Below are 273291 nucleotides of genomic sequence, written 5' to 3'. Positions count from 1 at the left end.
CTCTCTCACTGCAACCTCCCCAGTATTGCCAGTGCACTGTATGCCAGTGCACTATATCCAGCCAAAAATTCATCTGGATTGTTAAAATAAAACTCAAAATCAACTTGATCATTTCTTTTTGATTACTTACAGATTCAGTTCAAAAGCAAAACCAAACAAACAGTTGGATTGAAACAATTTAGAGAGTCCAACAAGCAGTTAAGAGTGGAGTCAGACGGGCTTTTCCTAACTGGGCTTTTTTGTTGAAGAAATCACACCACACATTTCTAGAAATATTAAGCCAGGTTCCTTCAGTAAGGATTCCTAAGCTATAAAACTAAGCTCACTCCAGTTGAGAGAACATTAAGGAGACTAACAGCCAGCTCCAAGATGAGAAACAGCAGCAGAAAAGTTATTTTCTTGGAGAAGTTATCAGTGAAATCCCAAAGGACACTACACTATTCAAGGCATATAATGCTGCAATAAAGGTTCTTTAGATTCCCAATTTATCCAGCTGAAAATATGGCTGCAAAGCCTTGCAGAAGATTCCCTTAGATTTTCACCCTGCTACTCAATGCTAGTATCTCAAGGTTACCAGTCCAAAACTAGTGGGAGATACCACCCCAAAGACTGTGAATCATTGCTTTTACATTAGCTATTACCACACAGGAAAAAGATTTACACAACCATTTCCATTTACCATGGAAAAACTTCCAGGAAAAGTTAAACTGATTGGTCAGTTACCACCAAAACGCAAGTTAGACATCTTTAGGAAAAGCAACTGAATGAAACAGACAACAAAATGTTTCACTACTTAAGTCCATTGTGTGTAGACTGAATGCACAGGGCTCTGAGTCCTCATTTTGAAGGGAATACAGGCAACCAAGGAAACAGAGCAGAATAGCAACGCTGAGCAAAGAGATGCTTCCATATAAGAAGAGACTTAATAAGCCACTGTTCTTCAGCTTTGAGAATGCCAAAACAAACACAAAAAACACACCACAAACAAAAAAAAAAAAAAAAACCAAACAAACCTCAAGAAGTAAGGGATGTATATGCTGCCTTCAGTTTATGGTTTTTCAGATCTAGTAAGAGATTAATGCTTGTCTCTATTTAGATGTTAAAATGCTCTCATTCTACTCTTACAAAAGTGCTGGAATTTAAGAGTCTACTGCCTCAGATTGCTAATCCACATTTTTCTATCTTCCTCCATAACCTTTTCACAATGTGGAAGCAGTTTGGGAGTACTATCTGCACTCACAAAACATCTTTGTGATGTAAGGGAGTAGAGTGTTTTAACTTATAGATAAACTCTGATGGAGCTTTCAGGCACTTCATTCCAAATAGCAACTGAGTTTCTGATAGCACTTACTGTGGCTGGAGGACTGCAGCCTGCAGTGCACCTCAGCAATCAACAGTGGGTTCAGTCCAGTATTGATCAACACCATCTTTAATGATCTGGATAATGGGGCCAAGTGTGATTTCAGAAAGTTTGCTGATGACACAAACTGGGAGGACTGGATGGACCAGAGGGTCATGATGTCATCCCAGGGGCTCCTGACAGGCTGCACTAAAGGGCTGCCAGGAGCCTCACACAATTCACCACAGAGAAGTGGGAAGCTCTGCACATGGTTGGCAATAACCCCAAAATGCAGCAGGAACACTGGGCACTGACCTGCTGGAAAGCAGCCCCACAGGCCAGCCCTGGGGTCCCACTGGACACCAACACAAACAGGGGCCAGCAATGCACTCCATGGTGGACAGGGATGTCCTGGGCTGCTTTTGGAGAGTGGTGCCAGGAGGAGGAGGGAGATGATCCTTCCCCTCTGCTCAGCACTGGCACGAGCACACCTGGAGTGCTGCATCCAGCTCTGGGCCACCCCTACACAGACATACTGGAGAAAGCAACCAGAGCTCAGCAGCACGGATCACAGGGGGAAAGGCTGACAGCAACATCCAGCCTACAGAAGAGAAGATTCAGGGGGAATCTCATCAGTGGGCTCAAATTCCTGAAAAACACATGTTAAAATACAGAGTCAGGCTTCCTTCAGCAGTGCCCTGTGACAGGACCAGAGGTGATGGGCACAGGCTGAAACACTGAAGGTTTCATCTGAACATCAGGAAAGATTTTTTTCATCGTGAGGGTGACAGCAAAAGGGAGGCGGTCCAGGGAAGTTGCAGATTGAAACCTGATGCCTGGTTTCAACCATTACATTTTTGTCAATGTAATGACAGAAATCCATACAGTATCACTGTCAGGAGCTGTAAGAAGATGTAGGTAAAGCCAACAGTCTGAAATAAATAGGGTATTTTGGATACAGTTTTGAAGCATAGAGTTTAACAACTCAAGATTTCTTAAGGAAACAACTGTATTCCTCTTTGCTTCTTCCTCACCCTACAACTTCAGCTTCCCAAAGTCAGTGAAACAGCAGGAGGCAAAAATTAAAACCAACTGTTTTCTATGCATTACTGGACTGATATAGAATTCATTTCAAGATCATGAGAATACATTCTATCTGTTCACAGTTTCATTGTTACCATGAGAAACAATGTTATCCCTATTTAAGAAATGAGTTACAGTTAAAAAACCCCAGATATATGTACCTGTGGCTGAAATGGTGGAGCAGTAGGCCCCTGCATTCCTTGTGATTGTTCATCCATTCTATCAAGCAGCAATGTCTCTTATGTCCTGAAAAGAAAAATACAGTCATTACACTGTAATTCAGCCAGTATTTATGATTAATGAACATCAGCAGAAGAACAAAGGAATTAATCTTCTCAATTGTATGCTTGAGTTTAGGAACATTTAACTAGCTCTGCACTGTTTGGGGAAGGAGATTTTCTTATGCTTAGCTGTTCTATGAAATTTTAAAAATCACTATAGGCACCTGAATTTATCATTAATAATGTGAATTAAAACTATTTGCACCAGACAAATGACTCTGCCTGATAAAAGCTGCATCATCCCATTACTCTTCAGGGGCACCAACCATGTGTTTAACTCTGTAGATGTCTGACCTACAGGCAGCAGGGCAAAGAGCAGATCAGCAGCAGAGTTAAACTGCAGCACACATACTGCACTGCATTGATTTAGCTGTGGGTTTTAGGGAGTATGCAAGAGTAGTTCCATCCAAACAGAAAAAAAAGCTAAACATGTACACAGTACATTCTGACAAGCTAGTTAAGAGGCCTTTGGAATACTGTGAACTTCTCATTTCCCATCAGTAAGATGGGAGGAAAGATGCCTGCCACATTCCCAACAGAGACACACAAGGCTTTGACCAGTAATAAGAGCTGCAAAATGCACTGAACCACTAGCAGTAAAAACAGGAGAGACAAATGCAAATGCTTATAAGACTTTTTTTCCCCCTCAACTAAGTGCATCCTTTCTTAGGCACCCCTGAGGGGGAGCAGGTGCAGCAGCCTGTGCTACTGATGCCTTCAAGGGCAAGCTTTGTTCAGAAGAAGACAACACAAAAGTTCACTACAGCTTCGAAGCCAAACAATGAAATAAGCTTTCATACAAGTAAGAAGCAAGGCCTGAACAACTTCTTCATCACACAAAGATGAAGTATCCCTGCCTATTACCTGGTCAAACCTGCCAAGGCCTTCAGAAGAAGAAGAATCATGTGTCTGACAAGGATATTATCCTTGCTTTTTAATTTATTGTTTTCTTATTCCCTGCTCCAAATTCTGAATGTTCTACAGACAGACACAGAAAATGTTTTCTGACACCATTAAATGTTTAACATGAGGAAATTTCCTGTAATACATTTATTCTGCTAAACCTATGTTCTTCCACATACAAAGCTATTTACACTCTACACAGATTCCTACAGCTTTAAACACACGCAAATCTTCCCAGTAATTCCTCTAGATTATTCAAAGGGTTACAAATAACTCTCAACAGAAAACCTTGGAAAAGCTTCTCAAAGGAAATTCCAAAATATTCAAGAAACTAATGAATGGCTTGTGCTCGCTGCACTGCTGCCACTCTTACAGTATTGTTGTGGTAAGATCACCAACAGACAAAAGAGGCACCAGGCAGCTCTGCAGCTTCTCATGAGCTGCCCTTGTGCAGTAAGCAGTGGACAGCATACACAAACAAATCATTAGTGATCTGCTCTCCCTGGCCCATTGAAAGCAGTCACCCACATGCCATCCCAGCTCCATCAGCAATTCCTGACACCAAACCACAGCCACACTCAGAGCAACCAAAGGTCTCCTTAGGCTTTGCCTTCCCATCCATCATAGATCCACACAAAGCACACAGCTTGGGGCTTCCTGCTGTTCTGTATTACCTGTAATTGATTCAAAGATAAAGGGGATACCTGTTTAAAATTGAAATGCAATTAGAAGACACATCTATTTCTGTCCACAGTGACCACCTTCTGCAAATCCATCAATCCATCACACTGATAAAGGTTCACAGAAATGAAGCAACAGGTGAGGCAAGTCAATAACAGCATCCCCAAAACATCCAAATGCAACTCATGTTTTTCAATACTCTTACTCCAATCACACGGGGGAAAGGATTCCTTGCCTTCACCATATCCTTTGCCAAAAAAAGGAACTTTCTTAATCATTCATCTTGCAAACATGATGTTCACCATTTTGATGATGAAGATCACTTGGATTTGGACAACCGGCACAGAACATGGATCACAGGAACACAGGCATATACACTAAATTTTATACTCTGGTTATGGCTGATAACACTTTACAATTATAGTTAATACTTCTGATTAATTACTAATATTTTAAATCTTTGACTTTTCAGCTCATCAAAACAGTAGCTGGCACCTACTCATAAAGGATGCAGAATGAAGTTCCTGGTGATACAGACAATAAACCAATTTTTCATTGGAAATCACAAGGGCACAGCAACTCCTCTTACTCCACAAGGCAGAAAAGGAGCCCTCACCTGTAGGTCAGACCATCAAACCCCAAGTGCCTGAAATGGGAGTAACACCTTTTCCTTCCTTCACAAACAGGCCTGGCTGTCCTCATTCACTTCCCCAGTGGCCACCTGTCAGAGCTCTGGCTCTCTGCCCACACATCTCAAGATCACACAGATATAAAGCAGCCCAAGAGGCAGAGCTCACTCCCACACCCGAGCTCCCATCCCACAGGCAGCACTCAGCTTTCCAGGTGCTTTCCAGCCAGAGGAAAGGCAGGACTGACTACCCATGGCTGTCAGGGCAAGCAGAGCAGAGGAGCCACTCCTCAACAGGAGCCAGAGGTCATCACTTCCATTTCACTCAAATGTATCCTAAAATAATATTTAAAAAAAAATAGGAAAAACTTGAAATTCTTGTGACTTAAGTCTAGCAACTATGTCTTTAAAAATGTGATCAGAGAAAAAGATGAAATGCACTTCTTAATCACATGAAACATGCTTTTTAAGAACTAGTTTCATAGCTCCAAGTCCATAAAGCATTCACACTGAATTCACATGGTATCTGGGCAAAAATGTTGTTGCTTTAACAGATGGCAGTTCTTCAACAACAAAAAAATACGTTTTCCTGTAGAAAACATCATTAATAGTCTCAATATACATGGTTTCCATTAGCTACTTGCTATGCACTTGTTTGTCAATTTCGCATCTTAAGTGAGAACATACAGTAATCAATGTCAAAGCAGAAACAGCTATACTTTAGGAAAAGAGCATATACTTAAATGAATGCTCAGAATGTTACAGTTCTGCTGAGAATCTGAGAAGCTCAGCCTTCTTTTTTTCTGCAAAACATAGCTGTAACTACTGCACATAATTGCTAACACAGAGTTACACTGGTTCAGGATGTGCTGATCAGGGACACAGTCAATTTGGCTGTTCTCAAAGAATGGAATGTACTGTGTTTACTTCTGGATTACACCACCAATTAAGGCAGATATTTTCAGGTTTTACTATAACCATTACTTTAGTTAAGTTAGAGACAAGGCTCTTCAGGAACAACTATTTTTTGTAAATAATTTTCTTGTAAATTTTGTGTAACATTAGATTCTGCAATCTAACATGGATCTAAAATGAAAAATTTTAGATCAACAAACTTCTCATCTATCTTTACTGAATTTAAAGATAAGGATCAGCCTCAGCTGAGGGGTGGGGGGGAACCCAACAACATATATCAATTCTATGTTTCCATGTAAGAACACAAGCTAAAGAAATATTCCCATTTGCTTGTATCACATCTTGTCTCAGCTACCCAAAAGCACGATTTAAACATAGGTAGAACATTCAAACAGTGCCTCTGGTTGAACCTAAAAAAAAAGCAGTGCTGTGGAAACACGGGTTTAGATTTCCAAGTGCCTTCCTGAGCAGCTGCCCCCCAATTCCTGTGCCTACCGCAGCAGTGCTAATCCAGCAGGGTGTGCCAGGGAGCCCAGGCGTGCCAGCCCTGCTCTCTGTCACCTGCAGTGACACTGACACAACCTCCCAGTGCCACAGCCACAGACCTGGCAGGGGAGACAAACTTCACACCCAGCAGTAACAGCGTGGCACTTCAGGGTAAAAAGCAGCCACAGAACTGCTTTGTAAGGCAGACTGTCTTAAGTCATTCTCTACCTCTTAAACGCAAAAACTTGGCCACTGGAGAGAACCTGCTTGGTGGTCAAGCCCACATTTTGTCAGGTCATCAACACTGATCAACACTCTTCAGCACCCACTCACTGCTGGCAACTCAGGAGCAGGCTGCAGTTTGTAATGTTTATATATTTACATATATTTTTATAGGTATGCATTAATAATGCAAAATGCATTTAAGCTGACACCCACTTGAAGTCAGTCTGCCAAGACTAACTGACAAGGGACAAGGCAGACTCAGTACTGGAAGACCAAGTTCACCATTATCACAATAAAATGTCACATATCCCTACTAGTACACATACATATATATAAACATATATATATCTTAATATGCATATATGTGCACACATCTGTACACAGATTATGTACCTATACCTGTGTATGTACATAGAATATTTCATTTTTACCACTGTCGGCTAATAGTAAATACTTGCTTCACATTGTCCAAAAAACCCAAAATATCTTCTAAAATGTGGAAAACACATAGGATTTGTCAAATTCTCTGCAGAAGCATCCACATCGGAGAGAAGCTGTATATGCAACTTTAATGTACTGAAAGTGATTCAGCTTGGATCCATATACATCTATATTCAAGAAGGATTAGTTTTAATTTTAGAAGCAGTTTCTAAAACTCAGATCAATACTCTCCACAGGATGCCGAGTCCCCTCTGTAGGGACAGCCTTGAATCTGAACAATTCAAATTCCCAGCACTTGTTAATCTTCAGGTAGATATTAACTACCTAATTGAAAATGCTGCATTTTTCAGCAAATTTATATCCAAATTCCCTACTCATGGGCAGTCCAGTCAAAGCACTCAAAAAACACATGGACAGTTAATCTGGGGTAAAAGCTGGGTTTTAGCAAGAGCAGGAGCAGCCATACACAAATAACCCTTTTGGAAGAAAGTAAGGGAATATACTAAGAGTTTGTACACAATCTTCTCATCCATTTGGCCCAACCTACCAGGTTTATTTTCACTCCAACCCTGAAAACACACATGCCATTCACTGTCATTCCCCAGCTACTAAGAGTTTGCTCTGTCAGTGCGGTCTGATTAGAAGATGAAAGTCAAAGCTCTCCTGCTTCACAAGTGTGCTTCCATTCCTCTTCATTTGCACAATTTAAAAAGTTAGTTTGTTTACTTCTCCCTCTCCATTTCAGTTGTGTCACTCAAGTAAATTGCTTATCATGCAAGGTGCTCCCAAAGGGTTATACATGCACTGACTTGCCCCTTATTGAACTGCTTGTTTGTTACTTCTCATGAGCTGAATAAGAAACAGGAACTGAAAGTGCTTGAGCAGCAAGCTTCTACATTCTTCATTTAGTTTCTATTGGCCTGAAAGAAATTTGATAACCCATTTCTTCATACTCAATAGCCAATTATAAAGGGCATAGGTAGATGATAATGTCACAGTGAGAAGTATTGCAGGGAACAATGCACTGTGTTTAACCATGAAACCATCTAGAATCAAAGCCTCAGCCCACACCACAGCAGGCTAAGCAGCTCTAAGGGTGAACAGATGATGTGATGCTGCCCCTTCCCTGCCTTCAGCCATGACTCCTAAACCCTCTTCCTTCCAGTAGGGCTGCTGTGGCTACCCAGACTCCTGGTAAGCAAAGTGAAAATCGCTGAAAACTACCCTTGACAAAGTGACTTTTTCCCAGTTCAGTTCCCAGAATGGTACCATTGCAGAGACAAGGACAGGACTGTGATGGCAAAAGACAGAGAGGAAGATACAGGACTGCTCTAGCCCCAGCTAACTTGGATCAGCTGAATCTACTGCCAAATTACATCTGTAACATGAAATTACACAAGTCAGTCTAACAGCTCAGTGACACCAAAGATCTTTCTTTCTCTCACTTTCTCTGCCACACAATCCCACATCGCCACTGTGAACTCTCAGGCCCCGTTGTCAAGCTGATCCAACTCCCTGGTGCAGCTGGACTTCTGCTCTGCAAGCAGAGAGCAGAACCAGCACCAGGGGAAGTTCAGGGATGGGAGATGTAGGAAAGGGACTACAGAAGTAACAGAACATCTTCCTTCTGGCAACAGTGTGCTAATAAGCTAGCTCACCACATTTTACTGTGCTTTGTCCTCAGTAGGGAGGTGAACAAGCACTTCAAAAAGCTGTAACAGCAAGGCAAGGACCACAACAGAGAGAAGGCAATTCACACAGAGAAGGAAATTCACAACACCAAGCCAAGTGTTTTGTCAACAAAATACTGTATAGGAAAGTAGAACTAGGAAACAAAATAAACAGAAGGAACATAAGTAAGAATAACAAGTTAAACTGGAAAAAGGAAAAGAAACTGAAAGGAGAAAAAATCCCCAAAACTAAAATGTTCAGATAAAGGAAGCTAAAACATGATTTATAAACCCTTACAGGTACAAAACTTCACAGCTCTCACGCACAAGAGAGGAAGCCTTAATGAGGGCACAACTTTAAACACACCTATAAAAGCAAATTATTCATAAAGAGATGCTGAAGAGATTTTACTAAAAGTGTAAACAGGTGATCTTCACACTAGAGTTAAAAACACAAGACAATGAAAAGAGTGAAAGCACTGTCAGATAAACCCACTATGGCTAAGCACAGGGAAAATACATCCCAATTAGAAGACTGGGTGGAGACAAACATGCAACAACTCTGGCTGACAATGTCCATGTTGCTACAGGTGGAGTAGAACACATTTAGCAATAAATTCCACACACTCCTCAAAAATCTCTCATTATCTTAGAAAGCAGTGCAAGACATCCTACTGCAGGCATTAGATGCACGTTCTCAAGCTGAAAAAATTGATCTGTAATATCTAGTTTAAAATCTGCTACCCCAAAGATGAGAAAATGAATGAAGCATTATAAAGAATCAGAAAAGAAACACCAGCCAGGTTTAACAGGCTTCCTGTGAACCTCTGAGCAGCATTACCCTTGACTCCTGAAAGCAGTGAGTGAGCCAGGATCCCTGGGTCCAGAAGCAAGGCAGGCAGCAGCCAGCACACTCACTTCAGAGACAAGCCAACACTCCAGTCTGCAGCTGCTTCTATGTTTCACATCAAAGCACCACTGTGTAAAAGCTGCAGGATCCACGTGTGGCTGTGGAGCACCCTCAATGACCAGCAGTACATGGGACACTGTCTGCAGGCTGCTCCTCAGGTCCTGCAGGTCCCTGCAAAGCTCACACACTGCCCACATACCCAACACACAGTTCTGAATCTCAGTCAGGGCAAGGACTGGAAGTTCACTGCTGCAAAGACAACTCCTTTTTTGGATTTGCTCTCAGATGAGGACAAAAAGGGTACAGAAGAAGGGCCTCTACAGGGCAGGAGGCTATGTGTTTTCCCACCACAAGTTTTTTACTTATTTTTAGAAGTTACTTTTAGTTCACCTGTTATACTTTCGCCTTTCTGCAATCAAGGAATCAGTAATTTTGCAAGCTCTGTTCTCTAACTACAGAAAATTGATATTAACTGAGAAAGAGGGGTTCATCAATACTTCACAGCACCTAATTCAAATATCTCCCAAAGGCTTCAGCAACAATCTAATCTACAAGCTCTACATGAACTTTTATGACATTGTAAAATAATTCATCTGGTCCAACATAAACACAGCTATTAAATAAGACAGCAATAACTTTGCTATAAATCATTCCAAGCAGCTTGAAGAGGCTTGAATGCAGACTCCCAAATGCCACATGATGCAAACAGTCTATTTACTTTGTCACTATAATCCAATACAAAAGTCACTAATATCACGAGATTAACCACATGCAATCAGGTTTTAACATGATTGTTCACAGTATTTTCCTACAAATTCCTCTTTTTAATGTGTTGTTTAAAATTTTATAACAAATTCCCTTGCATAAATGAGTGTTATATGCCCAACAGGTTACAATGGCACTTGAAATACTGCACATTTTCTAGCTACAAAAATCACAGCTGAATCACAGATTTGTTTTACATGCCTGAGACAAATGCACAAGAGTCTGTTCACCAAAAAAGCAACTCATTTTCACAGCATTGCTTCTCTGAAGCTTTTTAAACTAATGTGACAGGAAGAATCACTTTAATACTTATTAGGGAAACAAAATGTGGGATTATGTACTTCAGTCTAGGGTTTTGCTCCTTCCCATGTGGCTAGGGAAGTGAAATGGTGATAAATACAGCAAATCAGTGCTCTAAAGCCTGTCCATATCAGCCCGTATCACCACTTTGGTATTTTGGTCAGTTATTTTCATCTCATTTGCAAAGCACATGGAATGCAGATAAACTGAACAAATTCTCTGGAAATTAGTCAGTTAACTCCTAAAACTATCCATAGTATTAACCTTCACAGGATAATCTCATCATCTCCTAAATCCTAAATCAGAAGGGATTTTCAGATAAACACCAAATCACCAAAAAAACCCCTTGGAGGTAGAGAAGAAGTTAGTGCAGTTGGACTTTTCCTAGGGGACTTTCCGATGTAAGGTGAACTCAACCAAGCATCCAGCACAGATGTTTGGAACAATGTCAAACTTCAGAAGGCAGCAAGGCAGTGATAGTGATAAGCTGAATTTAGCATCAGTATAAAGGCAGAGAGTATTGCACTAAAGTTTATTACACATGGGTAATTTATGAATTTATGAACAAACTGCCTCAGCAAATGTCTCTGTGCACAAATACACAGGACTATGTTTTGTGCAACTGAGCTTATAGAGGGGTTCATATGGCTCTGTCTTAAAATGCAGCAGATACCACAGATCACAGTAAAATGAGCAACTGACTTCCTGCCTGACTCTGTTTTTCATCTGACTTTCTAATTTGTACACAGGCCTTCCAATGAACTCTAAAATGTTTGATTTTTTCCTTCTTTTGAAACAAACTTCCATGGTGAGGATGGGAATCTACTAATCTAATTTGTGTAGACCCTGGAAGATGCTGTGATAAGTCCAACAAAAAAAGATTTTTGGTTGAATAAAATTCCTTTATCTCAATTTATTTTTTTTACTGCAATGATTAACTAGTATGCCGAATAAAAATATCTATGATAAAGGCAGTATCTCCATCCTTACAGTGAACAACTTCTAAGTGTGCTCTGACATGCCATCTACTCAAACATCAGGCATTTCTGAATATAGTATCTTAGTATTTTGAAATTAAAGAATAAGTGCTCTCAGTATTATTCTTAGTACCAAAACATTTAAAAATAACAAACATGGTTTTAAGTTCTTACTTTAAAGCTGCCGGACTTGCTTGTAAGTTTCCCTCTTTCAACCACAGTTTTCCTTCCTCTGCGTAAGTTTTCCATGAACTAATGACTGTTTTCCACTGCATTTCATCTCTCTCAAGACAGTGCAAGTCTGTAGTTTAAACAGACATTTCTACAGCACTGCAACACTTGAGTTCTCTCCTAAACTGCCTAGGAAAAAACAAAAAAAAACTTTTAAATCTCATTCTTCCTGATTTAGCCAATCTGTGAATCTAACTGTCCAATCTAATAATCCAAACTGTGTATCTTATGCAATTCCTGCATCTCAGGCTTGTCATACGACTTTATACAGGAAATACATCCAGTACATTCCACAAAATTACTGTGCACATGTGACCTTTCCTGAGAAGTGATGCCACTATTGCAATCCGAAAAAATACCTCTATCACTTCAAAAGGTGACAAAAGTTACCATTCAGTTGGTGCAAGGAGGGAAAAAAACATTTAGAAAGCTTTTCTCTAATATCAAGAATTAAATATTTGTGTGATTAATGAAGAACACACGTCCCCTCACCATATTTTATTAGAAGTACGGTGATTATCTTAAGTTGTTTTACCAGTACCCTCCAAAAACGCCCCTCAAAAAATGCAGAGCAAACCAAAGCATACTGCACTCCAAGAACTGCGTTCTGAACCCTACAACCACGCAGGATCAGCTCACACGAACACTGAAAGGAACGCGGGGCCGGTACCGGGACAGCCGAGCCGGGATGCTCGGTAAGCCGAAGGAGAGGACGCTCATTCCCATACGGAGAATGCCTCACTTCCAGCGTGTCCCACCAGGCCGCAGCTCTCCCCAGGCCCTCTCGGGACAGAGGCCGCCGGGACGGGGCTGCCCCCCCTCACAGCCGGTGACAGCGCTGTTGTCACCGCTGCCGTGTGGCACCCCCAGGCTGGGCTGTCCCGGGAGCATCTGCCCGACACCCAGCCCCAAGCGAGAGGAGGGCACGGGAGCCTGGAGGAAACCGGGTGAAAGTGACGAGGAACACCAAGGAAAGCAGCTCCGCCGGCGGCAGGCACACAAGGAGCCCGGCGCGGCAGAGGCACGGGGACCGGCCGGGCCGCAGGCAGGCTGGGGCCGCAGGCAGGCTGGGGCGGAGGTGGCGAGGCCGCCGGGCAGGGTCCCCGGCCGCCCGCTCCTTCAGCGGAGGCGGCGCGGCAGCCGCCACGGGGCGAGACGCCACCGGAGCGCTCAGGGCGCCGCTTGCCCGGCCGGCACACGGCGGCTCGGCGCCCCTCCAGCCGCGGGGCAGGTGCCGGTGCCCCGGACGCGGCACAGCCCGCTGCCGTCCCGCCCCAGCGCCGCGCACAAACTTTCTCGCTCCGGCCCCGCGCCGCTCCCTCCCCGTGCGGCGGGCGGAGCGGCAGCCGCCGCGGCCAATGGCGCCGCGCGCCGCAGCCCCGCGGCCAATGAACGGCGGCGGGAGGCGGGACCACCGGCAAACCCCGCGGCGGGGGGAGCGCCCCGGCAGAGCCGGCTCGGCCGCCCAGACCCCCGGGACCCCCCGGCTCCGGAACCCCCCGAACCCGCCGCAGCCCCGCTCACCGAGCAGCCTGGCTCCGCCTGCTCCTGGCGCGGGAGACCGAGACCGGCCCCCGCTCCTCCCCGGCGCCTCGAGCCCGGGGCCGCGCCGGCGCTGGCAGCGGGCGCCTAGCGGGGCTCCTGACGGGCGGCGCAGGCACCGGCGGCAGCCCCGACCTGCTCTCCGCCCCCCGCCGCTCCTGCCAGGCCCGTAAACATCCCGGCATCCCCGAGGATGGGGCGGGGCGGCCTCCCGGCCCCGCCTCGTACCGCTCCCTCCGCCCGGCCGGAGGCGCCGCGTCCGCCCGGCCTGGCTGCGGTCTGTGCCGGCGGGCCCGGTCCGGCTGTGCCCGGGCAGCTGCTCTGGAAATGACCGGGGCTGTACGTGCGGTGAGACGGGCAGTGCTCATCGCAGCGTGTTCGTGCCGTGGGGCACGGCGGGGCCCGGGCACTGCGGTTCCGCAGCGGGCACGGGAAGCGCTCCCGGAGCAGGAGCGGGAGGAGGACTGGCCCTTGTGCTCTGAGCAGCACTGCTCTGAGCCTTGGGCCCTGCCAGATTTAAAAGCATGTCAGACTTGCTCATTTTGTATTTGAGTTGTGATAGTCAATCTGCGAGACATTCGATATTAACTGAGTATACATCAGCTGCAAGTGACACAAACTCCTTCTTGCTATATTGGGAGAAATAAAAGTGACGGCAACAAAAAATACCAGACTTGTGGTGAGTCCTGTTCCACCAACTTCTGCTTTGCAACAGCACTGGGTTTAAGTAGATAAAAAATACTGAATTCCAGAATACTACTGGTTTCCAGGTTCCTGAAAGTCCACCCTCCTTCAGTGCAGGGAAGGATAATTGCCTACACAGAAAAGCCTTAAGAACCAATGATGGGGGAAAAGTACAAAAGCTGATCAGTTTCCCCAGTAAGGTTAATAATCAAATAACTTTTTTCCAATAACTTTTTTCCTCATTTGTAGAAACCCTCTGTAAAAGGCACTCCAGTAATTTAAAAAAGAGAAAACTGTAATTGACAATTACCTTGAATCAGATGTACTTGATTTTTTCAAAGCAAAACTTAACTTCTCATAAGGGTTGGAGGTTTTGCTGCAGTTTTTCCCTTTTAACAGGTATAGTAATACTTGATTTAAACCTTGCAAGAGAAGTAGGAAATGGGCCAGTATGTCTGAAAAAAGTCTATTCACTTCCCTGTGTACAAAATTATATCTGTTTTTGAGGCAAACTTTTCGGCTTTGAGACATCTGCAATGTCGCCAGTGATACAAAGTCTAATGAAATTTGAAAGGAAATTATTTTCATTGGCTCTCATTTCTCTGATTTGTTACTCTTTCTGCACATTTCCTCTGTATTAGCATTGGGGCATTTGATGCCACTGGCCAAATACAGTGATAAGGTGACCACCCAGGCTGTGGAATCAGACATACCCTATGACCTTCCCCTTTGATGTGCATTTTGTATTTCTTTAGGGCAGTCCAAAAAAATTAATTGGAATCGTGATTAAGAGATTTTTTTTAATATAAATTATGTTGTAAATGAAGTTTCTTGAACAAGAATTAACTGGATTGTTTTTTGCAGAAGGTGCAATACATTAGGGCTCCCCACATACCACAAAGTGAAAACTTGATAGATCTGCCATACAATGTTAAGTTACTTTAAAGAATTACAATCAGCAATTCCACTGACTTCCATCTCCAAAAATCTCTTCAGCCTCAACCAGAAATGGAGTTGTGTGAGGGCAGTCACCTATTTGCAAAACCTCTGATGGAAAAAGGAGAGATTGTCATTTGGTGTGTAGCTGACCATAAAATACTGAGTCTTATTATGTCTCACGTTTCCACAGGTAAAGGCAATAGTACTGTAATACCCAGCTATTGCTATTTTCTAGCCTCTGTTAGATGGAAAATGAACAATTCACAGCCTAGACTTGGGTAGCATTTGAAGGTTTCTCTACATTCGTGCATAAAAAGAGAATATCCAGGGCTTACTTGCCTTTTTTTTATGGTAGGTTTCTCAGTCTTCCTTTGTTTAATCTGATTGTAATTATTTTTAATCTGATTTAAATTTTTTTTGTTTAATCTTATTTTTATACTCACTGCTCTTTCACTTTCATTAATTTTCTTTGATTTTCTCCATGATGTAATTTCACTGTACAGTTCCATAATATTTTGACTTCTCACTTTAGACACCTGAATCTAGTGGCTACTTTAGTCTGACATTACCAGTTGATGAAGAATCTTCTCTTTCCTGTATTCCAACTTTACCTTTCTTAGAAGATGGTTGTTCCTCTTTTATTCTTGATGCTTGGGACTCAGAGATGCTAAAAATGAAGAGTCTGCTTTAGTTAATTAGTTCATCATCACAACCAGGCAATAAATGTAACTACACTGCACTGCCCCCATTAATTTTAAATTTGCAAAGTGACACATCTTCCACAGAAGATCCTCTTCAGACCTGGGTTGTACAAATGTTTATTTATAGAAGGATGTGTTTCTTTGCTTTTCAATGCACATTTACAGTTAAATAAATTTGTCTAATATTCCCTGTAATAGAGACTTTATATTAAACAGGATCAGAAAGGCAGAAGAGGCTCCAGAAGATCCAGCAGCCCCAGGGATTGTTAAGGAGCAGGCTTATCTCTGGCTAAAGCTTCTCTCAGAGGCCAGAGGGGACACTGCCTAACCAGCTAGCCAAGGATTAGAGAAAATGGACAAAGACATGCTGGAATTAGGGATCTGTGAGAGAGAGTATGGCTTGTTCCCTAAGTCTGCCAATTTCTGAAGGTGTTGGCAGCAAATGCTTTACACCTGGAATTGAACAGGCCAGAGGGAGAAGCAGCAAGGACCTCACTCTTTGTCAGTGGATGCTAAGCTTCATTAGCCATGCTATTATTAACCTATTTGCATTTCAGCAGTGATATAAGAAAGCTGCATCAGTCTTTTTCTGATCATTGAAATCTGTGAATATACATAACCTATAAATATAGTCAGGGTTCAAGGATATAAAAATACCCAGTGACAACAAAGGGTATTATTTGGAATGGCAATGTGACACTTGGATTGTCTCTGAAAACAGTGTCCTTTGTCAGGACTAAGCTGCTAGAACTTGAAAGCACCTAGAGAGGGCTAGGTAACAACATAAAAATCAACCAGGAATTCAAACATTTAGCCCAACTCCCTGGATGATTCCTAACTTGCTGCCACTGTTATCCAGGGCTCTGTATAGCTGGAGACTCTTGAGATGTTCATTAACACAATAAACTGAAAACTCAGGAAAAATACAGATTTGAAAACTTTAAAACTTTCAGGCAGAAGAGCTCACTAGGACAGTGGAGGATGGGGATAGATGTCTTTGAGGTTGCAGAGATAGGAGCATAACATAACAGCTCACTGGTTAACAATTCTTCAGGTTCTTCAAATCAATAAAGTACAGGAAATTAATCAAAAGGAGCAACTGCTCTGCTCTAAGTCCTTGAAGCCTGAAAAGTCTCCCTCTCTCCTGGTTCTTTGTTACTAACAGTAAAAAGGCTAGGATAGCTGCCTGTGACATGGATGTGGAAATGAGAAAGGCTGTGAAGGCAGGAGTAAAGAGATCTCCATTATATTTGCACTGGATAAATATTATGACAGGGCTTTATGCAGAACTTAAGCTTTTAGACAACATAAATCATTAAATGGAGCAATCCAGGGGAGCTTGGAGAACTGATTTGTATGAAGCAGGGCACCAGACCTTCTGAGTTTCTGTATCAAAGAACAGTTTTGGAATTTTGATCATAATATATTCAAATTCAAAAACCTTTAGAAGTGAAAAGGCCAAATAAACTTACCATAGCAACAATGTTGAAAAGAGGACTACATAAAATCAAGGAAGTTTGTTAAAAGTAAGTTAGGATAAAATGATCTGTATTAGAGTTTCTGAGTAAGTATTTATCATCTGTCAAAGTTAGAGGGTCTCCAAAAGACTAGCAGAGCTCTACATGAGAATAAAGGGTATTATTAAAAAGGAAAAGGAGCTCCTTAAAAAAAGGGTGTTCAGATGAGAAAAACAGAAAATAGGAAAACCTCTGGCAGGCTACATGTGAAACTGTAAAAGGCAGACCAAAAAGCATTTGAAGGAAAATGTTAGTAATGGTATAAAATTTTATTGTAAAACCTCTTCCAAACACATCAGAAGCAGGAAGCCTGCAGGATAGAAAAACTGTTTGCTTATGTGGATATTATGAGAGGTTCCTACAGGGAACCCCTTTATACCACAGAAACCTGTGAGAGTTTTTGGAAAGGTATGTGGAAACAGGGAGCTTGGATGACAGGAGATTCCTGTATTTCAGTAAAACTTCTCAACAAATCACTAAAATCGCTTACAGAAATTAAGCTGCATTGCAATACAAAGAAAGGATCAGTACTGAGCAGTATTGAGTGCTGTGCAATACCTTTTCCTAAAATTTGGTTCTATATACATAATCACAGTTAAATACAGTTCTTTTTTGCAAAATTTTTCTAAGTTCTAGCACACTGCTATTCTGATATATTATCATAACATATGTGTTATTGTTTAACTGAAGGAAGAAAATATTTGTGTATTTCCTGTATTGAGCACAGTTAGCCTAACCTCGCTTACCAGTAATAAAGAAAACTACATTTTGGTGCAGGTTAATTGAGCAGCTGATCTGTTCCTCCAGATTCCCACTCCCCTGCAGCCTGTTGAGCTGGCTTCAGGTTTGTCATTCCATCCACATCTTCCCTCAGCATGTCCTGGCATTCCCCATGTTCCCTGAGGGCAGCACTGCTCACCTCCATTTTAGCAATGTCAGGAACAGAGCACCCAGGCAGGGAGCTCAAATGCAATTTAGGGATAGTTCTACCATTCACACAGGATGGCAGAGACTGTTCAAGAACCAGCAACAGACATGTTAATTTGTATTGTGTCTTACCTAAGTTCTTCCTGTTTAACAGATATTTATCATAAACCCCAAACTGTTCTTCTCAAGATTTTTTTTTTTTTTGCTAAATCATCCTTTACATTTATCTAAAGGTCCAACCCATTTTAAACATCACAATGTAACAGTTTCAGTAAGCATGTGCCATGAACTATGTGACTAATCAGTGATGGCAAGGAATTCCCTTTATATATTTTTTAGTTGTTCACCTCCTAAGTTGATTACCCTGCTCTGAATGCCAGATCTGAATATCAGTATGTTTTGCTAATGGTAGAAGCTATCTAACTTCTGTCTGGTCATGGTCCTTCATGCATGAAATTCTTTTACAGAAGCATAATTCATCTAAAAGAAACTTACCAAAGTGGGTGACTTTCAGCTGCCAAATGATTGTTCTGTCTGCTTGTCCAAGGTGGTAGTGTTTACGATATGACACAGGCTTAGAAACTGCCTTCAAGTCTATAAACATGGACTTGCCAATAAAACTGCAAACTGTATATCTGGTGTCACTGAAGTTCTGGCTCTTACCCAGTGTAGCTTGGTGTAGCTGTTCTGACTTCAGTGGAATCATGCTGATTTACACAGCTGAAGACCTGGGCCTTAGCTGTTGGATCTGAGTATTTTAACAAAAAAAGTAAATTTAGTCAATTTCATCCTTTCCTTCAGTAACTTATAGCAATTGTGTTATGCTGGAGACATTATTATATAATACTGCAAAACAAAAGTGCAGTATTGTGAATAAAAATTCACAGCTATTACATTTCACACTAACTAACTGAAGTATCTATGCATATGGATCCAAATGCAGAATCCCATTGGCTACAGTGTTCCCTAGGAAAGACGGATGTGATGTCTAAAAAATTACTAAAACCTTAGCTATACCTTTAATTTTCCTCTCCCACCTGACTAAATTCCTGGGTGAATCAGACATCCATGCCATTGTACCCCCAGTGTTGAAACTCCAGGGTGTCCATAGAAGCACCCTACCTTACATAGCAGCACAGATAAAATTTATAAGTTTGTTAAATATATTGGGATTTTTTAGTGGAAAGTGATAGGTAAGATAAATGCATTTCTTGTCTATTTAGCACACAAGTCAATGAAGGCACAGACCTCATGGAGGTGCATATTCAAATGTATTGTGTTATCCACTGTCTCATTCCAGGTACACACCTGGCAGCTATTCTGAATACACAGTTTAGGTCTTACCTGAGCTCAATAAAATGTACACCTTTGGAGAAAGACAGCCTGAGGCTCATGATCAATTAAACACCATTTAGAGTTTACATTTAGTCCTGACACTAAACAAAAAGGTACGTACATGGCATGTAGGCACTTTGCCCAGAGTCTAATATGGCTTTGACCAACATGTTCTCAATTCCATTGTTACTTGATAAATTTAATTCAAATCATTTTATTCATTCTTTCCATATAAACTTGACCAAATTTCCTAATCTCTTGTTCCAACCTCCTGTTCCAACCTTTCAGACGGAAACAAAATTAAGATAAGCCAGCATTTGTTCTGTTTTCTCTTAGCCTGTGTCACAAGTGGTTAGAGTGCAATTCTTCCAAACAAGAGTTGTCTCTCACCATGTCTTTGCACTTTGCCTGGTAGAATGGAGCTTATGCCTGTGCTGCAATGCAAATGAATAATAATTTATGGTGATGTTGGAAGAGTGTTGACAGAAAGGGAGCTAACGGCATGAGTGGGGAATAACTGCACTTATCCTAAAAATAACTATTGTCAGTCAAAAAAGCAAACTTAATTTCAGTGTCTAGCCTTTTTTTAGCTGAAACCTTAGAAAGAACACGATTTTCAGTGGCAATTTTGCTAGAATGAGGTACTGACTTCAGAGCCAGCCTGAGACAAGAAAAATGCACAGAACAAGTGAAATAAATATCATTGGCATTTTACAATAAAATGGGGCTGCATTTTATAGGTGGCTAGCAGCTTGTAATTACCCTTAATAAAACTAATCCTTTCCCCGTGCTTATTAAAATGTTTTGTGTATCAGCAGGCTGTGAAAAGGACTCACTACCAATCTCTTAACTTGCACTAAAACCGAGAGATGTCCACTTGAGTCATAGTTCCCAGTGCCAGTCCTGTTTCTCTGCCTGCTACTGGAATTCAAAGCCTCTGAGGGAATTAAAACTAACACATTAGTTCCTAATTAAATGCAAAAGGGCTGTGAAATGTAACCAAATAACTTTATAGTATTTCTTGGGAATATGATCTCAGGAGGATAAGGAAGGAGCAATGGCTTTCGATTAATGATTTTCCCTCTTCTAACACACACAGGAAATGTCTGCAATGTTCTTTTAACCCCTTTTAATTTCTTTAAGGGGAGCCTCTGACTCTTTAAGCTTCTTCCTACAAATATATTTTTAAAAGTTCCTGCAGGTTTGTAATAATTTAGTAGGATAAAGAAGGGCAGTCATTACTATAGCAGTCCTTTTTTCTTCAATTAGTGTTTCTAATCACATTAGACATGTTTTCAGTATCCAGAGAGGATGCCTGATCCCTACAGCTATCGTGAACTATTAACTTTAATTGAAATTTACAAGTCTAATGTTGTTACATCTGCTAAAAGCATTAACTGCCATGTTAATTACCAAAATGTTAATGTTGCGTTAAAATATGAATGTTCCCTTTTGACAGTTCATCTGTGGTTTAATTATTTATTTTTGGTAGAATATCTCCTAAAAAAAAAAAAGAAAAAGGCATAAAAGCAAAAATGCTGACTGAAATAATGAGACATAATGGGAAAACTTCATCTAGGAAGAAAACTTAATACTTTAGAATACCAGTTGCTAGCAGAAATTCATTTGCATTCCTTGCTGTGTCAAAAATAAATACATAGCACTTCTGTCATGTCTAAGATGTTATTTATAATTGCAGCACATTCTTCAGCTTTTACTTTTTTTAGGGCTATCTAATGTGCAGGACAAGTTCTTAAATCACCATAGTTCAGCAGTGTCATTGTGTTGGTGCTACAGTAGAAACTCCCCCCAAAAAGAAATTTCAGGACTTCACATCAAAAACTTTATTGGATTTCTGAAGGTTTCCCCATATAACTCATTTGAAAATAGATTTACAGAAGGAGGTATCTCAAACTCAGTCCTGAAGTCACTGTACTCCCTATCCCAAGAGTACAGGATCAAAGTGGAAGTCTTTTTAAATCAATTAGTAACAAGAACAGTGCAGTGGCTCATCTAAAGGAAACAGAAATGGCTGGTTAAAGTCAAGCTGTCTCTTGCTATATTTCATGGTACAATACTCCTCTATCATATTATTCTTAAAGGCATTGTCACTGAACTTAAGAAACGATAAAGTTCTGACAAACCAATGTTAAATATAATTGTTACAGGTTTCTCTCATGCTGAATAATTATTTTAATAGCTAAAGTTAACAGTCCGTCAAGTAATTTCTTAATGTGATTGTAACTAGGTACTGTTAGATTTTATGCCATCCTCTATTTTTTAATTTTGCATGAATAAACCTTAATTTTGCCTGTAGATCTTCAATGGTACATGTCAGAGGCACATTCCTCACTCTGTACTCTGTTGAATGTTGGAAGTAGGCAGCTGTTTAGTGGCAAGTGCATAACTGGGTTTGTGGGTGGAGGAAAATATATTTTTAGAGATCAGATGTCCAGTTCACAGATTTAGATGGTTTATTAGGATAACAAAAAAATTTTAAATCCGCAAGTGAGACCACTGCAAGTTGTCAGTGGAGTTTGAGCTAGCAAGACAGCATGCTTAACACCCCTTGCTTCACCACAGCGTCCAGACTTTCTCTCCACTGTATGGTGGAATTAGTTCCAATCATAAAACAGGAGTTTTCATAGAACATATTTAGAGCTCTTGTTAGAGGTGAGTATTGTACCATGGTAATGGAATTCTAGATGAAAAGTTGCATTCAGTTGTCTTTTCAAGTTAACATTTTAGGAGAGTTCTGCAATAAATGCTCATTTGTTTTCCACAAAGTTTGGAGAATTTGACTCCAAATACTTTTGCAGGGCCAGCCTTTAATAAAGAAGAGCCATTGAATGAACTGAGACAAGCTCTGCAGTCTCCCACATGTTCAGAGCCCAGGTTGGTCAGAGCTTATAGAATACATACAACCCCACCTTCCCTCCCAAAAAGCCCCAAACAAACAAACCCACTAACCCACACATCCAAGCACAGATGGCTGGTTATGTTCTACAAGCCCTACTGCAGGCACATTCAGCAGGACTAGTCATAAGATTTACTCTGGTGTGCTCTGATCCTGAGGCTTTTTAAAGTACTATTTCAAAGAGAAAAGATTTCCATTTAAAAATAATAGTGGTTATTATTTTGAAGAATGTAGCAAGTTACTAAAGAAATGTTTTCTAATAGTGTGCCAGAAGGCAACCTATCTCCTGGGCTTTGTTTGCTTGTATAGATTTCATTGCCTGCAGCAATACTTCTTTAAGTCAAGTTTACAGAAACTTGTCTCTCTTGGGGAGATGAATATCTTTCAAAGCTCATTATTTATTTGGGAATATTCAAGCACTCTAGAGAAGACAAGGAAATAATTCAAATGATTCATTTGCAATTAATCTGATACCAACTTTTGTGCTGCTGTGCTCAAGCTTACATAACTTCTTGCAAAGGTCTGTATTACCACCAGTCTTGGTGCATGGAATTCATCCCTCACTTTCAGTGTCACAGTTCTTACAGCATGGAGAAATTACTTAACTCCTTTTCTAAGCTAAAAAAAGAAACACATTTTTTATCTGGTGGCTTGTGGCTGCTTGTTTGACTGTCATTGTAAAGCAGAGTGTGAAGGATAATCCTGTACAGCCACTGAGACACACAGACAAGCCAGGAGCCTCCCTGTTCATTTATAGAATTATCAGAATTCCTTTTATTTTGTGAAATGGAAATAAATAAATTAACCCACTGTACCATACCCACCGAGTAGCTCCAGCAAAAATGTTGCCTTTTCTCAGTCATTCTGATTAAGGTGAAGCCAGATCTTATTCAAAGATGTAGCATTAAGGAAACAGAGTTCCTCTATTCAACAGGTTTTGATTTGCCACAATAAAAAAAAAAAAAAAAAAAAAAAAAAAACTAAAATAATTTGTGTTTAAGATCAAAATGTTTGCCTTATAATTTGCATATCTTCCTTCTCTGCCTACATTTTAATCTTTTTCTTTTCTGTAGTGCATATACTACTAAACTTCAAAACATTTCTGTCATTCCCTTCACCAGGCTTTTGGTGAAATATGCTCTAATAGCTGGCAATCACCCTGGCACATCATCCACTGAGAAACTCCTGTTGGACTCTAAAACAGTGCAGTCTTATTATTAATAGTTAATCAAAAGGCCAATGTAAGGGTATTATTTTATGTTCTCTTTCAAAATGTGTTCACAACCGTTTTTATCATACAGAGCATCAAGAGGCAAACTGCTTGGTTTGTGCAGAACTTTTTGATAAGAATGACAGTTTCAGCAATAAACCTTTTTTTGACCTTTCTTGCAGACATATATACATTCTTGAATGAACATGAGCAAAGGCACTGCATTCTTAAAATGACGGCAGAGTTCTGGAACTTTGCTTCAGAATCACTGCTGTTATAAATCTAGATTTACTTTAAAGAGAGCAGTATTGACCTCACATATCTGATTTTGTCCACAGAGATCTCCAATGTGTGAGTATGTAAGATCATACTTAGCATCAAGGAGCTGATTTATAGAGGACTACACTATTCACATATTTTAATTTGGGCACATGATTTATGTACCTTCCAGAACATCACAGATTTGGGTTCATTATACTTATGGATCTGTGGGTGTATATATATAAAGTATTATATGTAACTTAACAAATCAGAAGTAAATACATTAAAAGGGTTGTTTCAGGCCAAGGAATACTGAAAACAAGACCTTAAATTTCAAAACTGAAATCTTAGCTCATTAAAGCTGAGGGAAATTTTCATTTATTTCTGTGACCCAGATTTTCCTTAAAAACTTAATTTCCACCTAACATCATGCTTTCTGTTCTAATTACTTATTCTTCTGCAATTATCCCCTATAAGTAATATTATAGTAGTGGGAAAAAAACCTGATAACTTGATGTTTAGCAGACATCTTCCATCAGTCATTTTTAGATCTGAAGCTTATGCAATTGAATTGTAATTTTGAAAAACATAGCATCTGCCTAATGAGACAGTGTTTTAATGTTTAGAAGTCTAGTTTTTAAAGAATCTTTTAGATTCTTTAAAAAATTGTTGTTCTACATTTCTCATCTGAAACATTGAAAGCTTTGTATCATCTCCTCATCTGACCTCAGCTTTAGAGGCTCTCAAGGCTATATGTGGGGTATATACCACACCTTGTTTGTGTGGTCTCACTAAGGAACAGTGTTAATCAGTCTCCTACAAGCATCTTACAGCCAGTGTACTAAAAAATACTCTTGGTTTGCTCAAAGCTTCTTAGGAAATAATCGAGGACATGTAATCCATGCATACAATCCATTCACAATCTTGATAATGTGGCAGCATTTAATGAAACTGCATTGAAACAGTAACCTGCAAACTGAACCTGTCACTTAGGGTGTTCCTGTTATTTACTTACAGCAGATTTAATGTAGCATAATGCTCCTACATCTGCAGTGTATTAGGTAAACCTACAAATACAAACTTAATAGAAGTCAAATACTTACTTTACAATATGCCTACAAAAATAGGAGCATACATATTATTACTAAATGCTCTCATGAAATATCTAGAAATGTACCATTTCTTGTTCTCTAAACTTCATCCCATCAATCATCCCACACACTCAAGACCCATTCCTAGTGCTTTTATTTCTTTTACCTAACCAATCTTCCCCATCTCTGGTTTATTCTTTTAATCCCATCCTACGCAAGGAAAAATGGAAATCTGGTGGGGTTTCCTTTGTAAGTGAAAAATGGAATATTAGTTTTGTTCCAGGTACTCCACAAACTACTGCTTTGTCTGGCATGACATGATGGCTGAAATTGAATTTGGAGGCTTCATGGACTGCTCTCCCTAAAAAAATACTAGAAAATATGTATGAATGAAAACTTTGTTCCAGACTATCCAATTTACAGGAAGTCAGAGCAAGCCAGCAATGATTCTCCCGCTCCTGTTGTCACTCACTTTTCACCTTTTTCCTAATAAAATAGTCATTTCAATTATACACAAGTGAATAAAATCTATGCAGGTACACTGACTATCCCCTGCTGTTCACTCATATTCAAAGCACACTGTTGTTAACTCAGTCCATCTGATTTCATAAAGGTTGCCAATAACATATTCAAAAAATGTTAGATTGACAAATGTAATTATTGTAGCCTATTAAAGTACTAAAATATGAGTTTAGATCTATGGATCAATCCTTAATTAAGCAAACATCAAAGAACACAAACCCAGAGGAATCAAACAAGGTACATTCATTTTCCCAGAAAAAGACTTTGCTATTGTCAATATTTCCCACAAGTGACAAGTCATAAGTTCAGACAAAAAAAGTTGCACAGAAAATGTCCAGTCTCCCAGTAATACTTTTTGCAAAACTTAAGCTAAGTAGGTAATTCAACAGCAACATGAAAAGGGTGGAGGAACCATCCTCATGTTCAGCTTCTGGGTCTTCTACAAGAATAGAATAAAAGGAAGTCACTGCTTTGGGCTGAAAATCTGATCTGCTATATAAGTAGATCCTAATTGCCAGTGTAAAGGACTGTGTACAGAGCCTTTACTAATATAACATGGTTTTGAGGAAGCATGGGATGCAGAAATATTGTTTGTTCCCTCTAATGCTCTTCTACATCTCCTTTTCATACAGATTTGCTGTTACTGTAACAAAGTGAAACAGGACAAGTTTCTTCCTTTTGGAATGCTGCTTCCAAAACCCACTCCAGCACTCCTGAACCATTGCCACAGACTTAATAAATTCCAGAGAGCACTGGGAGCAAGGTTTGGAAAACTTCAGCAGATGAACCACTTTCTGAGAACGGCTTGTATTGAATATGTTTCAGAAACATATTCAATACAAGCTGACTCACAGGAGGCCTGAAGTTAGAGCCTCCTTCTCTCATTTCCAGACTCAGTCCAAAGAGAGAAAACTTGGAGAGAAAGGTTGGTGTAAGGATACAAATAAACAAAACATACAGGAAACATTGGTATGCATCTGCACAGATACCAGAATAAAAAATTAGCATTCATTGAAAGCTGCTCTGCCTTCTGACAGGTAATAATGATTGTTAATGGGACTGACATTTCCACTGTACAATCAAAACATATTCTTCAAAACCTATTGCATAATTAACATTACTTACACACAATTCACATCAAATAACATCAAATTAGAAAGACTTATGGGGCTAGTGAATCCTGAAAAGCATCTTGTCCAGGTGTTGACTGAGCCCTGCTAACACTCACAGGGCTCTGCTGGGTTCTTCTCTCAGCCAGGCAAGTCCTCAGTGTGTTCTGCCACTGCAAATAGTAATAGGCTGCACACATCAACACAGGACTGACAGGGGTGCTTTTCCTTCCTGCACATTGTCCTGACAAGGACAATGATTGATCAGCCATACAGGAGACATGTTCCTGCACTGTAATTCACATGAAATGGCAGAGAGGCAGGAACAAGGTTCCTATCTTTACCCACCTGATTAATGGCTTGGTGTTGCCCAAGATTAGGTTAGACTATAAAAGAGTTCAAATTAATTTCTTTATATCTTTATTAAATCAGACACTTGATGCAAATTATATTTTTCCTCTCAATAAGCTTCTCACTCATTTTCTAGAACAGAGACTGATCTACGCACAGATGTTTCCAGAAACACTGCACCTGCTACATATGTCAGCTGTGTCTCTTGGTCAGCCAGAGTTAACCACGCTCTCTTTGGTGAAATAGAGACGTGATGGTCTGCAACAGCTTCCCAAAGAACAGTCAGGGAAAAAGCCTAATTACTTTTAATGTGATGTTTAGTCACTACATGAACATCATTTTGAGCTGTAGTGCCCAAAACACAAACTTCTGAGGTGCCTTCCCAACCTAGAGTTTGCATGGTTGGCAGGAACCTTGCAGACAACAACCCAATCATTTCCTCTTCTTGTCGTAGAAGAAACTTGACATATTTTGGGGGGTTGCAGTGGGAGAAGGAGGGGGAAAGGAGGCTGCTATCAAGCAGTTGTTAAAAACATGCTAAATAAAAGGTCTAGATAAAAAAAAAGAACCTTCATATACAGTCTTTGATGTTGCCAAACATTGATTGTGAATTGAACAAGAAAAAAATAAAACAAGCTGAAAATGTGCTGTCAGGACTTTTATAACACCAAGCTTTTTTATGATTTTTTAATGCTCCAATGACAGATATATGAAAATGAGTGCAAAATGCAGAGAAGAAAGAAAATAAAACCTCAGTGTAGAAATTGCACAGACAAAGAAGAAAGTGTAATTTCCTAGCACTGACGACAGCATAAGCATGGAGTAACTTTCAGGAGAATTATTTTTGCAAAACACCAGTATGTTTCACATGCTTTGGTTTCTAATATGTCATTGTTAAATCAAAGAGGTTGGGGTTTTTTCCCAGACATGTAGAAGAGTTAAGGAATATGAAACAAATTGTAACACTACCACTAAGGCTTTTAAAAAGAAAATAAAGTTACTTGTTTATATTATTCATCTAGATCATGCCAACAGATGAAATGGCCTACAGATTTCCAGGACAGTACATGAGCATGCACAAAATAGGGTAATTAAATCTTGCATCAAAGTTTATGTAAAGTGTAATTGTACCTGGCATTTCAGTTTATCACTTTTTGAGGATTTGTGCAGGAGATAGGTGGTACACAAGTCATATCTTCCTACTGAATCTGAGCAGGACTAAATTCCACTCCCTTTAGTCTTTGTTTCCACTTCTCATTTTGCATATCAGACACTAAACAGCTCAAGCTAAATTTTAGGAAAATTGCATACTTATGCTTTCTTAGATCTTGTCTCCAAAATGTTTTTCCAGTCTACCTATAGTGGAATAATCCATGTGTGGATCACTCAAGAAAAAAGGAAATTAATTAGAATTCCTAAATAGGAAGATATTTAGGATTTTGGTATTTTAAATATTGCATTTATATCACAGAAATAGATCTAAACATGTTTTTATTTGGACTTCAACAATTTACCTTCCCAAAAAGAAATATCCCATGCATCTGACCTCAAGCTGCCACAGGCAAAAACCTGCAAGCAGGTCATAAGCAGGCTGCCAAACTCCACCTCCTGGATACTGGGAATGAGAATTATGAGTAGCTAGAGTACATCATAAGTATATTTTTCAAACATTTATAAAATTAGAAGTAGTTGTATAAATTATAGAAAATAAATTCTCAATAAGGTAGAAACTGAGGATGACTGAAAAAGTTTTGTGCTGCCATGAAGAAGAACAAACTTTTCTACCACTGGTTCCTGAGTTTTAAACTGTCAAGGAAAAAAAACCAGAAATCTGTGGCCCAAGTTTACCTCTTCAAAACTATCATTTAATCTGTTTAACTAAAACACCTTTTAAAACTTTAACTTTTGATTTTTAGTGGCTGTGAAATCCAGTCTTGCATACCTGTCAGCACTCCAGGCTACCTGAGAAACTTGGCGTAACAGCCCAGCCATAGCAGTCACTACATATCAGAACTGGCTATTTCCAGAGTGATGGAAGAGGCTCAAATGTAGTCTAAGCCCAGAATGAAGCTAGGACAATGACACATTAGTTTTTCCCCACTTTCATTTTTCAACACTTTCATTTGTGTTGTCTTATATTTGCATTTTTAACAGGAAAATAACTCAAAGGAGAAAATCCTCCATAACACATTTTTTGGCTGCCAAAACAACTAATCTTAAAATTCTGTAATGAAAAGGATATGAATTCCAGAAGCAGTTTCTTGTAGTAGCTGTCAGTGTGGTAAAAACAAGCTTAGAAGTACTTAAGATCCACCTGTTGGTTATGTGCTGCATGTTTCTGTGCTGTATGTTTCTCCTCCATGGCATTTCTGTTGTTTGGGAAGCCTGGATGGATGGTCCAGTGGAAGTCTGTGATGGATGTCCCTGCCCAGGAGAGTGCCCTGCAGTAAAGGTCAGTCCTGTCCCCCAGGTCCCCACAAGTCTTTGTGATCAACAGCACTGTCCACATTCTTCACCATGACTTTGGTGAGCAGTCATCTTTCTCTTCTCCTGTTCTGGTCTTTGGGAAGGGAACTTTACACCATCCAGGCTCCAGACCAAGCCTTCCTTCCGAGAATCATTCTCCAAAACAGAGGCAGCTCCTTGTGGATTCCCAGAAGAAAGGAAACAGGTGGGCTGGAACATAGCACTGAGAGACTCAGGAGGGTTTCAGCAAGCTGGGATCAGCCAAGGACTGAGTGCAGGCTCTTGGAGGCAGCCTCTGCACGGGCCCTGCAAAGATGAGCAGTCAGCGATGAGTGGAGGCAGCCTGGCCAGGGCACTGCGCTGCGACAGGTGACAGAAGGACCCTCTCTGCGCCTCAGCTGCCTCATCACCCACAACCACTTTGCCTCCTCTCCTCCCCTCCTCAATCTGGCCTGATCATTATGAGGGTGGGGATTTTTTTGGCAGGGAATGTTTTTTTCACAGGTGAAATCTTTGATGTGCTGCAGTCAACAGTAAATCTCCAAGCTCTGACCATTCCAAGTTTTAATTCTATGCATTCATAAACTGTTAAGCATGGTGAGGGCCCTACTTCAGTTTCTAGGTGCAAACAAATTACATATAAAGGATCTCTTAAATCATAACTTTAAAGCAAAGCAATGAAATCTTTCATAGGTAGGAGGGTGTATTTATTTATCCATATATTTAATTAAATCCCAGTAACATTTTTCCCTTATCCCCTGACTAGGCACACATCAGACAGACCAACAGCCTTTATTGGAAGCCAGATAATGCGAGGCATTTGGAAGAGGGAGGAGAGAGGTTAGGAAAAAGGAAGAAAGAAAAGCGGATCACAAGTTCGGACAAATTTGAGTTGTTTGGAATTGTTTTGAATTTTCTACTCTGAGCTGTTGAGGTATGACAAATTTGGGTTTTGTTTTAAATTGGCGTAGTCTGCTGTTACTGAGAATGCTTTTAATATTTCAACTCAAAGGTATCCTTTAGGGTGACATATTGCAAACATGCTTTCTGTTTTGTTTTCAATTTTGCTTTGTTGTTGGAGTTGCAATGTAAATATGCACCATATTTTCCCTGCATATTCCTCATTATATTCATTTTAAAGTCTTTTCTATGCAGTACCTTCTTCCCAGCACCAGAGCATACAGGAATATATTGTCTCTATTCTGAGTCTGGCAATGGAAATATTCTTACTGGTTTAACTATACAAGGGTAGAAATTGTAATGGAGGGCAACAGCATCTGAAATTCATTAGCAAACGTCTGAGATGACTTCCTGAGTGGGCCACAATGAAGTGTGCAATGAGCAAATGATCTGCAGGGGTGGCAGAGGGGAAGAATTCCCATGTATGATAAAGGCAAAGAAAAAAAATGCACATTTGTTAATACAAATCTTTTCTTCACTCTGATCCTGGTTCCTTCCATGCAAGTCTCTTTTCCCTTTTTACTTAACATGAGAATTAAGAAACCCAGGATTCCTTTAACAACCTATTGCTCCATTTCACTCAGCTATCAATTTCAACAAGTTCAGTACCACGATATGTGCTTCCAGGAAAGTTGCTTCCTTATTTTTCTTTAATTTACTCGCAATTCACCCACTCAGCACTAACCTGTACCATCCTAGTTGAAATCCAAAGATGAATTCATGATTCATGGTGGCTACCAGAAGCAAAAAAAACCAGAAGAGCACTCTGTAAGAAAGGAAACTGATATTATATTATGGTTTTATGCCATGTATTTTCTAAATCATGCTCTTTAGACTGCAGCATTCTTCAATAGCTGTTATGTTACCATAGCAACTGCAAGGACTGGCTGTGGCCAACTGTGCCAGGGTCTCTACAGAACAGAAATGGTCCTCATTGTTCATTCAAGAAAGTTTTAAGAGAGGCTCACAGATGCTTGGGAAAAAAACACAGATTTTTGATACACAAGGTAATATGTGATATCACTATAAGAGCAGCCCCAAAACTGGCCTACTTATTGTAGATAGCACAGTGAAGAAGACATTTTATGAAGGATGGAGCCTAATACTGAAAAAATTTGTGTTATGCCTGTTAAAATTTATCAACAGTTGAAGGTTTCTACAATTCTGAAAAACTTTGTATCACTATGACCAAAAAAAAAAAAAAAATCAATTATTCTACCATACATTCCATAATTTGTACATTAGACATTACATTGACTTCAGGTGTTGAAATGAGGTGTTATTTTTGTACTAGAGCACTTGTCATTGCTTTCCTGAATTTAAATTTGAGCATAAAATATCTGTCATTAAATTTTTAAACATGCTTAGATTATTAAATTTCAAAACAAAGCAAGAACTGAATTAACTGCTAAAAAAACCAAAAAACCCAAGTGTTAATTCAACCTGTCAGTTCAGAATTGTCAAATGCATCACTCTAAGCAGCAGTGGCTTTGCCATTTTCCTGTTTGTCATTAATACTTTCTTTGAATAATGTTCAACTATATTTTTTTGTTTTATTTTATTTTCTAGGAGAGACAAACTCATCTTTTATCTTGAATTTATGGGTACAAATCAAACAAATCTTATTGTTCAGGCATGGCATAGACAGAGAGGGGTTTTCAGCATCCTACTGCTAAATTCAGCAAATGACAATGTGTTGTGTGTCTCAGGCTGAAATACTATCCATGTACTTGTTTCTGTATTTCCTGGTCCAATTCTACTGCTATCTACAGAGTAACCAAACTTCAATTTTTCTGAATGTTGTATTAGAATAACCACTTTAATTTCCTGTGAAAATCAATGCTATTTTTAGTATCTGAGTTCTTGAAGGTAAATGAGACTTGCACTGGAGATAAGATCGGTTTTCCAACAAATTTCTTGAGATTCTCAGATCACTAAAGAAGCTGTTTTGATTTTGGGGGGAAAGATTAGAAGATCTAATCACCACCTGCTAGCAGGCAGTTAATTTTTACTAACACAGTCGTTGGTTACACATAGAATGTGGTGGGGTTTTATGCTGCTGAGTTGGATGAAGTTTTTTTCCGAATATACAGATTTTGAGAATTGAAAGCACAAAGTTTTATTCTAGATTCTGACTGTTGTCATATTTGAGCAACTGTTCAGATGTGCCAGTCAGGCTTTTGGAGGAAAACTGGCCACATTCTCCCACAGTTGTCATGTATCTGTCACGCTGACACCAGCTAGAAAAATCAAATTGGAACCATTCTGTTCTGAGCTGTGAACATCCTTTGCAGCAGTGCCATTTGCATCACAAGGGCCACTATTGTTTGCAAATGTCAATATTCATTTTAAATGGAATGAGAAAGGCAAAGCAGTCCTTTGTTGAAAGTTATCCCATTCATGAGTGCAGTGAGGGAAACAGACTGAGGCACAAAGATCAGATGGGATTTAGATCCTTCAAGGGCTTCCATGTACCTTCCACCAAGACATTGTGAGTTTGTGAGAGCTGTATCTACCCACAAATTCTCAAAACACCAGCTAGCCAAAAGGCATAAACAGACATCTACAATGAAGAATTACAGTCCAGGAAATTTCTATAGTCACGGATTTAATTTTTAAAGTGGCAAGTACAGTTAAAAGTCTTTCCAATGCTGGTCCTTTTAAATACTCATCCGTCCAATCTTTGTGTTTAGAAAACAGACAATTCTGTAAGCTAGTCATTCTTCCAGCACTGAAGGAAGAATTTTTTTCTCCTGATAAAAAAAGGTCTTTTTAAAAAATTGAATAGATATCTTGACACACAAGAACAAGATAAAAAGTCATTCTCTCAAACCAGAGAATACACTGAATCATTTAAGAACTCTGCAGCAAAATTTGCTTCTTGGCAAACTGTTTAGACATGTTTCTATGACAGTGATTTATCTGTATTCTTTCCACTGGCATTCCAAGATATGAGTGGTAGATTTCTAGCACTTTTTAGTGTCTGATTGTTGTGCTACTTTATCATTACAATATAGACACACTAAGAAGTGTGAAATACTTGCTTGTACTATTTTCCTTCAATATCTTAAACTCAAACAGCTTTTCACTACAAGATATTCTAATAATTTGTTCTCACACCTATTTTTTTATCCTCTCATGTATTCTAAACATTTTTCTACCATCCCGTCTGAAGTCCTACACTGCAGCAAAACAGCCAGGTTCCCTAACACATGGCTGAATAACAGAGATGTATATTATTTATATGCAATATCTGGCTTTATTTGACAAATAGAAATTGCTTTCATGATCTCATTTGAAACTGGGAACTACCTGAACATTGAAAAATGGCATAAGTTGAAAGTTATGGAAGTAGGCAGCACGTGGTGTGAGGGAAAAAATGAAGTTAGGTGGATTTAAAGATTTGAGTCATGTGAACAAAATGAGAATGAAAAACATTTAACAGCACATTGAGCAGACATAAACATGACAACTGAAAAGGATATTGACACAATTGAATATTTTAATTATATGTTCTACTTGTGTGAATAAATCAGAGTAATCTCAATTAGTTGTGGAAAACACTGCAAGATTCCACTATCACCTAAATCTGCAGATCACAAAGAGATGATGATAAAATAATTAGTGCATAGGTGACAAAATTAAATTTTGTTCACAGTTATTAAAAAGGAGGAAAGGAACAACATGATGAAAACACCAAGGGGTTTAGTCATCTTACACACAAAGTAAAATCCAAACAACCATAATATCATATCAGAAGAGCTAAAGGTGTGGTCTGCATGGAGGAAAACAGGTGTGAAGATGAAAGAGTGAGAAGACGGATCTGCATGGCATCTCCACAGCAGCAATTGTAAAAAGATAGATTCCTTGGTTTATGAGAAGGGCTTAGACAGCACAAACTCAAGGAGTCCAAAGAAGAGAAGATGTAAAGGAAAGACACCTGCCACTTTCAGAAGGATAGCACCACCAGTCATGGGATTTTACTTGGATGAAGTTAAGACTTTGGAAAAGGTTTTTTCAATTATGGTTAAGGCATAAAGCATACTGGAGGACTAGGATGAAATAGATGTGTTGTTGTTGTCTTTTCAGAAAAGAACACTTCTGGGTATCTTTCTGCACAAAAAACTAATAATTCTGTCTGTCTCTCAGATTGCCTAATACCACAGCATTATATTGGAAGTTTGAGAATCCAAGAATAATTTTTATCCCATCCTATGATTTTGGAGTTCATTTATGATGAAAACCTAAGTCTGACTCTGAACTTGGCACTATTTCCAATGGGATCTGTGTATAGATGTGACAAAGTATACCCAAAGACTTTTACTGCTGATTTTAATTTCTAATACCATTCAAGTGCTCATTTGCAGGTCTAGACCTATAATGCTTAGTTAGCTTGAACAGCTGTGTTTTTATGGCTGGACTAGGTTTGAATGAAAGTTTAAAAGCTTGTGTGTACTTATTGTATATGTCCAATTAATCTTCACTCTGCAAAATTGAGGTTTTCCCTTCTTTTTTTGCTACATCGCAGTTCTTATGCTTGCTTTGGACTGCAATCCTGGCTCACACTTCAAGTTAACAAGGCTGTGGTACTGCCTAATAATCCCTAACATGTTTAAACAGATGTTTATAGCTGCTGGTGTACCTAAGCTCTTGTTTTAATTCGTGAGGTTGCTTGTTAAACCTGGGTATGACAGAAGGTTTCTGGCGATAAAGTGGGATTTTTGCTATATTTGATGGATGATATATGAATGCCAACACCTGAAGCATCTCAAACTCTTCAAAATAAATGACAAGTACAGAGATATGGGGTTTAAATCTCATAGCAACCCAGGAGAATAATTTTATCTCAAACTGGGAGAAAACATCTAAAAGGAACATAATCTGACCAAGATTGCCACCATGTAACAAGATATTTTGTGATAAATTTTGAAGGAGGCATATTTAAAAATTCTGTTCTGGATTTATAAAATCCATACGAACTGGCTTATTCCAAAGGGGCCAACAGAAGAGTTTTGTAACTCCTCATTTAATTCATCAGATTGCTCTGCAGATGGCAGTAAAATTTATTTTCTATTTAAAGAGCGTCTCGCCTCATCATAATCAAGGAAATATACTTTCCAACTTAACCAAAAACTTGGCAAAGACAAAGTTCTGCACTGGCACCAAGTAATCCCATACAAAAAGCCTGTCTCCCATCTTACTTGTTTTGCTGTGCCAGAAATATTTTTAAAAGACCACAAAGTAGACCTTTCATATTCTACTGTGAAATATTCACACTCACTTTAAACACACACATGCTCTCAAGATCCCAGCAATTGGCTCAGCCTGGCCTGCACCACATGAAATAGGTGTTTCCCGTCCCCACAAACTGGTCTGTGGAAAGCCAGAGCATCTCCAGGCACTCAGGACTGGGGCAGAGAAGCAGAGCTGGATAATTGCCTGCTCACACCTTGGGGTGTGAATGGGAAATGTCCTGAGAGGAAACCAAGGTCTCCCACAGCAAATCCACACAACTTTCCCATCCAGCTGCTGAGTCATTTTTCCATGAAGCAGAGAAAGAAAAGGCTTTCCCAGGAGACTGGAAAATCAGAGCTATCAGTGTAGGTGTCAAAGAATCCAAGGCAAAGGATGAGAAGATAAAGGAGGAAGACTACAGCTAGCTCCAAGATGAGCACAGAGCCAACTAGGACAAAGCACCCCATTTCCAACAGCAAGTGATGGTGGACAGCAAACCTGAAACATTTCCATGGAGCACTGGGACAGCAACAGGCTGCAGACAGGTTAATACCTGCATAAATGGCATTATCAGAAAGGTAAGTTCTATAACTTACTGCACTTCCACACTAATACCTGACTGTCTTTTCTGGAAGTTCCTCTAGAGAAAATGGCCACAAGGATTATGCAGGAGATATATCAGGATTTATCAGGCTTGGAGAATTTGCTTCTTAGCTGTGTTCTCAGTGCCAAGTGGTTTGAAAAACTGTACTTTTCCTTACTTACACTTACAAGCTATTCCTGTGACTGTGAATCCAGGACATTTATCATTCAAATATTTGAGTAAAGCTACAACTCTACTCAGGACTTGTCATCACTTGTAGGGAGCTACCACCACTCTTATTTGTGCAGCTCTCACTTTGCAAAACATTTTCACAGTAAAAGTTGGTGACAACTTCACGTGCCTTCTTGAGATTGAAAATTAGGTAGTAAGCTAAGAATTGAGGTCTTGGAAGACTCTGGTGACTCTCCAAAAGAATATGTAACTGCAATAATTCATCTGCTCAGCAGTTCAGCTGCATATTTTCCTAATCAGGTGGTTCTTGGCTTTAAATGGATAAAAACTTCTTCATCAAATGATAGAAAACATTTCAAAGGTAATTTTTCAAGCCATTCAAAAAATACAGCTAAATACAGCTAAATGAGATAAATATTTCCTCACCTCCAGAATTGTTTCAAAGGCATATTTACAACTGCAACATATACAGTAGGAAAACCTTTATATTATAAAGTTTTCTAGCTCCAAATCTGCTGTTTGGAGTGACACTCAGGACAGAATCAAGGCAGATCTTAGGAGAGGCAATGATAGGAGTACATATCAAACTGCTGGGAGCATGAATATGCATAGCCCACTGAGGGCAAATGACAATGGCCTATTGTATGCAGCTGAAATGGGTGTATGTGTTTGTCCTTTCCTCATAAAAAAACTGAATTCACAAAAAAGATAGCAACTAAATACTTACAGCCCTTTATTTAAGTAGGTTTCATCTTGATCTTTGTTATTGAATGTATTGAGATTCGAGGAATCTTGTCAGGTTTCATTACTGCAATATGGCAGCTTCTCCTATAGGGGAGATAGTTTCAGGGGGATAGTTACAAACAGAATATAGAAGTACATTTTAAATTACATTTACTAAGTTTGATCATGTAAGAGGAAGGAAGGAAGCTAAGGTTAATACCACAGATCATAAGCTACTTTGAAATTTAAATGCTAAATAACTTTATAGTATATAAAATGTTTACTTGAATTGAATGCCAAGTAATTATTTGCCAGTATGTAGCAGTTATTGGCACAGCTTCTCTCACTCAGTTACTAAACAAAATGCAACCCTTAACAAAACCAGGATTACAGATGAAACTATTCTTTTGTTAAAAGTCTGTATAATTTTAATTCTACTTGGTTTAAAACAACTTGAGAGATATAGATGCTTATGCCTGAGGCAGCAAAGAATCACAAACCTTGCTGTAAGGGTACTGCTGTAATACACCAGCCAGGCTTCAGTGGGACTGTTTATCATCAAATATACATGAAAGACCAGGACCCCTACTTGACTAGACATGACAATTTAACTTTGCCTCTTCCACTGCAGTGACATGATCATAAACATATTATCAAGTCCTGCAGTGTGATCAACAACAGATGTAAAATTAAGAGTTGACAACTTTTAGCAGGTAGCTGAGCCTTATCCTAATTTTAATTTCCAAAAATCTTCCAGGCTACTCTTTTTAAAGACTTCAGAAACCACTCTTATTTTACTCTTCTATTCTTGCAATTATTACAGTTTTCTGAAAAGACAGGATTAAATTGTGGTTTCTTTCAGGACAATTTGCCTTTCCTTTTTCGTTTGTCTTTTTTTTTTTTTTCATTATTTTGTACAGAAAACAAATCCAGTAAGCAGATTGCCTATATTTTTATTCACAACCTGAATGACAACAAGCCTTACTGTAGCAAGGAAAGTGAACAGGATGCTGGGTTGCATCAGCCAGCAGAGATAAAGAATGATCCCACTCTACTCTGTGCTCACCAGGCCACAGCTGGGATGCTGTGTTCAGCCTTGCTCCCCACTATAAAGAAAGATGGGGATAGGCTGGGCAGGGTCCTGAGAAGGGCAACAAAGATGATCCAAGGACTAGGAAGCCTTTCATAAGGAAAGGCTGAGATGCCTGTGTTTATTCAGCCTTGAGGAAAGAAGGAGAGACCTTGTATGACCATGTTCCAATATTTAAAGGACTACAAGACTTGACTAAAAAAGCTAGAGACTGCCCTTTTTACAATGAGTCATGTGGAAAAGAGGAGGGATAATAGGTGCAAGTTACTCCTGGGTCAATTCCAATTGGACACAAGAGGAATAATTTTCACCATGAGAGCAATCAGCCATTGGAATTATCTCCTCAGGGAATTGGCGGATTCCCCAACAAAGATTTTGGCTGGGTCACCTTGTCTTAGCTTTTGCCAAAAATGATTGCACAAGACAACATTTCAGGTCCCTTGCAATTGGGTCTTCCATGGTTCTATGATAATAAATTAACAATAAGCCATGGCAGGTGATTCATCTGCTATCTGAGAATTAACTCTCTTGGCTTTGTAAAGTGTAACTGACCAATGAATGTGTCCTTTCCCTTTGGGTGCAATTATATTCCCAAAGCCATTTCCTGGAGTTGCTGGTATAGCTTCTCTTTGGTGAAAAGTCTCTCTATCTTCCATAGATTACACTCATATTTTTCTGGAACTGTACACTGTGATTGGCAAGTGCTGACATGAGGATTTACTTGTGCTATGTCATGTTCAACGCCTGATGCTCAACTTGATATGGCTTAACCATGAGAGCATTATATTGAAACATGAACACCAACCTTTAAACCAAGCTTTAGTCCAGAGACTGAGCATCATTCATTCTAAACAGCAAAAACTCAGACCTTTCTGATCACTAATTCTTCTCCTGGGAGTTCACAGTTAAACCCATGCTAATAGGGTAGGAGCAATGGTGGTACAGCAATCACATCCATGAGATTTATTGAAGGTCTTAAATCTATTCAGTACCACTGTAAACTGTCTAAAAAAAAAAAAAAAAAAAAAAAAAAAAGCCAAATCAGAAGACAGTCATCTGCAGCATGGTGAAAATAAAGGAGAAGGCCAAGGAGAAGGCCTACTGCCAAATGTTTGGAGCATTTAACCAAAAACATTATTAACACTTAAAACACAACAGAAAAGTGAAAGATGGACAACTATATGGCTGGATCATTTAAGTTAAAGTGAATATTTACCTTAACAGATAACATAAATATCTACTGTGGTTCCTGAGGATTTTTGATGTAATTACATTACCTCTCAGTTAGTTTATTTGGATTTTTTTAGCTGGAATTCTTCATGTAAACATTCCCTGTCTTTGAAATTTCTATTGGCAACCTTGTATGAATTCTCCTAGTACATTTAAAGAAGTAATTTTTAAACCTGAAAATATCTTCTGTGCACTATAGTTAACGAGTGTGAGTTGAGCCATAAATAGAGTTTAATGAATGTTTATGCCACTTAAATGTAAAATTTTCATGAGTTTGAAAACAAAACTTTGTTTTTTCATAAGGAAAAATAATTACTATTGTGTTATAAAGTACAGGTAGTTAAGTACTAAAGCAGATCAAAAGGTTATGAAATCAACTGTTAAAAAAGGTAGTGATAACTACAGGCAATAGGAGAGAATATTGGAATGAAAAGGTGATAATCCAGCTTAAAAAGCCTGGAACAAAAACTGAGAATTACAATTAATGAATAAAACAGAATTGAGGAAAAGGGGGAAGGGATAGCCATAAAAATCACATAAAATGAGTTTGTCATTTCCTCTAGTGAGTGATGGGGACTCAGACAAAAAATGTTAGGTTTGATCTGTTTTGCTATACTTTTTCTTCTGAAAAACAAAAACAGAAATCCTGCTGACAGATTCAGGGCACACTTTAAAGCACTTAAAAGTGGTGATTGCTCTACTAATATTCCTTCCCATTTTGTTCTATTCAGCTATAACTTCTATGACCTCTGTCTACACCTTCCAAAAAAGGATTCCAGGACACCTAACACAGAAAGCAGTCCTAACCAAACCTTTTATATACAGTTATTAAATAGCAGAACCACTACAACTACCTCAAGATTATTCTTCTTGTTTTTATATATTGCTATGCTGTATCAGTTTGCTCCTTGTTACTACTTTTTCCTAAATTAACTGTTCCTGTCATTTGTTTGTAATATGCTTCACTCACTTCTAAAATCTGGCATGATACCTCAATCATTCACTTTGACATCAGTAGTCCACAGTGGAAAGCTGCCAGCAATACTCTTATTATTTTGAGGTGTTTCACTTCTTATATCCTAAATTAAATTAAATTATCCTAAATTAAATATTTTGGGCTTCTTCATTAATTTTGGAAGATTTGATACAAGGGAAGTCTACCAACATCTTCATGACACTTTTCTTTCTCTAACCAGAGGCCTGAAAGTCCCTTCTCCCCCATACCCCAAAATAGAAATTTTGTCTTCATTTCTATGAAACTATTTTGAAAAAAATCTTGAATTTTTTCTCTTTTATTTGCCAGATGTTGACTGCTTCAAAACTTTCAGTGTTACTTTAATGACAAATTTGTCTCAGTTCAGATTTTCCCCAGAAGACAGAACTCAGATATGCCCATATTTTGTATTACCAAATTGAATTAATCATAGATGAAAATGAAGTTGCTATTTAATACTTATTATGTTTAGGTTTTCCCAGTTGTTAGTAGTTATGGAGAAGGTTATACTGATCCCAGACCTCATGATCTACCAGGAGTTTTTATTTTTAATTGTCAAGCAAATGCAGCAAAGAGAAAGAGCACATGCTGCAGCTCATCTGCACATCAGGAGTTCTGTGAGCTGAGTCAGGTTTGTGCAGAGATGATCTCTCAAGAAGCCTGCATGGAACAGGAATGAAGGCTGACAGAACACTGCTGTCCATGGCACGACAAACAGCATTAGTGAACAGCAGCATTTCAACCACAGTACCCTAACAAGGCATAACCTGTTTACAGCAGCAACTCAAAACACTCAGAGAGCATGATTATACCTTATAAAACCCATTCAGTTCCAAATAATACAATAGGGTACACAATATTTAATACTTCGATTGATTATATTAGTATTTTCCTGCTGCATACAATTATGAACTTCAGTGACCTTAGTGCAGATACCTTAGAATTCCATGTACTCTGTGACAACAGGCCTCATACTCATACATCATGTGTCAAAGCCAGTATGATTCATTCTTTTAGTCTGTATTGTAGAAATGCTCTTCCTACCTATTCTACATCTTACAACAAAATTAAGAATTTAGGGCTTTTCCCCCCACCCAAAGTAAGCAAAAATACAGAAATAAAACTTGATAGTCTGCAATGGCTGCATTTTAAAGTTTGAGTTTGTCTTCTATAAAAGAGATGGTTCTCCAAGAGGGTCCTTACATGTACCTGCATGTTTGAAGAAACTTACACTGTGGCTCAGTGTACAATATAAAGAAGGTAAATTTACAGCGTTAAGTTGATTTTTTCTAGAAATTTCAGTCAATAGCTTGATGTGGGTTTTTTAATTTAAAATAATACCTTCTCCACTAAAGCAGATAAATGTATCAGATTGATAGTATGAGGGTTGTCCTCCAAGAAGTTTTCCTTCTGCTAAACTATCTTCAAGTCTTTCTTCCACCTGGAGCTGGATGTGGTTGGGAAAAGAAAAAAAAATGGAATAAGAACAAAAAAATAGTTTGTTGGGCTTTAGTGTTGTCCCACAAAAAATAAAAAACACAAATAAGTAAAAATATATGTTAAAATTCCAGTTCATCATATACAAACACATTCATAATTTGATCCATTGTCTTACCATCCATTTCCTCTGGCACTTGCATAAGTCAAAGCTGGACAAAAAAATTCAGATTAAGTTTATATGACAGGCATGATCTTTGTGATGTTACAACATGACCCAAAAACAAAGTAAAATCTAAGGTTTTGGAGTTCCCCCCATCGTGTCTGTTTGGGCTGTTTGTGTTCTGCTGTCCCAGTCATTATCTTTTGCTTACTGAGATTTCTCCCTCTCCCCCCTGATTCCTTAGACATTTCATAGCTGCTGGTTAGATGCTATTACCATGTGACATGTTCAACCTTTAAAACAAATAATTTACTGTGAAAGTTGAAAACTGTTAGAATGATGAATTTGAATGTGTATCACTGAGTTCTTCAGGCCTAAAAATACTGTCAGACTCTAAAACCAACAAGTATAATGAAACTACCCTTCTTTCCAAGGTCTCAGAAAGTGGATGGTAGGGTTTTTCCTGGCTCTTTGCTTAGTGCTGTGTAGCCTATCTGGAGGTGCAATTTACAAAACAGCATTTTCAGCTTCTAACTGGCAGTCCCATTTGAAATTAGCAGCAATGAGCACTGTGCTGCTACCTGCCATTCCCACTCATGTTTCTGTGGAAGCAATGTCACATCAGCTAAAGCTGGGACCAAGCCACACGCAGAGGAGAGAAGGAGCTTAGACAAGCAAAGCTCCCCAAATCCCAGAGCACCGAAGTGCCACCAAAGCAACAAGCACTGCTGTTCCAAGAGAGCCTGAGGAACTGCTTTGCACAGTAGAGAACAGGGAATGGAAGAAAAAAAATGGTGCTCAAGTGGCTGCTTTGACAGTGCCAAGCACCTCCTGCACACTGACATCAGTAATCTGGGCTGCTGAGTTTTGTTTCCCAGGGGAAGAGGGATGGGTTTTGTGTCGTGTCCAGGGGCCTGTGGCCTTCAGTGGGCAGCGGCCTGCTGATATTCCAAACAGTGCAGGATGTGTCCCAGCCCCAAGCTGCCACCACTGCCAGCTCAGGCTGCCTTGACAGTGCCGAGTACCTCCTGCACACTGACATCAGGAACCAGGGCTGCCGAGTTTTGTTTCCCAGGGAAAAGAGCCGGCATTCATGTTCAGGGGCCTGTGGCCCTCAGTGGGCGGCCATCTCCTGAATTTATGCTAGCCAGCAAAAGTGCTACAAGAAAACCTAAACCCAGCTTTAACTGAGTTACTAATCTGAAGGAAACTGAAAAAATACAGAAGCTCCTGGTTCCAACCAACCACCCCACAAGTAAAAGGTGAGTTTCCAGAGTCAGGCCTGGGCTTGGGCAGCTCACACCTTCTACCACAGCCTGACAGGCTCTCTGTGGCCTGCCTGAGATGTTTCTACTGGTTTTATCATTGTTCATCTATTACAAGTTTAACAGAACAAACCCTCCCCTAAAACCCTTTTCAGGTGTCATACAGATGTGGTTTTTCCAGCCTCTAGCCTTTAGATTTGAGGGAAAGATAGCAACAATGCCTTAGAATCTGAGAGAGGGACTAGGCTTTTTACCTCAAGCTTTTTTTCCTTAAAATCAAATAACAGCTCAACTGAAAGAGTCTTTCTGCTAACACGATTTTGACACTGGTATAGAGTGTGGTCAAATGTAATGAGTTTAGTAATTGAATTTGGTGTTGGGTCTGGCTCTAAGCCTTAGAAACTGGTAGGCAGCTAAGTGGTGTTTCTGTAATGGAGGGAGATAAAAGCTGGACAGATGTCCAGTTTTCTCAGCCATAAAAACTATGTTGTATTGTCCAGAAAAAGATGGTGTGTGTTGAATTAATGAAAGCTGTTTGGATAGCTGCAAATCCTACAGAAATCATCAAGCAGAAAGATGCTTAAGACAAAGTAGAATAAGGAACTGTGCTAAATATGCTAGTATTGTAATAAAAAAAATTCTTATGCTTTCAGCACTTCATACTTTCCATTCAGAATAGCAAAACAATATTCTAGATGATTGTTCTGTGCATTTTTGTTTGTGCCTCCCAGGAAAGCTTTTGGATAGGCTTGAAGGTTAAGATTATTTGATAGAGCTCAAAACATCATCTTCTGAAATGAAGAAAGCAACCATTGCCTCCAACTGTAAACGCTCTATTGCTCCGATGGTATTTAGGACACTAAAAGAAAAGAGCCCGTAGAAGGGGGCCAGGGATTTTTAATGTCAGCACAAGAGCATTTCATAATTTGCTTCCTTTCAGTTAAAATCCTAAAAAACAAAACAAAAAAAAGCCCTTCCAACAACAACAAAAACCAACAAACAAAAAAAAAAAAAAAAGCAAAAGTAAGCATTCATTGCTCTACTAATGCCTTATTTTTAAAAAGGGTAAATCATTCCACAGCTTGCCTGAAGTTATGTGAATATTATACAAGAATCAAGAGTAAACCAATATTAACAGCAGAATTAAGGTAATTTTAAATAGAAACTAATGTGTTCCTAAGCCCTGTTTATTTCAACAAGGTTCAATAAGGACTTGTTCTATGCTTTAAGTAAGCAGGCAGCAAAATCTGGGTATGCAGCTAAGCCTGAGCATGAAGAGTTTTCAGGCCAGAAAATCTAAGTCCTGCATGCAACTTCAAACTCAAATGTTAATTTCCCTAAAATTAAAATGATGCTGATAAATACAAAGCACTTTCAACAAAATTCTGATCACTCTGTAGCAGAAAACTGTAATTCCTAAACAAAGATTAATGCTGCCCTTTCCTACCTAGAGTAGAACCTCAAAATTTCACTCTAATTCTTGCCACAATGATTCACAGAAACTGAACAAGTTACTGAAGTCTCTCAGGCAATAGTGTAGAACTGTTTATGATAGTTAATGTTTTCTTCTCTTTTGCCTCTTCTACCACCACTCAGTGACACATGCTTTTGTTTCTTCTGACCCTATACGTGCCCTTTAGTATTTTTACAAACTCAGTCTTTCTTCATGAAAAAAGGAAAGATGAGTTTGGATCTTCAGATTGCTGAAGGAACAACACAGTAACAAGGCAGCAGGCATTGTTGAAACATATTTAATGACAATTCTTCGGAGAGCTTTGTGAGATCAAAAAAGAAAAAAAATTACTTGATGTTACAGTTCCCTGTGGGACTTGATTTTTGTTTTAAATTGGGAAATATTGTTCCTGAAGAAACAGTGTATTGATTTGTTAAATCCCCGATTTGAGTAGCTTTTTAAAGTTGAAATGTAAATGGCATCTTTTCTTTGTGACTTAAAGAAGTCTTCAGAAAAAACAATCTAAGAGACTGTGCAAGCATCAAAAAACGACTTATTTGTAAAGCATTTACTTAATAAACATTGGACATGTTAGTAGGAATTAGTGCTTTTTGCCAGGACTAGATGCAGAGCCATACTAAACTACACTGAACAATTTATCTGCATTTCTGAAAGGTACTCCAGGGCAATGATATCAGGCTGTTGTGCAGTAAAAAGAAATAAATACTAGAAAAGCCAAAAATCTACAAGAAAGCAAGTAAAATCTTCAGTATAGATAGTATAGATCAAATGCAGCTCGACCTTTTTTCACTAAAAGGAAGTCACTTTAAGCCAAAAATAGTTCTTTCTGAAGCAGAACAGCTTGATTTGGTACTTATATGAGGATCAGAACCTATTTTTATAACTATGCCTCCCCAAGGTCCAAAAATCTATTGTTTAGATTGTGAGTTTTGTTCCACTGTTGTTAATTATCACAAACTCTTCCCATATTTCTTCACAGCTCTGGATTTAAGTATAAGAGTTTGTGCTGTGGTGATGGCATGCTCCCTTCTCTTTTCCATACAAATAATCAAGGTCCTCTCTGCATGTTAACTTTCTGTATTTGTACCTTCTATAGGAAAGAGTAAGGCTTCAGTGTTTGGTTTGTAGTTGTCTCACCCTCTAGTGGCAGAGAGGCTTTAGTTCTCAGGGATGAAGAAATGGGAGATGGAGTTTTTCCTCTCCTGGTCAACTGTGCTGTGTTTCCTATTTATAGCAGGTTGATAAAGAACTGAAATTGTTTTATTTGTTTATAAAGCCACAGATCATTGTCTACAATATGTGCCCATCACCTCTAATGGAGCGATGCAAAATATGCTGACCTACAGGCACCGAAATAATTAAAAAGGTGCTAATGAAGGGTGGTTTATGCTCAGATGTACTCCTTCAGTTATGTGAAATGACTGCTATAAAAGCCTTCCTGTGCCACCACAATTAGTAGTAGTATAATGCTGCTGCCTGAAGACTAACAGAGATAGAACTTCTATTTTCCTCTAAACTCAAATTACCCATTAAATTTGCATTTAAAGGCAGAAGACAGACACCAGATTATTTTTGTCCCCAGAAAGACTTAAAATCATAATATACAGATTTTGTAAAATAACATGCTGACCACATATTAGCTGACAAATTGTTTGGGGAAAAGAAACAAAAAATAAAAATATATAAGAAAAGTATTGAGTAATGTTGACTTTTGCAGAAATTATCTGCTACTTTACAAGATTAGATCCTTAGAAACAGAATTAATTTAAAACTGTATCACTTAAGTTTTGCTATTGCTATTTGGTCTGTACAGTTGAACCAAAACAGAATAGAGAAAAAAACTATGAGGCATTGCCAGCACTTACTGAGAAACAGCCCTTCAGTGAATGGAGAACTCTGGAGATACTAATCAGCTGTAAGGAAAAGCCTTTGGCCATATTTTAAAGGAGGATGTATAAAGTACAAAACCACAGGGAGCAGCAGCTTAGCTGCCAGTGCAGCAGCACATTTGTTAAAACAATTTTACCATTTTTAAAAAGCTTTTTGAAGGCATAATTCTTACTTGTAAATATGCTGTTGCTGATAATCACTAAAGTTCTAATGTCACCTCTAGCTGTGATTGTTTAATTAACAAGTACAGATTATGGTGCATCATTCTGACTGCCTGCATTCTCCACTATGATATTTCTTACACTCTGGTCTCCTGCAGTTCAGCCAAACTTTGGCAGTTTCATTTATTTTTCACATGGCAATACAAGACAGGTATTTCTGAAAATTGGGGTACAGAAAGTTACAGTATTTTTGCTACATCCAAAAATCCTACTGGCATTAAAAATGAGAACTCCTCCTAATAGAGCACAGAAAAACACAGCCACATTTATAGGACTGTGAAGCATGAATATGAGCACAAAATGCCCTTATGGCTGCTCCAAACACCAGCATCCTCGAGCAATTGCCTAGAAATGTGAGCAATAATAGATTTGCTATCCAAAAAGACCAAATTGCAGAATTATTATGAAAATAAGTCTAACAATCCAAGCAAAACCCCATATCAACATCACTATTTTAATACCAGCCATGAAGCAGCATTTTTATAAGGATGCCAGCCCACATTTGCAGTCATTTTGTAGATACAGTGATCAACAGTGTCTTCAGAAAGACTTTTAGAGAAAGCAAACCTTCAGAGAGAACAGCTGAGAGTCTCAAGGTGCAATGTTCAGGCTGCAGAGTGAATCTGTCCTCTTTGGTTACAAAATCCAAGTTTAACCTATTACCATGGAGCTGGCTGCAGTCATTGCAGGAAAAATCTGAAATTGTGCAGCCCCATGGTCTCACCATCCGAGACAGGGTGCAAATGCTGCCTTGGGTACAGCAAGCTCACTTAACCTACTGCCCTACATGCTCAGTACTCTCTCCATTTTCTTATGCACTTTAAAATGTCTAATAAAAATATTTTACTTAATGTTTCCTCATATATAGGTCTCAAAGCATGCATAATGGGAAACAGATGATGTGAGCACATACAAGCAAGCTCATTTCGTACATATGAGAAGTAGCTTTCAGAAAAGAGATTGAATTCTTGTGAGTGGGATTGGTTTAATTACACCACAGACTTTGATCCTGTTCACAATTCCAGTGTGAATTTGGGCAAAACTTAACTGAAATGGTATAATTACAGACAGAATTAAAATAAGAAAAGGTGTTTCAAGACTCAGGGCTGCAGTAAAGCATCTCTGAGCAAAGAAGATGCTATTAGACAGGGTGCACGGGTCATACCTGTGTACCACCCTTATTTGCTGCAAAGTCCACATAAGGCATATTCTGGTCATGTAAACAAGTCCCTTAGGAAACAGGAGTGCAATATCAATTCACAAGGAACAAAACATATAACAGTAAATTAATAATGTTTTACATGTGTTACATTTGGCACCATATTAAGCATTTTTAAGGAATTTTTACTTGCCTTTTCCCATTACTCTACACTGGATTTCACTAGTAAACAAATGTTTTGCAGCAGTAGCACAGCAATGCCCACATCCCCCAGCCACCACTCCATGCTGTTAAGGGCATCAGACAAACACCAGGTTAATGCCTGCTGCACTCCCTTTGACAGGCTGCTGAACCTGAGGGTAGCTGCAAATGACATTGATGAATTCTGATCACCTGCTCCACGTGTGCGATGGCAAATTCTCACCCATGATCCTATTTCCCTTTCAAACAAGGGGCAGTGCAAAATCAAGCATCACAGAGGCTGCAGTTTGGAGCCCACAGGTCTGCTCATTTTGAAAGTTGCTAAACTAGTAGTTAGTAGTAACTTCCACTGATGAATTTACACACTAGACAATACTGTCTTCTAAGGAGCTGAGCCATGAACCTTTCAGTTCATCGCATGCTGTTGTTTGCATTTAAATACACAGCATATAGCACTTCCCTCTGTCGAGCACACAGATACATTCGCCTGTTCAGCCTAGTACTGCTATTCCTCATTTTGAACTTTAATAACAGGCAATCAAATTCACCCTGAATTCAGGACAGACCTAAGTCTGTAGAGGACCCAAACCACCCATTCTGAATTCCATCTGTGCACAGTACAGTGCAAGCAGAACATGACAAAAGAACACTGTATACACACATACCTTTTTGCCTTCTGCCACTGGTAACCAGTCAGTTTTCCACACAGTGCTCCTCGGGAAGGAGAGCAGCAGCTTTCTGGAGGTGTGCAGACACTTCTCTGAACAGGACTGCCATTAGCGCTCCATTTGAAGCCCCAGCCTAGGATGCAGTGCCCATTAGCCGGGGAGGGGACGACAGCCCAGGCTGTGACACCTGGCAGCAGGAGCAGGGAGCAGCGTTGTGGCACCAGCCTGAGTTCCAGCACAGCCTCTGCACCCGCCGGCAGCCACCGCAGCAGGGATTTGTGCTCGGGGCATACCGCTGTCCTGCTGAGGCTACTGCGTGGGACTGCATGCAGGGCACAGAGCTGGGGTTACACGGCATGGTTGGGAAGACGTTGTTGGATCCTGCTTCCCTTTCCTCCTCAGGCTTTGGCTTGCCTTTTTACCTAAAGGGAAACCACTCTCACCTGTGAGCAAGAAACCACTTTCACCTGTGAGCAAGAAACCACTTTCACCTGTGAGCAAGGAAATGAGGTTCAAAAAACCCCTAGAAATATCATAGGCTTGAGTTTGAAACAGTTTGGGTTTCTTTTCCTGCCGCTTTCTAAAAGCTGGTTCTTGCTTATCCTCTTCATGGTTCAAACACAAACTAAAAACCCTGGTGCTTTGTATTTACATACTGGCAGTAAACTCCAAAATCTGGGCAGGCTTTATTGCTATCTCTGCCTCTCATATAGCTACTTTAAAGTTGTGCTGAATATTAAGTATCATAATTTGGAAGCACGGAGGAAATAACATCTGTTGTAACCTGAAATACCAAAAGTAGGCCTTTTCATTCCATGCCAGTCAGGAAACTAATAACATATGTGCAGAATGCATTTCATATATGGCAGTGACATATTTGCAAAACATTCAAATTATAGTTTCATCCTTTGACCGTTTGTATTCTTGACCATTAATCCATCTGCTTTGATTCCTTCTAATGCTAATTCCTAAGCAAATGTAAGCAACTGACCACAAACAAGTCAAAATTCAGAAGTTGTAGGGATATTTCACTGGTATTCTACTGACATAGCTGAAAATCTTTTGAATCATTAAGAGAGAAACAGAGTTGGTATAAATTATGCACCAAACTGTTATTTCATACCTCTGGTTAAGTCAGTGTTAAGATACAGTGGTATCACACAGGACAAGAAAATTAAAGACAAGCATAAATATTTTCACTACCAGGATCATAGCATATAGATGCAAGTTAGAATTAGGAAGTTTATTAAATTAGCTTTTCCTGTGAGGGTTCTGGTGCCCATTAGTGCTAAGGTGAGTTGCATGGGATGGGTATCCCTGTTACTTCTCTTAGGAAATAAAGAAAAAAAGCCTGCACTTTACTCTTACTTCGTAAAACTCTTACTTCTTTAGATTGTTTCCTTACAGATGCTATTAATTCACTACTTCATTTTTGAGTTTTTCTAAAGATCAGAAAGTGCAGTAGGCTATTATAAAACTGAGTTTTTGTTTCAGCAGATCCAAATAAAGAAATAAAGAAAATTTAATCTGAAAGTTCTAGATTTCACCAAAATTCAGCAGTCCATGTTGGAAATAATGATTAATTTAAACAGTTTTAATAGATTCAAGAACACAAACATACTTATAAGCTCACTAGTTTTAATTTGTTGGTGTTATAATACAAGGGGATAAAAAGATCTCAGAATTTGGATGTTATTTTAAAAAGGTCTGACCACTACAAATTGTATAGTCTTTTAATGGTACTATTTTAGAGATAAATTGTGGCCTGAAGAGCTTCTCAATTTTGATCCATCCACAACAACAGAAGTGGTTACAATTAGTGTTTTGAGCCACTGACTACTATGTAGTTGCTGTCATGTTAGTGCTTTGTTATGGGTTAAAAAGAGCAGAAATTGATTAATTCCAGCCAATTCTGACATTAATGTATGTGCAGAACAATTCTGGACAGATAAACTATTTCTAGTAGATCATAATGAACGAACTTCTTAATTTATCCCAGCCAGATTAAAAAAAACATATCCTTCGCAAGGGTTTGATTATTAAGAAATGTTTTGACAAAATGGGGTAGGTAATTAATTCAGCTAATGTAGTTACAGCTTGTCTGTGTAATTTCATATATAAGAGAAAAGGCATCTTCCAATTATAAAGCAGAGAGAAAGCAGTAATATCAGTCTGTAAGACTGAGTCTCAAAGCCACAGCATTTTATACCAAAAGGGCCAGCAGGGACATAAAAGGCACACAGTCTCATTCATGCACTTTTCAGTGTCCATTTAACTTCATTTTCTGTAGCCCACTCTTTCTTATGAAGTAAAAAATATTCTGCTGGACAGTCAGAAAAAAAAAATGGGAGGTGTTGTCTAACACTTGTGGCTGCAGCCCAAGCAGTAACAATGCAAGTTTCTTGGCACATTAAAATATTCACCTCCAAGGTGCTTGGTTACTTTCTGAACTGCTCTCAGCTCTCCCTGCTGACATTACTTGCAGGGCTCCTTACTGTGATGGGGTAGGTATTTGTTTGGTAAAGGTAATTATCATCGAGGAGCTAAACAGAAATCACAAGCCTGCATGTCTGTCTATCTAAGATAGAGTAGTAGTCAGTGCTTTCAGCTTTCCTGAGGATGCATTTGATTTTACTGATTTAGGACATTAGGCAATGTAGGCAACCTTGTTTACTTTTTTTTTTTTTTTTTTTTTTTTTTTTTTTTTTTTTTTTTTTTTTTTTGCTAGATAATCATTCCTGAAAAATTCTTGTTTCTCTATTGCATCTCAATTCTGGAATCAAGGAGCATGTGGCAAAGCAAGCTACTTGAGCATTTACTCCGTGGAATGTCCAAATTCCTCAAAGAAAATGGTGAAATAAGAATTCCTAGGGTGTTAAATAAAAAAACTACAAGATCTCTCCCAGTGACTGCCTATACTTGCAACTTGATAACTATTTCTTAGCTTGTTCTTTCCCTTATTATTTACTTGCTATAGGCATTCTCACAGATGCAAAATGCTATATATCTGTTCTGCCTCAAAAATCCTTTCTGAAGTGTGCAACTGAGGTGCAAAAGGGAAGACTTTCATTATCTTGCAGTGAAATAATTAACAGCATTTTTATTCTCTGTTAAAGCCTAATTTGAAAAGAGAGCAAACTAGAAAATAACACCGATTTTGTCAAACCAGAGCTGACCTTCACTCTAGCCCTCTGTTCCTAGCAGAAGCAAATACCAGAAATTTCAAAGGATGCTTTTTCACAATCCTATTTCCAAAAACAGAAGCAAGCTTGAGCCAGAAAGGAGTACAGCTAAAAACCCTATCATTTATAATATTACTCATATTAGTTAAATAATAATTTTCTATATTTTGTATCATTTGTTGTGATAAAATCAATCTGCAGAGGGGAACAATTTACAGTAACATACAAGCCAGGAATTCAGTGATTATCATAGATTTGTTTTTCTAGATACTGCAAGAGAAGCTGGCAAAATAATCTGTACACTTAGATGCATCAAGCACTACAGTTGTGGGGTTTTTGTCCAAAGCTATGAAAAGAAAAAAAAAATAGACCATACAAATGTACAAACTTCTAACATAAAACCTACTCCAGAGAAATGTTTTACGGTAAAGGAGCATCAGAACAAAAATTATGACAACTGCCTTTGCTAGAATGTGGAAGCACGGAGAGTTGCTTCCTGTAGGTTTGAATGACTTAAATAAATATGAAAGTACTGGTTATCTGAAGGCAAGACAAGGATATGTGTATAGGTATGTGTCGAGATAAGTCTGTGTCAAGTGAGAAGCGCAAAAGAATTGTTCAACATTGCAGAATAACTGAATAAAGTCTCTGACACTGTAGTAGCTTCTGGAAATTCCAATAGTATTATTTGTGTCCTGCATTTGGCTGAAGGAGGAAGAAATATTTTGAAGTCAATTTAATGCATGTGCCAGGTGCTTGGATTAGCAGCTCTGAAGGATGAAGTCCAAAGCACTGAGCAGTGCTGTCCCATATATTCTGTCTCATTCTGAAGGTTATGCTTTCTTTAGAGACAAGAGTGTAATTTAATCTCCATGTTCATTCAGCTCCTGGCTCCAAGCCCACAAAATCAGAGAGAGAATATTTCACCAATTGCAGGGGGCTGCAGTGTCATCCTTCTGTCACTTGACCTGGTCCTGTGAGCCATTTCTCTGGTGAATAATTCTGAGGGAGATGTTCTAGGACTGAACAATTTTACTTCTTTTTCAAGACCAGGAAAGCAAAGAAGTGCTGTGTCTAGACATGGATATGTATCCACTAGAAAGACCCCCAAGACATTTCTCACTTGTAACAATACTGAAAACCTACCTTTGTCTTGCGTTCTCTCAAGCCTTGTCTGAAATGTTTCCTTTTTTCTTTCTCAGATAATGCTTCCCTTTCAACATGTTTGCTTTCTTAATGCAGGAGACAGTTCTGTAGCTTTGAAAAAATTTGGGTTGTCTAGTGCCCTTTGTAAGGTCAGAGCACTATGTGCAGGACTGTCTCCAAAAAAAGCTAAGTGTTGTTAAAAAAATCAAACCTTAATGTCTCTAATCAGACACAGAGGAATAACATTGTTCTGGCTTTGTTTTAGATTTTGCCAATATTTCATCAGGATTATTTAAATAATTTATTTTTCTAATTTAAATGAAGTGGAAAATGCAGCACATGAGCAAGACTAGAAATATCTCTGTTAAGTATTAAATAAGGGGGAGAAGAAATTCAGCTTATTGAAGAATGCGGTGATTTACAAAAACAAAAACTAAAATGCAGAGGTTTTTTTTTTCTTGGTCCTGAGCACCATCAACTTCTTTACTGATTGGAATAATTAATGGTTGCAATATTTTCCTAAGGACAACGGGAGGAAACCACATTGTGGCTGTGACACAAATAATTGCTTTCCTACATTTACTTACTTTCTGCAGTAATAAATGCACATAAGGCTCAGCTTAAGAATTTCACAATATACTTAAATTTCTGATCAAGCTGATTTGAATTAAGTCCACCATGCTAACCTTTTTCAATACAACTTTACAATATACCATAAAACTGTTGTTTAAACAATCCTCCCCATAATTACCACCAATAAATGATACCTTTTTATTGCCATTAGAACACTCTTAGTAACTGGTTTCCAGAGATTGCTGCAGTAACTTGTACATAACTTTATGCTATGTTGTAAGTAGTTCTATGGTTTTCTTTTCAGAATTCTGAAACTGGAAAGGTTTAAGAAAACATGCAAAATGCTGAGGATACACGTAAGTGAAATATTTAATGTCCATCATTCATAAAAGTTACATTGTTTACATAGGGTTCATTAGTATATAATAAAAATGTCATCTTAATGAAAGATTTTCTGGCAAGTCTTTTATATGTTAATTTGTTTAACATATGCTTTGGCTATACAGCTAAATAGGAATATATTTTAAAAAATCTTTCTGCAAATAGTTGCTTAACAGTTACAAAACCTCATTACTAAGAATTGGTTATTGTTACACTTGCTTCTTGGCTTGTAAAAATCATCTGTGTTTTGGACAGGGAGTCTTAGGACCAACTTTATGTAGCAAACGTGCTCATTGCATAGTGACCATGTAAACAGCTCAAGGACCCACAAATTATATCCTTATATTCTAAAGTCACTGTGTAAAGTACACACTGTACTGCTCGTGTTTTCTTATCTTGATGAAGAGTTTGGGGGATTGTTTTATTGTTGATGATGATGGGAATTTCTTTTTAAAACAAGTTAGTTTTATACAAGTTAAAAAATTAACACCAAAGGAAATAATTTTACACTGTGCAATAGTATTGCTACCTCATTCTTTTTGATTTTAGATATTTATATATATATATATATAGCATATTGGAACTGCACTGTACTGCTTCTTTTCAAAAGAAAAGTTTAAATTAGTTGAAACAATTAGCTATGTGTTTACATAAAGTTAACTATGTTTGCATCAAATGAAATGTTTATTAATGAAAGGTATTATACAAGAAACATCAAAGAGAAATTCATCATACAGAAATGTACACTATATGTGACAGATGGAAAAGTGCATGCAGAGTTGTCTCATTTAAAAAAAATTAATTCTGAAACAATAGTACTAAAGTTACGGGTTTGATTCCTATGATCTCAGATGAGTGGAAAGTTCTCCTTGAATTTACAAAAATCCATTTAACAGATATGACTAGTACACATTAGCAAGCAAGTGGAATGAATGCACTCAGATTTATTTTACAAGTACTTGTGCTTGACAAATGTGATTTTTTTAAAAAAAAAGAAAAGGTTTCTTCGAATATGGGCTGGGTAGATTGCTGCCAGGTTGCTCTGGTTTTATACATAGGTTCTCTAAATTTGTTTTTGATACCACACAATTTGTTGAAGCCTTCAGTTCTGTTAATTAGACACCATAAAATAACGTATGTTTTGTTAACATTCAGGAAATGACATCAAGTCTTTTGTTTTTATTTTTTGGCTGAATAGATTTTTAAATGTATGATTATCATAACCTAATATTGTCTTTGTCTTCACTGCAGTGGATTTCCGATCAAACTTTTCCCCTTCTTTTAATACTTTAGGGAATTTTCAAACGTCGGGATGTTTGGCTGTAATGCCCCATGATTTGTTCTCCCTGAAAGAAATCATAGTGACAATTTATTAAACTACAGAGCAACCTGGCTTTTCGGGGTCTGCAATTCTATTTTGTGCTCAATATACCTAGCATTAAATCTTGATTCATTTCATCATACTATTTAGGTTATATTTGTCATGCAATTACTTTAGCTCCTAGTTTTCTGGCTCTTTTAGAGGGCTAAGATAGGGTTTCAGTATCAAATCAGTGGGGCATTACTTTGCATGTTCAAAAAAGGAGGTTAAAAGGCTAAAATCTAAATTGCACCAGCAGTAGCATATACATTGAATATGAAGAAATTGAAAACCTAAGAAGGAACTGTACTTTAAAATATTTCAAAGGCCGTGTTTCTGTGTTTAATACCAATTGTTCATAGGTACCGTAAAAGCAAAGAGACACACAGGTACATGTAGACCTTAAATTTTAAAAAAATAAACAAAACAAAAAACCCCAACCAAAGAAAACCCCCCAAAAAAACTGATGGGAAATAAAACTCCTTAGATTCAAAATGGTTTATTCACACAAATTTAATAGGATATATCACAATTGTTTGGTCCATAAATATTTAGGGGAAATAGTTTCTATACAATGCATTTATCAATAAACAAAGAAACATGGACAATTTTGCTAGACCACTTACTGTACTATAAACACGAAGCTCAATATATAAGATTATTGGATTTATCAACTATATCTGAAAGAGTGCACAACTGCTTTCTATGACATGTTTGTCCCCTCTAACAGGATACACCATAAAAAGAGTTTCAGAAATAAGAGGTAAAACAGTACAAAACTAGTGAGGTGTCAAAAGGGCTTAAAACAGTTAATTTAACAAACAACACATATATCCTGATTTTTCACAAACTTACTCCCAAGGTATATCATAAGGCACATAGTAGAACTGAGTTTTAATTAGTCTACTTAATAAAGTAGATCTCTAGTACCATATATTGTTCTGTCAAAGAACAAAATTTATAAGTATCAATATTTTTACCTGTAAAAGTGTATTAATAAAGATCTCAGCCTTACCAAGGTCTTTTGGTCTGGTTAGTGGTAAATGCCCATAAGGTAATAGAAATAGGAAAAGTCAAGATTCAATATCCGTAGAAGATGATAACCATACTTGCTAAATATATAATGGCAAACACACCTTTCTTCTATTACAGTGTTAACATCTCTTCCATCATCTTTTTTAAAAATAAGCTACTTTTCTGTGCTAATTTTCTAAAAACCCTGAGCAAAAATTACAATAATGCACTTTAATGTGGGCAGTGAACTGTCAATATGTAACCACACATTTATACAGCCAAAAAGGACACCTTTAAAATATATTAAATAGCCACTTTGACCACCAAAAAGAGATTTGATGGTGTCTAAAAAGTGGGGTATATGTGCAAAGTTATTCTTAACAATCCACTAAAAGCAAGACATAGATCTTGACTGGTTTTTGTTCTTTTTTTTTTCTGAGACTCTCCACAATCTAATTGGTGTTCAACTACAATAAAAGGATACAAATGAACATTCACCACTGCCCAGACCATTCAGACTTTTAGCTTAAATAAAACTAAAAAAAGAAAGATCACTATTGTAAACTAAGAAATGTATTCAGATCAGCATCCACAAGGCTTCTGAGTTTATCGGCTTTGAAGTTATTCACTGCCAATTCCTGGTTTTGTGTGATTTTTGCTAACATTTTTTTCTTTTATACAAAGTTTAAAAAGTTAAAGTATATGTTAGAGATATTAATGAACTAAAGATTTTAAGTTCCTGTGTTAAACAAAGTGTCTGATACAATCTCAGGAAACATCTAAAGAAAATTCAAAATAGTAATGAATAAATTGTACTGAAATATTTTTTCCTTAAACATCTTAATAAATTATATTTTGCTTATTTCCATTTCCCTGAAAAAAAAAAAAAAGTAGGATTTGTCAAAAGTTAATTTGAATAGTACACATGCATTGAATAGTACCCCTTTTTGAAAATTATTTTTGTGCTCCCTAAAGTAACTGGGCAACCTCTTGTTTGCTTTGGAGGGACGGCATCGAAGCCGTGTAGCCAACTGCAATTTTTATCTTTTTTAATTCCAAAAATGCAGAGCTGCTTGACAGACAAAAATTAAAACCCCTCCCTAGGCAACGTTTTGGATCAGTAGGACTCTCCACTTGCATTGTTACTCTGCTATTGTTACTTTAATGACATTCTTATAGGAGTGAGCTCGCTCTGGAGAGTTTTTTCCAGATCTTGCCTCCTTAATGTGGGTCACAAATTTGGAGACCAGCGGCCTGGTCCTGCCATCCTCACCCACATGTGCTCTCATCACTGAGTCTCTCTCCAAGTCCTCCATCAGGCATGGCTTTCAGGTGGCCAAGGACGTCCCAACTGGGTGCAGAACTGGCAGAGGAGCATTTAGCTATCCCAGTGAGACTCCCCAGTGCTCGGGGAGAAGCAGGCTTGCGACTACTGCATTAGGAAAGAGCACTGGTACTTCCAGTCTGACTGTTTTCATGATTACTCTAATTCATTTTGTATTTATTTTTCAGCATTTAAAAATAAATAGTACAAAACTTTTGGATGCATTATGAAAATAAAATTGAATTTGGGGTTCTTAAATGCTGTAAGTGAACATACAATCCTGAAGCAGCATTCTTTTGGCTATAATTAAAATGGTTTTTATCTGGTTATCAGGGAGGAATAGAATCTTCTTTTTGTGGGGGGGAACAATCAATTTTTTTCAGGGTTCTGGAAATAAGTAACATACAATTTTAAGAGGCACTTATTAGAATGATTCATCACCTTGTCTTCAGTCATTTGATAAATTTAAAGAATTTGAGTACAATTTACCAACAATAAATGTTCTTATATTATAGCAACATATTACTTCAAACTCATTTGCCAGGTGGCTGCAGATGCTACACATCAAGCTGTTTATTTTCCCAAATATTTTGTGGGTTTGTTTGTTTTTAAAAAGGCTTGAAAATAATAATAATTATAATAATAATTATAATAATAATAATAATAATAATGAAGAGTAAGAATTTAAAAAAAAAAAAAGGAACTGTTAGAAAAGGTTCGTTAAGGTAGTTTGTGAGGGGCTCCCGGATTCGTGGCTGTCCAAGTTAGAGGTCACTGATGTCACTACAGTGATAGTGGGATTGGTCAGGTCTGTTAAAGTGGTCGCAGTGCCGGGTGGAGTGAGTGCGCCGCTGTCTGCTGAGGGCGGTGCCGGGAGCGAGGTGCCGTCAGCTTTATCGACACCCCCATTCTCCTGCCGCAAAAGGTTCCTTCTGAATTTGGCTCTTGCGTTTTGAAACCAAACCTGCAAACCAATCCCAATGGATTTCTTTACCGATGCTTGTTTTGCTTTGCTTTGCTTATTTTTGTCTTTGTTTTTGCTTTTTAAATTCATTTTTGATGTTTGATTTTGTGTGGCACATCACCTAAGTCATTCTATAGCTTTTCTTGCTACTGGTGGTACTGACTCTCTGCGTACAGGCCCAGTGCTACAGGTGCTTACAACCCTCAGAGAGCAGCCTCGAGAAAAATCTGCTTGCTCACTTACCCAAAGAGAGCAACTCTCTTGATGGCCACATAGTGTTTCTTGAGTTGGGTAGCTTTGAGGTCAGGCCACACAAAGATTGAAGCAAAGAGTGAGTGAGCAGATTTTTGCCAAGGCTGAAAGCCTGCCTCGATTATTTGAAAAGGCTGAAGAGGAAGGAGGGGTAATTACAGCGTCCCTGTCTTACAGATTGTTGATATGGGTCATCTAGTCTTTCTGTTCTGTAAGGTTCACTGGCAGTTTGAGGTGACATGTAACACGGACAGGAATTGCCACTAATAGATTCTCCTTCTACCTCGCTCACTGCCCTTCTTTGGCACTCTGCATGTAATACACACCTCGTTTAAACTTCACTGAGCTATCACAAACCATATAGGGATTTTTAACATCATTTGCTAGGCTGTCCTTCACAGGGACTTTTGACTATGCAGGCCCTTAAGGAAAACAGTCATCTAACAAGCATTGGGAGGGGGAGCCAGCTGGTCCTGGAGGATCATATTGGTCAAATCTTACTTCAAACACATCAGGGATCTGCTTACTGAGGGGCCACATTAACTCCTTCAGGGGAGCCCAAAGGCTTCACCCATAAAATAAGTAGATTTGCCACCTCTATCCTTAGTGCAGTCACTACAGAGAGACAACCGCCCCCGGGAGATCTACTGGGTGGGTGAACTCTGCAGACATTCTCTTCATGGTGAGGATGCAGCTGATCACAAACCACAGTTTGGTGTTTGGCTGCCTCGGGGCAATAAGGCACACACATTTGGCACTTCTGCCACGTAACACCATACCCCTCTGCGCACCCACTAGGGACACACCCAGCAAAAATATTTCTATGTACATTGCTATAGTTACACATAAGGGAAAGGCTATTGACTAGCAGGGCAAAATTCTGTCAAGCCTGTCATGTGGCTTCTTACCTGCAGAACTCTCTTGGTCAGGCCTGTTTTCTGGGCAAGCTGCTTGAGGTCCTTGGCATCTGGGTTGTGGTTGATAGCAAAGTAGGACTTCATGGTACGAAGCTGGTGGTGTTTGAAGGAGGTACGCATGCGCTTTGTTTTCTGGGATGGGGGATAAGGCTGCTGGTCTCTGTCCAGGTGATCTGCCTCATTCTCATTACAACCTGTCAAATAAACACAGTGGAACAAGGAGTTTAAATCTTGAGTAACAGGAGGGAGGGAGGGAGGGAGGGAGGAAGGAAGGAAGGAAGGAAGGAAGGAAGGAAGGAAGGAAGGAAGGAAGGAAGGAAGGAAGGAAGGAAGGAAGGAAGGAAGGAAGGAAGGAAGGAAGGAAGGAAGGAAGGAAGGAAGGAAGGAAGGAAGGAAGGAAGGAAGGAAGGAAGGAAGGAAGGAAGGAAGGAAGGAAGGAAGGAAGGAAGGAAGGAAGGAAGGAAGGAAGGAAGGAAGGAAGGAAGGAAGGAAGGAAGGAAGGAAGGAAGGAAGGAAGGAAGGAAGGAAGGAAGGAACTAAGATAGTACAAGGATAAGTACAGATGTGATAATTGATGAGACCAAAAAAGATGCAGAATATTGTCATTTTCTATCCTTATGCTATGTCCCCAAGGCCTGTACCTACTGAGGGAAGACTTTGAAAGTTCTATCTCCTTTGGCATTTATTTCAAACAAGTCTTTTCCCTGTAGTAATTGTTTTGCTTTGGGCGATCAAAGAGTCATTTGAAATCTCATTCAGATTTTGAAATCTTACTCATTGAAACATTCTTAGCTTGAGAGAAGAGTTAAGGTCAAACCAGCATTTTGAATGTTTCTGAGCCTTTCCCCCAAATCACAAGCACCTATAAAAAGAGATGTACAGCAGAGAAGTTTGTTATGACAGTTCATCATAAAAGCTGCATTTTTTGCTGATAAAATGAATGCTTTTGGACTCTGCCTGGGAGTCTATATGAACTGCTTGAAGCCCTTCATCTGTAAAACATATCCAGGAAGCAGTTACATCAAGACTTGATCCAGACCCCCAATTCCAATCAGCAGTAGGGCTTAGTTAGTACTGGTTTAGGACATTTCTACAAGCAAGGAGCTATGAGCTCAAAACTTGAAGAGTTTCTCTTCTTTCTCTGATTCAGTATTTTCGAAGTGTCTATGAAAGATAAGTTTGTTTCAGATTACACATTTTTGGGTGTGAATTGTACACAAGGGTTGCAGCTCTTAGGGGATGGTAGCATTATTACTTCATATTGGAGAAAGAAATTATTGCATTAGCAAAAAGAAAAGTAAGAAGTGTATCTGTGCTTTTCTTTTCAGCTTAAACAAAAGGGTTAGTAATTTCTAGGATCTCATTTTATAAAGATAGTTTGGTCACACAGGAGAAAATTAATGGTGTCATCATAGCAGGGAATATTAATTAAAGAAAAGCTAATTAAAAATGCTTCAGAATGTCTGTAAATTAGACAGTTTCATTAGTTGCTCATTTTGATTTTTGAACTGCTTTCCAATAGTTACTGGATTATTTACAAGGCCTAGCTGATCCCCATTCCTAATTGAGAGAAAGAGAGAGAGAAGAGAAAGAGGGAAGGCACACAATACAGAGAGACTGATGTCAGCAGTGCTGAAAACAGAGGCAAAGCAACTTGAAACCACAAGAAAATAAAAAGCTTCTTGAAGGTGTTTTCTCTTTTGAATTATAAGACAAGTCAACATGAACAGATGCTGGTAAGACAACACTTTGACAGAAAATCAGGTGAATATTTAATTATAGCTAGCTTTGCTCCTAGTCTTGGTAAGAAGTATATCTGTACTTTCAAACAAAGTAAGCTGACACTTCTGAAAAGACCAGGAGTTGAAAGTTGCCTTAAAAACAATTTCAGACCAGATTTGGATTGTATTTACTACTTGTTTTCACAAGCAATCACACTGCCTTCAGTCAAACTGTGTGGGCTGTAACTTATGAGCTGACATAAATCAGAGTACCAGAATTCAGTCCTCAAGTTTTACTTCAGAGTTGCAAACTGCTTGTTTATGTTGTTTTTCTTGGGCCACTCAACATAAACTTCCTCAAGCTCCTCTGTCCTGCTTACTGCCTTTGTTTCTGTGCTCTGCTCTTTTTTTTTTTTTTTTCTTTTTCTTTTTCTTTTTGCCGGTGGTCTACTTTATTTTGGTTTTTATTTTCAAGAGAAAATGAGAAGAGGGCTCCAAGTATCTTCAGACAATCCTGGTTCATACCATGATTACAGCTCACTCTCTTTTATACAGTGTTGTGTGGTTTGGCCACATCCTAGAGCAGAGTCTTAAACTATCTCCTGGAGAACTAAGGGAAAGCACAAAGTTAGGCAAGACACTGCTCATTTCTTTGCAGCAGGATTGGAGGGTTGTTTAATTTCTGCTTTCAAAAGAGCTAGAACAGTTTGATTCTTATTGCCAAGAATTCTTCAAGTGAACTCTTCATAGTTTTTCACACACACAGAGATAATGAAATGAAGTAAATAGCTCTTTGAGGAACAGATGTGTAAAATATTTTCCTAAGGAAATCTTCTTCACCATCTTATTTCCATATCCTCTAAGCTCTAAGTCAACACAGTTTCCCTTAAACTATATATTAATTATATGATATAAGATGTTATATAGAGAAAGCCTTGAATGTTTTAAGTACTTTTGAATAGTTTCTTCCATTTTTCACATTAATTCCAGACAGCTTGCAAGTATGAGTGATTTCTACCTCATAACATTTTGAGTTATTTATAGTTGTGTTTCCACTTTACAACCAAGGAGCTGTGAAAAAGGAATTAAATTAGCAAACAAAATACAGAATAGAAAAGCTGTTGTAGATTCTGCAGCAGAGTCTGATTTTCCATTCTGGACCAGGGCTCAGCTCCCCTGTAACATAATGTGCACACAAATCTAAGCCAGGGCCTGCTGGATGGCTGTGAATACACACATGCTCATGCTCAGCTGGGTGAAGCTGTTGGCTCCATCGGAGTTTCGCTTTTAAAGCTCGGGGTGGTTTTCCATACTGGCTTGGCACACGGTTCGGACACCGCGGCTGGGACTGTTTGGGAAGGAGCTGGGCTCACTGGGGAGGTCACGGCCGCGGTGCCCCCGGCCCGGAGCGCCCGGCTGAGGAGCTGCGGGCGCGGCGCTGTCCGGCTCGCTGCGCTCCGGGCGCGGCGCGGGGCAGGGCTGTGCCCGTGGCTGTCCCGTCCCCGCGGGGACACGGCGGCACACCGCCACACGGCCCGGACACCGCCGGGGGCTGCGGGGCCCGCTGCTCCCTCGGAAGGCGGCAGCCGCGCATCCGACGTTGAGTTTCTGCGGACTGCTCGCCCTTTGTAAATGATTACGTGCAAGAGCAGTTACTGAGTCACAGGGCAGAGAACGAAAAATGTGTGTAGGGAAGTGGCTGCCAATTAGTTCGAGACTTTTTTTTCTATAAAGAAGCGGTTTCATCTACTGCAACTCATTTCGTAGCTGTTCCAGACTCGCTTTCCTCCCCCTGGATTTGGGGCGCAGGGGGTCAATGGGCTGGAGCCGTTTGCACCGGATGCACGGTTTGGCTGCAAACTTTCTCGAGACCATGTGTCAACCCTGGACATAGCTAGATAATGCTTATAAAAAAGAATAAAATCACGGCCCTAACAAAAGGGATTTCTCAGCCATCTAGCCTGAGTCCAAAGCATCAGAGCGTTTGTTGATTTGTTTTGGTTTGTTCTTTTTTCTCTCCGTTGCCCGGAGGATTCTGTGAGTTCTCAATGCAATGAGCTGTGTTTTCATAATGGGTGGTGCTTTTTAATCTGATTTGGAGTCAGTGGTACATCTTATATGGCCCGTTGTGGTAAAGAAGGAGAGTTTTAAGACCAGCACACAAAGATTATGTCAGCATTCGCAAATAATGTCTCTCTCGAGTCCTGATCTGAAGTTTAAGGGGAGCTTTATCATATCCACAACTCTTCATTTTACCATAACTTCTGGTTCTAATTTTAAGGCTAAATTGTCCCTAGGATTATTTCCCTTTAGGAATCTGGGGAATCGAGTGATGCTGCGTGAACCAGGGATAGAGACCAGAGCAGGGAGAGGGCACACGGGAAATCCACCATTGGAAGCTGGAGCTGAATGAATCCTGGCTGCGCTACAGGTTCCCTTTTCTTTAGCAGCTTTCAGAATTGATTGGAAGCCGCTCCGTAGCCAGGGATTCCAATGTCATCTTCAATTAACAAGGAACAATTAGCGCAGTGATTACCCTGGCTCCAAGGTCTACGCATCAGAGGAGATGAAATCGCCTTGCACAGCTCCCTGGTTCCCAGCTAAAGGCCGTTTCACGAGCGGCCCCAGAGGAGGTGCCGGGGGAGGGCTGGGGAGGGCGGCGGGGCGGTGGAAGATTCCTTATGGATCTCAGTGGCAGCGGGTTGAACCCGGCGCAGGAGAGAGAGCTCCGTGCCGAGAGCTGTGCGCTGTTACCGACACGCGATTGTCGGAAGGGGAGGCCCTGACCCCTCTCCCGGCTCCCCGGTGGGGCCCGCGGTCCGCAGCCCTGGGCGCGGAGCCCCCGGCTCCCTGCCCCAGCCGGGACGGCTCCATGGGGAAGCACACCTTGCATCACTCCCGCTTCCCACGGCTTTCTTTCCTCCGTTACCGTCCATGGGAAGTTTAAGGTTCCCTAAACGATTTTGGAGTCAGAAGCTTGCCAATTCGTATTTACCCTTCCTGCTTTCGTCCTTCATCTAATGAAACTCTGCCTCAACTGCTTGGTCATACCTGACACTCCTGTACCTCTGGCCACTAGCACTGTTTATACACGGTTTGGGTATTCATGTGACTGGAGTTATAGAGGATATTTAATACAGGGCAACACTTGTTCCTTTCCTACTGTTGAGAGAACAGAAATCATTCTCCTTAATTACATTTCTTAGGGTTTAGTTACAGGAAACAACATTTATTCGTTGACCTCTTGTACAGTTTGATCATTTATGTGTCAGTAAAACAGAATTATTCAGCCTGAAGAATTAATGACTATAAATTCAATATATAAATTGAGTTATATGCATACTACATTGGTATTGTAGGAACCATATACTATAACTTTTATTCTATTTTTTTTATTCATTTGGTTACTCTTAATTTGAGGTTTAAGTGGTGAATTTTTTTTAGCTAATCAAATATAAATAATGATAACTACATCTCTGAGATTCCAGTAGAGAAAGCTATGTGGTTTTGGGGTTGGAGTTTTTTGTTTTGTGAGGGGGTTTTTTCTTTTTTTTTTTTCTTTTTTTTTTTTTCTTTTCATTTTTTTTTTGTCTTTACCCTGGGAAGTGGCTAAGTTTGGGTGTTTGACATTAATAGGCAAAGACAGCCTTTGAGGAGGGCTGCTGTTAGCTTTCCTGCAAATGCTCCAACCCTCAGAGGGCTGTTTGTTTGATTTTCCAATGGTTAAGCAAGATTTGGCCTGGCTGAGTTATTCACGCACTGCCTGGCTGAGGGGAAGCCCGAGAACGCTCTGTTCGCGGTAGCGGGAGGCAGACTCGGCGTGTGTTTCCCACCTGAGTTGTAGCTGACGATGTCCACTCCCAAGGCAGGGCTCTTTCGTTTCCTGGGCCTCCCCTTCTGGACCGTGCCAGTGCCGTTGAAGTAAGGCAGGGCCAGCCCTCCGCTCTTGGCAGCCAGCTCGGTGTAGCTCAGCTGAGGGGGGTATTCTCCTTGCAAAAGGGACTCGAAGTGGGCCCTGCAGTAAACCAGGTTGTCCTTCATGCCAAAGTGATCGCCCGTGGTCAGAGTCTTGTTGCAGGTGGTGCAGGTGAAGCAGCTCAGGTGATAAACCGATTCCCTGGCTCTCATGACCATTTCAGAGGCTGAGATCCCAAGGTGGCAGCGGGCACATCTCTGCACGGAGAACCTTCTGAAGGAAACAGAAAAGTGGGCATCAACTAGAACGGCGAAGGCAGAGCTTGCCCCGGTGCCTCCCGGCCACGTGAGGGAGCCTGTCCCCGACAGGGTCGCGCCCCCCGGCCCCAGGACGGCCCGTGACACCGGCTGCGGCCCCCGGCCCGCCTGGTGTCGGGACAGCCTCAGGGAACCGGCCCTGCTGTCCCAGGGGAGCGGCTCGCCCTCCCCGCCGAGCTGACTCGCTCTCCCGGGACTTTGGCGAAGGCCCCGCCGCTGCCCGTGCGCCCGGGGCCGGGCGGGCCGAGCTGGGGGAATCGGGCCCCGCTCTCCTGGCGCTCCTGGCAAGACGAGGGGAGCCGCGGGGCGCTGGCCAGCGGGACAGCTGCAGCACACGGACCAGCGGGGCCCGCTCCCCGGGCCCGGCCGCGGGGCTGGGCGGGGCGGCGGGCTCCGGGCATCGGGAAAACCGGCCGGCTGCGCCCACAGGGGAATTTCGGTCGGGTCTGTACGGAGGGAAACCGCCGAGCAGCGGGAGAGCCTTCGCCTGTTTGTGCACCGCCACACATGCTCAGTCAGCGCGTCCCCTGACGGCCCGTTCAGTTCGGAAACGTGCGAGGCTTTTCTGAGGGGACTAAGGAATCGCTGACTGCGAAAAGCTACCTTTGAAAGCCCGTGTGGAGAAAAGAGCGTTTCTGTTCACAGTGCCTTTTGAGGGGATGTGTTTTGAACCCATGAGGACTGATTGCTGTACCTGTAGTAATCCTCCTTGCAGTAAATACTGCCGTCCTTGGCAAAGCAGGTGAGTTCTGACTCCAAAGCCAGTTTACATTCACAGCACTTAAGACACCTGAGGTGCCATTGTTTGTCAACAGCCAGCAGGTAATATCTGTCTGAGATCTTCCCTCCACAACCAGCACACAAAGCAGGCTTCTCGGGGCTCATGGGGGGCATGTTCTGCAAAACAACCACACCACAAGGGATGAGACAGGGAGAGAAAGACAGGCAGGCAGGCCGGGCTGGGGACGGGTCCTGCGCAGGGCCCGGGGCTCATACAAAGGCACGGCTCTCTGGGACCAAACTCCTGGCTCCCGGCGGGAAGTTTAAGGGGGAACCAGGATCATCCCCGACAGTAAAGTGTTTACCGTGATTCACAGTAAACCTCTCCTTACGATCTCGTGTCATTTCAATACGTGAAAGCAGCGGATTAGGCCGCAGTAGGAAAAGCAGAGCCCATTCTTTTCTGAGGTTCTGAACTTAAAGTCTGAGGCTTCCCCGTTTTTTTTAGCGTTATTATCTTAACGAACTTCACAGGAACAGCGTTTTAAAGTAGAAAAATACCGGTTTGCTGTTCCTAAAGTTTATGGCAGAGGATTCAGGCTTGCACTCAGTCTGTGGCAAATTTTCACCCGTATTTAGACGAGCTGCAACCGCGTCTCTAAAGAAAGATAGGCCTTTAAAAACAGGAGTAAGAGAAAGGAAACAGGTGGATAATGTAAAGAGCAGCGAGTATGAACGCTCACCAGCCCCGCCAGGGACGTGGGCAGAGCGGTGGCACGGGCTGGTTTCAGCTCAAACCAGTATCTTTTTCTCAGTAAACTTCTGCGAGTTCCCATTGATCTGCTCCCCACGAGGAGTGCCGCTCGGGACAAAGGGAGATGGAGGGACGGCGGAGACAAAAGCTCGGCCGTGAAACTCGGGGCAGCTTTTGCTGATAAAGTTACAGGGGAAAAAAAATCCCAAACATCTTGTTCTAAAGTCTCAACTGTTTTAAGGGTGCAACTCTGCATTCACTTTTCAATCTGAAATTGTGTTCCTCGCTCCCTTTCCTTTTTAGCAATGGCAAGGTGAGTTAAATTTACATTGCAAATCCTCATGTAACAAAGCATGAGTTTATTTAAGAGAGGGGGTGAAGGACCCTAAGTCTCAAAATCTTAAAGCAGTTTTCCAGGCCGTTACTTTGTCTGCAAAGTCTTGTGCGCGATCGGCGGAAGCCCTACAAGTTGGAGAATGGGAGATCTCGCTTTGCACAAAGCGCAGCGTGACACTCGATTTCTCCGCCATCCCTTACTACATATCCGAAAACTTTGGTCCTTTGACTAAGTAAAGAGGAGATGTTACTTTCCAAGCAAAGTAGTCGGCCGGCAAAACACTCAGAGAGAGCGGTGCCTCTGTATCAATCACACACTTCAGACCAAAGACAGTTACGAAAGTAAGTAGTCGCGGTTTGAGGTTTAATTTAGGAGGTGCCAGAAGCGCAGAATAAAAATAAGGCACACCTCGGGAGCTCCGGCTGCCGCCCTGCTCGCAGGGGCAGAGCGGCCGCAGGCAGCCGCGGGGGCAAAAGGCTGCTCCGCCGCAAGGGCTGACACCCCGTCCCTGCCACGGTTCGGAACAGATTCCCCGCTAATCCAGAGAGCACACGCAGCGACATGGGTTAGACAAATGTACAACCGAGCCCGGCCAGCACAGCACCCAGCGTACGGGTGGGTTTACAGGGAGCGTCGGAAGGGGTTCCACAAGCACGGGGTGGCAGGGAAGGTACAGAGGGAAGCAGCGTCTTTCTCTTCCCCAAAGTCAGGGTCTGTCCCGATGCGGGTCCATGCTTGCAGGGATTCCCTCGCAAAGAGCGCCAGCTCCATTCTTACCGTATCTCGGCCGTTCATCTGTCCCCCTTTGGCCAGGCGGGACTCGGTCTTAGATCGCCTCTCCATCTCTTCCATGATTCCTTGGATGTGGCCTCCGGAGATCCCGTGGAAAAGCATGGCTGGGGGACGGAAAGGACAAGTATTTTCTTCTGCTCTGCACCCCACTATTTCCATATACAGACCCCAGAGTCTTTAGATCATCCAAAATGTTTACACCGAGGCGCACAGCGCAGGGAGGGAGGTTGCAAATAGGAGCTTCTCTTTGCGCAAGCACTGAGGGCTTCCTGAAGATGTGCAGAAAATAAACAAGGGGGAGAAAATGTAATAATAATTAGTTTAAAAAATAAAATAATAAAAGCTAGCTAAAGGATCTGTTACTGTTCTGGAGAGCTGGGGGTTTCTGACTGGAGAGACTTGGACCTGGGGCAGTAGAATCAGTCGGGAAAGGATATAGTTTTGAATACAAAGAAAGCAAAAAGAAGTGCTATTTTCAGCAGTCCCTGGTTGCTTTAAAGTTCCCAGTGCCTGTAGGTTGGATTTGGGACTGCTGCTTTCCGGAGCTCTGTCCAATTTGTTAAGAGACTAAAGCCAGCCCATTTTTGATAATTTAGTAGGAGGAGTTCTCTCCCTTGAGCTGCCACTGATTTTTATTCAGACAACAAAGACCTGTCATACTCCTCTCAACCCCTAGTGATGGGCAAGCAGTGACAAACATTACGGTCGGGGCTGTGGGTGGGGTGGGATTTATTACCTCCCCCAAACACGGAGTCCCGGGAGTTGGCGGCGACGGCGCCTGGCGAGGGGCAGGGTGGCCCGCTCTCCCCCCGGGGCCCCGCTCCCCGCGGGCCGCGCCGCGGGAACCTCCGTTCGGCTGCCGCTCGGGCTGGCCCCGCCGCGGGAGCGGGAGAAGGGAGAGGAGCGCCGGTGCCGGGCAGCCGAGCCGGGCCGGAGCGGGGGAAGGGAGAGGAGCGCCGGTGCCGGGCGGCCGAGCCGGGCCGGAGCGGCCGCAGCGCTCCCCGCGCCCCGGGCCCGCCGAGGGTGTTGAGGTTGGGGGGAGCCGCGGAGGCAGGGGCGGCCCGGGCAGTTCGGGCGCTTCCCGGGGCGCTGCCCGCCCTGCTGCCCCGCGGTGCCCCCGCCCGTACCCGCAGCAGGATGCGGCCCCTCCGCGGGGCCGGTCCCGGCCGGGCGGGGATGCCCCAGCAGGACCCTCTCCCCTCGCCCGCTCCCCGGCCGCGGGCTGCGAGCGATCATTGTGTGCAGGGGACCTGGCGATGCATTCCTTCCAGGCTAATCTCTCTGCCTGCTCTCCCTCCCCGCCGTTCCCCGTTTTCCTACTTACTTTTCACACCACTCTTCCTTGCCTTTCCCTGAAACAGCTGCTGGCTGTTTCCTGACACCTCGATCCCTACTGAAGGATCTTCCTGGCGGCAGCCCTGCGCTCCCTGCTCCCTGGGGAACACTCCTCACCAAACCCTAGCGCGACTAGTGAAAGAAGTACCCCAGCCCCCACTTCCTTTCCAAAGCATCCCAGAGACATCCTCAGGGGCTCCTCGAGTCACCTCTTCCATGTAACCCAAGATTCAGGCAGCAAGTTTCCTCCCCTCTCTTTCCCCCTAAGTAGCTAAAATTAATGTTATTTGCAGATTGAATGTTGTTACATTCCTCCGAGTGCCAGAATACAGCTCATAAAACACAATTTCACACAAAGATGAAGTCAATCAAGTGAAATAAGCCGGGATTTTTTTTCTCTGTTGGCACACTAGACCCTGGACAGCAGGGCTGCTATTTACTGTAAGTAATGTAATTAGCCCTTTTGGATGGGAATCAATGTGTTGTATATATGTGTGTGTTTTAATAAGAGAGTAATAGCTATAAAACCAAAGAGTCTCAAAAAGGGCTGAGGGAATCTCCCTTAAAAAGGCCAGAAGCCATAGTCTTCTGCAGAGCACTCCCGGACTGGAAGAAAAAAAATATCTGTGTGTGGGGAAGGAGGAGGAAAAGATAGGCTTTCCTTGGAGAAAACAAGTCAATTAGCACAATAAGACATCAGGAAAAATAAACAAGGTGATTCAGTCCGGGATACGGGAGCTATTCGCTCGGGATCCCCAATCCTCCTCCTCCCTCCCGCGACGCCCCGGCTGCCCGGGGGGACGGGCGGAGGTGCCTCCCTGTGTCCCCGCCGGGCACCGGGAGCGCGGCGGCTCCCCCGCGGGGCTGCGGGGCCCGGGCCAGCGCTGTTGCGGGGCCGGCGGCTTTGTTGAGCGGCCCGGGAGGAGGGAAGGGAAGGGAAGCGAAGGGAAGGGAAGGGAAGGGAAGGGAAGGGAAGGGAAGGGAAGGGAAGGGAAGGGAAGGGAAGGGAGGGGCGGAGGCGCTGCGGGCGGGGGCGAACCCCTGTGCGGGAGGGTTCGCCCCGCTCGCCCTGCGCCCGGCAGGTACCGCCGGCCTGCGCCCGCCTGGCTCGGGGAATCGCAGCGACGGCTGTCGACAGAGGTCAAAACATCTCCCTTAGAGACGAGTGTGTTTCTAATCGTTGCAATATAGTCTTTGCGCTCTACAAGCACGTTCAAGGTTTGTTCTGGGTGTTTTCCCCTTCGAAGGAAATTTTTCTGTATTCTCCTCCAGTTATGTTGTCGGGGTAACTCACCCTGCCCCTGTTTAACGTTGCGTGCGCTCTCCTGGAAATGGTCTGCATTTCCCGTGGCGTTCGGGTTGCCAAAGATACCTCGGCGTGTGCCAGGCAGGACCCTCGCCGACCCCCGCCCGCCCGGGCCGGCCCCGCAGAGCCCTCTCGGAAGCGCCGCCGCCGTCCCGCTGTGACCGTGTCCCTGCCGGGCTGAGGACCGCCAAACTCATCGTGCCCGCCGGGAGCGGGGAGGGGTCTGGGGCAAGCCCCCGGCTGCCGCTGGGCCCAGTCCCATCGGAAGATAGAGCGGGGATCCTGTGCCCCCCGAGCAGGTTGTGCCCCCGCCTCGGGTGCCTCGGGCGCCTCGGGTGCGGGCACCGCTGCCCTCTCCCCCCACTTATCTCGCGTTTGCTGTCTCGGGCTCACCGAAACGCTCTGCAGGTGCGGCGTCAAAGCATCCAAGGCAGAGACACGGAAAATATTGCTTGCTAAATTCCCGTCTCTACCTTAGCTCGACGGCGCCGTTAGGAGTAATTGGGCAGACTCATAACAAAACTCAGAAATGACTGAGCCTCCTCCGGTTAGACACACTTAATTAATTAGAGGGTCCTTTCTTTCTGCTCCATCAGGTACGGTTAAGGATACGCTACTAGCTACTGCTGCTCCAGTAAAGGAGGCCAGGGGTTTCCAAGGCGTTTTCTGATTAACATCCTAATGCTGGCAGACCACTTCTTACCTAAAGGGACACTAAAAGTTTGTTGCTAGCATCAAACGTGACTTCTCCGTTTCCAAAAGGCCTGTAGGAGATCAAGGTAAATCTATTTCAATGTTCCTGAGATCTCATTCCTCGCTGTGAACTGGAGCTCCGCTGCTCTAAGGCAGGCTGGTAGCGAGAGGTTGCCATTATAGCACGAGGGATTCCGTACAGTTTTGCTGGTTTGCTTGGGGGGTGGGGGAGAGAAAAGCTCACAAAGAACACGACAGGGAACCTAAAATCCAAATCTACGAGCCTGCCCCTCATGAATCCATCGGCATTAGCACTTTGCCTGTAAACGACAGTTTCTCATCTCAGGGCTCTTTTATCTCCTTTTGCCGTAGCATTTGAGAAAGAATTTCTGATGTGCAATATTCAGAATATTTTAGTAACGCGACAGGCGCTCTCGGTCTTTTCCTTTCTGTAAGGCTCTACCCGAACTCCCCGAGCTAACGGGGAGCTGATGGGGAGGATGGGGGATACATCGCCGTGGAGGTTTCCACAGGTACAGCGTTTGCCTGCCCACGCAGGGCTGGAGAGCTCCCGGACATCCCCGCCCGCAGCTCCGCGGGAGCTGCCGGAGCCCCTTCCAGCTCCGCAATTATCGTGTGCCCCGGGAAGGTTTCAGCGTGCGGTCCCTGCCATCCGCTCTGCCACCGAGCCCGCGCTCTCCCTGGCCACGGGCTACGGGCTAAAGCCCATCGCAGCGTGAACCGTCTCGTGTTCAGTTCGGAGGATTTAGGACAAGGTCTATATGCAAATTAATAATTGACCAACAATAATTAGGAGAAGAGGGAGGGTGTTCAGGCGGGGGGTGGGGGTGGGGAGGAGGAGGAGGTGTTCTTTGAGGAGAAGCGGTTTGGGTTTCGCCTGCCGCATTTGAGGCCGTGGCGTGTCCGGCTGCGGGCGCGGGGCACTGCCCGGGCCAGCCGCCCCCCGCCCCGCAGGGCACCAGAGCTTCACACCCTCTCCGTCAGCACCTGAACTTTTCAAGACACTTCCAGTTTAATCATTTCCAGAAATTTAAAGCGCGTAGTAATAACAGCAACAGGATTACGATCCTGTTGCCTGCAAGTCGGGTGGTTAAAGCCAGGTCTATTTTTAAATCCTAACGCTATTTTCTGCTCTACGAGCTTGTGGTGGAGTGCAGCGCTATTAATGATCAGTCTCATCTGTTTGTAAAGTCCGCGGGCACTGCAACCAATCTAGACACAAAGAAGGGAAATTTGAATAGAATTACATCTCTTGGTGGTGGCACCAAATGTAGCTAATATAGTTTTCAGTATTCAAATAGGTTGCGGTTTATTTTATCTCAATTTTTAAAATTATTTTTTATTTTAAAATACATTATTTAAAATTCCACTTCGGAGTCAGATACAACGTATTTTACCATCACCATCTTTCTCCTCCCATGAGTCCTCTCGCGTGTTCCGTAAAGCAACTTTGGGATCGCTGTGCTAGGGACGTGTTAAGGCCGGGGCACGGCAGCCAGACTCGGGCACCAGCCCCTCTCCTCCCTGCCGGGCTGCGCGCGGCTGGCGCTGCCAGGGACACAAGCGCAGGGTGGCTTTAACCGTAACCGGCAGCGGATTAAAACTCCCCAAACCTCCAATGTGCTTGTAGCGCCCGCTAATCTGAAAACATGTCAATTAAGACACGTATTCATCTGCTTAGGGAGATGATATTTTAAATAAGAAACAGCTAGGTGCTTTGCACAGTAATCCAAACACATATCTTCCATAGCCAAGAGCTGTGACTGACCACAAACAAGTGATCACACAGCCAGAAGAAAGCAGGAGAGGCAGATTATTGTCTAACATGAAACTGTTCACCGCCCAGGACCTCAGCACTGTCAGCTCCATAGCTGTCTGGTATTAGCTGTAATCGTATTTGCACTCCGCTTGTAATTAAGCCATTGGAAATTATCATGTTTTGCTGCTTTCGAAAAGGAATCCCTTACAGACTGGATTACAGACAGGTGAAAGAAGCCATTCCATTAAAAAAAGAAAAAAAAAGAAAAGAAGCACAAAAGAAGGGGCATTTTTAAAAAAATTGAGCTGAAAGGCTCAGGCTTCCCAAGCTGAACTATTTTTCTAGATTAAAACATAGATGCATGAAATGTTATCTGCGAATACACCTGGGGAAAATACCGTTCTGCATTGTTAAAAAAAAATCCCAACCAAACAAACAACACAACGACGCCAAAGAAACACCCTGCAAATTACATCCGTGAGGTCCAAATAGCTGCATTGCTAGCAAAGACTCATGCAGGAGCTTACCTTGACACCTTAGAAGCTTCTTCCAAAATTGTACCCTCCTTAATGAGTGATGAGGGATGGGTTTTGAATGGAGAAGAGACGCAATGATCTAGCCAGTAGATGGAGGTTGTTCCTTGCTCCTAGCAGAGGATCCCTATGTTAATTAAAATAAACAAGCTGCTTGGTGGAAAGATTTTTTTTTCCTCCCTTCTCTCCCTCTCTCTTCCCGCCCTCTGCATAGCCTTTGATACAGAACTGACGTGAATTTCTAACCTCTGACCTTTCACCAATGTGCACTGATACCTGTCTTTTATTTACTATTTGTTTCGAAATATTTCCGAAAACAAAACAAATAAATAAAGAAGAAGACTGAATGAAAGCAAAAAATTAAATCCCACCTCTCGATTTTGGCTGGCTTGCTGGATTTTCTTGATTAGCTGTCTCAGCTCCTCAGTAATCAGGTGAGGTGTTAATGGGGAGCTGGTTGTAAATAAAACTAATAAAGCAAAGAACATATTAGGAAATTAAAAAAAGGCGAGGACTGAGAGCCTGTTAAAAATATTGTAGCGAGCTGAGCGTTTCCCCATCACGTCGTTTTTTTCGTTCTGTGCTTATTCACAGCTGAGCAGCAAACCCCGGGTTGTTGCCATCTCTCCACATTTTTTTTTCAAATCGCATTGAACCAACCATGGACTGCATCAACCCTTCCCACTTTCATAAAAAGCCTCTCAAATGGAGTCGCTAAACAGCAAACTTCAGCCTGATCTGATGTGATATGATATACGGATTCATGGAGCAACCTCGCTTTGCCAAACCCGATGAAACTGTGAGTTGTCATGCAATACTACGCAGTCAAACCTGGGATAATTGTAAAAGTGAACCCAATTTAACCCATTAGAATAAAATCAGATGCCAAGATGAATCGGAATCATTGCTTCTTAGGTGACAGTACTGATGACAATTGATCCACCGGCTCAAAACAATAGAAGAATATAGGGTCGGGAGTAATTTCTCGTACTTCCTCCCAGGGGGAAGCGGGGAGCCGGCGGGGAGGCAGGAGCCGGCTCCCGGCCGGGCTGCGGAGGGGCTGCGGCCGCGCCTCCCGCCGGCCCCGGCGGAGCGGCTCTCGCAGGAGGGAGCTCACTGCGAACACCCTGGGGCCGGGGAGCTGTTTCTGCAGCAGCCACACGAGATGACTTCTCGCTTTGGCTTTGTTTGCCCGCTCCTCCTAACTCCTGCGACAGTTTCTGTCCTTCTCCCCTGAGCCATGTGACCCTCAGGTCTACGTGGCCAGCTTGGTAATCTATCTGAAAAAAAAAAAAAAAAAAAGGCAAGGGATGCTAATGATCTTCCTTGGAGTTTGCCAGCGGAGCCCCGGCGGAGAGCGGAGGAAGCGGGGCGGGCTCGGCTTCCCGCCGGGGTGCGCACCGCCGGGTGGGGGTCCGTCCGTGCGCTCCGGGCACAGCGGCGGGTCCCGGTCTGCTCCGGCTCTGCCGGCGGGCCGGCAGCTCGGCAGCAGCCGGGGAACAGCGCGGTGGCACCGGGAGCATCTCTCCCCGCCCCGGCTCCTTCCCGGCCGACGGGGGAAGGCCCCGCGCCCGCCCTCCCGCGGGCAGGGCTGGGCAGCGTGGGCAGCGTGGGCAGCCCGGGCGCCGCGGCGGGTCGTGCCCTGCTCCCCGTGAGCGCGGCCGGGCAGCAAAGGGCACATCCCACGCAACAGCAGCGGCTCACCTGGAGAAATCGGCCAGGGACGTGGGTCAGGGGTGTGTGTGTGTTTGTGCGGGTACTTCTGATAGAGAACCTAAAAGCCTAGTATGTCTCTGCAGGAGGAGTGGATTTAGGGCAGGGACCATGCGTTTTCATCACGCAGGGCTTGCTGTGCCAGCTCTGGGGCCATTGCAAACCCGTCTTGTTCCCGTGGTTTGGATGGCGAGAGCTTTTAGAATAAGGTTTCGTTAAATCCGCTGGCAACCAGGAAGTTTAAAGGCATCCCGAGCAAAAGCGGGAGCAGCTCCGAGGCAGGGGTAGCTGAATCCGTCTGTCTGTGCGTGCCGGAAAGCGGCTGAGCGCGCAGGGAGAGAGCGGCCTTCATGGGACTTGCTGTCTTCTTAACCTCCCTGAGAGAGCAGCCGCCATCTGCGCCAAGGTACAACAATAAGAATTATTAGTATCATAATCACCACGGTTGTTGTCGCTACGACTTTGAGGAAGAAGCCCAACCCGGCTCCGGCTCCGGCCCGCTGGACGCCCCAGCGGCAGACTCTGCCCCGTTCCTCCTCTTACTCTCTAAATCGCCTAAAATATATATATTTCCCCCCCCCCCCCCCCCCCCCAATTACCAGCGCTCTGATGGGAGCAGGAGGCAGAGGAATATGCAAGGCTCATAATAAGCCACCTGCTGCGTCGTGCCTAACTAACGTAGTGCTTTATTTCATGACTAGTGCCGCGGCAGCAGCACCGGCCCGTGCGTTACCAATTCCCCACGCGGCACGGACAGCCGGGACAGGAGCCGGCACGCTGCGGGGCCGGTGCTCGCTCACAGACCCGGACCGATGCTCGGATGCTGCGCACGGAACGCGGAGCCGCGGGCCCGGGTCCCGCCCGCTGCTGCGGGGCGCGCAGCCCGCTCGGTCCCTTCAGAGCTGCCTCTCCCCGCAATGACCGACCCCTCTCTCCACCTATTTGCATGCCCACGCGAATCTATATAAACAGCAGTAATAGCCTCATACATTACATCAGTATTTGTTAGCACAACCATTCCGAGTCATTTCAGATATTTGGACTCGGTTTGTTCAGTGTAGCTTCAACCTATTGACTTGCCAGACGAGATGTTCATGTGGACCCAGTTGCTAAAACCACGAAAACAGACTTTAGTTCTAAACTGTGCTACTCTCCCATCTGACGGATGTTAACACACAAATGAAATCCATTTGGATGTTTTTTGTTACCAGAAGGCTGCGCTGACGTTCAAATGATCTAAATCTTAGCATCTGGAGGCCTGTACAAGCATCGTTTTTTTTGTTTTTTTTTTGTTTTTTTTTTGTTTTTTTTTTTTTTTTATTTTTTTTTTTATTTTTTTCTGGAATAGGTTTCAAGACATTTCGTTCAACCCAAGCTGAGGAGGGATCAAAATGGGACACCAGGAAACTGACAATAGCTTCCCAGCTAAATGAAACTGTTTCATTTGAAAGGACCAAAAAGAAAAAAAAAAGAAATAAACCCTCCTATTGCCATTTACTTCAGTCCCTCCGGGCAACCCCAATCCCTCCCAGTCAAGGTCCATCATGGAGTTGCTGCGAGGCACCGGGATGTCCCGAAGGCCACCAGGGCCTGCGAATCTCCCCGCTGGCAGAGCGCTCCGCGGACCAGCTTCATCTCAGGAATACTTTTTGGGCTGGGGATTCATTTAGTGTTTTCTAGGCGCAGCAATTCATCGGCACTATGATAGAACATGTTGTGTGAGTGCCATTCAGCCTTAATGAAGATCTGTGGGAGAAGTCGTGCGAGACAATAAATACAGCGATCCGGATGTCGGTGACTTTAGAAGGAAATAAAGGAGGGCTCCGTGTTAATGAAACAAAGATGTGGGAGCTCCTGGCAAGGGCCTCGAATGTACAGGAGTGCTCAGTACCTCCTGGGTGTTCATGAATATCTGTGGCGTGCTTTACACTTCGTAGTATGTTTGCAAACCGAATTCTTTTGTCTTTCTAAGGTTTTTACAAGCTTGGATGCCAAACAGAGCGATGTTCAATCAAATACAAAGAATTTAAATTATTCAGGAACCCAGGCGATTCTGTGGAGCCTTTCTTTCTCCCATCCCCCACCTCAGTGCCGGGGATTTAATCCGGTAGCAAGCGTGTCAGGGAGCCGCTCCGGCCCTGCCCCAGGGCGGCGGGATCATCCCCCGGGGCCCGAGGGCCCGGAGACCCGCGGCGGAACCGCGCAGCCCGGCCCGGCCCGGCCCGGCGGCTTCCCCGCCTCGCCTCGGGCTGCTCCGCGGCCGGGCCCGCTCTGGGGCCTGGGCACGGCCGAGCTCGCCGTGCAGAGGCGTCGGAGCATCCTCCGGAGCACTCGAAGGGGATGGGCTTATCCCAAAGGGCGGATTTTCCCGGTGCGCGGCGGGAGCGCTCCGCCACCCCGGGCATCCGCCTGTGCCGGTGAGGAGCGACAGCCGGCCCCGGCCGTGCTCACAGCACACAGGACACACACTCAGAGCACACAGAACACACGCACAGAGCACACAGGACACACACTCAGAGCACACAGAACACACACTCAGAGCACACAGAACACACGCACAGAGCACACTGAACACACAGCACAGAGCACACAGAACACACAGCACGCAGCACACAAAACATACACAGAGAGCACACTGAACACACAGCACAGAGCAAAGCAACACACGCCACAGCACACAGAAACACATCACAGCACACAGAGGACAGCCACACATCACAGAGCACACGGAGCACTCACAGAGCACACAGCAATACACAGCAAACATCACACTCCACAGCACACAACACCCAGCACAACACACAACGCTGTCTGTCCCTGCCGTCCTCACCTCTCAACAGTCCAAAGTCTTGGGCATCAACGCTTTTTGGCCATCATGTTGTTTAAAAAAGTAATGTTAGATACACCTGTGGGATTTACAGATCGCATATGCTCCCTTTCTTAGTTTCTTTTGAAGGGAAAATAATTCTATTATGGGATTGTAGCCCGTTACTTGTAGCACAAACGAAAGTGAAAGGGATTCACTGATGCGCTGTTGAAAATACACGTTCGCATAAGGTTCAGTTTGTGGTTTATGACAATTAAAACACATTCACTGGGAGCCAGGATCAGGTACAGCAAATGCCAGTGTTCCAGCAGTGGAAGCCACAAAGAGATGATGGGCTTCAGTTTTGCAGCCACTCTCATAGAATGAAAAAAGCTAGTAGTCATTTATATGAAAAAAAAAAAAAAAAAGCCAAAGAAAAGAAGAAGAAGAAAAGAAGAAAAAATAGTTGAAATGCTTCTTTTTGGACTCATTTTCACATTAGCTTGCTCATGTGGACACTGCAGAAGAAATAAAACAAGTCCTTATTGCATTACTTGGTAATCAGTATGGAAAAGCCCAACCCTGTTTATGGTTAACAAGAATTGTTAATGATATATAAATCATTTGATCTATCGTGCCCTCCAGTCTTAAAGGATAATAATGGCAACCCCAAGCAAATGGTCCTAATTAGTGTCCAAGAAACCACTTCCTAAATGTATCCTTCCAACTCATTCCAGTTTGACTGTCCAGAACAATCTTTTGTTCTTAAATCCCTTTATTTTGTGTGTAACTGCAAAACTGCTCTGCATACCGGTGCTCCAAAAATAGTTCATTTCAGGGTACAGAGCAGCACTGGGAGCACGAGGAAGGACGAGATGATCCCAGTCCCTTGCTGTTGGTAAATTGGTCCCAATAATTTGAAATTATACTTCCCCAAAGCCTTGCCTCCTGACAAGTCTCCTTAGAGAAGTACCAAAGGGGATTTCATCAAAAAATCGAGTCACTGCCGCCACTCGGTCTGCAGCACAAACTTTGAAAAAACAAACCAAAACTGGATCCAGGACCAAACCGTGCACATTCGAGCTGCCTGTCACATACTTTCACCCACACTTTCCACCGTTTCCAAGTGTGATCTGCAGGTTAAATGTACCGTGGTACAGCCATAGATACCACACCTCATGTGGGACCCAGGTGAAGGTTCAGGCACACCCTGGAGGAGGAACAGAGCTTGGCCACTGGGTTATTGTGGCCTTGGTCTTGTGAAAGCAGCACAACTCTCACTGTTTGCTCCCTCATGAGGCCTCTTTCTCGGATCTAGAAAATACAGGCTGCCATTTCTCATTAGCTGGAGTACCAGATCCTGTTGATTCACGACTCTTCCACCGAGTCCAGCATCTTCTGCCACTTTTCTCTCCCATAACTACTCTATCACAAAACTTCATTCCTCAAGTTTGAAACAGAGTGCTGAAAAGCTGAACTACATTGGACATGTATCTTGGTCCTTCGCATTTTGTTGTTGGTTTGGTGTGGTGGTGTGTTTTTTTGGTTTTTTGGGGATTTTTTTTTTTGGGGGGGGGAGGTTTGGTTTGTTTTTTGTTTTTTGTTTTTGTTTTTGTTTTTTTTTTGTTTTTTTTTTTTTTTTTTAATGAAAGCTGGAAGGAAACAGGCTTTCTGGCACGAGTTCTCTTCCCAAACGTGATGGACTTGCCAAGGGAAATAGAACTTCTATAAAAAGACAGTCAATTACATAGTTGCTGTGTTTGTAGTGCTCTTGTAGTGCTCTTTATGCTATTTCCAGGAGATAACGCTAATGGGAAATGCTGCAATATTTTAACCAAGAAAATCTGTCAGCGATCTTCCCTGGACTCAAAACGTCCTTGACTCATTTAAAATCACGGTAAAACACATAACATGGGTTGCCAACTCTTACTACCCCAGCATAAATAATTTTACTAAGTCGCGGAGACAACACACAAGCTGATGCCGAGAGGTTCCTTACTCACGTGTCTGCACGCAGAGCCGCAGCAGCCACCCCTCTGCAAGCGGGCAACTTCGGAGAGCACCACAGCCCCAGCAACTGCATCCACTGCGCTCTGCTGGCCAGCCTGAAAGCAAAAGCGACCAACCTCGGCTCTCCGGAGCCTTCAGCTCTTTCAGGTTTCATATTGCAAGCGAGTTTGATTTTGTCCTCTTGTAAGTGCTTAAACGAAACACGCTTGTTTGGTGATTCGTGATTAAACGCGTTTATAAAGAAATTATATAGTCTGGTATTCACAAAGACTTGGCAAACCGGTGGATGGGGACAGGTTACAGAAGCGATTGCGGCAGCTCCAAGGTAACGTTTGAGTGCAGCCACAGCCTCGCCGTCCCCCCCGTCCCTGAGGACACCTCGCAGTGCCCCGGTGAGCCCGAGCCGTCGGTGCGGCGGGACGGGGACGGCCCGTGGGCCCGGGGAGCAGCGGGGCTCTGGGGCGGCCACAGCAGCGCTCGTTTCGCCGGGAACCACAGGACATTCCCACCCCTTTAACTTGGGATCTTGTCCCCCCGCTAACACTATTTCCTCTTCTCTTTCCAAATTTCAGCTCCTCGAATTTTACTTGTAAAACATTTCAGGAAGAAACACTTTCATACCAGAAAGTATTTGACTCTTTGTACTGCTTTTTCCTTGATCAAAAGCAATGTTTATCCCTCCAACCTGCGCGCTCTAAGGTGCCCTGCGGTGCCCAGCCCGGGGCCACCGAGCCGCTGCTGCGCGCAGGGGAGCAGCGAAGGCGCCGGGGAGCGGGAGATGCCACCGGGGAGCGGGACCGGAGTCACTCAGCACATCTGCAAGCTGCTGCCGGGCGATTATCAGGTCATTTCTTCCGTAATGCAAACCATGCGCTCCCGTATCACATCAAACCGCTAATTGCGAATGATGCGTTCCGCGTCGGAGGTGAGCGGCTGCCCGCGGCCGCGGCTCGGGGAAGCGCCCCGGGCACAGTTTGCGGGTCAGCCCCTTCTTCGAGCCGCGCCGGCGGCTCCCGCGGAGGCCTGGAGGTGCCGGTGTGGGTATCTCCGGCTGGGCACGGGCGGGCCCGTGTGGGTATCTCCGGCTGGGCACGGGCGGGCCCGGGGCAGCCCGTGTCTGTCCCGCCGGCGCCATCCCCAGCCGCAGCTCCCGTCCGCCCCGCTGCTGCTCCCGAGGGAAGCGTGGCCCCGGAACGAGAGTGACGGAGCCCCAGCCCCGGCCCATCTGTGGCTCCTCTGTCGGGGGCCGGTGACCGTCCTTAGGCGTGTCGGGTACATTTTAGGGATGGGGGTGTCTGAAGAAGCTGTGCATCCCCGGGGATCCAAATGCCACACATGTCGAGCCACTGCTAGCAAGGACTCCATAGTCAGGGTCTGCCTGAAATCAGTGGCAGTGCAAACTTAATTTGAGCTTTGATATATTTCGGTATCACTTTAAACTGTACAGTTACAGTTTCTCTTTTCCCATACCTGCCTCCTTAACCTATTTGTTCTGTGAGTCCAGTGTCGGTTTTCAGCACAATCCCAGACTGCACATGGTGTTTCTCAGGAGATACACTCTCACTTTCCAGATGTCCCTCTCAGGCCTTTTGTCTCAGTCCCATTCCCAACCATAATGCCTGTGATGAAGCATTTCCTTGTCCCAGGTTTCTCAGTCTCAACACCACGAGTTTCACCACAGACAAACATCTCCAAAGGCCCAGAGCAGGAACAGAGCGCCTCAGGCGCCTCGGTGGGATTGAAGCCTTGCTGCTGGACTCTTTATCACCAAACTTTTGTTCACTCTTTTCTAGTTACCTACATGGATTTTGACCTTTTTATGAAGTCGTGGACTCAAGGTGACCCATGTCCCTTTCTGGTTCCTTTCCTGTTGCCCATTCCGATGTAGTGATTACCTCCTCCCTCCTTTATGTTTCTTTGCCTTCCCAGACTTGATGGTTCTCAGGGAACACAGCTGCTCCTCAGATGTCCCTTTATTCCTCCTCCATGCTGAGTGGCAGTTTGTTGCCTCGGTTGAAGTCTACCCTCTGTTCTCTCCCACTAAAGTTCAACCCTTTCTGGTTTTGTGTGTAAATCAGACACTTTGCTCTCCCACAAGCTCTAAGGCCAGCAGGAAGTGCAGACAGCACCAGAGAAAAGGCTTCTTTCACTGATTCCAGACCCAGACAGCCTAGGAAGACCCAAGAAAAGTCCAGAAGAAAATCTGCAAATAAAATCGTGCTTTACCCTGAATAAGCATTTCCACTGGAATAATCAGAGAATGTAGCTGCACATATCCAGCAGGTACAGCAGGACACATGGGCACTTGCAGGGCATGGCTTGTTATGGTTTATGACTTGGCTAAATTAGGATACGTTTTCACATATTTGGCAAAAGTCTCATTGCCAATACACAGAGCTCCTAGAACAGAATCTCCCTGCCAAATGCACTCCTGCTCCAGAGGAAGGGACACAACTGCTGCCTAAAGTCTTCAGAACTACTAACATGAACATAACAAACGACTTATTTTTTCAGTCTTATATAAACTTATATGTGCATGTATATGTATATGTATATGTATATGCTGTATCTTTCTAGGCTAAATTTTTGCAAAACATTTACCTTAAAGCAAAGCGGAGCCTGGAAAATAGGAGCTTAATTTATTAAATTATACTAGTTCTAAGGAGTTGAAAACAATGCAGCTTTAATGATAGTGAGATACTGACTACATATAAAAATTTATGAAAAGTATATTATTCAGCAGCAGTGAATACATCTAAATAATTCTCTTTATGATTGAGTGGCTGCATCAAATTGGTTTCTAGCATTTATTTTTATTTATAAATTTATGTACTGTGGTGCCTTGCAGGATCCAAAAATGTGTACAACATTGTGCCCAATCTGAAAGCTTATTTTCTTTCCTAGCACTGTCTTTACTTGCTTGATGTTTGCACCATCACTCTAGTTCATAATTTATACAAAACATGAACCTTCCACCAGATGTCACATTCCATGAATTTGTGTCCTTAAAAGTAGGCTCTAGGAAAATAATCAGGGAATTCAACATTTAACTCAGTGGTGCAATCTTAATTCACCTGACATTAACATCTTAGTTTATAAATGGCTGTGCTGGTTGCCCTTAAGCACCCAGTGACCTTGCTGATGTAAATGCTGCAGCAGAAGATGGGACCCAACTCTCCAAAGCTGCAGCCCCACAGGAGTCCCCTGGAACTCCTGTACCTGACTTGAGTGCACATATCTAGCTCTCAACAGCCACAGAGCTCTCAAATAACTGAAAATCTATACCTTGTACACTATATTATTGGGATTTATCTGGAAAAATGGTATTCAGGATAAGTATTGCAGCTGAGTTTGGATGATGAAGAGAAGATTGAGAAGGCATCTGGTAGAGGGGGTGTTGATGGAGTGCTGAACAACAACTGCTTGTTTTGTCCTTACAGAATGAGTTGGTGGATTACGCTGTTTAGCAGTTCTGACTATAACAACAAATAATGATTTAAGAAAATCTGTACATACTAAAATGCCACTAGCTGAAGATACACTGGTTTTCCCGCTGAGTAGCCTATTTTATAAGTATGAGAGTTATATATTTCAGTTAACTGAAGGCAGTAAAATTAAACCCACTTTTGCAGATGTTGGTCCCAGTTCCATAATCTTGGTAGGATTCAACTTCAGTAGCGTTTGATAAATTCTCATTTTCCAATGAAAAAAAAATTATAAAAATGAGGAGCCAGTTTTCTTCATTTGTTCCAAACCATCAAACCTCTACTTTATGAAATAGTTCAGAACACTCAGCAGACGTAGTCCTTATTTGTCCACAAGTGTCTGGGAGAGAGAGCAAATTGCTTATTTTCAGAGAATAATTGCTAACCATGTTCTGGATATGCAGAGCAGGCTCTGACTGACTGGTGCTGACTTCAGTTGTTGCATTCAGGAGACCCCAAAGGTGGGAAGGCAGAATGCTCTGTCACAGGCTTTAGCTGCAATTGGAAAAAAATCTCATGGTGGAGAGTGCTTTGATAACAAGGACTTTAAATCAGTTTCAGTGAGGAAATTCAGAAAGGAGTGTATGAGAAGCTGAACTCTTAATTTCAGTGCAGTGGTGCTGCTGGAGTCTATTCTCACGTGGCCATATATTCCATTAAGTTTTTGTTGCTGCACATGCTGAGATAGTGTTTAGGGCAGAGAAAAGGGGCCCATAATAAAGGTCATATAGCCCCTGTATGTCTGAAGAATACAGGAGAGTAACCTTTCTGTTGCAGCCTACTGAGTCCTCCAAGATGATAGGAATTTTTAAGAAAATTGTATGGAATTAAGTCTTTAAAAAGCGGAGCTTCTTTAGATATGCAGCAGAGCAGAATGTTCCACCTTTGCAGCACATTTAGGAGCAATGGGAATGAGTGTGGCCTGTCAAGAAGAGCATCCTCTGCAGAGTCTCTGGTAGGGCACATTCATGGGAACATGTTGCATTGCCTCTTGGTACCTCCAGCCACAGCCCAGAGAGCTGGCAGTGGTGAGAGCAGGGGGCAGCCCCAGAAGTGGTTTAGTAAACCCCTTGAACAGAAGCCTGGGGTGCTGTGATTTCTCAGCGCCCATGGCATGGGTTACTCAGACACAAGGTGTGCAGGGTTTTGGTGTGACTAGTGCATGTTTATGGGCTTTCCATACATGTGGCTTCTGAGCCAAAGCACTACACATTTTTACCTACTTTTCTCATAGTCCACTTGCTTTTCCCTTGTTTGGCAGCTTGTCCAAGGCAGCAGTCCCTAAATAAGGACATGTTGACATGTTGCACATCATTCAGCCCTCTTGTCTGGATGTTAGGAGAGTTTCAACCCTGAGTAATAGGAGCTCTTCCTACAGCTTTGCAATTTACTTGGTAGAGTCTGTTCCTTTCTAGTGGCTGGCTCTAATTTCCTTCTGTATTTTTTTCCTGTGTTCTGTGGAACATAAATCAGTATTTTTTCAAATCACAATTACAGACAGAAAGCCATCTGTGACAGACATTTGGAGAACATGCAATGTATCTTATTGAGCATCTTTTAATAGACTCTGCATTTTTGTATGGACTAACCTTTCTTTGAAGAGAATTAGAAATTTTTGTGAAACGCTTTCTAGTGAACCTTCTCACATTCTCAGCTGTCTACACTAGATAATATAGTCAGTTGTGAGCTTAGCAATGTCAGATATTTTTAAACCCAGCAAGGAAAACAGCCTTTCAATTTCTACGTGCTGATATATTAGAAAACACATTATAACATCAAATGGAGCATATACTACTGCATGGTGTGGTGCCATTATGACATCTGAGCACAGTAACAACAAAGTAATTAGTAAGCATGCAGATAATATGCAATTTAGCTTTGTTTAAGATTATCTCTGCCACTATCTGACTCTGGTTTCTCTCTTGGTGTTCCCCTCATCACAACTGCATTTTTACCCAGAGCAAAACCAGGCAGCTACCCAGTTATAAGAACATGATGCCTGCTGATGTTGCTTTACTCTATCACAATGTAAGGCAATCTTAGAAAAAATGAGAATTAAGTCTTGAATATCATCTCAGGCTCTCTGACTATATCAATATTAATCCTCTACACAGCTCCTCATGAAAGAAAACAATGTCCAGGGCCTACAGAGCACTTTGAGGTCAAGGAAACTGGGGAAGGGGAGCAGTCTGAAATGCTCAGGAGTGTGAGGGATTTTTTTAGTGTTGAAATCTCCTTAGCAGTAACAACCACTGGGATTTTTACAGTGAGCTAGCAAGGAAAGGAAAGAGCATAGTAGTGAGACTGCCATTACATACATGATTACTCACTGCTGTGCCTTTTCACTTGACTTATTTTTTCTTGTGTTTTGTAAACTTACCTCCTTCCTCATTTATATTAAGGTACATTTATGGTACTTAACTGTTAATAGGAAACTACAATTTTAAGATCAAAGAGTAGCTGGTGAGTCAGAAGCACTTGTTCAACAGTTGGTGATTGCAGTAATTTGCTGTTATGTATTGCACGTGCAATCACCAACATACAACATTATAGTATCAATATTAGCTAATTGAAATGCTGGATATGGTAGCATTTAATGGGAAAGGGTTGATTTGCTTTAGCCTCTGTTTCCCTCTATGATTCATTGCTTTTTCTCTAGCACATATGGAGGGAGTTCATTGCAAGAACTACCACTGGCATTTCAACTGGCAATTTTGTTTGTACAAGGCATATAGGAATGTAAAGGGTTCCACTTGAGAAGAGAGCCTCTTTCCTCTGCAAGTTGGATGAATATTATGCTTTTTCACAGGAAAAAAAATCTTCTAAAACTGGTTTTTAAGGATTATAAATGAGTACACAAATATTTGAGGGTACTTGTAGAAGACTTAGAGTTATCATGTAGTTTTATCTCCAATTAGGAAAAGATACAGCACTTCATAGGATTTTCTGTCTTTCCTAGAACAAAAGATTTAAGGTAATTATTCAAAACTAATAATAATTAAAAAAGCTAAAAATAGTATAATTCAGTCTACCTCAAACTAGCATTGAATTTTTGTTTTCTATATCTGTGACTTGAGGTAGCAATCAGCATAAACCAGCATTCACATAATACACAGGCAGACAAAACCCCACACACTTGTTTTTGTGATATGAGGGGGGGATTCTGTCAGGACTGATTTCTGCCAAGTGGAAAGAGCATTTAGAGGTGCAGACAGTAGACACATAATTCATGTGATGTAGAATCTGTTGGTTGAAGCCAATCTGCTGCTGCCTGTAGAGATTGCCTATATGCTTGTCCATGGTTCCTTTCCATCCCTGAAGGCAGGAGATGTGAATATCCTAACACACCTTCAGACTGAAGGCTCTATTACCTGTCTCTCCTGTGACCTAAGGACACCAAGAAATATATTTTTGCCAAGGGGTGATGATAGTTCTGCTGAAAGCTCCAGTAAAAAAAAGGGATTTCTACCACGTTGTTTTTATCCCATACCAATGGTACAAACCACCTCATATATGGCAGAGACTTCCAATTATTTGGATGAAGTCACTTACTGGGCAAGATAGTGAAGGCTTTCCTACAGGACAGCATGCAGGTGTATTAGCTAATTTCAGTGGTAGGCAGAGCTGGAGAAAGTGCTCTGGAGGAACACTCTGTGTGTGCATATATGGGACATATATGCATCTTCCATCTGAACCCAAGGAAGGTGATATAAAGTACGTTTGGTAGCTGAAAGGAGTAGGACTGATTGCCTGGTCCCCAAGGGAACCACTAAGCCTTCATGCCCTGAACAGCCCCGCCTGGGCACCCTCCCACACCCTGCCCCTGGGCCCAGGGCTCTATTTAAGCTCAGCCCAGGGGCCCCTCTGTGTCTTAGCTCTGTGACCTCTGGTGTTATCCTAAAGGAGTCATGTCAAGATTTCTACTCCTAAGGCTGTTTGTGGTTAGTGGGCTTATTTTCATCATATTTGGAAGAGTAGAATACATGCATTGGTGGGTTTCTTTAAGGAGAGGAGGCTTTGGGAGTAAAGTATTATAAAATGATTTCATTTTTATAAATAACCAGTTGAACTGACCTGCCTTCTCCTGCAACAGGTGTAATGGCAGCCTACAACTGCCCCATGGCTGCATGCTTTTTTCCTTTAAGCAAAGGATTCTGGTAAATCCAGGTAAAAATACCAAGGATGAGGACTTTCATCTCAGCAAAAAGCTGAAACTTTTTCTCAGCTGCTGCCTCCAGTGGTAAGTTTTGATGGAATAAGTTTTCTTCAATGCTATAGGTAACTTTCTGCACTGAACATGTGGTACCCTCAGTGGTTGCAGGGAATTAGCTCACTTTTCACTGGGTTTAACTTCCTTGCAAGACTGCCTTTCCCTCCCTGTAGCTCTGATGCCCTTATTCAAGCTGTTTATCTCTGCTGACACTGGAAAAGAAGAAAAGTATCTTGAATGATGCTTGAAGCAGGCTGATTGTTATGTATGAGGTGCTGCTGACTGTGGCTGGCACAGATCTGAACTGAGGTCTGAGGGAGCTGTGCCTCACACCTAGGGGGTATGGAACACTGTTCCTGTCAGCAGTGGGACACAGCTGCTGGTCCCCACTTTGGGCTGCTTTTACTATTGAGTAATTCTTCCCCTAATATTTCTGTGCTTTAAAATAATGAGTAATTAAGAATGCTTGCCTTGAGATAATTATCAGGTATTTGTTGATGACATGGTGATGATGAAATTATTGACAGTCATGCTGTTTTCACATAGCTCATTTTAGTGGGGATGTCACTTTTGAAGCCTTAGGAGCTAGAAAAATGAGCACAGAGCCTTTTCTGTAGCTCTCTTCACCCAGCCCCGTGCCAAACACCAGACAAAGGCTGTATGTGCACTGCAGGCTGTTGAGTGCAACTTCTTTTGAGTGCTTGTTTATGACTTAGCAGAGCACTATAAACAATCATCTTCATGTCATCTAAATTGATCAGTATTAACATTAACTTTTATTGCTTGTGCCTGGGAATTGTCTAATAAAGCGAAGCACTGCTCCTGTACCTGTTTTTTTTTTTGTTTTTTTTTTTTAGTTTAGTCAAACTGTAAGAAGAGATTTGAAGTTTTTTTTTTTTTACTCTACTCTTCAGAGACTGAGAGTCACTCTTGGGATGAAGAGCTTTGTTTGGGGTCTAGAGTCCTTTAAATTTTTCTGTGACAGCTCTATTAATGCTTTCTCAGTTGCTCCTGTACATAACTTGTGAGTCTAGAATCTGGCATATGCCTCTTCTCTGAGCTCTACCCATGTGTGGCAAGAGCTTTACAGAGCAGCCAAACAAACAGATGAAGCTGGGACAGTCAGGTGTCCTTTCTCTCTAGCCTGCTCTGGATCCTTGTTTCTAGAGAGCCCTGCTCCCTTTCCTCATTGCACACACCTGCCTGATTGGATCAGTGAAATTCACTTAGCTCTTGCTCAGAGGGATCAGTATTTGCCAGCAGAGTATGGATTTCATGTGCATCCTGCCAGCTTGATACAGAAGAGGTTTTTTGCTTGAGGTAATGCTCCAGGGTAGTGTGCATCATGAGCTCTCTTGCTGTGTATATGAAGAAACCCAAACCAACCAGTTTTGTACAGAAATAGTGTTGTATAACAGGAAAGAAATCTTTAACTGCAAAATTAATATTGTTGTTTTCCTGAGAAGCACAAGCCCTACCTTCCCCACTGCTTGTCCCTGCTGGTTTAAGAGAGCTCAGGCTCTAAGATAAGGTTTGATTTGTTGTTAAGAAGCACTACTGCATTTGTAATTAATCCATAGCCTTTGTTTTTTCTTTATTAGAGAATAGCAAAAAGACCCCAAACCAATTAAACAGAAATAAGTTACTTTACTTCTTATGCTGCAGAAAAAACCCGAAACAAACAAACCCCCAAACCCATCAGGGTTAGGAAGATAGCAGCTCTCTATTTGCTTTCTTAGCCAACTAAAAGCATCTACTAACCAGTGTGACTCCTGTAAAATTCCCCATATAGGGCCCAGTTTCAACTCCTCCAAGACCTCACTCTCATTGCCTTTAATGGGGTGAGTGTGAGGAAGCACAAGGCCAGGCTCAGCACTGTGCCAAGGCACTGAGGGTTTAAAAGGATTCATGTGTCAACTTTGAACGTCCCTTCTGTTTCTGGGCTCTGCCTCTTCAGCTGTGGGACAGTGACACCTTTGTATGACAGGATTGCTGAAGAATCAGGTTTTGAAGAGCCCCTTGATTTTTCATATCCAGTTTACTGTGTAGTAGCTAAGAACTGTTGTAAGGTTATGTTGCTCATAGCATGAGCAATTACTATGAGCAGTTACTATTTCTCTTTCTCCATAGAGAATGTGCTTAAAAATGTCCCATGAACATTTAAAAAGCAATAGCCCAAATTAATTCATGTTTGACTATAGTCCAATAGATAGCATTCCAAAGCTGAGTTTGTAGTAACCCTGACTCTGCACATTGCTTAAATATGCAAGGTTTGGACTCAAATCTTAGATTATGCAAGTGCTTGTGTCCCTTTGGTAAGTGCTAAGCAACCGACTCGTAAGTGGGAAGGCTGGTGCTCTCTGGTTTGTGTTGCTAACTAAAGGTATTTGATTTTAAAAAAGTTTATTTCCACCATGCAATGTGTTACTGTATTACACTGCTCAGAATGATGGGGAAAACAGTTCCCAGTAGAGAAAAACATCTGATGTGCTTGAAGTGCGGGAGACTGAGCACCTGAGCTGACTGACCCTGTGTCCCACAGGGGCTCTAGCACTCCTCACAGCCAGGTAAGGCAGAGATGAGACACACTTCAAAATCTTAAGAGATTTTGGCAGTGAATGAAATAAAGGCTTAATGGAACACTTCCAAAATCAGCTCCCTGAAGTCTTGAAATGTGTGAGCATTTTGAGAGCTGGAAACTCTTGGTTCACTTGCTCTTGTCTAAAAAGCACAGGTCACCCCCAGCATGGAGTTCAGCCTTGTTGGCTGGTGGGAGAGCAAGGAGCATCAGACTTCCCCAGAGATGGAAGAGAGGCCACAGCAGGGTGTTACCGCCCTGCTGGGAGCTGAGGAGGGCAGGGGCTTGGCAGGCTCTGGTGTAACAAGATGCCAACATAATTTTAAGATATAATATTTGCTCTGTCACAAAAGCAAACCCTTCATTTCAGATCTAATATTCATACTGGGCTGGTTGAAGATTTGATGCAATTGCTTCAGTGTCATCATCTCCCATAGCAATGTTCACAAAGGGAGAGACCAAGGACTACACACCTCAGTCCTGGGGCAGGCTTGCCAATAATTCTCTTTTCCACCTAAAATTATTACTGTTACCCATGGCAGATGGATACTTACCCAAAAAAGAGATATTTGTATGTGCTTTTGAACTGCAGCTGTCTCTGCCATGAAATATGATTGTCTAAATGCCAAAAGCACAATAGAATAATTAAAATAGAACTTGATCTCAGTTCAACTTGGACTGCATGAGGAGTTGCAATAAAAAAACCCCAACTGACTGCTTTTCAGAGGTGCTGGACTCATGCTTTATAGATGGGGGAAAAGGTGGGTTGTATTAAAATGTGTGAACGAGGACAGGAGATGCTTAGCTTTGGTTTGTTTGTTGTGTATGCCAGTGATTCAGCTGGAAGGGGCCAACCTTCCTAAGCAATCTTTTCTTTCCAGGAAAAGGGAATTTTCAGATAGATGGAGGCACTTAGAACAAAGCAGCCAAAGTCTCCTCCTTCACAAAGGTTTGGGATGGAGTCAGTCATCAAACTCTTTGACTGGATTTAAAATTCATACCAGAAAGATATATCAAAAATATGACAAGCTTTGAGAACCTAAAGGGTCCAAACAAGTAAATGAGGTTATAAAAAGTTAAAAGAAGCAGGGCTCCTTCTATATGAAAGGTAATGATTTCAAACTCCCTAGACTTCTTTCAAAATTCAGCTGTGGGCTTCGCTCTTGCTCAGTTCCAGAAAACAAACTTAGATGAGGTTAGAGTTTCTTTAGGACTGGGATTTAGAATACTTCTGTGTAGATTAACACTGGCAATTACACATGGTAAACTGAATCATAAAGAAAGTGTTACTGCTCTCTGATGAAATAATTTCAAAATCCATTCTTGGTTTTAAAGTTTTTAGAGTTGGCAGCGAAACTACTTCATGGGATGGAAACATAATTTCAGTCTTTGAACTACATTTTTTGAGTTAGAAGTACAAATACAGTTTTTCTAGCAGAATGACATCTGGCAAAGCAAAAGGTCTGATCTTCCTGGCTATCTCTAGACTTAGTATATAAGGACTGTTTTAATGAAGATGATTTTGAGCAGGACCTTGTGGTCAGGTGTTTTAAAGTGGTGTTTTAAAGCATCAGGGCAAGTGGTTATATTTAATATACGTATTTTTCCCTTTGACTACCATGAGCAGAATTGCCCCCTGTTTAGGCATCTACATTGTAGGTGCCCATACCTGACCTGCCAGCCACTCTCTGTGTAGTCAAGTGACTTTATTCTTCTGAAGTACAAATAATGTCTCTGAAACATCTGTCTTGCAGTCAAATTATTTATCACCTCAAGCTTTTGAGGTGCTTCTTTCTCCCCCATGGATGACAGACTGATTCTCTCCCACTTTAGGTGTGGGTTTTCTGAGTTCTGCACTTCAGGGAGATGTGATTCCACCCATCTAGTCCTTCCTATTGTGTGCCAAGTATGCTGACAGCTTGCTAATTTCAGTGTGCTGGATGTTTCAAAATACACTTTTTTGCTGCTGTAATTAAAACTTAACATGAAAATGAATACATTTGGTCCCCTATGTTACTGGGGAACTGTTTTAACAGCAATGCTTCAGCTGAGCATTGAGCCTTGGAGTGAACATATAAATGGCAAAATAAGCAAGATATCTTTAGCCAGGGACATCTTTCTGCCAGCAAGGTTCCCTGATTATTAGATGTTCATTGGCCTAACTTCTTAATTAGGTTTTTTTTTTTTTTAATTTGGAAATGTCTGGAATGTAGGTAAAAAGCAGGGGCACATGAGCCAGATGGAAGAGCTCAGGAATGCCATGCCATCCACAAAGAGTGGGACTTGGAGCAAATGGTGGGAGAAGCACAATAATGAACATTCAAGGCTTGCATCGTGATGCAAGAAGGAAAAAAATAGGGTAGGAAGGGAAGACTCATAATGGAAAAAGCAATATACTAACCTGCCAAAGTTAGCTTAAAAGGAGTGATTTTACAATGGCAAATATAACTGCACAGCAAAGCAGATTTCCCACTCTGTGTGGGAGGTTTCCATGCTGTGGTGAGACACTGAGCTGCATGGAATTACAGTCTGGATATTGTGTGTGGGGGGATTCCTCTAGCTTGTGTTGGAGGGACTGAGATTATCTGGAGGAGAGATAGACTGATGTAAATGTATATTCTGGGAGTCACAAACCAGCTTGTGAGTGCATGACTAGGACTTCAGCATGCCTTGACAATAATGAGAGAGAGAAATCATGATTCAGCTCTAATTTATGCCAGTTCCACATTAGTAAGTCAGCTGACAGCAGTGGAATTAGTCCTGAGTTTTTGTGTCATAAAATCAAAACTAAGAATAGTTTATGATCTTGGAATTTGGGCTTCCACACTCCATCAATTTGTATCACAAAGACTACATTATTCAGGCACGAGTTGTTTCATATTTAATATCATATTACATATGTCCCTTGATGAACAAAGGACTGTAATGTAATTGGGTTCAACCATCAGGTTAAACCCTCAAGAGAACAGAGTTCAAGCTGTTAATAAATTACTGCAGAATCCTGACATAAAATTGAAGGTTGGGAATTCCATCTGTTGTTTTAATAGAGAGAGAATGATTACTTAAATATTTTAGAAAGGCTTGGCTGAGTAATAACCAGAGAGATGAGGTAGGATAGTATTTACAAGTCTGAGCAACTGACTCACTGTGATAGCATTTTAAGACAAACAACAAGAAGCTACTAAAAAACATTCAGTTTTTCTTTTCTCAGTCTTTCAAGCTTCCCTAAAAATTCTCCATCCTGGAATAAGACATGGCATTAAAAAATCATGAAGTTGACATGGCCTTAGCTTCATTTCTGGAGGCATTACTGCTGTAAAATTGCAAGGTCTAACCTTGATTTAAGTGCCTTGAATCTGAAACATCTTGGTCTGAAGCAGTTTTATTGCATGGTGATGGAATGTAGGAATGACTGGCCGCTTTGAAGCGGAGTGATAGGAGCTGGGTAGAGAAGGGAGGAATAATTGGTTGAGCAAGCAGAAGAAATTGCGGCATAAGACAAAGAAAAATACTATTAATGTAGGACATGTAATCTGGGCGTTTTTCTTACTCTCAGAAGGAACTAATGATGAAATCTGTGAAGCTAATGATCAATTCAGCTTTGAAAGAGTATAGAATGCTTAGATATGCAATCCAGAGAGTGGAGATGCTGCGCACAGAGCTGTAGCTCGGCTGAGGGCTTGGAGGCAGCTGCTGATCCTTTCCGCAGCCTTTGCTTTGCAGCGGCTGTCATGGAGCGTTCAGAGCTCTGCGTTCAGGGTGCTGGGGAGTGCCGGCCCCTCTGCTCCCCTCGGGCTCCTGCTTTGGTGCCAGCAGCAGCTGCAAAGGAACCGTGGGGCTCCAACACCTCTGTGGCCATCGGCAGGAGCTGCTGCTGGGCTGAGACTGGGCAGGCAGCAGTGGGCACTGCCAGCCAGCCTCGGAGTGCCAGCTCCATCAGGACACATAACCCCCCTTCCTGGGAGGAGGGTGTCAGGATTCCTTTCAATTAAAACCTAACTCATGTTTCTGTGTCAGAATGTGTAACATTTTTGCATAACACAAAGCTTCTTTGTGTAAGTATATCCAAAGTATTAACATTGCAAGGTTTAAAATACTTAATATTGAATTTTTTAAAAAGCATCACATTTTTGTAACTAGGTCATCTATCCATTAATTCATATCCCTTATTGCTCAGAGATATTAATATAGATATTTTTTCATAGCATTAATCTCCTGCAATATGAATGTCCTTATTTCTAAAATGAAACCCATTAAGCATTTGCTGGTTCACAAAAGAATACAATAATCTGATAGCCTGATTAGATGTTATTTAATTTGATAATGGTGTACCAGTGGCTAGGGGGAAACTGTTAAGTAAATATGGACGCATTGCTCTATTAAATAACAATTAAATTATCCTCTTGATCTATCCTTAAACAGTTCTCCCACTTTCTTAGCATTTTTAGGAACAGATTAATGAAATCTGTGTAATAACTTGCATATGCAAATTATAAATGCAATTACTTTTTGTAGTCACAGCAGACATAGGTGACAACACAACTGCCTTCAAGTTTTTGCCAAAATGTAGAGGTATCCTACTGCAGTGGTAAGGTAATGGCCACATCTTCAGCTCCTCACGTCCAGAGGGAATGAACAAGAATGGCCAAGACATTCAGGACAGAGGCAGCACTGGGAAGGACTGCTCCAAGTGCAAACTGCCCCTGCCTTGGCTGGTCAGGCTGGGAGCACAGGGCCTTCCTCCCTCCTGTGCATGTGGAGGTGCTGACATGCCCTGACACCACCTCTGTGTCCCAGAGGCTGAAAACATTGAACAAAAAGATGAGAAACCTGCTGTTAGTCCTGCCTATGCACTGCTTTAGGAAGAAGGCTGGGAAGGAGGCGGGAAATGGAGCAGGGGGAGCTGGCACAGGTGTCACATGGGATCTCAAGGAGAAGGATTGCAGCTTGCTTTATGGTGCTGGAGAAGTGATCCTAAAACAGGAGCTCTGAGATGTGTCAGGGCAATTTTTGGCTATTGCAGTAACCTGCAGTCCTTGCAGAGAGAAGTTGCTGCTGTGGAAGAGTGAGCTGGGATTGGTGTTTGTCACCATGGGCGGCGCCAATCCAGGGATAAAGGTGTGGGGAGTCTTTTCCCATAGCCCCAGGGTTTCTCCAGAGAACAGAGCCTGTGTGTCCATGTGCAGTGTGTGCCTTGCTGAGTCCTGCAGTGCCCAGAGCTGCAGTGTGTGCATCCTGTGATACCTCTGCAGCAAATTGGATTTGCTTCAGTGGAGTTGCTCCAATTTATGCCTGAACAGAATTAGGCCTTCTACATGGTTTGGATTCAAATTATTGCTTGTCACAGCCACCAAAGTCATCTGATGTTAATTCATTGGAGTACTGTGGATTGTCTGTGCTCTCATCTTGTCTCTTACTGTCAAAGAAACATCCCCAGCTGAAATGTATCCAGGGCTCATGCACAGCAGCTCCTCTCTTTTTCCTACAGCTGGAGGAAAGGAGAAATCTTTTGTAGTACACAGTGTCCATAAACTAGCTTGTAAGTCAGGTATAAACTATAAGAATGTTAAAATAGTTCTCTGCCAAAGAAATAGCTTACAAATATTCCTTGTGGGGATTATGCATGAAACCAGTTAGCAGGAATTACTGGGTTTTAGGCAGCTGGAAAACATTGGTGTATATATTAAGTGTTTTCTATTGATTAAGTGCAGCCTGTCTGTAAATATCTCTCCTTATCTAGCTTGCTGCTATGTTGCTACCTTTTGCACTCTGCTATGGAGTTGCTTTTGCTCTTTACCTTGTTTTTTTATTTATTTTTAAATTTTTTTCCTCCAATCTCTTGTGGGTGACTCAGAACTCTTGGGAGATGACAGAATGTGATTTGTTTTACAAGTCTGGAAGAGCTTTTTGTAAAAGGCAAGATGGCACCTGGAACAGGGTCTTAGTTTGGGATACCATGTATAACCCCTGAAAACATATGTGGATTCAGTATGATAAAAATGTGAGACAATGATTTATTATTGCATACTTTAAATATTTTTTCCAAAAAGTGAAAAAATATTTACTGGGAAGGTTGTTTTGATGCATTTTAAAATTTCAGTTGGTTTAATATACAATAGTTAGACACTTATTTACAGTTTTGAGCTTATGCTTTGAGAAATTTTAAAATTCAAGCAAATTTTTTCTTTAAGTCTTCTCAGACATTGCTTCCATTTGCATTATCATTCACGTGCCCCTGGAATGATTTAAGGGACAGATTTTGAATCTCATAAGAAGAAAATAATTTTAAATGGTGAAAGACATGTCAAAAATGTCTATCTTATTTCATAGTGAAATGATTAGTCTGATTTACACAGGAATTAAAAATTGTATTTATTAGAATGTATTGCTAGCTAATGGAGAAAATTTTAGGTTTTTTTATTATCTTAGTAAAAATATGCAATTTGGATTAAAAAAATTAGTGTATTTTCCTCACACATGGATGAGAGAATGGCTATTTTGGATGGCTTTCTTGTGCTCTTTTGGCCCTTTATTTCAGCAATAGGGTCTTGTGGCTCGAGAATGTAGCTCAAATATATTACAAATCTAACCTGCACTCAGGTTCTTCTGCGTAGCATTCTGTAAAGATGCCTCATGTTTAGCAACCAGCTCACAAAATTCAGGGTGTGAGAACTTGGAAGCGATGCTCCAAAAAAGCTACTTTGAATTTTGTCATTACATGAGGGGTGGAGAAAATGTCAGTGAGATCATCCATGGGACAAACCTCCTTTATCTACTGACTTTCAAACTTCTTTAAGCATGTTGTCTAGGAGATCCTGTATGTTTAAAAAAGGTACAAGTGAGTAGGAGCCTGTATTTTAGGTGTTAATGCTTATGTTCAGCTTGGCTTAGTCCTCATCCCATTGACTTTGTGAGCCATTCTATCACTGATGTTTGAGATTTCCCAGAGCAGTTAGTTCTGCAGAATTAACTGGCTCTGGTTTGCTTTAGACTGAGGTAATGGTGCTCTGGTTGGAGCTATGGCGTTTCCTGAATCCCCACAGAAGTTCACACAGAAGCATTGCCACTCTTGGGAAAGGTGAATCAAGCAGCAGAGCTCCATTTTTGCACCTCTCTCTTTCTCCAGTAAACTGAACATTCAAGGACTGTAGTAACTACTTGAAATAATGGAATGTTTCAGGATTTGAACTATTTTGGCTGGTGGAATTCAGGAGTTGAATTAGATATTAGCCCAAGTATGATCAAAGCTAAGGTACCTTTTCCTGCTCCAAAAAACCCAAAACAACAACTTGGCTTAGGTGATCTCCTCTCAATGAAAGAACTGCTTTCAAAAGCACTCACACTCCTGTTTCTGGGCCTTCTAGAAGTGCTGAGCAATTACCTGTCTGTGTGGGCAAGCAAGGCCTTGAGAAACCAAATGCCTCATGCCTAACTGTACTTACATTGTCCATCTGCCATGAAAATAGCATGATATTCTCAAATGTTTAAAAGCCTGACAAAATCTGTTCATCAGGCGTGGAGCCAATGGGTTCCTAAGGTTTTTTTTTTTTTTTTAAAGCTTCTAAACTAACATTAAGTTGTCAGGTGGAGGAAGGCTGTCTCTCAGGAGATGAGAGAGGACAGGGAGCTGTACCTTCTCTGTGAATGTTAAAGGGCTGTGGTGGTTCTGGGCAGCAGAAGTCAATCAGGTTCAGACAGCAGCATTCATTTCAAAGGTGATGTTCCCATACCATCTGGGATTAATACATGCTACAGAATGATTCATAAAACTGCACGGAAATGATGTATGTTTTTCCAATACCTTTGGCACTCAGCACTGTTCATAAAAGTGTAAATGTTCTGTTCCCTTTGAAATAGGGACTTGACAGTGTATAGGGTTCCCTGCTTCTTGTTAGCATCTCATCTAAGCTAGGAGTGGACAGGGAACATTTTCATTTCTTCTGTGTCTCAGGGGAAGGGCAGATCAGTCTATTCTGCATTATCCTGCCTACCAGTGGTCCTAGCTATAAAGTTATAAATGGTAATTTTTCTGCTAAAACTGCTCTTGGATGAGTTGAATATCAACTATGCAAAAGAGTTTGGTATTCACTATAGAAAAATGTAAAACAACAGCACTAGAATTCTCCCTGGACTGTATTTAAGCCCCTTACTACAAATGTTACTGAAACAATCAACCCCAAAACAACCCCCAACATTTTAAGGCAAAACAAGCCCTGGGCAAAACTAAGTAGAGCCTCAGCATTCATTATACATTACAGGACGCTTATTCCTATAGCTGCAGGTATTCTAGGTACTCCATAGCAACAACCTTGAAGCATTTAAAAAAAAAAATTGTATCATTAAAAAGTAATAGTTGCTGGGACTCTTCAAACAAAATTTTAATACTTGACAGACTTAGAATTTTGGAAATGGAACTTTATTTTTATAGTCACTCTCATGACAAAGATTTTTAGCAGAAAACTTTTACTCTAAAAAACCCATAAAATAATACTCCCCAAGTGAAGGAGTGAGGTTTCTTGCAATGCTTTTTCATGCAAGCTCAGTCCCAGAAGGAACAGCTACACTGTGCCATAGGCAGCTTTGAGCAGTGGAGCTGGGGGGAAATGGCTGCACAGCCTGTTGGTGCATTCAGATCATGATTAGAAATTTGAATGAGAACATAAAACTTCTCTGAATTAAGAATTTATGTGGATAGTTCTATCAAAATGAGCAACTCAGCCACAGAGTATTTCTGAAAAATCTCATTTTACAAGTCAAATTAAAAATCCCACTTTACAGGACCACTTATGTTTACCATGGAAGTTAAAAGGCATTGAGGGCCCTTTGTCAATAGCCTCATAAACAGAAGTGGGAGATTAGTCTCACACTTGCATTCCATAGCCAGGGATCCAGAGTGACACACAGCCTGACATGACAGTTTTCTGGTACCTGGTGACAATGCAGGGACTGCCCTCGGGGCAGCTCTGTGATCCTGAGCTGTCTGGTCACTCATCCGGGATGCAGGAAACCGACTGCGGCATTTTTGCAGCGGAACAAAAAGAAATGGGGCAACTTCAAAACCTCTCATGAAATAGTTATTTTCTGCCTTGCCATGGCATCTGTTAAACTTGTCCTTCTTCATTTGGGAAGAATGGATTGCTCTGCTGCTGGGGATTGAATTGAACCTGGCATGGGTCCACAGTAACCATGCTGGTAGCAGGGACTAGGGCTCTTCCTTGAGCATTAGTCCACACTCAGGAGACCAAAATGGACACTCAGCACAAGTAATTGTGTGTGTGCAGAACAGCAGAGCTGTGGGAAGCTTGTAGCATTAGCACATGTTTGGTTTTAGTATAGGTGAAGGGATGCCAAAGAAAGTGAACATACCTCAGGGCCAGAAATAAGATCCTGCTGCTGGGCTGTAAGATGGCCTCACATAACACTCATGTTACTGAGGGAAAGAAGAGTTTTTCTCCACAAAAGTTAGATGTTAGGGAAGCAACTGCTGGAGCTGCATTGCTTCTGAAAGCAGTGGGAGTGCAAAACCTCAGTGGTGGTGGCTCTGGTCATGAAGGCTGCCTCTGGTTCAGGTGAGTGGGAAAAACTCATCTGGAGCTGGTTTCTGTGGTGGAGGGAATGGGGCCACCTTCCTTCCAGACTTAACTCCTGCTCTGTTCACTTCAATACATTTCTTTTTCTAGCATTAGTGTGCTGGACAGCCGGGCAGGGACGTGAGCACAGATTTTAAGTGTATTCAATGTGTACAGAACAGAACAGCTGCAGTGAGCAATGCCAGAGCCCAGGCCACCAAGCAGTGACCCAGAGCATCTGCTCAGTGCCTCCCCTGAGCACCAGTGCTGTGCTGTGGCTGCTCTCTGGTACTGGGAACAAATGGCCCTTTTCACTGACCGGGGGGGCTGATGCTTCCAGAAAGCCATGTGTGGCCTGGGGGAGACTGCAGTGACCTGGTACAGGTCTGAGAGGGATGTTTGTGCCAGTGTCTCATCCCTCTCCTTAGTGCGCTCCTGCTTGCTTGCAAGCAGATGCTCTCCCTGTGCTTTCATATTCTGCTTGGGAAACTAATTCAGTGTCTGTGGGGTGGATGCAAAGGTCTGAGACAGTGAAATAAGAATGAAGGCTGTAGTACCTCCTCAAAGGAAGCATGCCAAACAGACTCTTAATCCCTAAATAACTGGTCTAGTAGAACACAAAATACAGTGCTCCTGAAACAGAAGTTCAGCTGTTGCATCAGAAAATTTTCATTTACATGTTTTCTAAAGAAATCTCCATCTGCTGGGCCATTTCTCTTCAGCTAGCACTTCTCAGCAGCTGAGTTATGGTCCCTTCTAGCTCCTCTGGAAAACTTTCCCTCACCTCAGAGGTGGAGCTGCTGGAGTGGCCACTGGCCAGATGTGATCCTGCTCTTCCTCTTCTGCCAGCTATGGAAATTGCCTCACCATCTGTGGGGCTTGTTCAGAGCACTGAATTGGCAGAAAACTACCTCCCTCTTAAAAAGGGAGCTTTTTAAAGGTTCTTCCAGATGAGCATGTTCATTTGCTGCTAGGAAAGGTGTAGTTTCCCTATCCCTTGGCACTGTGTTGTCTGACCAGGATGTGTGTGCCAGCACAAGCTGGATGGGCTATGGAGGGTATATAAGGACTCATCAAAAATCATCCTTTCTCCAGACCGAGATGGGACTCCTTACTGAAGCAGCCCATAAGGATGGTGGACTGTAATATATTCATTGGTGTAATGAAAATCCTTGAGAATGAAAGATGAAATCCTGGCGTCATTAAAATCAGTGGAAAAATGTGCTGAATGCCATTAAGGTATTTTACCTTATTTAAAGGCAAAATTAAGGTATTTATATTATTTAAAAAGTAGGGGTGTCTGTTAACCCATCTGGCTGTTCACACCTTCAACCCTTATGACTTAAGAGCAATTTGTTGGTGCAGTTTTTTATTTTGTTTTCTGGTATCTTGGAAAAATAGCAAGCACCATATACTAGGTTGATGCTTCCCTCCACCTTCCCCTTTGAACTTATGAGAAAGCAAATGTTGCAATCTGTTTTCCCTGGCCCACAACAAAAGGAGCTGCTCTCTCAGCCAGGCACACTTTGGAAATGTAAGATCAAGACTTAAAGAGAAATATTAAGAGCATGTAGTTATCACATCATGCAGAAGTCTGCCTCTCTGAATTAATCATTATAAACCTTGATGTTTTTGTAAACCACCACTTCTTTTCCCAAACTCAGAAGAGAGCTTGTCCCTTGTTTTCCTGTTAGACCATGGGATAAGACATGCTTACCCATGTGAATTTTAGGTTGCCTATGTTGCAGCTTGAGACCATGTAGAAAATGTGGTTTTTCTGGCTTTTTGCTTAAAAATCTAAAGCTGCACTCTTTCCATTGGATGGGCTGGAGTGCTATAGAACCAAAGGAACTCCAGTTTCAGCTTCATGGAGCCTGTGGTGACAATGCAAATGCAAAAACCTTTTGCAGGATTTGAAATGTAGATTATATTGGTATTATATAGGACATTGGGGACATAGGAGTCATTTGGCATTGGCTTCATACTGGCATACTTATATTCACGTTTTTCTATTTATGATGGTTTAGGAATAGGATTAGGAAATGGATATTGAAGCTTTACTTGCCAAAAGCAAAGACGACTGAAACAGATGACGTGATCTTTAGAGTAATTTTGTACAACTGGGGAAAGAGAGGAGTAAAGGAGAAAACCAGTTTACATGTCAGTTCTGTGAACTGCAGAATAGAAAGGCCAGAAACTACAGTGAGAAATGATCTGAAACAATCAGCAGCATTGCTTTATTGTGAGAAATGATGATGATAAACTTGGCTACAAAGACAGTGAGAAATTTTGTGGTGTAAAAGATCATAGTCCAGAGTTATCAGGTTCATGGGACTGAAATCAGAACTGAAACTGGATGCCAGCAGAATCAGACACTTTGGCTCCACAGAAGAAAACTGGGCAAGAATAAAGATTTTTTCATCCAAATGCCATGGCTTCAGTCCCTGACTCTGAGTAAAACATGAAGAAGATCTGGGTTATTGTTTTCCCTGAAGATGTCTTGTACAATTTGATAAAGCACAATAAATTGCATTTACTTATTAGGGTGTTTAGAATAGGGCAAGACTCTAGGCTAAAGATAGGAGCATGGGCTGTAGGTTTGGAGTGACCTTTTCAGTTGCTGTTTTCTGCCCTGACACAAGAAGCTGCACTGTCATTATCCTTTTATAATTCACTTCTCTGAAAAGAAACCTTATTTCTTCTTTAAATCTCCATGAAGGCTACTTTACTGCTTTTTTTTTAGCCCAGTTCCTTGAACTGTTGTTATTATAACTTAGCTAAAACTTTTGGTAGCAGCAGCTTCAAGGATAGTTGAGAAATTGGATCAACTGCCCTCCCTGCCTTGGTTTTTCCAAGCTAGATGAACCACTTGCTTCTTTCTACCAGAAATCTCATCTGGCATGAATATCTTTTGTTTCCTCTATTCTGTGTTTGCTTTACCAGCTTTCTGTTCTTACCACCTGTATCAGCTTGTGTTCTTATTCCTAAAACACCTTTGGAAATGGTTATTTTGTGGCTGCTTATGAAGTCTTTTCCCTACAGTTTTCCTCACTTATCAATTCCAGATAGTTTCAGTGAATTTTGTTTAAGGAAGTTCCAGGACTCTAGTGTTAATATTCTGGATGACTTCAGGAAATTTTTTCACTTGGTTTCCCTTCCATAAAATTTGCTCTTATGAAATGAAAATCATAGAGACCAAAATTTGTTTCTTTATCCGTTTAACTAAACTTAAGCAAGTTACGATAACTTAATTAAGATTCATTTTGCACGTGCAACTCTCTTATAGCATGATTTCTAAAAATCTGATGTGACCTTGATTGTTAGTTTGCTAATTATTTCATAAAGAAATCTGCCAGCTGCCACGTTCAGGAATAATTTTTTCACATCATTAGTAGAAAACACTGGTCTATGTGAGCAAAATTAAGATTGCTCACTACAGATTTCTTGTTAGTGTTCAGCTTCCTAATATGAGTGGGTTTCAGTAGTAAGTTTTTGAAGTGGTCTTAGCAGAACCTGTTCTCACGCTTCTTCCACATTTTGAAAAGCTTTATAGTTAAACTATGCTGGCCTTGCATATCTTATTATAGTTTATTACATCATTGATAAATAATTCTACCTCCCTGTAATAGGTTTCTTACACACCTTTTGTTTCTTAATGCTAGCTGCAGGTACCTGTACTGGGATGAGGTGAGGGTACCTTGGTTCTGAGTGCCTGTGTAACGTCTTCAGTCAGACATTAGCAAGTTTATCTTCATTTTTCTGTTCAAATTTCTTGTATTACACAAGACAGTAAGGGCAAGTATCCATTTTCAACTACACTGAAGCTTTACACAAATATAAATTTGGATGTTTAATATCTATGGAGCAGTTGAACCAGATTGCCATAGGTCCAGGACTTTATATGTCTGTGTGTATTGACTCAGAGTGCAGAGTGGTTGTGCATGTCCAGGTGCTTTGCTCTGCAAGTGAAGTGGTTACATCAGACCTTCAGCCTGCTACCATCTGAGGTGCCCTTAAATGAGTAAATATTCATGTGATAATTAAGTATTTCACAATGACTATTTTACCACCTTTTTAAAAAAGCCCAAAGTAACCAACTAGGAGATTGCAGAAGGATGGCTTGTTCCCTAAGATCTGTTGAACTGGAAAAAAATGTCTTTTAGAAATCAGCAACAGACCAAGACAGTGTTGGATCTGCAATTCTGGAGCAGCAAGGTCATTGCTGTGGTCTGAGGTTGCAAGTGTCTTGTTCAGGGCTCTGCAAGAGGTTATTTAATCTTCCAGGTTTTAGTTCTCTGCCCAGGAGATAGTCACATTTTGCTTTCTCATAATGGTAGCTTGTTGGGATTAATTTCTGCAGGCTGCTGAATTTGGCAGATGAGGATCTTCATAAATCAGACAATCTAGACATGAATTGCAATCTGGACTCCTCCTTTGGGACCCCTTTGGAAGGCAAGTACATTGAGACATTTTCTCTTGGATTATTCTACAGCAAAACTGCTATAGAAATACTAGTCAGTTTAACTTTTTTAGCCTTTTCAGTATGTCCTGTCTCTTACAGAGCCTATTATTCCAACGAAATGATCAGAAAGTTGTGTTTTGAAGTGTGGACTCTCTGTTCCTCCCCACAGTTGTTCACAACTCGTCCTGGCTTGCTCATGTGATCGTGTGCCCAGAGACCAGCTGCAGTTTCAAAGTGGATTTGCTATGCAGCAGTAGAAATCTCTTGGAAAATAGGTAATCTGATATATTAGTTTGTATCAAACCATGAGGACTGTTATTCATGCTGTTCCTGGTCTGCATCATCGTCGCTGTCAGCCTGATATCCCTTCCAATCAGCTGGGTAGACAGGGTTTAAAGCCTCAGGCATGTATATGAAGCAGAGAAAGAAGCCTCACTCCAAGGCTGCCTGGCAAAAGTATCCTTCTCTTGTCAATGGGGACAAAAAGAGAAGGGTGGAGGTCACATTGAGGGTTTTTTAAATTTTTTTTGGGTGGAGGGGGGGGTTGTGTGTTGATTTTTTTTTTCTTTTTTTTTGAGGAGGAGGAGGGAGGGAAGAAAGGCAGTGGTGTAGCCTTTGCCTGTGTTTGATTTGACTTAAGAAAGTGCTGTGAACCTGTAATGTACCTCTGTGTCCTAAACTGCAACAGCAAACTGAGATAGTGCTAAGCCTGACCCTGGAGATGGTTCATGTGGGACTGCTGTCACCCAGGTCCATTTCTTACCAACACTGTTAGTAAGTGTGATTAATGTAGCCAAGTTCTTGATCATCTGAGCTAGTGGATTCTTTTTTGTCAAGTTTTGCTGACCACAAAATCTGCCAGTCACCACCAAAGCACATGAAATGCTTTGAAAGAAAGAAAAATACATGCCTGATTACAAAGGTAAGATTTTAAATATGAAGCTATCTAGATAATAGGGAATACTGGAAATATTCCTGAAAATACTTATGCATATACTTAACCTTAAGCATACACATAATTCTATTAACTTCAGTGGGACTATATATATTTCTAAAGTGAACCACCTGTGTGTTTGAGAAGACAAAGCCATTAAGCTTCTCTGCATGCAGAATTTGATCCTGTGACTAAGTCTTTGTGTATCATGCTGTAAATTTACCCTGAAGCTTGCCATAAAGCCAGTGCTTTTAAAGAGTATATTTGAAGAGCTCCAGTAGAGTCTCAAGGCAGTTATAATGGTGTGTATTTGATTTACAGCATACCATTGAATTAGAAGGGTATTTGAAAGAGGATTTATGTTAAAATAATGCAGACAGTGATTTAGAGCATGGATTGTGGCCATAACTATGGGCAAAACAGAAGAGTTTATTGCAGCAAACAGCTCATTGCCTTCTGCGGGAAAAACACTGAAGTAGAAAATTTGGAGATTGTCATCTTGGCTGAGTATATCTGTTAACTAAAAATACTGGTCAACACATGGCTTTTCAAAGTACAGAGGACTTTCAACAACATTTTGTGTAACCAGCACTGGATAGAATTATCAATGAGCTGGAACAGTGATTTGGAAAGGAAAACCATGGAATCAATAAACCAGCTGGGACAGCGAATCCAAGAAATATACATTTCTTGGAAAATGACAAAGCATTTTGGCAATAAGTGCTACAAAAGAAAGTCGATCTGAGAATTTTGCCAAATTCCTCAACAATACTGAGATGGCTCCTGAACAGACACATGCCTTGACCTGATTAGTAAACATTTGGGTTTTATACAAAAATCTAGAAATTAAATCTTAAAATAATAATTTCAAATCTTTTTTATAACTCTCTAGATTGCTCTCAGTATTGTTTTCCTAATTTCTTATTGGAAGCTTAAAATGCAAGGCTAAAATATCAGCTGGTATAAATTACCTGAGTTTTGTGAAGATGGGTTGGTATGAATGACATGGGGCTTGATCTGTCTCCTTCAACACGTCTGTTCCCTGCCTTTAATTACAGTATGTTATTTTGGATTCAAGTGGACTTTAAGATACATGAGGCTGCTCTGAGAAATGACAGCTTATTTTCAACATAATGCTGAACTTTCCACAAATTTTTAAGGTGAAAACAAAGAGAACCCCCTTGGCCTGGACTTGCACTGGCAGATAGGCAAAGACCACAGTGCCTCATTTGGTGAGAGCCAGCCCAGAGTGCTTCCTGTGGCTGTGCCAGAAGGTGTGATGGGTGGAAACACTGAGACTGCACCACTTCATGGCTTGGATTGCCCTCTGTAATTCTGATACAAACAGCTGATTAGGGGGTTGCCAGGCTTACCAGTTGAATTATCAGGTTCTGGTTTTGGTGGTTTTCTTAATGCTAAAACTTGGAAAACAAACCAGTGATGATCCTCTATGGATCCTCTACCCTTCTATCCTCAGTTCCTTGCTGAGAGAATCCAGTTAGGCCGCTTCACCCATGGAAAAGATGATATTAATTCTTAGAGCCTGAAGTCCCATGGGTAAAACCTTCCTGGATTCACTGGGAGACGCAGCACTGCTTTCTGTACCAGTAGCCTCATGGGTGAAGTTACTCCCCAGGACTGTAAGGATCCAGCAGATAAAAACTGATACAGGACAAATGCCAAGGACAGAAAGGTCTGTGCAGTGAAATGATGCATGAAATATTAAGAGGGCGGTGTTTGGCAGCTTCATTAGGAGGCCAGGGGAAGCATTCTGCACACCAAGAAAGGATGAAGGCAACTGTGTCTTGGAAACTTGACAAAGAGATCTTTGTGTTCTCCTCTCTTGTTTGGTTTAACATCGTCACACTCCTCTCTCTTTCCCGGAAAATGCTCTCAGCCACAGCAGAGAACCCTGTGTTTCTGTTTGGGTGGATGTGCAGGTCTCCCTCCATCCCCTACCCCTGACACACTGAATCAGTCTCCTGCTGGATCCACATGGATTCACACAAACTATGGGAGTGGACAGAGGGAGCTCTCCTGCTCTTGTTTCAGGCAGGCTGTATATTCAGCCAGACATTTCAAGATCAATTATTCTCAAATTTGAGTTTATATACAAGCTAGTGAATGAAAGGTTTTGAAAACTTGAATGATTTTTTTTTTAATGGGAAAACACAACTTTATCCCAGTGCTCAAGGGATGATGTGTGCCTCAGTCCAGCATGGAGAGAGTTGATGGCAAGAGCACAGATGATGAAGCTCATAAGTAAGTGGCAGCAGAGCTGCTCATAAATAGCAAAAATAGTGCTGGACATTGAAGAAAATTAACTCCCTGCAAAAAGAAGAGACTTGAAAACAATGTGGAAGAACAAAGAAGTCCAAAGAAAATTATTTTGATGATATTTGGGTAAACAGAATAGACGAGGTTGAACTGGACATAATAAGATCACAATTCCTTTTTTGGACATGAAAATTTGAAAATTTCAAAATCATTTAGTAATATAAACTTCTTACCCCAAAAGTGCTTGCAGAGAATATTAAGAAAATGTTCTTTGAAACGTAGAATTCTAATCAACATTCTCAATGTACTTTATTAACATTATAGGCAGAAAAAACTTTACCAATTGTAACTATTTCATAGACACAGATGAATAGGCAGTGAAATCTAGAGAGCTAAGGACAGAAAAAAAAATTAAGGCAAAATAATCATAATGCATTGAAGATATTTTTGTACTTCTGTTGAAGCAGAAGTAGGAAACAGCATTGCTGCTGCTTGTCACAGAAAAGCATACTGCTTCATATGGAAACAAGAAAGTGCAACTTCTTTTGTCAGAGGCCTTTAAGAAATTCCCTACCACTAGTACTCATCCTTCAGGCCCCTTTGTCTCTTTGTCAGACACCTGTTAGCTGCTTGATGGTTCTGCAGAGGCAAATCCCTGTGTTAGAAGGAGAAGACAGCAAAGGAAGCAAGGCAGCTCAGTGACCTTGCACGTCACAGCTCACCCAGTGCTTGTCCCAGTTGTTTAGGATCCTATTTGCCTTGCAATCCAGCTGCAGGACAGATGTTTTCAATACAGCCTCTTCTAAAGCTCTGAGAAGATTGCATATTTCATTTTAAGCTATCAAGAAGAGTATTCTCTGTTGGCACACATTTTCATGGTCTGGTTCTAGAAATGCTTTCTTTTGGATGCATAACTGTGAACAGTCACCAGGAAACAGGGATCCCTCACTTGTCCCTAGTTAATGCACCTGGGCTTGGTGCTTGGTTTTACAGTGCAGGATGAGTTCAGCAAAAGAGTGGCCACAGAAGCAGAACTGCCATACTTCAGTAGTCATTTTGAGTGCTGCAGATCTCCTGTGTAGCTGCATACAGCAGATGGACTGGAGGGATGCTGTTTGTTGCTTGCATTAAAGGTGGTTTGTGCTGATTCTTCTGTTGCAGGGAGTGAAAGCCTGCAAGTGTTTGGTTTGAAAAGTGCAGTGAGCTTGCTCTCTTTGTTTCTGAATTAGTCCAAAACAAAATAGGTAAGACAAATATCTTTACTGGCAGTGGATGACTGCTCATTGCCATATGTGTGATGAAAGAAGATTTATGTCATGGGTAATGCCCAGATTTGTTGAAAATATTGGTTGACTTCCTCAGCAGGCCAGAAATCATCTTGCAATAAAACACAGTATGTTATTACTTCTCTGAGTTACTGCTGTTACAAGTTGATGACTGCATGATGAGAAATTTAAATTTTTCAGTGATAACATTTAACAGAGGCAGTCTCAGGAAAACAGCAGAGGCTGGGTAAGTTCATGGGCACTGCAGTTAGACTATTTCAAGAATCCCCTACTGTATCCATCACAAAAACAACCTCTATAATGTGAGAAGATTGATAACACACTCCATACTGTAGGTGATTTTCATTCAGTCTGTAGAATCCAAAAGTGAAAATAAGTTGCATCAGAATCACAGCATATCATGTCTCCAGGCTAAACTAGAAGTCTTTTAAGGAGGTCCTTCAGTTCAAAGCAAGTTTTATTTACTTTGCTAATGCCTAGAAATACCCCATGGTTTTACTGTGGAAAGGAGTTCTTTCTTATCTCTTTTTTTTTAAATTTTATTTTTTTTTTTAAATTTAAGTGTACTGAATGCTTGATTATACCTAATTGTCATCCCAAGCTTATACACTGAAGAAAGAAACTCCTTTTGCAAGATTCTGACTGTATTTTGTAACACATGAAAGGAACTCTCATATGGATTACATCTCCTGAGTCTGCTGGTGCCTAACATATGTTCTGTGAAAAAGAAAAATGACATATTGTTCTGTAAAACTATTCCCCGTGTCTCCCCACTTGCCAAGTTTACTACATGTTATGTGAAGGCAAAAAAATGTCCAGAATATTTCAGAAAAAGTGGAGCAAACAATTGCAGTTGATTGTGACAGCAATGAATATACTTGTACGTGTAATTGCTGGTATCAGGAATATTCTTTAAGATCTTTGAAATGCTTTCACTTGACATATTTCAGATTGCCTGGTTTGGACCCTTAGAACAGGCCCAGCCCTGTTTATAGCTATAAATTGAGTGTTATTAAGGAATACTAGGTGTGATGAGCAAACCATCAATTATAGATAACAGCTTTCACAATGCTTTTTGAAATGCAGACCACTGATGCTTTGCCATAGAAACCTGTATACAAAATACCACATTTAACAGTTGGCATTAAAGAAACTTAGGAGATAGAACAGAAAGAACATGTCCTTGGACTCATTTATAGAGTGCAATTACATTTTAATGTGTAAAAGTTCCTTGAATGAGGAATTTTAGCTTTGTTTTCTCTGGAGATTGTAAGAGAAATAAAAAAAATGGATCCTTGAAAATGAGGATTTCAAAACTATTGTATTCCAATACAGTCCATCAGATCTCATGTGCTACTTCTGATGCTGTTGGGATAGAAACATGCAGAGATTAACTACTTCAAGAAGTGGAGGTGATAAGGATGTAGGGATCCTCTCCTTCTTTGGGGTTAACACCAAATTCAGGACTTAATGTGATGCCCTCTTGCTTGGTGTCTTGAGGTCTTAGGCTCTGTCCCATCGTGCCCATCCCCATTGCCTGGCTGACTGCAGTTCACCACAGCTCTGAGCTGCATTTCCCACTCATGCTGTAGTGTGTGTGCATGATGAGCTTTCTCTTTGGTATCACATGTGCTTGCAGGGATACTTGGAGTCTAAACATGTTGTGGGCATGAAGATTAATTTTTGTTTAGTCCTGTTTGGAGTGCTTCTTTATCCTAGGCACTGGAATTCATAGAGAATTTCAAATGCCCTGTCCACTGGAACAGTGACAGGATCATGCACAACCAATCCAGGAGATTTTTGAAGTGCACTGAGGACATTTTGTTGTAGCAGGTGATGACTGAACTGATTGCTGGACCCATTACACACAAGGAAGGAAGAACTGGTTGAAAAGGTGAAGGTCAAGGGTGGCCTTGGCTGCAGTGACCATGAGACTTGACAAATCCTCACGTGAGACAGACTAGGAGGAATAAGGGGCCCAGAAGAGTGAGTGAGTCTTCAAGGACAACCTCCTTAGGGCATGAGAGCAGTCTATTGCAATATATGGAAAGTAAATCAAGAGTAACAGAGGAGAAGCATGGGTGGGGAGGGGACTCCTGGCCCAGCCCAGATACACACAGGGAGCACTGAAGGAGGAAGCAGAGGTGGCAGCCCAGAAGGTATTCAAAGACACTTGTGGAGCATGCAGAGAAAGAACTGCAAAATCCAAAGCTCAAGGTGAGTTGAAATTAGCAAATGATGTAAAGGGTATAAAAGGGCTTCTTGTGCTTATATGCCTGAAAAGAGTGGCCTGTGTCAGCCTGGCTCCAGTGACCACACAGCAAGTCTGTTGTGATGAGGCAGGTTCAAGGTCAAGGCAGGAAATCAAGCCAGCAGGTCAGGATCAGGGAGGCAGGAGACTGGGCACTGACACAGCTGCAGCACAGCTGCAGTGTCACTCAGGCAGAGGCCAAGTGCAAGAGCCTCAGCTTGAAAGCAGCTCCCAAGGGATGGAGAGGAAGGCAGGCCTTTGCTGAGGTTGTCTCTAGCTTTATTCCCAACAAATAGCTCAGATCAGCAAAAAGGCTGACCTTGAACTCAGTCAAATAAACTCCTGAACCAACTAAAATCCTGGCAGGGGGAGTTGAATCAGGGCCATGATGCACTACAGGCTGGGGGTTTGCTGTGCAGAAATCAGTATTGCAGAATAAAACCTGGGGGACCTGGTGGACAGGGAGCTGACTGTGAGTCAGCAACGTGCTCCTGTAGCAAAAGGAGGCTGACAGCACTGCAAGCTCTGTGAGCAATAGGCCAGGCAGCCTCTGAAGGGGAGGCATTAGTCCCTCTCTTTGTTTCTCTTTGTTTACTCTGCCCCATTTTGGGCTCCCCATCATGAGAAAATGAAACACTGATGCAGGGCCAGGGGTGGGCTGCCAGGATATTGTGTGGCTGGAGTTGCTGAGAGAGCTATGCTTGTTCAGCCCTAAGGAGAGGTGGCTTCAGGGAGAACCCCCCTGGTGTGTGCAGCTACTCAGGGGCATCAGGAGAAGATGGAACCCAACTTTTCCCAGAGGTGGACAGAGGAAGTAAAGATGCGTTGAAACATGAGAAATTTTGACTTGATACAGTAATTTTCTTTTTTGCTGAGAGGGTTATTGAACACTGGAGTGAGCAGGATGCCCAGAGGGGCTGCAGTGTCCCTCACCCTTGGAGATGCTCTGAGCCAACCTGCATGAGGCCCCAAGCAGCCTGCTCTGAGCAGGAACCAGAGGGGAGGGGACCATCCCACAAGTGGGGTTTCACATGGCAGCAAGGTGCTTTGGTGTGGTGTTAAAATGCAAGTCTGAGGACAGAGTTTTGTACTTAGCAACACTTCTAATTCTCAGGAACACGTACATGTTATTCTGCTCCAACATCTGTTAATAATAGCATATGAAGCAATACAACTTTCTAATGGAACTGTTGAGAAGAGGAACAGATGGAAAATTCTGTGCAAAATAAGTCATATCAATATGATTTAATTTTTGTGTTTGCCAGGGACTCTGACAATAAAATGGCCTGATTCTGTGGCAGAAGTACAGCAACACTTGTGTCGTGGAGGAGCTAGGAGCCCTGTTCCATTCACCACTGTTGAGGAGCAAAGCCCTGAAATAAAACAGTGAAGTGGCTCCACAGGCTCACTGCTGTCATCTCTCTGAACTCTCTCTGGCACAACCTCTCAAATGCCAAACAGCATGGTGTTCCTACCACTCTTCTGCTCTTCAACTGAACCACCAGCTCCAGTGGTTAGGATAGGCACTGGGACCAACCCAGCAAATAAAGCCATCAGCTGTGTTCATGCACTAGGGCTGTACTGTCCCAAGGACTGCCCATTGGCCTTGCTTTCTGGAGATGTCACTTCCTTCTTCTGCTCTCATTTCACCTAGCTACTAAACTCAAGAATTTCTTCAGTAAGCATTGTGATAAATATGGAAGTTTATTGTATTAGTTAATTACTGGGATTATATTCCATCTGTTGTGCTGAGAGCCCTCCCATCCACTTTTTGTCTTTGGTATCTGATGCAGTGATGAATCAAAAAAGGCAAAAGCATACAGGGATAGCCTATCTGCCTGAAGTATTTGCAGATATTTAGCACAATGGCAACTGGGTCTGTGGTCCTTACATCTCTGAATGAAGAAACCTAAAGAAGATGTATTTGATATTTCAGTGATTTACCTGTGATCCAGTTGCACAACAAAGTGTTAAACAGCAGTGTAGAAGTCTTCCTCAAATACCTGCCATATATAACTACATTAGGATTCCTACACTCCACAGGGGTATACCTTTTCTTTTACAGAAAAAAAAATAATTTTGTTAGAGGGAATTTCCTTATTCCTAAGAAGAAAATTTGACATTGCTGAATTACCTTATGAGCAAAGCACCCTCAACAAAACATGAGGACAAGTTGCTGGCCAAAGAACCTGGCACTGACGGCTCCCCATTATATCAGCCACATTAGAAAAAGGCCAGGGATCTTTTGATGGAGGAAACCATACATTGATTTTTAATCTTTTAATGCAAGCAAATATAAAAATACACTGTTTCTATTGGCTATTTGTAAATTAAATACTGTTTGTAGAGCTGAGAACCTTGCTTTTTATAACTAATTTTCATATAAAACTTCTGTCAGTATATACTCTTTTATATGTATGCTAGTGCATAAATAGGGCCTTAATCCATGGCAAATAAATAGCTGGAAACTGTTCTTTTAATAGTTAGGATTCCTTGATTTACTGTTTGAAATTTTTTGGTAGACATAGCAGACAGTTTCTAAAGCAGCCTAGAGATTTTTAACACATTTTAATTTCAATGAAGGTCCATTCCTAATTTTGTGTACATTTGGCCTTACCACATTAAGTGCACACTCAGAAGATTACAAGAATATGAAGTTTTTATGTCTGATAACAAAAATCAGTTTCATACTGCTTTGAATAGAACTTTTTAAAAAAGCTCCATCATAGTTTTAATGAGTACCATATTAATCAGGTAGCCTGCAACCTGCAGCATTTAAAATATACATTTGAGAAGTATGAGGAGTATATTCTTGCCTAAAGAGAAGAACTGAATTTATTCAGCAAGAAAGCGTTCAATCTGGTAAGAAACTTTTACTTGCAAATGACTTGAATGAATGATTTCCTTCTCCTGAATCCATGCATATTGAAAGATGCTGCCTGACCCTGCTGCTTCACTAAAAAAATTATTCCTTAAAGCAAACTGTCTGCTGGGCTGAAAAAAATCTCCACAATAATCACTAAGTGTAGGAAAGAATTTGGTATATTCTCTTAATATTGCCAGAAATGTTTCTTGAAACTTTCTTGCAATTGTTGTTTTTTTTTTTTTTTTTTTTTTTTCCTATGCAGAGGAAAGAACAGCTTATTTCTTTTTTCCATCTTTTGTTTCTCTTAAGTTCCTAACAGGGAGGCAGCTGCAAGGTGTCTGACTTGCATCTGAACTGGAACTGGGCAAAGACCAGCCCTTGTTTTCAAACACTCCTATGAATAATCAGCATCCACTGGAAAGCATCTGATATTTGCTGGCTGAAGGCTGGATTTGGGCAGCAGACCTGAAAGGTGGCTTATTCTGCTGTTAGATTCTGCCAGCTGTCACTTCTGAATTAGAAATAAATTAGAAATAGAAATTAGAAATCCACACATATTTTCTAAATTGTCTACGAATTAAAAGTTAATATGCATAGAAATATTACTTACGTTTAATTTGTAAATTAATTTGCATAGAAACAATTAATAAAGCTCCCAGACTTCACAGGTAAAGCAAATGTCTGGTTAAACTTTACAAAGGCTTGTAAATATTTACTAAATGCATACTTCATGTCTTCTGTAGATTATGATGCAAATTCATCTAGCAAACAAAAGGTACTATGGATCAGACTGCAAAGATTTGCAAATACTACCAGTAAACCAAATGCTGAGCTAATACAGCCGTATCATAAACATTTACATTTTTGAGTGTCTTATCTCTCAAAGCACTGTAGTTTGAAGTGATGTTTATAAAAGCTCCCCCATCCCCTTTGTTAAACTTGCACTTAAAGCTGACCTGATTATGAAGATCTGCTATCTCATCCTGTTGGGAGGACACATTGATTAGAAAATCAAGGAAAACTCAATTCCATCCAAGCAATGATCTCTGCCCAGGAGTCCATTGATTAATTAATGAGTGTGTTTACATGGGTGTGTGAGTTTGGGCAGGTTAGCCTTTGCACATAGCCTGGCTGCAAGGACAGTGACAGCTCTGGAATACAGCATCCCTGAACCTTAACAACAACCTAGCACATGCATCACATGAAAGTCCTTACCCAGCCAAGGTGTCACTTTTGGTCATGTCCACCTTAAATCATCATCTGCTCTTAAGCAGGAAAACTTAGAGCCCTTTACAGTGCATTTTTGGATAAATAACATTGAAAGGTTAAAAAAGATGTTTGTATGATCATGCAAGGAGTCAATAAAAATGTGGAATACTTGTGGACATGCATATTCTATATATATTTAGTTAATAAACTAAAGTTTGTTTATTTATTTAGTATAAATATATAAATAATATATAAATATATACATCATTTATAGTATTTAGTTAATAAACTCTACAGTTTACTCTCATTGAAAGAGACCTATTTCAAATCTTGAAAGAGAGTATATTTAAAGAAACTGAATGATGAACTCACATAATGTAGGTATGTGGTGTTTTTTTAAAGTACAGTATTTTGTTTTTAAGTATTGTCTCATGACAGTGTTATGGCTAAGCATTTTAATGGGGAAATTGATGTTTGTGAATTTAGTAGTTTGGAAAACTTTGCACAGGGGAGATGACATAGTCACTCATTTACAACCGGGAATGGGTGTGTATAAGATTCAAACAAGGTGATAAAACCCCCAGGCTTCCAACCCCATTAAAACGGGGCTGAGAGCAAACTCTCATTGCAGGAAATGCTTTTCAAGTCTGTAAGGTGTGACAAGGTGATTCTGTTGTTAGGAGATGTACTGATAGCTGCTGAGATAACATAAACCTACTGTAACTTATTTGAAGGAACAAGGACTAAAACAGACCCAAGTACACTCAGGGGTGAGAGGAAAATTCTTGGTACAAGGTATAAACCGCAGATCATATAAAAGTATTCTAAAAAATATTTATTATGGCCATAGAATGGGAAACTTAATAGGTTTTGATTTTGCCATTTTTGACAAATCCATTGGTGTTCCCAGGGGAGAACATGTCTTTCAGCAGGCTTTGCTAACAATGTTCTGAAGGAAATCCCTTTATGGGTTTCAGGAGCACTTAAGAGGAAGATCACGTTATTAGCAGTATGCTTTAAATTAATTGTACCTGGCAAGTGAGGAATTCTGTGATACTTAAGATTCCTTAATTGACAATATGTCTGCTCCAGCTTATGGTGATGATGAGCCTTTTCTACCTCTCAAAGCTTTGCTGGAGTTATTTGGGGTGGCAGATTTAGATCTGTACAGAGTTGGATTCAGTCAGTGAACCCCAAACCCCTTCATAGGGTGGCATTTGTGTGTAGGGTAAATTCTGTTTCCTGTGCTCCCTGTCAATCTCCCTGCACAAAGCATGGGTCCTTGCAGCTTGCATTAGGAAGATTCAAATTCTCCCATGCTAAATACTGAACAGAATAATTTTTGTCTTCAGAGGATTTGTGCTTTTGCCTTTCCTCTGTCCCTTTTATGCCTTCTGTGCTAAAAGAAAATCACTACATGTGTGAATGTAGTGGTATCAACTTGAAAAAAAGTAATTGGCTTCTCATGGGATTTCTCTGCCTTGCTCTGCCATTTCCAAGTGACAGGATGTGTGGCCATTTTTTTTGTCTGTTTCTCATCTCCCTTTTGGAGATGTTACCCCTACTTTGCACCACTTTTATAGACCCAAACCCACATGGTTTTGATTTGGCAGAGAATGGCAGATTGCTAACAGAAAGGATGTGATGCTTGTTTTGGCATTTTGCTTGGTGTTTTTCATCTACATCTCTTGTTGCGTCCATATTGAGTTTGGTTGTAAACTAGAAACTATGCTCTATGCTTTTTTGGACTGATAACAAATCTCATGAGGTTTGGGAATCCCATGAGGTTTAGTAAAGCCAAGTGCAAGGTGCTTCTGGAGTCCAGAAGGGGCCATCCAGTTGATCAGAGGAATGAAGCACTTCTCCTATGAGCAAAGGCTGAGAGAACTGGGTTTGTCCAGCCTAGAGAAGAGAAGGCTTTGGGGTGACCTAGTTGCAGCCTTCCTGAAAGGAGCCTACAAAAAATATGGACAGGGACATTTTACAAGAGGATGTAGTGACAGGGCTAGGGGGAATGGTTTCATAATGAAAGACAGTAGGTTTATGTAGGGGGATACAGTATGGTTAAATGAAGGTGGATGTAGAATGTAATCTTATCCCCCAATGAGTTGCAGCTGGACCAATTACTAAAGATTAGGAGCAGGCCTGATCTTAACAGGCCACACCTGTAGCCAGTAAGAACAAGTGGTATAAAAGAGTGGATTGGTAGGCTTTGGAGTCAGATGGCTACTGCAAGGACCAAGAAGAGTTAGTGCTTAGAGGAATTGCCTATGATGAACATCAAAGAGGTATGAAACTTTGAGGATATGGAACCCTTGCACTATAATGATAATAGAACTCATGATATATAAGACAACAGGTTAATATTAAGTACTATAAGTAAATTATTTGTTCTGAGGGTGGTGAGGCACTGGCACAGGCTGACCAGAGAAGCTGCACATGCCCCCATCCCTGGAAGTGTTCAAGGCCAGGCTGGATGGGGCTCTGAGCAGCCTGGTCTAGGGGAAGGTGTCCTTGCCCATGGAGGGAACTTGGACCGAGATGATCTTCAAGGTTCCTTCCAACGTAGGCCATTCCATGATCCTTGAGATGGAGCTGCCTTGATGGTACTTCCACTCTCCTCTTGTCCAATTCAGATGAAGTAAATTTTTGGATATTTTTTAATTTGTCCTTTTACTCCAAAGCATTAATAAATCTGGGAGAAAATTAAGGCTTGTAGGTCTAATTCAATTTACACGAGATCTCTTTTACTGCCAGTACGTAAGAGCTGAATTGTGTAAGTATCTGTATCACTTTTAAAGCTCCTTTACATTATTAGACTGGTAAAAAGATGACTAATGAATATTTACCACTGGTAAACTGCAATGGAAGAATGAGTAGGAATCTTCATCTCTAAGTTACCTATTTTTCAGTTGCTTCTATCTACAAAACAAATGCTCATCTCCCCCACCTCCTGCAAATCCTCTTATATCAGTTCCTATGCTAATCCATTAGATATAATTTAGGATGAAGTCAGCTATTTTCATGATCTGCAAAACTTAAAGAAAAAGGCTTTGCGTCTTTTGGATTATGTGTAGAACAGCTGATTCTGAAAAGACCAAGTATTGGTTGCTTCATGGCTCTAATTTGGAATGGAAAGCCAGAGTAAAGTAAACTACACTCACAGCTTCAGAATATACTAAATTAATCAATTTTCTACATATCTAGAGGTTTTGCTTTCAGTTTTTCCTTCTTCCTTGATTCTCTTCCAAGGAAAAGCTGAAACCCAGGTAGTAGCAAGAGGTCGTTTTGAACACTAATACCTTTCCCAAAACATCATCTTTCATTAAAAGCTGCTGTGGTTGCAAAAAAGTCTTGAAAACATGAACTAAGTGTAACCAGGGCAGAGATGTCTGCTTAAGCTTTCACAGAGTCTGAAATAATAGCTCTGAGAGATGTGAGCCTCATCTCAACAGGGTGTTCTCTCTCATATGCCTTCTATTTTAAAGTTGAACTTTCTCTACTCTTCCTGCTCTTCCAGGCAGGCAAGGTTTAGTCACTGCATGCAGTCAATTTACTCCAGTGACAAGGCATCTATTTACTTTGGGAAAGAAACCCTACCTTTTTTGTCTCCAATTATGATGAAATAAAATCTAAGGGACTAAATGGTCCTATCTGCCAAGACAGACCCTAGTCCAAGAGTGGCTGGAACGGTATGGTAGATCAGCTTGACAGGCTGCCAGACTGCAAAAGTGGCAAGCATCAGCAGCTTAAGAGAAGAGAGAAATAAACATACAATAGACTTATAAAATATTTATTGTAATTCAAAATACAGTTTTATTGAAATCCTGGGATTTTTTTGGAGGTGGGATGTTGGGAGTTGTTTTGGTTTTTCTTCCTTCTTGTACACCTCAAATAGAAACTTTTCACAAGTAATATGTCTCAATATTTGGATAATCATCTGATCTAAATTCAATATTGTTAAAGTATTGGCCATTTTTTTGCAGAAGAGACTTTCACATTCTGTGTGCTTTGCAGTAGGTCTGGGGGGAGAGATGGAGGGCAGAAGAGAGGCAGGCACAAAGACAGAGGTACAGATGAGACTATAGTTGTGCCCCATATCCTTCCCCGTGTGCCTCTTCTCCTTTTGGTTCTGTAACATCCCCGGGTGCTGGATGCCTTGCTCTCCCCATCCCCTTGCTAGAGCAGACATGGGCACTGCTCCCTTCTCTCCAGACTGATCCCACCAGAGAAGTTCAATTTAACAGTGGGTGAGTTAATGCTGCCTGCTGTGAGGGCCTCTCATGGAACAAAAACACACATTTAACTGTTTTTTTTTTCTAAAAAACCCCTGAGCTACATGAAGTGCGTTGTTATATGTTAAGGATACAAAGCCCCAAGCAATTTCATTTACTTCAGTGGGAGTTGCAAATACTGGCTGCTAAAACACAGCCAAAAATTACCATAGAATGAGGACTGGGAAAGCAAGTACTTGAAACCCAGGACAATCCCCAAGCTAAGGTTATTGCTACAACATTCAGTTCTTTTTGGTGCACATCTATACGGTTTATTATTAGTTAATCTATGTCCTGTGAGGTGTGTAGGATGTGCAGGGAAGCCAAAACAATATTGGTTTGGAGAAGTTAATATTTGTAATTTCCTGACTTTTGAATATTTCATTTTTCAGCCCCAGTAATGCACTAATACTGTTTTATGTGTTTAATATATAATTGGCTTGAATTTTTTTCATCTTTTCAACTGTTGATACGATGATTAGCTTCTGGAGGAAGAGTGAAAAGAATGACGTTTTTTCTTTGGCCCAGTACCACAAAATCTATTTTATGCACTTTTTCATTACAGTGTTACTATGTTGGTAAGGGAAACTTGGTGTAGGTGGGAATTTGGCTGCTCAGTGCCTCTCAGATGAATGAGACTTGGAAGCCTCTCAAGGACGGTGTTATTTTTATTTCCTTTCCAAACTCGAGGGAAGCACTCGAAGATTGAAAGCTTTCTATGTGTGTTTACAGCACGGTGCGTTTGCTCCAGCCGTCCCTGCTGCAGCAGCTCTTCAGCAGTTTGGGACAGTGTTTGTTTAGCACTCGATAAAACCAAAAGCGAAGCAGATTACAGCAGGTTAAATTAACATTTATGACCTTTAGCACGAAAAGCTCCCCTTTCCTGCTGCGCATGAAGAACGTGAAAGAGCCGCTAGGATGTGTCAGTGCCCTCACGGGCCGGACCCTTCCCGTGAGCGGTTTGAGCAGCGGGTGCAGGTGCCCGTGAGGGGACACCTGACGGTGCCCACGCGCTGCCCCGGCCCACCCGCCGGGGCTCGGGCCGGCTCCGCAGCGCACCTGCCGCAGAGGGCACGGACTGCCGCCCTCCCCCGCCGCCCTCAGGTGACACCAGCCCCGGCGGCTCTCCGGGCCGCCGCGGAGCTTCCTGGTTCCCAGAAGGTGCCGGAGCGGCTGCAACAGGAACTGAGAGACGGGGGAGGAGGCGGTGCCGCGCTCCGCCGCAGTCGCGGCCCGAGCCGGGGGAGCGGAGCGGAGCAGCCATGGGCCGCCGCCCGCCGCTGCGCTGAGCCGCCCCCGCCGCCCAGCGCTCCGCGGCCGGCGCTGCCCCTTCGCCCCTGCCGGGCGGGGCGCTTGTCCCTGGGGGCGCCGGGACCGCCGCCGGGGCCCGCGATGTGACCATGGACAGCAGGTTCAAGTGAGTGCTGTGTGCGCGGGGCCGCGGCGGGCCGAGCCGAGCCCCCGCGGCGGACAGGCGGCGAGCAGGCCCCGTCGCTGCCCCGGTCCGCCGGGCCCGGCGTGCGGCGGGCGGGGACGGGAGGAGGGGGAGCCCACCCGGCGGGAGCGTGCGAGGGGCCGGGCGCGTCCGCCGCGGCCGCTGAGTGACAGCGGGAAGGGCGGGCGGGAGGCGGCGGGGCCGGAGCCGGGGCGAGGCGGGACCCGCGGCACGGGGGGAGCGGCGGCGCCCCCCGACCCGGCCCGCGGCGGCGGAGAAGAGGAGAAGGAGGCGGCCGCAGCCCCGCCGGCCGCTCCCCCGCCCCACGCCGCCTCCCGGCCCCGCGGCGGCCCCGGCATCGCCCGGCGGTGCGGGGGACGCGCTCGGTAGCCGCCCGCCCGCCGGGCAGAGGCCCCGGCGCCGGTCGGGCTGTGCCCGGTGAACGGGGCCTGTGCGGGGGTGGCAGCGCGGTCCCGAGGCCGCCGGGCCCAGCAGAGCTGCCCGCAGTGCCCCTGCCCGCCGCGGGCCGAGGCTGTGACAGACATGCCTTTAGGAGGTCACAGAATTGTCAGGGTAGGGAGGGAGCTCTGCAGATCATCCAGTCCTCTCGCCTTGCCAAGGCAGGGCCATGCAGAGCAGGTGACACAGGAACACTTCCAGGTGGGTTTGGAACGTCTCCAGGGGAAGACTCAACGACCGTCTTTGGGCAGTCTGTTCACTGCTCTGCCGCCCTCAGTGTAAAGAAGTTCTTCCTCACGTTCAGGTGAAACTCCTTGTGTTTTGGCTTGTGGCCTTGGTGGTTGCAGACCACCCTTCTGTCATTACGGCCTGGCTGGTGCAGAAGAGGTTCTTGGGGTGTTCGGGAGCACTGCCGTCCGGGCTGCCCTCCGGCAGCGGCCGCCTGCTCCCGTGACATTGAAAGTGACAAGATGTTACACATGGGTTTCGGCAATTGACAAACACTCCGTGTCTGTACGCTGTGAGCAGGCTGGCACCGCGGAGCTGGCAGGGAAACGAGAGACGAGAGACAGGCTCACAATTCTCAGATTAGTTTGACACATTTTTGACACTTCTGAGTGTAGTGGGATGTGAAGAGTAAACTTAGAAGCATTTTCCTGCAAAAGCAGTTTTAGAGTACTACAGTGAAAGACAGAAGGCAGTATTACTTCAAAGACCTTTTTTGAGTGTAACTCATCTAGGAGTTGAGTTAGAAGCACTCATTTGGTGATGGTAACACAAACCGATTCACATTAAAAAACCCCAGCCTGAGAGGATAAACCGAAGGCCTAAGCTAGAGCAATGTCATGGGGAGATGTCATTTTTTTCAAATGAAGGATTTTTGTGGTTCAGTTTTCTAGGTGACTCAACCGTGCCTTATCAGTTTCATTCTGAACCTGCTCATCAGCTAGAGGAACAATGGACAGTTTAACACCAGATTAAATCTCCAATCCGTCCTGGATTTACGGCTGCCGTAACTCAGACCAGAATTTCATCTCGTATACCCAGGATCAGTAGATAAAGGATTTCCCCACAAAATGCTTTAAAATGCAAGGGAAGAGTGTGATATGGGCAGGTTATGTCTTCATAATCTGAATTAGACTATAATTGTGTATCTCAATTGATGATGGTGCTGAGGTCAGTGAAAGCATGTACTGAATCAATTAATTTATGACAGCTGAGTTTTTCCCTGGCTCAGCCTTTGGATTTCATTCAATACTTTATTTAAAGAAACAACGTTTTAATTTGCTGTATGCTTTATGTGAAGCGTTCTAGAAACCTGGAACCAAGTCTTTTTTTTTTTTCCTATGCTTAAATCTCCAGCTGATTTCAGTGGGAGTGTTACACAAGACAGGAGTTCCACTGTGAGCCTTTTATGTGGTTAAATAGATAATTGATATGGGTGCGGTTATACCGCTTGTTTTTAATATAAATAGCAGTGTGCTTGGTAGGCAGAGAGGGGTGGGTGGCGTGGTAATGGCATTTAGGCCTGTTTCAATGAATATGTAGTTTGGGATTAGGTTGAGTGTTAATTGCTGTTGGCACACGCAGCTTGTTATTATCATCAGGTGGAAGAGGCGCCGGCCGTCACCCGCAGCTGCCCTTGATGGCTACTGCACATAGGGAGGCTCCTCTTCCCGGCCAGCTCGGGCTTGTGGCCATCCCCGCTTCGTGCACTCGTGTTGGCTCTCGCAGTGAATCACGCCTGAGGTTCAGCCTTTAGAGGCCCAGCTGGCGATCAATATCTGCTGAAAGAGGAAACCAAACGAGTCTCGGCCTTGGGGTGGTAATGAGGTGCATTTAAAGGACAGCGGCTAAACACGGGGCGTTTAAATGGAAGTCTAATGATGGGCTATTCCTACTTGGTAGAAATAAGACATAGCTTTAGAAAAGGCTGCCTGTGACTCCATTAATGTTGCAGATTGATTGATTGATAAGGAGCTTAGTAGCTCTTTTTTCTCAACTGTTATATGAGGTATGGTGAAGTGACTTAAAAGCTATTTGATATATAAGGCAGTGACAATAAAATGTAAATAAATCACACAGTTTAGCTTGTTTATCTTTCTTATTCCTTTCTTAAGGCTGTATAGGGAAGTGTGACTTTTTGGTTCTTCCTTAGAACTAATCTGAGTACTAATTTTGTTTTAATAATATTTTAATTCTACTTATTATTCTACAAAAAGAATGGAAAGAATATAGGAGTAGAAATAAGATCTGAAATATGTATATGATAATTGGTTGTGTTTGTTTCTTCTAGGGAAAATCCAGAACGTACCTTTGATTTGGTACTGAAAGTAAAATGCCAAGCTTCAGAAAACGAAGGTAATACACTGTGCCTATGATATTTATATAGAGAAATGAGAGCTGGAAAAAAATACTTGGCATGCCAGTCTAGTGTTATTTTGTACTTTGAATTGCTTTTGGGCTGAGATTGTGTTAGAATGTGCCTATGATTAGTTTTTTGCTTTTAAAATCTATTACTTTGTAGTTGTTGTGGGGTTTTGTTATGTTTTCATTTTAGCTGTTGTAAAAATTTTTTTCTTCTTCGTGATATATTTGCAAACCTTGAAGTGTATTTTCTACTCTTAAAATGTTGACTTTTGTGTAAGTTTTCATTTTAGAAGAACAACTGACTTCTGTCTATCAGGGGAATGTTAATTTTGATCAGCGTGATAGAGAGAAAGTAAGTTATTTTCTGAAAAAAAATAGGAAGAGACTTCCTTTGTAGCTCATGTTTGGCAGCTGCCCTGGTTTGCTGCCCCATACAAACAGCAGTGAGAGCTGCCTTGAGCTTGTATCAGCCGTCACTTTCACATCTCTATAAACACGAGGTAAAAGAGATGTAGTAGTGCAAGAGTTGTCTGAGAGAGGCTTTTTTCCCCCCCCTTGGGTAAAAAGAAGATGGGCTTTCCAGTACTGAAATTAAAGTGACCTCTTGAAAGTCCGCTGGGGGAACTGGGTTCATGTTCTCATCCGAGGTTGTTGGCCTTACAAAAGCAAAGGGAGAGGAGGAGTCTTGTCAGGGTTGTATTGTGGTCATGTTAGTCTGTGACAGCTGTGTCTTAATCACAACTATAAAAACAATAAACTACATCTTAAAACAGACTATATTTCTTGTCCTACTGTGCTAATGGATACTGTGCTAATTTCCAGAGTTTACTACTTTAACAAGTAAGAGACCTGTAGAAGTTTATAGCCTCAAACTATTCCTTGTTTTTTTATATTTCAGGCAGCGTTTCTGTTAGTGAGTTGTCAGAACGTGCCTAAAGTTTTTGGGAAAAACCCCTTTTTGTTGAAGCTAAACAAGTGTGGGCCTTCAGGTCTTTTAATTATTTTTGTTACCAGCCAGCACCCTCCAGTTTATTGCCTGTTTTTTGATTTAGTGTTGGTATTGTCATAGTTTGGCAAATCACGTGGACTTTCCTAACTATGATCATAGTTGTGGCTTGGATCACATGTGCAGTTTTTGCCTTAGTGATTTCATAGATGATGTCTGGGAACCCTGTTTAGCTACTTGACTTTGGATCTGTTCCTCCTTGCATTGTGCTTTTAGTCTCTGCCCCCACCCAATATCCCTTCCTGGGGGCCTGTTCGTATCTTGGCTTAGGCCTGGCTTCAGGCTGCAAATTCTATTCCCTTTCTTCCTTTCCCCCTGAGAGCTAGACTGTTGGTAATCCTTCCAGGTCTTCATCTTGAAATCTTAAACAGTGTGGGCTTTTTCCTTCTGTGATCAGAACATGGATCTATATCCTTTTAATTCCTTTTATCTTCTGTTTGACTTCTCATTTTTCTTGTGCATCTTTCTGCCACTGCTGCCGTAAGAAACCACTTCTCATTGCATGCAGCTCTGTGAATGACTGACTGCCTACACCTGAATTTTGGTCCTAGGCACTTCCCTTGTCTCTCTTGCTTGGTAGTTTTGCTGTTTATTACTTGTCCTTGTGGAGAGAAGCATCATTAAGAAATCTGTGTGTCTCCTTGCACTGTGACACAAGTTAATGTGGGGACTGTTTGTGACTATTTTGTGGTTGCACTCCCTACTGTTCCCCCTTTTGTCACAATTGCTTCTATGCTCTGTGGGCTCAGTTGCTCTTGGTTCATGGGGTGGCCAAAGATAGGAAGGGGGTTTGTTACCAGTAATATTTTGTAGTCTGCAGTGTGTAACTGATGAGAGACTCAGGGGTCTTTAGCTGGCCTGGAGCTTGTGTTAATTCTTGCATGCATCCAGATCAGGACAAAAGTACAGTCTCCTTTTGCCAATCTAACAGTGCTGGCTGAATATTCCAGCTACCATCCTGTTGTACTTGGTGACCCATCTGGGATTTGTTTTAATGTGTTTCATATCATATCTAATTCAGATAACAAACTCACTCCAGTGAGGGCTTGACATCATATTTACATATGGTATTATGAGCACAGTGATGTATCAAATTAATATATCTGAATGTTAAAGTTATCTAAAGGAAATTCACAAGGGACAAAAGTGTATTGTCTTCAGTGCCACTTTAGAAATGGAGCACAGGGCTTGTCATGCAAAACAGGGAGCTTTCAAGGTTGGTTTATTATAAGGCCTAACAAATTTGACAGTTACCCTGTATTGTAGGTCTTGCCTTTAAATAGATTTTCATGCTAGGATAATCTTTTGAATATATCATACTTGAAAACACGATCCATTCACCTGGTTCTTTGCTCATGCCTCTTTTTCTTATGAAAGAGATTTGTGTTTAAATAGGGGCTTTCTCCCTCGCATCCCATCTGCTCCTTGTACTTGATCCTGAAGCTGTGTCAGGACTGAATTTGTGACATCACTGTCACCAGTGTTGCCGTGGAAATATCACAGCCACAAAATTATGATCTCCCTGCATGAGTGAGCAGCAGGAGAAGCCGGCTTAGGAGCAAGAAAGACCTTAATGTGACCTGTGTATCTCTAAGCTTTTTCTTTCCAAGCTTTGCTGTAGTCTCTGTTCTCCTGTATTTTAATTTCCCTGTGCCAATGTATAACTGTTCTAACAAATCAAAATGGAGGTGGCCGTACTGCATGTGGAGCTCTTACTAAGATGTTTTTATGAGGATTCTGCATGCCTGTAACAGTCTGACAAGATAAAGAATTTTGCTGTTGAAATTGTTTAATGCTTTTGTAAAAGCATTTTTTCATAACTTCTTAAGTACAACATAGCTCTCCAGGAATGTCAGTTTTTCAGACTTTACATTGTCCTAGGACTGTTCCAACTGTAAAGGATCATACATACATGAAATGGAGCAGCATATAATTTCTTACATGTGTTAAGAAATTTGTTCTTCAATTATTCCACTAATGATTTTCAACATAGGTGAACCCTTTACATTGAGTAGAACCCAGAGAGATTTCATCTAAGTTAGTATGAATTTATCACTTCATGTTTGGTAGGTATCTCTTAAATTGGTTACAGGCTCAGTTGTGCTAGTATGTACTTATTTATAGGTGGATCAAATTTTTGTTTCCCACTGGATACATGATTTCTGGATTTTTTGATTTAAGAGTAGCTTACATACTTGAATGTTTGTTACTCTGTTTTAAACCACAGGAATGCATAGTAGCATTGCTAGAACAGTGATCTTCCAACTCTTTCCTAAGACAGGAGAGGAAAAAAAAGGATATTCTCTACCTAAATATTCTTATAATTCCCTCAACAGTTTAGGATACATGCTTACTTGATTTTTAGAGTAAATCTCCAAAGAGGAGACAAAACCCTTAAAACCAACATGAGATTTTAGCCCAGATCATAACTTTGGGTCCTTTGCAGTGCTGAGGATAGCAAACATCAATTAGTAACTAGTTGATGTGACAGCTTTTACTTAGGAAAATTCATAACCCATTGCTTGCAAGACTTTTGAGATGAATTAGCTTCTGTTCAGCAGCGTTTGCTAAGTGACTGGGACAGAAGTGCTAAGCTATTCTAACAGCCTGGTATTTGCTAATTGTGTATTTGGCTTGCAATGTGAGTAGCACCTTACAGAAAAAAAAGTTTTACACTGCCTTCCAGGCAGTTGCATATTTTTGTAATTCTTTTCTGTGTTATTCCTTAATGAACAGTCAACAAGAAATAGCAAAAATGTGTGCTCAATTTAATATCGGCAGCAGGCCTTCTGTATTAAATTTTCACTTACAGACCCGTAGGGCAGCTTGATAACAGATATTATCAAAACTGCTCTGTTATTTTAAGGACAAGAATTTCTCTTTAGCTTGAAAAGCTTTTTGCACTTTGAGCTGAGTCACCCTTACTGGGTATCAGGAGTGAAGCAGTGGTTCAGTTGTCCTAAGTGCACAATCTTACATAAGGCTATTGCTCAACAGCTGCACCTACAGCAGCTTTACTCTCCTCCTGGCACTCTCTAGTCCCTTGAAAATTACACTGCAGCTGGCACTGGAAGATGAGTTGGAGCCTAGGAATTGTCTGAATAAAGCTGTCTGGAGCAACTTTTTTTTTTTTTTTTGTCATCCAGATTCTTCTATCATGAAAAGTAAATTGAATTTCTGAAAGGTTGATGTTTCTGAACTTTTCCACAGGACATGTCCCAATGAATAGTGCCATTGTAATCTCTGTGAGGAGTGTATGTTTAACTGTGAGCACACAAGCATGCACAGGTTGTACATACACACCTCTAAGTCTGAGCAGTGGGTTTGAGTTAAATGGGTAGAGATGAAGCTGGCAATTTAACTCAGTCTATAAACTTTATATCCTGTGCATTGATTCTATTAAAATTGGATTGCAGCTGCAAAAGGCAGTGCAGATACAGCAGTAGAAAAGCTATGTGCAACAGCTTCTGTGAATGTAAAGTTTTCAGTGTTTCTGTCCACAGTTTGCTGAGAAGATGACTCAGATTGGTTTCAGTGTGGTTAAGAGAGTGCTGTCTGCTATACCTTCTTTTACTTTGATTATAGCACATTAAAAAAAACAACAGGCTCCTTGGAGGCTGCAGGTGAATCCAGAAAAGTCAACTACTGAATTGTGGTTTGGGTCTAAAGCAGTCCTGACTGTTAAAGTTTTACTTGAAAACCCTTTTAATGTACCAGTTCATTTTCTGTCTAATCTAAGAATAATTGTTGGAACACCCTTGCAACTTGGTTTCTTTGTCTTTATTTCTTTTTTAAATGCTAAGAAGTCTTATATAGCTCTAGGGCTAGACAATGTGATTTCCAGAGAAGGTGCTTAAATAGATTGTTGAATTGCATGAATAACTCCTGTAGTTTATTTTGCTTCTGCCAGAATGATAATAACTCTTAGTGATGTGTGATCTCCAAATGATTTTTCTTTCAAGGGCCTTATATTCATTAAATTTTCAAGAAAAAGCCACAAATCCAGTTTAATTGTGTGTATGGTAGAGTTAAAAATTATGCATTAAGTCCAGGAATTAGTTTAGAAATGCAAAATTCTTTGTATTAGGTTTGATTGCTCTCTGTTAAGGTACATTAACAAAGTATGTAAATCCAGAAAGGTCCCAGTTCCAAAACCAAGTTTACTGCAGTTGCTAGTTTTGTCCAAGGGTAATCTGTCTTGCTTTGGTAAGGTTTAGATTTAGAGTCTTCCAAAGCTGCCCATAGGTTGTGGACAGAGCAAGCAGCACTTTTTCTTCTGTTTTTTCTTCACTCTAGAGAGTTGTTTGTTAACCACATTCTCTGAGCCACTGGGTGTAACATGCTGATCAAGATAACTTCTTTCCTCTGCTCTACATTTTTTTTTGTACAGCATCTCTTGAACCCGATGAAAAAGATAATTCTATCAGAGTAACACATGAGGAAGTCTGCAAGGTTTTTTTTTTTAAGAGCAATAAAAACTTTTGATGCAGTGTTATATACTGCTAACCTTTTTCCCTGTTGGTTTTAGCCCACAGAAAATTAGGTTTCTCTGCTTTTTTAAAACATGCTCTGTTCTTCAGGTGACTGTGGAGAGCAACTATATGTTGCTATGAACTAGAAAAGCTTTCTTAAAGTATCTGATTTATGTGTATATTTTAGTCTCAAACACTGTATTAACATATTAAAATTTAATTTTTCAATTGGTAAAATGTCGTTTGACGGTGTTGGATATCTGCTTATAGTCTTAGCTTAGATGCAGTTTTTGTGTATTAGGAAAAAAATTGTTTTTATATTCTTCAGAAGTTTTATTGAGTTTAACATCCGATCCCCTGCCCCCCCTGCCCCGACTCAGTAACTCATATGTTATCTTGCTTAGTGCTACTTCCCTGTGGTGGTTTATTGCTTTTCTGTTGAAATTTCAAAGCTAAAAAGGACATTTAATCTAGCCTGGTTTCTCTATAGGATTGGTTGATGAGGAGAAGAAAATATCACAGTCTTTTGTTGAGGGTTGTGTAAATGCTTTAAAGACAGAAGCAGGTAGTATATGAAAAGCAGGTGGAGCATCACTTGTGTCCTTTAGGCAAAACCAAGGAATATGAGCCAGAGTTTGGCTGAAGTTCTCTAGTGTACAAACACCAAGCATAGCTGTAAATCCTTCATAAATTATCATCTTTAAACCCTGCACTTGTAGCTAAATGAGTAATTTCGTTGTGTTCAAATTTCTGACATTTAATTGGAAAGCCCCTGAGGGTATGAACAATGTCTTCTGTGTGTTTGGACTGTCACTAGCACAGAGTGGGTGTTTGAAAATTATGAACAACAAAACCAATTAAGACAAGAATGATTCTGCATCTAAGATAAAGATGGGCATTTTGATGCTTTTTACCTTTTCCTCATTTTCTCCAGAGACTGAGAAATGCAGTGTAGTCTCTACAGCTTTTAGCTTCTCCACAGATACAAAAAGGTGGAGAAAAATGTTGCCACTTTTTAGTGTCTCATTTCCTACAGATCTTTTTTTTTCCACCAACCTCCAGAGATTCTTGGATGTATGTGTAATTTGGAGGTGGGTGCAGATATGTGTGTGTAGGAGGGAAGGGGTGAGAGCTGCTGCAGAAATAGGTCAAGGAAGCCCTATCTCGCCTGCATTCTTTACTGGCGTGAAGAGACCTCAGTGGGGAGGGCCGACCCTGCTCCCCAGCGGCCGGGGGACATCCTGGGAGGAGTGGCAGGCTCTGCTCTGCTGCAGGGATTCCAGCTGCAGTGCTGTGGGGGCAGGCTCTGTGCTGCCACTGCTGCTGGAGATGAAGTGTTCCCCTGCAGGCGCTTGCCCGGCTGTGTCAGTTTTTCATGTAGTGCCATATGTCACTTTCAGCCGTGTGATCAGGTTTTGGGCAGTGAAATTAAAAGGGAAAAACTTGATGAGTTAAGGGATACAAATACTAAGTTGGTATAAAAAGGATTTTATATAAATTTGAGTAGAATGAACCAACTAGTATTAATGTAACTAAATATAAGTTGAAAACAGAAATGTGTGTAATGCAGTCAATCAGTATGAAAGTTGATGTTCTTGTGCTTTTTTCAAATTTAATTTTAGTTTCATTTTAGCACTTCACTATTTGAGATGGCTGCCTGGGGGATAGTTTGTGGGCTTTTAAATTGCTTGCATTCAGAAGTGTTAAGAGTTTGCATATTTTCCTAAGCTAATGTCAGCATGCTTCAGCCCTCCCACACACTGAACAGCCAGCCCATCGTACACAGAGATTAATCTTTCTTCAATTGTTATTTTATGCTGCTTCCTCTCTTTATATATAATGTTATGACTTTAATTTTTTTTTTATATATGGAGGATTTAAAATCTGCTGAAAAAACTTTGAAAACTGGTTCAACTTCCAAGGTTTAAAATGCTTTTTTTGCAAAGCTGTAAGACACTTCTCTGTCTATTGCTAATTTGAAGAGGCTGAAGTGTAGGGTTTCCTGTCTGGTTAACAAAAATAGTTTTTTAATTATTTTTCCTTTGCCACTGAAGATATTATCTGGAGAATGGCAGATACGTGTATGTGCACATGCTCATCATCTAAGTGTTGAAATAGATACTTCTGTATATAAATAAAAGAAAACATGATCAGGGCTACAAAGGGAAGAGTTTCACAAATTTTTGTGAAGGACTTAAAAATCCCTGAAGCCAAGTAAAAAAAGTGCTGGTTTTATTCCTTAAAGTAATGTAGTAAGAGTGATTTGAGCCTAGCATTGCTTTGGAACTAATATGTTAAAAATCTATGTTTTTCATGGCAGGCTGATGTGTGGTAATTCCAAGATCCTGATAAAAACATGATATTTACAGGCAAATACGTAGGGTAGAAGATTCTATCTGACTGACAGAGTAAAAAATGGTGAAAACATTAACTTCTGATATTTGCCTTTAATATTTTTCCATGTATTGTACCTAGAATTGTACCTTTGTGCTTAGAACTGAATAATTTGGATGAACCAAGACTTTTTATGTTTTGTGAATCTGGCTTAGGAGAAAATTTTAAAACTTAGTACTAAACTTTATTTGGAAAAAAGAAGAGAAAAAGCAGAAGTTAAAAAAAAAAAAAGGCCTGAACAAGATTTTGGGTGTGGTATCTGCGCTTCCTGCACTGGGAAAGCCAAGGCAGCAGTTTACAGTCATACTGTGTTCCTTTACAAAATTCTCAATCCTTGTTTGGAAGGTTTTGTCCAAGTGTTAAATCCTTAATTAGAAACAAGGTTTGAACAACGCCCTTAGATTATGTTTCCTGAATCTGGTTTCTTTATGCATTTGAATGGGTATTCAGATGTAGATTGAAACCTAGCTAAAATTAAAAACTTGTGTCTGAAAAGAGCATATTGGTTACGGTTTCTATGGGACATATTTTTAAAAGTTTCTTAACTAATGGCAAGTTTGATCATCATAGAGGCATAATCATCATAACCAAGGTATTTTTCTGTAAGTGGTTTAACACTGCATTGTTCCTTAAACTCAGAGCCATAGAATGACACAAATACTTCCTGTGCATCTGACTTTAGATGCTGTTCAGTATCAAGGGTTTTATTTGTTGCACCACTTGAACCTGTATTAGAGCACATATAAGTATTGTTAAGTTGTGTTGCCATTGTGTGGATGGGGTGAAATGTTTGCTTTTGGAGGAGGCAGTTCTTTTGCTGTGTCAAAGGGCTGGCTAAATGCAAAAATCTCTTTAGTAGTTGAATACTGGATGCTAAATATTAAATTTAACTGTATTGAGATGGTTGCACTTGACACAGAGAAGTCATGCTGATAATGATTATAGGCACAGCATTATTTCCTTCAGAAGTTACAAAGAAAAGCTTAACATTTTAAGGCAGCTGTTTCCAGGAATGAAATTGAGTTATTACAGAACAGTGATACTTTTTATATCCTCAGGTTAAGATGCAGTACATAAATAAGAGTGGTTTGTGCTGCATTGAATGCTAATATGTTCTGTTTAAATGCAAAATAAGAAAAAGTAGCACCATAAAGGTAAAGGACAAAGGTTGTGTGGTGCTTGCAAACTTACATAGAAATCTTTAAGTCTAGAATGAATTTGAAATAATGGAGTGAAACCACTGTGCCTTTAGAGTGTCAAGAGGGAAACAGTTACTGTAGTGTAGTCTTGCTGGCAGGAGCTGATCCTTTATTCATCCTGTTCCCATCTTCTGGAGGTCCTTTGGCTCCTAAGCTGTGTTTGCTGTTTGTGTTTCACTTCAAAAAGCTGGCACTGCTGAAAGCAAGAGGGAAGCATCCTTCCTGCTTCTGGTGGCACCTGGCAGGCTGGCTCTGTGGGCACGCTCACCATCCAGCTGCTGGGACTGCCTCTGGAGCTGGCAGGAAATGTTCATTGTGCAGGTCACAGAGGGAGGGACTGATGGGATTTTCATGCCATTCAATGTAGCATTGGCTGTTGATTCATCCCTTAGTGTTGATTTCCAGTATTTCGGGTTTGCTAAAGTAAATGTATTGCCAGTTCAGGAAGCTAAACACAGCTAGGTATGCCCTTACTCTGTCCTACTATCTTCCTGTTGACTTTGTGTTGGAATCTGTTTGGGTTTTGTTAAACTCTTGTCCTGTTTTTGAAGGAATGGGTTCCACAACTGTGATGGTTTTTCCCAGTTTTTCTGTTCACAACAAAATTTAGCTCCTAAGAAAAAACCTGCATACTCAAAGTTAGATCCCTGTCACCTGTGGGCACTTTGAGGCATTGTAGATTTGGGAATAGATTAAATTTTCATTTTGTGTGAACAAAATTCTGGCTAAAGACCACAATTGTATTCATTGGTATAATGCAATAATTCATAGAACTGAAAATAGTTAACAGCATTGTGACACAGCAGAGGAAATTCTGATGAATTTTGTGTCCAGGAAAGACTTTTGCTGGTATTTGTCCTCCAGGTAACTTTTCCCTCAAAGAATGCTGCCAGTTTAACAAGAACTTCAGTTTCCTAGTAGCTGATGAACTTTGGCTGTCACATAGAGGAGGCTGTGATGTCAGTGGTCCTGTGCCAGGACAAGTAAAGCTCCCTGACACTGAAACTGAGTTAGGTGAGGTTCTGAGCGTTCAGTTTCAATCAGGCATTTCAATTGGTGCATTTGAGCAAACCTGTTTTAGTTTCTGGGAATGGGCATGTTGCATGCAATGTGTTTCCATCTGCTTAACCTGGGTTTGGAGCCCTCTAGCACCTTACTAGTTCTAGTCTAAAACTGCTTTTACAAGTGTCAGGCAAAAAAAAAGTCAGAACTAGCAAGTGTAATTAATAAGTAAGGAATTTATAAAGAACTTTTTTTTTTTTTTGTATTGATATAATATGCTGTATTATACAAAGAATGATTTGAAGGAAATATTCTTTTGTATTCTGGTTGTGATGTTAGAAATCAATACTATGACACTGCTTGACCAAAAAAAAAACTTCAGATGACCATCCCTTAAGTGCCTAGGGGAAAACATTTTTCATTGGCAAAAAAAATTAATAAACTAAAGCCTATTTAAACAGTGTGGCAGCTAATGATGATGGTGACTCTCTTATTTTTAAGTGAACAATTTTGTGTGATCTTACTGGACACTGACAAATACAGCAGACTGTCATTGACAGTACCTGCGAGGTCCTGCAGTCCTTAGAGGGAATTTGCATTGTGTTTTCAGCAGTGAGCAAAGCATAAATGATCTCAGCTCCTGGTATTGGGGAAAGTGATGAAGGACAGGGTAAACCAGATCAAACAATAATAGAAATAAACTAAACGACCAGAATTTTCAGTGGAAGTGAAATGGGATGAATTTTGGAAATAAAAAGTTAGTGAATTGTGTTGGCTGTGGTCAGCAGAGCTCTTGCCGCCAGCAAATCCATGATCCCAAGCACTTGCTCTGTAATTGCTGGGGAGCATGGACTTGGTCTCTGCTTATATATGATCTGCTTTGTGCAGTTCGTATAGATGAGGAAGATCTGAAACTACAGTGGGCATTGGAGCTCTAAAACAAGAGAAATACTTTGCTTCCAGCCCAAAATTAGTTCAGCCTGACCCTCCTGATGTGGGTTTACATGTCTCAGCTTTGAAACACTGATTTTTCTCTGCATTTCCCAGAAAAACTTTGTGGTAACAACATTTGCTGTAAGAGAACCCATCTGTGTGGCTTCTCCTATCTTGGTGTTTGGGATGGTGATGGTGATGCTTTCTATGGCTGCTGGACCTTCATAAACTGGAAAATACTGTGTGGTAATCTGTGTGAAAATAAGGATACCTTGTTATGAAATGTTCTCTGCAAAAGTAGAGTACCCAGTAGAAATTTTAGCTTTCTGGTGAAAAGTGGCTGTATACTTCATACACTCTCCAACTTTTAAAATATTCAACAACCCATCTAAAAGGAGAGAGAAGTACTGACTGTAAAAATTGGAATGTGTATTCAGTCACTTCACCAGTAAGATGTGGCCTGGGGTTGCAGAATGATCTACGCATTCAGCAGTTAAAATTCTCATTAATAACTTTAGTAAAAGAGCTGGAATTAATTCAACTCAGGAAAGTTGCAGAGGTGCTCCTTACAACTGTGCTGTAGCATGGATTTAGAGCCAATCTCTGTAAAGTAAATATGTACCCTTAGTAGATGCAGTTCTGGATTTCTGCTGAGAACATAAGTGGGGTCTGTATGGACCCAAATCAGAATTTCTCAGATTATGCCCTAGGAACATAATGGGATTTTATGATCTGATAAAAGAGCATTGTTTGTTTTGTGTCTCACCATGTACACTCCTCCTTTTATCTTAATAAACAAGGAAACTTGATACTGGCATGTAGTACTGGAGGACTTCTGCTACTGAAATTCTGCTTCTGTGTATCTTAACGCTAGAAATTACTCATCTTAGCATGACCAGTATGTTTTAATTGTCAGCACATCTTGAAATATTCATCTTTCAGGGAGCAAGACAAAAAGTCTTGCTAGGACAGAAAGTGCCAGAACAGCATAAACAATATTTGCAAACAATGTGATGTTTGGAAATGCTTTGTATGCAGAGAGATCAAAGTGAGTTTGGTCTTTTCTTTCTTTGCTTTGTTTTGTTTCAAGTGCTATATTTAGTTAATGTTGCTTTGGGTATGTATACCAGTATATATTACTTAGCATAGCAGTTGGTATAGCAGCTTTGTGCTTGTGCATTGAACACAATGCAAATCATGAAACATACAGATTGCTTAATTTGACATAAATGTTGAAAGTTAAGTGTTACAGAAACTGAGAAAGTGCCTTTCTATTAATCAATGTTCCAGAATCTAATTTTTTTCTTTTTAAGTCATAGCAGTATATATTAAATTAATATATTTAATAGGAATGTTAGAAGTTCTGTCATGTTTGTAAGCCAAAAAGAAATTATAGTGTATGTTATCTTAAATTAATAGTCTTTTCAGAGAGCAATACTGAGATCCATTACAAGAAAACAGTATGTTTTGAAAACCAAAGAAACCAAATTTGAAATATATATCAATTGTTCAAGTTTAATTATCATGTCATACTCATACATGGTTCACCAACCATGTTCACCAATTTATGGATGCTTTTATTTAACTTCACAGGGTATTAACTAGATGTACTGGAATATTGCAAATATGCAGCGTTAGGCAGAGACAGTTTTTGGCCAAGAGAGATCAGTGTTTTCAACTTCATTAGGTTCTTCTTAAGAAAGCGTTTACTACAGAGCCACATTGGAAAATGGTGTTTTGTTGAGATCTGCTAATTGACTCCTCTAATCTGAAATTCTTAAAACATTCTAATAAAATTTTTAGTTGTCATAAGATAAAATATGTGAGCAGTGAAACAAGAATTCTTTCATATGTAGCTGTGTTAGAAGTGATGGGCATTGATAGGATGCACAGATGTGGAGGTAAAATCTCCTTTATGTACAATGAACTGCAATCCTTCCCAGTGGAATTATCTGTGCTTAGAAAACTGATCACATGCGCTAAAGATAAGGTAGTTCAAAACACAGTGTTGTATAGGATACCAGCCAAGTCTGGTCTTGAATAGTGCTAAGTCAACAAGGAAAAGCACTTTATAAACAATAGATGAAATATCTTCCCAACTTGTGGCTAGATAGCTCAGTAGTTACAGGTTACAAAATCTTTCAGCTCTGGAGTATGTTTACAGAGCTCTGATATTTTCTTCCTTCTTCTTGTGGCTGTCCTGTATTGTCTTTGCTTCCTCCTTTGCATGCATGAGAGTTATGTTTTCATTTGACTTAGCAGTGCTAAGGGAAAAGGATGAAAATACTCCCAACATTTTAAGGGCCATACATAATCCTTAAACCTTACTGGATTTTGCCTTGTTCAACCAAACAGGGAATGGCTCCACAAAGGTAAAACACATCCTCTGCTCTAGTAGGAAGTGCAAGTACCAGTGACTGTGAAGGGAAATGTCACAAGCCTGGATCTGGTGCTGAGAGCTTGGCTGATGCTTCCCTGTGGGCCACATCAAGGAGCTTTACTGCCAATAAGTGTCCATTAGGCAACTTCTGCGAAAAACCACAGGTCTTTGAATAGCATTTTGCAGGAAGTAGGTGCTTCAGTATCTTTAAGTAAATGACTAATACTGAGCACAGTGCATTTCTTGGTACTACTTCTTTGGTGGTAGTGGGAAGTGTTGCTGCCAGGTTGTTCTGCAACCTGTCTGTCCACAGGCAGGAGGGAGAAAGCAAAAGCTCTCTCAATTACAGAAGCTGTGTTGGTGGAATTGAAGTAAAAGTGAGTGGATGAGCAGTCCTGAAACTGCCCCAAAGAAGATGACGTGTACATGCTGGAATTGAAGATATAATTGCATTATAGAGAAATTACATAATTTTTCAAAGTGCTAGCTTTTCTTGTGTCTGGAGTAGGACAGTCCCAGTGTTGCTTTGCTTCTCTAAACTTGTCCTGCCTGAGAGAGCCAGCCCAGCAGAGCTGGTGGGTGTCTGTGCCTGTCACAGGGTGCAGGGCTCCCCAGAGAGCAGCAAGGAGACAGGCAAACAAAATCCAGTGACCAAGGGCTGATTTCAGGGGGGGAGCAGATTAGAACTTTGCTTCTGTGTTGCATCACTTCTCATGTCTTCGTTTTTAGAGGGGAGGATCTTGCTGAACTCTGTTCTTGGAGTTCAAGGTACCGCACAGATGTGTTACACTGAAGATAAGAGACTTCATTTGATTTCTTTCTTTTTACTCAAGAAAAGCAATATGCATAGAGTAGTGAAGTGGACTGTGAGTCTGCTTCAGTTCAGGCTGAAAACTCTGTCACATTTGTAATGAGCTTTTAGCATTTCAGGACATCTCATAATTGTTTCTGTTAATAGCAGATTGGTATTGCTTTCTGTGGAAGCAGATTTGAAAACAATCAATGTTTTAAAGAACCATAAAAAAGGAATGAATGTGCTATGAAACTTACGAATGGATGAAGGATGAATCTGTTCTGAGCTTCCTTTTTGTTGTCAAAACCTTCCTGTATATTTAGAAAAGAAAAAACAAATGCTGAAGTTTATGTTCTGGTTTTTTTTAAAAAACAAGCTGAGAATCTATTGACTCTCATTCCAAAAGCAAAACAAAGAAGTTATGTATTCACTTATCCTTTATTAGAACCTTTTTTGGGGAAAAAATGAACAGTTTATAATCCGAATTCTCTTATGTAATTTACAAGTGTTACTGGAGGATTATAATCAGTAACCTTTGTCTTAAACTTAGCTGCTGGGCTTTGTGGTACTTGAAATGAATCATACATTGTACAATGGCTTAAAATCTTACTCATTTGTAAGTAGATGTATAACTCCCATCTTTTGAAGGAATGTATAACTCCCATCTTTTGAAGGAGTTTTAGTAATGGAATAATTGAGATTAAAGTGACTTGTGTCCAAAGTGATGGTAGACAAGCGATTATTTGTGTATTTGTTGGTGTTAAGAGGGAGTTTAGATGTACCTTTGTGCGTAGTTCACTTTTCTTTGTTAGCTGCTTCTAGAATAGAGCGTATTGCATAATTGTTAGATGTTCATTTTACTATATCCTTGAAGGTCAGGAATGAGAAATAGTTTAAGTGTAAGAAAGAACAAGATGGTAAACAAGAGCACATAGATGAAGACAAAGGTAAACCAAGTCAGCTATGCAGGGTGGTTCTTAAATATGTGTTGTGTTTTATGTATTTGGTTATATGTATTTGGTTTATAACTGTCTGTAAAAGAAATTTTTCATGGTACATCGGAAATGAGATTTCAGTATCTTGCTCAGTATCTTAATGAAGCAACCCCTTATCACAGTGCAGTTGGTTCCCTGTTTTTTTGTCTTGTTTTTGGGTTTCATTTTGGGTGCAAGTGTGTATGTGGGAAGAATTGTGACTGAGGCTGTTTGTTAAGAAGATGCTTTATAATTTGAAGAACAACAAAAATGTATTCTTAAATTAGACTACTGTGTTAAAAATTTAGCTTGCTGAAGTTTTGTGCAAAAAGAAGGGTGTTGCTTATTATCAGGGCAAATACAGATTCAGGAATTTTACTCACTGCAGGTGAGTTATGTGTGCACTTTTTGATGTTTAATGCATACATGATCCCTATGTGAAGGCACGTTCTCTTTCACAAAGCTGGTAAAACACTGGTTAATAAAACCAGCTGAAGTTAATCACAGCAGGTGTTGCAATTCAGTGCTTTGGTGGTATTGGCTAGCACAACCTGAAGCTGACTCAAATATCCAGGAAATATCTTTTGAGAGATGCTTAACTCTTCTTTCCAGATCTGACAGCTTAAAATAGGTCTGATGTTGCTGCAAGGAGCTCGGCGTGTGGTCTGTGGAAATAAGGCTGCCTGCTTGGAACAAAACACCTGAACCCTCAGTCTAAAATATGCACTGTGTGAAGCTCTTGCCTGCTTGTATCCCAGATTAAACCATTACCCATTTTTAGTGATTTCCAAAAGCATCAGGTCTCCCATTTTGCATGTGTGGAAATGTTCTGTCCTTCCTCATTGTGAATGAAAGGGGATCAGTCTGGCTAGGGAAGGGCCTGGAGGGCTGCCCCTATCACCTGCTCCATCCATTTGTGTCCCTAGTGAGACTACATTCTTGTATTTCTAACTGAAAGAAAAATGGAAAATGTGTCAGAATAATGATTCTGGCCTTCAAGGCAGAGAGGAACAACTGGGAGGAGGTTTTGCAGGAGCTCATTGCTCTCTCTGCCTGTGTGCAGCAGCTGGTGGTGCTGGGTGTAGGCACAGCAGGCTGTGTGCCACTGCCCAAAAACTGCCTTGATGGCTGTCACCATCGTTGCTCCTGCATGGGTACCCATGGTCACCCTGGGTTTGGAAGCTGCTGAACACAGACATTTTCTCTCAGAGTGAAATGTGGGCCCATCCTGTGCAAGCACACTGGGCTTTGAGCACTCTTTGTACCCTTGGCCTCAGCAGCAATTTGGAGCAGTCCTGTTGGTGGCTGTGGTACAGAGTTTGTGAGCAGGTTGCTTCTCTTTGTTCCTTCTCATATGCTACTGTTGATTCCCGTGGATTATAGTTTTTGGGATGTAATCCCAAGAAATAGGGATTAATTATTTCCTTTTCTTCACTTGTTCCATAGGTGATGTTTTGCCCCCCCCCCCCCCCCCCCCCCCGTAGAATTTATTGAATCTGTCCATGAGTAGATGCTTTTCCATACCTAAGTTATATTATTTTATATTTTTCTCTCAATCTTCTTTGGGTTTTGAGGAGAGGGTGATCCAAGGTGGTGGTATGCTGTGGATTTCTGCAGAAGCTACAGGAAGAATTTCAAAGTGTTCTGCTTTTTATGTCTCTCACGTTAATATTTTTTGTCCTGTCAGTAACCTGGTCTAGAGCTAAAATTAATAACCGTAAGGCAATCAATTTCAATTATCATGTTCTTGAGTTAATGCTCTGTATTTCTTACTTCTCAGACATTTTGTCTTTCTGAAATCAGTTTATGTGTATCCTCTCTGACAGGCCTACATATGTGTGAAAATGTGCATCTTGTTGAATAATTCTTAGTCAATAGCTGACCTGCATAAGGAAGTTCCTTGGTACCATGAACAGAATTATAGTATTAAACCCTCTGTTGTTTTTCTTCTGTGGCAGCTGCATTGTTTTTGGGGGCTGACTGAGGTTCCTGTGAATCAGTGGTGAGCTTCAGAGAGTGCTGAGTCACCCCAGGGAAGATCTTGTGTGTGAGAAGGCAGATTGCAGTGGACCTGGAGCAGAAGTGTACCTGATCAGTGGTGCAGCAGGCAATCCTTTCCAATTTAAGTGCAGTACATGATGTATTGCTGTGTTTTCAGCATCACTTCTGGAGACGGGTGGTAATTGGATGGGGTTTACACATGTTATCTCCAAGGAGAGGTAGTTCAGTGCAAAGCTGAGGGTGCCTGTGCTCCAGTGGCAGTGCAGCAGGTATTTATTGCAGGCAGTGATCCAGTGTGCAGTTCATCTCTCCTTGGGAAGCAGGCCAGGCAGTCTTGGGAAAGATCACAGAACTGAAGCATCAGAAGTTGACTTAAGTACTTTTATAGCTAAAGAGATTAATACCCAGCAGTCTCTGGGTTTGACAGCTATGCTGTGTGGGGATTGTTTTTTAAGGGCATTACAAGGAACATAAAAATACTTCCTAAGCATGACCGACCTATGTGGTAGAGGGAGATGCTGGCATGTGCCTGATGTCAGAGGACAGAAGACAGAGAAGGTTCTTACCATCTGATTTCTGCTTCCTTTGCAAATCCAACCTTGTTTGCCTGTTGAGAGAACTGAGGTTGTTGTTAGGCCCTTACTGGATTGTTGCATTTGTGTCCAGACTCCCAAATCCTGTTGCTTTCTGCATGCTGTGGCCATGACCAGGCACTGTGGGGTGCTGGTAAAGGATAAACGTTGTTGTTTTTTTTTTCCTGTTATGACAAGGATGATTTCACACTTTCTTGTTTCAGCACAAAACACACTTTAAAAAAAAACAAACAACCCCCCCCTCCAAAAAAACTAGCACAACCCCTCATGTTCCCCCAATCAATCAACCTATGCCAGACAGTAATTTGTTTGCCTCTTATTTTGAGACACTCTGGCTCTCTTTTCAAAACAGATTGGGGAAATTGATGAGAGAGATGCATTTCCTCAGCTGTGCCTGATTCCACTAGCAAAGCCTGGGGAATTCTTTCCAAGTACACACTCAAAAGAGGCCATAAGAATTCCAAGAAGATGCAAACATCAGTTTTTCTGCAATAACAAATTACTTTCAGAGTTTCAAAATATATCCTATGTTTATTCAAACATTAAAATATTGCTCAGAACTAGATTTTTTCCCTGGCTTACTTGTTTTGTTTTTTCTTTTTCTCAAGATGAAAGAATAGATTTTTATTAACCTAACTACTGTTAGTACTTAGTACATTTATTAATGTAAACTGTCCTGTTACTGTGGATTATTCATGCTACGGCAATGCAAGTGTTGCAAATAAACAAATTACAAGTCACTGCAATGTGGGGGTTTTTTGTTGTTGTTGTTTTTGGTTTTTTCCCTTTGTTTTTTATTTGGGTTTTTTTCCCCTGGAAAATCTAATGGTTTGTTAGCCATCTAACTTTATGGATACCCTGTCTTGCTCACAGTTTTCCTTACAGGTCTTGTTTGATACAGCAAGGCATAAAATACTTGTGTTACCATACTTTTATTTTATTTATTGAAGATAACTGAGACAGTGGGCAGTAGTGACTAAGCTTTCAGTTAATTTTTGAAGATACAATTCTTTTTGTATGTCTCGAGTTCTGCTTTAGTGTATCCATAGTGAGTATAAAATTAGGGTCTGCAAATATCCAGAATACTCTGTGCTTGGATATAATTTAATAATCTGTGTATTATTTTAAAGACACACATAAGCAATGGCTGCTTGCTTATAAAATGCATTTACTGACCCATGAGTTAATTGATCCCTAGGACTACTTAAACCTCAGGGCTTTAAAAGTTTTTCTCTTATCTTTATGTTAAACAATGGAAAGTTTTACCGTATGTTCAAATAACGTCTTCATCAGGTTCACAACAGGATACCATAGTTAATTTTCAGTTGAGTGCTTTACAGGATTTTCTTTTTGCTGGCTGGTTGGGTGAAAGTCTAGACACTGGGAGACGAGGCGTTAGAGGGGCCTCACAATATAGTTATTGTGAATGGTAAGTAGGAGCAGCTTCCTCTGATGTACGGACTCCATGCCCAAACCAGTGGTACAAAGGCATAGCCTTTGTTCAGGGGGATAGGGGCTAATCCGAATGCTGCACACTGTGAAAAACCTTTTATGCAAGGGGGGAAAAACTTGCCTTGAAGGTGAGAGGTCAGCAGTTTAACCTCTGACTACAAAACAAGAGACCAGCGAAGAATGGGACGAACAAGGGGGAAAAATACTTCAAGTACTCCATTCTTTGTTTATCAGAAATGGGTCAAGCAAATGAGTGTCAGGAATGGTTACAGGAGTTCAGATGGGCTGCAAGGAAGTCTGAAGATGTGCTCTGGCTTAGTTGTGCATTGCTATGGAGTTTGGAGCTCACATAGTTCTCTCTTAAATGCTTCATAAAGGGATCCCCCAAACAAAATGAGATCCTGAAAAGCACAGGTACTCTGCTCTCTTCCTCCTTAGCCCATATCAGGTCCTTTTGTTATTAAAATTTTTTGTTCTAATTTTCTTTTGTGTAGATTAACATCATTTAGTATTTGGCCTACTAACTCTTTGCACTGTTTCTGGGCTGTTTTTTGAAATTTTTAAAGTATCACAATAATCACATGCTCACATGTGTTCAACAGGCAGTGAGATGGGTCTCCTTTAGCTAAAGCCATGGATCTTTGGGTGGTCAGGGCTATTGTACAACAGCAGGGGAGAGCTGTTTCCAATCTTTGTGCAAAGGGAATATGGAGGCTTTCCCCTCTGATCTCATTTTGGTATTATCAGTGCTGGGAATTTAGTCACAATCCAATTAGAATAGATGGAAGTTATGTTCGCCAGTGGCTAAGCCTCCCATATTCTCAGGTTCCACCCTTTTGGACCAGTGGGTTATGCTGCTCTTGGCTCAGGCTGGGAGAAGATAGCAACAGTGATTAGTACACTTGGTGCAGTAAAGCTCTTGCTTGGCATACAACCGTTCCTTGTGCTTCACTGCATCCAGCCCATGAGAAGCACTGCTCACTTCCCTCCCGGCCTCTCCCAGCATGCAAAAAAGCAAAGAAGACATAATGCCTTGCTTGGGCACCTCTGGAAGTTTTATACTTCACTGGACATAGATGTATTGTGTATATGAGGTAAATTCGTCTTCCTGCTTCACACAAAGGGATTAAAGCTAGGCTTTGTTGTTGACCCTCTTCACATGTCACATCTTCAAACACTTGCTTATGACCTGGACAGCTTTAGGCCATTTACTTTCAGAGAAGTGATCAGGAACGAGCAGTGTTCCTCAGCAAGTCAGTGGCAGGGCCTCTCAGCACCTGGGGAAATAGATTTTGGTACAGGCTTGATTTTATTTGTACTTGGAAATAGCACAGTTTCAAATATTTGCCTGAGTTTAATCTTCTGTTTCTCAATTTCACAGATACTTAAAAAGAAAAAAGATACCCATCTTTCTTTTTAAGTATTTTAGAGGTAAATTCCTCAGAAAGGTGGTTCTAAGTATACTTCCATAATCTGCATGTGAATCCACATCTGCAAATGAAAAAAAAAAAGAAAAAAAGACTTCATTTTTGTTGCATTCCCTAGGAACTCTGTTGGGTTCACTGATTTGAAAATACAGCATTTTAGAGGCGACCTTGTTAAACATGCAGAGTTGTTTATTATATAAATCATAAATGAAAGGCTTAGGATTGTGGCTGTTGCTGGAATTACCTGAACAGGTGATTTCTATAGCTATTAGTGAAAGTAAAATGAGGAACCCTATATACATATATATGTTGTAGTCATTTTGCCTTGCTCCTAATAGGTTAGTTTTGTCACTTTATGAATTATGAACTTTTTGGTTTTCAAAATTTGATGGGACCAAATGGTGTTTTCAAGTTAAAGGGCAGACATTTTTGCCCTTGGGGAAGCATCAGAAGCTAAAATATTGATGCATTTTAGAGTAGGTACATTTCTATCAAAGTTGGGAAAATAAGAAAGAGATATTTTCCTGCCATAATTACTTCTTCTGCATTCTTGAAAAGGACTCTAAACCTCTTCTTTAATGGCCCTTTAAGATCACTGAGTCCATGCCTTAACCCAGCACTGCCACCTCCACCACTATGTCATGTTCCATAGCACATCTACATGTCTTGGAATACCTCTTAGGGATGGTGACATCCTCACTTCACTGGGCAGCCTGTTCCAGTGCTTGACAACTTTTTCTATGAATAATTTTTTTTTCTTAATATCCCATCTAATCCTCCCCTGGCCATTTCCTTGAGGCCATTTCCCTTTGTCCTATCTCTTTTCACCTGGGAGAAGAGACAGACTCCTTACTTGCTTACACCCTCCTGTCATATCTCTGTTCACCTGGGAGAAGAGACAGACTCCTTACTTGCTTACACCCTTCTGTCAGGCAGTTCTAGAGATCTTTAAGGTCTCCTCTGAGTCTCCTTTTCTCCAGTATAAACACCCCCGGCTCTCCCAGCTGCTCCTGATCATGCCTGTGCTCCAGACCCTTCTCCAGCTCTGTTACCCTTCTCTGCACTTTCTCCAGCATCTCAATGCCCCTCCTGCAGTGAGTGGCCCAAACCAAACACAGAGTTCAAGGTGCTGCCTCACCAGTGCTGAGTACAGGGGGACAATCCCTTCCCTGGTCCAGCTGGCCACACTATTCCTGATCCAGGCCAGGATGCCCTTGGCCTTCTTGGCCACCTGTGTCCAGCTGGCTCTTGTTCAGCCACTGTCAGCCAGCGCTGCCAAGTCCTTTTCCACCAGGCAGCTTTCCAGCCACTCTGCCCCAGCCCATAGCATGGCATGGGGCTGTTGTGGCCAAGGTCCTCACCTGGCACTTTGCTCCAACTGAGCCCCATACTGCTGGCCTCAGTCCATCAGTCCAGCCTGCCCAGATCCCTCTGCAGAGCCTCCCTGCCCTCCAGCAGATCAGCTCTCCTGCCCAGCTAGGTTTCATCTTCATTGAGTGTGGAGGTGATCCCTTCATCCAAACCATTGCTAAATACATTAAACAGAATTTGCCTAGAACTGAAGAAAGGAAGATACACTTGAGTGTTTCAGGCAGAATGTTATTCTGTGGATTTTGCCTGATCATCTATGGGCTTGATAGGGATGAAGAATTTAAACATAATAAATCATTTGGGATAACTCTTTAAAATTAAGATATGATACTTGCACATCCATGATTCTTGAAGTCTGTTTTTAGTATTTTCAGAAATTAGTGGATTTGCCCTGCTCTGGAAAGTTCAGGGATTTTGTTTATCAGTGTGATGGAGGACTCAAGATAAGAGAAGAATTATCTGAGGCATGCTTGAGAGAGAATGTATGTCTTTGTATTTGAAAAGTGCAGCAATATTTTCGTATCCTGTGGGGTTTTTACTAATTATAAAAACAATGAATTAAGAAGGTGCTATAAGGAGATACCTTATTTTATGCAGACATAATTTACAAGTGCGTTCTATCCCATTGATTATGAATTTTTCAGCATGAGTGATTGTGATTAGTCTTTTTTTATAAAAAGAAATGGAATTAGGCATTTTAAAGCAACTTCTGATTTCTCTAGCTGCATATTGAGTTGTTCTTGGTGGGAACTATGTGTGCATGGGAAGTGATTGTTTTTTGCAGCAGCACAGTGTATTTTAATACAGGAACTGGCTTGTCTGAAAGCATTTTAATGTTTTTCCCAAAAATTCTTTTGCATCTCTAATGAAGATTGGTTGACACCTGTGATTAATTCTTAGCCTTCTTAATTCTTAGCCTTTTTGGCTTTCCTGTTAAATGATCAATGTTTTCTTAGGCTCATCCAATCATGACTAATTTCCTTAGGTCACAAATTATTTTGCTTTCAGCTTTTAGCATTGATTCCAGCTCTACACTGGATGTGTATGGTCTAGGTTCTTACATGCATTTATAGAGCTCAGCTGTGCTCCCGGGCGTGAACATCTTTCATTTTGAGAAACAAAACAAAGAATAAAGAGAAAAAGCTCCATGTGGGTACCAACTTGTTATCAAACTGTACTGATGCACTGAGCTGTCCTCTTAAGCCTTCCAGTGGTGAACCTGCAGCCATGGCAGCAGCGCTGTCTTACTGGTGGGGATGGAGAATGTGCACGAGGACAGAGCATGGGTGTGAAATGAGTAGAAGTGATTAGTGATGTGGGGCTTGTAGGAAATCTGAGGTTTGTGTAATCAGCTGTGTCAGGGGAGAGGCTGAAGTACATAGAGAATGAAGCCAGAACAATGCAGCCCTTCCAATAGCATCAAACCCTTCCATGCAACACTGACCATAGAGAAATTGGGCAGTGAGAGAGGGACAGTGGTTGAGAGAAGAACCTTTAATGAAACTTTTCATACAGATTAATGTAATAGAGTGTGTAATGTTACATCTAGCACCATCTATTTTAGCTCCTTGTCCATTCTGTGTGTAGACAGCTGTTACTGTTGTGCAGGTTTGTATGTGCATTCAGAAATATTAGCGCCGGATTTATTTGGGAAATCAATCTTTTCAAATAAGAACCTTAATTTGTGCTGTTGCTGATTTATTGATAAGTGTTTCCTTGTTCTTTCACATCAATAATAATATAATCATTTTTCCTCTTGCTAATTTTTTGACTGCTGGGTGGTGCATACACAGGCATTGCTCATGCTTTCCCTGGCCTCATCTCACTTCTTTCTGCTGTAATGCTTTTAGGAAAGTAAAATCATTACTTAAGAGACAGAAATGTTCAGTTCAAGCATATGGACGGCCCATCATTCTGCAATGCTCTCTTCCTGTGGTTTTTATTTTCCCATTTGCAACCACCTCACTGCTTTCCCCAGTGTGTACAGGTCTGTTGTCTTTCCCCTTTCTCCTCTGTGTGGTGGGAAGCTCTCCCTGGGCTGCTGCCTTGCCTCTGTGAGGGGATGATGGCCCAGCTGGAGCTGCTCTGCCTGGCTGGTGGGTCCTGGCTTTGCAGCCGGCCTGGGCTGGGCCCACCCACCAGTGGAGCAGTGTTACCTTGCAGGGTGCCTTTGTTGAAGGAGCTGCTTCTGACAAAAAAGTTCTTGTACTTTTCGAACAGCTAGTTTGAATGCAGCCTGCTGAAATGGGAGAAGGCAGCTTCTGACCTTGCCTTCTGGAAAGGCTCAATTTACAAAGGATGTGTTGAGTTCTGACCCCTCATGGGCCATGCAAGTGCAGCGTGTTGTTTTGAACTTTAACTTTTTCTATTAGAGTGAAATATATTGTCTGCTATTATCACACTGTTAAATTAATTTTCACTGTTTTGTGCATGATTTATTTGAGATTTCACTGTACAAAACAGGCATCAGGCATTGAGGTTTTGTAAGATAAACAGCATTGCACTTTAACCACATCGCCTTACTTTGCGATGGGATGTAAATTAAAGTAATGCATCTGCATCACCCTTCTACTTTGCTATTATGAATAAATAGTATTCTGGTTGTCACTTTATTATGTGATATTAAGAACCATCTTGGAAAGTTTGCCAGTTGCATGTGTTTTGGGATTACTAACTCAGAACCCAGATCTCATGCCTCTAAGGCTGCAGGACACAAGACCATTCTGGTACAGCCTCTTCATGTATTTCAGGTTGCTGTTTACATCTCTGGTCGTGCTGACCCCTCTCCAACACATAATTGAAAATTTTGACCTTGTTAACTGTAAACACCTGTGAGAAAACCCTTTGACTTGCCTTTACTTGTTTTATGTGTTTGTGTGGCTTGTGCTTTAAAATAACTAAACTTGCCCCCTCCATGGAAATGCCCCTTTTAAAATGCTATTTCTTCTGAATTAAAAAAAAAAAAAATTTCAAAGACGTCATGATGTTTGGGAACCTGAAATAGCTGACTTGAGGTCAGGCAACAGGTATGTGGCAGGACTGAGAGAACAGTGTGCTTCTTCTAATTCCCAGTGTGCCGTGCTGCTGGCTGGGGCTGTGTTCAACCTCTGCTGAAGCAGAGAGGGACCACTGTTGTTAATGCAGCTCAACAACAACAAATTTCCTGCCATCTATATCCACGTTGTGACTCTTCCGAGTTTTGTAACAGATGGAGAGAAGGGTGCAGAGAGTTGCAGCTATGTCAGAGTTGATTTTACTAAAAGATCAATATATTTTTCAGTTAGAAAATGCTGAGGTAATAAATTGCATTAGCCTTCCCTGTGTGGTGTTAAGGGCTTAGTAAGGGAAAAGTGCCTAGTTTGCGAGCATCCTTGCGAGGGGTGTGACATGCAGTCTCTTCTGGAGTTCTTGATGGGGTTTAGAATGATCTGTGTTCCCTGGTAAGTCAGGTGCCAAAGCCACAGTGCCTCTGCCTGAGCCCCTGGGTCTCAGCATGCATTGCACCTGCTTGCTGCCTTGGAAATGTTTGGCAGACCTATTCCTAATGTTTTGTTTGTTTTTTGTGGAAGAAACTCAAGGTTTGGTGATTCTGTGAGGGTGGTTTGGTAAGTGACTGGTATGTTTTCGTTAGCTCCAAAAACTAATCCTAGAGGGGACTCATAACATAAATGCAAGCATTTTTCTGTAGCCTTTTTTCTGGGCATGGCCCTTGAATGCTAAAGCATGAGTGCTTCATGACAGGGGAGATCTCAGCTGTTGGTGTAACACTGATCTTCCATAAGCAACCTCTCTTAACCTGCTCTTTGTGTTTTGTTCTTATCAGAAGTTTAGTGTTGACTTTCAAGGATTGGTATGGGAAAAATGTCAAAACACTGATTTTCAGCTGTGTGCTGCCTGCCATAGACATATCAGGGCTCAGTGCATGTGGGCCAGCCTCTAAAATATTTTGTTGCTGATTCTTGCTCACGTGGAGGGCCCTTGGGACAGATGGCCCCTCGCCGCTGATGGTTCGATTACAGCGATCACCCACGGCTTCTGAAGAGTGCGAAGAAAAGAAATTGCTTTCTTTGTCAAGGTGTTTTCATTTCAATTCTCACCCATTAGCCCTGTTTGGTTAAGTTTTAAATTACTCCATCAGGTGACTGATGAGTTTTATTTTTCCCCCTGATGATATTAAAATAGATTTAGGGTAAGATAGAAAGGAAAGGCAAAAAAAGATTTCTGCTTATTGATCAGTGCTCCTTCATCTTTGTTCTGGCTTAATGTGTCATGAACAGCAAAAATTAAAATGAACACTGAATCAGAATATGCTAGAAAATAGATATTTTAAAATGAAAGTCTGTGAACTGTTTATATATATAGCAAACTATATGTAAGCTATGGCTAACAAACATGGTTGTTAGAACTCTGGAGCTTGTGTAACTAAGGTTTGTTTTAATTTACATATCTGAAATTATGAAATGTTGGTTTATATAATTGCAGCTTTTGAAGTTGGATATGTTTCAGCTGTAGTGCTGGAGATGTTCAGAGGAGTAGGAATCTTCCAGGCCAGGTGCTGGTTAGCAGTGTTGTTCGACTTCCATACCTTCCTACCACAGCCAGTAAGCATGTGAAAAAAGTGAAAGGTTTGAATTTCATGTAGAAAATGCTATTTGTAATTGGAGAATGAAAAAAGAATAAAGAACTTGAATCTATGCTTTTATAATATACTTTTATGTTCATTCTTTCTCATGCATAAGCAGAATATCATTGCACAGTTTGTAGTCTTGTTTCACAGCATAATCATAGAGATGGGGTGAGTATATGATCAGTAGTATCTGTATTAGTTAAATAAAATGTGATAAATAGTCTAGACTAGAACAATGAAGAGAGAATCTAACCCCTTCTCCCTGTAGCTTTCCTTGGTTGTAAAGACGGTGGCAGTGGGATTGCTCTTAGAAGATGTTATGTATTCCACTGTTACTCTGGCCTTTAGTAATTTCTCCCTGTAAGTTGTTAAGTAATAGGTAGTTACTTACCTGTTAATTATTGAGTAATAATTTTACTGCTTGTGCTAGTCAGTACTTAAGGCAAGGGGTATAATTTAGTGGAAAGTCATGCCTTCAAGTACCAGCAGCTGGGCTGTGCCCAGGATGTGGTCCTCACCAGCGGAGAGTGGAAGGAATGTTGCTGCACTGTTCAGGCAAGAAGTGATGTAAATAGATAGTCATTATATCATCTTTGGCCAAGAGGGAGTTCGAGGGAGTTCCCCTGCAACACGCATTTTTTCTTGAAGTAGCTAAAGACTGGACTAGCTAATGCTTAGAGAAAAAAGCTTGCAGAAGGATGAAGCTTTTGGTTTAACTTTTTTACTGGTTTAATTCATTTTTAAGGCATGCTAACTCTAACGTAGAATTTATTTTGTATTATTTTTGGAAAATGTCTGTCAAAAATAGCTTAGATATCACTCTGCGTTTTCTGCAGTCAATCAGTTTGCTTTAGAGGGTCACATAAATCTCTGGTTTCATGTCCAAGCTGATACCAAATTTGTTTTTCTTGGAGTAAATCAGGAGGCAGTAACTCAGGTGTTCATAATGTAGTGAGATGTAGTTGTTGTCATGTGCCAAAAGGTTTTTTATTTTTCTATATGCAGTGTGTGTGGGTTCCACAAAGCAAATATAACAGTATAGTCTGTGAGTTAAATGGTTCTCTCTGGTCAGGCATCACTGATGTGGAAGAGCAAGTGATGGTCCAGCCTTAGTGCACTTGGCAGGGCAGGAGTTTTGCTTCTTCCTAATTTATTTGGTACATATTGCTTGGTAATAATGAACTTTTCTAGATCTCTCTTAAAGTCAATATTGCATATTTCCTAATGTTGGAAAATTTATTGTAGCCCACAATAGTTTTTAAGGACTTTAACTCCTATATCCTTATTTAAAATGAAGAAACCCCTGCATAATGTCGGTTTGCAAGGGAGTGTGGTAAGTTACTTTGTCGTTCTTACAGGGAGGGTGTAAAACTTGTGTTTGCTTGCGAAGGTGAATGCTCTTAGTCTTACTCTTATCAGTTACTGTTCATTTCAGTAGATCACAGCACTGCCTGTCTCCTTTAAATTTCTTTGAAGAAGAGACCCAGGGACAGCAAAAGTTGTTTGATTTTTTTTTTTTTTTTTGTATACCGTCCTTAAACATTAGGAATGACTGGAGGCATGACTGGTGCCCACTTGCTTCTTTCTTCTTCTGCTGCCTTAGTTCTTAGATCCTTGTTCTCATGATTCACTCATCATTACAATTTAGAAGTAGGAAAATTAAGACTAACATGGCTTCTAAAGGTATACAGTCATTTCCATACTTTACAAGGTCATTCTAAAGACTTACCAGGTAAAAGAAATCCCTGCTTATCTTGTGAAGACACCAAATAAAGGCTGAACATACTCACTTTATCTGTGCACTGTCTGTGCAATGAACTCTCACCCTGATTAAGGTTTTAGCCTGAAGCATGGCTAATAGCATTGCAGCCAAAAGGACCCTTTTTTTCTGTCTGTACTAAGCTGAAATGACTTACTGCTCTGTCCTTCAGTGGGACAAATTCTTGGGCAAAAAGGGATTGACCTGCAGCTCTGAAGGAGATGTCAAGTTGTGGCTAGAGCTTTTAACCATCTCTCTGCCTGTAAAAGGGGAAGAAGTACTTATTTCCTAGTTCAAGTGCCTTACAGACAGGGAAATCTGAGAGACTGGAGGAAGTTTTGGGTCCAAAACCTGACAAAGTCCTATTTGTGTACAATGTACTTGGCTGAACCTTGCATGTGATTAGTTGGGAGGTCAGTATTTCCACATTGTTCTCGCCTTTCTAAAAACCTTGAGCAACCTTTGTCACATAAGTTTAAAAGTAGAAATATTTGAAAATAATTCTGTGATAAACTGTACGATCAGCAAATCCTGTGTGTGGCTTTGCAGTGTGCTGTAGAAATGTCAGATTGTCACACTTCAGTCTGGATGGTGAGCTGCTAATGCCTCAGTGGGGCAGCAATGGCCAGCACTTCCAAGCTGTGGAGTTACACTGATGGGATGGGCCTGACTGAGCTGGACCCACTGACCTCAAATGAGAGTGGTTTTTGTAGAGAGTAGAGAACATCGTGGTCTGTGTGTGTGGGTTGTAAGAAGGGCTGAGTGACTCTTGTAGATGTGGATTGCACCTTTTTTTTCCATGTGTATTAGAAACAAAATTCTAGATTCCCACAAACATGGTGTGAGCACTGGGATCTTGAAATAATGTGCTAAGCATTATGTGTTTATAGGAAGCTGTAATTAAATTCTGAGCCAACTGATAAGTCCGTGAGTAATTTGTGATACTTGTGACTGGGAGCATTTTTCAAGCATACGTCCTACAGAAATTACTTCAATTGCAGGTGTTATTACTGCAGTTTAAAACAGTTCCTTAGGAATAGATTCCTCATGGAAGGAAGATGTTTTTGTCTTGCCAGTAAGGTCTTTGTAATTATGTTTCTGAACCTGATAAAAAAAAAAAAATCACATTTCTGATTGGCAAATGTGCAGTTCCAAAGACATACAGATAACAGGTACAGTGATTGTAACTGAGGCTAGTAAAATTTTATTTTCCATTTCCCAAAGGTCAGTATTTAGTGTGTTTGTTGACTCCGTTGTCATTTAGTTCACACTTTACTTTCTATGAGAGAAGTTGGAAGGAAAAATATCAAAAGTCACAAACTCCAGATAACACTTTTGATGTGAGTGTGAGATGGGTACCTTCGATGCCTAAACAATTTTTCAAAATGAGGCATAAGCTTTGCAATCAGTTTAAGACAAGACAGGCCGCTGGTGTGGGTGAGGGAGAAGGGACAGGAGACACTGGGTTGCTGTGCTGTGGCCATGCTGTGGCTTATTTTGAAAGGCAAATCCCATCTAGAGACCCCGAAGAATCTCAGTGCATTTATATATAGCAGGAAAAGATGGCAAATATAATTACTGCAACTTGTTGATATTTTTCTGTAACTGACGCCGTCAATGACATTGACATTTTTGTCTTGTTCATTTGCTGAAATAGGAACTGTTTGAAATTGTGGAGGCAGTTAAGGAAGTCTCACTTGTGAGTAAAGTGTGAGTAAAAGAGTTGATGGTGCTGGATGGTTAAGATTTGATACAGCTTTGTAAATACATTTTCTTTTGCTTCATGATTTGTATAAAAGTGTACTTTAAGGTATTTTCTATAGTGGCACCTTCATTTGCATATTATCTTTAATCTGACAAGTTTTAGGTGCTGGAGAAGTTAGTAGCTGTTCCTTAGTTTTAGCTTTTTAAAATCAAATTGCTTCGATGTATTTTTCTCTTGCTCTTTCTTTTGGTTACTGATGCTTAGAAAATACTGTAACTCCCTTCTTCTCCCCTTTTCCATGGCATCCTGCTCCTCTTCCTCCTGCTCCTGGCTGGTGCTCCACTTTGATCCCCAAACCAGGGAGCTGAAGACCACTGTCACTTCTGGCAGCAGGGCCTCCCATTCTACTCCATTTTTGGCACTTCATGTATGAAACTGTGAACAGGCAAATTTTAATATGATATACAGAAATCTTTTTTTGCAAGAAGTTACTGTTTTATGTGAACGCTGCTTTTTTCATCAGATGACTTCATCTGTAAAAATCCTTGGGTTGCACATTATAGTTCATCTCTTATTTTGTTTCTGAATCACTGTTGTAGTGATTTGGTTGAGTATTAAATTCTATATCGATACAAAAGCTAGAATCACTAGAATTAATGCTGAGTGTTTCTGGAAAATTATTTTAGGTATGTAAGAGACCTTTGTTTTTGAACAATAGCAGTATCATAAACTTAGAGAACTAATTTTGTATTGCTGAGAACTACTTAGTCTAACAAAGTCCATTCTACTTAGTGTCTAAATGTGTGTTTATCAAGCTGTTCCCTGAGATAATAATTGTAATTAATAAATCTGAAATTATCTTTCTCATGTTCACATAATGTGGACAAAAAAATGTGGCTTTTTTTTTTCCAGACAAGAAAGAGGAACAGTCTGCAATAAGTTTTGCTTTGCTACCCTCCTTTTCCTCATTTTATTTCTTTCCCACCCCCTTAACTCCTGGCCCCAGTCTCTTCTTTCCTTTCTGCTCTGACAGCTTTTTTCCAATGAAAATCTGTACAGCATCAGAGAAAATACAACTGGAGGAATACTGAGCAGATATCCAGTCCATTCCTCTGTCCCAAGCATGACCAACTCTGGCAGTCTTTATTCTGCTCAGTACAACCAACAGGGATGAAGATTCCTCCTCTCTCCAGAATCTTAGACTCCTTAATTAATCTGTTTCATTTCACCTTAGCTGTGTTTTCCTGTCTGAAATATTCTCTTGCTATCCAAGAGAATTTCCCAAGATGATGTTTCTCAGCATGTGTTTGTAATTTCTGTTCCATTACCGAATTGAATGTGTGCTAATTACCTTATCCCCTTGTATTTTTGTGTGGCATTTATAATCTGCAAGCTTGATGATTTTGAAGAGTATTTTTAGAGGGTATTTAACTTGTCAGTTTTGGGGAAAATTAAAAGCCAGAATGCGTTCTTTTTTTTTTTTTTTTTTTTTTTTTTTTTTTTTTTTTTTCATAGTTTAGAATGTATTTCTTCTCTAGTCCACTCTGTCATGAGAAATATTACCTTTGTATTTTCTTCAACTTGTTACACAAGTTAAACTGTGTTAGAAGTTGTTTTCCTGAAAATACAGATGACATGCTTTATGACCTTGTCTCTACAGGAATAGATTTTTGGAGAGAAATTACCTTGAGGATCTGCATATGTTTTCCTTTTGTCTTAGTGGTTGTCATAGTTGCTTGCATTTATCTTCTGGAGCAGTTCTAGATTACATCTTGAATACAATTTTTTTAAGCATGGCATGTGACTTGCTTTTCTCTTTGTAATTATACTGCACTCTTTTGGTACCTCAGCAAACCTGTCCATGATTGTCTCTCATCTGGCTAGTAAGTACCAAAGGAGATGCCCTTTCCAATGCTATAGGATATTTAGCAAAGGAATTTTTAAGTGTCACTTGCAGGTGCTGAGATTTATGTCCTGGATGTGGTAGGCATAGAAAAAGTGATGTTTTACATGAAAATATCCATTTACACATGCAACAGTATATATACATTTATACATGCACTACACAAACTATTTTATGTGTGCAGTTGACAATTTCTGTTTACTACTGCACTTAGTTAGAATTGATGCAAACCATTTGTCCTGAAAAGTCTGTTAGAAAAAGTGAATGAGGAGAAACTCAGTAGTTCCTCCGCTGACTACAACAACAGCTATTTCTGAGCGGTTCTCATCCTCTCACCCATAAAATCAGCATAAAATTGACCTAACATTGCCCGATCAGACAGAGTATCTGGAAAGTAATCCTCAGGGAAAAGAAAATTCAGTCTTTGTAAACCTGAGGATACCATGCATGCAGTTGCAGAATTGGATTATACTTTCTCTTTTTATTTCTGAATCAGTACCCTTTTGTTTCTTCCTCTGCAGCCCTTTTGAGAAGTTGTCCCAAAGATGTGTCAGATGCTTCCTGAGCCTAGCTCCAAAAGCAGAAACCAACATAATCTTTTGAAAAAAAACTCCAATCTCAGACATGGATAATTATCAGAAAATCCTGAGGCTTTTTATAGGTGTTAGGGTTTGGTTTCAGAGAGTAAAGGCATAAAAAGAATATAGTAACTTTCCTTTTTGAAGCACAAGTCACATCAGATTTTCTTACTTAATAAATGTATGGCAAGTTCCTACTAAAATAACCAGTTAAAAGCCAGTAATAACAGCTGCAAAACCCAGCTCAAAGCAGTTGGACAAGTCTTGAAGGCGTGTAATTTTTGCTGAGTGTAGCACCGAATGTTTGTCTTGGATTGAATTAGGATTTTTTTTTTTTAATGTTGGCTCTTTTTTGTTTTTATGAAGGAGTATTAAAGGCATTGTTCTTCCTGTTTAGATCACATGAATTTAATTATCCTCTCATGATATAAATATCCTTTCATGATGGGAAGGTAAATGTTGTTATACCTATAGTTGAGTGAACTGGAATTTACTTTAGATTTGTTTTTACCATTTCAAGTGAGGCTGGAGTAGTATGAGAGAGCCTTAGTATGAAGACAGCAAGATGAGCGGGACACTAAATTCAAGTTTTAGGGTTTTTTGTCTGTTGTGATATCGGGGCACCAAAGGAACTTGCTGTAGCTGTTGGTCTTGTCTGTAGATAAAGGGTGGCCCTGTGAAATGCTGTTAGCTCTGTTGGCACCTCATTGATGTGTAAATTTTACCCATGTTTTGACCCCGAGCCCAAAGTTTTGCTTAATTCTGAGATTGTACTTTGCTCATGACTGTGACCTTTTAAAATAACACCTGGAGGTTTTGCTATTGAGATCTGCTTCCTATTTACATTTGCACGAAGGAGAGTGAACAAAAGAAATTACATTTCTGCCGGATTTCAGAAACCTCAGTGATTTTGTTACTGTGTTACTAAAGCATTCACTATACTCAATGTTTCTCATGTAACTGTACTTCACATCTGCCAGAATCATCGGCCTGGCTTGGCTGCTGGGAGGAGGCGATGCTGCTGAGCTCCTGGCTGGTGATGCTCCGGCAGCCTGGCCTCGCCACAGAGCGGTCCCCTCACCTCCTCACAGGCCATGGGCTGGGTTTTGCAATAGAGGCAACTATAAATGGTACTGCAAGCTTGGGAAGTTGTGAACAAGAAATGGGTGATAAGAAACGGAACTAGAGGCAGCTGGTAACCAGCTTGTATTGCACGAGCTGGAGCAAATGCTTGATGCTGGAGTGCTGCCGCATGAAGCAGGCCTGCTTTTTTCTCACCACAAGTCCCTATTCCCCAGTTTTTCTTCCTTTTTTTCTGGTGCAAACCCAATGGTTTTGGGGAACTGATCTAGTTAGCGCTGCCATGGAAAGTTTCAGACAGTTGGTTTGATCTTGGTCAGTTCCCTCATCTGTAGCTGTGACAGTCTGCACCAGCAGGAGACAGACAGTGCTACAGCTTCACCAACAAGTACCTGGGAGTGGGAGTGCAGAGGGATTGCTCTTTCAAAGAGAAATTGATGCCTGAAATGTTTGTGGACATATGGCATTAGATTTACAAGCTCTGTGAAAGTATTTTTTGGATTCGGCAAGTTTTTAGTGCTTTTGAGCAAATAATTTATAAGTTACTTAACATCAAGTATTTGATATGTTACTGTACTTGCTGCTCTTTGGATTTATCAGGGATCATTGTTGATATGTAGCTGCTTTCCTGTTCATGATACTAATTTGGAATAAAAGCAACAGTTCCTTTACAGGATAGTCAAACTGCTCTTGTACCTTATCATTATAGAGATTTGTTTGCAATTTAAATATGCACAAAATAGATCAGGACAAAAAGGTCTTTGTTATAAGTATTTATTTGCTCTCATATTCTTATAAACTTAGTATCTTATGTCTTGTTTTGTATCTCCCTTCAAAAGTTCTTGCTCCCCGTAGTAATGGAGGAAGATTCATTGTGCAAAATACGCATATTTTATTAAATAATAGCTGTAGAACCCTTCCTGGATGTTCTTAGGAGAAAAAATAAGCTTGTCCAACAAGTAGAGTCGAATGCCTCAATTTTTATTGAAAATCTCACTTAGATTTGGATTGGATACAAATTAGGTTTAAATTGCATTGAGTTGATTAACAAGTTCAATTTTGTAGCACATTTGAAATGTTCTACTGTGGGCTTAAGATCTGGCCTGGGATCAAGGGGGAATGCTGACTTGGGTCTCCAGCTCTTGGTGGCTGGGCCAGCAGCAAATGTACACATGCGACACCTCCATGCTGAACAACAGGATTTGAGATCAGAAGCGGGGAACGACACCACCAGCAGTGGCATTTCCCTTCTTATTAAACCTCCAGTTTGCACCAGCAAACATCTATGGGGCCTGAAGAAGAGTAGAAACCTCTGTACTTTGCCAAGAGTGGAAAACTCTGTGGTTCTGATGTCAAACCTAGCAATGAGAAGGACGCTTCTGAGTTACCACACAGTGATGGTATTAGAGCCTGCAGTGGAAATCTGAAGAGTTTCCCAGACACTGGCTCCTTGGAGGACAGGGATCTAGCAGCTCCTGGGACAGACAAGAGGTGGCAGTTCCCATCAGGGGGTGTCCTGGCACTCACTGTTGTTTCTCTTTTGTTTTCCTGCCCTCGGGCACCCCGAGCTGCTGCTGGCTGCCTGGTCAGTGGCGCAGCTGGGACACGAGCAGGAATTGGAGAGCTCTGCCTCTGGTCCAGCTCTGGCACTGCCCTGGGTCTCCCTGGCAGGAAGGTGGATAATTTCACTTTGAGCAGGTGGATAAGCATCGCTGCTAACCTGTTGTTTAGAAGCCTGTGAGGCTTCGTGGGTGTTTGTGGCCGTGTAACAGTAGCACCTCGGGAAGGGTTTGTGTCAAAGGAGATTAACAGCGTAGGGGGGAGGCAGGATGAAGCTCATGGTTTGTGTTTTTGTTGAAAGGTTATGGTTCCAATCCTCGTGACAGGCTTTCAAAACAATATTAAGTTGAGACTAATATGTAGCCTAAACAACTGATTATTTTTATAATTAGCAGTTTCCAAGTGGTTAATGAAAACTTCGAGGTATTGAAATGCTGGTTTTGAATGGGTCTGAGCAGAAAATACTGAACCATGCTAGCTTGTCTAAACTCTTCCTTGAGAGTGCTGGTTACATTGGTACTATCTTTAAAACCACAAAGGATGTTTTTCTGTACTTTCATGAAGGCCTTTTTTCCCCTGTTATAATTTTCTGTTCTTTTTTCCTGGGATGAAAAGAGATTTTCTATCTCTTTATTTCTTAATTGAATTAAAAAGAGAAAATTAAATGTGCTTAAAGAATGAGGTATTTCAGGAATAAAGAATTGAATATTAAAAGAGTTCTGTACATTATAACCTGCTGCCATATGTAAAACAATAAACATGCACTTTCATAAATATGAAATAAGTCTTTTAATAATCCAGTATCTTCCTTAGTTTTTAGATATATTTTTGCACTTGCCGCAAAGCTTGACGCTAAGCTGACCCTCTCTTTAATATTAATGTACTCTGACTGTAATACTCTGTTCCTTTGCCTCTGATTAATGCTGTCTGTCAATTATTTACAGATCCAGTGGTACTGTGGAAGTTCCCGGAGGACTTTGGAGACCAGGTTGGAAACATGAGATTGAACTTTTTTTTATGTTAGAATAATAATAAAAAAGCTCTTCTATTCAGCTGTGGAGAGGCAGATGCTAATGATAACAGGGTGGAAGCCTTCACCCAACTGGTGGCTTGGTGATTAGATTGCCTCTATGACAGGAATACTCAATAGCAGTTGTAGAGCGTGGAATGTCGTGCTAATTCTCTGTATCAACTTATTTTTGATATAGAGTATTTTACCAGGTGGTCCTGTTGGACATGTTGGTTTTTTATCTGTTTTGGGATTGAAAATGTGGGAAAAATTATCAATAAATCTTTGCTGAACATTGATGTCATAAAAAAACTGATCAAAAAAACTGAAGAGCTACCCATGTATGTCCTCTTAACATGTGCATTCTATTCCTTTAATCCTTTTCAATGCAAGATTTTAGGTAGTTATTTAATAATACTTTAGAGATACCCGAGATTTTTGCTTGGGGAAAAAAAATTCTCAGTCCCTTATAAGAGACTGATCTAAAGTTACTGATTCTGAAAGCGTGAAAATCCTATGTTCTGTCTATAATTAATCCTCAAAGGAAAGTTTATACATGCAGGACTGATGGATTATTTCACTGTTTGTAATGACAGCAAACTATTAATTAGTATGTTGGGTTTGTTGCCCCATGACTATGTTATGAAAGTTATTAATATTAAAATCGAATGAAATTACTAAATTTTATTATTTCAGCAACTTCTGCAAGAGTTTCTTGCATGGAAATATTTTTATTTTCATAAAAGAAAATTCATAAAGCAACAAAAAATAATAAATATCTCTGTCCCAATGGCTTCTTTGCCTCTTGTTTTTATACTAATATTGAGGTAAACATATTCTTCATTGGTAATATCACCACAGTGGATGATCTGGAAGTCTTGTTGTACAGCAGGTGTTGATAAATTGTTCATTTTTTTTTTTAATCAATAGTACAAGATTCTATAAAGACAGCTATAAAGTGATTCATGATGAAAGGAGTAAATATACAAACATAGAAAGTAGGATGTGTGGTTAGGGAATAGCATCAGTCAGAAATGTGCAGCCTGTAAAACAGTGACAAATGAGCAAAGTGTGTTGTTATATGTTCTCAGCTAGGCATTCAGCAAGTTTTGATAATTATCCTGGCTGCAGCATGATCATCTTCATTGTCATTTAAATTCTTTTTTTCCAGTTTGTTTTTTTTCCCTAAGAAAGACTTGATCTTAAAAAAAAGAGAAATTATGTATGAAGAAAAATGGGAGCTTATTCAGGAAGTTGAAGGTTATTTAAAGAACAGCTGGTGTAGAAAAATGATTAGAAGATGAAGCCCACTAAAGATGGAGGGGAATCCTACAAAGATGCAGGAGACATACCTAACCTATAAACACCAGAGGCCTCAGGCAGCACTCTGCCTTTGGGCTCTGAAAAACCTGTGCCCGCACACTATGTCTCAGTTGTGTAGGGTCTTTGGCATTTCAAGTAAATTGCTTGTGTTCCTGGAAAAAAGGGTGTTTTAATCCTCCTTGCAAGGGAAATTTTCCTATTAGAACCGCTGGATTTAAACAGAATATACAGCAGCTTCTGAAGCAAACCCCTGAGCCAAGTCATGAAATGAAATCAGGAGAAGCCTTCTCTGCATGTGTGTGTGCATGTTGAATTGGGTAGGTTAGGATTGGAGACCTGAGTATCCACCAGATTTAATTTCTGTAAAAATCAAAACCCCACTAAAACTATCAGGGCTAATTTCCATGAAAGTTTGTGGGGAGAATGTTAAAGGAAAAAAAAAAAAGAAAGAAAAGAAGAAGAATATTCTCTGTTCTGTTTTTCAGTCATTTCTATTTTAAATGTAAAATGTGTGAGTTCGTTTTTGGATGTATCCCAAAGAATCATCTTTCCTAAAATTGAAGGGCTGTCTGTTTGCACAGTGGTGTGATAACAGTGGGCAAAATATTTTCCTCTCTTCCTGAATTTTTCTACAGTTTATCATGTCACCTTTTTGTTGCTTTCATAATGCAAAGAAAACTTGTCTAAGCCATTTTGACATTTTCTTCCTCTTTCTCACATTTCTCCTCTAAGTATGCCTGAACTTCCCAGTGCTTGCTCTTCTCAAATCTTCTGTTTTTCTTCTGCCCTACCATTTTCTTTGATGCTGGTCAATATTCTTTTGGTGCAATTTCTTCTTAAATATTGTCTTTCCAAACTCATGTTTTGTTAAACATGTGATCTGTTGTGGATGGGATGTAGAAATTAGAGTTGGTCAGGAGGAAGACAAGACCAGGGATTTGTCATAATTACTTACTCACAGTCTGTCAAGTAAAGGAAATATTAAGGTGTGGTTTTGGTACCACAAAAGAATTTGCAGGATTCATTGTTGATTTCCTTATCTGCCCTGACTGCAGGGAAACCACTTATTTTCTCTCTGGTAACTCCTCAGATGCCAGAATAAGAAGGAAAAGAGAAAAACAGAGTAGGGAAGGAAAAAAAGTAATGCTTCCAGGCATGAAATGAAAACACTTCTCTTTGCCAGGAGTGTTTCAGAAAGTGTTTTTGCCTTTTTTTTTAAATTTTATTTTATTTTTTGAGGTCAGTGTAGTTCCATTTTTAGTAACTCTCAAAACTGTCAATGAAAAAATGAACTCATGCTGGTTAGAATTCAAAGTACAAAGAGCCACACTACCATTTCAAAGGAAGTATTTATTAAAAAGTGCTTCAAGAGCCAGAAGAACTAATCTGTTTGAGACATCTTAGAGTTACAAGTTACTGTTGTACTGGCATTAGTGCTATAAAAATGAGTTTGACAATGTGGAAAAAGTTGTGAATCATCTCAGCACTGCAGAAAAAAAATGTGAAGATTTCTGATTTGAGCATATATAGGTCTTCTGTGGTTATCCTCCAGTGCTCAAATTTGGATAAAGAATGAGCTGTAGCCATTTAATGGGATATCTTTTTTCTTTAAAACGAATTTTGAATGTGTATTCCTAGAGGCACTGTCTTGTAGTATGTTCAAATAGCCCCTTCATGCAAAATTTCCCATTATAAAAGATCAGTATATTTTTAATCTTGAAATTTCTATTTTGTTTATTCAGACTGGTGAAACTAGAGTTTAATTTTGGCCTTACAAGCCCATTTTTAAGTCAAAGGCTGAAGAAAAAATATTAATGCTATCATATCTGGAAAAAAAAATTCCACTTGTTTTTAAGGAGAAAGTATTTTAAGGGCTTTAGAAAAGCAGCCCAAATGAAAACAACACCTTGGCTTCCAAACTGAAGTACTTGCTGGCTGTTGAAGAAGAAAACACATTTCTGCAGAAGTTGATGTCGCCCAGCAGAGCTGCGATCTCCTGGCGCTGGCTTGTCTGCTCGTGGCAGTGCAGTCAGCAGCAAAGCCCTACTGATGTCACAGTGTCCAGGTGTCTGCACTGTGGCTCTGTTCATGTCTGTTCAGCAAATAAAAACACTGACACTCCCACCAGCTTCCGTGAGTTGAAGCATTGCTGGGAAAAGAGTGGTGTTGGCACAAGGAAGGAGGAGAGTACAGTGCTGACAGCACCAGCAGCAGGTGGTGCCTGAGCAAGAGGTGGCACTGCCTTCTGTGTTGGCTTTGGGGCATGTGAGGTCAAACATTTCGTATTAATTTAATAATTACAGGTATGTGGGGCATTATTTTTAGCTGTGTAAGAATTCAGTAGCTTTTTAATCTGACCACGTATTGATCTAGAGTGATTTCTACCTGTAGTATGTGGTGTCCATTGAATAGTTCTCATTCTTTGCCCCTCTAATTACATAATATTTTCTGATTTCAGCCTGCAACTTCTCTGCTGCTGAAAACTATCTCACTAGGAAGATGACACAAATAGCCAAATTCTGGAGATAGTCTTAACAGAAGCCACCTTAGTACTAAATATGACAAGGGGTTATTAACTGAAGATGTGGGTTAAGAAGGAATTCAGACTCTGCGTTAGACTGTTGATTGTGTTGCAGATTTCATCCTATCTCCTCTTGCTTTCGAAGACAAGCAGTCTAAATCTGCTTTCCCATGTCACCTGCAGATGAGTAAGGGATATGGCATCCCACATGAGAAATCTCTGCTGTTTTCTCTGAAGTTAGGGTAATGCTCTTTATGTTACTATCTCATATTTTACGTAACATCTGGGTTTTAGTTTTACTGTATCACATTATGCAGATGTCACCACTGAATTGTGAGCTTTGTATCCTGCAGTGACCCAAAATAAAGTCTGATACTGTACATGTAAATTTACCCACTTTGTGTGAAAATATTTGTATACATAAAGATGTACAGGTGCATATGCTGTTGTTTAAAGGATAAATCCTCAGAAGTGCCAGTGTGTTGGTCTTCCCACAGCATAGCACCAATCACATACTTGACTTTCAATGTTTGTTTTAACTGCTGAAAGTTAAACCTGGCTTAAATGAGCATCTGATTGGAGACAAAAGGCTCAGTTTCTTTCAGGGTGGAATATTTAATTGAATGGATTGCGGCAGCAAATACATAAATGAGGTCACCATGAAAAAGATTATATATTTTTTTTAAGATTTAAATAATAGCACAAGTTGGCTATTTATTTTTGTTTGTTTTTTTTGACTATTCTCCAGAAGCAAGCTAAAATCTGTTCTCTGGGTCCAACAAATGTGTGGAAGCCAGCAGTGAGATGTTGTGTTCCTCTGTGCTCTGTAAGAGAGCAGCAGGAGCCCAGGAGGTATGAGGCTGTTTACACTCCCTCCAAGGCTGCAGGCGTGCTGCTAGGGGATGCATCTCACCAGGCTTCTGCATGAGATGCCTTTGTTCTTGTATTCTGATGAGGCATTAAATACATGTTTAAAATTGTTTATGCTAACTAGATAGGTGCTTGCTTTGTGGGGTTGTTTTTATCAGGAAATCTTAAAAAGGGTTTGGTGATTTTGTTGTTTGTTTATTAAGTATGATTGATATTTGGGTGCGTTGGTATGAGAAAGGAAGAATCTAATGAGATTAGTAATTTTCAGTGATGTTTTTGTCTAAATGTTGCACATTATATTTAGTTAAGGGATATTTTCAAACTTGAATCTTTGTGGAAAGCAGTTAGCCCTGCTGAGATGATGGCAATGAGGCATTTTGTACATTGCAAAGGAGCTTTATCTGCTTAAGATAAGGTTTATCTGGTTAAGATAAAGTGATTTTTATGACACTTTGCATTTGGAAGACACTGCTTTTATTGAAAAATACTGTGTGTGTAAGGCAGCAATGCTTTTTGTCTATGCAAATCCTGGCTGATGGATGATCAGCAGGAAAACATTCAGAGGTGTATTTATAGTTGCTAACTGCACTGTGTGAACAGAAAGGATCTGCTCAGTTCTGATAAATATTCTGTGGAACAACTGCCCATGAAGACATGCTGGGAACACCCAGAATCACCAAGACCCTTACATCATTCAAGATGTGAATATTCCAAGATGCTTTCTCAACTTTTTCTTTTAATTCATCTCAACAGAGACAGAATAAATCCTTGAGACTTTTATTTTTTAAATTTTAAAAATTATAAAAGGGCAATATCAAAAACTTGGTATTTCCTTGAAATTTTGAGGACAGGTGGCAACATGAAGTATACTTGTTCTCAGAATTGTGGGAGTTTTGTTTTATAGAGCTTTTAAGTTAAAAATGTTGAACTTGATCAGCATATGGTACTGGCTAACCTCATCTCTACCAGCTCTTTTGTTATCTTGTTATTGTTACAGGTCTTAATGACAGTTGTAAGCCATAGTTCTGGATGCAGGGGTTAGTCCACCCTGGGGAGGAGAGAGAGAAACAGCAGTGTGGATTATGGAAATATGAATTGATCTAAAAAGCAGCTCTCTTGTAACAGAATGGGACTCAAAGAAAGACTGGGGAGAAGCTGGTGAAAAGACGATGGAATATGATGTGAAAATGATCATTTGAATGCTTTTCTTTTCATTCCCAGCTGCTGTGTTCTGGTGAAAAGGCACACATTTGTATATCTTAAGGCTGGGTGAAAAAGGGCCAGATGAATGGAATTACTTGTTAGATATGTTTTCATTTTGAGTCAAATAAATTATGTGCATTTTAATAGACTGTCTGCATATGTTAGCCATTTTTTAAATCATACAGCTGTGATATTGGGGGACTACATTTTGTAGAAGTAGTTTTTTCTCTGTTTGCTCAAATAAGTATAGAATTAATATTTGACTGTCCTTCAGATATTCTCTATCAGCCTATTGAAAATAATTGTTACTGATTTAGATTATTTCAAAGCCAAATCAGATTCCAGCCTATGGTGATGTGCCAAACCAAAGAAGAAAAAATTAACTGATGGCTGAAGTAGTGATGACAATCATTTGGAATATCTTCTAGAAAGACTGCCAAATTGTCATGTGTGGTGTCGTTGTTGATTGACCTCAGCTGCCCTCAGAATATTCCAGTGCAATATCCACTAATTCCTTATTCTGGGATACCTTATACTTTCTCCTCTGCTTCCTTAATACCCTCATTCCATTTCAGTCTTCAGTTTGTTGCCTCTCTTACTGGCAGTGTTGGTTTTGTGTCTCAGGCTTACTCTGCTGCACTTCTAGGAACATCCTGTCCTTTCTGTATTAAGTACTGGATGCAATATTCCTGAACCCTGTGTTTGGTTCTTGGCTCTTCTGCCTTTCCTGATGATAGTTTTCTGCAGAACTCAGAGAGCTTTTGAGGTACTTTGGTTCACTGTTACTGCTACAGGTATTTCAAGTGTCACTTCAAATAATTTGTTGATATTTTGTTAAATAAAATACTCTTTTACATATTGCATATATTAGGAAATGGTTTGGGATCCAAGTGCATAATCCATGTGTGATGAAATCAAGGAACCAGGCAAAGAACAAGACTTGATGGGACTAAAGTCAGGAACAGGAGCAGCAATGCAAGGGTGATTAGTGGGCTGCAGCTGGAAGGATTCAGGCTACTTGGTTTGGGACATTGGACTAGGAATAAGGGAAGGTGAAGCAGTTCCAGGCAGATGATCAGCAAAGGAAATAGGTTAATCCATCAAAATGTAACTATTTCTGGTGCTTGTTCCTTCTGTATAAGTTTTCAAGGTCTAAGTTTGTTGTGAACTATCTAGCTGGTAGACTCTACTTGTTTTCCCCCCTAAGCAGAGATGTTGAGTGTCTGGGGTTTGTGTGTCTGTTTCTGTGTGCAGTCATTTATTAATGTACAGTTGGTAATGAAATATCTATGAGAAATCATCTGTCTCTGAGGGTACAGTGCATGCTCATTTTTGCCCTTTAGCCTTCACTAGGCACTAATGACAATTAGAGAAAATTTACTGGGCCAGTGAACACTCACTGCACCCATTCTTGAGTTTTAAACTAAATTTTGGAAGAGGGAAGACTTCTTTCAATTGATAGAGAAGTTCTGCTGTAGGAACATGATTTTGGCTAATTTTTCAGTAAGTGTTGTGAATGCTAGTTTAGATTTATGAGTGTCTCCCCTGAGAAACACATGGGCAGTTTCCTTCTTCTGATCAAAGTGAAGGAACTGAAAATCTTCTTGGCTGTAGCTGCTTGTGCTGCCTGGCTTGCTGGTGAAAGCTGCCTCCCTCCTGTCTTAGCTGTTCAGAGTTGGCTTATGCTGTATCAGAGGTCGGAGCTAAGCTGGTTGGCAGAGTGCTGAGGTGGCTGACTGATGCTCATGTGCAGCAGCACCAGCCTGCAATTGTTGCACAGTAACTGCTGGCAATAAAGCTGCCAGAGGCTTTGAGCAGGGAGCCAGAAGGCCTGGACAGGCTCAGCTGTAGGTAAAGTGAGTGTACATGGCAATCTTCTAGGGAAAAAGACACCCAGTTGTATGTCCACTGCACTTTATTTTTTGGGATAATCATCTGTCTGCATTGGGTAACACTAGGGGCAAGTTAACACTTTAAATTTATGCTTGTTTCCTTCCTCCCTTTCCCTCTTTGGTCTGTCATTGTTTCATTTTCCTTCTGTTTTTCAACATACTTGATAATATCTCAATTTAGTACTGAAAAACTATTACTGCAAGCAATTCTTACTGAGCTGCATTATGATGAAGCTTAGAATGTAACCTCTGCCAAGTGTAAAAGAAGAAATAAGTGTTTCCTTTATAAAAATTTCACAAATAATTTTATTTAAGGAATTAAAATTCTAGCAGGTTCCTTAGAAGCTGATTTCCTTTCTCAGTTCCTTTTCTTTTGGCTGTAGAGTGTTGTCAGAGACAAGCAAGTCAGCCCCCACATGTCATTGGTTTCAGTACCCTGTACAAGGTGGTGTATGGTTCCCTGACTTCCCCTGCTGCTGACCCAGCCATGGGAGCCAGCATTGTCCCACAGGGCTGCACATTTAGGCATGGATGAGCCCAGACAAGGGTTTGGCTTTTGGACTGCCTCACCTTGTTTGTCTGCATAAATCACTCTCTGCTACAGATGCTTTCTCTCAGCATGGCGCTCAGGTTGTTCCGTAATTTACCTGACGCTCAGATTTCTGACTGCTGAATTTCTGAATTGCCAGTGAAATCGGGATTTCTTCATGGCCTGTGCTGTGCAGTCATTTTGTGGAATAACCAGTGGGAAGTTGTGATTCTGGAAGAGCATCTCCTGGTGCTTACAAAACAGTTTCATGCCCAACCTGAGCAGGAGCAGTCTGCAGGGCTGGTGCTGACCTCTCTGCGTACACAGTACTAGGTATTTACTGGGCAGGCCAGTTGTTCACTAAAAGCTTTGTAGACAAGGAATGGCATCCTACTATTTACAGACACTCTTTGTTTCTGGACTTGTCTTTTAAGTAACTAATGCAGTACTTAGTGAAGGAAAAATATTTGGAATATATTTGCAACAAAATATGCTTGGACTTAAAATCAGTTTGAAATGTATCAAGTTGTATCAGGAGTAGAGTTTGTCTACTTAAATGCTTGAAATGTTATGATTTTTAAAGTATATTTCATTTTCATGCTAATGCAGATAGTCATTATCTGTAATGTTCTTTTATAGTTTGTTTTCCTTTTATAAATAGCCTTTCTTGGTGGCTGAGAAGGAAATCTTGCAAATAGGAGCCTTTTGACCAGAGTGTCAGCTACACTCTACTCGTGGTGTTCTTTGATACTGTTTTGCAGACATTTCTGAGACTGCAATCTTCACTTTAAAGGAATATATTGAATAGAAAGATTTGGGTTTATTGCAAATAGGCTCAGTTCTGTCCCTTGCTGTCAGAATATTCAAAGGTGGAATGAAAAAACAACAGGTAAAACAAATAATTATGAACCAGTTTTTCAATTTGTGATTTCTTTGACAGTAATTATTTTTTCACAAGTGGTGAAACAGCATCTGAACAGGATGTGCAGGAGGTTCTCAGCACTGCTGCCAGACTTGCATCTTGACTGGTGTTGTGAGAAGGGAGAGATCTGAGATCTGAAAAGGTCTTGAGTGAAACAAATATTGCTGCCCCTTTAGCTGGATGGCTTGGGGATTTTAACCTGACCTTCAGAGACTTACACATTTGGGTTTAGAAAATGATGTCTCCTATGATTCTAGTTAAGAGAACTTCTCTGTTGAGTTCCCAGATAGTGTTAGACATGGAAAGTATTTATTAATAAACAGCCACTTTTCACCTGCTGCATGGTGAAAGAAAGTTGTGTGCCATGCAGTGGTACCCCCTCTTTTTCCGTTTTTTTTTGCAAAATGTAATTAATTTTCTCAAAGGTAGTAAATACTCTACCACCTTAAAAATTAAACGTTGCTCACATAGAAATCTCAAGAGTGGAGATGGAAAGACATATTTCCTGTTTTTCCGAACTCTGATACTGCCTAGGGAATGATAATCTCCCTGACATGAGCCAGGGAACTGTGGGAAAACTATTTTTTTGCTACGTGGAATACTAATATTACATGCATGCTAGAGATTTGTGGTGAAGTAGTATTTATCTTGTTTTTGTTTGCCTTGCCAATAGTAGAGGTGGATAGTAACATTTGAATCTAAACTTATTCTAAGGGGAACTTTCTTTCCCCTTAGAAAGGGAAAGAAGAGCATTGTCAATTTTTATGTTTTTATTATGAGTTCCAGGAAATTTGAAGGGTTTTTTCTTTAAGCAGGAAAATTAACCTGTGCTGAACCTCATTTTGGTTTTATTTGTAACTGAGCTCGATATTTTGAGTCCGTGTATGCTATACTGGACATACTTGTCTGAAATAGGCTTTATTTTTGTCTGGTTATGTGATGAGATTCAGGAGCAAATAGGCAAGTAGAGACTCCAAGAATTTATAATTTAGTAAAATCTCTGAATTTTAAAACTTACTCTGTGGTAGTTTAGAAAGTCTTATGCCTCAGTCTTGTAGGACAGTGAGATTAATCGTGCAGGATTAGCTTTCCTTCTTGTGGAGTGCCTTTGAAAGCTGCTGTGAGAGCAGTAAAACGGGTACTGCCTGGGACAGCAGCCTTAGTCTGCTCTACAGGGCAAGAACATTCTGTAGCATATCTCCAGCTGGAGTGCACCACATCCTGGTCCTTCACTCTTCCAGTCCTTAAGGTTTTTTTCATTCCTTTTTTGTGTGTATTTAACATGCTGGTGGTTCTAAGTGATGCTGCAACAATCACCTCCAAGTTCAGTCACAGGTACAGCTGACCTTGGGGCCTCCGCTGCCATCTCTATGAGAGTTGTTGGTGTGATTTTGCTTCTCTAAGATCTCAAGCTCATCCCATTACCTTGTTGTCTAAAGTCTTCCTGTCCTGCTGCCTCATCTATCTGTGCCCTTACCTGTGCCCTTGTTGCTGTGTAGAGCACAAAGTTACCAGACAAAACTACTAAAAATCCTCAGCTGCCTGTCTGGCATCTTCTCCTGAAGCATGTAACTGAATGGTGGCCAGGTGGAAGCAGGAACAAGAGAAATTAAATCTAGCTGAAATTCTGTAAGTGATCTCATCCTTCTTTGCAGGTATTCAGCTTCTTAATCATTTTACACAATGGGTATTTCTCTGAATAAGCTTCTGAGTGATGCTAGCACCTTTTGAAGAGCAAGTATTCTAAAGGGCTCTGTGCTTAAGTATTACGAGCAACATGATTCCTCTGAATGTCAGTCATTAGGCTGTAGGGCCTTTCCAGTTGTGGTTTACATGTTAGCCAACTAAAAGAGGATCAAAAATTGTTCTCAGCAGTGGAGTGGAATTTGTTCTGTGGGTCAAAACAATCTGTGGTTGTAGAAATGTACACGTTGCTCAGTTTAGTGGAATTTTAATCTTGCTTGAATCCATTAGTGACAACTTCTGCTACGTGGTCCAGAATCTCCTTCCTCTTTGCATGTTTGTCAGGGATGTATGAAGTGTTATGTGGCAGCTGTATTGACATAGAAAGAACTGTCAAAAACCACAGCACTATCTGCACATTAGTCTGAAAATTGTTAGCTGGAAAGACCAGGTCTATTTTTAGGGAGCTGCGACTGCACAAATTTTCTTATCTATCTTCTGTCAATAGAAGTATTGCAGCAGATAGAGCTTAGAGAGCACATCTAGGGCTCTGTGTTTTGCCACCCACACTGAGACTCCCACGTCACACATTTGTGTTACACCCATCCTGTGGTGTCACACTGCAAATGAAATGGTGTGATGTGCACAGGACTTTTGTGGGACTGCCCTGTGGATATGAATAGCAAGACAATTAGTATTACCATGAGGTATTAATTTTTATGTAGAACAGTTTCAGGAAATTCTTCATAATTTGTCTTTAGATCTAGAGGAAAATCTGATATATCTGAAGGCAAAAGTGCCTCAACTGGTCAGTTAATTACTGACCATGTTTCTTTCCAGACTATGAAGTTATCAGAACCTTTCTTCCCACAAAGCTGGCATGTATGAATTCAGAAGCATCTTCTACTACTGTTGTTTACATTGCTTTATAAAATGGTGATGCACAGAATTAACTGCGTAGGTACCAAAACAAGCAAGGAACACTAAATAATTCCTACCTTTCAGGCTTCTGTAATATCCTTCCACTGTAGAGCCAGCGAGCATGACCAGGCCAGGCTGGAGTTAGACAGTGCAACTGATGAGAGTGAATTAATAAACCATTGCACCATGAGCCTGTGAGACTGCAGGGTTCTGCTGCTGTGCTGTAGGTGTAAAGCAAGTATTTTTGTAAATTTCTGTCTTTGTTTAAGCTTTTTTCAAGGAAAGCAGCACGTCACAGTTCACATGATATTATTTTTATGATTTTCTTCTTTCTTTTGGAGTTTGCATAAAGAATGAGATAGTTATCCTTTAACTTAGCAATTAAACACAATTTTTATGCACCTGTAGCTATTTAGTCAGTGTTTAAAAGCAAATAGATAATTTTACTTGTGTGGGTTTTAATTTTTTTCTTTTACATCATTATTATCTTCCCCCTGTACACACCTTGTTTATGACACAAGGACCATTTCTGAAAGCACTAATTCTGTGAGAGCCAGAGGAGGAAATAATCCTGGGACACGTGAATCAAACTATTTCTATTTTGCTTTTTGAAGACCTGTACAACCTTTTGCCTTCAGAAATAAATAGATTTATCAATTTTTATACAATTTTATCAGGTTGTGAATATAAAAGACAACAAATGATGTTATTCTTTTTCTGAGAGTGTAAATATTGACTCAGGAGGAAGTCCTGGCTGGTTAGGGAGCCTTGAAAATGATGACCCATTAGGAGACAGAGCTCCAGTTTTATCCAATAGAGAGATTGCTGCGAGTACCAGTTGTAATTGTACACAAATATGTACAAAAATGTGTCTTTATAGCATAATTTACATTTTAAATTCATCTAGAAGCACCTTGGGGGCTTCATTTTTTCCATTTGAAAATTCTGACTAGCACCTGTAATTAAGGGAGAAGACGGAGCCCTGGAAGCTAGGTAGGACTTCCATCTATTGATCTGTGTAAACCCGGCTTACGCTGTCAGGGGAGAAGCAGTCAACTGCTGAGCTGCTTTGTCACTGACATAAGCTGAGAGAGGATTTTTTTTTTTTTGTGTGTGTGTGTCTATACTGTTTATACACCAGTCTATAGACCTGCTGGCTGGTTGAATTTTAAAGAGAGCGGAGGTTTAAAGACTTGTCCCCCGAGGGATGCTCCTGCCAGTTGGGAAGCGAGCGGAGGCCGCTCCGCAGAAGTTGAGCGCGCGTGGCCGCCTGGGGAGGGCCGGGGGAGCCCTGGCCTGTGCTCGGCCCGGGCAGCGCTGCAAAACACACCCGTAATTTCCAGGTTCTGCAGTCAAAATATTGAGCTAATACCTTCGGTTTTTTTGTTTTTGTTTTCTTTTCCTCTCGTGATAATTTATTCTGAGAGGATACAATGGAGAACATAAATGAATACATTTCCATACCCAATTCTGAGTCAGTGCTAAGCTCACCAGGCAGCAATTAAAATCCTTGTTAGTGAGGAGAAAAATTACTTCTATAGTGTGAGAATAGGTGCAGATTTAGAGGAAGAATTAAATACTATTTATTTGGAACAAGCTTTATGAGCCTGAAGTGAAAGACTGTTTGTGAATGTTTAGGAAATTTCTGAGTTAAAAGTTTTGATTAGCCTGTTCTGCTTGCTCTCTTTTGTTAGAGTTTTTTATTGTTACTACTCGCATTGTGTGTGCTTGTTCCTGACTGCAGAAATCAAATCCTTACCTGCCCTGTTTATATTTTGCTTCTCACCCTTCTGCAGTGGGCACTCAGAGCAGGTAGGATGGTACTTGAGCAGTTCCTTTTGAAGAGTATTCTATGTACTACTGTTGTTTTTAATGGAGTTCATAACCTTTCCCAAAACACATCTGTGGCTTTTGTGCACTGTGCCAACCAAGAAAAAGTTCTAAAGATTTCTTGAAATCTCTTGTATGACTTGGAAATTCTAAAAACATTGACTTCCTGATTTAGTATCACATGAAGATTTACTGAGGCACATCATATACCCTTACAGTGTTGGAACTAACATACACATGTTGTAGTCACAGGTGTCTTTTTCCTGAACTCTTCCTCTCTTGCTAATTAACTTGTGTGGGCTCTTTGTATTTTACACTATCCACTGAGCCTGGTGAGTGTTTGAAGTAAGTGGTCATTGTAGTGTGTAGGAATTTAAATGCAGAATTTCCCCTAATGGGAGTTGGCTGTCCAACTTGCAGTAAACAGGGTGTTCAGGCTGCAGTGCTAACACCTTAAATCAGCTTCTTAAGCCCTCTTGTGCAGCCCTGGAAATTTGTAATCCATGTGCTCTTTTCTGAAAACAAACCTTGCAGGCCAGCTCTTGTATACAGAAATACAGGTCTGTTGGGCTGCTACAAAAAAGGAATTCTGCAGCTTTGTCCAACTGCATGGATGTCAACTGTCTCTTCTTGCTGAAGTATTTCACAGGGGGTTTGTTTTCCCAGCTGGGAGCAGGGAAATAAAACCTATTTTCTAGGATCTTGTAAAGTCGTTGTTTAATATTTGCTGCTAAATGATCTGGTAATTCACTTTTTTTTAAAGAAAAACGTTGACTAGTTTGAGAGCATTTTTATATTTTAATTAACACATTTTATTTGCCACTAAACAGCTTCTTAAATAAAATTCTGCACGAAAGAGAGACATTATCCTTTCATACTGTGGTATGAATGTAGATCTGGTGGATTTTGCTCTCCCCCACCGCCTTTCCTTTATTGATAGCAAAGCTTGCTTGTGAGACCCAAAGGGTTAATCATATAAATTTCTGCTTTGGACCAGTAGGCGATTTCCATCGCTTTCAGCATTTGACTATGGAACATGTATAGAGTTGTTATACCTCTCTGTAATTCATTCTGCTGCCAACTTCATTCCCTTTTCTCTGCCTGCATTTTAATTGAAACAACATTTGTATTTTTGAGCCAGGATCTGTCAGAAGTCCCTGTGGCTAGTCTGTGGTACAAGTAGCAGCAGACGTGGCTTACCCATATGGTGTGGTGCTTCTTGTAAAATCCATATGGCCTTGTTGAAGGGAATCCCAGCGGGGATGTGAAGGGTGTTAATACCCTTCAGGCCAGGCCTTTCCCTCCTGGGGCTTCTATGGCATTGTCTTTGCAATCTGCCAAAGCACAAACCTAATTCCTTTTTAATAATCAATTATTTCAGTCCAGGAACGTGTGATGTACTTTTTCTAATCATATATTCCTTGAACTTATTATTTGTTATGAGTATTTTTGGCCATTTTTTTTTAAAGCAAACCTTTCAAAAGCCTTTTCAAAAAACCCCTAACTTCATTTCTTTTGCTTGTATTTTCAGGAAGTGCTGAACAGCGTTCCAAAGTTCTGCTTTCCTTTTGACATTGAAAGGTATGTGCTACAGTTATCATTTATTTAAAAATATTTTATAGAAAATTATTTTTAGCATAATTACAAGCAAAGATTTAAAGAAAAGGCAAATGTAATGTATTCCCTAAGCTTGCACCTGCAGAAGAGAAAACGTACCCTTTGTTCAAGTAAGTATGAAGTCACTAGTAGGAAACTATCATAGCAAAATGTAATCCTTACAGAATTTTAGGAATATTTCTGTTCAGGTGGAGCTGCATTCCAACTCTCAGTTTTGTACGCTGTAATTGTGAGCACCATCTGTGTTAGTATAAGGATGTAATACAGTTTCCTGTAAGCAGCTTCATTAAAAATGTTACGGTGCACCAGGATATAAAAACTCACTGAGCAGTACAGAAAATGTGTTGTTTGAGTTCAAAGAAATTAAGACTTTAATTACATGGAAGTAGCTGAATATGCAATTGATTTTTCTCAGAGAAGAATCCAGACCATTATTTATAATTAATTAGTCCTTACCTTTCTGGTATCAGTTATAGTCTGGTTTTCATATAATGTTGCCAGTCATTTAAATTGTTCATATAAAATGTTTTTATTAATGAAAATATTTATTTGGTCTTGTCAAAATGATTAATGTTAATTTATTTAATAGATTGAACTCACTTGGTTTGGAAAACCTGTATTGTCTGAATTGGCAAAGATTGAATTAAAAGCTTGATTTACATAATTAATGAAAGATACACCCAGGTAATGTGCAGGCTGAGCCAATTTCAGAACAACATGAGCATCAGTTGTAGATGGTGAGTTGGACATGAGAAGCATCTATCAGATGCAAGAAGCTGCTGTCGGTAGAGGAAAAGCTGGTGTGTGCGGAGAGGAAAGAAGAGTGTCTTTGCAGCAAAACACACTGGCAAAATAAAGATCTTTATAAACACAACTTCCCTGAAGTAAACTAGGCTTATTTAGTCTTTTATAGCTGAATTTAATTAAGTTGTTTGGGTTTTGAACTGGCTAAGCTCACTGTCCTTTAAGCTGTTTTAATGACTTAAGTAATATGGTTGTCAGTGGTTGGCTTTAAAGCATTAAAGTCTTTAATGTGCTTAAGATATGTACAGAATTCTGTTTAAAATTGGTAATGAAGATGAATAATGGAAATAAAATTTGAGGATAACAGAAAAAGGTGAGGTTCTGTTGCTGCCATCCAGTGGCAAGAAGATAATCACTGGCAGTGAGTAATTATTTTCAAATAAGTTGTCTTACTGTAACCATTTCTCTTGAGCCATTCAGAAGACACTTAGCTGCTGGTATGAAGAGAATGAACTTAATAAACTGTGGGAATACTTACATTTCTAGCATAGCTAAGTATGTATTTTTGCTGATTATATGCGGGGGTAAAAAACAAAGGGGACAAAAAAGAAAAAGTGAAAGCAAGCTTGTTGTTTGTTAAGCCCCCCTGTGTCCTCTCCCCGGAAATGCTTTTTGACTGTTGGCTTCATGCTTGACTGTAAAGCAATGTTCTCAAAATTGCAAAATTTCTACAAATTTCATAAAACTTGTCAGCTGGCCAGGAGTGGAGGTTGCTGGAAGCTGGGGTTGTGCTGGGAGGAGTGAGTGAGGCTGCTCAGTCTGGCCTGCAGCCTGCTCAGGCAGTGCCCCACTCCCTGCGGAGCTGGAGCCGAGTTCAGAGGGATTGCAGGGAGAACCAAAGGCAACTGGGATCATGGGAGTGCAACAGCATGGATGAGGAGGGGCAGCTCTATTGTGGAGCAAAGGACAGATATGCTGGAAGCTCATTCAGGAAAGTGGAACTGTCGCTGGCGAGTTGTTTGTGTGAACAGCTTACTGGCTGCATGATGTGTTTGCCATTTCATACTCAGCTCCAGTGTTTTCTGTAGTGTAGACACACCTTACCAATTGTTTTAAATATAACTAGTTGTCTTCTGCTTTCTCAGTTTAATGATTTTTATTTTGACATGTGGAGTGATAAAGAAAAGGATCGAGAAAACACTGCTGAAGTTCCTTTTAATAGGGCTTTTTTCTACTGGAGATTTAAGATGTTACAATCATTTTAGTGTTTGTCTAGCTATACATATGCTTTCCCTTGTCTGATGAATCTATATATGTATATATAGTTTTCCCCTTGTATATAGGATCATGATAGATGGTGCTCCTAATAGTCCCAGGTATTTTACAGGCATTTTCAATGACCAGTTCCGTACAGAAACATTTGAACTGAAATAGAAAATATCTATTTCGTTCATTGAGTGTATTGTATTGCAGAGAGCATAGCTTCTCAACCTGTAATAGATATATATTTATATACATATATATAGAATATGTATATTTATGAATATTAAATACTTCAAGCATTGTCTGAGCCTATTAAGAGCTAGAAATTACTAGTGCAAAAGTAGTGACTTCCACTGAGTCTGATACTTACTTAAAAAATGTGACTGTTATATGGATTCCTTCTGGGTTTCTACTACACAGCAGAGTTATAGATAATGGAGTGTTAATTATCTTATCCAGCTAAACAAAACTAAATAAAGTAGAAAATCTCTGTTGTTCAAATTATAGAGAAAGGAAAGTTAAAGCACCAGTAGTAAGATCGCTGTCACCCATTTTCTTTCAAGTCACCTGTGTTAATTAATTAAGGAATTGAAAAAGAAATGAGATCATCTATTGGATTTTCTTTTTTCCACTTCGCTGCAATGATCATAGAGATCCAGATTTAGTTCTCACTGTTTGATGCTGCTTGCATCATCTCACCGGGCATACCTTATGCAGATGTTATAAATAATTGTACACTACTCACACTAATTATCAAAAGTACATACTGTGAGTGGTAATTAAAAATCTAAAGGAAACTCCCATTAAATTGAAACTGAAAGTCAAGCCAAAAGAGGCACAATGGTGTAAAAAAAATTCCTTGACCATGACTTAAACTTTGAGCTTTATATAAATTTTTTTATTGAAAACAAACATGTAAAATGTTACTTCTAGTTATGACTGACATTTTATTTTAAAGAGATTAAGAAATTTATTACATCATAGAAGTTCTTTAGCATTTGCTCCAAGTACCTATGTCTCTTTTTGTGAATAAATTATTTTCTATTTAATAATGACACAAGTGTATAATATTCTAGCAGTTTGCATGTATGTATTTACAAAGAAAGATCCTTTTCTTTGGTACTCCGTTTATTTATTTTTATATGGTCTAGGAAGATTTAACATTTGAGGACAGAGATTTTAATTTCCTTTCAATGTTTGCTAAAGCAATATTAATGCTTCAGACAAAAGCATTTTGTTCTCTTTTGTTGCTTGAGTCCTCTGTGCAAATCCTGCATGGTTTGCTTCACTTTTCTTTCTCCAGCAGCCTTTTGTGTTTTCCCTCTCAACCCAAAGCTCAGGTGTGACTTTGCAGAGTCCATACGCCAGTCTCCACATCCATCAGTTGTGTAACTGGGTGATGACTGGTGAGGATGCAACTTCCCTTGTTCTTTTTGGAGCATTTCGTGTTCAGCCTGAAGTTGTGCTATGTCACTGCTTGACCCCTCATTTTTATCTGTACTTTGAGCCTCTGCCATTTCTCTCCACCATAAGAACTTCCCTTGCTCCTTTCATTCCTCAGTCTTTTCCCTTTCAGGATGCATTTCTCCTGCTGAATGTGCAGCACACAAGCCTCTTTTAGATACTCTTTTGGGAACTGCCTGTAGGACCAGCATGGAGACAGTGATGTGTACCACATTAATTTCCCCATGGTGCTCACCCAGTCACGGGCAAGTGTTAGATTTTGGAGGATAATCAATGCTGCTGCTGCTGTAGGGGGTTTCTCCTTAGCAGCAGAATGTCACTCGAGTGTGGGAATTACCATGCAGGTTATTTAACTCATAATGTTTTAGGGTGAGTGAGTAGTGATAGCAGGAATGACATCACTGTCACTCTCCTGTTCCTGGCTGATGCCGTTTCTGTTGGAATTTGTGGTAAAAGTCTGTGCAGAAACACAGCTATGATAAGAGAAGTGCAAAATGATGCCTTGAAATCATTGAATTTGCAGATCTTGTGAAAGGCAGTTATAAGATATCTTACACAAAAATTTTGCCTTCAGAGTAAATAGTTGAGAATGAAAATTAAATAATCAAGAAAGTATTTCAAGCTGTGTGGGTGAAGATAAATGAACTGTAGCATTTCCTGTACCCTTCAGGAACTGCAATCAGTTTGCAAGGGGGATTGCAAACTCAAAAATGTAGCAGCAGTTACACACAACTGAGTTCTTTTCATCTTGTGTCTCACTGTATTATGGCACGTTTGTGTAACAGTGAATGTGTGTGTGAGACAAGTGTGAGGACAGGCTGCAGTGTGCGCTGTGAGGAGTGTAATTATTGATTTCACACAGGGGTTGTTTGGTTTCCATGGGTGTGCAGAAGTGCACTTGTCTGAGAGGAAACCCGGAATGCTGAGGGAGCTGCTGTGTGCTCCCATACACCTTTGGCCAGGTGTGATGGTCAGGGCCCTGAGACAGGGCTTCTAGACAGGCTTCTGTTGCAACTGGAATACTCACAGTGAGACTCTTTACTCAGTAGTTGTGGTTTCTTTAAATGCTTCTGTTGTTATGAAAACATAACCCCATTAATAAGCTAACTGTGCTTTTTATTTGTGGGAATTTTCTTACTTGGTGGTGGCATTATCCATTTTCATATCTTCTGCAGTTTTTCTCCTGTTAGTTTTTTTTTTTTTTTTCCCTGAATTGGGAGGCAGAGCTCAAATCAGACAGCTTGGTTGGAACAGAGGAGCTCTCCACACAGAGAACCTGAGCTCTGGGCTTGTGGATCCTGTAATGGGCATGGAATTGAAGAAAACAGGCCTTGAAGCTTAGATTTGGGGATAGCAGTTAGCTGAAGGAGAATGCCCAGCCTGGTGTTACTGTCTCCCCAGTCTCTCCATCAGCTTGTACCACCACCTTAACATCTGGTTTTCAGATTCCTGCTTGAAGCAGTTTCTATTCTGTTCTTTGATTTGGGAAATTAGGATGACTGACTGGTGACTGATGGGTTTGGTTTTCCCTATCAGTTTGAGAAATGTAATACATATGAAACTTTCAGGTTTAAGTAGCAGCCATAAAACCTTCAGTCAGAAATGTGTATATTATTTATATTGGTCAAGGCCATGTACATAGTATTTTATATAATTTCAGACATCTTCTCTATCCTAAACAAAATAATCTGGAAGAAGAGCAGTTTTTGTGGAGAGCAAAGGATAAATTTAGTGATTAGATAATTAGATATGCTGCTTTTTGTTTGAAGGAGAGATGCAGTTCCTGCCTTAATCAACTCTCTCAAGGCTCCCTTAAAATGAGGCCTAAGCAATGGCTGTAGTGTAAACAAAAATCTTTAAAATGACTCTTTACCTACTCCATGGGTACTAAAGAGCCTTTTCTGCATTGTGTAGAAAATTTTAAAACCTATTTTTATTTCTATACTGAACTGTAATAACCTTGAAAGAGCCCATTGTAGTCTGCAGGGTTAATAAGTATTTACACACATTCTTCATTATTAATGATTTATTATTATTGAACTAACATTAAAAGTAAGCATGCAGGGCAAGAGTTGAAAGTAAGTCAAAAGCAAGGCAGAGGAAAGAGTGAGGAGAATGTCAGCACTGGTTGGGAACGATTTGTGCCTGCTCTCCCCTTCAAGGGAGCAGATCATGCTTCCTTCAAACAGCTGACTAGACCAGCTTTCTGCAGAAAGGTTTGGCAGCTGGACTACTTAATCTTGTGCTCCAATAAAAAGTCTGGATAACATTTTGTTGAGGGAATTCTGGTATATGATAATGTCATTTTATTTGTGCTGGTTTTCATACTAAGAAAACTTGAGAGGCATCAATGCTGTGGTCCAGGTAGCAGGGTCAGGAGCTGCTGCCTGTTGCTGCAGGGAGACTTGAGTTCTGAACAAGCTGAATGTGCTGCAGTGAAACAGAGAGGCACAAACCCCAAGTCACTTGGCCAGTGTTTGTCTGCATGATGGAACATGCTATATATGTGTTTTATATATGTGTTAAAACTGTAGTGCTAGCACTTGTTGAATGTTTTATGTATCTGGTTTATACATTGTGGTCATCTATCAATTGAAATCCCCAATTATCATTTGTTTTTCATGGTAAGGCTTACATATAGTCAGTTTTAATTCTGCTGAAGAGGAGTAGAAAAACAGGCAAACTTGCTGCCCCCACATCTTAAGTGGAGCTCTCAAATTAGAAACCCAGAATTAATTCTGTATTTTCAACTGAACAGAAAATGTAGTCCAGATGGATGGTTGGTCACTGGCTTCTGTTAGCTGTTCTTTTGAAGCAAACGGGACCAAATGCAAATTTTTGGGTTCTTGTGGAAATTCAGTTTTTGCCTGGGAGTGTTTCTCAAATTAAAAATCTGGGACTTGCTGCTCACATCTCTCTTTCTAAACTGTGTGGGAAGCAGTTTTCAAGCTGGGCCACTTTTACGCTGACTGTCAAACATGGAGTTTCCTTTCTTAAAGAAGCAAAGGGAAGATTGTGATTTGGAGATGGTGAGGTGGCATCAGAAATACTTCCCACTGAACTCATAACTTGGCTGGGCTGTTCTTAGTAGAAAATATCAGAATTTGTCTCATTTTTAAAGTGACCCTGTGTACAGACATTTTGCCTGACAGAGGTATACACAGTACATTAAAACCAATTTGGATTAGTATAGTTGTGCACAGAGCCTCCAGCCTAACCCTGCCAGGTGTTCCATGGTGTGAGGAGAAGCCAGGCCTGGCTGCTGGAAGCTCCAGGGCTCAGAGTGGGACATGGCCGAGCTGAGGGAGGGTGGGAGCAGAGGCAGCCGAGGTCACTGCTTGGAGCATTTCCAGTGCTCCAGCTGAGCAGCTGCTGCTGGGTTTCTGTGGGAGCCCCAGGGTGCACAGGGCTGCTGAAACCACACAGCGCATTCTATGGCAGTCTGCTCTCTGCAGGTAGGAGCCAAGTGCAGAGAGGTGGCAGAGGCACCACAGGGGTGGCAGGGGTGCAGTAGGGCCACGTTATTGATGGCTCTGTGGTGTCAGTGCAGTGTGCAGCATCCCGGCTCCCCAGAACCTGAGCAGGGAGGGACTGGGCACAAGCCATTGAGTATTTACAGTGGTTAAAGAGAGCACTAGGTCATTCCAGGCTGCTGAAGGCAGCTGAGGAAAGTGCTTGTTTTAATGGTTTGAGTTTAATTACCTAATGGAAAAAAGTCCATTAATTATGGGTGATTATATTGGAGTAAGTGTATCTTCTAATGTTGTATGCTCAGTACAGGCTTTTGGTTCATCTTAGTCGCTTTATGTTCAAGAGGGGCTAAACTAAACTGAAAAGAGTGGGAGACTCTACAGGCTGGGTAGTGGTACCAGGTAGCTAATTTTTAAACCTTTGTCATGCACATCTGAAACAGTAAAAAATCCCGGTGTCCTATGTAGCTTCTCTTGCCCTTTGATCAACTGCTGCTTTCTTTTTCCCTAGGGTGAAGATTTTCTATGTTTTATTCTGCTGGAGATTTAAAAAAAACCCCAACCAATCAGCAAAACCTTAACAACCTCCCTGCCCCATATTGCAGGGGATAAATTAAAAAAATATTTGTGCTCTCTGACTGGTAGACTGGGGTCTGTGATGATTTTTAGCTTCTCTGGGAATTAATTTTCAGCGTGGTCATCTAAGATTGAACCAGAAATGGCAGGTGTTAATCATTACTGGCAGGTTCTTAGATATTCTGCTGTAAAAGATTGTGTAAGAACTGGAAAAGAACAGCAGACAATAAAATTGTATTGATGATTATAGTGAGGATTGAGCATGAAAATACTTGAGACCAATGACTTAAATGCTCATGTTTTATGTGATTGAATGGTTTTATGCTCTGTATCTGTTTTTTCAGGGTGTCCCAAAACCAAGTAGGACAGCATTTCACCTTTGTGCTCACTGACATTGAAAGTAAGCAAAGGTTTGGATTCTGCCGTTTGACGTCAGGAGGCAAGGTCTGCCTCTGTATCCTAAGGTAAGTTGGCACAATAAAAATTGACTCAATGAGTGAATATGGAAAATACAAGAAAAAAATTATCTTTTCCAAATTCTCTGCTAATGTATTTAGCTTTGCTATCAGGGGTGTTGCTTTTCTATGGCAGTGTTACCATTGCTTTCACCTGAAAAGTGGCCTCAAGCCCCATATGATGGTATTCTTCTGTGAACTTCATAATTTTATTCAAATAACATGAAATCTCTGCTTAAATGCAGGGGACAATACATTGCAGCCTTAGAGGCTTGGACTGTTATGTGGATATTTTTACTTTCTAATCAGATCTTTGACAAGCACTCTGTCAATTCAGCAATAAAGTGCATTATTCTGTATTCCTGTCCTTGGAAAGGAGATTTTTGGGTGTCTGTTCCAAGTTCTTTGCCTAGATGATATCTAATGTAAGAAACAATAGATCCAGAGAGTTCACAAGAGCATGCTGTTTTATTGCAGAGAAGATACTGATGTTGGGGAGAGTGACCCCAAAGAAATAGTTTGTTTCTCTCTCTGCTTTTTCTTTCTTCTCTCTTAAGATAATTGTTTTGGTAACAAAAACCCCCAATTTGTTTAGCTGTCCTAAAACCATTGTAATTAAATTAAAGGCAGAGTGATCTCATTAAAAGAGAAATTTGCAACTTCAGTTAAGAACCTAGCAGCCTGCAAGCTCAATAGAAGAAATAGGAATATCTAGTTCAGCAGCAAAAAGGAAGAACAAAATTGAATTTAGATTGTTTTTAAAGCAAGAATCTGGACAAACATAAGAGAGGAGGAGCCAAATGCATTGGCAGCAAATGAGAAAGAGAGTTTTGGAGAACAGGGTAGGAAGAATATGGAGAAAAGCAAGGTTTCAGGTTTTTGGGCAACATGGAAATCAGGTAGTTGTGGTGGATGTCACTAGGATAGACCATGTGAATTAGGGAGAAAAACCCAACATCAGCTTGTAGAGGGATTATCAGAAAATGTACACTGAGGGGAAAAAAGACCAGCCAATATAGAGACTTGTAGAGTAGTGCTTAAAATTATTGCTAAGAGCACATCAAGATTTTAATGAAATTTTAAACAGATGCCAAACTAATGTTGAGAGTCAGTACGCTGAATGTTTTTGGTGAGTAATTTCAAAAGAAATGTTTGCTCTAAATATTGCAAAAAAACCCTACCATATAACAAAAGTAGCAAAAAGGAAATATTTTATTCTGGAAATTAATTTGCTTTCTGGGATCTTTGAAATATGCCTTTAGTAATACTTCAGAAGGATTTAAGTCTTAGGCTTTTGGAATGTGTAATATTTAGCCATTTTCTCTGTGATACCTTTTTTTTAATATAACTTATTAAAACCCAGAGTGAAAATATATGTGTGTGCTTTTAGCTCTTTTCTGTGAGTTAATCTTTTCTTCCCTCATCAAGCTAGAAACAAATTTTTTTGCATTGTTTGTGTGGCTGTAACAACATCTAATCAGTTATGCACACTCAAGTGCATTTAAGTACTGCATGGAGTGCTGCAAAGCAAGGATGTAAATTCTCAGCTGGTGTAAACTGGGTATTTCTTTTAACATATCCCCACGGACGTGCATCAGCTAAAGATTATTCAATGGTCTGTTACTTGGTAGAAATAAGTAGGAAAATGAAAAGTGGCAAGCTATAATTTTTCACTGAACCATATCCAAAGCATTGCCTTTATTGCTTTTATTGTGACAATTTCAAATTTACAAGGCACAGCTGAAAGCATAACAGCACTAGCTTCATAGCACTGTTCTCGTGGCTGGGTACTCTGCTTATCTCCAGAATGTGTGTGTTATGTTGTGTTTACCTGGAAGGAATGCAGCACTATTTCCATCTGATATGTTCTAGTAGCCAGTCTGGCTTTGTCTCTGAATCCCAAGATTCATTAGAAGTGACCAAGTGAAAGAAGACTCACTAAACAGATTTCTTTGGGCATTTTATCTACTTTGCACATTCTTATTGTTCTTAGATTAACCAAAATAATAATAATAATAAGAATGCTGTCTTTATATGTAAAGAATGTGTGTGCATGTTCAACCTTGCTTATGTCCATGTATCATAACCACATAAAATTATATTTGCTGTGTGTATACACATGATGGCTGATGTATGGGCAGTTCAGACTACTTGTTCATCACAAGTGTGTGCACTACAGCCATGGACTTTTCTATAAACGCACAGGTGCAGGTGTACAGGAATGCCATGTCAAACTGCCTTCTCCTGTGCACATGGATGTATCCCCTTGGACAAGAGGACTGTAATAAGATTACTGACTGAGGCTTTGACAAAGACAATTAGGGATAGTTAAATACAGAAAACTTAGCTGAATTGTCATAAATAACTGAAATGTAACTAAAAATCTTTTAGGACAAGCAGGAACAAGCCAGTCAAATTGACTGGAAGGAAATGCTGTAGATGTTTGAGTGGGCAACAGGGCACAGCTTTTCCCTTGTATGTGTCCTTTGTGGATAGTACCAAGCCACGTGTTAACCTCTGCCAGGGCTTCTAAAGAGATAGAATTTCAACTGCTGGATGGGATTCTTAACTGAAAGCTGAAGTAAAGGCTGCTTGTCCTCAGGTTTTACACCAGCAACTCAAAGCTGCATGTAAGATTAAAGTCATTGTGGTTTATGGGACTTCGCTCCATAATTCATTGTCCATCTGAAACACTAATTAAAGGAAATTATCTCTGAATTTGCAGCCACATGGTCCTGCTTTAAACTGGGTAGTTTGAAACAGAAAATATACTAGTACATGCAAAATTCCTCTATAAGTTTTATGGAGTTTTTATGCATTTTATGTACACATGTATATAAATTGTGTAAATAGGATTTTCTTCCAAATCAGAATGTATTGTTCAAATGCTCTCTGTTTATAAAGTGAAATAAAAATTTCCCAAGGTAGTTTTCTCAGGCATTTTTGTTTGAAAAACTTAATTGTGGTATTGTGTTGTCTGGAATGAATGTGCAGAGCTTGACTGCATTTGCCAAATTCGAAGTGCTAAACCACAGTAAGATGAGAAAGTGACTCTTGGATTATTCTCCAGAAATGCTGTGTGATTCCTTTGCAGGTTTTATTTAATTTAGAGCTTTTCATTAAGCTGCATGGCTGCTTTGTGAAGCTCTTGGTGTGAATCCTGCTGTGTCACCTTCTCTGTCTCCACAGTGTGCTGAGCTAATGCAGCCCTGTAAGACAAGTGATACACAATAGGTATATTCTACAATACCTTGTTGAGCTCATATCCTATACTGGATCTTTTCTCCTAGTTTTACTTTTCCTATTTTTGGGTAATAGTTTTGCTAGTTGAGATTTGAAGTGGTGCAGTAGAAACTTGATTGTCTGCTTTTGAATAATAGTAGACTTAATTCTTCTGCGTTTTGTTTCTAAGTATCACTGCTGCCTGCAGTAGAAGTAATACTTTCTGGGTTTACAAGAAATTGATTTTGAATTACCTGGATGGTTTTAGTACAAAGTATAAATAATTTGAAACTCTTGATGGACTCTGAAGTTGACCTTAGGTATGCAGAGGAACACAAAATGCATCATTAAAATGCTCAGTCTTAGATTTTGTTAATTTTATGACTGTAAAATTGTCACCTACGTTTCCAAATGAAATGCTCTAATAAGGAAGACAGGTTTATGTGGTAAGGCTTTGTAGTTCTTTAGTTCAGACCACGCTTGAAACTTTTTCACTCTTCCTTTAGGCAAATCCCTTAGAAGCAGAATGTTTCAATTTTACACATTTTGTGTCAATTTTCCAGACAGAAAAGTAGCCCCTGGACATTAGACATTTAGCTACGGAAAGGCAGTTTCCTTAGTTTTATTTGATTACTAGAAGTTAGATTCCTGCTGATAGTTCAGGACTGTTAGTGGTTACCTGACTATTTGACAGAAAACATTTCCTCTCCTTTGTTTAACCTTTGACTCATGAATGTAAAAGTTTTATCAGAGCTGTAGTAGAAGCACTGGTGAGGTGGAAGTCTACTTACGGCAACAAGGGTTGTGTGTGACTTTTATTCAAAGTCTGAGCTCCTGCCTTGTGGCTCGTTTGGATTAAGAGAAAATGCTAAGTATGTTCTTAATTAACCATGAAGGATCTTGGTCTCTTGCTTTTGTGACAGACAGGGCTATACTTTTAAATAAAGACCCCTGTATTCTCCATCAGGGAATATAGATCTATTAATATAGTTTATGCTTTTATTGTTTGTCATTATTATGGAAGAAATATTTAGAGAAATTGTTGTCTGTTTTTGGATGTTGTCCTATGTTTGTCTTACATGTTTGTTTATCTAACAGTTACTGATGATAACTTGAGGAATGCAAGGACAGTGGCTACAATTAAAAATAAATAAGAAAACAGTAATGGTTTCATAGTTTAAGAACTGAAATTAATTTAGGCTTCCAAATACATTAAAATTGATCATTAAAGCCCTGATTTTCCTCTGCTTTCTGTACTGTGAAGGGGCTTCATTGATAACCTTTAGAAGTTTGCATAAGACAGCTAATTAATATGAAATGGACTGACTGCTCATAAATAGTTTTATGAATACAGGTATGGTGGTGAGGTTTTTCTGGTAATGGACCTTAATTTTGATTTTTTTCTGTTGTTAAGGTACATATTAGTGTGTACCTTAACACATTAGGGTACACATTAGTGTGTAAGGTACACATTAGTGTACATATTAGTTTGCCAGTTCTGAATTAGGAGGAGTAATATATTACAGGGCTCCTCTGTCAAATTCAGCCCCTTCAATACTGTGTGCTTCAGACAATGCATTTCTGTACTGTCTTGAAAAAAAATAGTTGCCCAACAAGTAGATGCTGATGGACATTTGTGTGCTGGATGAATTTTCTCTACAAAGATGAGTTCTACTGTGGTAGCAAAGACTAAATAATTTTGCAGCATTTGTTAACAGGACAAGGTCAGAAGATCCTCTGACCTGAAATGCTTCTGGATTTTAGCTGTCATACAAACAAATGCCAAACAAGCTAAGAAGGCCAAGTGCTGGGTACTGTCCTTGTGTCACAACAGCCCCATGCCATGCTATGGGCTGGGGCAGAGTGGCTGGAAGGCTGCCTGGTGGAAAAGGACTTGGCAGCGCTGGCTGACAGTGGCTGAACAAGAGGCAGCTGGACACAGGTGGCCAAGAAGGCCAAGGGCATCCTGGCCTGGATCAGGAATAGTGTGGCCAGCTGGACCGGGGAAGGGATTGTCCCCCTGTACTCAGCACTGGCGAGGCAGCACCTTGAACTCTGTGTTTGGTTTGGGCCACTCACTTCAGGAGGGGCATTGAGATGCTGGAGAAAGTGCAGAGAAGGGTAACAGAGCTGGAGAAGGGTCTGGAGCACAGGCATGATCAGGAGCAGCTGGGAAAGCCGGGGGTGTTTATCCTGGAGAAAAGGAGGCTCAAGGGTGACCTTACAGCTCCTTACAACCACCTGAAAAGAGGAGGTAGCAAACGGGTGTCAGGCTCTCTCCTGGGTAATACATCATGGAACAAGAGGAAACAGCCTCAAGTTGCACCACTGGAGGTGTAGATTGGATATTAGGAAAAGTTTCATCATGGGAAGGATTGTTGAGCACTGGAACAAGGCTTCCAGGTGGATTCACCATCCTGACAGGATTTTAAAAGACAGGTAGATGCGGTGTTTGGGATGTGGTTTGCTGGTAGATTGGCAATGCTGAGTTGTTGGTTGGATCCAATGGTCTTACAGATCTTTTCCAACCTACAGGATTCTAGGATTCCATACACAATTCTTTGTCCAATATTATATATTGGATAAAGATGTAAAGGCTACATCCTCCAGTGTTTATCTACAAATAAATCTGTTTACTAGAGCAGTCCAAATCAATTAATAGGATTATTAACAAACGTGCTTCCAAAATTAGCCTTTGATGAAAGAGGACAAAAGTGTTGCTTGTCAGCCTTGGGGATTTAACAAATTGCAAAGAGCTTGGACTTGGTCTTTGAGGTGAGTATCCATAAAACCACCTGGTGATGTCTTTATCATGAACAAACACACCTGTGTTTACTTTGAATGCAGAGATGCATTGTGTATGCACACATGCAAATGCACTCTGTACTGTTTATGAAAAAACAGGTATAACAATTCTTGATTATCCTGAATGAATTGCAATTAGCAAATACATAAAAGAAAAATATAAAGGGAACTTTGTTTTCCAGTAGATCTTTGTAATATTTTGTTGAAGCACATTATAATTAGAAATATTGACAAAAGCTTTAGCAATTAGGCTGTGCTATTGAAGAACTGAAGATTATGTAGAAAAGAAGCAGAGGACAGGTTCTGGCAGCCTCTGGTTTCATGCCATATTATGTAATGGAGTACTTATTTTGATTTCCTTATTTTTTCAGGTTTAAGAGACACATTGAAATGATATTAACCTTGTGTCTGTGGTTATAAGGCTTAAAGCAATTCTTTCACTATTATTTCAGCTCATAAAGGAAACTGACTTAGTTAAACTATGGTCAAGTAGGATGTTTTCCTTAGTGGTTCATTTGCACAAAGACATGGACGTGTATCATCTACCTGGTGTTGCTAAAGGAAGAAATTTCTATGCAAGTAGTCTGGTCAGCATGACTTGCTCTATGAGATACAAATCTCCCTTGGCTTTCTGTTAGGGTTCATTAATTTCAAATAATTAATTTGACCTTTTTAAATGCATAAAAATTGTATTTAATTTTTCTTTCTCATTAATAGGGTAGCTGAGATAATGCATATAGAAAAGTATGGTTAATATTTTATTGAAATAGAATTTATTTTTATAGAATGTTGTTCATACATGTTCATTATCAAAAATAAATTATCAGATGAGATTTCAGAGTATTCTACAGCAAAATGTGCTGGGGTCATGTACACTGTTAACACAGGTGATAGCAGGAAACTGGAAAGCCTTTAGGTAGTCTTACCCATTTGTGTGTGCAGTGTTATACAAATACTTCGCAATTTTTACCCACCTTGTACCTTGACTTTGACAAAATACTAGGACAGTGTTCCAGTCCCTGCTGTAATTCTGGGTAATTCTGTGAAGTTGTTTCACAGCTCTGACATTTGCAGAAACTCTGAACACTGCAGCGAACAATTAATTCTGTTTGCCTCTCTGTGCTGTGTTTCAGTGATGTGTAAAACCAGGTGAGCATGATTTGAGAAGATTACAGAACGGGAGTCCTAGGTGAAAGAATGCTCAAAGATCAGATGTTATAGGTGCTGATGTGGTGGGTGTTTCATGAGGACATGGAATGTTCACACCCGAAAGCCGTGAGTGGCCTTACAAAGGTGCACTAAAGTAAATTTTATTATTATATTAAGAAAATATTGAAAAACAAATGTAATAATGTCACACCTTAACCACTGTCAGCAATACCAAGCATTAAAAACGTTTGTGAGCATTAAGAGGTTGATGTTGTTTTGATAAATAGCCAGCACAATGTATGGTAAAGTGTGATAAAGACATTATATGGTAGAGTTAAAGGAAATCATTAAATCATTGCCTCTGTCTCTTTGGCTTGGCAAGAGCAAATTCATGATGGATTTTTGTGGGGTTTTTTTGGTCTTTTTTTTTTTTTTTTTTTTTTTTTTTTTTTTTTTTTTTGGTTGGCTTGTGTTTTTTTTTTGGGGGGGGGTGTTGGTTTTCTTTTTTTAGGAGGCAGTAGTTAAAGCATTTTTAAAGACAGCAAAATTCCTAGAAAATACATTAATTATAACTGTGTTTGGATTTCTGCTGTGCTTTTTCTTTTCTCTAAGAATCAGGATCTGTTTCTGAAGCCTTGCCAGCTGCATACTGAGAACTAGAGGTGTTACAAAGAAAACATAACCCTTCACTGGACTTGCTGCACAAAGCACTACTTGGCTTCTCTACCAGCCAGGGCTTCCCCTGACAGTTTTCCTTTTCCTATCAGGGAAAACATTTTGGTTCTGCTTACCAGAACTGCTTTGCAGTTGCAGTTAGCATATTTCCTGGAATATACACATTTGCAATGTAAGGTCTGTCCTCAGTGTGCACTAAAGCCTTTAAGAAATGCGTGTCTGTGGATTTACACTGCACTGAAGAATGAAGTCTGTAGTGGGGTTATATATGGGTATGAAATGTTCTGAAAACCTTTCAGGCACTATTTCCTTTCCAGCTTCCCCTTCGAATCTCTAACAACTAATATTAACTATAATGTTACCTATTCAGTAATGTTTGTGATAGAATTCTAACAGAGATGTGAAAGTGTGTAGCTTGTAAATAAGACATAAAATTTTTATTATTATTATTTATTTTATCAGACTTAATAGCTTAAATAGTGATGGTGGAAAGTTCTGTAGCATGTGATCATTGATGATATCACTCTTAAAGAGAACTTCTGTTAACAGAAGGCAAATTGGAACTAATACCGCTGTGTTGGAGTTTCTTTTCTTGTAGTCTTCAGTTATGTCTTATTTGTCTTGGATTCTGTTTAACTCAGTGAGAGTATTGTGCTCATGGGCTGCAGACTTGTGTTAAAAGTCTCTTAAGTATAGATGTATTAATGTGTTTGTGTTTGCAATATTGGTGAATGATTTTATTTTTGGAAGTTAATTTTATCGATAGAAATGACTTTATAGGGAGACCAATATTCTTACATATAATGTGACATCTCTGCTACTGCACAGCATTTCAGCACTTGTCAAATAGGGGGTACCTGGTCTGCTCAAACAAAGTTGTTTTTCATTCTCCAGGGAAGCAGCAGGCCTGTCAGCCCACTGGGTATAGGAAGATGTGGAATTTCAAAACTGGAAATAACTTCTGAAATCTGTAACAATTAATGATAGTGGGAATGAGATTAGAAACTGTTTCAAATGGTTTTTTGGTGCCTTTGAAAATACTAAGAAGTCTAATTATTATGAGTTAATCTGGACTTAATGGAGCTTCATGCAAGTGTTCAGCATAAAGAAACCATCTATCTATACTGTCTATCAGTGGTATGCCATTGAATTTTTGGGGAAAATGTTGATATGCTTTTTATTTGTATGTAGAGATGTTATAAAAAATTGCAAGTCAGATCAATCATTGTAGTATTTTATAAGCACTGGAGAAATACACTGATATTTTATTAAAACACTTTTTTCCTTCTGTTTTAGTTACCTACCATGGTTTGAGGTATACTACAAGCTCCTAAATACCCTGGCAGATTATTTGGCTAAAGAACAGGTAATTTTACATATTCTAGTTTTTTGTGTAAAATATTTTCCTTGAAATATTAGTCACCATTTCAAATACTGTAAAGGGATTCTATACAGTTTAAAAGTTTAAGATTTTAGTAGGATTTAGAAGCAAGTTTTATTCCTATTACTGAAATTCAAAGACTTTGAACATACAGCTTCCACAGTCAATTGAATCCCACATTATTCTAGAAAAGCTGCTGAAAATATACCTTTATAACGTGTCAGTCTCAGCATAAACAGGTCCTGTGTGAAGTGTGAGCAGTGTCACATCACTGGAGAGCTGCATGATGTATTGATTGTAAACTGTAGCTCTCTGCAACTATCTGATTATCAGCTGCAGACACTTTTGTTCAGAACTGTATGAAATACGATGTACTGTTTCACCCTTCAGGTTAACTAAAAACTACCTCTCGTAATTCTGACATCTCAAGTAGCAAGACAAAATTACTTGCAGCATTTGGTGAAGAATTGTGATAGTTTAGTTTGCATATTCATGAGCAATTAGATGTATTCCAAGATTCCACAGCAAAGGACTTGCTGGCATCTGTCTTTACTGACAACATTAAAGCTATACCTTTCTGCTTTATATTAGTGTATTAGATTTCAATTAAAAAAAAAGGCATCACTATTTAACCATATGCTGTAGAGTGGAAAAGCTGACATTTCAAAAATACATGAAGAATAGAGTAAGCAATAATTATGTATTATAGTAAATGGACCATGGAGAATGATGGTATTGTGTGTAAAAATATAAATAGCAAAGTTTGGTATTAGCTGTGTGATTCAAAGAAGTGGAATATATGTAAGTCTTACAAATGCTATAATTAGAGCTTGGTTTTGGTCTGTATTTCACTGTAGTAGAAATACGATTGGTATGGTTATTAAATATTTATATCTCTTTCTCAATATATAGTTTGATGTGTAGTAAATAGTAATTAGTTATTATATATAATTAACTTTAAAATGTATTCCCTATAGGAAAATGACTCAAATGATTTGTTGAAATCATTGTATAGCCATCCTGTGCCAAAGGCGAATGCTTTAGTCAGTTTAAGTGTGGTAAGTATTTTTTCTGTTTTATTCCTACTGACTGTGAAATAGTGGGTAAAGTTGAAAGAAAAAGAAACCTCAGCCCTTTGAAAGAGTAAATTTGTGTTGCTTCCCATCATTAACTGGCTTGGGCAACCTCTTTTTTTCCCCTCTGTGCAGGGTAGAGACTGTCTCTGTCTCATGTTGTTTTCTAAAAGTCATAGTCATAAAGAAGAAGAAATTTGAATTTTGCTCTATGGATGAGAAAGTAAACTGCAGTGGGATCTGACAGTGCTAGAACTACTTTTTTGTGTTTCCAGCTGTTTCATGTAGACAATTTTGGTTTCTCCTGCTGTGCATCAGGAGACACTAACTCAGTTTTATTGCCTCTTATGTCTGAGTAGGTACAGTTTCAGGATTGGTCAAAAGTCTGTGAAAGCTGTCTGCTTTCCCATCTTTCTTCCTCTTTTTCCTAGTTTTGCTTAATCATACAAAAATGCTGTAGGAAGAACAGTGGAAGTACACTGTGTTGTGTGGAACTTGAAGGACATCTCAGTGAAATAGCATGTCCAGGCCTCCTTTGCTTTTGTGCTCCAGCTTTTTGTGATGTGGGCTGGGATGGTGATAGTGGGGCAAGATGGTGTTGCTGCAGAAACATCAAAAAGTGGATATGTCATTGTTATGGGTCCTGAAGTTTTAACCAGAATTAGCTTGTGAGTGCATGTTTAAACACATTTATAGAGCTTGTGTGAAATACAAAGCCAGCACAGAACCTCTGCTGCCTCTGAGCCATTTACCTGTTCACAGCATCTGTACAGTTACTGCGCTTGCCACAGGGTGCAAACAGCTGGGTCTCGGATTGAGCCATCACACATTGCAGGACACAGGAAGTAGTGATTTTGTAAAGGCTTCACTTCCACACACACTGAAATATCACTAGGTTATTTATCTTGACCTTATTTGTGTGATTTCTTGTGACTTTTAGCTCATGTATCTTAGAAATAAGCCCCATACTTCAATTGAAGTAAGCACAGATTCTAGAAAAGCATCTGCCCTTGTTACAAAGGCAGGAAAAATGGATCTGCCACTTCTGTTCCAGCAGTTACTGATCCTAACTGCTTAACATAATGCTACCTTTGTTTTATTTCTATTTTTCATATTTCAGATTCCTTGTATTTTCACTAGGCTATAGAGACCTAATATTTTCCCACTGTGTACAATTGTGCTAATTGACTATTTGGAAGTCATTCCAGTCTTGTGTGTTGTTTTTCACCAAAACAATGAGTTGCATTTGAGGCTGCAGTTGGAATTGTTTCTGTTGATATGTTTTTTCTTTCTGTTGTCAGTGTAATATTTCAGTTCCTAGCACCTTTGCCAAAAATACTTCTTTATCTCAAATAATATTTTGCTATCATTAAATGTAGTATTACAACCAATTATAATTTGGCAACTCTAAAATGCTTTATAAAATGTCCTTTAAAACTCCTATCTTAAAGAGGAGGAGGGTAAAGAAGTTTTAAATATATTTTCCCTTGTATTTCTCACAAAGTTCATCTTGTCCATAAATTGCTCACCTCAAAATGAATGTTGTGGGGAATGTGGACATGGCTGTCTTGGTGAATACAGCTAGCTACACTGAAATGGCAGATTGCTTGCCATAAAGTCGATACTTGTTGGTTTTATATCAATGTTGTCTGACTTTGGAATGGTTTTTCCTCAATTTTGCCTTGTTCCCAGTTATATCAAAGAGTTTTGTAATTTTTCTTGCTGAACAATCACTGTTGAAATGCAAACCTCTTGCCAAATGCTTGGCTGCAGGGACAGTAGAGCAAATATTGTGGGTTCAGATAGGGGAGAGCAGGGAGGAATGGGTCAGCTGGAATCCCAATGCTTGTTGGATCTAAAGGCATCTCTGTTTTTGTAATGCTGCAGGAAACAGGGAAATATTTATTACCACTTGCAGTTCTAGTCTTTGGTATTGATGTTTCTTTCTTGGTCCTCAGAAAGACTGGAACCATCAGTAGTCATAGACTTAAAAAGAAATTACAGTCTAAAAAATAATTGTAGAAATGACATCCTGAGTTGCTTTTCTTTGTGCCAGGATCAGTCTGGTTCGGATTTCATTCACTCAGATGTGCTGCAGGGTAAAGGCTCACGGAATACTGCAGCAGGGTTTGGGTGGCAGACCACAGTGGTCCTTAGGATTGTGTGTGCATAACCGTGCATAAATTACATCCAGTATCTGGATATGTGGTGTTTCCCAGCAATCTTTGGTCAGAATGCCTTTGTCTACTTAGGGACCAAGTTATACTCTCACCTGTTGGTCCCAGTAACAAATAGTCTGCAGCTGAAATTTATGAAGTAGTCATGTGTTCTATAAAACCTGAGCTTAAAAATAATTCAGGTCACTTTTTTGTGTTTTAATTTATTAAAAATGTTGTCATAATTGGGAAGGCTAACTAAGTCTGAATTCAAATGGGGGAGGAATAAAAGGAATAAAACTTACTTTCAGCCAATATTTTAAACATGGAATATTGCAAACAGTAGAGCCAGCTTTGGCCTTTCTTGTTGGAAAACTCAAAAGTCAACTGTTCAATCTTTCTCTCATCTTGCATAAGAACCAAGAGATGATTTTTGCAAGTGAGCAAGTTTTGAAAAAACAGCCTTGTCTTGTATCGGTGAGTTTGAAAGGCACTGACTATCTAAAAGCTATAATAATTAAAGAAATAATCACTTGCTATAGGACATCTCTGTTGATTTGAGGCTTATTTATCCCTGTCCTTTGGGGAATTCTGCTGCTGTCTTTGGCGTAAATGACCAATCTAATATTAATGTACCTTTTCTGTTTAAATCCAGCTTCAGAGCTATGTGTGTGTGTGTCATAATCCTTTGGTAAAAAATGCTATGAAAATCAAACCCTTGAGCTGATGAGCAAAACTTGCATTTTCCAGTGTCCTTTTTAGAGAAAACTTTGTACAGGACAACAGCTATTAATTTAGTATCTCTTCCAAGGTCATTCATCTTCCTAAGGGAGTTCACAAAGATGTGCAAGGACTCCATACCACAGTATTTTTACTGCTTTTTGCCTCTTAATGACTGCAGTAATAGCTTTTGCTTCTCATAGATTTGGCTTCCTTTTCTGTTTAATGAGTGAAATATTATTACTTTGTTAATTAGAAATAATTAGTTCTCTAAGTTAATAACTTCATTACTGCAAAATCTTTTGATAAATATTCTGTGACCTTATTGCATATAGGGAATAATTTTCTGTTCTCAATATACTTCTGAAAAATGCAGGCATTCTATCTGAATGTAATCTGAATATTTTCCTCTTCTTGAGTGAAGAAAAAAAATTTTCTTGTGTTGATGGGAAACAATACCTGTGATATTTATTGTGCAAGTGGTATGATGTTTATGGGATGCCTTTTTTAAGCCATTTTTTTCCTTAAATTTTAACTATTGCCAAATGACCTAATTTGTGGGGAAAATTTTCTATTAAATGTATCAAGCTGGTTTAATAAGTCTCCTACACAGACTTAATAGTATTATTTTTTTTTCTTGAATGCAAGACACATTTAAGTCTTATAGTCTTAGTTTTGGTATATCTTTTTCAAGTTTGACTTGAAAACTATGAAAGCTATGTCTTTGTGTTGCTAATTACAATTGCAAAAATATACTGTAAAAGCAAAAAGTCTGAAAAAGCAACAAAATTCTGTAGAAAACAAAAGCTAGAAATCAATAATTATTTATTTAGCATGCAGGCAGTCTAAATTTTGAAAGAGAAAAAAAATAACATGCAAAAATGCCTTAAATTACTGAGCTAAATTGATGTCTGATAACTAATAGGAGCATTGGATTAATGGGAGTTAATTTACATTACATCTGGTTTTAGTTTAACCCATTTTATATTTACATCCTAGATGGCCTCAAACTAAGATGCATAAAATTGCTAATGTATTTCATAAATGATTGCAGGATCTCAGGCTTCAGATCTTGCATTTTTGTTACCACATTTTTTGGTTCAAAGATGTTTGGAAAAAGAATTTATATCAAGTAATAATATTTCTGTTCTAAATATTTTTCTCATGTGAGTGGTGTTTCTTTTCCATTCTAAATTTACATTTTGTCATTTAGCATTTTTTGTTGCAATTTTTAATTCAGTGCTTAATTTAATCAATGCTACTCTCAGGCTCATGACAACATTTAAAGCTGGCTTAATTTCAGTTTTATTTCAAAACTGCAGCCCAGCATTTTGTTCCCTTGGTTTTGTGCTGTGCAGAACCAGAGCTTGTCATTTCATGTCGTGATCTGCTTAATTCTTTGTCTAGCAGCAGTAAGAATGTTATTAGAAAAATCGCTATTTGCTTAAACACAGATGGGGTTGGAAATCCTAAATGCTGGGTTCTTAGAAAAAGAATTTTTTTTCCTGTGTGCATAAATTATCAATTATTTTTTCCCATCAATTAGCACTCGTATTTCATTACTCCTGATGTAACTGGATTGCCAACTATCCCTGAAAGTGTAAGTATTCCATTTCTTATTTAACCTCATTTTGGGCTAGGCTGAACTTTTGCTTTTATCAAGAGATTTTTTTTTTCTAAGACTGTTTTTAGAAATGATTGATGTCTGTTATTGCAACCTTTAGTTGGTACTTACTGTTGCATTCATTAACTCATTTTAAAGCATTAACAGGGCATTTCTGACCACTGCTGTATCCACCCTTTGTTTGTAGTTACTGGGCTTCTTTGCATTTACTAGGATTATTTATATAAAATATATTCTACTTCTGCACCTTGTGTTTTATTTACATACTTGCCCTTTAAACACTGCATTGCTCAGCTGCAAATTCACCCATCAAGACATGCAGTCACTTTTTGTGCAAGAAGGCATTGTTTCAGGCTTTTTGAAAACATGCTGTACCTGCCTACACTTGAATGCTAACCAAGCATCAGGAACTGGGGTCTGGGGCTTTTTTTTTGGTTGTAGTTTGTTTTCTTTATGAAGACTTGTATCCTGGATGGTGCTGTGGGTAAATTGCAGATGGGAAATCTCAGCTCACATTCTCTGTGATGTGTTTAGCTAGATAGCATCTCATAAAAGAGCTTTGAGGGATCCTTTTTCCCCCTTCCAGCCTCTAAATCTGGAATTGTGCATGGCTGTATAGGTGTGTGTTTTTACACTGTCAAACAGTGACTTCCTTCTGGAAGTTAAGCTGTGGGGGCTCCCAAAATCATGCAGTGCCCCAGAGCTGGTTCCTGGTGGGTGATGGTGTTGGGGCAGCAGGGAGCTGCTCCCTGCTCCCCTTGGCATCAGGAGGTGTGGGTGGGCTGTGCCAGGGAAGCACCCAGAGCCAGGAAACACCCAGGGAGAGGAGCAGGAGGGTGCTGGTAGCAGAGAGGAGGCCTGAGGGTGCATCTGTGCTGGTGGGAAACACTGATGAGGTGGCATGGACCATGTTACAGCTCAAGAAACCAAGCAAAGTTGCTGCATGGAGGGATAAAAGAGGACACTTGTTGCTAGGGCTCATTTGGCGGGGCAGGGCTTAGTTTTGAAATGTATATTTTCATCTGTTTCACCTTATGCTTTGAATGCCTCAATTTTTAAGGAATCTCTTATTACTTAGTGCTCTAATAAAGTAGACTTTTGGAGGCTAGAAGGTGTGTTATGGGCTTAAATTGAAGAAAATATGGGAAAGCATCTAGCTGAGCATGTGGCTGCTCAAGGATCTTGCAATGATGCCAATGTAGATTTATTTTTCTGGTTCGAGGAAGGTAGAATGATTATAAGGTGCCTTTCTATAATTGTTTTTTATTCCACTAATAAAAGTCTAATCCTTTCAGTATGAATCAAAATAGTAAGGTACTAATGGAGAGTTAGAACATGCAAGCAGTGAAGAGATGAGCTAATTACAGTAAATTAGCAATAAAATGAAATTTTTAAACTTTTGTTGTAAGGCCCACATATTTCAGGAGCAGTAAGTTTTCAGCTATAACAAAGAAATAACTGTGACTGTCTCCCAAAGACAAATTGGTCTGTAAAAGTTTGTGAACTGGTTTTTAGCGCAGCTTTTCCAGCACAGAATCAGCAGACCATTATCAACTGCAGTGTTAGAGGGTGTCCAAGGTAAAGTGGACTGAGATTCTCATGGTGCATCAGCCTCTGTCAACCCCTTAAAAGTAACATTTGAAAGTCTAGAGGTTTTTTTCCTAAATCTGAGCATTTGTAATCCTAAATCTCTGCTTTTAATCTCTTCTAAAATTCTGTGCCATATGGACCATGAATAACTCTGATACTCCATGTCTTGAAATTAATAGTGGGTTTACAAATTTGAATGAAACTGAATTAACCGCTGGATCTTTGTTTTTCTTTTGAATTTTATTTTTTTTCTTTAATGTTGCAATATGTCCAAAAAGGAAGTCACCCCACTCGGAAGCTTTTCCTACTCATCTTGCCCTGGCTGTTTTTTCGGGGTGGGGTGACCTTGCTGCTGTGTGTTGGCCACTTGCAGAGTAGAATGTTAGTGTAGAATTCCGCTGTTGATGTCTGTCCTTCTGCTGGGGCCTATCCTTGATAGACTTCCTACATGAGCATTCAGTAATGGTGTTGTCCCTGAGAAGAGATGAATACCAATTCTGGTTGCAGATATGATAATCAAGGTGTGAAATTAAATATTGTGCATGTTGAGGGCTGTATTAGTATATTTTCATATGTGTTCTTTGGTGTTTACAGAAATTTGCTGTTTTCCTAGGCAATTTTGCTGGTAGCTATTTTAGCTTATTCAGAACTTGTCTCTGGTGCTGTACCCTGCAGAAATAATGGTTACGTTCAGCTGGAACACAGAGATCCCCCCACCCTTTTTCTCTTTTCCCCCCACTTTTCTGATGTCTGAACTATTAATGGAACGTGCTGGTGGCTTTGCCTCTGATGAAGCCCCACAGTGGGATTCTTACCAGGGGTGAAAAGGGTGGCTGCAGGAAGACTCCAGCACCTTCCGCCAGTTCTGTGGGATGTTTGATGTCCTGGCACACACAGCTCAAGCAAAAGCTTGTTATTGCTCAACAAGCTGTTTTGCTATACTTGAAATGGAGTAAAGTGTGTTGACACTGGGAGACCCTGGCAAAGGAGCAGTTTTATTGCTGTAGCTGTGACAGAACAGTTACCACTGTGGTGGAAGATCTGTTCCTGGGCTTGAGGTAGTGCTCACCTTAAAAGCATATATTGATATAATACCCAATCTCATATTTTTTTGAATTTGCAAATATGAAAGGACAAATCTAAGTCACAAGTGTAATGAAATGAGCAAAATATTAATAGCTTACACCACAGTTAACTTTTCATTTGCTTTAAAACCCAATTAATTATTTTTAAGGCAAACAAATTTTGGTGCAAAGGGATTTCTTTAATAGTTTGGGGTTGGTTTTTTTTCCCACCTACTAATTAGACAAAAATGTTCACAAGTAATAGACATCAGATGTTCCACTTGGCTCTTACTGTTGCTATATTGTTAACATTTTTTTATTCAAACAGAGAAACCTCACTGAATATTTTGTTGCTGTGGATGTGAACAACATGCTGCAACTTTATGCCAGTATGTTGCATGAGAGACGAATCATTATTACCTCCAGCAAACTAAGCACTGTAAGTACTTCACACATCTCCTTTTAAGTAGGATATATTGAACATTTCACAAAAAGACCTGCAGACCTTTGTGGTTTTAGATATGTTCCATGTGTACTTATAAGACAATATCTACATACTCTTCTAATATATGGTTTTAGTCTGGCTCTTGAAGTACAAAAGTCTGATTTATGTAAGACCTACTCAGATACATTAAGTCAGGTTAATTATTTTTCTTATCAGGAGATGAGAGTTCTTTAACTCTCCTGAGTTCATTTCTGTGCCTTCTAACCTAAAAAGAATTATTAAGAGCTATTATAAGATCTTTATTATTCACTTGTGGCTTATTCCATTGGAGCTACTTGAAAGAAATCAAGGGTCCCTAATAATAGCTGCTATCCTAACCTGGTAATAGGTAGATTCATCTTTGTTAGAGTGGTTTGGGAGTGCACACTGTAATATCTCTGATTTGGAGCAGCTCTTCAGACTGTCAGTAATGCACAACTCAAAATAGCAGTTTTTTAATTAAAGGTTTTGAACTAATGTCCACATTAAAATGTTTCTTTTCCTTCCTTATGCCTGCTTAGGCTGCTTAATAAAAGAATGATGCATTTTGTTTGGAAAGTGTACCTAAATATTCAGATGCCATTTTATTTTACTCTTCACAGAATCTTACAGATTTTAAAATCCCCTGTATTTTGAGAATACTCATCAGTACAAGACACTCACTTTATAACCAAGTTTTAATCACAGAGCATAATTCTTATGCAGGATCTTTAGCCTATTAAGCACAATTACCTAAATTTTTTTGAAAAACGCTGCCTAGAACATATTGTTTAATATGCTCTCTGTGGTGGAAAATCAATTCTGTATTTCTGAGCACTGCTCATTGCACTGCCACATAAATGAACACATGGGTGTGTAAGGTTGGATATAGTACTAAAATACTGTTTTCAAAGACTTGAAGGTGCTGTAAGGAGTGAGAGTTCTTTGATTATAAATAATGGATAAAAATCCTTTCAATTTTTTTGAGTCAAAAGTAAATTGAAGATAGAGAAGGTTCAGAATTGCTGTAAAAGGCTGACAGGTTTTACAATTCTAGGTTCAGTAGCAATTATTTAATTGCCTTATTTTTTTAAACAGCATGGTGTTTAAAAAAGTAAAGCCTGATCCCTGGGTCTGTGGACAGCACTGCATTAGGGCAGTGCACAAGGGCAGCGCTGCATTAGGGCAGTGCACAAAGGCAGCGCTGCATTAGGGCAGTGCACAAGGGCAGCGCTGCATTAGGGCAGTGCACAAGGGCAGCGCTGCATTAGGGCAGTGCACAAGGGCAGCGCTGCATTAGGGCAGTGCACAAGGGCAGCGCTGCATTAGGGCAGTGCACAAGGGCAGCACTGCATTAGGGCAGTGCATAAGGGCAGCGCTGCATTAGGGCAGTGCACAAGGGCAGCACTGCATTAGGGCAGTGCATAAGGGCAGCGCTGCATTAGGGCAGTGCACAAGGGCAGCACTTGCCCAGTGCTCTGCAGGGTGTGGAGCCAAGTCAGTCCTGGGAACTGGAGGGAAGCAAACATGGGGTTCTATAAGCACAGGCCACGTGAACAACTGAAAACCAGCACAATAAATACTAAATTAATTTAGACAATCTTCACATTACTATTCTATGATAGACTTTTTAACCATCAAAGATGTTACTTTTTCTTAGGAAATTTCCATATTTTATTACAGGGGCTTTTTTTCCTCCTCTCCATGGTCCCCTCCCCTTCCTGAAATGGATAGGGAAAGAATTGTGCATTACCACATAGTAATAAGACCTGAATGGGCAAATAGATTTTGAAGGGAAAGCCCTTTTAGAGAAGCTGTCTTAACAGAAGCTCACATGATGTAGCAAAACTGGGAATCAGAATTTTTTTTCACTTTGCTAGTCTGAAACAGAGCTTGCTGTATTTAAAGGGAAAAAAAGGGGGGAAAAGAAAAGAAGGAATAACCATTAAAAAAGCTCAGCTCCAATGATGCCCCAGTCAGCCCTGTTTTACTGCTCCAGTAGAGAGCAGATAGGAATCCTGATGGCAGCTCTGAGCTCATGGAAGATTCATTCTGCAGGTGAGCACGTGTCCGTCTGCCTGACACAATTTAGAATTGTTCTCTCAGCCTACATTTGGATCTGCTTAGGACTTGTTTTTGTTAGGCTGAACATCTCAGCTGGTCTCTAGTGCTGTGATGTGACAAGACAAGAGGAAGTACCAGAATTAGACTGTGCTGATCTAGACCACCTTATTTAAATGATCAGATTTCTGTTTGGAAGTCATTACACAACAAAAGATAGAATATTCTGGTGGTGAGACTTTTGTTTACCTTTGTTTACCTTTGCCTGTTTATTCCTAACCTTTTAATGAATTAAAAGCCATCTTGCTGGTGTCTTCACTTGAAAATAATTTATGTCACCTTCCAGACATTTGTAGTGGTGTTTGGATGTCCTGGAGAATGTCCCCAAGCTGTGAATGTAAAGAGTAGCTTGCCGGTCAAATCCAAAATGAGAGCACATCAGCTTTACTTTTTCTCTGATTGCTTTTTTAGTCTATTGGCATTACTTAACTCATAGCTGAAGAAAATTACTGCCACATCATGTTGGACCCACTTTTGATACAGAATTGGTTAATATTCACTTGCACTAGTGAGTTCTGATAAAAAAAGAAATAGAAAAATATATCTGACTTCTTAAGAACTTCAGTTCACAGCAGTGCTGTGTGCTCATCTCTTTCATAAACAGAATAGGGGTGATGCATGGCCTGCTTCTTTGCAGAGCAATATAGCTTAAAAAGTTAATGAAACACTTTCCAGTATTGTCTGCAAGAATTTAATTGAATTGCCAAGAATGATTAAATGTGTTTTTGGGTTTTTGGCAAAAGATATTTCTTCTTTAACATCGGGATTGCTTGATGTAGTACAGTAAGCAAACAGAGTGTATTTGGGTATCACCCTTTGCGCAAGTTTTGTGCTGTTTTGCTGTTGCATGCAAAACACAGCAGACTGGTACAAAGTTCCTATTTTGATATTCCTAAATTACAGCTTGATACCAGACAAGATTATTTGTTCAAAAAAAGTGCAGTCAAACACAACTTTCTGTTAAGGGAGTTGTCTTATCTTTGGGGTTAACAGAATATCAAGTGTTTATGTCAGTTCATGGAGACTGGGTTGTGATGTCACCTTCAAGTTATCAGCTCTGTTTCGGTTCAGTGTCTCAGGGCAGTGACTGATAACAAAAGGCATAATTCAAGGCCTTGCTCACTTTCTCCTCACCCTTCTTGTAGGGCCAGGAATGGAAAAGTGCACTTACTTATGTTCAGGATTTCTTTGTCTACCATTTCTGCCCTGTTACTTTCATGCTGCCATTTTATTCAAGTAAAGGATCAGTCCTAGTATGGAAAAAAGGGGGCAAAACATGATGCTGTATTTAAAAGGGTTTACTGTAGAGGAAAAAAACCAGAAGAAAATAAGGTTGCCTATTTTAAGTTGCTGAGTAGAGTTTTTTTTAATTGAAAGAAACCCTAAAAACAGAAAAAAGAACCATCTTTTAGAGTGTTTCAGCTTATATTTTATTTCAGCCAAGCAGATTTTGTTTTATGTACATCTTCAGAATATTGCAGTTGTGTTTTCTTTGCATCTCCCCTTAAATTGATTTTTTGTGGATTTATCTCCTTTCAAAATTCCTTTGGTGTAGATATTTGTCTGCTAGTCCTTCCAATTACTACCAAGATACAAGTGGAAACTTCCCACCACTCCATTCTGTTGTAGCTTCTGGGTCATTATTTGCCCTAACTGTTGATTCTTTTATTAGCTAGACTTTCCAACCACTTTAATAATGTGATTATCACCAACCTCACAGCTTGCTTCAGGCTTAGTGTTAGAATGAGATGGATTCAGCTTGCCTGAGGATTATGCTCTGTAAGATCTGTTTGTAGCAAAAATTACCATTTCTGGCTTTTGAACAGTAAACTATGAAAGGGAAACAAATTATGTGGCTTTGGATTAAGCGAAAGGATGAATGAAACAAAGGGATTGATCTACTCACAGAGGTGGCTGTTAGTTATTTCACTTTAGCAGCAAAAGGAAGACCTTTCCTAAATAAATGTCAGGCTGTATGTTCTTTCACAGCACTGTTTCCTCACACGTCACTGCATCTGCATGTATTCTTATTAGTTGCATGGAGCTGTATGTGTTTCAGTACAAATAATTTTTTAATTTGGTCTTTTTATAAATTATTAAAGTGCTGGGATTGGCTTTTCCAGGAAGGCTGAGCTACAGCATTGATTTTATGCATGCTGGAGGCAGACCCTAGATGTTTTGGCCCCAAGTGCACCTGCTGTGGTAGTCTACCAGAACATCATACCACACTCTCATGTATTCAAAGCAAAGGAATAAATCATGATTTTACAACAGTGCATCAGTTGACTTATTGCTGTTTTGTGACCGGAGGTAGGAAGGATTGCTGTTTAAAGCCATGTCATCGGTTCTCAAGTCACTCAAGCATGAAAGCTTGTCATATGCCTCTGTAATTGTACCTCTGCCGTCTCTCCCTAACTAGTCAGCTGGGGCTGTGCGCTCCGTCTCAGCACCCGGCTGGCCAGTGTCTGACAGGAGCTTTCTCAGCAGCCTGTCAGGAATATGCTAACTAGATTGCATCTTCTGCAGCCAGCACTGGCAGGTGGAAGGGATGCTACACTTTAAAGCAAATGTCTAAATGTTATCTCTGCTTTGACCAGTATTTATTTTGGGAAATACAAGCCTGGCGTGTCTCAGAGCGCGGTCGTTACAAGTTCTGCTTGGTGCTGCCTCTGGGTTTCTTTGGTAGCCCTACAAAAAACAGACATAAATATCAACAAAAGATACAGATTTATTTGTTTTGGTGGTGAAGGAGCACTGAATTTACACACATACATATAAATTGACACACATACATTTGTGGAATCACTTTTACTGTTGCTTCCATGGGAAGAGAGCTTTCTACAGTCGCCCCCAGATGCCCTCAGTGAATTGGACTCTTGGCTTTATTCTCTTTTCTCATTAGTCTTGTTCAGCTCTTGTCACACTGTCCGTAGTTGCTCAGGAAAAAGTATTACAGATTTAAAATTTAATTCATATCTCAAATTCATGTGACCTGGAAGTGTTCAAGGGCTAAATTTAGTTCTTAAAAGTCAAGAAAGGGATGGGAATTTATCATTAACCTGCAGGGCAGAATGGATATTCTGCTGATACTCACTGTGCTCCCAGAAGCATAATTAGAATTAATTTTGGAATATAGCCTCAGATAGGCCATTTGGTCTGGAAATAAATGACAAGTGGCATTTAATTTTTTTTTATAGTTCATATGTAGGCAGTCTAAGATAACTGGACAGAGGGGCAAACTGTTGTAGGTGCAGTTAAGTTCCCATTGGGACACCTGTAGGGAGCACATTTCCAGCAATGAGGCTGTGGGATGTGGATGTCATTAAGAATAAAGTGGGGTTAGAATATACAGCCAGATCTGGAAAGCTGTCTCAGTCTTGAAGTTCAGCATAGTTTCCTCATCAACCAAGGATAAATAATTGCTTAAAGAATTTGTGAAAAGAAATTGAGATATGTCATTAAATTTTTTTTTTAATGAGAGCAGAAGGGAAAAAGCTAGTAAATAGTTGGAAATTGTTATTACCTGCCTTCTATGTAAAACAGGAGGAACTCCATTACTGGTGTTGTAAAAAAAAATTTGAGATCCCAAGCCTCAAAAATCCGTGCTGTAAAAAGAAAAGGCGTGTAGACAGATCTACAAATTAGCTCCAGAATTTAATTTTTCCCTTCCTTACACTTGCAGGGAAAAGAAAGCTCTAAGACTGAGTCAATCTGGGGCAAAGTTGTTTCTTTTTTGTAGGACTTTTGGCAATTCAGTAGAAACTGAGGGAACTAAATGCTGTGTAGAGCCAGTGTGGGCACTACTGTGGGACTCGGAGAAGCCTTTAGGAACCGAGTCCTTTGTGGTTGGGCTGAAGAGGAGCTGAAGGGGAAATAGTCCTTATTCTGTTGAGCAGAACTGTCTCACCCCCTACAGAAAGCACCACTGGAGTCATTCGGTGGCCATGTGAAGCAAAAGCAATAAGGAGGAGTTGCTGAAGAGTGAGTGAGTGTGTAGTACCAGCCATTGGTCTGATGTGCTGGTATGGCAAGATTTCCCCTTTTCATACTTGCTGCTGCTTTATCACTCTTTTTTTTCCTCATTTCACCAATGATAAGATGAGCTCTATAGCATAATTGTTGGTTATCTCTACTCCTGCTACTGTAAATTGTCTTAAGTAAGCCATTCACACAGAAGTTTGTTCCTGCTGCTTCTTAATTAGTGGATGGCAAAACAACATGCCATGGATTTCCTTTGGAGGCAGAAATGTTAATAAAAGTGATTTTCCTGGATGCTCTCCTTTCAGAGGTGAGAAACATTTGCAGAACCCCCTAATTTTCTGGGAGGGTAGCTCTTCCTCAATGGAGATGGTTCATAAAATAAAGGAGGAAGGAAAGGAGGCATCAAGGTCAGAAAAGGGACACAAAGATGTATATGTTTGTGGTGTTCTGTGGTTTTGTGAGTGAGGAACAGATAAAGAAGTTAAGCAGTAAATGAATGTCAAAATGAGAATAAACAAATCAAGAAAAAGCAGAGATGAAATGAAGAAATGTGAGGAAACTGCAATTTTTGAGCAGATGATATAAAGAGGCATAGGTAAGTAAATGAGTATCAAAAGAGACATGCTATTAACCCAGTCTCTAGTGTTTTAGGGATAAAACCTGGTGATTAACGTCCAAGAGTTTCATTTTCAACCTACAAAAAATATGAAAAACCTTTGTGGTATGAAAACAGTGAGTAACTGAATGAAGTTACATGGTTTTTTCTCTGCACCAACACCTACTTTGTTATATAGATACCTCTGATTATCTTTGTAAGTGCCTTTGGGTCCCTGGTGTAGGCACAGTATGTCAGTGGTATTCCTTGTAGAGCGCTCACCTGTCTACTACCACTTCAGTTCTATTTTCTGCTCAGCTTCCCTTCTTGGGCAGCGTGTCACTCCTGCAGCCATGGGCAAGGAACAAGCCGTGTCTGCAGCCTTCTCTTTTCTCTTCCAAGCTAATGCACAAGAATGATGCCATAATGCTGCTTTGTGAATCAAGAACTGCGAGAAAAGAATGAAATTGATTGTATATGAAGTGCTGTCAAAATCATGAATAACACTCATCTCTTCCCTTTCTGTCCCCCAGAAAGAATGATAAAAGGAAGTGAATAATCCTAAAAAAAACCAACAGCAATTCAGGGAGAAAATAAGTTTTTTATATAGGTGTTTTCTTTTACATCTTTAATTTTTAGAAGGGAAAAAGTTAAAATATTCATCTGTGAACTGGAAATATATTTCCCTTTCTCTCTCCCTCCTGTGAGAGAGAAGAGATGGATTTTCATCTTGCCAACAGGAGGAAAATGCATTATGGCTCATTTAAGGTTCTCCCTCTTTTTCTTGCTAAAGATTATGGGGATGGCAGATGGAAAATGATTAGCCAGGAGCTAAATTAAAGAATTGCATGGAAGTGGCTTTGCATATCATGGCTTGGACAATATATTCTGTTCTCTTTTGTTGCTAAATTTTTTCCCTCACTGATTTCTCACCAGTGCTGGCACAATCAGCTAGGTTTATCATTTAGTCTGACTGTTTAATCTTTAGAGCTGGGAATAGATTTATGCTCTCTTGTAAACTGGCAAAGCAAGATCTCCCTTCCCACTTTCACTCCCCAGCAGTCTTCCCCTGCCCTGCCCCCCATTCAAGAAGTGGATGGAAAGGTTGGTCTCCACAAATGTAAAGCATCGGTTATGGGCTTGGGGCCTGATCTCATTCTCAATCAAACAGGATTTAGATGTGTTGGCCCCTCTAAGATAAAGTTGGTTTAATTTAGGAGTTATAATAATGTAGAGTAGAGGCTTCCTATGCCTTCACCTATGCAACTGTTCCCCTTTCAGGACGCAGACAGTGTTTCTCAGTAATTCTTGTGAACTGGGATATTGGGGAAGGAGCCACAAGGGTTGGTCCAGGCTGATGGTGACTGCTGTAATTGTGGTAAAACAGTGACCCATCCCTAGGGTTTGTTGCTATAGGTATTAATGAGTAGATGAGATAACGAAACTAAACAGAATCTTGGGCATCTTTCAACATATGTGTGGTCAAGGCAGTGGGAGGGAAGCAGTTCTTTGGCCCATTGGGACTGTTAGGGAGGAGGGAGAGAGCACACCAGTACCCATTTCTGGACATGGTGTTGACAGAGATTGACAGTGTTTGATGATTTTTCAGGAAATGCTTTTATCACAGTAGTTCTTTAGTTGCTTACAGTAGATTTTGAAAGGTTCTATAGAATCACAGGTTAATTTTACTTTAGCATTTGTTTAACTTCTGTTGCTGTTTTTGGCTTTCTGACAAGATTCTGCTAATCAGTTTCTGTCTTCCTTGTTTGTGCTTTGCAATGTGTGGAAATCTTGCCACCTATGCACTTTCTCTCATTTTACCTTTGATTATAGAAAAGACTTTGAACAAAGTAATTTATATCAATAGAAAGAAACTGCCAGATATCTTTTGTGCAGGATACAGGTATTTTTATGTTACTCATTGAAATAATGTGAATGATAGGTATCAAATAAGCATTAGCTGTGAGTCTGCAGAAAATGTTTCAGCTGAAGTGGTGTGGCTCCAGACATGGTGCAGTGTTTTAGCAAGACCTGAAATGAGGAACAGACATGAACAGAAAAAGGGACCAGTCTCTTGGAAAGATTCACTGGTAGAAGCGAGCATTGGCGTAGCAGATACACACATCAGAATTACTGCATCCACACGAGGGAAAGGAGGGGAGGAGCTGCACTCTTTGTGTTCCCAGGAGCAGGTAAACCTGCTTTGATCAAGTCCTGAACTAAAACTTCTGCTGGCTGTTCATGTTCATTACTGCATAGATTTTGAACAACAGCCTTCCCAACTGTCTGCTTATTGCCATAAGGTAGAAAGGAGCTCTTAATTCTCTAGAATTTGGGCATTGTTTCAGTCTTGTTGAGATTTGGTAGTAATCAATTTTGTGTCACCCAATAATTTGCTAACAAATTCTTTATGTGGTCTCCCACTATTTGGAAAGATTGTATTCTCATTGGACATGTAGTTTCAGAATTTTTTTTTTCAGGGGCAAAGGTAAAAATTATTTTACCAGAATCACTCGAGAGTTTACTCTGGAGAAAACACCAGTTACTTTCCTTGCAGTATGTGAAAGCTCACATGTTGATTCTGGCTGCAGCATCTTATCAGGAGAGATCAGAAACAGAGTAGAAACTTTCAGTTGGACTCAGTACTATTAATAAGTCTATTACTGATGGAAAAAGACATAAAGCTTCTTATGCCCAGTCTAAATGTTAGAGAATTCAAATTAGATGTGTTTATTTGTTAAAGGGTTGAACATTAAAATTTTACTTTTAACTAATTCAAATAATTTGACTCGTGCTGTTCATGTAATTCAAAACTACATTATTTAAACCAGTTTTAAAAAGATAATTAGATTTATTTCTGAAAATAAAAATTGTTTAACTAAAAGACATTCTTTGAAATGGAGAAAAGCAATCTAAATATCAAAATTGATGGAAGTAAAAGTATTAGAAGTTCTGTTGAGTATTGGCAAATGAGTTTCAGCTGACAAAAACTTTACTTAAAAACTGTCTGCCCATTTTTTAATGGATAGAAACACAGCCCTAGTAGATCTTTTGTAGTGAAATGAACTACAAGAGGATGTCTCGACATCATTTGTTGCCTCAAACCAAGAAATAAATTGAGGTTTGCAGAGATGAGGTTCTTCAGCGCTTGTCTGTTATAATTTAAGGTTTTTCATCTGCATCAACTGTAGAGTTGTGCAATGATATATCTATGTGGATACATAAACATACAGCAACCTTTATTGGACAGAGGCGTTTGCCTTTAGTGTAAAACTTACCTGTAAAAGGAATCACAATTCACAGTTGGTGTTTATATCCAGTTGTCAGTGGAAGAATAGGTAGGGTTGGACACAGTCTTGAGGACAACTTCAAGATGGTTTGGGAGAATGTCTGCTGAAGACGACTTCAAGATAACTTCGGAGACGTGTACCTCTTTTGATTTTTATGATCTATGACATATCTTTTCAAGGTAGTTCTTGATAACTCCTTTTGGAATAGATAGCAGTCAATTGACAGACTCCAGAGAGATGTCTTTGTGCCTTAATAGTGTAAGGAATTGTTTTCTGCAGAAGATATCCCCACTTGGTCAAGCAACAGATCTCATTTCTTTGCCTGGGAGCTTGTGCTGAGTGCTCTGTTTGAGGATGTGCCCTGTAGCCTGTAGGAGCCTGCCAGGCACAGCTCCTGTGCATGGACACTGTTGGACACCCCCAAACCCAGTGTCACCTCTGTGGAGCTCTGATGTAAATGGTCGAGTTCTCCCTGGTACCTGGCTTTTCAGAGCTCCTGAACTGCCTTGTTCCTTAAGTGCAGCATTGTTCAGGGCTCACAGCAGTTCCCATTCTGGTCTGTGGAGTGGATGTGTCAGTTAAAGAGGAAGGTTATTTAAATAACTAATGCATTTGAGAAATGCAGTCACCATTGAAACAGCAAAAAAAAAAATAGGCAAAAAGAGATTGTTTTACATCAAGTATGCAAATTTTAATATGAAATCCATAATTATCTTATCAGTATTTGCTTAAAGGCAGAGTTGGCAGAATAATAAAATGTAGCACAGTTTGAAGAGCAGCACAGTCCCATAGCTGCTTGTGTTACAGGCTTGTAAACAGGAAACTTTAAAACATATTCATGGCATACTAAAATGTTTGGAAACATACTGCAACAGCATAGAGGGAAATGTTTAAATAAGATCTTACCGTAAGATGTTATTAAATAGAAAAGCGATGAACAGCACAACAAAAGCTCGATGTGTAAGTTATCAAATCTTTGCCTTTCCTGCTAGAAATAAAAAAAAATAGTAGATAAAAAATTAGAAATGGTAAATAGATGCTAGTGGGAGTGCCACACTAAAATACAGATTATAAAACGAGTTAATAAAACTTCAGATGTTTTTAAGGAATTGCATAGTTCCTCTGTTAAAGTGAGAATTAAAATATAACAGACATGCATAAGATAGGAAAATTTCTTCATGCAAATAGTATAGTCATCTTAATTCATAATTTAAGAATGCCTATTAAGAGAAGGAGGAGGCAACTGTATACATCAGGGGATATCCTGTATAACTGTATGCTCAGCTTTATTGCAGCCTCTGATTGAAATACAAGAAATGCTGATTTTTTTCTATAGGTTGTTGGGGTTTGAAATTTATATACTATGTACAAAAGTACGTGGACATAATAGTAATACCATATCTATTCTGAGTGAAAGAGCAAAAAGCACGATGCTGAGCTGGACTGTGCTAACAGTAATGTTAGTTCAGCTACACAGAGAGATAATATGGAAATAAACCTCATAAATCCCATTGTGTAGAAGAGGGAGAAGGTCCTCATTTATTTCTTCCCCAAATCAATTCATAGTAACAACCCAATAATTATTAAAATACCCATTATTATAAGTCCAAAATGAGAGTAATTGCAGAAGTGTAGTGTAAAGCTAAGAAAGGAGATGTTAATGTGCAAGGAAGAGTTTAAATAGGGAATTATGATATCCTTGGCTTTCTGCTGTGTAGCTGTCAGGCTGGGGCAGCTCGCTGGTCAATAGTGACATTCTGTGTGTCAGTGAGCAGAGTCTCCTGATACCTTAACCTGCAGTTCACACATTACTGAAGCTCCAACTGTCGAACATTCAAGTCCCTTGGTACCCCTGCAGCTTCCAGACTCTCCTGACTGGCTCATGTTTCATTCTTTGGCAATTTGCCCTAATGATATCCCTCAGGAGCTTTCAGACCCTCTTCTTTTCCATATTTAATCGTGTTATATTAATCTGAGGGCTGAGCAAACTAGGCTGCACAAATTGTAATTGTCTGTGATTTCTGCTGCAATGGTCTTATAACTGCTTTTTTTAATTTTTAGTATAAAAATATGTGTACAAAATTGTAATGTAATTTTTTATTTACAAATCTAAATGTCCAAGACAACCAGGATGTGAACACTTTAACTGCTGATCTGTTCCACAAAGAGGGTTGGTTTTTTTCCCTGTAAAATCCATAATGTTTTAGCATTTGCTGTATGGGCAAGATTTACATTTTATTTTTTGCTCTTTGTTTTGTTACTGCGAAAGTTCATGTCTAATAAACAGTGTCATTATCAAGTTAAACTCGGGTAGTAATTTAGTTGTGATATAAAACATTAGGACAGCCTCTTCTTTTCCGTTAGCTTGGTAACTTCTATATGGGGCATGCTCTTAAAGTGTTTTTTCTCCTTTTTCTATGAGGTTTGTAGTGCTACATGGGATCGATATAGGCTGCCATGTTGTGAACAGTCTGGATTTTTTCTCATTCTGTTGTAACTCTGTGCCTGCATATTAAAATAACAAAAATTTGAGAGACTCCCTTATAGCAAAGATAGCTCAAATTGGAATTCTTTACATATTGCAAGATTATTTTGTTCACTTGTGGAATGAACTTGGCCCCATTTCTAATGAATTCCATACTTCTGTGTTTCTTTGTTTTGGGGGTAAAGTGGTGGTTGTGGTGTTTTTTTTGTTTGTTTTAGAAAACCAGAGATGTCCATTTGGAGTGGTTAGCAGTTTGTAGCACCTCCTTTCTTGGTCAAGGAGTTCATTTTCCATGATCCTTGTGCCAGGCTTGGAAGTCTCTGCTTTGGGAAGGGAATTTTGGAAAATTGTAATTAAGATGCATTTTTGTTACAGGAATATTCACTTCAGATTTTTTTTTTTTATAAGATAGTTTGGAAATCAAGGTAGTGACCCAAACAGGAGTTAATCCTGCTTCTGAATTTTGTGCAGTTCTGTGGTTTCATGCAGCTTCAGATCAATTCCAGTTAAAATAGCAGATATGGGGACTAGAAAACTCTCCTGAGTCTTTCCCACTCAGTGGAGCCAAGTGGAACAGGGGTGCACTTCAGTCCTGTGTGTTCATGGCAGTGCTCATGTTTGACCATGACTGCATCAAGCAATTCATGATTATTTCCCTTTTTCTAAGGGAATAGCTGAGCAGGGAGGGCTGACTTGTTAGCCTGCCTTCTTGCAGATGTTGTGCTTGTATACATACATCAGAGTTTTTTGTCGATGTGTTTTTGCAATTCAGAGTAATTTACAAAATTATATAAGAGGTGGTTTGGGGAGGTTAAGATTTTTGCATGTCTAAAGTTAATTTAAGATTTTGTATTTTCTTTTTATTCATGGTTTTTTTGTTGCCAATTCTGTGTGTATATTTTTATTTTTAGTTAACTGCTTGTGTTCATGCGTCAGCTGCATTGTTATATCCAATGTATTGGCAACATATTTACATCCCAGTGCTTCCTCCACATCTTCTGGACTACTGCTGGTAAGATAGCTAACCTCTTATCCCCATTTCTGAGATTCTGACCTGTCTTAGAATTCTGAGTAACTGATGAAAACACTGACTTTTTATTATGACTAAGCAAACAGGTTCCAGTTTATGAAAGCACTTAGACCAATGCTTAAATGATGACTTGACTAGGGATATTCCATCATGCCTTGATGTTTGAATTGGTATCTTGAATTACAGTGCTGATTCCTATTAGTACAGCATTTAGAATCCTGTTTGTAAGAACTGGTTCTGTTTTGTTGGTAAGAGAATTCATTCAATAATTTAAATGCAAGCATGTTACAGTTTTCTTTTATTTGGCTTTTAGTTTAGGTTGAAATACATTATACTTCTAGAAGCATTCAAAAAAACCCCGATCATTTTTTCCAGAATCAGATGTTAGTATTCATCAGTGATTTAGTACTTGTATTTTAACTCAGCCAGGCTCAGGATTCTAGCCAGCCCTTTCCCAAAAGAGCTTAAAAACTTCTTTTGGGACTCCAAAATTTTTATTACAAGAATTCTGCTTTTCCTGATGAGTTTCTGTTCACATGACTGATTTTGTGGTTTTGGCATATTTTTAAGTTGAACAAGATTCACTTCTGATCCTTCTAGGGGATGATATTTCCACATGCCTGTGTTTCACAATTTCTTGCTTTTATTCAGAATAGTGGCAGAGATAACAAATGAGAGTTTCCATTTTCCCTTTAAGCAGGAATATCCATCCCTGGAGATTTTCACTTTACCTAGACCCTCTGGGTCTATTATGGAAAAATGAACCATTTCAAGCTGTTCTAGAGATTAGGAATTATTATTATTATATATAAAACCTGAGACGCAGCCAGATATTACCTAAGCAAAGCTAAGTCTGTGTTTTCTTCATAGAAATAAATTATGCTTATGTGTTTGCTGGGCTTTATGTTGTTGATTTTCGTTTGAGTTTTTCCCCCTCAAACCTACGAATGCATTGCTGTTCTACTGAACTCCATCTAGTCTAATGAACTTTTGTTTTCAAACAAATCCTCACTGTGTTTCCTTAAGTGCCTTTGGTAGTTTTTCCTGAAGTTCACAATATTTGTCCATGGTATATTTTTTTTTGTGGTAGTTCTTACAATTCATGTATATATTATTTGTTGTTTTAAAAAAGAGAATAAATGTTTTTCTCCAACTCCTCCTTTTACTTACAAGTACAGCTAAGCCTTTCATGTTTAATAATAGTTTTCTTTTGAAGAAACTTTGTTCTAATTGTTTCTCCTCCTGCCTTTGATAAAATATACCAGGATGGGGTAGAACTTGGGTGTATTTAGTTTTTGTATTACTTGAGCTTATGGCCAGAACCTTTGTGATTTTTCAGATCATCCAAAAATGCTGTTCTCAGAAGGCAGATCAACACTTTCATGCAAGCTGTACCCTGTAGAGTGCATCCTGAATATGAAAAGATTTTTTTTTTTATTTCCCCTTCTAAGCCCACATAATGTTTCCAGAAATAACAATATGAGATGCTGTACACATCTCCATGTGATGATGATAATAGTTGGGATTCTAGGTCACAGAGGTATGACCTGAGAAATTTTTTTACTCATTAAAAAGAAGCATGGAGTTTCTTAAACTTGTAAAATTCGTTTAAATCCCGTATTCTTTTTCACAGTAGTATGGTAGGGTGGAGTAAAAAGTTCCCCTGTTTTAGAGATGTTCAAAAGGAAACATAAAGTTCATGAAAAGAAATGCACAGCTGATGAATTTATCGCAGTAATTCAGACCTTTTTACTCAGATTTTTGTACATTTACATTTCTCTTTCTGTTCATCTAAATGATTCTTTTGTGAGACAGGTTGGAAAAGTGTAATAAAAACACACCAATGACTTAGCTTTCCTCATGTTCTGATGTATTAACAGTAAATAAATGTTCTCCTCAGAGGTATATAATATAGCAAGTTAAAGAACCTTGATGAATTCTTAAGGTCAAAGATTGTAGTAGGCCTGACCTAGTTTGCAGTCCAACAGGATCACGCCAATTTAAAATTAATAGAATGCAAAAGTTATTTTGCATACTTCTCTTTTTTTATGTCATTTTTATAAGCAAATTTCATTTTATAAAAGTGCCATTTTAGCTCAATGTGCCTAGAAATTTCATTGTCACTGTTTCACTTGGACTTCTTGGAATGTCTCCCATGAAATCTCATTTTCTTAGTTAGTGTTGTCCTGAAATGGCATTCAAATATATGAAGTAGGGGAATATCAGTTGAACAATTTGTTCATTCTGTGGAAGTAAGGCTTTTTGTAAACAAAGATCAAATTCATTTAAATCTATCAATTTAAAGATACGCCTCATTCTGTAACCTTTTTTTTTGCACATTAATCATATAGCATATTTTGAGAGAAGTCCACTTTTTTTTTATTAGTTGGACTAAGAATCTTCATAATATTATCATGATAAAATATGCAATTCTGTGGGGTTAGACTTTGATAAATTACATTAAGTGCCTAACTGGTACATTTTGTAAGCAGGAAAAAAGAAAAATGTATCTTTGAGGAAAAAAAGGCTATATTAAAATTATTTCCATTTTTTCACTTGCCTTTTTAATTAATATCTATTAATTTCTATCCTGCTGCCTGATTTACAGGCTGGATTTAGAGCTAATGTAACAGATGAGGCTGGAGTAGCCCAAAGCAGAGGGTGAGTGTGGACTGCACCACCCTGAGGAGTGGCAGGCTGAGAGTGCCGGGCTCTGGGGCAGAGCAGAGTCTCTGTTCATGGCTTCAGGAGGGGCTTGGTACCCCCATGAGCTTAGCTTGGCTTGGAGTGCCATTATGGGAGCTCCACTGTGAGAATTGGAGTGACCATCCAAAAAAGGAGTTGTCAGAAATTTATTTTTCTAGAAGATAGCACAATATAGGCTGAGAAAGTTACATTCATTGTAGGTGCAGAAAAAAATCCACTGTGCAGTTCATAAAAAATTGAGTTTTATATTATGTTGTAAAAAATTGATTTCTCTTCTACATTTAAGTAAGTAATAGGAGACTCTTGCACTCAGTGGAGTGGGTGGCTGGCTTTCAAGAAAACTGTTACAAAAATTAAGTTTGAACATTGATACAGTAATTATATTTGAATAAAATTATTTTTTGTGAAGAAGAAAGCTAATTTAATGAAATTTCTGTCTAATATCTTGGCAAACTGAATCACCAGTATTAGAATATATGCCAGTTTTGTCTGTGGATGATAAAGCATCTGTTATACTGGTGCTCTGTTGAGAATGTAATGCAATCAGAAAATTCAAGTTACAATTGCAATAGGTCTTTATGAGATTTGGTCTCTTCTGAATTAGGATATACATACGTCTGTTTTCGTGAGAATGGGGCAATTATTTTCCAATTAACTTGGATGTTTTGCATAACATAGTAATTATTTTGGGCAGTGATACCACTGATTGATATTTTTGATGGTGACATGCAAAAGCAAGAGAAAACTCTATAGCAGCTCCCAGTAGTATCGTAGTAAGCAATTTCGTGTGCGTATTCCAGTCCTCTGCTGTTAAGGCTTCAGAATCCAGCAGTAATAAAATTACCTTTTGCTGAAAACGATTAAATTGACTTTCCATGCCTGCAGTTTTTATTTCATCCATTTTCAAGATGTGCTTTGTAACTTTATTCTGTTAACTTCAAAATTGAAATGGTGTAGTGTTGCTTTGTTCTGTAGAGAAAAGAGCTACATGCTTCCCTTTCTAATGGCAGATTTATTAATGGAGCAAATCATCAGCTACCTTAAGTCAGCACAGGCATGGTGAAGCTACTGGCACAGTGTTGATGTATGAGAAAACAAGTGTGCATAAAATCCATACATGACATAGCACTTGTTTTCACTGTAGTTTTGCCTGTTCTCATTATTTGTACCACTGAGATATCCTGATATGAGGAACCTGAGGATCTGTTTTGCTGCATATTCTGCAGCAGAATTCTCAGTAACATGTCAGCCTTAATAATTCTTAGTGGCTGGGTTAAATATGTTACATAGTACAAAGCATTCTTTAATCTATAGAGTGGTTTAAAGCTGTTTAAATTCTCTCTGAATATATATGGGTGTCTGCTCTGGAGTGACGCTTGTTTACAACTCCATGTAATTTGTGTTAATTCACAAAGACAAGGATTAGCCTGGATGAAGTCATCAGGAAGTGCTAAATTTTGTCAGTATTGGGCTAATAAAAAGATGTGTGGAAAAACAGAGGCCTTTTTTCCTTTTTGGAAGCCCCATTGCCTAGAAACCTTAAGCTATGACAGTTTGCAATTTCAGCAAACCTATATTTTGATATCATAGACACCATGAAATCTTGTTTGGGCCTCATTCAGTCTGAGTTTTTGGTTTTGTTTGTTGGTCTTTGTTTGGATTTTTTTTTTTTTTTTTGCATTGATCTTCTCCTGTGGGACATTGTTAATGAGAGCAATTGGCTAGTACATAGAGTGTACGGATTTTTCTAAAATGGGCTGTAGTTGTAGGCAGGTGAGAATTGCTTTTTTTGGTCCCAGAAGTGGGACTAAATGGATGAGACTGCATGAATTGATGCCGTGAAACCTTGCCCCATCCTTGGGAAGTCAACCACCAATCAGTCAGTGCCACTGGCTCAGATCTGTGATCAGATTATTGCCATGAGAGAAATTACTGTGAGCTGTGTACCCTTATATGTTATCTTGCCTTCCATTATTTTTCAGGGATTATTTTTATTTAGTTTTTTTTTCTCTGTGGTCTGTTAGTGACTCATTTTCCATGAGTTGCCTAAACCAACCTGTCAATTGCTCACTGCTCTGAGAGTGAATATTGTCAGTAATCTCACAGTACCCAAAAGTCTCATAGTGATTGTTGAGGTTTTTTCCTTCAGTGCTGGACACTGAGTATATTCTTGGTCAGATGTTGCCAGAACAGAAGATTGTAGGAAACCATGATAAATAGGCCTAATTCAGTTTCTTGCTTGCATGCTGCAGGAGGTCTTACTGCAGCAGCTTTGTGTGGATATTTGTTCTATTTGGAGAATATAGTTCCTTTCTTATGAAAATTGGAAAGGAGAATTGGAAGGAGATTATCTTGAGTTAAATAGGATATTATACAGCTTCCAAAGGCTTGCCAGGGGAGGGTTCAAAACCAAAACTGGTGGTAATGATGTTTGTGTTGCACTCTGGTGATGGTAAGCAGGACCATGTCCTCCAGCTGGTGTTGTAAAACCAGCCGACTTTGGGAACATTGGCTGGGTTAGCTCAGTGTGGTCAGTTACTGGAACTGGATCTGGAGGAAAAGCTGTGGTGCCTCCTTGCTCATGCCTCATAGTTTGCAGCAGCATCCTTTATTTTGTTGTCATCTTTACTGCAGAGTAAATGAAAATTTTCCTTGTCTAGTAAACATTCCTGTAGCAACTGTGTTCATTTAATACTGTCTTAAACAGTGACTGTCTACTAGGGTCTTATGTACCAAGATTTAAAATGCTCCATTAGTGTTGTATTTAAAACTTGATGTTTTCCACTCCTTTCCTTCAGTGCACCGATGCCTTATCTAATTGGCGTCCACTTAAGCTTGATAGAGGTAAGTTTACTGTCCTCTTCAGTGTACTGGGAAGCATGAGGTGTGTGTGCCATAAAAAAATTGTAATGGAAATGTTTTAGAAAAAATCCCTCTATTTTAGCATGCAGAATTACAAAATTTAAGCTTCATATGCTATACTAAGTAAAAAATATCACTCATTGAAATCTTAATTTTGAAGTATTTTATGAAGACATGTAGCTCTACATCATGATTTTCTCTGTCTTATTAATAGCTTAGTGGGAGCTATTTTCCTGCCTTTTAGCACTTTAGCAACAGATCTCCCCAATAATGAGGAAAAAATTATTTTTCAGGAACAGGTAAAATTTATTTTGGGATCACTGTCACTCAGATTTCAGCGTTACAGTGATTTCCTAGATAATATATGTTCCTGTCCCTCTGAAAACTTGAATCTAACCTACATCCCATTACATTTCTAGCTATTAACTTAGTATTTTTTGCCAAAAAACAAGAGGTGGCTTTTACAGATTTGAACATAAAGCAACACAGTAGAACTCAGCTGACTGGTACATTATAGCTGGGTAAGAAATAGTTTTGCCTTTTTCCATAACCATTTGATTATGCTGTGGAGCCTACATGTGCCATCTGATTATCATGCAGAGTAGATAATTGATTTGGGAACATTATTTGATTTGCACTTCTGCTAAAGCAGTTTCTAAGGATCAATTTACATCTGCTAAGGTGATGGGGTGGGTTCTTCTCTGAGCCACCAGCACTTTTGTTTTTCCAAAAAAAGGCCTTCTATATCATCTACACTTCTCAACTCCAGGCGCAGCCTTCTGTGCTCCCAAATCATTATGACCTGCATACATCAGTTGTAATATCTTGATTAGGATGCTTTTTCTTATTCAATAAGGAAATAATGGAACTGAAAGATCTGCCCTTAAAAAAAGATGTCAGTTCCTTCAGGAATTATTTCCTACACTGCATTATTATGTATTATTGTAGGGCCATATAGAAAAGAGTTCTATCCCTTTTTCCTGAAAGGAACAAATTACTTAATTCTTAGCTGCTAGCCAAGCACACTGATGAAAAAGCATTTTATCCATTCTTCTGTGGTAATAGTAGGCATCACATGCTTGGTACTTACATAAATCTGCAAATAATTGAACTTTTTTTCTGGTTTTCATCTGATTATATGATTAATATCCTATCTGATTTTCACAAATATGAGAGAATGAAATGTTGTTACAATATATGTGTAGTTCCAATATATATTTATCCAATATATTTAACTGCATTCTCTATAAATTCCTCTCAGAGATTATTAATATAACCTTAGTGTTTGAAAAATAGGAAGTATTTTTAAAAGCTACTTTGAATGCTGTATCTAATTCCCAGATTCTACATCTAAAGCTCCAACTGTTTTTTGCCATTACTGTCCTTTGTATAAAATCATCATTTGTAATTTAGCACAGTATAAGGAAAATGTACTTCAGGAGGACGCCGTAGTAAATTGTTTTTCGAGTATTTTTTTTTTCTTCCTAACAGAGAGTAAAAAATAGATCACTGGAGGATGTGGTTTTGCTAAATGTTGACACAAACACTCTAGAAACCCCTTTTAATGACCTGAACAACCTACCTGGTGAAGTGGTGAGTCTTAGACATTTCATTCTTTCTTATATAGGTGCTTGAATTACTCATAATTATTTTTGCCTCGTTTTGCTAACTGCTGTAAAAGGAGTAAGGGGGTGAAAAAGCACCTAGTGCAGACCCCTACATTTGAGATTTTTACCTTTTTGACAGCTGAGGAGACATTGAATGGAACATCATATTCCTTATTGTAAAAGTAGGATCATAATTATAAAGCTAGCTGCATTCATTAGGCAGAGCTGCTTTAAACGCAAGAGTCTCTTCATCTCATCTTAATCATTATATTACAAAGTAGGCATTTCTGTCTGCCTAGTGGCATGTCTTGCAAAAGAACCAGAGAGTTTTTGAAGGCAAAAAGAAGAAGGGGGCCAATTATCGGCTTCTGCTTCTCTGCCACCTGCCAGCGCTTTCCTTTTAATTAATGATCTGATGGCACTGGTCAATATAATAAGAAATGCTTGTACAGTTGGGGTCAGAAAATTCAGGCTTTGATCTTCTTCAACTTTGTGAAACATTTATTTGTTTTCTCTAAATTATTTCAGTTTTATTTTAATCTCTTCTATCCTGCTGAGGGCTGCGTGAATGAAAACCTATACTGTTTGTCATTTGCTTTGGCAGAGCAAAGACTGCTTACTTAGAATTCTATTTGTAAATTAAACTGCAAACCCAGTTTGTCATAAAAGACATCTGATCCTTTTGAAATGACGAAAGCTGTCTTTTGTCTGTAAAGGATGATAAATTAAGTGCCAGTTCTTTCTGGACTTTGATCTTGCAGAGGGTGCCCCCCTGCTTTTTTTTGCCTTTTTTTTTCTTTTTTTATTGCCTATAGGAGAACATCCTCTGTATATCATTTTAAACAGTCACAAAATTCACTTATCTTGTTTTTCCCAGTAGAGCTCTAAAAGAATATAATTGTGAAACCACTGTTTTCATTATTCAATTAAAGATGCACAAGCTGTCACAAATAGTTGTCAAGACAAAGAATTTTATATCAAAATATGAAATCAAAGAGTTACATTTTCTGAAATTGTAAATCATAAAATACCCCTGTCATAATCAAAGTAAGATCCTATTGTGGCATACTGTGTCTTTTGTTACTGTTGATAATTTGTATATATATTTAGTACAATGGAAGTCAAACTCTTGATGATAGCATTTGTGACACTGCCCTTTGATTTTAATGATCTAAAAATAAGTCTAAACATTTTTATAGATCACCTGGTCAGTCTTTGGACTCTGTATCAACTGTAGTTCAGAGATGTAAAAGACTATAAAATTACTATGATGTTCTGTGGTTTACGTTAGTGTATTTATTATTAAATTGGTATATTTTTGTGATGTTTTGTGATTTACATATGCATGGATACAAGCACAAATATAAATACAGTAACTTTGACTGTACTCTGTCATTTGAGAGTATAACAAGTAAAGAAAGAGCCATTTCCTGGTGTGTCAGGAGCTTTAACTGGACTTCCACTGAGTGAACAGGGTCGATGTTATAATGTCATGAAGGCCTGCATGCTGAATAATAGCTGGATGTGGAATTGAGAATTAGGCATCATATTCCATGACATACTGGAGTTACAGCTGGAGGTCCTTTGAACAGCCAAAATGGATCTTTGTGCCATAAGAGCCACTTGTCATGTGTTTTACAGGTGCATATAAAAATGATCTCTAAATAAGCAGACTAGCATAAAGGAAATAGGGCTACAGATCTGACTGCTTCTAGAAGTGTATTTTCTCCCAGAATACATGCATGTTATTACTGCAAATCTTAATTTAGGTTATCCAAGCGTACAGTCTAGACTTATAACATTTTTTCCATATCTAATATAAAGCAAAAAAAGCCAGTGTTCTATGCAAAATATACTTGCAGAACTTGAGGGTTTTATACTGAAGTTTTTAATTTGAATAGTCCCATCTCTTACTTCACTTCAATCCGTAAGGCACTTTAAATATTTTGATGGAATGTATATACAATTTTAATTGGAAAACCTGGAAACAAAAGGCACAGGGCTGTGTTTGGTTCATAAGGTGACAAAATGCTTGTCCTCCTTTTGCATTCATGAGGGGCAGTGCAGCTGCTGACATCTTGGGGAAAAGTGTAAGACACAGGAGTGTAGAGTCAAAATGGTAAGTCAGGCTTCAAACATTAAAGGGAACGTCAGAGATACATGTGTGAAACATTTTAACTTATATAGAAAAACCTCATAAGTGTACATACAAAAGTAGTAAAACTTCTGATGAAAAAATATAATGAGTACCTCTGAAAGGCATTAAAACAGAATGAAGAACTGAAAATATAAAAGAAGTTGTAGTCTTACTGTCCCTTTCAAAAATTGGTTCCAGGTTGGTTTACAGCCTAACAAAAGAAATGCAATATTTTCCAAGTTTTTTAAAATTGTTTCTTGTGTCCAGAGGGAACAGAGTAATTATTTTCTTGATCAATAAGCCTGATGATGTCCTCACAGCATAGGCATTTAATGGTTTACCCTTGTATACACGCTCTGATCGTGAATTTTTTCAGGATAAATTTAAGATTGAAAGAAACATTATTCTATGGCATTGTCTAATAAACTGTATAATAAATTAACTGACATTTAAAGGCATTTTTAAATCATTCACTTAAGCATTTAAATTATAGGTACAGGCTAGATGAGTTTCCATGCATGTGAACTCTATTATTCTGTCAGACTGACCAGTGGTCTTGACTGTTCAAAGGTCAGTGGTCACAGTTGTCCTGAATTACCAGTCCTTTTTTCATGGGGACCCTCTGCTGTGTTGCATGCTGTAATCTTCTTAATGGCTTCATTCCAATATTCACACATAATATTTTAGATTTATTGACTGTTAGAAATACTACCATGCCAGTAGCAGTTCCGCTACTCCTAAGGTATTTAAAATTGGGAGAATAAATCAGGGCAAGACTTTCAGGAATCCTTTGTTTTCTTGGAAGGGGGAAAGCCCCTCTTTTTTCACTTTTCTGACAAGAAAGCTTGTTTTTAAATTTCATCATTTCGCTGTGAATTTGTCTATTATTTTTTAATTAAAAAAAAAAAAAAGAAAAGGAGCTACTTCTGTGGGAGTAAATTTCCTAATATAATAATACTGAGATCACAACTTTAATAATATAAGGCACTAGAAGAACACACGTGACCATAGACTGAAATTTATAAATTTTGGGCCTGACCCTGCAATACCTGCTTGCACTTAACTCTGACATAAAGACTTCTCCTTTGCTCAGATGTGAACACTTTCCCAAACAGCTTCCAGAATTGACAGCATCACCTCTAGCAACAAAGTCTTCATGACTTGAAATCATAGACTGAGCAGAACTTTTATAAATATGATCTTCAGAAGACAACAGACTTGATAGTCTTTTAACTACTTCTGTGCTGGTTAAATATTGTCAACTGCAAAAGCTACAGAGCTGTTAAAAGATGTGCAGTGTTTGTACTGCCTGGTACCTACACACTGTGATGCAGTACAGAATGTAAACTGGACTTCAGAGATTTAGTTTTGAGATTCCTAAATTTAGAGGATTTTAACACCATAAATTTGGCATATGAACATTACTGTTCTAAAAGTAGCGCAAAATATTGGTTACTTTATGCAGCGATTATTTGGAGTACAAATTATTTTGTAAGATACGATGATTAATGGTATTATAAAGAAATTAAAGTCACTGTATAACAGTACAATTAAAAAGATTTTTTGCAAAATATAAATAGCATAATTAATGATGTTTTTTTTCTGTAAGATAGTATACAAAAATATATTTAGAAACTCAGCAGTCAGCAGTGCTTGCAGTGTTATGAAATGACTATTTATTGTGAACTTAGAGTTGAGATTCTGTTGAACCTTGATAGAGTTTAAGAAGCTAGCATATGAGATTGAAAAGTACAGCTAGTTTTGAAAACATTTGCATTTAAGTAGCTGTTTTTGACTAAATAAGGAAATTTTTAGTTAATGCTGGAGGTCTCCCTGAGATGCCTAATCCTCTGTGTATAGATAATATTCAAATACACAGAAGCCCTTTACTAGAAATGGTAATTTAAATATCAGACTCTGGTTTGTTTTGAGGTTTTTGTTTTGTTCCTTTTCTCTGTGATCTCCTCTTACTTTCTTGTTTTTGAGTGACCTTCTACTTACCTTTGTAGTGGTATCATCTGATGGAGAACAGCAAAAAGTAGTTTAAAACATAAGAAGTGTTGCTAATACCAGAGAAATAACTGGATATATTTTTTCAGAGATCTAATAGTCCTTCAAAACTCCAGTGTATGGTTCTGTATTTCTCAGATAACAAACAAATGCAAACATAATTCTTCTGTATGTGTTTAAATTTATATATAAGTCTTCTATTCACATGGATATTGAAGAGATATTAGTCATGTTTTCTGTCTATCAGATATTTAGATTTTAGGAGATCTAGAAAGGATGTATGGGTAACCATTTAAATAAATTACACTTTTTGCTTCAATGACCAACACAGTGTGTTTCTGCATTTTAGATACACTTAATTACACATCAGTCTCATCTGTATCTTTGAAAAACTACTGTATTGATTTAGACCTTCCTGAAGTTCTGATTGCTCTTCACTGGCAGTGTTTATCTGTCCAATGAAGTCACCTTCCTATGAGAAGCTGTTGCTAGGAGAAGATAAAAACAGTTTGCTTCTAGTGTAAATTAATAATACAATTTCTGCAGTGGATCACTAGTGTCTTTCAGAAATAAATTTTAACAGCATTCTAACCCCTGCAGTTTGTTTCTTGCAGTTCTTTATTTTTAAACTTCATGAAAGTCTATTTCTGCAAGAGAGATACAAAAGAAAAAAGGATGAGTGTTCTGAATAATAGTTAGGTAAATGGGTTAAAATATAAAATATGAAATATAAATGAGGAAAAGATTTTGATACAGATGCTGCTTGCTGTTTTTTTTTTGGTTAGTGTCAGAATTGTGTAATTTCAAAATAATTTCAAGTGCGGTTAGTGGTGTCACCCAAAGGGGTCTCACATTTCCTTGGTTTGAGGTGCATGGATGTAAGCAATCACAATCCTGCTGTGTACCAGGTCCTTCCCAGGAGATCAGTGCACACTGTCTCTTACCTGTGCCTGCTATCCTGGCTGTAATAACTGCATTGTCACTCTGGCTTTGATTCACATGTGGAACTGGGAGAATTTGCCATCAGCCTACCCAAGTGTGGCTGGGGTGAGCCCTGACTAAGCACTGTCCTGTTCTTGTGTGTTCACTGGCCTCAGCTTGGAGGATGCCATGGCAGGTCCCAGGGGCACTTTGGGGTCCCCAGCCAGGGTCCTGCAGGGGACAGCAGGCACATCAGGGCTGTGCTCACACACAGCTGTGGCTCCCGTGATCTCTGCAGGCTTCTTCTTGAGAGCACCCTGCTCCTGGTTCTTCTGCGGATAAATCTGATGGAGCTCTTCTCGCCTTTAAGCATTGCCCCCTGAGAGAAGCAGGAGTTGGAGGAGCTTTCTTTGAACTCTGGCATGGTCTTTCTGAGGCTCAAGCTCTCTCCAGGACAGCACACAAAGATGTGTGTCTGTCTAGAGTGCCTCTCAGCCCATTGGAGAGTCTTAATATTGCTGCGCTAATAACACACCAGCAGAGCAGGAGATTGGTTGTTTTCTGCTGTTCTTTTTAGCACATTTTTTGCCTAAAGCATCCTGTTAATCAAATTTACAGTAGGGTGCTTAGGGTATGCCTGAACTGAGAAAATTAGAAAATACCTTTTTCATTCATGTTCCTCATTTGGTCATGTAATCCCTCTGCTCTGCATTATCTTTACCCTCCCTCTTCTCTTAACCTGTCCTATCATCTGCCATAATTTCCCCTAATTGTAAGGTACAATTTAGAAGAATGTAGATTTGAAAGAGTCTAGAAATTTTTTTGCATTTTACCTCCCTTACATTGAGAAGATGCTTTGCCTGTCTTGACAGAGACAAAATGTTAACGGTGACAGTTCTTGTTGAATTAATGTTATTGCTTTTATTTTAGTCAAATTGTGCTACTGTCTATATGCAGGTCTTCCTTGTATGCATTTATTTTCCCCACTATGAAATCTTATATTTTACTACTTTAAAATAATCGTACAATACAGAACAAAAGAAAAAAAAATCAAACCACAAAACCAAGACATGCATTTATTTTTTCAACCTTGAACTTCTTAACTGGTTTTTGTACTTGGACTTGTACTGTTTTTTTTTCCTTTTGAGGTGTAAGGCAAGAACGTAAATGAGCCTTGGTGTGTGCTTTCCATGGGCTAAACGAATCAGGCTCAAAACTTTTATCTAGATCTGTGGAGCTTGGATATAAATTGAAAAGATCACAGCTATGGGGAAAAGACCTATACTGTAAAGGCCTTTCTGCATAGATTATGAACATCATAACTCAATAATTTTTTTTTTCAAACTATAGTTATAATTGGACCCAATGGGGGTCTCTCTCTTTGATCAGATCACAGTAACTGTGACTTTACACTGGAAAATGTCACTACTGTGAAGGTTTATCACCTGTAGAGCTGGTCTTTTCTCTGATGCCATGTTCAGTTCTCATTAGCATTATTCAAAGTTTAGTTGTTAATTAGGTTGACACTTCAATTACAATCATCATCTACAAGAGCAGTCAGGACTGCTTGCATAAAGAAACAAAAAGATATTCATTCTTGCATATATTTCCAAAAGAATGAAAGCTGTTTTGGTGATAAGTTTGTATTTATAATATTCCTTTTAAATAGTAACTCAGAGTGTTCCTTCATTTAGAGACTTAAATAATGCCCTGTTGTGGAACATTGCAATACAAAGGGATGTAGAAATGTGTATTCTGTGTAAGTAAAGTTGACTTATTTTCCGGGTGTCCCTCATGATAGAAATTAGGAGAGTACAGGCTATATGTGGGTAAAATTCCACATATCTTGTAATAATTCCAGAATTATATGATTTTCCTCCAAAATATGTTGAAGCAGCAGTTATTAAATTAAAACTTCCCCCCGTTTCTTTTTTTCTTTTTCTCTAATTCTGTCTAACCAGTGGTTGTTATTTGCCAAGTAAAAAACACAAACCTCTTTTAAAAAGTCAAGCACTGTAATCACAGTGGTCTTTTTTTCTTCTAAACTGCAGGCACTTCCTAATTGCTGGTTTTTTTTTTTTTTCCTTTCACATTTATCTTCAAGGACAATTCTGTAGGCTGTGTTACACTGAATTTACAAAAAACTTTTCTCAACTATTTGCCTGTGGTAGCAGGTACTCCCATGTTGCATGAGAAATTATATAAGATAGGAATTTGACCTAAAATAAGAGATACTCCTTGGCACTGACTAGTAAGTGACCATTAAGAATCCTTAAAAATAAACCTTCATAGCTTAAATAAAACAGATCCAACTGTCTACATTCAAGCAAGCAAATGCATATTATGCTGGAACAAAAATCTGCAATAAAGTGACTTGCATGCATTTTACTGTAAAATAATTAAGCATATTTATGTCAAGAGGCCTTGGGAAAAAAAGAGAGCATAAACCAATCTGCATTAGCACTCTACCATCATCCCCTGCCTTCATTTCAATTAACAGGCCAGCAGGTGCTCCTTGCAGTTAAAAAGATAAGCTATCAAGGAGGAGGATGAATTTTTGGCTGACCTATAGACACTATGGTTTGCCTGCTGATTGGGTTCATACCTCGCTGTACCAATTTCTGAGGTGTTAATTTAACTGTTCCACTCTGTCACGCAGGTCTCGGCCTTGAAAAATAAACTGAAAAAGCAGTCGACAGCCACGGGCGACGGAGTGGCCAAGGCCTTCCTTCGGGCACAGGCAGCACTCTTCGGATCCTACAGAGATGCACTGAGATACAAACCAGTAAGATGGCTGCCCTGTCGCCTTTTTCCTTGAATTTATAGGAGCAGGGTCTCAGTCTTTCAAGCAAAATGTGGAATGTTTTATGCCAGTCTGGAATAGTCTGTTTTAAATCTTACTCTGTGCTAAGGAATTGGAAGATACCACCATCTCTCGACAGTGAATTGAACTAAAAAATACTCATCCAAAGTCAGCTATTTTCTTGTTTGTATCAATTTTGTTATTTGTTAAGTATAAAATCAGCTTTTATTAGTGAAGCTGCTCACACACAGCTCACCTGGTTTAGTGTGGTGAAGAACTGAAGGGGCTGTGCCTTTCAGACTCCATCGTTTTTCCGGAGATTTTGCTGTGTTGGAGGGCAGAAGCTTCTTTCCTAGCAGAAACCAGATATGAGTCAAACATGCATCACTCCTATTATATACTTATTTTGATTACACATGGAAGACAGGAGAAATGAAAACTTATTTCATCTCATCAGAACCTCCGAATTTGTATTTTTCACATTTTGCTGGTATTCAGTTGAATAATGTTTTATGAGCTTTCATAATTTCTAAATAATGAGGTGACACATATTGAGTTGGAGATAAAGTAAGTTATCAGAAAAAATTTAGAGATTAATTTCATCCATCAGTCCAGATTATTTTTCTTGCAAACTACTGGTAGTGGTTGCTTTGATCAAATGCACTGAGATGACATTGAGTGAATCAGATTCTGAGGATTGGATGTTTGGTTGTCTGATGGATTTAGATAAATTCAGATTTGACAGGAGAAAATCATCCGCACTTGAAAATCATCCTCACTTTACAAGTTAGTAAAGCTGGTAGGTGTGTGGAGCATGGGTGGATATTTGTTTGGGGGTGGGAAGAGCGTTCTAAGGACCTGTGGTATTCCTTGATGGAAATGGATAGGATAGTTATTAATTCCAGAAGAGGGCTTTACTGGGAGGATCTTTAAAATACAGTTTGGCCCTTAGGTCTTCCTTCTCCCCAAGTGGTTCTCTTCCAGGCAGTCTTTTGTGCCATGGACATTTTGCAGAGGAGCTACAAAGCTGTGCCATTGGGAGCCACTGTTGTGGGAGGGCAGGTAACCCATGCAGGCATGCAGTCTCATGTACAGCTTTAGTTCACGTGTTGGTGTTTAGCAGCTCTCTTACAATATGGAAATTCCATTTGCATTTCATACAGAAAGGGCTGCACCTGTTCTAGAAATCGCTGGGTTTCAACACACTGCTTGCTTCAATAAAACAAATTCATTTCAACAATACAGATAGTTATCCTTTATTCCATAGTGCCATCACCTGAATGTAGTTCTCTCCTTAGTCTAAAGGTGAGGACACTAGTCCATGCCAACTCATGGCAGCTTGCAGTAAGAGCTGTTCAGTCAAAAAGTGTCTTTTGGACACTTAGGATATGTGCAAACAGAAGGATGTCAGTCTGCTTCTGTCCTTAGCTCTAGTCTGACCAGAAATAAGCTTCTGTCAGTCCTTTGTTTTGGTAAATGTGGAACTGAATGTGCAAGTTCTTTAGCAACCTGGTTAGCATCTCTTTTGAAATGAGCTCTCCTTTTAACTGGTTCCCATTTTATTTCAGTTAAGCTGTTGGCATATCTGAGATCTACATTTGTACTGTATTGGAAACCGTGCACTGTGCATCATTTCAACTGGCAAACATTTGTCAAAATGACCTTTGAAGTCTTTCTTTCTGCATTATTTTCTTGTGCAGATTTATGTGGTTTTGGCTCCGCTGATTGCATATAAGAAAGATATTTATGAAACCATTGTGGCCTGATTTTTTTTTTAAAGACAAGTTATTTCAAAATATCTTTGCAGGCAGAAGTCTGCTGGCAAATACTAGCATATCTTGGATTGATATCAAGTTGTTCAAAGACAAAGCATATTTAAAAATAAATAAAGCCCCCTTGTAACTGTTATTTTGAGCATTCACATAATCTTAACTAATTCAGTATTTCACAGAATTTTTATTGTGAAAGAAAAATTTACTTCACTCTGGATTAGTAGAAATTAAGAGGATTTTCACATGATTATTCACCTCATTCTCCATTTGCCTTTTCCTTTGTGAATTGGAAAGCTGAAAAAATCAAATCACATTTGGCTGTATTAGGAATATTTGTCAAGAGTCTCAAAGCTTGGTAACTGCTATTGCAAAGAAAATACTTCCCTTTGTTTTGGAGTCTGTGGTGCCAGGTCTAATAAGGTAATTTAAACCACAGCTACAGACCTAATTTACATTCTTTCAGGAACTCTAGTAGTATTTGTGTAGAAAGTTTGTAGGGGTAACACTTAAATAAAAATATTTTCCATATAGATTTGAAATACTCTTGCTATAAATAAACTTATATTTTCAAAATCAAGAACTAAGGTGTTTTGGGGTACAGTTCTGAGGATCAAAAATCTCTTGGTGAAAAATAAAATAATGTATTTGGACATTTATCAATTGCTTTAAAGTTGAAAAATATGTCTAAGTGAACTATTTTCCTTGCAACAGTGTGTCCTGTATGATTTCAACTTGAAACATGAAACAACTGTCATTAATATTCACTTTGAGTAAAGAACAGCTTTAATAGTGTCTGTACTCATCCAACACTTCACTCCAAACGCTGTTCATCACACTGAACACTCATTCTGTGCAACTGTTTGTTTGCAGCACAGGACAGATTCTCCCCGGTATAGCAATATGTCTTGGACAAACGTCTAGCAATTATTGAAAAAAATGATTGGTGAAAGGCAAAATGGGAATCTTCAGGGGTCTTGCAGAGAGTTCGTGGGCCTCCAAAGGACCATATGGAAAATCTGACTACTCCAATACAGACAGGAAATATGACATGTAATAGAGAAAGTTTATAATAATTTTTGTGCATATTAAATGATAATGAAACACTTAATCCAGTAAAAGAAGAAATAGCTGGTTTTTCTGATTTAATAATTACTAAATTAACCTGTCACATTGATATAACTGTTAAGAGTACTTTTTAATATGCTACACTTTACATTAGCAAATATTGTGTAGTAGGAGTGTATCTGTAAAGCAAAGCAGCCCAGCTAGTGCTAAGGACCTGACATTCACACAGTGTCCATTTCTGCCTTCACTGGGGTTCTGGTTCTAGTCTGGTGTTGAATGCTGAATACCCATGACTAGCTGGAACTCTGCTTTGGTTTAATCCAGAAGGAATCCACCTCACACATGGTTTGTGGGGATGATTGAAAAAATTTCTTTAGTGTCATTTGGTAAATGACCTAAAAATAATCCAGAAAAAAGTATAATTAATGGAATGGTGAGTTGTAGTGGTTTTGTATGTGGTCTCCTTCACATAAAGGGCTGCAATCCATTTTGAGATATTGTTTACTTTGAGTGCCCACAACTTAGCCTTGAACGTTGTGTTGCTCCTAATTTCTTTGAGTAGTCCAAAGAAATTTGCGGATTTCTCCTGTATAATACTGCATGTTCCATGTTTCAGAATTGAAGGCATAAGTGGGACATAGACACAAATAGGGCAGTTGTGAAGTTTGTGTCATTTTGCTATCGGGTTATGTGTGATGTGTTTTTCCCAGCTATTTTACTTTACGCCTTCTTCCTGCGTGTACATGGGCAGAAGAAGGCAAAGGCTAGTACATGTTTTTCATAAATCATATGCAATATGGTCAGTTAATAAAATAATATGTGACATAAAGAATTCTTTAAAAGAATTCTGTCTGGAGAGGGAGTGGTAGATAAGAGAACAGAGAAGGAGTAGAAAAATACCGAATATAAGAATATTTACAATGATAGAGTGTAATTTCCCCTCTTTTGGGGATAAAGGCCTTGAAGCTCTGGATCTTAAAAGAAATAAAACCAGAACAGCTTTGTTTCAAGTTGTGATGGCTTTGACATCACTCATCAGAAATGAAATGAAGAGCAAAGGCTGCTGGCTTGCTCTGGAATGCTCAGCAGTAGGAGTTCAGGGAGGGAATAGGAGATAACCAGGATAACCTTCATGGTGAAGATGGCACAGCCTGTCTGACCTCTCTTTAATTGATTGTTAACGGGATGCTTTAGGCCAGTACTGACAAGCAGTGACATCAGATGTTGTATTCAATTACAATGAATCAGAATAATACAAAAAAATAAGTAAAATTATTATTGGAAAAAATTATTCAGAATACACCTGAATTATTTGAGGATGAGGAGATAGTAAATGATTATAATTGAATTTCAAAATTGCAGATATCTCTTGCAGTGGGCATTGAGTTGTTTACCTTTGCCCCAAGAGTTAGGTATAAAAAGTACAGCAGGATACAGTAATGAAATGGCAGAACATCATTGGTGTTTAAATCCAGAAACACCCTTTGTAATACCTGTTATGCCTATTTATTTGAATTCTATAAGAATTCTATTTCACATGTTGAAAACCATATTGGTTCTTTTGTGTCAAGGACTGTTACTGGTCTTTTTCTGAATGTAGTTACTGTGCTAAGAGGAGTTGGTTTTCGGTATAGTTTAACTGTAAGAAATATCAGTATGTCTGAATCTTGTTGGGTTTTTTGGCTGATTGCAAAAAATTTACAAATTTTGGAAAAATTTATTTGTAAATTATCGCAGGCACATGCTCAGTTACCCCTTGGCCATTATGTCTGAATGTTATGACAGAAATTTTTAAGAAGAGGAATTTTAATATCAAAATGAAATTATATTAATTGTTGCAATAGAACTAATAGTTGGGATGAGTCATGCTAGAGTGAGGCAATTTTTTCTGCAATAAAAAAGTATTTTTACTTCTTGTTCAAGTTAAATATCGCTAGATTTAGAAAGCACAAACACACCTTCTAATCTAGGGGTTTTTCATTCCTTTTAAAATGATCACACTGGTTTAGCTCAGTTTTCATGTTCCATTGAGGTCTGTATAAATAGCTTGCTTAAAATGTGAATGTAGCTTAGACTCAGAAATTCCTGCTGTGTGTGGCAAGCTATGAAAGGGGAAGAAAATTCTATAGCAACTGTTGTTAGAAGGACAGATATCATGTTTGGGCATAGATTGTTTGGTGTGAGTATTAGCTGTCTACTTTTCAGTACAGAGTCCCCACTGGGCTTAGATCGAACTTGTTTTGAAAGTACATTGTAGATCAATACAACAGGGGCCAGCTGATGGCTGAGCAGTTAAATATCAGTGCAGCATTCCTCCAAAACTCTGGTTCTAAAGGTAGTCAGCTGTATTTGCTGAAACAGGAATGGTACAAGCTTTATGTATGAAAACATTGAGAGCTAGGTTTGTTTATAGTAATTCAATAATTCACTTGTTAAATAGTGCTTCAAAAAGCTTTGTGTTTGCAAGTAATGATCTTGAAGATTTGGAAAACAATTTTGTTGGTGAGAACCTTGAACAAATAAAAGAGCTAGGAGTTAATAGTGTTATTAAATGCAATTTCATTAAAGTTACCACAGATAGCCTGAGAAAGCTTCCATGTGGAATTTCTGCAGGTTTCAACAGATTTTCTCATTTTCGAGTGCTGAACAGGTAGGAGCTTTAAACCTACTCAAATTTTTAAATCAGTCTCACAGTCAGCAGGTTGAAATAATATGTATGACCTCTGGATGTGAACTCCTTATAGAATTGAATGAATTTTCAACAAAGAAATAGCTTTGGTTATTCTGTGTCTGAGCTGTACTGATAAGGGAACAGATGCACCAGTACATGCATTCTTACTAGGTATCTGAAACATTCAGTGACTAAAGGAAAGTATTTGGGAAAATATTACAGCCATGCACTAAAAAGGAGTGTTGAACTATCATTTCCTGGTGTTCTCTTAGAAGGCTCCACCACAAGAAGGGCCGTCAGGAGAACTGGCTGGCTGCTCTCTCTTCCCTGGCTGGTGTGAAAGGGCAGAGCCAGCGTGCCTGTTTTCTCTCCTGTAGGGAGATAACCTCTCCTTTTTCATCTGTCCCAAGAGAACTGGGAGACTGGCACAAGGAAGCATAGCTTAGCTTTTATTTTATGAAATAGTTTAATTTGAAAATATTTTCTTTCTCTCTTTATGCCTAAATTTAATGTTTCCTAGTATGTCATGAGCCATCATCTAGTCAGAGCTGCACTTCTACAAAGCCTCTGTATCCAGAAGTGCTTCCTTTGTGTAACAACAACAAATAATTAAATAAATATTATATATATGTGTGTGTGTATGTATTTATAGGGAGTTCATTTAATTTACTGCCTTGAAATTTCTTGGAAGAGCAACAGAACTGAGAAGAGAGTCTGCCCTCAGGAGCACTGTCTTATACTATGTCTTATGTGACTGTTCCATTTGTTTTGATGCACTTTGATTTGCTAAGTAGCTTGGGGTCATCTTCTTAAGACAAGAGTCTTTAGGAGCTCAAGAATAGCTAATGCAAAGTGGGTCAGGAAGGCAGTGCCATTTAAAGTACCACAAATATTTCAGGCTGTTTGGCAGATCCAGCATGCCCTGCATGTGTACAATGTTCACCAGCTATTTTGGGATGAGTAGGGGGAATAACTTGAGTGCTTCTGGAGATTTGATGAACACAGTGCTGTGTGTTGTCCTGAGCTGAGTTTGTGTTTCAGAGCACTGAGCTACCCTGGGACAGGGCAATGATTGTGCACATCTAAGGCTCTAGTTCTTCCAGTGAAAGATGTTTTCTATAAATCAGCTTCCATAAAAAAGTAAGGATGCAAGACTTGTTGTTCTACTTAAATACTTTGCTAGGTCAGAAAGAAAAGAAAGACTTGGAAAAAGGGAAGTTTTTGATAGTATAAGAATAGATTTTAAAATGACATCACAGTGGCTTTACTGCAACATTCCCTTGGGTCACACTTGAGCAATTTAAAAACAAGGTGTAAGGATGAATTGAAAATAATTTACAACTGCTCCAGCAAACTCAGCTAAGTCTCCTGGAGAAAGTGCTTGGTGACACTCTGGAAGCAGCTCCTGGCAGTCAGCTGGAATGATGAAGTGCAGAAGTGCCATGTGTCATTGGAGTTAAACAGGGTTAGGAGCACAAAGCTGGGGTGATCATGGCCATTAATGCATTTGTCTTTAAAGTGGCTGGAGCTGTTGTGAAGGTCAGTGCAGCAGCTGCCTTTGATCTTTCTTAGTGGCTGAGGTATCTTTTATGCTGTTGTGGGACTGCACTGGAGATGCAGCTTCTGGATAGTAAAATTTCAGATGGTAGATGTGGGTGGGGCACGTTGTGGCATTCCAAGTTTTGTGTCTCAGATCTTTGGTAATTGTTACTAGCCTGGTAATCATTTTGGTTTTGTAAATTTGGGTGAGAGGCCTTTCAGCTTTACAGTGAAATCTGATTGTGTACCTTCCTTGCCACGCAAACTTCATAATTACTTGTCCGCCAAACAGCTTCAAGTATTTATCACAAAGTATGGAAAAGAATAAGAAAATTGGAGAAATGCTCCTCAGGAACATCCAGTGGTGTGTGCACACTGAAGACAGCAAATTTTAAATGAAATTAGGGAATTTCATTTAAACAGAGGAAAGAATCTGATTGTTTATAAAGATTTTCATTAACATTTCTTTCTTTCAATGAGTGTTGTTTTCAGTTTTTTGCAACAAGCTCTGACTTTTCAATGAATACTTGTTTATCTTCTTTCATCATCCAAGGGTTCTGCACTTTTCCCATGTGGGAGAATAAGTTTTATTGTTTAAGTGTTAATGTTTAAACCTTTTTCATAAACATGTTTCAGTTTGTAGCCTTTGTTTTATGTAAAAATAAAATAGATGTGTGTTTCAATCATTTCCTGTTAAATCAGCAATGTATTTATCAATCTTCTCATGTCTTGGTAGAATAAATATAGAATTAATTTGGTGCAGACACATATTTTTGGACTGAATTACAGTATATATCTATGCTCACCATCCTAACTTTTCCTGTTTCATTTTTAGGGAGAGCCTATAACTTTTTGTGAGAATAGTTTTGTGAAGCATCGTTCCAGTACAACTAAGCAGTTCCTGGAAACAGCTGTTAATCTTCAACTGTTTAAACAGGTATAAGAGGGCAAATGGCCCATATTTAAGGATTTTCTGTTAAAACAGATCTGTGTTTAAGTACATTTTCCTTTCTGTCAGCCTACAAAAGTCTGGACTGAAATCTAAATACAAGTACTTTGGGTACAGTCATCCCAGATTTGTTGTATTTTTATGTCTGCAGTTATAGTTCAAAGGAGTGGTGCTGAAACTGAACAAAAAAATAACCCCAGGGTGCAGAGCCAGTGCAGCATCTCTGCAGAGCCAGTCAGCAACCCAACTAAACAAGAAAAATCAGGGATCTCCCAGCTTGATGGTTGAACTTCATTTTCAGCTCTCTTGGCTCATGCCCAAAGAGCCTGAAGAGCAGAGTGCTTAACTTAAATTGGAATTCACTGGTCTTTATTTAAAAACTGGATTCATCCTGCAACTGCAGTTTTGTTTTCTAGGCTTTTTGAAGTATGCACACAGAGAATGTCACAAACCTGAGCTATAGGGGTGGTCTAAACAGTATTCTAGCTGACCTCTTAAAGCAGAATTTGAATTAGTAGAGGACAAATTGTTGAATATCTGGGCACAGCTCAGTTATAGTTTGATTACAGTCTTTGAAATAGATTTTGTTCTTTGATTTTATTCTTTAACTCTTCTCTCTTTTCATCAGTTGACCCCATTGCATGAAAAGGGTGTTAAACTTATCACTAGACTTTTATGAAAATCAAGGAAAATGTGAATGAAATGAGAAGATTCATGAAAATATATATTTGCCTGCAAATGCCTGGAATGATTGATACATGAGAGTTCATGTTTAAATAATCAAGGGGACTTCTTTGAAGATAAACAACCATGATAGATTAGGGAAATCTATTATATGTAGAATCTTCTAATTTTTAAAAAGCATTTGGTGTTAATCAGAGGTTAGTGTCTATTGTAAAGATTTGGGTGAGGATGGTATTTTATACAAGCCCCCTGAAAACATGATCACCAAATGGGGCTCCTTCAATTTTACTGTGGTTATATAAAATAAGCAATAAGAAATCTGAAACCTTTTGAAGTCTGGTTGATTGGATAGAAATGGGAAGAAGTAACTGATGGAAGTGTGATTTACTCTGTGCAATAAGGTAGCATGAAATTTTCTTAATAAAAAGCTGCTTACAAGCAATGTTTCTAAAACATTATCACACTGGCAGTACTGAAACAAAACCTTTAGCTGCCATGAATGGGCTGGCTCTGTACTTACCCATTACACTTTAATGTGTTCAATTAAACAGAATCAGTTTACAATTTGTTTATAGCTTGTTTTAATTTTATTTCAAGTGAAGGAAATAATAGAGGATTAGGAAATAGTAACAATTTTGATGATGTGTGTGGTTTAATAGTACTAGTAGTTTTTTTTTATTCCTCTGGTTCTTGTTGCAAAGGTTACTCCTACTTATTCAGTTAATCCTCAGCCCAGCTGCATCTTCTCCAGTTTTTCCCACTGACAAATGAGCTGTTTTCAAAGTTGTTTGTATTCAAAGAGACCAAACTGTATTTTATTCTGCTCTGAAAGTTTTTTAAATAGAGAATATTTCTTAGGGGCAGCCTTAAACCTAGACCAAGCAGAAAATTGGTACTTTAAATACACCCATTTTGCCATAATTGACAAGTGAGTTTTATTTGTGCTGTTCTATGAAATCCCTGCTTTGTCCGTTTAATTTGGTTATCATGGAAGGTAACTAACCTTTGTATCAAGCTGCAAACATAGTAATTAATAATTGCATCTAATATGTCAAATAGTTGTCATGAGTGTCCGGGGAAAATATGAATTCATTCTTAGAACTAGCCTGAAGCCTAATGCCAAATTATCTCCTTAAATAGTGTACTTATGTCAGCAAGGTAATCTGCAATGTTTATTGGGATTTTTTCCTAACATGTTATTAGAAAGTGTTACTTAGAAAAATAATTAATGAATGCAGAAATCAGAAACCTTTGAAAATTGTTAGTAATTCAAATTTCATTTACCATCTTTATGAGCTGAGCTCTCTTCTTGTGAAATATAAGCTGTTGTTTTGTGGAAATCACATTTATGATGTTTTCTTTGCTTCTAAAAACTGTTTGGTTTTAAAATTGATAAAATTACTTGGGTATTCTGTATATATGTAGTCTCTCTTTTGGTTTTAAAACTCAAAATCAGTTGAGGATAATGTCTTTAGTCGCCTTAAAATCCAAGGGTAACAAAATTGCTAGTTTTTCATTGAAAGAGGTAGTCATCCAAGGGTTCTTTGGACCTCAAAGTGAATATATTTCTTGGAAGAGCAGGGCCAGATTTTTCAGTCTGTGGGTTTGAAGGGTGTGGGTTTGAAAAATGGAAAGAGAAAACCCATAAATTTTATGTGTAATTCCACATGCTATTCTTTTCATGTAGCAGTTTAAGTGCAACCATTAACAGTAAATTACTCAAAAGTACCAACTACTACTACCACCACTAATAACACTTATCATTTCTTTTAAATAATGTCTCCAGTATATTTTTGCTAACAGTTCTCTTTGTCAGTATTTACATTAAATACTCAATTGGTGTGACCCTCTCATATTCAGTCAGTGTCTCAGCTTTCTGTTGATAGGATTTTACCAGATGATGAGTATGTCCATAAATCTTATGCTAGTTTATAGTATGGAATGAATTCATAACTTTCCCCAAAGAGATAATGTGGTACAGTTCAAAGGAAGGGATGGGAGTGGAGGTTGTTGTTTTTGGCTTTTTTTTTTTGTTCTACAGCGGTAGCTAAAGGTGCTCTTATCTCATTTTCTTACTGTGAAATAATCCAGTGATCCCACAGTGGTCTGACCATGAACCAGCCTATTTGGAAAAAGGCCAGCTTGGACTAAAATGAAGAAATAAGAAGGAATTTAGACAAGGAAGAGAGAAATATCTTCATGCTTACCTTATTCTTGCTTCTGGAATTTTTGTACTTTGAGGAAGTTGTTTTTTCATGTAACTAGTCTGTTCATTGGCAGGCATCAGATTGTCACTGACATTGGATAATCAGTCATAAAAAATTATACAGCCCAATAATTAATTCTGGTTCATTCCTATGTACTGTTTAGTACCAGTGTAATAAGTGAATAACTCATAATTCTTGCTAGAAGATGTAGTGTGTAATTGGAAAATTGCTTTCTCACTTTATCTGTCAGACTTGAGTTAGCCTTTCCAAAACAAAAAGGGAGGGCTTGCTTCTTGAAAGAATTTTAAATCTATAGGAATGTGCTTGTTCTACTGCCTCTAAGCCTGATAATTCTTGAAAAGAATGTATTCATCTCTTCTGAGTGGCTTAATCATTAATTTTCTAGTTTTGACTTTCTCTGACACACTTGGATCATTTCATCTATGTATGTGCACTTATTTGTAGCTGCAATTTCATGTGGTCTTGCAGCTGAAACCTCTACATGAGGATAACTGTTGAAATATGCATCTGTAGATGCACCTAAATAAGGGTTAGTGCTTAAAAGGAGCCATGATTTCACAGCAGGACATCAGGGAATGGCTTGGTGACCTTTATATGGTTATGATGAGAAATCCAGAGTTACTATTAATTAAGGAAATAAATTATTTTCTTTCCATTAGAAAAATACAGAAAATAGAAATAATTTTCTTGATCTGTACTCTATATTCCTGCTGCTCATAGTTACACCTGCTCTTGTGTAAAGATGTGAAGTCCATCTGAGAGCAGTGTATTATCCTTAAGACATAAATGGTCTTGAACATACAGCTTCCATTATAATGGACACATTTAAAACTCTAAAACTGTGAAGCAACAGGAGAGACAACAAAGTGTGTGTGACCCTTTGTTTTTCACCTCCAGTTTATTGATGGTCGGCTATCAAAATTAAATGCAGGAAGAGGATTCTCTGATGTTTTTGAAGAAGAAATCACAGCAGGAGGCTTTTGTGGAGGTACAGAATTAATTTGGGAGTACTCATTGACACTTCTTTGGGAACTGTTTGACATGATGTCCTCATGATGTTTTGTAAGTTTTAAACATCATTGATCTTTTTACTGTTCTGTTGTTTCCCTTCATTCTTGGAAAGGTTTTAGCCTTTAACAAATCACTGCTGGGATACACATTATTATGTATCTAGTTACACCAGTGTATTAAATATGTGATATTAGATATATGTGTAATATTAGATGTGTGTAATATTAGATATGTGTGTTTAATCCTGTGAAGTAATATTTCAGTGTAGGGTGAGATATCACTATAGTGTTTACATTTTTAACTGTATATTCTGTATAAACTGTATTTTCAAAATAACTTTGACATTTGTGCTGTTTAACTTCTAGGTAATTATTTTTTCCATTAATGCTTCATTTTCTTTTCACATCTACTTATTCCTGCAGTGCGGAAATCACAGTGATGTCTTGAATGTTCAGGGAAATCTGCTTTCTCCAATGAACGTGTTACTCTAAAAAAAGCAGAAGCTTTTTTACTTTTATATATGATCTGAGAAGGGACATGGAAATTTATCTTCTTTGTAAACAAAAAAATTATTTCTTATGTTGTTTGCCTCAGTTGTGTTCACTAACAATTGTTACAACACTTTTCACATCAGCTAACCCATGTGGAGGAGTGCATCCTGAATCTAGTGCTGATTTTTACAGGTTTATGGAGTGGTTTCCTGTTAAACATTTAGGACAGGTTTATTGTTATTTTGGGTATTGTCATGTTTTAAACCCAGCACCACACAGCTGCTCACTCTACTGTAGCCAAAACCAGCCCAGGTGTAAGGGATGGTATCAAAAGATAGGATCAGTATATGCATGACTGTACAAATGCTATTTTATTGTTAGTCTTGAAAGTTGTGGAGAAGCTTCCTCAGTAGATGGAGGTTATGTGATTTGAGCAACTCCACTGAGGTGCAGATGGCAGCTTTGGATGGACTTCCTTTGCAAGACTGTCCTTGAATGGGACACATTGAGGAGAGGATTTGGCCCCCACAGAGAAACTATCAAGTGCTGCAGAGCCATCTGCACCTCATGAAAAAATAACTTTTTTATTCTCCAAGTGCATAATTCCTTTTGTTCAAAATTTTCACTGCCTTCTTCTGCCTTCTGTGTCTTGTGCTAGGATCTAGCACATAATTTGAGGTTTTGTTCCTTGATCAAATTGTGGTAAGTTTTACAGAGATTTACTTCTTCCCTGCCATTTTAGGGTAAGTTACGCCGCTCTGCAAGCAGATTTGAGACTTTGAGCATCCATTATTCAGATAGGTGATGTCAGTATTCAGAGCTCGTTTGCTGACTGCAGTTAGGGGTCAGGAGGCTGCAATAAAACTGCAGTGGAAGTTAGATAAAGCTTGTTTCTTGGCTGTGCTCTGGCAGGCTGTGAACTGTGTCTCACCTGGCTCTGCTCAGGAGGGACCGCTCAGCTCTGCTGGCGGCGCTGGGCTGCCTTGCACTGCCCGTGTGCTTTTCAAGTCAGACAAGCTGATAGTGCCAGGCTGTGGACAAATTGCTTAGGGCACATACTCAGTATTTACATAACTGCTGTCTCATTATTGTTATGAAGTGCGGGGCTAACAATATGTGTGCAATTGAAGGTGACATTTTGTGACGCTAATGGGGTAGAACTATGATCTCTTTGCGGACTTAACTCCCATCAGCTTCAGCAGGAAGCCCAGGGTTTGAAAAAAACAGGTGAAACCCAGATTTCAGAAAAGTCACAGAAAGTTACTGTTAGCTCCAAGCTGTTAAAAGGACAGGTGAACACATTCTTAGTGTAGACAGTATAATTTATAAAGTACTGAATCAAATTCAAATAGAAAGTGTTTTTTTAAGTAATCTCTTTCTAAATTTGCATTTGTGCACGTATACAAGTTTAACTAAACCAGAAAATTGAAGAATAAATCTTAAATTTCTTTTTTTTATGATTTGCTGTAAACAAACAATTAAAAAAGTGATCAAAACTTATTTCTGTGTCTACATCTGAAAATAAACTTGTGAGGCATCTTCATTACAGTTGCACTTTTTATAATTGAAATTTTATTTTCTCTTATTTTTTTTCTATATAAGTATTGTTCTCAAGAGCTTTTCAATACAAGAATATAGTGATGGATTGGTTTAGCACTCAGTTTTCTTGTAGAATATGTTAATTAATTTTTAATTACATTAACTTTACCACAGCAGCCTTTTTTTTTTTATTGGTCTAATATCATTGGTGCTAATAGAAGGAAAACTGAAAAAAAAAAAAAAAAACATTTGAAACTCCCTTGTAATGGTAATTTGTTTTAAGAATTCAGATTTTTTTTGCTAGGGTTTCAGGAGGTTCAGCTCTTGCTGAGGGAATGCAATGTTAGCATGGCTGTCTGTAGATAAGTATCTGTTTTCTGATTGTCATCTCTGAAGAGTCACTACATGACTAGATGAACATTAAACTTGGTCATTTGCTGTGATGCTATTTATTGTTTCTATTAATTGTTTAAGTCGGGTTGTGACAGAGAAAGATCAGCTGTGGAGAGAGTTAAGGACACCTCAAGACAGGTGATATGTGAACATTGTTGACAAGACTTCAAGTGACAAAATACCATGTTAAAGAAAGCATTTATGGTTAGTGCAATATCCTTAACATCCCAGCAGTGGTTAGATTTCACTTTGTACATGTCATTTATGTGCTTCCTTCCCTGACAATTCTAGGGAACCACATCAAAGAAATGAAAAATTAGTTGTTCCTGCTTTAGGTTGCTCTTTGCCATTCTTAATGGAATCAAAATGATCATGAGGGTCTCTACTCTCTAAGCAAGCATTGCTTTCATTTGTGCCATCATTCCTGAGAGTCTGGCTGTCTTAAAATTGCTTGTAAAAATTGAGTGGAATGGGTTGAAGTACCTATGGTGAGCCTAAAGAGCTCATGTTGCTTCACCTCATTCACCTCATCTTCAAGACTGGGAATACCTTTTCCAATGATCCAGTTAGTTCTCTGAAATGTTCTAGGAGTATGTTTTGACTTTCATTAGCCATTGGAATAATTCTTGCTATGCATTAGTTAGTGGATTATGGGAACACTTGAGTTTTAAAAGCTGTTTAAAGTCTGTAAGGTTATATCAGTATGGTCCTTTCAACATGGCCAAACTGTTTGAAACTAGAGCATTCTTGTCAAAGTGAATGTCGTCTATGGGGTCAGTAGCAGCTCTTAGTACTGGAGTATTCCAGTGACTGATGTATTCTAAAACTTTCTCAGGGATCATGGACCTAATCTTGTTGTCCAGCTGAAGCACCTTTGGGAAGCAGTATTGACTTCATCAAGTAGAATTTAAGGTGCTCCTTTGTGGCCAGTTTAGTCTCAGTGGTCCCACACAAGTCAGTAGCTCTCACTTGCCTTTAGAGGTTTTTCGTTCTGAAAGAAAGTAGATACAGTTAATAATTTAAAAGGATTTTTTCTCCACAGGAATATATAGTTGTGACATAACCCTTTAACTTTTCTCATGTTCATACCTTGGCATGGTACCTTCTGGAGTCCATGTCATTTTTGTGTTTGAAAGTTTGCCCAGAGGGATCATTATGCTTGAATGCAATTAATACATTATTCTCTACTTTGAGTTAGTGTTTTTCTTTTTATACTTTCTTAAAGCATGTTACCTTATCATCATTTTGATTCCGCTTTTTACCTTAATTGGAATAAAAAACTGTGTGGTGAAAACAAGCTTTTATAAAGGAAATAGAAAACAAGCAATAAGAGATTCCTGAGTTTCTTTCTTAGTGTACACACACTCTTATCTTTACATTCCTTGTCTATCTGGAAAGAATTAATTGAATAAGTAATCCTCTAAGTACATTTTTTATTCTGATAGTGAAGAGGGTTGCAGCATTTAAAATGTTGAATGTATGTTTGATTGTGTTAATTTGACATTTCTCTTTCAGGAAATTCAAGATCTTATCAGCAGTGGATGCATACAGTGAAGGTATAAACTTGGTTAAGTAATTATATAGAGTGAATTTGTAAACTTGATTAAGTAATTATAATGGCCACCTTGTCCTTTAGGTCTCAGTCCTTTTCCCTACTTCCAGTAGGGAAAATGGTAAAAGTTTGTTCATTTGTGAGAAAGATGTAAGTACATTCTGTAAGAAATACCAAGTCATAGTATTTGCAAAAATTGTTTGAGTTTTTATATAGAAGAATTAAAAAAAATTGCCATACACAAAACAAATGCCAAAATGCATGTTTTTTATGTCTGTGTAGTCTAAGATTGCATTGCTTTCTGTATCATGCTGCATTCCATGATTCTGAATTAGGTGTGACAATTTGATAAGAAGCTTATCCCTTCTAGTAAATAGCAATTTTGTTAATATGGATTTGAGCCATTTGACTAGTACAGGACCCTTGGTATAACCTTGTTATTCTGCAGCATTAATAAAATACATTATTTTAGATTAAGAGAAATCTTGTTTGATTAAACGAGATAGTTCTTCCTGTCAGGTCAAAGTTTTTTTAGTTGCATAATAAATATGATAGGAACACATGAAAAATAGCCTAACATCTGAATTGATTTTGAAATGGTAACAGTGAATGAAGACTGAAAATCCATCATTCTGTTGGAGTGCCTTGATAAATGTGTCAGCTGTGGAATGACGTACTGTAACCCTTGTGTAGCTGCAGACAGCAGGCTGGGGAGGAAACACAGCTGTGCTTGCTCTTGCCCATTTCAAAGGAGGGTTGTTACTTCTTCACAGCACACACAGTTTATTTTTCCTTGCTGTTGTCTTAAGGTTTGCCTTGTGTTAAAATATTACTAAAATACATTTTTTGTGTATTTCAGAAAGGCGGTGCACTGATCAACACAGCAATGACCAAAGCCACTCCGGCTGTGAAAACAGCATATAAATTTGTAAGATCATCTATTTCAAATAAATAATACATCAAAATACTGCGATTTCTGACAACCTCTCATTCTCTCTGAATGCTGAAAACCTAAGCATTTTATATGTAAATTGCAAAGAAGTACTTCAGCCTGTAGAAAGTGTTGAGCTTCATTTGTTTTCTCATATAGCAGTAGGATTTAAAGTTGTTTCAGGGTCTTCTAGATAGCTTGTACATAAAAATAGACTTTATCAAAGCATGAGTGCGCTGGTTTTCTTTCTGTCCTCATACACAGTAGAAGCTTATTTGAATACATTTAGGTATTTGATACACAGCTGTAATTTCACTTTGGCAGTAAGTGCTGCACTATTAAGATGTGGTAAAACATCAGTAATGTGTGCAGCAAATCATCTGCTCCTTTTTAAAAACGATAGTGGAATGCTCATGTTTAACTGGGTTTAATGCTTACACTTTTCATCTGAAAAGATCTCGTTTTTCAAAGACTGCCTACCCCATGATGCATATGAGATTATTCTGTATTATGCAGTATGGTAAAACAGCATTAGAAAAAAATGAACTGAGAAGTGTTTTAAAGTTGCTTTTATAATACAGAGGAAAAGATTTTTGGCTTCCTTTTTGCTTTTCCAAATGTTTCACTAGGTGGATGCATTATAAATAGTCCTGAATAAATCAGTAAATCAGTGTGTACTAGAGTATTTTAAGTAAAGTTTTCAAACAGAATTTCTAATTTTACATTACTTTAAAAACACAGCAGTTGTGGAAAGAAACAGGTAAATAAATTAAATATACTTCATATTCATGGACTCATTTATAATTTAAAAAATGGTTCATCTGCAAATTATTCTTCTTCATTTGCACTATCTTAGACTGTGGTTCAGGCTTCAATTTTGATAATTATGCCCTTGATAGTAAAGGTTCTTCAAAGTGAACTTCTGTATTTGCCAGGAAACTGCAGTAAACTTCTGAGGATCTTTATGTATATGATATCCATTTTTCTACCCCATTTAACTTCTTACATTGTTGTCCTTTATGGAGCCTACTACCAGAGGACTGAAATATGCATTTCCATTTGCCACATAACTAATTGGGAGCTTTGAGTAATGCCATTGGTACCATCCCTGAGAGTTAGAACAGAGCACTCCAAAATTCATCCAAATGCTATGAGCAGGATCTGGAAAGTTTAAAGTGGCTTTCAGGTTAGCATCTGGTACATGGCACCCCATCATGCTCTTACTGAGCTTATGGATGTATGATTTAAGGATCAAAAAGACTCTATGACCTCTTGATTCAAGAAACTTTTTTTCTGAATTTCCATGTACAAAAAACTACAGGAAAATAGATGGCTTTTAGATATTTATACCCTTGAATGTATTTTAAAACTCCTATTTTCAATACAACCTTGAAAACTTTTGTAGTTTTTTCCCATATTTTTTTGGAAAGACAACTTTTTTTCTGTTAGGATTTTTGATGTTATACCCTCATCTTTTATTTTGTTTACTTCTCCCCCCTTCTCTTGCTCTCTCCCTCTTGTCTCATTTTTTTTTAGCCTAACAACATGGTATTCCATATTGATAATTCCTTTCTGTATTGAAGAATATTCTTGCTGTTTTCTATGCAACAATGATTCTTGTCTGTCTCTTTTATTGCATACAGAATTCTCCCCTAAATAGCAGCACTGTGCTGTTCAGCAACACTGGGCAAAATCTCCATCTGCATATGAAATCACTTCATTTCTCTTAAGGTTGATGTTGCCCTGCAAGTTACCAGACTGGAACACTGTAGCAGTCATCTTAAAAATCTTCACATTTTTCAACATGCTTTATTGCTAAAATACCCTTTCAAATTGAAAGGAGCATTTCAAATAAAGGAGTTATATAGATGATCATTCTTAGCCTGTCCCTAGTAATAAAGGAGAATTTTTGAGTGTGTATGTTTTCCCATCACTGACATGGATGTACTGAAAAAAAAATCCTTAAATTTGTGGAGAAAGCATGAATATAAAAAAATACAGTGGTAGTGCATGTTTGAAATTTGTGATAAAGATTATTGCCCTTTGCTATATCACCAGGTGTTTATAAAAAAGACAAAATAAGTATGGCATCATAAGGCATGTTCTGTGACTACAGCCAGTGTCCTGCAGAGCAATTTAAGTCTTTTTATTTCTCCAGGCAAAAAACCAGGCGAGGCAAGGAATAAAAGAAGTGAAGAGTAAGTTAAAACACAAGGTATGTAGGACACTTTATTTACTTTCTTACACTGCTTCCTGTACAGTTTGAAGCTTATACTTTACAAATCACATGAGATTTGTGTTTTTAATGACTTTTGAAATATGCTTAGCCCTTTGTTCAACAATACATTTTTCATAACGAGCCCTCTGGCAACTATCTGTCATTCTATGCATCCACTGAATAATCTCTTTATTTTTTGCATATTTTATCATAGAACAACAGAGGTCTTCAAAGATACATTAAGAGGATGTATGTTTTCATAAAGTTGATTGCTTTGATATCACAATCAAAGCCTTTGCTTCAAGCTGAGAATTTGAGAAGGGAGAGTCTTGCAGTACACTGTATTTCAGGAGGTGCAGTTGTCCAGTTTTAGTTCCATAAGATACATGAACAATAGCAGTGTTTCAAGGTGAATGAATAGTTTCCTTTTGCAAAAGCAACCTCACGAACTCAGAGTAGATGGTTTAGGCATTTTGCAGCTGTTTTTCCCATTTGGAATTTTGCTTCCATGTAAGATTTTTTGTACAGAGAAGGAACCATTTCTTTGATACCTATTGTGCTATTTTAAGAAAAATTTCAGAAACATTTGAGCAATTCAACTTTTAAATGACCATGCTGGTAATCTGGCGTTTTGAAAAGTTAAATTTGATTTTCTTACTACAGATGGTATTTTCATGACAGTAATGGATTGTGGCAAGATAATTTTGAATGCATTCTGCATGCATAATATGGAGGGTATGTTTGCAGATAATGATTATAAATAAAGGAATTTAAATCTGTTTTGTTGCATAGGAGAGTGAGGAAGAGTGTGGAACGTGTAGTGCTGGTGCAGTACAGACTGTTCCTGTCTACACGTCGCATCCTGAGAAAAGAACAAGCTCAGAAAAACGAAGACTGGCACAGGTAAGACACCTGAAACTTCTGTTTGCATTCATATACTTATAGGGAAAAATTTTTGCTGCTTAGAGTCGTGTGTCTGTGAATCTGTTTCCAAGATGATTTTCCTGTGTTTGGATAGTGTGACTAAAAGGCTATGTTTATAGAAATGCTGCTATGCTGTGTGTCTGGAGAAAAAAATGCTATTTGTGTTTCATCCCTGTTGAGAGGGGAAAGAACAAGAGATCTGCAAGTATGGATCTGAGATTTTAATTCTTAAATACTGGTTTTGAGAAAGATGAATACATATCTATGAATAGACCAGAATGTATTTTTTGTGAGAAGCCCATCTCATTTATTTTAAGGCATAATAATTTTGTGTTTCTAATAAATTGTTTTGGCAGTCATATGGCCTTTAACCTTGCTCAGATAGTTGTGATTTATTATTTTGTTAATAAGTCAGCTAGTTCCTGCAATGCTAATGTCTTGGCTTTTGTTCTCTAATCCTTTCTAGTCTAGATTTGAAGTAACAGGTGTAGTGTCTCAACTTTGGCAAGTATTTTAATGTTTTCAGATTAATTTTGACAGTTTCATTTCAAAAATATAAACAAAGTAGGTTTTCTAACACTTTTTTTTTCCTACAAATATTTACCTTCATATGTACTTATTTTTAGTATCCAGGTATTTATTTTTACATTATATTGTTATTGCATGTTTTTAATACATGTGGATTTTAATGCCTGTATCTTCCTAATGAGAATTAAGTATATAAATTCAGTCCAACCAATCTAGCAATATTTATTTTTTGCTCTAGGTATAATTATTTATTATAAAAATCTGGGTTTTCTATTTAATCAATTTGATTTTGAATTAGTTTTTATCAAAAGTTTCTGGAATGCAATTTAGAACTGGTGCAGATGATTGCTAAATGATGGTGAAATTGTACATTAGTATTAAGTCATTATTTTAAGTAAGGTTATAAATAATACAAAGACTTTCTGCTTCACTGATATGGTAGTGCTGCCTATTGTTATGTACGGGAGTCTAGGGATACAAAGGAATATAATTCACCTTGGTACAATTAAAGATTTCTTTTGAAGGTGTGTGTTCAGACACAACAATTGAACTTTTCTGTGTTTTTGTGTTTGTCCAGCTGTACAGTGCTAAATCCTGTAATCATTGCAGTTTCTACCAGGTGTCCTTTAGCTTTGCAAACAAGGCAGGAGTGCAGATATGTGCCTGACTTTGTTTCCATGGATCCATACACACGTGTGTTAATGGATGGGTATGCACAGAACACACGTGTTTCTGTGGGCTGAATTTACCAACAAAGCTGGGAACTGAGAGCCTCACAGATTTGCCCTGCTCCAAACCAAAGGTGTCTTCTCCCCAGCTCTTGTCCCAAACATCACGTTAACTCAGTGGGCAGGAAGGGGCACGTGGGGATTGCCCTCCAAGAACTCCTTCACCTCTCACTCATTCAATTCTCCTTTTCCTCCTCCCCAAAAGCGAACAAACCAAAGGACTTCTGAAAAATAAGTCTGATGTTGCTACTCTTGTTTTTATTTTTGGTCATAGTGTTTGAATAAGATAACATAAATTCTTTATTAATGAGTGGTGATTTTAAAGTTTACATCCAAATAAAAATATATGTCAGTATTCACAGTGCCCGTGTATGAGAGACCGTGTTTGATCTAGTACTGAATCTGCTGTTTAAAAGAAGTGAAATTCAGTGTGCTATTGTCAGATTTAATCCTTTTTCTGGTAGTCTTTATCCTGCAAACAAAACTCTTCACTGAGATCTCTAAAATTATTCTTACCAGTGGCTGTATCAGTATAAGGCTAGTGCTAGTGTGGAGTTCAGGCAATTTGATACACATTTAAAGTAAGGACTAGATAAACAATAAACAAGAGAGAGCAATTGCTTTTAATGGTCATCTTGCTTCCAAAATAGAGGCACTTCTGTACGTTATTACTGTCTCTTCCATACTGAAACATTTAGAAAATTTTAAATACAAAGAATTTGGTGTCATATTTTATACCAGAAGGATGCATTGAGCTTTTCCTTCTCCACTTCTTGGAAACAGTTAAATTCTGAGAGTTACCTGAGATGCTGTAAAACATACTTTGAAAAGTTATATTAGATATGAAAGTTTTCTTTACTGAGAAAGATAATTTTAAAAATTCATTCATAACAGGATTTGGGGGTCTGAGAGGACCTTTTCTTTACAATAGGAAGTGAGTCTGCTTTTACCCCAGCAAGCAGGAGTTTGTATATGGGTCTGCTAATTAGTATGGTTATTTCCTGTTTTGTTGATGAGGCTTTAATAAATGTCAAGGGTACAGCCATGAAGATCTCCCAATTAGGCTTTGCGTTTGTAAAACCCAGCCCCTTTGCTTTTGTGTGAGGATGACAGTTCCAACTGCAGCCTCAGCCTAACAGGGCTCAAGGGAAAGGATACTTCTCTGGTTTTATTGAAAACACAGCCAGTTTGGCCCAGGGAGAATACCAGCACTGGTCACAGTGCAGAGCCATTTTTAACAATGAATATTTACTAAGCTTTATCACTGCTGTCATAGTGGGTTTATTGTATTTTTTCTTTTCCAGATTGGCAATAGACTTAAGAAAAATCAGCAGTAAATTAAAAAAAAAAATATAGCATCTAAAATAGCTGTCAAAACCTAACCAGAGGATAAATAATTGAATGTGTTATTGCAAACGGAAGCGCTCAGCTTGCCCTCCTATAATTTGCATTTTGAAAGTGTTTCCTAAAAGCTGGAGCTGAGGGGAGTGCACTGGTTGGTGCCCGCGTGCGTGCGCGTGTGCGCACAATTAATCCGTGCCCAGACGAGCCGTTCCCTCTCTGCAGTGTTCATCTGAGCTTGCTCCTGCTCAGGTTCGCTGTTCTAGGCTCTTCAGACATGTGTGAGCTTAGCTATATTGCAAGTCAACATTAACAGATGGATTGCCCTAAGCAAGGGAAAACCACAACAACAAAATCTAGTGAAAGTGGAGATTGAAGCTTTTTATTGTTAAGCCTTGTTAAAACCTTGGCATGTGCACTGCTGTTAACTGTTTCATGCCTAGAGCTAATAAAGGGTCTCGGATATGTTTCATCTCTTACATTAATTAGGAATGTAGAAGATACAAGAAATCACCAGCTAAAAGTTTTGAAATAAAAGTTAATGCAAGCATGAGGTTGCTTAGGCTCTGTTTGCGGTATCTTGTGAGTGAAACCGCTGAGTTCCTTTAACTATTGATGAGCAAGGTAGAGCAGGGCATGTTTTAGACTATAGAGCATTCAGTGTTTGCATAATCTCTTTTAATTCTGTGCCATTTTATGCTCCCAGGTAATGCAGATTTCTGGTACACAGGGACCTAAATGCAGTAGGAGCTCTGTATAATTGTTCCAAATTAATATACAATTAAAAAGAGAGCATGTTTATTATGATCCTGTTTTGAATGCCAGGAAGATCTGTTTTATTTCATTAATATGATCTTTGTAATTTTACTATTATATCAGGTGTTGGGGTAGCTTATTAAAGATAGACCATGTCAGGATCTCAACAGTCATAATGTATTTCATGGCAAATAAAACACTCTGCAAGATTAGCAGAATACCAAATAAGAACTACCAGTTCCCTTTGCAGTTATTAAATTAGCAATGCCCCTTGTCTCTCAGAAAATGTATGTTCTACCTGTACCTTTAGGCACCTACTACTTTCCATCTGTAATAGAAATAGGCATGTGGATTCTAAGGGTGGATTTACCAATCGCTGTGTCTCAGCGCTGCTTTAAATGTTCCTATATTGACAATACCAAGTGAACTACTCAGCATGACTTTGCAGAATCCAAATATAGTGTCTAAGAAGATTTTTAAAACACTTTTAATAAAAATCAAGTTAGACAAAACGTTGTTCTTGGTGTTCTCAAAGAGAAGAGAGTTTTTTATATTTTTTTCTTTCTTTCCTTTTTTAAAGCGTATTGCAAATTGAGCTTTTTCACTTTTATTGAAGTATGTCCTAGAGACTATATAATATATAATTCAGCTTGCAGTAGGTGTGCTTGGCATCTGTTCAACAAACACAGCAAGTGTCAGGCAGGAAGATGTGTTCAGAATAACCTTGCCTTCAGGAGTGCCCCATTTATCAATATCCCTACAATGGCCAGTAAAATAAACCACATAATCATTAACTACAAAGGACTTCTAGTAACTGATTACCCTCCTAACCTGAAAAAGGTGATGAGAGTGACTATTCTGAAAAGAGGGCTATTCTGAAGAGTTTTTCTTTTTCCTGAAAAATAAGAGAGGAGATTGTGATAATGTAGTGCTGAATATACATATTCTGTATAAGATGACTGAATGTCTTTTAGAAAAATATGCACAGTCAGTCCCACAATGATTTCAGAAACATAAATCTGATTAAGTACATTTACCTTTATTTGTATTCAGACAATGTGCTTGAGATCACATCTATGACTACCAACCACAAATAACACTGATTCTGTTGCTGGAGGTTTCTTCCACCCTCATTGACTGCAATATTATAAATTGAAAGATGTCATAAACAGTAAGAGCTAGTTTTTAATGTAAATCCCATTTTGCTTCTGTAAAATACAGTTTTGAAGTAAGCATCAGTTGATCAGTAAATTCTGCTTCTTTAGCTAATGTGGTGTAATGTGAAAATATTGTAGATATCATTAGCTTCCTTTAATTTGGAGAAAAATCTTTTGTCTTATTGTGTCAAGTAAGATCTCTTCATTCTGCAAAACAGTCAGATTTCTTTTTAATTAAAAATGAAAAAAGCTAGGCTGCCAAAATTCAAATTGCAGATTACGAGAGTGCCCTCTTGTGGCTCCTGTTCCTTTCCTAAGTGGCAGAGGACCGGGATCCTCTGCCTGTGCAAGCCTTGCCTGCTGCAATGGAGACCTCTTAAAATCAAGGGGTCCTTCCTTTATTTCTGTTAAGTGAAATTGCCCCTGGATTTTGTGCAAATTAAGCATTTACATGCTATTGTGTATCATGCATGATACTATTTTCAGGAATAGGGAATAGAGGCTCCCAAGCAGAGGTATAATTTCAAGATTGCAGACCCCTGTCCCTGCTTCCCACTAAACAGGGACAGTGACTGTCCTCACCAGAGCTGTGCTGTCTGTTCTGCACTCATAAACCACTGCCAGCCTTGTGGCTGCTGGTTTTGGAGTTTTGCTGTAAAAACACTTGAGAAATCTCTTCAATAATTACCTTGATTCCAATTCAATTTAACAAAAAAAAAAAAAAAATAGATGGGGTAATGGTCAGGAAGTGGCTCTGGAATTTTTTTGTCACCCTGTGGAATGCTTGGTTTTTCAGGGCAAAGTCATCAGCATATCTACCTCTGATTTATCCTACTAAAAGAAAAATTTATACAAGCAAAAAGTTTGCAGATGCTTTTCCTGGCTATTGTAGCCCCCCTCTTTAAGTTTTATAATAAATAAAAATGCAGCCTTTCAGAGGGTCTTTCTTCTGCAGACAAATGAACCATACTTGTATGTGTAGCACTGTTTCCTTTCTCTGAAGGGTCTCAGAGAAAAATGGTCTTGCAGAGTATCTTCAAACCGGATGAACTTTTCTGTCTTCAGAATTTAATTGAAATAACCAATTAATTTTTTCTTCAGGAGAATTGATCAACATCTTAATGTAGCCAGTGGTATCTTTTACTTTCTTTTGCTGTGTATCTTCTGTTTTCCACAAGTCATAGTTTTGCTCCACTAAATGAGGGAGCCAGGAGAGCCATCAGACAACAGTTGGAACCTGTGTGCTGACTTCCATGTTGCTTTTGCCTTCTGGCTTGAGGGTTTGAAAAGCATCACTTTACATCTAAAACTTCAGCTCTAGTATTCTATGTCCCTAACGTTTTTTTTCCTCTCTATAATCCTGTATCTAAGAATGAGAAAAAAAAAAAGAATAAAGAAGTTCAGTTAATGAAAAAAGTTTGTCTGGAGGCAAAAGGAGGGAGAAATAGAAGAAACAGAAAAATCCTTTCCTGCAGGGATCTCAGCATCTCTGAGAGCCCAGATTCAGCCTGTCTAATTTTAGATACTGCTGAAATGCTGCAGTTAGCAGCAGTGCAGCCTTAGGCTGGATCTGCAGTAAGTGGAGAGAGGGGCATGACTGAAGGACAGCTCAGCCCACCTAGAATCCTGATTGCATCCTGATGATGCCTCTGTCTTGCTTTGAATTATCTCATTTGGGCCCAAAAATAGCTGAAATCAGTAACATCCAACTCCAAGTGCCAGCCAAATTCCACAGCACCTTGGAGAGAAAGATCTTATTTGTTGAATAGAAGACCCTTACTGGTGTCAAACTAGAAGAGGGACTCCTCCTTGGTAATTTGTCTGTTTGGAATCCCTAGACAGTGTAGAAATGTGCTTGGAGTCAGTATTTCCAAGGCACAGTCTTTTTTCCTTGCAAATGTGATTAGTCTGTTTTCAAGCTTCCTGTGGCACTTCCCTTAAGTAGGATCTTCCACAGTCCATTGGTCTGATGGACAGGGCTGGTGCTGCTGAGGTCTGGAGGCGCAGGGTGTTTGTGTTTGCCATCACATTCACATTGTACATTTTAATGTATGTATTTTTGATAGGTTTCCCTCTGAGAAAGTCACACGTGATCAGCAACTGGTGCTCTAAGCAGTGATTGTAGCATGAGACTGTTCTGCTGATGTACGGCTATGATGCACATTTTACCCAAAAGATCAATTTAACCAGTAGTCTCTCTTTTATCTGCTTAGGAATTGTATCAAATAGCACATTTCAGCCAAATAAACTGGATTTACAACTGTCCTGGTTCACTAAAGTCCCACACCATGCACCTGAGTTACTTCCACATCTCTTGCCTTTCTTGTTACCACAAATCCGTGCTCCTTTTTCTGGTTTTGTTCATATAAACATTTGTATGGCTTTGGACGCTGATTACTTTTCTGACGCGCATTCTCCCTTATCTTCCTGCTCTTCTGTCCACTGTGACCCTCTGAGTCCTTCATTCTATAATACTCCTTCCATCTAATCATTGAGTGTACATTAGGACATTAATCACCATCAGAAAAGGGAAAATAAGTGCTATATTTCTCCATTCTTGTAACTGCAGATTCTGCCTGGTGAATCTGATTCTTAAAATCGTGCACAAAAAAATGAGCTGCTGGCTTTAGTTGTTGCAAATGGCGCTGCAAATCTCCACGTCCTATTTGAAAAGACTAACACATGTGCGTGTTGCCAATGAAAGTGGAGGGATGGTGCACTCCCTGCAGCCAGAATGGTGTGTGGCACGGTGCCACAGTGCATCATCAGCTGAAAACGGGAGGGGGTGCTAAGAATATCCTCGGTGCCAGTGAGAAAAGCAGGGTTTGGCTGTGGGGAGGTGGTGCCTCACTCTGGGCAGTGTGGGGCCTCAGGCTTCCTGAGGATAAAAAGGGGCTGCAATTCCGCAGGGAAAGTGGAAGGTTGCTTGTTGTTTTGGAGCAAAACAGAGCTATTCTGAAAAAATATTTGTGGAAGCATGATTAATTGTTAAAAAGGAAGAGAAGCATTACACAGTTCTCAAATGATACCTGGGTTCAGGAGTCTAGCGTGCATAAATGGTAGGGAGCTGAGAGCTTGTTCATTTTTCACCACAGTAATTCAGAACAAAAGTAGTTACATGTGCTGTCTGTGACTGAGTATCTCAACGAATTTATCATCTGTACTTATAATCAATCCTACTTCAGCAGAGGTATTAGGGTTTCCTATAACTGTACAATAGTCACTGGAGATCTCTGTGGCATTAGAGTGTACTTGGCATTTCGAAGCACTGCGCCCATACCCATATTTCTGGTAGTATCTATTTAATTTATATCCAGGACAGTTTTCTGATATCAGAGCATTCTTGATTAGAATCTGTACTTCTTTTCTGTCTCTGCTTTCCCTCTTCTTTCATCAGTCTCAGCTCAGGGGGAGGGTAATGAGGAGTACCTTCCTGTGAGTCATGGCTTTGGGTCACAGTGTTTAACCGGAAAGGAAGGCGACAAGGTGTGCTTTACTGGAAAGTCTGATTGAAAGATCTTTTGCTTCCCTGCTGGATGGAGCCATAATTATGTCTGTGATTTGGCTGTAGAGGAGGATGGGTAAAATAAAATACTAAATCATTAATAACAGTGGAGCTGTATTTATTTTTTTCTCATGCTGAATTAATAATCTTTCTTTAAATTTTTAAGAAAAAGGAAGCAGTACTTCACAGATTTAAACCATATTTTTATTTTTTTGAAACTTTATATGTGTTGATGTATTGAGTAGCCAGTAAATGTGAAATTATATTTGTGCTGCCATTTATCAAAAGATTATTTGTTTTTCACTTTGAGTGTAATTAATAGCAGCAGCCTTTTTAAACTTCCTGCCTTAGTATCAATCAATACAGACTCATTACCAAAAGCTGGACATCTGAAAGGTCTAGCATTATATAAAAAGCTGACATTTCAAAGATCGACTTTCATGCCCAATCAAGAATATAACCATCTTACATTTAAATCCTTTAGCATTCATTGTTTTGGAATTTTTATTCCAAAGTAGTACATTTTGTGAAGCTACCAGCAAGAAGAAGAGAACAGTTTAAGGACTGACTCTCCCTTTATTTGTTTCTACTGTATTTATACTGTCAGCTCCTTTTCCTTAGTTCAGTGATCAGCATTGGGTCAGGTCTGTATAAGCTGCAGACTACTTGCAGAAGGAGATTTTGAAGTAGGGCAGCAACCAGAGAGGATGGATATGGTGAATAAAAAAAGCATATATAGCCTCACACCAGCTTACATGAGCTTGTGTTTAAGGGTGCTCAGCTCTTATATTCGAAGCAAAATGAGAGATGAGAGATGCCATGTGCAGGAAAATGTGAGAAATTTGAAACAGCAAAAGCTGAATCCCTGTTCTTGTTATGATATAAGGTAAATACATTAAGTAATAGATTTAATATCTAAGCAGAACTGTTTGGAAGAAGCAAAACAACCAGGTACTTTAAAGAAGTTTGTTCCTTTATTTTATAGAAATAAACATGACAGCAGTCTATTAAGACTTTATAAAGTTCTGGTGCAGCAAGAAAGGACTGTTGCCATATCATTTCTGGTGGTAATAAATTTAAATGGTCTGGTTGTTATTAGAATGCTAATCAGGAAGGAAGCAGAAGTCTGTCCTTTTTTCATAAAGGGGTATAAAAAAGGTTACACACTTCAAAATGCAGAAAAGACAGAAATTAAAAGCTTAAATAACTGCAAACAGCAGGGTACGTCAGTAATGGAAGGGCTTCTTAAATGACTCTGACAGCTTTTGCAGGTGCACATACTCTGTCACTTTGCCTAGTGGAGCATTGAAAAAGTTTTATGGTTCTCCTTTTGAAATTTATTAAGGGTTTCTTTCTTTCTTTTTCTTTCTTTGCAAAGTAGTCTGGACATACCCCTCCCTTGCAGTCGTTTTTATTACAGCTCCTAAAGGAAAGTCACCTATTCAAAAACATGTGTTGCTTGTTGTCTCTGTGGTTAGCTCACAGAGTTGTAAATGCTGGAGAAGGTTGTTATTTACAGCCAGATACTTTCCTTTCCCTCCCTTCCCCCATATCTTTTTCTTTGTATGTAAATACCATTTTATTTGGTTTAGTTGTTGAAAGTTTCCCTGTATAATTTTATAATATATCCCATATCATTTAAATTGGTAACAAAAGTGTTTTTTTCAAAGAGTTTGACCATCAGGAGCTAAGAGTTCTTCTTTTGGAGGGAGGTTTTAGATTTATCAACTTGTCTGTTACATTCCTTTATATAATTATTTGTGCTTTCACTAACACACTTGCATATTACTGTTCATAGATGTTCTGAGGGGCCACTGCAATGCCTGTGTTGTCTGCTGGTTCTGATTAATTTTATTCAGCTCCTGTTTGTCAAAGACACAACTTTTCTTCCTTTTTTCCCCTTTTTTTCTTGAAGCTTGATATCTGTCCTCTTTGAAATATTATTTATCATTTCAACAAATCAACAAGTGTTACCTTGCAGAATTTTATTCCATTGGCAGAGTTAATTCCTCTACAGATGAACAAGTGTCAGTTTCCATTTTGTTTTCTGCACCTTCTCAACATTTAAAAAAATCTTCTTCCCTGCAAAATCTCATATTTATGTTAGTAGGAGTAAATGTGATGGCAACATTTGATGCAAATTCAAAAGAAAGTGAGAGAGGCAGACAGGATTTTGCCTTCCAGGAGCCAGTTCCAGGTTAGAGCTTGAATTACAATGAATGTCATGTCAGAATTTTCTTGGGGAAAATTCTGTGTTACCAAAATTCCTAGTGTTACCAAATCAAAGTATTTAAATTTTCCCAGTGAAGATAAGTACTTAAAGCTTCAACTTTTAAACCAGAACCAGTGACTGTGCTTGTGACAGGGATCAGTAAGATAACCAATCACCAGTATCAGTTAACAGAGGGATTTACTTCCCATTACTTACAACAGGAGAATGTTTGCTTGCAACAGTGGTGGGAACAGCACTATGAACTCAAAAATATGAAGGAGTTAGAAATAGTTTGTTTCTCTGCATTCCATCCTGTACCTTTTGCTCAGAACGAATCTTAGTTAGGGTTGTTTGATGGGTTGTAATACTCTAATAATTCTCTCATTTTCCATCAACTATTAACTTGGTTTAACACATAAAGAACCATATGTTTCCTCTTTGAGGGCAAAGAGCTGTGGAAAGTGTTATCAAAACTTGCTGCTTTAATTAAATTCTCTCTTGTTGAACAGAAAAAAATGTCTGTCTCAGTCTCTAAAGAGTGAATACTGAGACATTCCTGTAAATAATGGGGGGGTGGGGAGTTACAGAGAGCGTCCTGGTATTTGTAGAACACTGACAACATCTGTAATAGGTAACATACTGAAATCCTCACAGTATGAGATTTTCAAGCTCCTGTAGTCTGAAATTAAGGCCATATTTCTTCCCCATCAGGGGCTGGTTGCAGGTTTAGGCATTTGGTGAACTGCATGATAAGATGTGGGCAGTAGCACTTCTTACTTGCTTATGATTTTCCTCAAAGTTAGCTTATGCTGTTTTTCCTCTGTACAAATTCCATCCATATGTCTTTAAATTATTAGTGGTTATCCAGGGTTCACAATATCTTCAGTGCATTGATGACCAGTATAGTTAAACTTCCCATACAAAAAGTTTTTGATACAAAACCAGTATGAGAGTTGTATAGTCCTGAAGATAGTCATTTGTGAAGTACAAGTGATTAAAATTCCTGATTTAAATGTTCTGGTCAGGATAGAGACATTTTCCAATTATTGTGGAATTTTTAGACTATTTTTGTTTGCTGAATAATAATGTGATGTAATAGGTGAGTATTCTGTACAGAAATGTGTGAATTTACAGCACACCAACTCCACCATGCAAAGTCCTCTTGGGGTGCTCTAAGTGTGCACTGGGTTGGAATTAATAGTAATCCACAGTAAATTATCCTGCACAAAGGCATTCCTAGTGCCAAGTTCCTGAACTGGATATTATTTACTCTGCAATCCTGTACAGCACCGTTACATAAATGTAGCTTCATAAAGAGACTCCCAACTTTCTTTGTATTTGCTGCTTCAAAAGTCAATTTTTCTTCATGCTCAATAGACCAAAGCTTGGTAAATATTTCTACCAGAAAGTACTAAACCACAGTGCTTTTTGTGATATGCTTTCAAGAAAGGGTAGCTGGTAGACTTGAGTGATGCTTTTCCTCCAATATCCAGTCTTCTGCTAATCAATGCTTTGCATAAATAATAAGGCACACCAGGCTTTGCATAAATAAGGAGGCCCTCCATAGGCCATGAAGAGAATGGTTCTCTTTAATTGGTGGTGCTTGAGGACTTGGAGCAGCCTTTACAAGCCTTGATCAATATGTGGTTTTTCTCAGCAAGTGCTCAGAAGCCCTAATGAGTAAAGTGGCAGGTGGTCTCCAAAGAAGTAATGCTGAAATAGAAAAAATAAACAAAATTATAATGTTAATTGTCCTTCCTCTAGACTCGTTTCAACCAGCGCCTCAGTAACCAGGATGATGCCTTGGATGAAGATGAAGATGATGAAATTGAGAGAACAAGCAAGTAAGGAGCCTGTCTGGATGGGTTATGTATGTATAGGAGAGAGGGTAACAAGTGTTATTCAGCAAAGTAGAATTCAAGTGACACATTTTTCTCCTGTCCAGGCTGCTAGCTCAATTCTTGATCTAGATGATGTCAAGTAGTTTAGGATTTAAATCTGCTTTAAAAAGAGGGACAGGCTATTATATCTTTTCATTATTTATAGTGTCTAGAAGGGCTTGACATAATCCTCAGTCTTCACAGCCTCCAGATAAAAAGACTACATACACAAAGAAAGAGCAAAATATTCATCAACGTGGTGGGGAGTGACCTCAGCCAGTCAATTCTTTAAGGCTTGTGTGGTGGCCATGATAATGGGACATTTTTTGAAGTGTCTGAAAGACATATAATGTCTTGGGGATTTTTTGTTGAGGTCTTCCTATATGAGAACTAAAGGAAAAGTGTAAGTTGAGGCTTAAGCTGGATTGAGGCAGTTTCTGAATTGAGGAGTTGATTGTTGATAATGAACATCTGGATATAAACCAGAAAGGACATTGAAAGCAAAATCAAGCAGTTTAAGCTGTGATATAGGGAAGATGAAGCTAGTGAAATGTTAAAAGGATACAATGAAAACAGTGGGCCATTGAAAACTGCCTTTGTAGCAGTACTGATGGACAGAGTTAGAAAAAGACCATGATAGAATGTGGGTCTGAGGTAAAGATATTGCAATGAACAAGAAAGGAAATAAGAGACAAAAGCACCAGTTGTCCTTGCAGATAGGCAGTACTTCAGTAAATCTGCCTATGTGATGGAGGAAGAGTTGCAGTAGCAGTCTTGCCAGAACAAAATGTTTGGCTAGGCCAGGAGGCAGCTGATGGTAACTGCATCTCCATCAATGCCATATATCTGTGCTCAGGAAAATTATTGAGTAGCAAGATATTCCAGGTTGATGTTCCCATTCAGAGCTCTTGAAATGGATTCCCCTATGTCCTTTCAGAAGTGGCTATAATAAATGGCTTTTATGTTCCTATCTGATGGAAAAGTTTTGTTTTCAGGTTATCATCAGAAGACAGTGAAGAAGCTTCTGCTTACTTTTATGATAGTGATGGTTCTGGTGAAACTGGAATAACTCAGCATCAAGGAGAAATGGACTTGCTTGGAGAGATTCTGGACACGCTGAGCACACATAGTTCAGATCAAGGAAAGCTCTCAGGAGCAAAGAGCCTGGATTTCTTCAGATCAATGGATGACATTGATTACAAGGCTGAGGTTAGTCTTCTTTCATTTGAAAACCAACCCAAGTCCATTTGCAGTGGAACCCTGCACTTGTGGAATGAACAACATGCAGCTCAGACACTGCAACACAGTTCTTAGAATTGCTGATGTGTCTTCCTAGGGCTATATAACCGTACACTCATGCTGGCCACTGCATGATGGTTTTTTTCCAGCCAAGAAATTCTCCAGGTTACTAAGTCATCTTGGAACAGTATTTTTCCCTTAAAGTAGTAACCACATAGAGAGCTGTGAACAGTATAATAATTTACTTAATCAAATAGTTTAATACTATATTTATATTTTTTTTCTGTTAAACCTGATATGCCTTGAGCTGATCTGGGATTTTTTTAATGCAGTTTAAAAGGCATTTTTCACCTTGTAGACTTAGACTAGTCATAGTGATACGATGATATTTCCTTCTTGATTTAAGTCATGGAATCCAGATGGTAATTGTAGCTGAAACACTGCTAGAATAGTACTCCAGACTTTTCTAAGAGGGCTCCTTGTTCCTATTTTAGGTAGAGTTGCACTGGTCCTTTAGTGTAAACACACTGCTTGCCTACAGTTTTAAAACTTTCACCAAGTCACTGCTGTAGTATTAGCCAAAAAAGCTTAGTGTTTTTGAATTCCAGCACATGTCAGCTGTCCAACACTTACTTTTGCTGAAAGGGATCCTATAGTAGAAGATTTGTTACTGGAGCAGCGAATACTGATGCAAATATTTATAAAGCTTGTAAAATTTTATATTATGAGTGTCACGCGGGGGTTAGATTAATAAAATGCCTGGTTTTGTTTGACAAAAAAACTTTAATATTGAAAATTGGTATAATTAATTACTGAAGCAAAGAGGAAATGCCATCTGGTTTTAGTTTTAGTCCCCCTCCCTCTCATATTATGGGTACAAACGAGAAAAGCGTGTCTTTGTTCACTGTCAAAACTGCTTGTGCCAAGACTGAATGGACAGAGGAGACAGAAATCCTTCCTCTTTGTGGTACCAGAGGCAGTCCTTAGGCTAAGAGACAGTGTTCTCTGAGGAAATGTAAAAACACTTGGCCTTGCATTGTGTCTGGGATAGTTGTTTTGTAGCACTGAGCCCCAAAGGGAATCCATGATTTAGGAACCTATGAAATCCCTTCCAGTACTTGTGTTTCAAAAATACCAGTGTAGAGATGTTTCTTGTGACATTAACTATGGACACATGTTTTTTCTTTCAGAACAAGTCAAATGCACCTAGTGAGAGCAACCTTACCCTGCTTTGCAGCAGTGCTAATGACCAGGCAGAGTGGAACCTTGGCCAGGATGACAGTGTCCTCCATGGGAAGCAGCTCCCCCCATCACCAAGGAAGCAAGTTTCTTCTGGTGGCCAGAGAGAGTCTCTCTCAAGGATGGAAGAAGAAAGGAGTGGCCAAACCTTTACTACTGACAAGATGGACACCACTAGTTTGACATCCCTGTCTCCAATACGACCAAGTGCCCAGTTTAATTCCCTAGAAAGTTTCAAAGCAGGCTTTTCTTCCTGTCAGGATGCAAAGCCTAATGAAACACTAAGCAATACCTCAGAAGATCAGCTCCCAGCAGGTCTTGCTCAACAGCCATCCATTCTGGTCCCTTGGGAGAAAGGTGGGAAGGAAGGAGATGAAGCTCCAGAAGAAGGTGGACTTCTTCAAGAAGTGGTGTCATTATGTAAACTGAATTCTGCTTTTCACTATGGTTTAAATATTTCAAAGGATAGCTTATCCAGCAGTAGGAGTGGAAATAAAACGTAAGAAAAGTAGGAAAATAAAAACTTGACTCCCATCAGATGTTAAAGGGAGACTACTCAGGACTCCATGTAACTCCATATAAGATGATAACCAAAAAATTTAAAGGAATAAGAGATCTTCAGTTGTAAAAATAATTCTCTTCAGTTGAGTGTGCATTTTCTGCCATTGGACATCTGCTTCTATGTTTACTCAGTTCATTTGCTGGCTGTAGTTAGGTCCACAAAATGGAACTAAATGTATGAATGCACTCTCAAATCAGGTACTAGTTAGTCTCTATGTTTAAAATACAGCAAGTGTATGGTGCTTCCTAGCATTTGCTTCCTCTAAGCAGCAAGGGTGTCCCCTAAAGGTAGCCAGGTTTTGAAGGTACTATGTTAATCCCATTAGCATGAAATGAACCAAGCAATCTGATTTGTCTGAAATGTACAAATGTTAATATTTGTAATGAATAATAATTGCCTTAATCTTTTGAGAAGGGGTTTAACTGTCTTAGAAGATGAATGCAAATCTACAAAACAGCAATAATGATTTTCCATGGCAGGAATTTGCTTCAGCAAAGGTCGGGGGAGGAAAGGAGACTTTTTATAGATTAAGAAATTTCTTGTGACTATAACTTGGAACTTACTCCAGACTAAAACTGTGGCTCTGTCTTCCAGACTTCAAAAAGGCAGCATGTGGTTTTCTCTCTTCTATAAAGTACATGAAGTGCTGAATTATAATGTGACATTTATTATTCTGTTTACAACTAAGACACTTTAAAGACACATTATCAGTTTCCCTAGGTAGACTAATTCACCTAAAAATTCTCAGAAAGGAAAGTGTAAGTGGAATTGATAGATATATATTATTTTTTTATTTTCTGCAGTTTAATAGTTGGAAATCTAATTTGTGCCTGATTTGTAACACTAGAAAGCTTAATTTATAGATTCAGTTTGAGACTGCATATATCCAACTCTCATTTTAGGCAAGTTGGACAACCAAAAACTTTCTAAATTTAGTGAAGAAGACTAAATGGTCCTGGTGTATAATGTATTTAGAACAAGAATTTGTCCTCCTTCTGGCAGTGTTCCTGACAAATATTTGGATATTTAAAGTCTGAACATTTTTGATACTGTATGGAGCAGCTCTTTAATTTTTAAAATTTTCTTTGTCTTTTTCCATCTCACCATACATACCTTGTCTCCCCAACAGCTTAGGACAGAAGAGACAGTTAATCAGTTTCAGCAGATTGGAATTGTCAACTTTTAGGGATATTTGTGGTAAAGTTGATAGAAATTGCACAGGGGTATAAAAGGAACTCTGCCTGAGAAGAATGTTCTGCTCTTCTAAGTCATGAAACCTTTTTTCTTTCCCTCTTTGTCATGAATGATTTCTGTTAATCTCAGCCTAAGGCCTGAGTGAGCACATTTCTGGGGTTGGTATTTGGATCAGATTGTGCTTTAGTACCTCAATAATAGCTTGTAGCAGAGTTTCATATCAGTTGCCTCACTGAGGTTTATTAATTATTTTCCTTCTAGCTGACACAAATGGAAAAGGGTTTTTTGACTGCTTTCTTACAAGGTAGCTGACCTAAGGGAATTGCTCCATGTCATGGCAGAGGCACTGTTTGGAACCTCACCAGAGAGGCTCAGTAGAGTGAGACCTGGGCTTAGTGCAAAATTTCATCTTGCTCCAGAATGACAAAGGCTGTGCCAGTACTTGCCATGGAGGATGAGCCTCCAGAATTAACTTTTTTTAATCAGTGCAACAAAGGTAAAACATAGTAAAAGTTCAAATCTTGCAGAAATATCTGTGTCTGATCAAGCATGAACATTCTGCAGGGCATCTGAATTGCTGGAGAAATCTCAGTGTTCCAGAGTTAGCAGTTGTACATCCAGAACTCTGTACTCCAAACTATTTGTTTATTCTTTGGTTTCCATTTGTGCATCAACATGATACATTGTGGAATTTTGCAATACCAAAAAATGTTACTTGGCAAAATATTTTGCATTATTAGAAATCAAAAGTATCATAAAAATAATTAAAATCTTCACTGTCAGTGTTCCAAGTGGGTCAAGCCAAGTGGCTCATGTGCTGTTCAGATGAAAAAGTTCCAGAGCAACCTGATGGTTCATTGTTTAAAGCTGGCATTAGTGACTCGAGGGAATTCTTCTCCCTTGTGGGTAGTAAACATTGCCTAAGCATAGTGCTGCAGTAAGCAATACACAGATTTTTGTTCTTGTAGTACTTCTCACTCCTTCTTATTCGTCTCCTTGCATTTTGTGGTGAGAATTTCAAAGTTCAAATTTTCCTTTCCTCTGCACCTCACCTGATGTTTCTATCCATGGTTCAATCTAAGTTGCTTTGTTTCCTTCATTTATTAAAGTTAGTAAACAGTATTAATGTTTTAAGGAAAATAGAAAAAACCCATAAATTATGGCCATTATTACTTTCAAAACCATCAAACACCTAAGTCCAGGAATGCTGCCAGAAAATGGTTTTCAAAAATTACTGTCTAATACAGGCATAAATCTTACTGGCTTTACAAGAGGGTTAGATACTGAACAAATGATCACATAGGTTGTTCCATTTTCACCTTTGTGGAATAAATATGGAAGCCATGTGAGACTGCCAATATTCTTAAGTTTTTATAAGGATCATAAAATTGAAAGTTTGATAGTGGAATCTTTCAAAATCGAGGCATTGTTGTAATAATTCACAGCTTCATGGAGTGAAAATGCAGGCAGAAAAGAAGTAAACAGATTAAATAGAAGATGGTAAGATTCAATTTAGACTTACTTTAATTTCAGTCAAAATGTTTCTGTGCTTATGCTGCATTGTTTCCTTACTATTTACAAAGCTCATAGTTTGTTTACAATCATTAAATAATATGTCTTTTTTTGGTTTTGAACCTTGTATGGGTTCAGAAATAGCTTTGTCTTATATATATGTTGATTTTAAATGTAGGTACATTTTTTACTCTGTAATATACAGGATCTTTTCCACTTACTATCAGTGATCTTTTAAAAAGGCTAATATTTGTGCCTTATTTGAATAGAATTGCCAGTTACCAAATAGGTAAGAGTCCAAACTGATATTTCTGGTTCAACACTCTTGTTCTCTGTCCTTGTGATAATATAAAATTGTTTATTGGCTACATATGCAGTATTTTTAGTACCACAGTGGGTTCTATATTAAGATAAATTTTCCAGGTCCTGTACTTTGCAAGTTTTATACTTGTATGCTTTTTAGTTGTGGAAATCCTTCTAGTGTCTTTGAAAATCATCAACATTGATCACCAGCTTCTGGTGAGAACTGAATTCTGCTCAATCAGAGCTCCTGTGGTCTTCTTCAGAGGCATGTCTTTTCTTCAGGATCTCAAAAATCCTCCTGTTTCTCCTGTTTAAGGGAGATATCAGGTTATTTGATTAAGCTTTGTGGTCTGTTACTTACACATAGGAACAAATTTCTGATGTTGAAAGTCAAACCAGGACTTGAGATTAATATTTTTGAGTTCATTTTGCATAGATGTCTGCCTAAAATGAGCTGTATCACTCATCTGATTTGGGAGGAAAAAGTAAGGGCAATGGAAAGACAAAGGGATTCCTGGGCTATGCCAGTGCAGTGTGGTAAAGCAGAGCCTGGAAGTCCACAGGAGAGATAGTAACTTGGAAGAATTCCAGATTTCACTTCTAACTCAGTTACAGTGGTTCCAGCTCAATCTTTTAGGTAAAAGTAATGCTGCCTGTGGAGCTAACTCCCTGTGGGATTTGCAGAATGGATAATATGTTGTCCCAGTCAGAGCCTTCCCATTGACGTGTGTAGAGAAGGAACAAGGAAAACTGCAGATACCAGGGAAGGTCTGTGGATGCAGAGGTGATCCCTACCCACCCTCTATGCATGCAGAGGGCAGTCTGTGTAGAATAGGCAGTGGTTTGCTCTTCCATCTCACATTTTTGGGCATCATGTAGTTCTGAAAAATACTTGTTCTGAAGAAAAAAATGTAGTTGTAGAAGTTGTCATAGAAGTTGTTGACTGAACCCTTCCTTGTCATTTAGCATTTCAGTGGTGCTGCTGCTGTTGGGGTGGGATCATCAGAAACTCTCAGCACTGGCTGAAGTCCCCTCTCAGGCATTGCAACACAGACTTCAGGCAGAGTTTTAGACAAGTGCTGGGTGCTTCTGAAAATCCCACCCAATCTATTAGAAGAGTGTTTTAGACCTTAAAATTCTGTTTTAGATGTCTTCTCAGGTTTTAGGATGAGCTAGTTTACAACTTCGTGTTCTTGTAACCAATGTAAAGTCTAGGCAAAAGAACAGTTAGCCCAGGTGTTTAAAACAGCTTCTCTTTATCCACCTGCAGTCAATGATACTTAGTTCTACAGAACAATGTTTTGTTGGTGCAGCTGTCTAATAGAATTGCTAGGAGCATCTAAAATACTTTCTCTATGCATGTAAGTAATCAAAGAAACATTTCATGCAATAATCAAGTGCCAGCACGAGGCCCTTTTGCAAATGCCCCCTGTGTGATCCTGACTGTACCCTGTCCTGCAGGAAGAACCCCTAACCATGGACCTCCCTGACTCCTCAGGGAGAGCTCAAGAGGAGCTTTATTTCCAAGGAGTTAGCATCTCCTCCATTGGCACCAACCTCTAGCCCAGGTGAGACTCTAGCCAGTGAATTATTCCCAACAGCCTGAAATTTCAGGCTAAACAAATGTGGCTGATAAACAGCTTCTGTATTGCAAAGCTCAGGATGGTGAAGGCTGTCTGTTCCCAAGGTATTGCAGTAAATCCTTGAAGAATGAATGTAGAAATAACTGCACCAGCAAAACCAGTATGAATAGTGATGTGATTTGTCTTCAGTAACTTCTTTGCTGCTATTAGGCATGTCTGTCTGTTGTTTGCTTGTTAGCAGAATCTGAGCTGAGGAACGTGTCCTCATCTTCACCCCAGGAGCATGGACCACAGCTGGCCTTCAATTCATGGTCCTCAGGGTGTTGAAAGTAAAGGAATGGAAAGGGATGATAGGGTTGTTTGTACAAAACCTCCCTTGATCCATTTTGCCGTATCTGTTCCACAGTTCAGTCAGTGGCCAGTTCAAAGTACTTGACAGGTCTTGCTGAATGCTGCGTCATTTATTCTTGTAGAGTTTCCTGGTGAGTCCACAGCCACCTCAGTCTAGAGGGTCATCCACAACCCGTGTAGCTGGCAGGGCCATTGCCATCCTCTGCTGGGTTGGGGTATGAAGCAGGTAACACAGTTGGAAGTTACCCCAAGGTGTACTGTAGTAGAGGGTACTCAATTAAAATGTACTATTCAACACCTGTATTTAGAATCCAGTAACAGTATTAGCATTTGGAAAATAAGTTGAGTTCAAGTATGTTGACATTTATTGTGATTCTGTGTGAATTAATGTTCTTTCTGTTAAAAATAAGGGAGCAACTTGGTTGGAAGGGGGAAATGTGTTGACTTTCAAATCTTCAGTGAATTTTGTGCAATATTACTCCTTGTTTCAAAGTAATTTAGTAGTGCACATCTGCTTTCAAGCAGACCCATGAAATTGTATTTTTTAGAAATGTGTAAAATTACATGTAACTTTGAAATACAGTTGTATGATAAAAACATGAAGAAATCTATTCTAATGAGGCAAATGTATATTTTTAGTGACCGGGAATGATTATGGATGTCACAGTCTGTAGAAATAATAAGGCCTAAGCCAATATTCACATACCAGTAGTTCCAGGTGACTCTTAAAATTAAAACCTGGTTAAATTGAAGTAAGGATAACTATTAGAATTTATGATATTTAGTTTATGCTTTGATCACTTGTTAATCATAAAAAAGCTGAGGTGTTAAGCACTGCTTTTCAGGACCAGCAGTGACCCCAAGAATTTAGTTTGTGACATCCATAATTATCATAAGTCATTACTTAAAACATCTACTAATGTTGCCAGTATCCTTTTAAGTTTTTGTAAATTAATTTCTTTGTATATTGATGTACATTTTCTTTTAACCTTTGGTTTTTCCTTGAGACCTTCTTTAAATTAATATACTTGAATGAGGCAATAAAGCACTGTGGAAGAGCTAATCTTGGTGCAGCTTGCACACATGCACATCACATCTGTTACTTCATCATTTTTGAGGAGGAAGAGCAATTTAAAATGCTCATATATTTGGAATACTGTTAGTTTATGTTTGTTAATTTTAAATATGATGAGAAATGCCTCAACATGGAACAAAGCAACACCCTGTAATCTTGATGCTTCTCTTTTTTTTTTTTTTTTTGATAACATTTTTTTGATGACCCTTGAAAACCATTCCCAGTAATGTCCCTTATTGTGAGTCTTTAATACTTAAAAGAGAGGCATAAAGTACAGGATACATTGAGATTTTATTGATAATTTTGAGATTAAAAAATCTCACACACCAAACAACCAGCATTGTCCTTACAGTTTTGAAAATTTAGTTACTGACCTGTTAACAAAACTAGAGCCAAATTTACTCCATGCTTTTGCACCTTCTAGACTACTGTTCAAAGTCATCTTGAGAACTGTAATTCTGACCTTAGACTACTGTTAGTAGTGCACTGTCTAGATGTATTAAGTGAGCTGTGATGTGTGGTGTAGTTTGTTTTTTCTTTTTCCTTCCAAAGTTTGTGGCATCAGTAGAAGTTTTTGGTAAATTCCACGTGACCATAAAGTGCCCAACACTGTACTATAAAATAAAATTTAACAATATCTAAATTCCTTGGGTGATGCAGGTTCTTGTTTGATGGGTTGATCTGATGAGCATTTTCATGCTTATCAGGCATAAAGATTGATATGATCCAGTATTATTTTAGAAGTTTTTCTCCATTGAATGAACATTTCATTTTCTCAAATACAGAGAAAGCAAAATGTGTTTCCTTGAATGCAATAATGAGTTGATTAGTGCAAATGTTAAATGTTGATGTCCTTTGAAATTCCAGTGATATTTTGGATCTTTGAAAAACCTTAGCTAATAATTCCTTTTTGTTAAACACTTTTTCTTGGGCTCTAGATCTTCAAGTTACTGCCAGAAAAGTAGGTATATTATCTTTTTTCATAGGTTAAGAAATCAACATATTAAGAAGAAACGAGCAAGAAAAAGGTACGGTAATAACTGATGGGTGTTATGGTTTGAACCTTTCACATTAGATGTTTAAAAAGGTAATAATAATAATTGTGATCTCACCAAGTATTTTAGTGCTGCTCAGCCAAGTATTACCAGAGAGCTCTTGGGGATCCTGTTGGGAGGGAAGAGGGCGCCTGCCTGACCTCCTGAGAGCGCTGTGGTGGGATCTGCTGAGGGTGAGACTGTGCTGCGGAGAGCTGCTGGGGCCTGCCCTTTTTACAAACCTGGACAGCCCCTGCTCTTCTGCCCTGCTCCCCTGGGCTGCCTGCAGCCCCTCCTGCACCTTGTGGCCCTGTGTGAGCCCCTGGCACAGCTGTGCCCTGCCTTCATCCCCTCCCTCTGCTCTGGGGAGAGGCTGCTGCAGAAAGCACCTCTTGGCTTCCAGGGAGATGGAAAGAAAAGGAAGGTAGGTTTTATCTGTAACTTAGGGGGGAAAAACAATCTGTAAGGGGTGAGGTGACCCTGACTGGGTTCTGCTGCTCTATGCTTCTCTGGGGGAGGGCTCCTGACTCTTCCCCAGCTCCAGCGTGGAGGAATTCCTCCATGGGCTGTGGGTGGATCTCTGCCCCCATGGACTGCCCTGGGCTGCAGGACACAGCTGCCTCACCATGGGCTGCACCAGGGGCAGCAGGAAATCTCAGCTCTGACACCTGCAGCACCTCCTGGAGCAGCTCTGGCACTTGGAGCAGCTCCTGGAGCATCTTCTGGAGCAGCTGCTGCTCTTCCCTCATCA

General features: G+C 39.7%; 3 protein-coding genes across 10 annotated transcripts in view; 1 reads left to right on the top strand and 2 right to left on the bottom strand.

The window, feature by feature from the left end:
• Positions 1–13442, bottom strand: part of NEK7 (NIMA related kinase 7) — a 62159-nt gene extending 48717 nt beyond the window's left edge. For 3 of the 4 annotated variants that reach the window (XR_009114827.1, XM_058030364.1, XM_058030366.1), the window contains exons 1-2: positions 13360–13442; positions 2584–2668 (exon numbers count right to left, since the gene is read on the bottom strand). Coding sequence is in view for 3 of the 4 variants with exons in the window: in XM_058030364.1 (XP_057886347.1) it covers positions 2584–2640 (57 nt within the window). In the remaining variant the exon portion in view is untranslated. Of the gene's footprint in view, positions 1–2583; positions 2669–11778; positions 11844–13359 lie in introns of those variants that run through there. The other variant, XM_058030365.1, reaches the window with a different exon arrangement.
• A 42090-nt stretch (positions 13443–55532) lies between these two features.
• Positions 55533–74665, bottom strand: LHX9 (LIM homeobox 9). Of its 4 annotated transcripts, none has more exons than XM_058030531.1 (7): positions 74581–74665; positions 74204–74336; positions 68548–68666; positions 66654–66856; positions 65560–65915; positions 59997–60199; positions 55533–58836 (listed from the first exon to the last, which is right to left on the bottom strand). In XM_058030531.1, the coding sequence occupies exons 3-7, from the start codon at positions 68662–68664 to the stop codon at positions 58579–58581; spliced, it is 1137 nt and encodes a 378-aa protein (XP_057886514.1). In that variant the 5' UTR covers positions 68665–68666; positions 74204–74336; positions 74581–74665; the 3' UTR covers positions 55533–58578. The 4 variants fall into 4 exon arrangements, with proteins under 4 accessions (XP_057886514.1, XP_057886511.1, XP_057886513.1 ...); XM_058030528.1 differs by having other exon boundaries at positions 68548–68831; positions 74204–74322; positions 74581–74634; XM_058030530.1 differs by lacking the exons at positions 74204–74336; positions 74581–74665 and adding an exon at positions 69887–69961 and having other exon boundaries at positions 68548–68831.
• Positions 74666–121474: 46809 nt separating this feature from the next.
• On the top strand, positions 121475–272149 carry DENND1B (DENN domain containing 1B). 2 transcript variants are annotated; one of them, XM_058030590.1, is made up of 23 exons: positions 121475–121556; positions 124330–124394; positions 160557–160600; positions 175847–175896; positions 183794–183913; positions 193052–193121; positions 194114–194194; positions 196783–196842; positions 198632–198685; positions 201692–201802; positions 215210–215310; positions 220833–220878; positions 222388–222489; positions 230231–230356; positions 238257–238358; positions 242180–242270; positions 246232–246272; positions 247128–247196; positions 249358–249414; positions 250210–250320; positions 262333–262412; positions 263444–263657; positions 264878–272149. In XM_058030590.1, exons 1-23 carry the CDS (start codon positions 121540–121542, stop codon positions 265427–265429), a joined length of 2364 nt encoding a protein of 787 aa, XP_057886573.1. In that variant the 5' UTR covers positions 121475–121539; the 3' UTR covers positions 265430–272149. The 2 variants fall into 2 exon arrangements, with proteins under 2 accessions (XP_057886573.1, XP_057886574.1); XM_058030591.1 differs by lacking the exon at positions 196783–196842.
• Positions 272150–273291: the final 1142 nt, after the last annotated feature.

This window comes from Melospiza georgiana, chromosome 9, assembly GCF_028018845.1.
Source record: "Melospiza georgiana isolate bMelGeo1 chromosome 9, bMelGeo1.pri, whole genome shotgun sequence".
NCBI classification, from domain to species: Eukaryota; Metazoa; Chordata; class Aves; order Passeriformes; family Passerellidae; genus Melospiza; species Melospiza georgiana.
The sequence above is the reverse complement of the archived record's forward strand: the minus strand, read 5'-3'. Positions and strand labels throughout refer to the sequence as shown.

Bases quoted from the DNA above. Each gene is read 5' to 3' on its own strand.
- LHX9 (XM_058030528.1), bottom strand. From the start codon at position 68,721: ATGGAAATAGTGGGGTGCAGAGCAGAAGAAAATACTTGTCCTTTCCGT. The intron at 66,857-68,547 runs GTAAGAATGGAG...GTTGTTTTGCAG, and splicing joins AGATGAACGGCCGAGATACG to AACATGCCCCCCATGAGCCC. The intron at 65,916-66,653 runs GTACAGCAATCA...TGTTTCCTTCAG, and splicing joins TGCAAGGAGGATTACTACAG to AAGGTTCTCCGTGCAGAGAT.
- DENND1B (XM_058030590.1), top strand. The intron at 124,395-160,556 runs GTAATACACTGT...AATTATTTACAG, and splicing joins CCAAGCTTCAGAAAACGAAG to ATCCAGTGGTACTGTGGAAG. The intron at 262,413-263,443 runs GTAAGGAGCCTG...TTTTGTTTTCAG, and splicing joins GAAATTGAGAGAACAAGCAA to GTTATCATCAGAAGACAGTG.